This window comes from Suncus etruscus, chromosome 4, assembly GCF_024139225.1.
Source record: "Suncus etruscus isolate mSunEtr1 chromosome 4, mSunEtr1.pri.cur, whole genome shotgun sequence".
NCBI classification, from domain to species: Eukaryota; Metazoa; Chordata; class Mammalia; order Eulipotyphla; family Soricidae; genus Suncus; species Suncus etruscus.
Genome location: NC_064851.1, coordinates 78,599,556 through 78,843,348, shown reverse-complemented (window position 1 = coordinate 78,843,348; position 243,793 = coordinate 78,599,556). Strand labels below are relative to the sequence as shown.

Below are 243,793 nucleotides of genomic sequence, written 5' to 3'. Positions count from 1 at the left end.
CAGATCATTAAACTGCTATGTCAAGCACTTAAATTTCAGAATGGTTAAGTCAAAATTTTAATACGAGTTCAATTATTTAATATAGAATAGAATAAGAAGTCATTTCCATAGAAAAATTATGCATATGTTTGCATTTTATATTTTTCATTGAAAGTCCAATATGTCTATTCCATTTTTTCCATCATACCTAAACAAGAAGAGATTCATTTCTTTTAAAATACTTAAGACTACTACCTGAATTCAATGCCTGAAAAACTATCCATATTTGTTAATACTGAACAAAACTTCGCCTTTGTTACCACTTTTGAATAAAGGAGACCTGACTTCCTGTGTGGCTGCTCTGCATCTGTTAGAAAGAAGGAACAGGCAGGGGTTCCAAGAAGGTGTGATGAGTCTGAATTCGCTGTAGAAGTTGCTGTGCCACAGGTTTGAATTCTGTTTCCCAATGGAGTCTGTGATAGGTTTTTAGATCTTGGTCAAAAGTGCCATCCAATGCTATTTCTTCATCTGTAAAAAAAAAAAAATTAAAATTATGACCACTATTTGGAAACAATCCTATTGAAGAAACTTTAATTTTTGATAGCATGTTGGGGTTTTTTGTTTTGTTTTGTGTTTTTGGTTTTGGTTTTTGGATCACACCTGGCAATGCTCAGAGGTTACTCCTGGCTCTACGCTCAGAAATCACTCTGGCAGACTAGGGGGACCATATGGGATGCTGGGATCGAATTGCCGTCCTTCCACATGCAAGGCAAATGCCTTACCTCCATGTTTTCTCTCCAGCCCCATTGATAGCATGTTGTAAATATATCCGAAGTCATCCTGATAACCAACATGACATAGTGGACATGTGGTTAAAAGACTCTTTTATGGGCTTGAGAGATAGTACAGCGGGTAGGGCATTTGCCTTACACATTGTCAACTAGGATTTGGTCCTGACACCACATATTGTTCCTCCAAGCACTACTAGGAGTGATCCCTGAGCACAGTTGAGTTTGCACTCATCACCCCTCCCTTCAAGTCTCTTTTATGACAGTTCTTTATTTTCTTCAGTTCTCTATAAATATTTAAAAATAAGTATTTTACTTTATAGTGACAAATAATTCTTTGAAAAAACTCCTACATTGATTTGAGCCCTTATTTATACTAATCCTTTTATGTTCATATGTATATTTGACTTCTAAAAATTATATTAGATTCCTAGAACAAATGAATCATTAAGTATCTTGCACATTAGAAAAGTGATATATTTCAGCAGCTGACAGAAAAACAGCCAGGATATCATTTAAGAAAGTAGAAACTGGGGCCGGCGAGGTGGCTCTAGAGGTAAGGGTGTTTGCCTTGCAAACGCTAGACAAGGAAGGACCATGGTTTGATCCCCTGGCATCCCATATGGTTCCCCCAAGCCAGGGGCAATTTCTGAGTGCTTAGCCAGAAGTAACCCCTGAGCATCAAATGGGTGTGGCCCAAAAAACAAAGAAAAAACAAAACAAAACAAAAAAAAGAAAGTAGAAACTGGGGCTGGAGCAGTGGCACAAGCAGTAATACATCTGCCTTGCCCGTGCTAGCTTAGTATGGACTGCAATTTGATCCCCCCCACCTCCGTGTCCCATTTGGTCCCCCAAGCCAGGAGCAATTTCTGAGCTTCTAGCCAGGAGAAACTCCTGAGCATCACCAGATGTGGCCAAAAAAAAACAAAAAAATAGAAACCTCTGAAATGGACACACTGAAACTTTACTGAAAATGGTGACTCCAGAGCAGCCCAGTTATATGCCCTCTATTTCAGGCTCTCTCCAGTAATAGTAAACAATAAAAGACTGAGAATCCTAAGGAAGATTAGCATCTCAATCAACATATACATGGACAATGTGAAGAATATATTAAAACACACCATTTAAACAAAATATATATTAAAAATACGTATTTAGCAATATACAACAATTAAAACTTCCTCATTGTTCTTCTTCAGCCAAAGGACACCTTGATTATGTTAGTGCTTCTCAATTATTTTCTGTCATGCTCCCCTAGGAAGAAGACATTTTTTGCACCCCCCCCAAGTGACTGTATTATTAAAATAAAACTTTAACCTGCAAAACAAAAATATATAAAATAGTTTCAGCTGATTTTTAAATCAGAGGTGATGTCTGGATTAATGGCTACAATGAGCACATTTAGCAATGCATAGCTTTTCGAAGCAGGGATTGAAACAGGACACAGCAACTCTCAGTTCCAGAGACATACAGAGACATAAACATGGGCATAACTTATGTTATGACAGTGTTTGCTGAGGTCAAACATGCCCTCTTTTATGGAGCCTCACGCCCCCCCGGGGGGGGGGGGCACGACCCATTATTTGAGAAGCACTGGATTATGTGAACACCATAACAGACCTCATGGGGCTGATCTACCCTTGGCATGCTGGAGGCCTGGATTCCCATTTCAACATCACATGGTTTCCTCAAGAGCACCAAAAGGAGCAGCAACAAGCACAGACCCAGGAGATATCCCTCCACTACCCTCCTCAAATGAAAAAGAATATTCAACCCAAATAAGAGGAATAATGGTGATTAATGATATGACTGCACCCATCTACCATCACAATTTCACTTGTTTCGACAGAGTCACAAACCCCATGTGTCAAATTTTTGAGAAAAGTTGATTGCCTCGCCTGTCAGAAAATGTAACTCTTGTCACTCTCCTGTGCCTCCAAGTTCATGTATAGAACCAGAAAATTTGGAGTTTGTTTGGCTTGTTATTTTTACCCCTCTATGCACCAGTAAGTAACCAAGTGCATTGTTCCTTTTTTCCATTAGGCACATTAAAATGGGAAAAAACCTTAGTGTAGAAACAAGTTCTTACTAATAGAGATAGGAAACACCATAAATTTTTAACTGTAGTGGGGGTCTTACACTATGAACACTTGTCCAAGTGACTAGGCTTAGGCCTACAGTAGATTGGCATTAGCCATTCACACTGAACAGTGGATCCATCCTATAGAACTAGCATGGTTTTCTGTACCAGCACAGGAAATCAGGTCTTCTACCAGGAACAACCCTAATGCTGCCCTGGCAATGACTTGCTCAAGAGTGGGTTTATATGACACCCTGATGACTTGGTAACAGCAACAACTTGCTTTCATGGCAGGGTTTCCTGGATTGCCACCTAATAATGAGATGAGACCAGAAGATGCTTCCTGTCACCTTGACTTTGACATACAATGTGTAAAAAAAAAAACAAACAGGATCTCTAACTACAGAAACCTGACTGTGACAACCATGATTGTGAAGAACTTTTACTGGGACCACAGAAAAAGACTTTGGGGTTAGACAACTTAGTAGGCCTGGAGCCTGTAGTTGGTCTTATGCCAGGATGTTTCAGGGGTAAGGTCTCCCTATTTTTAGGCCAAAGGTTTTTCCTTTCTACTTAACTCATCTTTTGCTGTGCTTATGCAAAACAAAACAAAAACAAACAAAACAAAAAACCTGCTACACACACCTTTGTTAATTGAATTTTTAAAAATCTCTTATCTTTTAAATTAGGGTGCCTGACTTTTTCATAGAACTTTGGGACACAGATTATTTTACCACATATTCCCACATTTTCTATAAAACTAAGAAGAAAGGATCGAAGAAAGGATCAAAGAAAGCCTGGGGGCCAGGGGCCAAGTGGTCTTGGTTGCACTGAAGGGGATATAAATAAGGACAGAACTAAATATCCAAGTCAAAGTCAACAATAATAGAATCAAGAGACCTAATCTGTAACCATCTAAACTTACGGGGGCCTTGGCAGGTCAGGGGCAAAGGGTGGTAGTATAAGATACACTCTGGGGCCATTGGTGGAGGGAGGTTGACACTGGCGGTGGGAAGGGCCCTGATTCATTGTATATCTTGAATTCAACTATGAAGGATTCTGTTGATCACAATTGTTTCAATAAAATAAAATAAAAGCATTTAAATTCAGAAAGAAAGAAGGAAAGAAAGAGAGAAAGAAGAAAAAGGAGAAAGGAGGGAAAAGAAAGGAGAGAAAAGAGGAGAAAGAAAAAGAAAGAGGCAAAAGGAGGAAGAAAAGAAGGAAAGAAAGAACAGAAAGAGAGAAAGGAGAAGAGAAGGAAAGAAAGAACAGAAAGAGAGAAAGAGAAGAAAGAAAGAAAGAAAGAAGAAAGAAAAGAAAGAAGAAAGAAAGAAAGAAAGAAAGAAAGAAAAGAAGAAAGAAAGAAAGAAAAAAGAAAGAAAGAAAAAGAAAGAAAGAGAAAGAAAGAAGAAAGAAAAAGAAAAAAGAAAGAAAGAAAGAAAGAAAGAAAGAAAGAAAGAAAGAAGAAAGAAAGAAAAAGAAAGAAGGAAAAAGGAAGAAAGAAAGAAAATAAAGAAAAGAAAGGAAGGAAGGAAGGAAGGAAGGAAGGAAGGAAGGAAGGAAGGAAGGAAGGAAGGAAGGAAGGAAGGAAGGAGGAAGAAAGAAGAAAGCAGGAAAGAAAGAAAAAAAGAAAATGTACTTTGCCACTTCCTAGGCCAGTGACTGAGGCAGGCATAAGTGGAAACCACTAAGTCCTAAGATGACCACAAGTATTGCCACTGACATGATTTACGAACATTTCTCCCCTGGGCCAATTAAAGTCCTCCTGTGAATTATTTCATTACTGTTACTACTAGATGCTATATGCAAAATATTTGTGTACACTGTGTGTGCTTGGACGATGTGTTCCTGCCCAGAATGAGATAAGGGGTCTGGAATCTCTGCTGGCATGGTTCCCAGACTCACCGCAACCCAGTGGTCAGCTATGCGGCTCTGAGATATATGCCCGGCAGACACAAACACTTCAGCAAGTCACTCCATGGAGACCCCTGTAAGCAAACCTGACTCTTTCCTTGTACTGGTTAAGTTGAACATGGAGAGGAGGAGAATGAAGTGGGGTCTGAGGCCTGCAAAGCCCTGCCTGAACGACTGCTTCAGATAAAAGGCAATAGCTGAGCTGCTGGGACTTCAGATTGCTATATCTTCTGCTCGCTCTGTGATTTAGGGATCAGCAAACTTCCCCTGAGAAATGGAATTCTCTTGCTGCTGAAGTTTCCATTGTCACTCTGCAGGGCCTACTGTCTCTGTCTGGGACCTTAGAGGATTTAGTGGTTGCAAATATCTATTTTGGTGCTTAATTTAAAAGCTTTTTTAAATTTTATTTTGGGGGGTCTTGGGGTACACCTGTTAGTTCTCAGGGCTTATCCTGGCTGTGCTTGGGAATTACTCACGGCAGGGTTTGGAGGACCATATGGGATACCAGGGAGGTGAATGGAGATTGGTGGCATGTGAAGTAGTACCTTAACCCCTGATTTGTTTTTGTTTTTGTTTTTCAAAGTAAGTCAAGGTCATTACATTTCTTAAGGCTTACCCTATAATCAGTTAATCCATACTCTGACCCTATTCATTCTAAATTAGGCTAGATGAAAAAGTGGCTCAATAGCTAGGAAAAAGAAAAGAGCATTGCAAGTCAAAGTACCTGGAAAAAAGATCGAAAAAAGAGAGAAGGAAAGTATGGGTTATAGAGGCAGGTAGGGGATAAAGGGGGTTGGCAGTAGGGAAGCTGGAGACATTGGTGAAAAGAAATGTGATCTGGTGAAGGGGTGATCAGTGTTGCTGAAACTTTGTATGATTGAAACTCAACTAATGAACAAACTTCATAACTGTGATTTAAATCATGGTGATTTAATTTAAAGAAAAAAAGCAGTCCCAACTTTGAAATCAATACAGCAATCAGTTTTTAAAGTATTATATTAGACTAGGTATTAACATTTTGAATTTGTACAAAAAAGAGATAGAAGTCAATCAAAGAAAAATTTAGATTATGATTTTTAGACTTTATTTTACTATGATCTAAGAAAAACATATTAAATTCTCAGTACCACCTAATCCCCAGGTGTGGCTCTCAAAAAACAAACAGAAAAGTGCGTATTAAATTAAAATTTTATATGCACATGCTTTCATGTTTATATACCAATATCAAATAAAACAAATATTGCACAATAGTATGAGTGTATCTTTATTACATGAAATGATTCTCAAATTTTCTTTGAAACTTCAGTTCTTAATTTTAAAAGTTGTTCATAATAGAGTTGTTTCAGGCACACAATGTTCCAATATCAATCTCACCATCAGTGTCCCCCTCCCTTCACCAATGTCCCCAAGTTTCCAGCTTTCCCCCTAGATGCTCCCCCCTTGGTAGACATATAACAACATTTATTTTATATATTATTTGTACCAAAAAACTTAAATAAATGGTAATTGGAATTATCAGAAAATAAATAAAAATACAATTTATGATTTTAATTACTTTAAACAATATAAATAGGACATAATTCACTATTGAAAGTGTATAAAATCCCTTTTTGTACATTTCTAGCAAGCTAGGAGTAAACATATCTTCTTAATCAAGTATAGGGCAATCATAAGCACCATGAGTGACTGCCATATTCAGTGCCACATGTCCTGATGTCATTTTGAGATGCTATTAACATTTGTTGCAAGACTAATAACAAGGTTATAAATTACCTAAGCTATTGCCTGTCCATAAAGTTCTGTATGATTTTTTGTCCCCCAATTCACAATACAGACCAGGCAAAGGGCCTGGGTTGAGATGTATATGGGGTGCATTTACTGTACCTCCTCTTTCTGACTGTATGTCAGTGTAAAGAACACAGCCTGTGGTAAGAATTGGGAGGCCTTATCTTTTCTTTTTGATTTTTTAACATATATATAATGGCTAAAAAGCACATGAAAAAATGCTCCACATCACTAATCATCAGGGAGATACAAAGCAAAACAACTATGAGGTACCATCTCACACCACAGAGATTGGCACACATCAGAAAAATGAGAACAAGCAGTGCTGGCGGGGATATGGAGAGAAAGGAACTCTTATTCACTGCTGGTGGGAATGCTGTCTGGTCCAACCTTTGTGGAAAGCGATATGGAGATTTCTCCAAAAGCTGGATGCTGAGCTCCCATACAATCCAGCTATACCACTCCTAGGGATATATTCTAGGAACACAAAAATAAAATACAAAAATCCCTTTCTCACACCTATATTCATTGCAGTGTTGTTTATAATAGCCAGACTCTGGAAACAGCCTAGATGCCCCTATGGTACATACACACAATGGAATATTATGCAGCCATCAGAAGAGATGAAGTCATGAAATTTTTCTATACATGGATGTATTTGGAATCTATTATGCTGAGTGAAATAAGTCAGAGGGAGAGAGATGAACACAGAATGGTCTCACTCATCTATGGGTTTTGAGAAAAATGAAAAACATTTGTGTAATGATTCTCAGAGATAAAATAGTGTATGATTTCTTCAAATTTAAATGATAATCTAGCTGGACACAGTAATTTTGGTGAGAATTTTTTAAATTATATTCCTCCATACTTTTCTGCCTTGCAGAGTTGTATTTGATAGATCTGCTGTACATCTTATAGCTTTCCTTTCTTTTTAAGTTTCTTTTTCTATCTTCCTGTTTTCATTATTCTGTATCTATCTTTAGATTTTTTTCACTTGAATACAATGTTTCTTGGAGTTTTCCTAGTTAGGTATATTTACTCTGGGACCCTTCAGGCCTCTTGGATCTTGTATTTGTAATCCTCAACTCTGGGAAATTATTATTGAAACTATTCTTTTCTTCATCACATTTTGCCTTCCTGTTTTTGAGAGACTCCACTGATTCTTAGATTGTTCTTCCTGAGCTTATAACGTAGTTCTCTGGTATGCTGTTCATTTTTTTTCAGACTACTCTTCACCATCTACTATTTCCTAGTTTCTTCCTTCTTATCTTCCTTCTTAAGAGTTCCTCAATCTTGCTCATTTTGTTATTCTACTATTCAGAACTCTATTGACATTTAAAAAAATCACCTACTATGTTTTTAATTTCTATCATTTCTGAATTCAGTTGTATTTGTTTGTTTGGTTTGGTTTTAAGGCCACACCCGGCGACACTAAGGGATTATTCCTGGCTCTGCACTCAGAAATCATTCCTGGCAGACTTGGGAGACCATATGGGATTGCCAGGTATTGAACCCAGGACAGTCCCAAATAGGCTGCGTGCAAAGCAAAAGCTCTACTCACTGTTCTATCACTCTGGCCCCTGAATGCAGTAGTTTTTTTATTTAGATTTATACTTCCTTGTGCTTTGTTGACTGTGCTATCATTTCTTTAAACTCATTGAGCTTCCTCATCACAGTGTCACTAAAGACACTGAGGATTTACTTGTTTCATTTATGTCTTTGGGAATATTGTTTTGTTCATTGAGTTTGGTGGGCTCCTACATATTTTCCCCATTGGTTTTCTAGCATTCTCCTTGTGCTAGGGTTAAGGCTCTGTAGTTAGAACCCCTGGAAGATGTTGAAGGATTAGATTAGGGTTGCTCTCTTTCTTCTCTGCCCATCAGGATAAAGACAGGAGGAATAACTGTGAGTAGTGTGTAATTTGTTAAGTAGATCTGTCATGTGGTTGTATAAGTGGCTGCTCACTTCTGAAGCTCTGGTGTGGGTCCATTTATATGGCACAGACCAGGTGTGGAAGCTACTGGGACCTAGCCAAGAAAGGAGGGGCTCTGCTTCCTGTTCCAGATTAGGCCCAATAATGACAGCAGAGGTAAGCCTCACCTGGAATGGAGGAGCAGCAGGTCAGGATCTGTGGGGTGGGCCTATTTATAAGGTGTGGGTCAGGTGTGGAGGCTGTTAGATGTAACTTCATTTTTTAAATATGTTGGTCACAGCATGATGACACTGATTTGAACCAAAGTGTCTTAAATTTTGCCACCATGACTCCTATTAGTCTGAGAAAAATTTTAATGTGACCCCGGTTATAACACTCATTTACTAATAATCAAAAGAAAATTTGTTTTAAACCAAGTTTTAATATATTCTGCAATCCCCACATTCAGTTATGCAATCTCCTATGGAGTCACAACTTACAGTTTAAGAAACTAGGACTTGGAGCCAGAATGATAGGAAGAAAGTAGGGCACTTGCCTTACATGCACAAATCTGGATTCAACCCTTGGTTGAATCAAGCCTGTTAGAGTGATCCATGAGTAGGGCCAGCAATAAATCCTGAGAACTGTCAGGGCTTTCACTGAGAGCTGAATTAGTATTCAGACAAACTGAGCACACACATTTGTTACCAACAACCCAAGAAAACATAAAAGCTCTCAGAGTCCACAATGACGTGATGTTTAATCTCCAGCACCACCTGGTTCCCCATCACCACAGGAATGACCCTGGCATTAGGAGTAGTCTCTGAGTACTGTAGATATAGTACCCACAAATATACAAAACAAATAGATAAAAATCTATACTTCTTTCCCTCCACTTACTTTTACACATAGAATTATATTAACTTGAAAAGAGCAAATTTTATGTCAAATCTAGCCAATCTGATTCCTTCAGAAACCTTTGGTTCTGTATTTCTGTCTAATAACACCGTCTGACACTCTGAGAATTTATACCCAGAACATTCACCCCACGCTTTGAAGACTTGCTCAGAGTCAGACACTGACTTGGGCACTCAATCCGCACTCCGACTCATCAATCACCTAACAACTCTGCAGAGGATACATGGCACCTGCAGCTCAGAAAGGGGACAGAATAAATTCAATGAAATTAAAATCATCTGACCTGCTTTTTGGTCTTTCCATTATGTCCTATGGGTGCATGCTACGTTGAGCCTCATGCTCCCAGGAGAGAACCATGGTTGCAATGATCCCATTCTAGAAATGGGAAGACAAGGTCTGAGAGAAATGCGTGGCCATAACGATCCTCAGAGGGGTCCAAGATTTGGAGCCATAGTGCTGACCCACATAGAACCACCATTCCACCATTTTTTAAATCTACAGGTATGTTTAAATTTTTTATCTCCCTCTGACAGCATTCACAGACCCATATTGGGGAATCTTACCTAAAAATGATGATAGGAGGACCAAAAGAGTGTTGGTATCTTCGTCTCCAAAAAAGGAGGAGGCATTGGTGATATTTTCACTGAAGTTCCATAATGTTTTGCAAACCAAGCAGGCCAGCTGCCAATCGGTGGGGCCAAAATCTCTCAAACAAGTCACTAACCTGAATAAAAAAATTGAAATGAAAAATCATTAGGTCATAACCCATCTTTAATCTTTATGCTTTTAACATGACCATCCATTTTCTTCTCTAGTCCATCAGGAGTTATATACATAATTAAGCAATTAAAATAATTTCACATCTACCAGCAATAATTCACTGTCAAATTATTTAAGTATCTGGTGAAGCCTAAATCCTCTGTAGAGTTCTTCTCTACAAATGAAAAGAGGCCTCTGCTTCCAGAGGAATAACATGGGTCTAGTTATTGGGTCCCTGAATCTAGAGAGAACAGAACTTGATGCCTGTCACTTACTTCTTTAAAAAAAAAACAAAAACAAAACTTTATTGATTGATTGGTTTGGGGGCCATAGCCAGTGGCGCTCAAGGATTACTCCTGGCTCTGCGCTCAGAAATTGTCCCTGGCAGGCTGGGGGACCATATGGGATGCTGGGGATCAAACTTGGGTCTCTCCTGGGTCGGCCGCATGCCAGGCAAAAACCCTACCACTGTGCTATCTCTCTGGCCCACTGCCACTTACATTTTAATGCCACCTTCTTCCTTCAGGATGACTCGCCTGTCCTTATCCACAGTGAGATTGAGGAGAACTCCACAGGCAGAAAAGCAAATATCCTGATGCTTGGCATCCAGCAGGGTGATGAGAAACTTGTGTACTGGGAAAGCAAGAAACGATTACATCCAATAAAGCTCAGACATCCCAGCTGAATCACTTTTGCAAATGGCAGAGGGCAAGTATGTGTGTGTGTGAGGGGGGGCTTGATTTGTTGGTGGTTGGGGGATGAAGGTTGATTGTTTGGTGAGGAGTAGGGGAGGTTGGCTGGTTGGGTGGGTGTTGGGGGGATGATCAGCAAAAGGAATTCCCACTTCATCCCTTGTTCCTAACACTTTCCCAATAATTACTCAGCTCTTATTACCCAACAACTTTATATTGCTAAAAATGATTAAACATTTTTCAAACAATATTAAAAATACAGTGATCTCACCAAAAGTCACCATATGCAGAACCCACTCTGTTCCCCACAGGTCATCTGCCCATGGGGAGCACTTTTTAGCTGATTGCATTGGGGATTGGCACCCACTCCAGAGAGCCTGAGCTCAGGAGGTTCAGGATAGGGGGCTTTCATCTCTCTCAGCTGCTTGTTCTTAAGTGCTTTTTGTTTTCTGATTTTGTTTGCTTTTGGTTCTTGCATCATAGCTGGTGCTGCTGTTCATGGGTTACTTAGGTGTGTTATTTGGGGATCCATTCCCTGTTATACTTGGGGATCGATGTGTATGATATAGGGAATCTAACCTGAGACTCTCCTTTATGTCATTTTTGGTGGTGTTGGGAAATTACAACTGGCAATGCTCAGTGTTTACACCTGACTGCACTCAGAAATTACTCTTGGTAGTACTCAGAAGACCATATCAATTTTAGTATATGTGCTGCCGAAGCGAGCACAGAAGACCATATCAAATATCTAGGATTGAACTTGGGTCACCTGTGTATAAGGCAAGCAGGACTGTACTGGTCCCTGGGACTCTCTTATGCAAACCAAAGCATGTACTCTAGCCCTTTGAAACCTCCTGGGCCCCCAAATGCCCTTTTGAGCTTTAAACCACTAGTGATATTCATTCTTTTTCTTGGGGAGTTTGGGGGTGTTTCCCAACAGTGCTCAGGGGAAAGATGGCTATTCCTGGTAATACTTATGGGCCAGGTGACTCAATGTATGGGCTTGCAGGTGTGGTGTTGCTTGGGCCCTCACTGCCAGGGACTAGTAGGCCACATTTAGGGTTGCTCTGCGACCTTCCAGAGTCACAACTCTAGTGGGTCTTAACTGATTGCTGAGGAACAATGAGGCAGCTCAAAAGATTGGAGCACCTCTTTGCATGCATGAGGCCAAGATTCCATCCCTTTACCTCAGGGTCTCTCAAGCACCACTGGAAGTTAACCCCAAAGAGTGAATCAGACAACCCCCTTCAAAAGGCAAAACAAAACAAATTGCAGAACTATCTCTTCATCTCCAGTATTCTTTAGCTCCCCAGCTCTAAGGGGAAGATCCATCAAGATCTGCACTGAAGTTTTTTAGGGCAGCAGCCTGAAAGAGGTTTGCTAAGAATCTGGAAACAGGAATGGAAAGGGGGTCTCCCTCTAAGAACAATTTCCCTGAATTCCAAGAAAGGGTGAGTGCTGTCCGCTCCCTCTGGCAGGTGTTGGACGAAGGGTAGAGGGAGAATGAACAAGGTCTGCATTTTGTTCAACTGCACACCTAAGAAGGGACTCCCTGAAATGAGCTCCTGAATATTGCAAAGGTTCCATTGGTCTGAATATATATGCTGCTGGAATCTGAAATGTAGTTACAGAGAACTCCCACACCGACTGTAATATCAAAACTTCCTATCATGGGGCCGGAGCGATTGCACAGTGGCAGGGCATTTGCCTTGCAAGCGGTCTACCCAGGTCTGACCCGGGTTTGGTCCCTGCCACCCCATATGGTTCTGTGAGCCTGCTAGGAGTGATTTCTGAGCACAGAGTCAGGAGTAACCCTTGAGCACTGCCAGGTGACCCCCAAAAATTGCCAACTTTCTATCATGAGCCTGAATAATGAGATATTTTTAGGCATTATTCTCAAATGAAAAGTTGGGAACTATAAAAAAAACAAAAACAAAAAACAAAAAACAAAAAACTACGATTGGAATAACCTGTAGGCTCCCAGTTTTTGTTTTGTTTTGTTTTGTTTTGGGGTCACACCTGGCAGTGCTCAGAAGTTACTCCTGGCTCTGTGCTCAGAAATCACTCCTGGCAGGCTCGGGGGACCATATGGGATGCCGGGATTCGAACCACTGTCCTTCTGCATGCAAGGCAAACGCCTTACCTCCATGCTATCTCTCCGGCCCCTAGGCTCCCAGTTTTTAACAAATAAAATATACTCTAGAGCTGAAGTGTGGTCAGTGATTGAAGTGTAGACTTTGAACATGTAGGACCAGGGCTCAATCCCTGGAACCACAGAGGTAAAAGTTATTAATTAAAAAAAATAAAAACACTATAGATCCAGGGGTTTGTATATAATGGACAAGGTGCTTGCTTTTTCATGTGGCTACCCCAGGTTTGATCCTGGTGCCACATATGGTCCCCCAGCTCAGCCAGAAGTAAATCCTAAGTAAAGAGCCAAGAATAAAATACTTCTGAGTGAGGCTCCAAACCAAAAACAAACCAACCCAAAAAACTACTACAATACAGTTTTATATCTCTATTTTTTCACATTAAAGCCAGCATTTTGGTAGAATTTATATTTTCCAAATACCACTTACACATATTACCAATATAACAAATAATACCTGAACTTCATATTTAAAATCTTGAATTCATGATATTATTCAGTATACTTTCTGTTTGTTTGTTTGTTTTTTGGTCACACCTGGCAGCACTCAGGGGTTACTCCTGGCCCTATGCTCAGAAATCGCTCCTGGCAGGTTTGGAGGACCATATGGGATGCCGGGATTCGAACCACTATTCTTCTGCATGCAAAGCAAACACCCTACCTCCATGCTATCTCTCTGGCCCATTATTCAGTATACTTTCTATCCTTGCTTCTGCATTTGTATCTAAGGCTGATCCATGCTCCTCTGGTTCATTTATTTTTGAGGGAAGGGCAACTGGAGGTTCTCAGGGCTTACTCCTAGCTCTTTGCTCAAGGGATCATGCCTGGTGGTATTCAGGGTTCTAGTTTGGGGATAGCATGAAATTAGCCTCATGAAAGGCAAGAATCTTAGCATTTTAGACTTTTAGTTCATTTAGATACTGCAGAACATTTTATTGCATGAAAATTCCATAATGTATTTATCCTCTTTCCTGGTGGTGGCTCTTTACGTTGTTTCTATTTATTGATGTAACAAATACACTGTACTGGACATTTTAGCACATGAAAAAAATGTTCTGAGTACATTCCCATGGGCAGAAGTGAGGAGTATAGATGATTTGTTTCCTTCCCTCCTTCCCTCCTTCCCTCCTTCCTTCCCTCTATCCCTCCCTCTCTCCCTCCCTCCCTCCCTTCCTTCCTTCCTTCCTTCCTCCCTCCCTCCCTCCCTCTCTCTCTCTCTCTCTCTCTCTCTCTCTCTCTCTCTCTCTCAACTTGGAAGGCCACTCACGAGGGATGGAACACAACAGTAGGACACTGTGTTAATCCATCTTGGCACCCTGAGCTGACAGCCTTATGTCTGAATGGAACAGAATGTAAAGCGCCACTCATCCCAAAGCAGAAACAAGGATCACGTTGTACTGACCCACACTCCCAAGCTTCTCAGCTGTTCATTGGCAGGAAGTGCATGTTTATGAATGTAAGTGTCATTGACTCACCATTTTTCTGCACAATGAAATTGCAGATGTCACGATCCTGGGAGAGATTTCCAAAGACACGCAAGGCTTCCAGGATTCCATCCATGTTATTACTCACAAGAAGCTTTAAGAGCACTGGATTTAGTGACCAAAGAGAAAAAATCAGTACTAAGTTTTCATTTTAAAGCTTTAGAAATCAATAAAATTATAAATACTGATACATTTTTAAAAATTGAATGTGAGCCAAAGAGATAGTACAGAAGTTGCAGGCAAGGCAACTCTGGTTCTGTCTCTGGCATCACACTATGGTTCCCTGAGCACTGCCAGGAGTGATTTATGATCCAGGTGTCAACAAATTTTTTATAATAACATAAACATTATAAGGGACAAGCATGTCAAGGAATAAAAGGCTAGTTACCCCACCTGTATTCTTATTTTTTATAATCAAACTAGACAGTTATTTTACCAAAGAGCCAAAAATACAGAAGCCTCCAGTGTTTAGAATTAAGTCAAAACCTTAAATAAACATGCATCCACTTATTTCTTCTACCCAAATTCAATCCTGAACCTTACATTCAGCGACATAAAACTTTTTGTCTTCAATGACGGAATTTTTCACTTGGTAGTAAGATAAGTTGTTGATTGTTGCTGTCGTATTGATCACCAACTCCTCACAATCATCAATTGACTTGTTCTCTGGAACAGAGTGAAGTGAGGGGGCTCAAAAATTCACTGCAGAGACAGAAACAATGGCACCCCAATTGTGGCCAGAATCTGGCAGGGACAAGCCACTGTCCTGGACAAAGTGAGTGCCAGGACACCACCAGCCCATGATGTTTGCCACTTTCTGTCCCAGGAATCCTCTTGCTGGGACAAGCACTCCTGGTCAGGGATTACTTCCAGCTCAGCACTTAGCTAAGGTGACTCTTGAAGGTGCTTGGGGAACTATGTGGTGCTGGGGATCAAATGAAATATTGATCAGATCAATGAAGTTCAATGCAGATCAAACTAGTCTGTATGCAAGTACCTCAATCCCCACGCTCTCTGCTCAGTCCCAGAGTCTTTACTTTAATGTGACTGTATTTGGAGATTTTGTGACTGTATTTGGGCTTTTAGAGAATAATTAAGGTTAAATGAAGCCATAAGGATGGGGGGAGGGAGGAGAGAAACAGAAACAGAGACACAGAAAAAGACAGACACACAGAGAAAGAGAGAAAGACAAAGACTAGATATGTAGCTGAGATTTCTAAGCAAAGGATGGAGTAGTAGCTTGATACTGATTGCCTATATTAAAATGTGAAGAGAGGGGGGGCCGGAGAGATAGCATGGAGGTAAGGCATTTGCTTTGCATGCAGAAGGACTGCGGTTCGAATCCCGGCATCCCATATGGTTCCCTGAGCCTGCCAGGGGCAATTTCTGAGCATAGAGCCAGGAAGAACCCCTGAGCGCTGCCGGGTGTGACTCAAAAACCAAAAAAAAAAAAAAAAAAAAAAGTGAAGAGAGAGATGTTTTGCTATTCAAAAAGCAAACAGAAGAGTTGTAAGACAGTACAGCAGTTAGGGCACTTTGCCTTATACATGACCTACCAGGGTTTGATTCCCAGCATCTATATGTTTTCCCAAACATCACAAGGAGCAAACCCTGAGCTCTTCCAGGTATATCCCAGATGTACTCCCTTCCCCCCCCCCCCCCGCCCCATAAAATGAAAGAAAAGAGAGGGCTAGAGTGAGCCAGCTATGCTGACCATTGCAAAAGTACTTGAATCTGCTGAGAGCAGCTAGGCCCATGTGCTGGGCCCGGGCTTGTAGCACTCTTACCAAGTGTAGACAGAAGTAGGTTCATTATGTGTTGGTTGGCGGCCATGGCCTCCCCAATGACGGGATGGATGGCGAGGTTGGCCAGGACGCGGGTCAGCTTGATGAGCACATCATTGGCCTGGGCCCTTGGACTCAGCACCTTGGGAAGCTCCTTGCTTTGGTTGCAGTGCCTGGCAGGAATCAGGTCTGGCTCAGAGAAGGCACGGAACAGCGACAGCAAGATTGGGATGCTCCCTTTCTCTTTGTAAAACTGTTCACGAGCCAGATTGTTTTTCGCTGTCAAGTTGCCAAGAATAAAAACAATCCGAACGACTAAATCCTGCAGGAAATGCAAGGCAATGCGTTACCAGCGCAAAAAGGGCTGGGATGAATTGTTGGAAAGAGTACAGTATTTAATTTAGTCGCGATTTAATTAATAGTAAAATGGAACGCGCCTGACTTCCACTGACTGGTACAATATTCGATTCCCAAGATTGCTACAAATTGACAGAGCAGATTAAAAGCATTTGGCAGCAATGAAAGAATACAAACTGATGGATGCTATTAGCGAAATCTATTAACTACAAATCCTTCATCTAAAATTCTGGGTGGTTTTTTTTCCCCCTAGAGAGCAATTAGTGGCACAGAATAGTATTAATAATAACTTATTATGTAAATCTAAGTTTTGACATTAACAGGCTTCTTACGTATCTAAATCTTTTCTTTCTTTTAGTTTTCTTTTCTTATTTTTTTTAAAATGGGTCACACCCAGCAACGCTCAGGGCCTTCCATCTGACTTTGCTCAAGGATTACTTATGACACGACATGGAGAATCATATGGGGTTCTGGGGATCAAGCTCCTGTGGGTCAGTTGCAAGGCAAACACCCTATAGGTCATACTAAATCTTCTATCCCTTCAATCTTTTCTTAAAAAAAATCACATCTGACTGAAATGCAATTTCTAAAACCAGTTCTTGGCTGTCAATTGGGTGACAGCAATATTTTTCAACCCCAACTCTCATGATTAGAGGGTGTTAACAAGTCTTTGTTTGGGGTTATCCTGGCCTCTACAGCTACTTGCAGAGCCGAGGGCCCAAATTGCCCCGTCAGACAAGCACTGTGTCACTCACACTACTTCAAAGCAGAGCTTGTCTATTGACCAAGAGAATGCCTGCATGGGGACACCTCTATAATTATGCATGAAGTCATAAATATGTACTCTCTGTACTTTTCTGTGTTTAAGTGCTAGTTCACAACAAGTAAATGTTTTCTAAGTCTCCCAGGCTGAGAACATCTTACAATTACATAAGATAGAAAACACTTATGAGTGGTTGTTTTGTTAATAGGGGCCATTCTCAGCTGAACCAGGAGGGAGGGGCACTGTTGGCAGCAAAGTCCAGCTGTGTGATCTGAGAGCTCAATGATTTGTGTGGCCCAGACTGCTCAGGGCACATCAGGGCCACATCTGGTAGTGCTCAGGGTGCCATGGGATGAATGTAGTGGAACTCAGGGCCTCTTTAGGTTCGGCCTGGGCTTTAGCATTTGAGTTCTCTTCCAGATCCCCAAATAATCTTTCTAACTTATAGCACATATATACATACATATATATATATACATATATATATATTCATTCTTGGAGGGTAAGGGTGTCGAGCATGTGTGTGTGTGTGTGTGTATGTGTGTGTGTGTGTGTGTGTGTGTGTGTGTGTGTGTGTGTGTGTGTGTGTGTATTTGGGGCCTGAGAAATAGCACAGTGATAGGGTGTTTGCTTTGCACACAGCCAATCCAGGACAGATGGTGGTTTGAATCCCAGATTCCCATATGGTCACCAGTGCCTGCCAGGAGCGATTTCTGAGAGCAGAGCCAGGAGTAACCCCAAACACTGCCAGGTGTGACCCCAAAACCAAAAACAAACTACAAATAAAATAAAATAGACTTTAAAGGAATAGTACAGAAGGGCTATACCTGGCCTGGTTTCTAGTGCCCTGTGAAACTCTCTGCTATTTAATAGACTAAAAACAGGGCTGATGATGCACTGAGGCTTGCACAGCATTTGAACCCAGGATTCTCCAGAGCTGGAGTCTTTTCTACATTCCTGGTCTGCTTTCCACAAGGTCTATCATTTAAAAATCTGCTTCTTTGCATGTCTGCTACAGAGTTATTTCCTGTTAGAAAGCAAATATGCCACTAAGAGAGTGTCTGATAAAGTTTCATCAGATTAGCAGTTACCTGCAGCCTAACAGAAAGGAGACAAGAGCAGTGGGTGGCAGCTTTTTTTTTTTTTTTTTAAACAGGAGTTCAGGTAGAACCTGAGGGGAGGGGCAGAGTTCTAGCACAGACAAAGGATCAGACTGGGATTTGCCTGTGGCCACTCCACTGCCTTCTTGTTGCTGCTTGCCTTTGGAAAAGATTTCCCTGGTACTGATGGAAACCTGGAGACTGCTTTTGTATCTGGGAACCACTTGCTCACATTAAAGATGAAGGCTCACAGGACAGGACAGCAAGATCCGGAGCTACGTCTGGGCTAGCAAGAAGGGGTACCTGGTCCTGCAGGTTGGGATCTGGAATGTACCTCCTTAGATACTCTGAAAGCTCAGTGAATCAAAAAACTTAAATAAATGTTAGAACTAGGGCTGGAGGAACTGATCTATTTAAGAAGACTCAGTTAAACCAAGGGAAACATCAGACTAAAAGGGCCCCAGACTTGAGACAACCAAAAGGGGTCCCAGCTACAAAGTCAGACACCCGAGTTCACACACAGTTTTTGATATGTGCTATTCTCATTTGTGTGATATGTTATCTCATAGCCAAATTCAAATCCATATCTCAAATCCAAATCATATCTTGATTTGGGTTTCCTTGATTACAAGTGATGATGAGCATCTTTTCATCATGTGACTTTTGACTACCAGTCTGTCTTCTTCAGAGTACTATCTGTTCATTTCCTCTCCCAGTTCTTTTAGTAGGACTTTTGGGCTTTTTTTTGGTTGATGATCTTTGTGAGCGCTTTACATAGCTTGGATATTAACCCCCTGTCTGATGTGTTAATTATGAATATTTTCTTCCATTAATTTGGGAGTCTTTTAGTTTTAGTGTTTTTTTTTTTTTTTTTTTTACCAGCAGAAGGTTTTTAATTTGGTGTAGTCCCATTATTTTTATTTTTCTGTTGCCTCTGCCAGTGGAATATTATCACTGGAAACACCTTTAAGATCCGAGTATTGAAGAGTTCTGCTTATATTTTCCTGGATGCATTTGAAAGTTCATTTTTCTTAGGTCATTTATAAAATGGGACAAAAGTATGCTGAGATTTGAGATAAAAAAAGACAAAACAGAATCTAGTAACAATCCTGTTAAGAGAGATAGTTCAAAAATAAAGTCACTTAACTTGCATCTGTCTGACCCAGGTTTGAACTTTGGTATCCCATGAGGTCTCCCTAGCTCACCAGGAGTGATTCCTGAGTACAGTCAGGAGAGCCTCTCAGAACTACTGGTATGGTCAAAATCCAAAAAAGAAACTAGGAATGATCTTGGTATTTTTTCAAATCCTTTTTCATTTACCATCACTGAAATGTCAGTGAATAGGAATAGGAAACAATAGAAATAGAGGATGTACTTGGTGGTAGAGCACTTGCCTTAAGTGTGTGAGATTCTGGATTCCTTGCTTGGCATAAAGGGCAGAGTAAAGCAGGGCAGGGAAGAGTAGGGCAGGGTAGGGAAGACAAAACTATAAAATAATCTGAAAACTAGGAAATAATCTGAAATTTTCTGAGGCTATGTAAGTAAAGCAGAGTTGAGAATGAGGCCTGTCCACACACAACTGGACAAGCTCAGACATAACTATGAGAAGCCAGAGTGCCAGTGCATTGAAACTGATGAGACCAATCATCACTCAAAAAGTTTCCCACCAATCAGAACTCTGTCTTGATTGAAAACCCGTCTTTGCATACAGTGAACCTGAGTGTGAAGTAGGCTGCCTTTAATGCATATAAGCATTTCTTATCCCAGGCAACATGAAAACACTGCTAGAATGTTTCTGGGGCTTATGGCATCCAGTCTGCAATTATAAAAAAAACAAAACCCTGAAGTACATTCCTTACTGGTTTTCAGTTTACAGTAGTTAGTGGCATTCAACTATGTAGGACAGATCCAACGATCTTAAAAACACTTATGTAAGAATTTATACAATGCTCAGTGAACAGTGTGTGAATATTGGAGTGGAAAGGAGGATTAAACAAAGTTTTGCCAGTGAATTTTAGTTTAACCTTGAAAATTTTGTGAAATTTGCATATAAGGAGGGGTGGGGAAGGATTAAAGGAGGGCAGAAGTGGGTCTTAAAAACAATATTGGAAGCAGAGTAATAGTATCACTACTAAGGCATTTGCTTTCAACACTGCCAACCCTGCTTTAATCCCTGGCATTTTATATGGTCCTCGATCCCAGCTAGTAGTAATTCCTGAGTGGAGAGCCATGTGTAACCCTTGAGCACTGCCAGATGTGGTCTCCAAACCAAGCCAAATAATAAAATAAAAAAGGTGTCAGGGGATGAGAGGGATGATACAGAGTTTGAGGTGCTTTCTGTGCATGCAATCAATCTCAGTCTGATCCCCGGCATCACATATGGACCCCTGAACACTACCTGGAGTGAACCATGAAAACAGTAGAATCACCACTGACTAGTGAGTGGATCTTAAAAATCCACCACTTTGAGTGAGTCTAAACTCACTCAAAACAAACAAACAACCAAAGTCAACAACCACAACAAAACAACCAAACCATTATTATCTAGCAATCTCTTTCTTGGGGTCTGAGATTACTTGGTTGTCTCTGAGTCCCAAACAAGTCCCTGAAGAAGCTGAGAATCATGGAAAACAAGCATACACAAATTGATTGTTATTCTTAAATCATACTCCATGTAAAACTGCATTTATGTACTATGATCCCTGGGAGCAAAAGCATCATTTCTTTTCCTAGCCACACCCCACAGAAAAGCTGAAGGGTCTCCTAGCAGGACGAAGTACATTCTGAGAATTCATCACCATGACAGAAAATTTCACGTTATTATTAATATTATTATTAATTTTGGTGAGGGTGGGGCTTTCAAAATGGCAAATCTCAGCCAACTTGGCTGGTTATTCAAAGCTAGGAGGATGTGGTATTGTTTGGGATCTCTGGTGCCATAGATACTTAAGCCTCCATGGAGGCACAACTCTCAGGACTGCATGGCGATGCTCAGAGAACTGTGCAAAGCTAAGAATCAAACTCAGTTGGGTGCATACTAGATAGGCACATGATCCAAACTCTGTACTATTTCCTGATCCTCATATTATATCTTCTAAATAAAAATTTCTTTCAAATAAAGTTTGATAGATGATTTTTGATTACATATATGATTTTGTATTCCCAGAAAAGCAAATAGCAAGAGCAATTAACACAGGGTACATCTAAACAGTCAGGCACGTTACCAAGCATTTAGGTGTGTAAAAGTTAACTCATAGGAAATGCTCATTCTATTTATCTTACCTGAATGAGGCTTCTCTCAGTCTCTTTGATATACCAATTAAGACAATAATTTCTGCATGAAATTTTATGTGTGAAGATAATTCCTGCAATGTCATTTGACTCCTTAATTAAAAATGATTTTTTTCTAATTGTAGAACAGAATTTTATACACATTTAAAAATATATTTTTTCAAATTTTTCTTTCCAAAGGTATTAACTTTTCCCCTTCCTTCTTTCTTTTCCTTCCTTCTTTCCTTCTCATCCTCTCCTCCTCTCTTCCTTCCTTCTTTCTTCCTTACTCTCTCCTGCCTGGCCTCCTTCCTTCTTCTATCCTTCCATCCTTTATCCTTCCTCCTCCCTCTCTCCATCCTCCCTCCCTTCCTTCTTTCCTTCCTTCCTTTCTTACTTTCTCCTTCCCTCTCTTTCTCCATTTCTTCCTTTCTCCCTTCATCCCTCCCTCCTCCTTCCTCCCTCCCTCCCTCCCTCCCTTTCTTCCTTCCTCCCTCTCTTCCTTCCTCTCAGCCTTCCTTCCCTCCCTCCCTTCCTTCCTCCCTCCCTCCCTTCTTTCCTCCTTTCTTCCTCCCTCCCTTCTTTCCTACTTCCTCCCTCCCTCCCTCCATCCTCTGTCCCTCCCTCCCTCCCTCTATCCTCCTTCCTTCCCTCCCTCCATCCTCCCTCCCTTCCTCCCTTCTTTCCTTCCTTCCTTCCTTGGGCCACACCCAGCAGTGCTCAGGAGTTACTTCTGGCTCTGCACTCAGAAATCACTCCTGGCAGGCTTGGGGGACCATATGGAATGCCAAGGATTGAACCCGAGTCTGTTCTGGGTTGTCTGCGTGCGAGACAAATGTCCTACCGCTACGCTATTGCTCAGGCCCAATTTCTTTTTTTTTTTGGCCTTTGGTCATATTCAGTGAAGCTCTGGGCTGATTCCTGGCTCTGCACTCATAGATCACTCCTGGGGGTGCTCAGGGAACCATATGGAATTGAATCAGTGTCAGCAGCATGTAAGGCAACAGCTCTTCCTCTGTACAATTGCTCTGGCCTATCAAATTCTTTGATTCCATGAAACGCCCTTGCCCAGGTCTCAAGAGTCTGACTTGCAGAAGAAACTCGATCCTTCCGGAGATGAAGGAGTTAACGTGGACAAAGCTCCACCTCCTCTGCCTTCAGAGGGCAAAACAGGAGGCAACTATTCCTGGCAACCACGGTGCCAAGGCAGGATGGCATGAGAGCAATGAACAGGAGGTCGGGGTGCCCGCTGGCCCCGTCTGTTCTCTCTTGTGGTCAGTGGTGCCACTCCTCCCCCCATCTCAGGCTAGCCCCTCTCCCTGGAGGACAGGAGCTGGGGGTGGGCGAGTCTCCACAGGAGTGGCCACCAGGGAGTCTGGCAGAGGTGCTGCTTCCTGGACTCCATGCCAGGACTTGTTGGGATTCAGACAGAGGCTGAGCAAGAGGCCTGGCAAGGAGATCCAGACTCATTGCAAGTGGCCTCTGCACACACCAAGGATTACAACCAGGCAATGTACATAGGTTTTTTTCTTTCAGTACCAGGGACTGATCTCAGGGACTCAATATGCAGAGCCAGGACCCAGGCTCTATGGCCAGAGGAACCTTTAGTTCCAGAGGCCATTTACTATTCCCACAGTCCAATCCCTCTCACTTAAATAATATTCCACAGCATTTGAGACCAGACTGAGGCCCAAATCATCCCTGTACCTGCACCAGCCCTCCTTCCCCTTTGCCATAGCAGGAAATGATTCCAGAAGCAATTCCTTCTTGAGGTCTACATTCTCTCCAAACAACAGATCCTGCAACTGCAACTTTCCAGCATTTCTCTAAACACTTACCACAATGTGGCACATTCATACCGGAACCATGCAGTTTTGGAATGGCAGAATGAAGATGGATCAGGAGAGATAATCTCTTTGTGTGTGTGTGTGTGTGTGTGTTTTCCAAAAAGAAGACAGTCTTGTATAACCAGTTTCTATTGACTGTGTGATTTTTCCTGAAAATAGAATGGGCCTAGCAACAGTGCAGGCCATCCAGGGCTCAGACAAACAAGCTCACCTATAGTCAGAGGTGCCTCTGGCACTGCCTATGGGCTGGCCTCTCTAGCTCAGTATTTGCTGGGCCCATAAGTAAACACATGACTTTACTGGAATGAGACCCAAGGACTGTCACTACACCTCACTGGCACAGAACAAGGAGCAGGACACCTCTGACCAGTGTGCTGGGTGTGCTGAACAAGAGAGAATGAATTCCCATCCAGCTACCAACCCTTATTTTCAAAGAACTTGGCTCTCCAGCTTCCCAAGTCCCAAGTTCCAGCCCCTGAGAGCATCACTAACTCTACATTAGCTTTACCCCTCACCTAGTTCTACTGGGATCATCTCAAGGCTGTCAAGGTCCCCCTCACTTCATTTACCTTCCCTCTCTCCATTTCTCTGTTTGATCCATTCTGATCTTAGATGCCCTTGACAGATTCTTCTCTTCATAGTCAAGGTCAGCCCCACTCTGGATGCACAGCTCAGACATCACTATTTTTTCAGAAATATGGGCTTCCAACCTCCCTGCACACCCCCTCCCAAAGGGCTAGAGAGATGGCACAAGGATTAAAGTGCTTGGCTTGCTGCACCTGACCCATTGCCAGGACTTAACCCCACACACAGTGAAGAGAAGGGGAGGAGAAGGGATGGAAGGGAAGGGGAGGGGTGGGAAGGGTAAAGGAAAAGAAGGAAAGGGAAGGAAAAAGGAAGGGGAAAAGAGGAAAAAGGAAAGGAAGGGATGGGAGGGAAAGAGAGGAGAGGAGGAGGAAAGGAGGGGAGGTAAGGAGGGTGAAGGGGAGGAGAAGGGAAGTGCTGCCTGGTACATGCCCAGGCCAATGTTTAATGCATTAGCAGGCCCATGAGGAGACTTTGTTCACCCCACACCCTTCCTACTGTACCTTAAAATAAATGGTAAGTACAATGGTGACCATGTGTAGAAGAGAGAAGAAGAATAAAGTAAATACAAGCAGTTTGGAAAGAGTTTTTAAAACTGAGTGCAGTGGATGAATTGGACCTCTTGCAGATGTGTTTAGACTCAGGAGCCTCTCAGAAAATGAACCTGTTCAAGAAGTCCTGTTCAGACTTGACTGGCAATCTATTCTGCAATCTGGATCCAAGAGTCAAACTGGGATTTGCCAGACATAAACCTTTAACCAACTTTCCACCCTCCAGCAAAACCCTGGCATTAAGTGCCCTTACAGCTGGCCTGAAGAAGAAATAAGTGCACCCCGTCTGGAAGACTGACTGCGACACTGCAGAAATGCTAATTAACCCAGGGGAATGAAAGTGGGTCAACGGTTTGCGTAAGTGCTGAGCCATATGGAGGAGTCTGATGTGTTGGAGACTCTAAACTCTGCATCTAAGTAGAGAATTGCTTAAAAATGGGAAGCGATTGTACTTGATACCTCCATCTATCTCTCCATTCTATTTCCTGAGCACCCAGCAGAAGCTCCCCACTGTGATTCTGGCAGATACACACCTCTCCCTGCACACTATTGTTTTTCAAGTCAGCAGACACAAACCAGGCATTTGGCTGCAAGTAGAGCCAGTTCCACAAGGGCAAAGCAGCAGGAGCTGGAAAGAATGAACAGGCTCAGGGTGGATTGTGCTGCTGCTGTCCCGGTCAGGGGTGCACACCAAGGCCAAGGCCGAAAAAAGGAGTCAGGGCAGCCAAATGCTCCAGCGCCCACTGAGAATGTGCCTGCGGAGGGGCTGGGAAGGGAGCCACAGGCATGCTCCTGCCAAGCAGGAGGCACAGGACTGGGAGCCAAGTGGCCATATAAAGGCACCAAGGGGAGGAAGGGCAGTACCTCCTTAACCAGCCCCCCACCCGCCCCCGAGAGGATGGAGGGAGAGACAAGAAGAGGTCATGTTATCTCTGGACTGCTGAAGGCCAGGGTTATGTGCAGAATGAGCTGCCAGGAAAATGGCAGGGGCTTTTGCTTTCAGCCCACATTCTCTACACAATTGTGGTTTCATTTTTAACAGCAAGCATCCATATCAGACAGTGTGAGAGGGGTTGAAGGTAGCCAGCTGTGCTAAATAAAGTCTAAATGAGATGACAAGGAAACTTGAGAGTATTGGGGGGGGGGGTGTAAGGCACTGGCCTTGCATGTGGCCAACCTAGTTCAGAACTTGGCACCACATGTGGTCTCCCAAACACCCCTAAGAGTGATACCTATGTGCAGAATCAGGAGTAAGTCGTGAACACAACCTTATCTACAGATTAAAAAAAAAAAAGATGAAACAGAGAGACCTGACCTTGGGAGCCACACAAAACAGGCCAAGTTGTGTGTGTGTGTTGGGGGTCCCAGGATAGGCAGTAAGGTTGAGCTTGTACCTCATAATGCTCCTCCCTGAAAAAAGGAAAACTGACTCATATCTTTGGGAGACCCAGGCACTACATGGTCCCAGAGCAGATCTATGAGAAACCCTCTGAGCATTGAGCTGCAAGAGGCCTATGAGCACTACCCCCAAAACGAGTGAGAGAGAGAGAGATGAGACGAGGAGTGAGATGAGAGAGAGAGAGAGAGAGAGAGAGGAAGAGAGAAGAGAGAGAGAGAAAGAGAGAGAGAGAAAGAGAGAGAGAAGGATATTAACATGTAGATAGTTTACTGGGCAGCTACATGTCTATGAACAATGGGAAAGTCAATACAGACACTTGATTTTTAGACATAACCTGTGGCCAGTATTATTTTACAGAAGAAATGGGGAAATCCCTTTATGTTGTTCTCTCTTCAAAACAACCCTGGACATATTTTGCTGATGCTAAATGCAGCAATGCTGACGTCAGCAGCAAGCCCAGCACCCAAAGGTTGATAATGGTTCTGCTTATTTTTTTCTTATTAGACCCAATCTGTTGGCCACATTTGGTTTGTACCACATGCCGTTTGCACCACCATAAAGCAAAACAATATGTGCATGTTTCTTAAGTGACAGCTTGTCACTGAATTGGGTTTTAATAGAATAGACTTTTTGCCAAAAACTAAAGTTTAGCCTTCAAAATTGCCTCAGGCCAATGTAAGTGTATTTCAGTCTCCATTCTGGGGTGGATGGAACTGGGAGTGATTAGTTGTTCTGTAGACCTTGGACAAATGAACCTCATAGTCAGGAGCCAAAGAAAGTTTCCCATGTCCTCCCTAAGAAAGCCCTTTGTGAAGGAAGGGAGGATAGATTCTTTGACTCTGAGGCTGTTGATGAAGCTGAAAGCCCTTGGCTCGGAGCCACAAGCCTCGCACACTACAGGCCCCTCAACATCCCACCAAAGGCTTGTTTTCAATCAACTCAACTAAAAGTTTATCTGCTGCAAACCGACAGTGGTGTTTTTGTTTGTTTGTTTAAGTAAAGTCACTTTATTTATTGGAACATGAGGAGGAAAAAGGAAGGGAGGGAAAGAGGCATATGTATGTACATGTGCACACACAAGCACTCACATGCATTTATTCAAAAAATATTGCAGGTTTCTCTGGACAGGAGAACTGCGGATAACTCAAAAAGTGCAAGAAAAGGAATAATAAACCCCAAACAAGTGCCCTTTTCAAAAAACATTTGCACAACACTTGCTGAATAGTTTAGCAATGAATTTAGTGCTTATTTCGTAGTTTGTCTAGCTAAGGCTAGTGAGCAATGCTTTTCACAGACAGTTCTGAGGGTCCTGCTGGGCAAGACCTTGGCTCCCTCCCCTTGATGTGCCCACCTGGATTCCTATCTGCAACCTCAGTAGGACCAGGGCACATACATCAATATTATCCATGGCTCTATTCCGGAAGGACTTGTTTTGACAGGCTGGCAGAGAAAATTCATGCGAGAGTCTAACACGCATCCGTTTTTTCTGGGCAGTTGCTGGTGCAAAAGGCAGTAGGAGGTTATCACCATTTCCTGGAGAAACTGACACCAACTCTGGGCCTGGCTTGCTAATTGGGCTCCTAATTCACAAGGGAGATTTACTGTCAGCCACATGCATGCAGAGAAAGACTGACCCTGTGTGGCTGAGTGGATTTAATCGTGGTGAATCTCTTTGAGGTTTTGTAGAAAACTCTTTGCTGTCAAAATCTAAAGGAAAATTATTTTAAGGAAGCACCTTAATAATGTATACCCGAGGCCTCCAATCCTCCAGTTTGCTTTTCCTTTGAATTGCTTGAGAAGCTTCATAAAATGGTTGGCTTTTTTTTTTTTTTTTTACTTTTTTGGTTCCATTCCAGGCTTGAATCAGAATCTCCCCAGGCTGAGGTCTGCAAAGGTACTTTGATTGTTAAAGCTTCCCAGTTGAGCTTGATGAAAAGCCAAGTGCAGGAGCCACCAATTAAAATAAAAATAGACACAGGAACCACATACCACTTTAACACTTACTATCTGTTTGGGTGATGCAGTTCTTAAGAACCTAAATCCATGTTCCTTGTAAATAATTCTCACGGCATAATTCTGGCATAAGGCAAAGTGAAGTGAAACCTCACTTCCAACCTCTCATTATCAACTGTCGTGATAGAGACAAAGGAAGTACATTTTAAAAAAGCAGATCTGGGCCAGGAAGGCAGTTCAGTTGGCTGAACACATGGTTTTGCTTGCAGAGCATTGGGGCTGATCCTAGCACTGAACAGTCCCTAGAGCACACCTGGAGCCCCTTTCACCCTCAAGCCAAGTACCAGAACCTAAAATTCAGAAAGTAAATAAATAAGAGATCTTTATATGCTGAAGTTAGACTTTATCTTGATAAAAGATAAATATGACTAATGTATACAAAATGGGAAAAAACATTTCTGGGAAAATTCTCATATAATGTAATCATTTTTTTTCTCTCTTTCTCTCTTCTTTCTCTTTCCTTCTTTCTTTCTTTTTCTTTCTCCTCTCCTTTCTTTCTCTCTTTATTTCTCTTTCTCTCTTTTCTTTCTTCTTCTCTTTCTTTCTTTCTTTTCTTTCTTTCTCTCTTTCTTTCTTTCTCTTTCTTTCTTTCTTTCTTTCTTTCTTTCTTTCTTACTTTCTTTCTTTCTTTCTTTCTTTCTTTCTTTCTTTCTTTCTTTCTTTCTTTCTTCCTTCCTTCCTTCCTTCCTTCCTTCCTTCCTTCCTTCCTTCCCTTCCTTCCTTCCTTCCTTCCTTCCTTCCTTTCTTTCTTTCTTTCTTTCTTTCTTTCTTTCTTTCTTTCTTTCTTTCTTTCTTTCTTTCTTTCTCTCTTTCTCTTCCTTCCTTCCTCCTCCTTTTTCCTCCTTCTTTCCTTCCTTCTTCCTTCCTTCCTTCCTTCCTTCCTTCCTTCCTTCCCTTCCCTTCCCTTTTTCTTCCTTCCTTCCCTCCCTCCCCCTCCCCCCCCCTCCCTCTCTCCCCTCCCCCTCCCTCCCCTTCCTTCCTTCCCTCCCTCCCTCCCTCCCTTCCTTCCTTCCTTCCTTCCTTCCGAAGGTGCTAAGTGAAGCCATACCCAGTGTTGTTCACAGCTTATGGTCATTCTAGGCTCAGGAATCACTCCTGACAAAGCACCTGTATGGGGTACTGGGGATCAAACTCATGTCTACTCTTCCTCACCATAACCTTAATGAGAATTAACAGAGGGGAGCAGGAAGATATTCTCCTTCTCCAACACAGGGCCACCTGGTTCAAAGAGTGAAAGCCATTTTTCAAAAAGTCATTTTCAAAAGTCATTGGCTCCATTTCCTGTGAAGTTCCTCACTGGGGGATAAGATTCCTTATAAAGGTGTGTAGAAGTGACATTTTACCTTACTATGTTAAATTACCAGTGTTTTTTTCTCTTTCTTTTAGAGATTTTTGTTTTAATATTTTTTTGAAAATAGAAACAAAATTTAATTTAAAAATAATTCAGAAAAATGGAATTTCTGCTGATTCTTTCTGAATGTGGTCATTGGGCTTTGAATAAAGGGCAACACAGCCTGTTAAGAGATTTAAAAAATGCCAAAATATGTATTGGCAACTCAAATTTGGAGAAAGATTTCCTAGAATTGAAACAAACACAGATATAGGAAATTATTGTTCTATTTAGAAATTTGTTGGATGGCCTGGGGTTACATCTGGTGATACTCAGAGGCTACTCTGGGCTATGTGGTCAGGAGTTGTTTCTGGCAGTGTTTGCTCAGAGTATCATACTGGGGAAGAAGGGAGTCAAAGCTGTGCTCCTGAATGTACATGACTTCTGACCCCTAGAGCTCTCTCCCTGGCTCCCCAGAAAACTTAACCCTTACAGATGTAGACACTTGTACTGGAAGTCACTTTTATTTCTAGAAAAAGGTGAAAAACAAAATTATATTCAGCCTCATTTGTACCAAGAGGAACTTGAACATAAGGTACTGTGCAGGTCTGAAACAATTTAAAATGCTCAAAAGGCTGGCACTTTTACTTCCTCTACTGACCTTGGGGGGTCAATCCTGGGCCCCAGATGGTCTTCCATAAAAAGCCATTCCAATCACTAAGCCAGGAGTAATTCCAAGTACTGCTGTATGTGATTCCCCCACAAAAATCTTCATTCCTGTTTGGCTTTTGTATAACAGCCCACAAGTGTGAAAATTATAGGAAAAGAAATTTTATTGTTTCTTTTTTCCAAACTAGAATGAAGAAAATAAATATTTAAGGGGAAAGTAACAGAAAAAAATTAAATATTTTCCAGATTCCAAAGCATTTCACATGCTTGATATCCATCTTGCCAGTGTTCAGTATGAGCCCATAAATCAGCAATCACCACAGGCTTAGGAAGACCAGACTTAAGTTTCATGGGCTCCAAGTACCCAGCAAAGCAGTGGCACAAATGATTGATTACCATTTGAAAATGAAAATATTAATAATGATAATGCTCCAATATGGAAGCTTTTGGTTTATAATTTTAGGAAGTCATTGGGACAACTATGTACTTTCTTATAGCTTGAATGTTTTTTATGGCTCTTCTAAGATATTTTGAATTGGGGGGTACTTCATACCTGTAATACTCAGGGCTTAATCCTGGCTCTGTACTCAGATGTCACTTCTGGTAGTCCTTGCAGAATATCATCTAGGGTGCCAGGGATGGAACTAGGTTGACCACATCCAAAGCAAGTGCCTAAACCTCTGTACTATGTCTGACTTCTAAGGTATTGGAGTTCTGAGAGAAATATAAATTATATATTATTTTCTTATTAGAAAGGCCAGCCAGATGTTTTAAGATAATAATATTTCCCTCCATAGTATAAATAAAAGCCATATAAAGTCAAAGTAAATTTTTAAAAACTTAACACCATGACTTTAAGGCAAAAATAAATCAACACTAAAAAGTATTTATCTTTACGAATGAAGGAGCTGATAGTATGACAAAATTGGTTCCAAGAATAATTGAAGAACTGTGTGTTCACAGCATTAAATTAAGTGTTAGAATATGATGACTAGGTTAGATACACACCTGGTTAATAGCTCAAGGCAATAAAACATAACTTTTGAGGTTATATTGTCTACCAGAAAGAGGTCAACGAGTTAATGTGTAACTTTAGAGTGTCTGGGTTCTAATCAAATAGTAAATAGCAAGTTTGAACACAGATTACATTTTTCTTTAGGATTAAGTCTGTTATCATAGTGCCATGTCAGAGCAGGTAGCCCCCTACTCTGCAGCCTATTCTTAAATAATAAATAATTTTTTTAACAAATAGAGAAGTGGTTAAGATCATGGACCTGTAAGCACTGTGTTCTTGTGAGAAGTCCCATATACAACAGTCTTTAAGCAATGTCTCCATGAACAAGGAACTGGCAGCTCCAAAGGTGAGCAGTGTGACCTCATCAAAAACAAACTGGTCTTTGAGAAATTTCATCAGAGAGTCCCATAGGCTCTTCTCACAAGAGGCCTATTCACACATATCTTTATTTTGGACATTTTGAGAATTACCTTGAACATGTCTGGTAATGGGATTTCCCCCTGCAAATAATTTCCAGAGGTGGGTAGACATTACTAAAGATCATTTAAGACCAAGAGAAGAATCAATGGAAAAGGAGGAGAGAAATCTATAGAAAGATAACTTCACCATCTAAAATACTCATCAACAGAGCTAAAATGGCAATGTGGGAGAAGTGGCCCCTGAGCAATCATTAATGATTATGATATTGACCTTTGGGATCATGAGAGATGATGCAATTTTTAGTATATTCTCATAAGGCAAGTGAATATGTAATATATTGTACAGGATTATTGCCACAGTGATTAGAATTACGGGTTGAGTCAGTTGATAGTGTTAGTGGCATGCCTAGTATGTTTGAGGCCTGAATATGATCCTTTTCACTACATGGTTCCCTGGTCACCACAATATGTGGTCCTTGGGATCCCTGAACCAAGTGTGCTCCTTGTCATCTTCCAGCACTCCAAACTGAAGGGCCAGGCCCACACTTCTGGGGCCAAGAATGGTCCCAGGAATACCACTTCAGCTGTTAGTGTTGAGGGCTGGCACTTATTTAAAAAAATAAAATAATCACTAAAACATGATTAGCAAGCTGGTAAATTTGTATTCCTTGTATGGCTCTGAATTCACTACATATAACTGAACCATGTGTCAGTTTTTTTTTTACAAGGTGTTCTCTATTCTTTTTCTTCTTCATATTTTGGGGAGAATTCATACCCACTGGTGCTCAGGGAGGATCACTCCTGGCAGATATGAGGAACCACATGGGTTGGGATGTTAGGCATTGAACTCCAGTCTACTGTGTGCAAGACGAATGCTTACCCACTGTACTATTGCTCTGGCTCCTCAACTCTTATTTAATAATAATTGTAACGGGTCACAAGAGTATAATATATATCAAGATAAAAAAGGTAGTATAAATATCAATTTTGTTTTATAAATAACCATTGATCTAAAGTTAAAATTTGAAAAATTATCATTTTATGTCAATTAAAACTTTAATAAAACATTAAAGCAGAATCAGAAAAGGCATCCTTCTAAATACACAGATTTCATGGTTTTCCTGTTGATTATGCTTGTATGTTTATCAAACCTGGCCATCATCTAAACTATTTCAGAGAAATAAATAGTATTTACCTAAATAATGACATTAAAAAATAGAGTTAGAGGGTTGGAGAGATAGTACAGTGAGTATGGTGTTTGTCTTGCATGTGGCAGATCTTGGCATCTCATATAGTTTCCTGATCCTGCCAGGAGTAATTTCTGAGCACAGAGTCAGGGGTAACCCCTGAGCACTGCCAGGTGTGGCCCCAAAACAAACAAATAAAAAATTTACTTGCTAGTACTCAGCTGATGGGAATTTCTTCCTTTAAATAAAAAGAATTAGAGAGTCAAATATGAAAGACTTTATCTGTGGAAAATACAAACAAACAAAAAAAAACTTGTAGTATAACAACCTTATAAACATGATATTTAAATAAAATTAAAAAAAGAATTACAGTTTATGGCATGATTAGAACTTATACCATCAAAGTATTTTTCATCCATATTGAGGTCTATTGAAAAGGGACTTCTCTAGGGGCCAGATAGCTTAGGATAAGGCACTCACTCCTTTCTCATGCAGCTAACTTTGATTTGGTTCGGGCAAGATATGTGGTTCCTGAGCCTTAGCAGAAGTAATTCTTGAGCACAGAGCTAGGAATAAGCCTTGTGCACACTTGGGTATGGTCTCAAACAAACAAAAACAAATGGGTCTTCAGAGATAGTCATTTAAGTCATCCAAGTTCAGAATATCAAAGCAAAAAAAGAATTAGAATAAAGTTACAATAAAAATTTATAAAGTAAATAAAACTAGAAAGTAAAAACTCATTACTCTTTTATTTTTAATAAGGTGTGGAGCTTATACTTAGCAGTGTCAGGGGACGCTTTCAGCTAGGTGCTTGAAGAATTATGTAGTGTCAAGGATTAGGTCTGTAATTGAGCTTCAGCATACAAAGCAATTGAGCTGTTTTTTCAGCTCACTAATCTCTGAAGTAAATATAAAAATTATTTTACTAATATTAAACATATAATGCATATATATTTTTTCTACCAACTTTTTCCTTGAAAGAAGAAAACTAGAAATAAAAGATTTCAAGTCAGCTAATATACAAAACAAAAGTTAATAACCACCTAATGGACATTCTAACTACAGACTGTGAATATTTTTTATTTGTTTGTTTGTTTTTGTTTTTTGGGCCACACCTGGTGACACTCAGGGGTGACTCCTGGCTCTGCGCTCAGAAATCAGTCCTGGCTTGGACAGGACCATATGAGACACAGGGGGATTGAACCGCAGTCTGTCCCAGGCTAGTGCTTGCAAGGCAGATACCTTACCTCTAGTACAACGAATCCGCCCCCTCCAAACTGTGAATATTTTAAGGAAAATTAATCAGTCATTTTTCACCTGACAACTTCTTATATCTTGAAATCTTTCAGAAAGTTATGTAATTTAGAGAAAATTTAGAGAAAAAAATATATAGAGAGAGGAGACACACTATCACTGAACCAAATCAATAACTCCTAGAAAACATTTTATTCATTATTTGATGTTTTATCTACTTAACTCTCCCCTTCCCCTTAAACTCATTTTAAAAAATTAAAAACTTACTGGCATTTTGGGGCAATGAAATGGTGATATAATAAAATCACAGAAATTTTTGCCATCTACAAATCCAAAAACAGACTACTGACCTTTGACTAAGAAGCAGCTAATAATAGTATAATGCCTGACAAATTTAGTCATTTTTAGCATAAAAATTTGGCTGGGCAAAGAAAAGTTTAGTGGTATTTATTTCTCATAGGGATTTTATATATATATTTGGTTTTTGGGTCACACCCGTTGGCGTTCAGGGGTTACTCCTGGCTCTATGTTCAGAAATCATTCCTGGCAGCCTCGGGGGACTATATGGGATGCCGGGATTTGAACCACCATTCTTCTGCATGCAAGGCAAATGCTTTACCTCCATGCTATCTCTCTGGTCCCATCATAGGGATTATATTTTAAACTAGTTTTGATGTTACTAATATAAACAAACACAAAACTTTATTTTAAAATATTCTTTGCATGCACATAAATTATTATTGTAAATATGTGAAACTGTTACTTTAAAAATGTGTCAGTGAAGTGAATATATTATATATATATTTTTTATTTTGGAGTCTCACCAAGTGAACTCAGGGGTTAATCCTGGCTCTGTGTGCCAAAATTATGCCTGGTAGGCTCGGGGAACCATATGGGATGCTGGGAATCAAATCTGAGTCGGCCATGTGCAAGACAAATACCTTAACTGCTATGCTGTCACTCTGGCCTCTGTATTTCCATATAAAAATTTCAGTAAAGAGTGGATATTATGAGTCCAGAGTGATAGTACAGTGTTAGGGTGCTTGCTTTGCACAGGTTGTTGACAGAACCCTAGCATTTCTTACAGTCTCCTAAGCAACACCAGTAGTGATCCCTGAGTGCAGAACTAGGAGTAAGCCCTGAGAACTGCTAGGTGTGGCCGAAAAATAAAAAAAAGTAAAAGAAGACAACCAAAAAAGAATAGATGCTAATTTAATCAATTATGAGGTCAAATAAGAGTACACTGCATTTAATGTTCAAGAACTTGTAATACATATTCATATTTATAATATGCATTCTAATTTTACTAAGAAGTTCTTCGTGAATTCTTCCTTTAAAAATTATACACATTGGTACCCACACGTTTATAAGCCAAATTAAGATTTAAAGAGATAGTACAGAAATTAAGGCATTTGCTTTAAATACAGCTGAACAGGGTTTGACCCCTACAAAGCATGTGGTCTCCTAAGAACTACCAAGAGTGACCCCCAAAGCCCTGAGCCCTTGAGTTTTACCAATGCAGTCCCCAAATCACTCAACCAACCAACTAAACAAATCAAAAGTCAATAACCAAAACACTCCAAATTATTTCCTTTAAATACTTACCTAGAAATTTCATCTTCTAGATCCAATAAGATCAAAGACTCAAAAAAAAGTTCAAGGTCATTAGAATCTTCTAAGTATAACCAGTGTAAGGGGCTCTGTATAGTTTCTATCAGAAGTTCCTGTTATTAAAGTGCTTATGGCAGATCCTTCTCCTCTATCTCAATAAGATGGGAATAAAACCACCTATTCTCATTGGACTCCTAGGAGACTATCATTAAGGGGTTCTACAGATCAGTTATTGGGGACAACATTGGAAGTCATTCATTTAAAAAATAAAATAAAATAATGAAATAAAATTGCTGGTGGAGCTTGGGAGCTATTCCCTGTTCTGTGGTAGATATCCAGCTACTGAACCAGGGTATCCAACATGCTAACATGTGCCAAACCTACTGAGTAATATTTCCAACTCCTAAGGCATGTACCTTCTCTACATTAGGAATCTTTCTTCCACACCAAAATCCCACTGATTGCTATTTCAACTTCAAACTACTTCCTCTGACACTGCCTCTTGTAGGTAATATCTTGCCACCAAAGCAGCCTATCTTCCATCTAATGGACACATATGACATGCATAATACTTGTACATTCACAATAAAAAGTCCTCCAATTGGTTCACACAGATGTACCCATTAAAGGGTATACAGAAAAGTTCAAAGCACAAAGAACTGACCTGCTTCTGCTGGTATTTGTCAATTAGATTCAAAAACAAGGCATAACATCTGGAATAATTAGCCAAAGCCACACAGCAGTCATGGTAAGAAGTAAGTTTGCTGCAGAAATGACAAATGGAAAAATTAAGATAATTAAATTTTTTTTCTATAGATGTTTAATACACACAGTATTATTTTAAATACAAAGCTTTAGACTGTTACTCAGTTAATGAAAAGAAGAAACAGTTCACACTTTAGTCCAGAGCAGCCTTAAAGAGGAATACTCTGCTTTAGATTCTCAGGCTCTGAAGCAGGACATTTTAATATTGTTCCTTAAAAGAGAAATTTAGAGCCTCCAACACCTGTATCAATACATGAATTAACACTCCCCACATATGACTAAAAACAAACAAAATCCCCAAAATACAAACATACAAAGCTTCGGAAAACTCACAAGCTAGGAAATTTACTGTGGAATGCATCAGAAGCAAATACTAAATTGCTCCAATATACATCCTAGAAGCTATCAGTAGTGTACAGGGGGGTCCAATCTTTGTACACCCCAGACCTGCACTTATCCATAGGCTGGAGGGTAATAAACACCATATCAGGCAAAATAGGCCTTAAGGCAAAAACCCTGAAAAATAAGTTTCAAAATTTCTAGAGCAAGCCAACAAATAAAACATACTAGGTAACTCCAGTGAATGAAGATCAGGTTGAGGGTTGTTTATAAATCACTTACTAACTGATACTTATTAGATAAAACTTAAATGTGTCAAAAGTATAAAATTTAGTTTTTAATTAAACCCCCAAATCCAAACAGAGTAAAAAGAAATACATTAATAAGCATAAAAACAGAAGAAATAAAATGAAAATGATTTAAGAAAGCAAGCTAACAAATAGTGAATCTTTGTAAAACATAAATTCACAAACTCTAGCAAGATCAACTTGTTTTAAGTTACCCAACTTTGGAAAAACTATTGAATCTTTTTTCTATGCCTCAGTTTCTTCACTCATAAAATGAAAATGATAGTGAAATATGTCAGAGGGAGAGAAATAGACACAGAATAGTTTTAAAGAAAATAAAAGGCATTATTGTAATAATGCCCAGAGACAATAGAGATGAGGGTTGGAAGGACTGGCTCACCACAAAGAGTGGTGAATGCAGTTAGAGAAATAACTACACTAGCAGCTATCATGACAATGTTAACAAGTGAGAGAAGTAAAATGCCTGTCTCATATACAGGCTGGGGGTGGGACACTGGTGGTGGGAATATTGCACTCGTGAAGGGGGTTTCTCTTTTCATGACTGAAACCGAACTACAAACATGTTTGTAATCATGGTGCTTAAATAAAGATAGGGGCCGGAGTGGTGGTGCAAGTGGTAAGGCACTTGCTTTGTCCTAGCTAACCTAGGACAGACTATGGTTCAATCCTCCGGCGTCCCATATGGTCCCTCAAGCCAGGAACCATTTCTGAGTGCATAGCCAGAAGTAACCCCTGAGCATCACTGGTGTGGCCCAAAAAGCAGGGGGAGAGGGAGGGAGGGAGGGAGGGAGGGAGGGAGGGAGGGAGGGAGGGAGAGAGGGAGGGAGGAAGGAAAGAAAGAAGGAAGGAAGGAAGGAAGGAAGGAAGGAAGGAAGGAAGGAAGGAAGGAAGGAAGGAAGGAAGGAAGGAAGGAAGGAAGGGAGGAAGGGAGAGAAAGAAAGAGAGAAAGAAAAGAAAGAGAAAGAGAAAAATAGAAAGAAAATGATAGAACTACCTTTTGATAAGGAGTAAATAAACTTGATTTTGAAAAGCCCTTAAAATGTTATCTGATGTGTAATTGACTTTATATGAATGTTTTATAAGTAAGTAAAAAAGAAATGAGGGACCTAATGAGAGTTGCAACCAGAACAGATGAACAGAACACCAGAAATTTTAGAACAATCATGTATTGTTTGAAATGCAGGGAGAAAGAACAAATTCCTGAGACAAAAAAACAAAACAAAACAAAACTCCCAACTTTTTGAAGCTTATTTATGCAGAAATAGAAAATAAATATCTGCTGATAACATTAAAGCCAACAAATTAGTAGTAAAAAAAGTTATTTAAAGGTTTGAAGATTTTTTGTGAAAAAAGAATAGGTTGGAATGAATCTCAGCTCAGTGTTTGAGGCTGATATAAATGTGATACTAAAACTAGGCAAAGGGGCCGGGCACTGGCGCTAGAGGTAAGGTGTCTGCCTTGCCTGCACTAGCCTTGGACGGACCTCGGTTCGATCCCCCGGCGACCCATATGGTCCCCCAAGCCAGAAGCAACTTCTGAGCACATAGCCAGGAGTAACCCCTGAGCGTTACTGGGTGTGGCCCATAAAACCAAAAAAATAAATAAATAAAATAAAATAAAATAAAACTAGGCAAGAACAATGAGGAATGTATGACCAGCTAAAGTATCCTAAAAAATAAAAGTATTAATCAACTACATGTAGCAATAATGATGATTTAACATTATAAAATCTAGTAATATAAACTATATTATTAATAAAAATAAAAACCCATATAATCAAATAACTCAGGGAGCTTTTGGGAAAGTTCATTAATGAGAGAAAACTCTTCCTTAGCCATCTACGTAGCGTCTACAGAAGCCTACAGCAAACATTGATTTTAACAATATTTGGCAAATATTATAGTTTCAGTAAAATCTGGTAAAACCACAATAAACAATTCCTTTAAAGCTGGGGAAAAGTCAGCAAGTCCAAATTCCTACAACTCTTTAAAATGGACATCCTAAGCCAGGGGACCTCAAACTTTTTAAACAGGGGGCCAGTTCACTGTCCCTCAGACCATTGGAGGGTCTGACTAGTAAAAACAAAACTTATGAACAAATTCTTATGCACACTGCATATATCTTATTTTGCAATGAAGAAACAAAACAGATACAAATACAATATGTGGCCCGCGGGCCATAGTTTGAGGACCACTGGTCTAAGCAATGAGATCAGGAAGAGGCAGGCTGAAGGGGAAAGGAAGAGGTATAATAATTAGTTAAGAAATTCCTACTTATAGAAAACCTTGCAGACAAAATCCAAGTGAGTCTATAGATGCCTGAATACAAGCTCATTAGCAAACATCACTATTCATACATACCAGTCAGACTCTAATAAAAATTTTTTTTCAAAGGGCTGGAGAGACAGTACAGTGGGTAGGGTGCTTGCCTTGCATGTGCCTTACCAGAATTTGAATCCTGGCATCCCATATCCGATATTGTCCCCCAACCCTTCCAGGAGTAATTGCTGAGTGCAGACCCAGGAGTAAAGGCTGCACATCTTCAGGTGTGGCCTCAAAACGTTTTAAAAAGATTTTTTTAAAGATTACATTTTTAATCACAGAGAAAATCATCTAACAAGATATGTGCAAAATCTTCTTTGGAGAAAATGATAAAACTGATTGAAAGACAATAAAGACAAACTCACAAGTTTTATGAGTGAAGAAAGGTACCCACTTCTCTCCCTTCCCCAATACTTTACAAACCCAGTGGGGCTTTATGGAGCGTAACATTCCTCTCATAGATATTAACTGGTTCCCCAGTTGGAAGAAAGAATTTGTATATTCAAGTGAGCAATTTACTTTAGAGTCAAATTTAATAGAACCAATCTAGAATGGTAAAATCTGGTGAGGTAAGGGTCTGAGGACAGGATGAACAGAGTATTTTAAAGTGCCTATGCATTTATGGGGCCTTGTATTTGACTGACAAAGCATTTAAGTGAGTGAAAATGGGGCCAAACAGCTAATACTATAGCTAAGGCATTTGCCATGTGTGCAGACAATTCTGGTTTGTGGTCCTTGGAGCATCACTAGGAGTAATTCTGAGTGCAAAGCCAGAAGTTAGCTTTGTGTAAAGCAGGGTATATTCCCCTCAATACCTACCAAAAAAAAAAAATCAGTGAACAGAGGATGGTGTGGACTTGGAAAATGGTGCTAGGACAATTGACTACCCACATTGGAATTAGATGAGATTCACATTTGCCATTATACACAAAAATAAATGCTGGGTTTTTTTTTTGTTATTGTTTTTGTTTTTTCGGGCTACACCCGTTTGATGCTCAGGGGTTACTCCTGGCTAAGCGCTCAGAAATTGCCCCTGGCTTGGGGGGCCCATATGGGACGCCGGGGGATCAAACTGCTGTCCTTCCTTGGCTAGTGCTTGCAAGTCCAAATTTCTACAAATTCCTTACCTCTAGCGCCACCTTGCCAGTCCCAAATGCTGTGTTTTTATAGTGCCTCAAGATGGACATAATTAATACTATTTAAAACAAAGCAGGTAAGAGGGACACGAAGAGACTATCATAGTGGTCTCAGCTCTCTCATACTGGAGCATTAAAATTCATTCTTCAGGAAACTGTATTTCTTTAAACCGCTACAATATGATCACACTAGGAAGGATCTGTCTCTTAAAAAGATACATTATGCAGGGGCCTGTGTGATAGCAGAGTGGATAGGGTGTTTGCCTTTCACTTAGCTAACCCAGGTTGGACCCCAGCATCCCATATAATCCCCTGAGCTTGCCAGGAGTCATTTCTGAGTGAAAAGCCAGGAGTAAAAACCCCAAGCACCACCAGGTGTGGCCCCAAAAACTGAGAAAAAGTAAAAAGATTCATTATGCAAATAGACTGGGAAAGAGCAAAGAGGGATGAAACAGAGGTAAAATGTCAAGACAGTTCCAATGTTTAACAGGACTTTGTTTTGAGGCAACCTCAAATAGATGATCATCACTTCTGGATTTAAGTATAAACATGAGGAATAAGTACTTACAGTAGAGTTGAGCCAAGCAGCAGAAATAAAGTCAGATCAGACTTCTACCAAAGGCCTAACCCTTTTGAGTTTAAATTAGTTTTATTTAACCTTTATTTATTTATTGGTTGTTGAGTCACATCCAGCTGTGCTCAGGGGTTACTCCTGGCTCTGCACTCAGAAATCACCTTGACAGGCTGGGGGCACACATGGATGCCAGGAATCGAACCAGGTTCCTCCTGGGTCGGCCACATGCAAGGTAAACACCCTACTGATGTGCTATCACTCTGGCCCCAATGAGTTCAAATTATTAAGTACTGTTTCTAAGTGTATCTGAAAGTTTGCCTTGTTCTGTATCTCCAATCAGCTGAGAGGGAGTTTTGTTTCTTTGCTGGTTTGTTTTATACAACATTGGCTTTGCATGTAGGACTCCATTTGGTTTAGATCCCAGTCTCCCTAGGGCTCCTGACAATCTTCTAGCAGTGGTCCTCAAACTATGGCCCACGGGCCACATATTGTATTTGTATCTGTTTTGTTTCTTCATTGCAAAATAAGATATATGCAGTGTGCATAAGAATTCGTTCATAAGTTTTGTTTTTACTATAGTCAGACCCTCCAATGGTCTGAGGGACAGTGAACTGGCCCCCTGTTTAAAAAGTTTGAGGACCCCTGTGAGGAAACTCCTCAATCCCTTCTTAGCATAGAGTGAACAGTCTTTGAGCGCTGCTGGGTGTGGACATTAAATTCAAATTTTTCTTGTGTTTGAAACACAAAAAAATCTGCTCAGATAACTCACAATTGCCAAACAAGTAACACATATGTGTTCAGAATCACATTAGCAACATATAAGGAATGGATTGGTGAATTTAAATAGTTTCTTGTAAGAGCTGGGGATGAAACCAAATGGGCATGTGTACGGCCCTTGGTTTGATCATCACAGCTACAAAAAACCAGACTTTTATATTAAACTTAGATCATTGTATTTACCTTTACTTCTAGATGAAGTTGAAAAAGCTTAAATAAGGGCTAAGAAGATAAACTCCAGTGGTAGTGAATGTGCCTAACATTTGTGAGACCCTAAGTTCATTTTTTTTGTTTGTTTTTAGGCCACACCCAGTGACACTCAGGGGTTACTCCTGGCTCTATGCTTAGAAATTACTCCTGCTTGGGGGACCATATGGGATCAAACCAGGGTCCGTTTTAGGTCAGCAGCGTGGAAGGCAAACACCCTAACGCTGCACCACCGCTCCAGTGCTTCTATCCCCCATACCACCATGCCCACTGATTATGCCCCAGAGCAACGTCTGGAGGGTCCCTAAAAATGGTCTCAGTGGAGCTTCAGGGCTAACTTTTGGCTTTAAGCTCAGAGATCACTTCTGGCAGTGCTCAGAACATATGTGGTACTGGGATTCAAACCAAGGTCTCTTAGAATTTGTGGAGGAGGCTTGGGCCACACCTGGTAGTGCAGGGAACTTAATCCTTCCTGGTCCTGTGTTCAGGGAATCACTCCTTATGGTGCTTGGGGGACCATTGGTGATGCTGGATACTGAACCAGGGTTGGCTGTGTGCAGGGCAAGCCCTATATACTCTCTCTGGCCCTTCACTCCAAATTTAAAAAAAAAAGTGGGGAATAGAGCAACAGTACAGTGGATAAGGCATTACCTTGCATGCAGCTGACTTGGGTTCGATCCCTGGAAACCCATATGGTCCTTCAACCACGCCAGAAGTGAATCCTGAGTTTAGAGCCAGGAGTAACCCTGGAACATCACCGGGTGTGGCACAATTCCTCCCCTGCCCCCCCAATAAAAGGGCAAAAATAGAACACCTTACTAATTGCATACACAAATACTGAAGCTAGCCTGAAATCCAATGAATTGTTGTTTTGGCACTACACTTAGAGGTGCTGGGTGTGGAAAGTAACTACTCTCAATTTGATGCTTGGGAGTCACTCAGTGGTAGAACTTGGAGGACTTTGTAATCCTGGGGATGAAATCTGAGCCTCCACATTCCAGGCATGCACTCCAGCCCTGGGAGCTATCTTCTTGACCCCAAAGAAGTATTTGATTTTTTGTTTGTTCTGGCTTGGGCAAATACTCAGTGGTTCTGAGACACTGATCAAGCCAACCACTCCCAAATGCAAATCATGTACTCCAGTCCTTTTTGTCATCTCCCTAGAAAACATTTGGGGAGGGGGCACCAGATAATGTTAAGTTATTTACCTTGTCTACCTACCTAAATATTCTGGCAATATTGGTGCAGACATCCTTGTCATCCAGGTACTGCTCCATCACTGTGCATAGTTGGGGAAAGGCACTAAAGCTCAGCAACTTACTTCTTGCTATTGGTGAATCAACCAAGTGTCTCAATGTAGCAGTTATCTAAGATAAAGCAGGTTTGCATTCTTTTGTAAAATGTAAAAATACAGCAACAAGAATCAGCATAACACAACTCATCCTATATATTTCATTGTATCTGCAGCTAAACTGCACCAGTCATGTCTCTCCTACCAGACAGGTGGACAATGCACAAGTAGCAGGAAATGAAAATAAGAAAAGCCGACTTTGATGTTAAGGGAGAATATTTAATCTGCATGCTAATAAGCAATGTATATGCCAAAACAACAGGGTTAAACTCAACCTGTAAATTTGTAAGATTTTCAAAAGATCACACCCTGCCTCCAAAAACCTGCCACATCAGTTCTTCAAATTAGAAACTTTATATTCCATATATAACCAAAAAAAAAAAAAAGATTGTTTCCCCATGGTTTTGATGACTCGAGATTACATGTCAGGTGGTGCTCCCTCAAGGTTGTCTTCCCCTTTATTTGTGCTCACGCACAAACCTGGATGCAGTGTGTCCAGAAATTGCTGGCAGTGAAGGGGATTACAGACAGAGAGCTGCCATTTTGGTGCTGGGTGCAAGCAGTGGCCCCAGGGCTTGAATCTGGGGCCTTTATGCCTTTCAAGGTAGGTGTTCTAAAGCACTGAGAAGGTCCGATGGGCTCTTTATTCCATATTCTTACAAGTGGTGCCAAATAATACCAAGAAATATTTGAAAACCATCTTATTCTCTTTCAAGAGGTTACTTTTAATAGCACATAAATTTGTTTTATTTATTTATTGGTTTTGGGCCATACTGCTCAGGGCTCACTCCTGATGTGACTTAGGTGACATATGCAGTGCCAGCGATTGTAGTGAACTGGGGTTGACCATATGCAACTGTACCATCTCTCTGTACTATCTTACCCACTGTACTATCTCTCTGGTCCAAAATAGTCTTTTGTAAAATACAAAGACAACTCAGGAAAAAAAAAAGCTTTCCAATCTCCCTCTCATCCATCTTTCCTCCCTCCCTCCCTCTCTCCTTTCCTTCCCATCCTTCCCCCCTCCACAGTTGGCCCTCTCACCAGCTAAGGTCAGATCACACCCAAAACAGATTCTTCTCATCAGCCAGGATGATGGTACTGGATTCCCTTGCGGAGGCACTGTCGGGGCCAATGGCCTAAGTTTAAAATCCCCCAGCCCTCCCTGACTTCAGAACTTTCATGACTTGAATCATGGATTCAATTATATGACTTGGGCACTGATTTCTCATATACAAATATAAAATACAAATGCAAAATACAAAGAACTGCCTTTAAAATAGAGAAAACAAAACCAGTGCTTCAACTACAAATGTCCCAGTCTTCCAATTCAATTTGCCTGCAATTCTGTCGATGCCTCCCTGAAAGCTTCTGTATCCAAAGTGTTGGAGGAACACGGAGCAGAGCAGTGCATCTCAGAGCTCCAAAGCCTTTGGGGTAAGGAGGAGAATCGGTGCAGGTATTCCAGGCCATCCCAGCTGTAAAATGGAAAATCCTCCTCATCCAACTCTGCCTCTACTTCTCCTTCCCTGGACTCAGACCAGGAGCTCAGGCAGCTGGTTTACATCAATCTGAGCAGTGACTCAGCCTTTTCCACTCAGAGCCAGAGACCACAGATGCCTCTGTAAATTCTCACCCGAGCCCAAGCAGCTGGACCCTGTGGGAACCTGCAGCACCCAGTTCCCCATATAGCACCCCTCCCCCACACTCCCCACATGGCACCTCATCCTCCATGTGGTGCCCCATTCCTCCAAGCCCCCGCATAGTGTAGAACCCCATTCCCAACATAGTAAGGCTCTGTGCCCAGGCCCAGTGTCTCACAGACATCTCAAGTCATCTCAAGCCCGAGTTATCTCAAGACATCTCGGGCATCTCAAGCCCGAGTTATGTTCTTGATTCCTCTTCACAGCTGAAAGGGCATATCTGTCAGCCAAACAAACCACTGTTTTCTTAGGAGCTACCAGTTTCAGCTTGGGTTTTCTCTCCTTCTGTATCCCCCTTTCACTTAATTAGAAGAAGGAAAATAGCTCAGGGTTCTTTGGTTATACACACAAAGTGTTATAAGGACTGGTGAGAGCTCAGTTGGGTGGAATGTTTACTTTATATGCAGGACACCCAGGTTTTGACCCCTGGTGCTGCATGGTCCCCTAAGCGTTTCTGGGACTGGCAAAAAAAAAAGAAAGAAAGAAAGAAAGAAGAAAGAAAGAAAGAAAGAGAAAGAAAGAAAGAAAGAAAGAAAGAAAGAAAGAAAGAAAGAAAGAAAGAAAGAAAGAAAGAAAGAAAGAAAGAAAGAAAGAAAGAAAGAGATGTGTGTGTGTGAGAGAGAGAGAAAGAGAGAGAGAGAGGGGGCCAGAGAGATAGCATGGAGGTAAGGCGTTTGCCTTTCATGCAGAAGGTCATCCGTTCAAATCCCGGCGTCCCATATGGTCCCCCGTGCCTGCCAGGAGCAATTTCTGAGCATGGAGCCAGGAATAACCCCTGAGCACTGCTGGGTGTGACCCAAAAAACCACAAAAAAAAAGAGAGAGAGAGAGAGAGAGAGAGAGAGAGAGAGAGAGAGAGAGAGAGAGAGAGAGAGAGAGAGAGAGAGAGATTGGCCACACACCTGAGAAACACATAAAGGGGCCAGAGCAATAGGCAGTTGCTTGGCATGTGGCCAATCTGGGTTCATTTTTTGGCATCTCTTGAGCATCATCAGGAGTGAGCAAGGCAGGAGTAAGGCTTGAGTATTGCCCAGTGTGGACTAAAATGCCCTTCTCCCCCCAAAACATTAATATAGAGAGATACTTTCATGCAGGATAGCACCCTCAGCTCAGCCCCAGACCTCACAGGCATCCTAGAATCCTGTCTTCTCCTTTCTGTCACCATAAACCTGACAGGCAAAGTGCTCTTTGCTCTTTAGCTGAGACACTGTTTCCTGCCCACTGCTTAAATGGCCCTGTATGACCTGCTCCTGCCAATCCTCAAATTTCACCTCAAAACCTGTCTTGTGAGGGGAGCTGTGGATCTATTTAATGTTTGTTTCATGCCTAGCTACATACTCTACTTCTGTGAGGGTGGATCCCTTCTTTGTTTTTTTGCTATGGAGACCCTGGGGAGGAACCCTGCACCAGATACATCGCAGCTCACTGCCATCAACACTCCCAACCAGCAACTGAGTGTCCAGGACAGAGTAGGCTCTAAAAGCAGGAAGTTGTCAGTCCCTTTCCTAGGGAGATGGGCTCTAAGGTGTTTTAAGGAGCTGAGAAATGTAACAACAGTGAATGAAGGAGAAATGGACCTTGGGGAAGGTTTGAGCTGCTTGTGCTCTCTTGACTGTCCTGAGGTTGAAGTTCTTCTCTCCCACCCTCAACCCCACCTTCTGGCTGTTTTCACTCAGGCCTGCCTCAATTCTTTCCAGAATTAGAGTCACCCAATGGGTTCCTTCCTATCTCCCCACTTTTGGTGGATTCCCCACAGGGGCTCCCTCTCATCTTCAGATGAAACATCTAACAGCCCACTCTTTTCTTTGGAAAGGCCTCTTCCTTCTGGGGGCTGCCCAAGAAGGACTCACATTCTACCTATGAGCTCTCAAGAACAGTTCACTCTCAGGCCTTCTTCTGCCTTACCGCCTTCCTCTGTGTTGTCAACTCCCCTTCCCCAATGCCATTATCAGCCTTGAATGTGGCTCTCTGCCCCATATGACCTTTCTTCACACTTCTTTCCCTATTTCACAATTGAATCCTGGTGGGGAGGGACAGCCCAGAACATCTTGTCTATGACAACACTTCTCAACCACCCATCACAGCCAGAACCACATGCTTTGGATACCTTCTGGTCCTTGTGAGCTCTAGTGTTCACCTCCTCATGAACCAACCAAAATGGAACTCTGCTCAAAAAATACAGGATGCCATGAGCACAGCAGAAGAGGAGGAGGCAGAGTGGAGAAGGAAAGGAGAAGGGAAGAGACAAAGGAGACAGAAAAAGTGACTTTCCCCTGGAAGCAGCAGTGTCTGAGGCCTTGTGATCACTCTGAACTGAAATCCCAGGGGAAGCCACCCATAGATGTTGCCATGAGCACATCACATACACCCCCTGCCATCCAGAGAGTTTGGATATGCTCCACTGCTGTCCCCAATGGATGCTGAGTAGGGACAAGTGAATTAATTTTCTGGGGGAAAAAGTAAAACCACCAGGTAGAGGATCTAACTGCTAGATATAAGTCAAGACTGATTATAAGTAAGTCCATTTGACTCTCAGCTTTGTGCCAGTGTTGGAGCTCATGGCAAATATGGAAAAACTGAACATAAAATGCCCAAGAACTCTTAATACCAGATATTCACACACACACACACACACACACACACACACACACACACACACAAATGAACGCTGCATGCTATGGAGTTTATTTGGTTTGGGCAGGGGGAACAGATAAACAAACCCTCCTTTGGTAGTAGAGCTTGGGGAGTATACCCACTTTCTTAATTTTCTCTCCTAATGCATAGTGCTCCTAAATCTGCTGAGATAGGCACATTTCTGTTTCATTGTTCAGAATCTTCTGAGTTGTCCCAAATTCTTTTTTTTTTTTTTTTTTTTTTTTTGTGGTTTTTGGGTCACACCCGGCAGTGCTCAGGGGTTACTCCTGGCTCCATGCTCAGAAATTGCTCCTGGCAGGCACAGGGGACCATATGGGACGCCGGGATTCGAACCGATGACCTTCTGCATGAAAGGCAAGCGCCTTACCTCCATGCTATCTCTCCGGCCCCGTCCCAAATTCTTTATGAAAAGAAAAAAGCAATCACTGAGTGGACAGATGCTTTTATGGCTTCTTAAAGACTCACTAGGACCATTACCAACTTCTCTATTTTGGAGGGCTGCTCCCAAGTTATGCTCAGGAGGCAGAGGGCCATTCCAGGAACTCATTAGCCAACTTGACCAGTAGTTCATTGAAAGGGTCAAAAGATGCAGTGCTGCTTGGTTCCTTTGATACTAGGGTTACTGGGATTTCACAGCAGTGCTGGGGGACCATAATTGGTACTGAGGATGGAATCAGGGTCTGCCGCATATGAGGCATGTGCTCTAAACACTACCCCAGCTCCCAACTTCTCAAGGGGGCTGCCAAGAAAGAGCATACTGAAAATCATACTATGGTGAAAGAAATGTTTTCCTTTGCATCTCCTACCTATTGTGCCATCCCAGTGGACAGAGAGACAGTGACAGGAGCAATTGGCAGGTAAAAAAAAATGAAGACAGAACCGATAAGCCACAAAGATGAAAAAGTATCCTTGCTCATCAGCAGTTGTCAGGTGAAGTCAAGGGCAGAAGTGATCTGATAATTCTGGTCATATACCAATGGAGAAATGTCCTGGAGGATCTATGCTTACTGGTCTCTTAATGATACATGATTGAGCTATACACTATTGTTTGTGGGATTCACTTTTCCTAAAACTTCTCTGAATGAGTGTCTTTGAATTCCTAACTTCAATGAGAGAACACACCAGCCTGGCAGCCCACATACTGCCTGCTCAGAACTGGGAGCAATACTAGTTTGGAGATGGAATAGGTCCCATAGTCAATCAGAAACTCCAGGAAAGACCCCAGATAATATGGCAGCACTGTCCCATCTCACACTGAGGGAGTTGCAGCTCAAAGTTTGCAGTGTGCATTGAACACTGGAAGAACTGTTTTTGGAAGTGGGGCAGAGATGGCTGGGGCCATTCAGGGGTGCTCAGGGCTTACTCCTGTCTACACTCAGGGAACTATAGGCTCTGGGATCAAACCAGGATTCGCCATATGCAAGTCTTACCTTCCCCCTTTAGTACCTCTGCAGAAAAAACCATTTAAAATTTTAAGTTTCTATATAATTTTATATACTGTTGTGAGGCCACACCCAGTAATACTCTAGGGCCCATGGTAGCAGGTGAGTCCAAAGGGGCAGAAAGTGGGAAAGGCACTCATGAACTTCATCCTCAGATACCCTCCATTTTCAAGGAAAAATTATATTGGGAAGTAATTAAATCATGTATAAAAGAGCATACAACGTGCTTAATACAGAAAAGTTAGTACTGAAAAATCTTGAATTAGAATTCAAATGGCTAGGAGGTACTTGATTTCAAACAATGTTTCAACAATTAATTGCCTTGAGGCTCCTCCTAACTTCTTCAGACAGGCCAGTTCCCCTCATTCTCCCATTACTACCTTCCTCTCTAGTGTAAAGGATGGATATAAAGTGAGAAGACCTAGTTGTGGCCCTGAACTTGCATGCTGACTGCTTCCTTTCTTTCTGAAGGACCTCTCCTTGTTTCTTTGTCTTCTTCCTCAAGAAGGGCCCTTGGTTCCCAGGAAACTTACTACAGTCTCCTGGGGAAGGTATTTAGCTATTACAGTTACCCCATACCAAAGGGGCTTGTGGTTCACAAGCCACCCCCATTCAACTCCTGTTCGGATCTTCCTTCTGAACTTTTGGGACAGCCCGGGAACTTTGCCACCAACCATGAAATTTTTTCCTGGAAAGTTTTCCTAATTTAGAAAACAAAAACAACATAAACAAAAAAAGGGGCCAGAGCCCTAGTACAGGCTCTGGCCTTGAAGACAGTTGCTCCTTTTGGTCCTTGGCACTGTTCATGGTCTCCCAAGTACTGATAGGAGTGAGCCTTAAGTGGTCTAATTCCAGTCCCTATCCCAAGATGACAACAGCATCTATCTTTCAGAGAAATCTTTGGAATATGATACATCTGGATTATATATATTTGGTTTTTGAGTCACACCTGGTGGCACTCAGGGGTTAATCCTGGCTCTGTGCTCAGAAATCGCTCCTGGCAGGCATGGGCAACCATATGGGATGCCGTGATTCAAACCACTGTCTGTCCTGGATCAGCTGCGTGCAAGACAAACATCCTACCACTGTGCTATCTCTCTGGTCCCTGAACTATATATTCATCACACGAGTTTGAAAGTTAATATATAAGCTCATCCAAAGTTAGCATCATGATTTCTTCACTTAAATCATTGATATTTTTGCCACTTCACTTCAATCATTGATATTTTTGCCACAGACTAGAATAGTGACTGTGGATTAAAAAGCAATCTTATGGGCTTGAGCTCATTGGCACACTGACTCACCCTCCCACCCCAAATAGTAGTTAGGATTGGAATGGAAAATCCCGTTTTTCAGATAAAAAAGCTGTAGCTCAGAAAGTCCACCAGCTTTCCAGGAGGCAGGCAAGCTGGGTTCTGATTTCTTGCCTTCTCGAAAGTCTTCATTTCATTTCCCAATCTTCAGAAATATCCATAACCCAAATCCCTGGAGCTTTATCTCAACTTAACTGCCAACTGCAAAATGGTTCACTGCCCACTAATGATGTGAGAGAATAAACACAACCACTAGCCCGCCAGCACTGTCAAATGATTTAAGAGCAAAGCCACACCATTTTTCAACCTCAGCACAACCATCTCCTGCTATTAATAAAAGCACATTTATTTGTTTTTGGACCAGTGCCCAACTGAGACCACTAGATGCCAAAACCAGAGTCTATGTGGTCACCCAAGAAGTTTCATATTGTCTCATATATGGTCAGCACAGTTCGAGCAGAGACCAAAGAAACCAATGACAAGATGCCACAAAACCATGAGCTTAGAAAATTCCCAAGCATTTTACTGAAATGAAGATATATGGATGTGAATGCAATACTAATTCATCTGGCACATTCCTGTGGTGGGTTTCCAGTGCAGCAGGAGATACACTTTGATCCCCTCAAAGCCACCCATACCCCCTCTATGAGAATCTAAAATTTGCCTGTTTATACTTCTTTCACCACTGTCTGCCACTGTGTCTCTTTTTACTTTAGTAAAAAGAGCAAGTAACTGAGAACTGTTTTTTTCAAGCTATTCTATTATATGGATCAGTATAGATGACACTTTGAATGTCACATTAGCTATATGTTAAAATAAGGACAATGACTCTGAAAAAGACAATGCATTATGAATAACTAAGTAATAATACCAATTTTCACAATTACATGGTCAAAGTTAGTGACATTTCTTTATTGCTACCACTAATGTCTGTCTACAGTGAAGAGATGAAACTGAATAGATATGACAGCAACTGAAAAGCAAATGGCTCTCTCCAGACCTGGTAAGCACAGGGATACTTTTTTAAAGTTACAGTTTAAGTAACATGATTACAATGTGTTAATATGGTTATGACTTTAATGACCAGTAACTGACCCTTCCTCACCACCAAAGTGCCCAAGACTCTACTACTGTCCTTGTGTTCCATTAGTCCATTGTTTCATTATCCCCACCCCAATGGCTAATTCTCTCATAACTGTTGAGCAAATGATTATACTTTTGGGTATATCTTTTTTGGGGGTGTCTGGCCATATTTGGTGATGCTTAGGGGTTACTCCTGCCTCTACACTTAGAAATCACTCCTGGCAGTTCTTGAGGAACCACATTTATAGGATGCTGTGTATTAAGTCCAGGTCAGCCATGTGTAAAGCAAGTGTCCTACCTGCTGTGCTACTTTTTGGCTACTCTGGGTATATCTGTATAAGAAGAAAACCCCTCAGGTAGAAACAGCTGTCTCCTCAATAACAATTACAGCATCCAAAACATGGCAAGCCTAAGAAGCAATACCAATGAATGTTGCACTGGTGAAGGTGGGTGTTCTTTATATGAAACCCAAGTATAATCATATTTGTAATCAAGGGGTTTAAATAAAGATATTTAAAAAAGAAATAATTCAAATAATTCAGATGTCATACTCTGGTTAACTGCACTGTCCTCCTGTTGGCTTCCTGGTTTTCATCATGTGCTTTGGTTATGTAAGACCTCACCACTGTGGGTGGGTGGTAGGTGATGGGCACACAGGACCTCTGGTACTATTTCTGCTACATCTTACATATCTATACTTAGTTCAAAAGCAAAGTTTAAAAAAAAAGTCAGGCACACACACATACACAAAGAAGACACTGTATATTCCATTTATGTCAAAATCTAGAACAGGCAGAGCCTTTCTATGGTGAAGGAGATCAGAAAGAACTGGTTCACTTTGAGGGAAGGACAGGAGAGTGAGAATTAACTGGGAAGACATTTCTGAGCCCACAGCAATCAGTATCAGGATCGGTGTAGGTTTTGTGCTTTACAGTTTTGTCAAAACTCACCAGATAAGTAGAAACTGAGCAATTCACTTTATTGCAAATTATATGCCTCAATTGGAATGAGGCATTACTGCTTTTAGTTTAAGTAAAAATTTTCTTCTATTTATCAAGTCCCCAATAGAATTATTTGTAGAAATTTAAGTTAAAAATGCAAGCATGGGGCCAGAGAGATAGCATGGAGATAAGGCATTCACCTTGCATGCAGAAGGATGGTGATTCAAATCCTAGCATCCCATATGGTCCCCAAAGGCTGCCAGGAGCGACTTCTGAGCATAGAGCCAGGAGTAACCCCCGAGCGCTGCCGGGTGTGATTCAAAAAAACAAAACAAAACAAAACAAAACAAAAAAGCAAGAATGGGAATAACTCTGTCCCCATTTTGTAGGTGCCATTTTGGGCTTTCCCAATAACCACTAAAATATGCCATCAGGAAAGTTACTCCCTTGATTCTAGTTTTCCACTCTGAAAGGGTGGGAAATTGGGTTAAGTCAAGAAATGAAGTTAACAGGCTTTTTTGCTGCTGAAATGCACATGCTCTTAATTATTAATTATCTAACAATTTTATTTATTGCTACATTTCAGAATGATTAAATGTAATATTAGAAAGCAAGATTTAAAGGGTCACTATCACCTTGGCACAATCCGTATTTTTAATGTAAGTCAGTTACTGCTTCAAGGAACACCAAACCTACTTAAAGTTCTCTCTCAAGCCCTCCAAGTCCTCAGGTTGAAGAGGAACTGCAGCTGAGGCCTGGAGTCCATTTTGAACCCAGAGCAATATGCTGTTAAAGTAGCATCCCTTGCCAATCGCGCTTTCTCTTTAGCTCTCTTGTCCACATTGGTTACCAAAGCCAGAAAACAAAACAAAAATTTAAAAAGCAACTACAACTCTGTCCTCTTGATTTCCTATAATAAATTTCTTTTTGATTAGAAAAAATTGCCTTGAGGCTGGAGAGACAGCACAGCAGTAAGGCATTTGCCTTGATTCAGCGGGCTGGGGAGGGACCTTGTTAGATTCCTGGTTTCCCATATGGTCCTCTGAGCCTGTCAGGAGCGATTTCTGAACGCAGAGCCCTGAGTGCCGCTGGGTGTGGCCCTCAAACCAATAAATAAATTTAAAAAAAAGAAGAAGAAGAAATTGCCCTTAGAGTTTCAAGTTTTAGAAATTCTGATTTTATTTCCATTGTTAGGTTTCAGATGAAACCTGAGAGCTGCCTAGTATGAGAGTCACCTAAAACTTAGAAAAGAAATTTTCTTTTCTCTGTTTTAAGTACTTTATTTCAACACTGTGGTTTATAAAGTTGTTCATAATACAGTTGTTTCTGGTATTCAATGTTCCAAGAATAATCCCACCAACAGTATAATCATTGTCCCCAGTTTCCCACCTTGGCAGGCACAGAATATTTATTTATATTGTTTGTTACAACTAAATAGTAATAGAATTATTGGGAAAACGTCATTAAGAAAACTTGTGAAAATTGTTGTATTTCACAATAGGGCCATTAAATCATTCTCTAAAGATTTCTAAGCTCTTTGTTGCTAGCTGAGCATTCTGTGTTGTTTTGTTTGGTGAGTTTAGGTGGCTTCTATGAATCTTTCTACTATAAGCCATGTTCTAAACTCCCCCAAATCCCCATAAAGTAGATGGAGCCCTCAGAGATGAGATGAAGAAGCTCAGAGTGCAGAATATTCTAGAAGTTTGGCTCAGGTAATGTCTTCTTTTCATTAGCCCACAGGGTGGCACTGAGCAGAGTCCAAACTTGGGGACACACCCAATAAACCAGTCTGAAATTAAAGATAATAGAATTGTACGGTGGGAAGGAGAGTAATATAGAAATAGGAGTGAATCCAGATGAGTTGAAGAGGGATATTTACTCTGGGGAGGAGGCCGAGAGAGAAAGAGTAAGAACAAGAAGCGAGCTAAATACAAACTTCCTTTAATATTGTATTAGAGATACATTATATAAATTTAAAGGGAATGAAGACCCTTGAAATATGACCCAGCTCTAAGCCTACTCAACCTGCCTTATGCAAAGAACAGAGCCTCCCCACTCCACAGCATTTGCAAAGTTCCCTTCATTGTTTTCTTTCCTCCCTACTTTCTTCCTTCTTTCATTTCATTCCTTCATCTTTCTTCTCTTCTTCCTCCTTCCTTCATTCCTTTCTTTCCTTTCTATTTTCTCCTTTCCTTACACCCAGTATTGCTCAGTTTACTTCTGGCTTAGTGCTCAGGTACTCAGAGTGTACTACTGGAAGTGCTTGGGTACTAGGATCAAATCCCAGTTTCTTTCAGGCAAACCATGCATACTTATCCTTTGAAATATTTTCCTGGTCCCCAGTTACAGCTTTTGTGATTGTTTTGGGCCATACCTGGTGATACTAAGGGTTTACTCCTGGCTCTGCACTCAGGAATCATTCTTAACAAACCAGGTCCCTTGCATAGCTTTGATTTCTAATAATAATACTATCATTTTCTAAATTCCTAGGCCCACCTCTCAAATGTTTGTGTCAGCTCTCAGTTTAAGACTCTTTCTTTTCCCTAAATTCCAGAACCAAAGTGAAGGGATGGAACAGTACTAAAATACACAGTTATTGAAATTTTTCCATTTTAGAACAAAAAGAACATGTGGACTGCTAAGGTTCAGAGATAACTTAAAGGATGGAGTATATGTTTTACGTACAGGAGGCCTGAGCTCAATCCTCTGGCATCACCAAGCCTGATCTCCGAGATACTTCCCAGGTAAGACAAAAACATCCATCTCTACCTCACTCCACAAAAATAATCTACATTGCTGGTGGTGCTCTGAGCAAAGAGGGGGAAAACCTTAAGATTTTCAGGACTCTCTAGACAGGTGATTGCAGATTTGGAGATGGCAAGAGTGTTTTGTGTCTCATGACAGGACAGCCATCCAAGCTCTCTGGGGTGCTTTTGACTTCAAAAACTGTATTATCTAAAGGAGGCAAAGTATACATTTCTTTATGGCATGGATGCAGAATCAAATGGGTCAGGCAGTAAAAAGCAAAGGAAAAAATAAATAAATGTTGGAAATAAAAAAGAAATTTTAAAAAAGTGGAATTTGGACTTTAAAAGTGACTCCACATACCTATGAGCTACCTAACCAGAAATATCTGGAGATTTTTCTCATTTAGAAGACAGCAGTTGGGGCCGGGAAGGTGGCACTACAGGTTAGGTGTCTGCCTTGCAAGCGGATGGACCGTGGTTCGATCCCCCGGTGTCCCATATGGTCCCCCAAGCCAGGGGTGATTTCTGAGCACATAGCCAGGAGTAACCCCTGAGCGTCAAACGGGTGTGGCCCAAAAACCAAAAAAAAAAAAAAAATTAAAAAAAAAAAAAAAAGAAGACAGCAGTTTTATCTCAACAATAAGTGCACACACAGAATACAAAAATGAATCTGGGCTACAGATGACCCTCCTCCAGAGACCAGAGGAGTCAGGAGGAAGACATTACTTTGCTTAATAGGTGGGAAGCCAGAGGGTTGGGGGGTATGCTTTCAGGGACAATAGTTAGGTTCTGAGCTGTGCCTCCCTAAGTGTAAACCAGAGACTGACCTGATCCCCTCCTAATAATCCACCTAGACCAATGGTGACAAACCCTATTTCTGTCATTTTCTTGGATGTGACACTGCTACTGGGGGGTAAGTATTTAAAGAAGGCCCTTTTAGCTGGTCTACATTTATCTCTTTCCAAGTTTCATGGAACTCTGCCTCAATTCTAGTACCTTGAAATTTGGAGACCAGGGACAGTTTCATCTCTTCTTTACAGATTTTGCAGACAAACTCATGACTTATGTTTTACCATACTGGAGTCAATATACTTGCTGACCTCCTATGTGCCAAAAAAAAACAGAGTATAACTTTGGACTTTTTTCAAGTTTAAATAATAGTCTTGGGATAAAATAAGCAATTAATTAATACATTTAAAAAACTTTTTAGAAGAGGTTTGGGACCATCCATAGCTAGTAGTACTCAGGAATTAACCACTCTTGGTAGCACTTAAAGGACATACAGGGCTGGGGATTGAACCAGATTGGTTACATCAAGGCAAGCACCTTGTCCCAGTACTATTTCTAAACCCTGACTAGCATATATTTTGTATGTAATATATCCTATACCACATTCTAGTAAACTAGGAAATAGAAAGTTCTAAGGAAGAAAAAATATATTTACAGTATTATACTATATTTTTCTGTATCACAAATTTACATCTATTTACAAAACTAAACAAAAACAATATCTCCTCTCCCCAAACCCTCCCCCCCCAACACTGCATATAGGTAGATCTACCCATGCTGTTCAAGGCCAACTGTAATTGTATAATCTCAATACATATTTTCATTGAGGGAAAATTTTTGACTGAATAACACTGGCAGTACGAAAATAATATTTCTTGCGTTTTTCTAGCCAATGAGAAAAATGTTAAATTAGGCAGGACTAAAGAAGATGGCCACAATCTTTTTCAAAATGGTGACAGATCAGAAGGTTCAAAACCACATAATTGTCATAAACACATACAACCATTTTAAGGCAGAGAATCCATCTAATTTCTAACACTGTTTCCCATAGGCTCTGAGCACTGAGTGCTCAATCAATCCTCATTAACTGACAAGCATATCTCAAATCTCATGAATTATTGAATCTAAGATGCTATATCTTATATACAAATGCTATTACAGAACAAATACCATCTGAAAAAGAATATGAGAAGTGAAGCAGCACCAATAAGTATAATTTAACTATGCAACCTAATCTGCCACAAAGGACAAGGTAAAATTCTGAACACATCTTTTTCTGGTCATAATAAATGGATCCCATTCCACTACCTTTGTTCAGACCTGGTAGCAGGTACATACTATCTCACCATCTGTCCATTACCTATCACTTCTGACATTTATCATAGAAACAAGATTTTGGATGTCATCATCCAAAAAAGACTGGGCTTCTCTTCAAAAGTTAAAAGTAAAAACCATGCTTCTTAAACTGTTATTTACAGGGACCTAGGAATGGCTCTTCTACAAGTGAGGTCTCAACTCACATACTGTCCACAATCTCCAGGCTTGGTTCTGGGGGCTTTATTGTGTAGGACCCACAGCCCTGTCACATGTACCATAGTGTGCCACTGCAGTCAGGCAGGTGTGAGCACGAGAGTGTGAGCCCTGGTGAGCCCTGTGACTCAAGAAGTATGAGCCCTGGGATAGGCATACAGCCCTTATCAAACACTGTACCTGGGACAGGCACATGTACTATGACTGAACATGTGAGTGCATATGCTAGGAGCATACCTAAAAAGTGTGAGTCTCAGGAGCATTGTGGCTAAGGGCACAAGAAGTGCCACCAATGCTCCTGGTCATTGCCAACAATGGTAACATCAAAGAGAAGGGAAGGGGATAGTATATTCTATTTATAAGATGCAATTGTTTGGCAGATTTATATCTATATATGTGCGTGTTGCTTAGGCAAACATATATATAGTGCTGGGATTCAGACCAGGTTTGGCTGCATGCAAGGCCTTTGTAAGTGCTTTAATCCCTATATTATATCTCTGGCCAGAAAGAGGTGCTATTTCTTTCTTCTGTATTTTTAAAAAAATTCATACGGGTTGCTTACCCTGTAGAGTAAAGTGGCTGCCGACAGGCAGGGTGGAAAGTGTCTCTGGGAGAAGTTATGGGTTATCTTTGTTGGGAAGTATGTATCAGACATACACAAGGCAAGATGTGGCAGTGGCTGTAACTTTTGATCCCCAAGATTCCCCCACCCCCAACACACACCTTATGCAGGGAGCAGACCACCTGCTGTAACCTCCACCTGGTTGGCAACTGGCATTAATAGATAACAAGCAAATTAGTGTCACACATCTAGGCTTTTCCAGAACAGTACTTACTTGGACTAATAAGTGGCCTGAATTAGATAAACAGGTACCATTTTCTTTGGTTTTGTCATTTATTTCCTTTATCAAATTCATCAGTATTTCCACAGCACCTTTGTCGATCATTTCATTAAGAAATTCTGGGTTTCCAGAAATGAATTTGATAGTCCCCATACAGTATAAAAAAGCTTCAGTGTTAGTCTGTAAGTCTTCACTTCTGAGGACCTCCAATAATGATTCTGTCAAAAATATGAATTATTGTAAGAGTCGAATAGCTGGAGAGAAATATAGTAAAGCATTTCATGTGGCCATCAAATACAATTTGTGAAATATTGTTTGTCAGGACAAACACATTTGTCAGAAAATATATTTGTCACAACCTGCATCCAAATGCTTGCTAAGGATTGTTCACAATGTAACAATCTCCAATAGTATTAACGATAGCAAAAGGATAGAATCATTAAAAAAGAAAATTAATATTAATTTTAATGTTTTATGTAAATTAAAGCTAATTTACATAAAAAGAAAATTAAGTCTAAAACAATTAAACATTTCTTACCTTTTACGAAGCATTTTAGTTATAAATTTAAAAAAGTCTTAGTTATAGAAATGGTGAACTTTAACAGACACTTCCTCAAAGAAGAAGTACAGATGGCCAAAAGACACATGAAAAAAATACTCCTTATTGGTACTTAGAATATACATCATATATACATATAATACTTCAGGAACAAATACAAAGGTCTAATAGGGTAGAAACTCCAAGCACTGTAGTTATAAGCATTTACCGGGGAGTATTCAAAACAAGCAGAAGAGGAACAACACAAAGCCTCGACTATCCATTATTCTATAAAGAAACCAGCCCAGCAACAACGAAAACAACAGTTTAGTGAACGGGTATGTAATCAGCCTTTTTCTACAAAGGCCTATAAGATTGTCTTAAGGAGCTTACACACAGATACAGTTGAATATGATTGGAAGCCAGAGACTCCAGCAGCAGAGTTTCCTAACAAAATATTTTAGTGCCTTAATCTACTTGGTATAAAATAACCTCTCAGCTTTTCTGTCCACAGTGGACACCCTAATTTGACACCTCGGTGCTCAGTCATACTAGATACAATATTCAGTTTGCATTATGAAAATGTCTTGATAAAACACTCCAATGTACCCTTTTTTTCTGGTTTATGTCCTCTATTAGGACCTGAAGCATATGATCATTCAGACCACTGAAACAGTCAATTGCGAACCACAGACTTATATTACAGGGCCTACTCATCGAAAACATTTGGGCAAATTAACATTTCCTCTCTCTTTCTCTCTCTTCTCCCTACTTCTTTTCTTCTCCCCTTTCTTCTTCCTCTTTTTCCTCTTCATCATCAATGCAATATATGTCAAATAAAACCTACACTGATAGTTTCACTTTAGGAAAGGAAATTTGATACATAAGATGCAGTGGACAATATTACATAGGGTAGCCCCACCTACATAGGTAGGCCTCATTAACACATTGTTTAGTACTCAAGATGAGAAACATAGGAAACGTGTATCCTAAACTCTCCAGCCATTATTTAACCCGAAATTTTCATTTAGGAAGGCCCAACCCCATCACTGATGAAATGCCTGGAAACTGGGAAACCTCCCAACTCAGATGCACTGACACAATCTCTTTTATTTGATTTATTAAATTTGTGTTTAATTTATTTTTACTATATTTATCTATTTTTCTGTTCTCTCTCTTATCTTTTGCTCTCCCTTCCTCTCTTTCCTAAGCTACACCTAAGCTAATTATTTATCTTAATTCAACCAGTTCTTAAGAGCTCAGACCCATCCTATTAAGGTCAGACCTCCAACAACACCTTAAGAATAGATTACTAATGTATGTCTTTATGTGGGCATGAGTACATAGAGAACTCCTCTAAGAGAGTCAAACCTAAATCGTAAACAATCCATATCTATAGTGTATATAGGCCCTCCTATATACTATCCCCTCTTACCCCCTTCAGAAATCTTACTATCCCTTCACCCCCCCAATCCCAATCTAAAATTCTGCCTTATTAATGCTCGCTACCCTCAGTTCTTAGTCCATTAAGTATCAAGACTGACCTCCTGCCCCAATAAGCCATCATCCAGCTCCCAAGTGAAGGGACACCCACTCAGCCCTACATTTGCACCCCCAAGCAACAAACTACAACCAACACTCCTGCTGACTCATGCTCTGTGGCCCTCCTTCTCACCACCACCCCCAATGTGGACTGTTGCTTGATACCGGAATCAGCTCCAGAAAGTCCCCCAGTGCAAGAACTCTACCTGAGCCCTTTCTGTTGCAAATCATTTCCAAAACTCAACAAGAACAGGGTGTGTGAAGAAAATGTGCCCTGGATTCTACCCCCAACATGAATATCCCAAAAGACAATGGGAAAGCCTATATTTTCTTTATAAGTTTAAGACCTCTATAATACTACCTCTTAACCTGTTTATCCCCAAATGCAAGGTAGTCTCCTGCAACACTTTGTTCCCGTAATTACTTGTTTAAATCATTTTTATTTATTTTTTTTCTTTATATATGTGAGTATATATATATATATATTTTTTTTTTGGTCTTGTTTTTGTTTTCATCTCCTCCTTAACTTCACCTGTTTTGGTGTTTTGGTTCTGCTGGGTACAAAAACCTACAAGTAAAAGTCTTGCCTGGGATTAAAGCTCAGGTCAAAACCAGGGCACAGAGATGATTGAGCCTGACATTCTCACCCCCAAATGCTGAAGCAATATAATATAGCACCATTTCTTTTTGCAAAGGCATACTAAAAAAGGGGAAATTTTATATATAGAAACAAGATCTTGTCTACTAGGGATAAAAACTCATATATTTTACAATACAGAGGCACATCCCACCTTGAACATACGTCATGTGGTCCCAACTTAGACTCCATGTAATTAGACAGCAACTGTCCAACCCCAAACCTTATATCTCAGACATAGAACCGACACAGTTCTCCACAACAGCTCCAGGAACCAAACTCCCTCTGGCACATTCTTTTTTGTTTTGTTTTGTTTTGTTTTGGGGGGGGCACACCCAGCGGTGCTCAGGGGCTACTCCTGGCTATCTGCTCAGAAATAGTTCCTGGCAGGCACAGGGGACCATATGGGACACCAGGATTCGAACTAACCACCTTTGGTCCTGGATTGGCTGCTTGCAAGGCAAACGCCGCTGTGGCACATTCTTAATACTGCTCTGACACCAACATGCACCAGTTTTAATATGACATCCTGACAATGAGAAAATAGCAACTTGGTCTAAGAGCAGGTTGTCTTATCTCACCACCTAATAATAAGATGAAATCTGAACACACATCATCTTTTCATCTGTGCAAACTAAAATTGATAACTACAGAAGACTAATTGTGACCATCATGACTGGGCAGAACGTATCCTGGGACCAATAAAAAAGACCCTAGTCTAGGTTTTGACCTACGATCTGTACAATAACCAAGATCTCTAATTCCAGAGGTCTGACTGAGACAACTGCAACTGACCAGAACTTCTAGAAACATAATGAAAGACTCTATCATAGGCTTCATCCTAGGATCAGTGCAAAAATCAAGACCACCAATTACAGAAGACTAATTAAAACAACGGTGATGGAACAGAACTTCTAGACCCGTAAAGAAAGACTCCATCCTAGGCTCCATTCTATGACTAGTGCAAATACGAAGATCTCTAGCTACAGAGGCCTTATTTTATCATCCACAACTGAGCAGAAAGTTTCCAGACATCACAAAAGGACCCAGGGGAGAGTAAAACAGTATACTTCAAGGGCAGAGAAACCCTGTATCTCTTAGGCCAAGGGAATTCCCTTGCTAATCTCCCCAATTTTTACTGTGCCCATGCAAACAAAATAGCACAAATTAATTTTTTTTGTAATTATTGTTGTTGTTGTTGTGTGTGCTTTGTTTTGTCTTTATTTTGGGACTGTGGTTATTGTTCAGTTATTGCTTTATTGCTGTGGTGCTTTTCGGGTTTTTTCTTTTTCTTTAATTTTTTTTGTATTGTTGTCATGTTTTCCTTCCTTTTTCCCTTTCTTTTCTTAAACTGATATTTATAGCCTCTGAAGGACTCCTCCCATTTCTTGCCTGTTTGATTTTTGCCCCCTTTTCTTCCTTTTATTTTTTCCTTTCCTTCAAACAGAATCACATAATTTGAACCATCTTGTTCTGCCTCACAAATTGAGAGAGAAATAATGGAGGTTACCAAGACCAAACAGTCATATAAACATTGAGTAGAAATAAAAAATGATCAGACTTAAACACCAAATCCAAAGCCAACTACAACATAATCAATACCCAATCTACAACAAGTTAGACACAGAAGGAACCATTTATACTAGCAGCCCATGGGATGCATGTTGGGAACAGTGGTCGAGGGAGGACAACATTGGTGGTGGAAATGCCCCTGATTCAATGTCACTATGTACCTAAAATGTTACTGTGAAAGATTTGTAATCCACTTTGGTCAAAATAAAAATTATTTAATTAAAAAATGCTCTTCATCATAAATCATCAGGGAGATGCAAATCAAAGCAACAATGAGATACCATCTCACACCACAGACATTGAAACACATTAAAAAGAACAAGAAAAACGGATGAGGATGTGGGGGAAAAAGAAATTCTCATTCACTGCTGATAAAAATGTCGATTGGTTCAGCCTTTCTGTTGTTGTTGTTCTTGTTGTTTTTTGTTTTGGGGCCACACCAGATGGTGCTCAGGGGTTACTCCTGGTTCTGCACTCAGAAATTGCCCCTGGCAAGCTTGAGGGACCATATGGGATGCCAGGAATCTAACTGGGTCCATCCCAGTCCACTATGTGCAAGGCAAACACCCTATCTCTCCGGCCCTGGTTCAGCCTTTTGAGAAAACAATATGGATATTCCCCCCAAATTAGAAATTGAACTCCCATATGACCCAGCAATACCACTCTTAGGAATATACCCTAGGAGCCCAAAAGCACAATGCAGAAAAGTTTTCTGCACTCCTATTTATTATGGCACTATTCACAATAGCCAGAATCTGGAAACAACCAACCCAAGTGCCCAAGAACAGATGAGTGTCTAAAGAAACTTTGGTATATCTACATAATGGAAAATTATCAGCTGTTAGGAAAAATAATGTCATGAAATTTACTTATACATGGATATATATGGAGAGTATTATGCCGAAAAATAAATTAGAGGGAGATAGGCATAACATGATCTCACCATTTGTGGGCTATAAAAAGTTAAGGTAAGATATAAACATATCCAGAAACAATAGAAAGTAAGGCCAAGAGGACCAGTCCATGGTTTAAAGATTGGCACAAATAGTGGGGGAGTGTACATTTAGGGCAGAGAAGGGACCACTATGTAAATCATAGTTGGAAATGATCACTCTGGACAAGAACTGGGTACTGAAAGGTCAACTATTATGAATGATACTCCTTTAGTAACAATATTGCAAACTATAGGAAGAAAAAGGGGAAAAAGAGAGAGAGAAAGAGATGTCTGCCACAGACAGGTGAGGTTGAGGCAGGGGTAAGGACAGAAGGGAAACTGGGGACACTGGTGGCAGAAAATGTGCACTGGTGAAGGGTGTTTTATGTGGTGTAACTGAAATCATCATGAACAACTTGTAACTGTGGGGGAAAATCAACTGTATTATGAACAACCTTGTAAACAACATTAATTAAAATAATTAATTTAATTAATAATTAATTTTAATTACGTTTAATTAAAATACTTTTTAATTTTAGTGTTTGAGTCACATCAGGCAGTGCTCAGGGGTTACTCCTGGCTATACGCACAGGAATTACTCCTGGGCTGCTCAGGAGATGATATGGGTTCCCAGGATAGAAGCCGGGTTGGCTGCATTCAAGGCAAATGCCCTATTGTGTTGTATCACCACTCCAACTGAAATAAATAAATTAATTAAAAAATGAGCTTTGTTTTGTTATTCTCTGGTTATTAGTAGGCATTATAAAATAGTTAAATACTACAAAGCAATTCAGAGTTAATGTCAGCATTTTTTTTTTTTTATTTTTGAGGCCACACCCCTTTGATGTTCAGGGGTTATTCCTGGCTAAGCCTGCCGGGGGATCGAACCGCGGTCCTTCCTTGGCTAGCGCTTGCAAGGCAGACACCTTACCTCTTGCACCACCTCACCGGCCCCAATATCGGCATATCTTAAAGAACATATTTGCTGTTTAAAAGAGGAATTCATGAATCCAAGAACTGAAAAAAAATTCAATCACCATAGAACGATAGAATTGGAATATAGCACTTATTGTTCCCTACACTAACATAAAAACAGCCATCCAAGAAAAAATACAACTACTAAGTTTTAGGAGTAATTCAGGCAATTCTGATAAGACCAGTCATGCTTATCTCACATTTATTCATGTCAGTGTGATCATTTATCAGAATATTTTTTTGTTTTAAGCTGATTGTGAGGCATTTCTTTCAGTCCTGGTTGAGCTGCTTTTCAATAATGAGATTTAAAAAGAATAAGGGTAAGATTATTTCTGTTGTAAAAGGAGGACTCAAAGTATCAATCATTTTGCCTTCATCCCTTAGATCTCTGTGCCTCCATCCACCTCTCAAAACAGGATACCCCTACAGACCCATAATGCTGACATGGGCCTCTTTTGTCAGACAGGTCCATTCAAGGGCTCTGACTTCTACCACTTTTTCCTGGCTACCCTACATCAAAAGCCCCAGTGCTGCTGCCCACCTCTCAATCAAGGACATGCTCTGACATCTTTATGTAAACTTTATGCCAAAGTTAGAGATATCTTCCACATGTTAGTCATTTCTATCATTATGAATAGACCCCAAAATTCAGTGATGTCAAATATGACTAAATGTGTTTTGGAGGGAGCCAGGTAGTTAGCATAGGTCTTAGGGGTGCCATGTGCTCCATGACTCAATCCAGCATCACATACACCTTCCCCCACCCTCAACCAACATTGCCAGGTACAGCCATGGTGCCCCCAAACACTGCTGGGGTGGGTGGTCTTGATAGTTTCTTGATAGTTTCTGCCAGGTTTGAGCTGTAGTGGTTAGCTGGACAAAATTCTACAAGTGGCCCCAGGTTTTTTGAGCCTTTTTGGGAGGTAACTTCCTTCGCCCCCCAATAATACACACGAACATATGGAAGTGAGGGTTTTGTGCCTTTTTTCCAAAAGGCAATACAAAACTAGGAAATATTTTTAATAGGGAATACTTTATAAAATAAAATGTTAGTTTAAGCATCAAAACAAAACAAAACAGACGATCCTTCTAAGCTCCCAAAACCACATTAAATAAAAAGTAGAATTTTCAGTGGACAAATGCAATTTCAGCACTACATGGATTCTGCATGTACTTACTTGGCAGTGAGATATTTCTGCTGCCATTAATTGTAATTTTGTTTTCCAAATTTCTCATTTGTATTCAAGTGCAACATTTGGTACCACTAAATAATACTCACCCAGAATGCTGTCATTTTGTATCAGAGAATCATTCTTCTCACTCCTGCTAATTTTAAATATAAGTTTGCAGACAGTAAGAAGATTCTTCCTACTCACTTTAAGCTGCAGAGAAAGAAAACACATTTTTATTGCAGGGGGAGGGAGGAATAAGACATGCCATAATTTTTCAAAACATAAATCTTCAAAGTGAAGTGCACATACGTTTTGTAGGTATTTATTTGTGGTTTGGGGACCAGACCTGAAAGTATTTGGGGACTACTTGAGATTTACTCCTAGTAGTGCTCAGGGGATTATTTGGTTCTAGGAACAGATTGAACTAGGTATGGTTGGCTGCAAGCAAGTCAATTGCCCAACCCCTATTTCTTATCTCTGTTCCTAGTGTTTTGGTTTAAATTTTTTTTTATTTTGTTTGTTTTTGGACCACATTAGCTGTTCTCAAGGTTTACTCCTGGCTCTGTGCGCAGGTAGGAGTCAGTGAGCCATGTTGAGAGTTGGAGGTCTACTCTAGGTGTGAAAGGCACTTTTGCACTATCCCTGCAGTCCCTACAAAAGTGCCTTTTTCTTTTTGTTTTTTGGGCCACACCTGGTGACACTTAGGAGTTACTCTGGGCTATGTACTCAGAAATCGCTCCTGGCTTGGAGGGCCATATGGGATGCCAGAGAATCGAACTACAGTCTGTCCTAGGTTAGCGCGTGCAAGGCAAACACCCAACCGCTTGCACCACCGCTTCAGCCCCAGAAGTGCTTTTATTTTCTTTATTTAAATTTTGTTTTATTTTAGGCAAAAACTTTTTTAAAATAAAAAATGTTTTGGGGCCGGAGAGATAGCATGGAGGTAAGGCATTTACCTTTCATGCTGAAGGTCATTGGTTCGAATCCCGGCGTCCCATATGGTCCCCCGTGCATGCCAGGAGCAATTTCTGAGCACGGAGCCAGGAAAAACCCCTGAGCATTGCCGGGTGTGACCCAAAAACCAAAAACCAAAAAAAAAAAAAAAAGTTTTATCTGTGTCTACAAAACTGTTAATGTTAGGGTTTTATGAATAAAACATACATGCTTTTAAAACATAAAGGTCTAAAGAAACCAACTTTGAAGTTTAGACCATATAGTTGCCAACTATACTTAAATAACTCACTTGTAGTAAACAAAAAATAACTAATCTTTAATCCCATTTTAATGACAAGCGTTTAGTTTTTCATAAAGCCTCATACTTTCTGTAAGATTATTTTTTAAGGAGCATAAAAAGGGGAAAAAGTGTTGGTAAATTTTCAGAAAAAAAAAGTTAGATTTTTTTTGTTTATTTTGTTTTTGGGCTATACCTAGTGGTGCTCAGGGGTTGCTCCTGGCTATGTGCTCAGAAATCACTCCTGGCTCAGGGGACTATATGAAACACCGAGGGATTGAACTACAGTCCATCCTAGGCTAGTGCAGGCAAGGCAGACGCCTTACTGCTTGCACCACTGCTCCAGCCCCTAGATCAGTATATTTAATACTTTATTTTAAAATCTAGTATTTGAAATAACCAAAGGAAGCTTGTTAAAAATTTCTCCTGAAGGGGTCAGATTGATAGCAGGGTAGGGTGTTTGCATTGCATGCAGCTGACCCAGGACAAACCCAGGTTTGATTCCTGCTATCCCATATGGTCCCCCAAGCCTGCCAGGCATGATCTGAGAGCAGAGACAGGAGTAACCCCTGAGCACCACCAGGTGTGGCCGCACTCCCTCAAATCCCCCTAGAAATAGAACATGAATGCCTTGCATGTGATTGATACTGTTCAATTTCTTATACCACATGGTCTCCAGAGCACCAGGTATGGCCCCAAAAGCCCTGACAAATGATTTGCAAAATGGTTTGCAAACCAGGTAAAAGGATTCAAGTAAATTAAACACAGAGACCAGAAATAAAAGGGGCCATACTTTAACAAATAATAATAGGATTAATGAAATCAATGGTATAAATTAATAATAAGTTGCATACTAACCTAAATTATAAAACCTAAAACATTTCAAGTGTTCAATATTAGGAAATAATTAAATCAATTTTTGGAGCATCATATTAAACCATCATTAAAAAAAAGCATGATTGTGAACACCATGTTCAAAGAAAGACATTTGTAGTTTCAGTTATGTGAGTAGACCACTACACTATTCTCAGTGCAAGAATGTAAAATGCGTTTGTAGGAATAAGGTCATCCAAACAAATAAACCCATAAGTGCTAAGAGGATGGGTTATTGTTTTATCTGTAAAAACTACCTTTACTACTTCTTGTGAAGCTGAATTCATATAAATAAAAATGATTGGCATTAGATTTATTTCTTAAGGATTCATCTTATGTTTGAGCCACAATAGTTACCAAGTTCGCTCACAGGCCCAATGCAAGAAGGTAGGTGTAAGACATCCAAAAATGAGTGAGGTCAATGCTACTGGGGGCAGCCAGGGCAAGAAACATCTTCTCCAGGTGGCTATGTCTGTCTTCTGCACTGCTTAAATTTTGGCATGTTATCTCAGAACAACCCTGCTAATTTAGGTGTTTCCATTTCCCATTTTGCAATGGACACGTCTCCTCTTTAGACACAGAAATTGAGCCTGGAGAGCTGCTAGAAATGTGACTCTGGACCAGTTCTGCCCTGGAATCAGAATTTGCACTTGAATAAGCTCACCCAGGGGATCCAGGCCAGGAACTAGTAGTCTCTGGAAGCCTTAGAACAATCAACTGAAAAAAAAAATAAATTTTTTTTTCTGTTCTAAGGAAGGAAAAAAACCAAAAACAACAATAATTGTAAAACAATAGCACTTGGCCTGTGGGTGTGGCTCAGTGGTAGAAATTTACCTTCCAAGGGTGAGGTCCTGGATTTGAGTCTTGCAACAGCCAAAAAAATCCTCTTTTAAAATTTGTACTTAAGACAATTGTTAAAAACCTAGAAATAATCTTGATAGAAGAAAATATATTCTATGCTAATATCAATACATAGTTTCCTTAATATCAGAGAGTATATATCTTTTTTCTTTTTTATCCTGTGCCTTATAAGGATAGAACTGAGGATCTCATAAATGCACTAGCATTTGGAATCTAACACTCCAACCCGTTAGAGACTATATCTTAATCAGGTATTCATTCTCCACTGCATTGTGAACCTTTTCAGATTTTTTTTCCTTCCCTTCAATTCTAACCAGTTGTACTCAGGGTTTATTCCTGACTCTGTGTTCAGGAATCAGTCCTGGCAATGGGGTGCTACAGATAGAAATGGGTTTGGTTGTATGCAAGGCACATTCATTTATCTACTCCTCATCTACTTCATATCCCATATGTGGTATATAATCTGTTCTATGAATAAATGAATGAATATAGCCAACAATTTAATTCCTACCCCTAGTTGTGTATTTTTAGTAAAATATGACATAGGAGGAAATAACTGGTGTCAGAGTTTTCATTAAAACACCCTACAATTTCCTTGTTTGCTATCTGGTCAGTTTATATTCAAACAAATTTATCTTATCTTCTCTTTTGATAACTGTAAAATTGTGATATTGAGACTGAAAAAGATAAGAAAATACTCAATCAGGTGCCAGGAAAGTAGACTACTTTATATAAAACTGCACTGCCCCCTGTAAGGCCCTAGCTTAATTCACCCTTCACCTCGCCTAGGCCATACTGCCCCCTTAGGATCCCAGTTTTTAACATCTGCCTCTCAGAGGGTATGGGGTGGGATGGTGAAGCGAAGCCTCATGCTCCAATCCCAAGGGATTGGAAAATAGGTGCACGGGTCTGACAGCAAACACTGATAAAGGATCCACACAAAGTTGAAGGGGTGGTACAGATCCAGTAAAATTCCACCACAAGCTTTTCACTCCTAACACTAAGGACAGCAGGCAGATAGCTCAGTTGTGGAAAACCAAAAACTGTGTTTCTCCTTGAGACCCAAGGTCTTTATTGGGAAGCAAAAGAGCACACCCTGGGGTAAGGAACACTTACCCCTGGTGTAAGGGCCCAATCTGAAAGATGCTTCAATCTAAAGATGCTTCCATCCAGTGAGTGATAAGTACCAGCAAAGAATAATTATTCTGAATAGACATGCAAACAGGTTATTCCAACAGGGTGGGAGTCAAGTCGATTTTATTCTTTTGTATTCTCAGAGTCAAGAGTCCCTGGAACAAGTAGGTTCTTCTAAAGGGGCAATTTAATTCCTACATTTAAAATAGAAGTCTTGGGCCCGGAGAGATAGCACAGCGGTGCTTGCCTTGCAAGCAGCGGATCCAGGACCTAAGGTGGTTGGTTGGAATCCTGATGACCCATATGGTCCCCCGTGCCTGCCAGGAGCTATTTCTGAGCAGACAGCCAGGAGTGACCCCTGAGCACCGCCGGGTGTGGCCCCCCCCCAAAAAAAAGAAGTCTTTTTTATTTCAAGAAAATTTGGAAATTCAAAGAGAAGTTGAAAACATGTATCCTTCTACTATATATAGCCAGTGCTATCATATTTGTTTTATCTCCTGTAGAGGATATTAGATACCCCTTAATATTATATTCATCCTCCTAAAAATAACTAATGCAGGGCCAGGAAGAATCCTTAAAGTGCTAGAGCATAGGCTTTGCATGGGGAGGCGCTGGGTTGGATTGCTGGTTCTGCACAGTACCCTGAGCACTGAGTGAGAAGCATCCCCTGAGGATTTCCAGATGTGACTCCAAAAGAAACAAAATACTTATTAGACTGATACGTTTCGTATGAGTTTTTGATAGAAGTTAAAAAGTTAAACCTTTGATAAAAGTTAAAATGTCCAACTCCAGCAAACCATTAACCACAAAATGAAAGACATCAAACCAAACCATTATAGTTGATCTCTATTTTTGGGCCACACCTGGCAGTTTTGGGAGGGGAGTGTTACACCTGGTGGTGCTTGGGGGACTGACCATTCAGTGCTGGGAATCAAACTTGAGACTTCTGCACTAAAGCCCTTTGAGCTATCTTCCTGGTCCCTTATTTTAAAAAAGAACAACTATAAATCATTTTAAATATATTCATTATAATATTAACTGTTAGATAAAATGAATATTGGCAAAGAGAAGAGTTATTAGAAACTGTTTTTGCTGATTTCCTGTCTTTCAACATCTTTTTATAATGCTCTTTTAAGCATTTATATCAAAGTCTATCAATGATTCCTAAGCAAAATGTTTTGCCTGAAGGTTATAGAAGAATCTGCCTGTGGGAAGGCTTTGGACTTGATAGTGTCTGGCCTTGTGGTTCTGTAGTTTGTCACGAGGCCTACCCATCCCCGAACTGACTGTAGCTCGAGGAGGCTTGGCCCTGATTCAACAAGGCAGGCAGTGCTCAAAAAGGGCAGCATCCAATCATGCCTCTTAATTTGAATGTATTCACCTCTCCACTGATCACTTCCAGGGGCCTTCAAACTATGGCCCGCGGGCCACATATTGTATTTATTCCCATTTTGTTTCTTCACTTCTAAATAAGATATATGCAGTGTGAATAGAAATTTGTTCATAATTTTTGTTTTTACATAATCTGGCCCTCCAACAGTCTGAAGGACAGTGAACTGGCCCCCTGTTTAAAAAGTTTGAGGACCCCTGTGACTTAGAATGGTTACATTGTGCCATGGTATTAATTGATTTGAATAGTACTTTTAAAATAACCAAGATCCTTTTTCCTCTATAATGTTTCATGAACAAATTCATAGCTTCTTCTTTAAGAAAATAATTTTTTGGCCAGTGGGGCACTTGGCTTAGAGCAAAATGTCTAGGCTTCAAGCGGAAAAAAAAAAAAAACCAAAGGCAATCCCTGGACAGTTGGCAGTATGGAGCAATGTCCAGCCTGCAAGTTACAACCCTGGCCCTTCTGGGCTGAGGAAGCAGCCAGAATCCAGGGCCAGGGAAGGAACTCAATAAACATGCAGGTATCTTTCCTCTTCTAAATATAGCTTTTTATTTAGTTTTATTTTTTATTAATACTATATTTAAGCACCATGGTTACAAACATGTTCATAATTGGGTTTAGCCATAAAATGTAAACACCCCTTCACCAGTGCAACTTTCCTGCCACCACTGTCCCCCCATTCCCTACCTCCCCTACCCCACAACCTGTCTTCAAGACAGGCATTGTAAATACACTTTTTAAAAACATTTCATTAAAGCACTGTGATTCGCAAAGTTGAGTTTTAAAAATACAATATTCCACTACTGCTCCCACCACCAATGTTAAATACCCTCCACCAATTTTCCCAGATCCCACCAGTGCACCTACCCCTACCCTGCCTGCCATCTTCACAGGCACATTTTTAGGTCTGCTTATTAAAGATTTGGTCTCATGATTTCAATATTGTTGATCCTGTGGTTTGGATATTTATCTCTGTCCTTCCTTACTACCTATGTACCTGAATCTCCTTGTCCCTCTACCCCTTGCTGCTTCTCACCTATCCCCCCCCACTACCCCCATCTATACTCTAATTTTTCTTCCTCTTCCCCATACTCTCGGGCCAATGGTATTCTAAGTCCTCCTTTAAGCCATTGCACTCTCCTCTAGTTATTCAAAATACCACATATAAATGATATCATTGTATTTATTGTATCATTGTATTTATCCTTCTTCTGACTTCAGTTAACATGATATCTTCTGGTTCAATGTTGCACAGAATTTCATAATTTCATCATTTCTTACAGTTGCATAAGATCCCATTAGTATATATACACCATGTCTTCATGATTTAGTCATTTATCATTGGATATCATCAAAGGTCTGTCAAATCTTATCTTGTACTGAGTTTCAATGAATAATTATAGGCATCTATGCTTTTGAATGAATGTTTTTATGTCTAGGAAGAGGTAGCCAAAAATGAAATTTCTGGGGTTGCATAGCAGCTCAGTTCTGAGTTTACTGAGAACTTTGTATACTGTTTTTCATAAAGGTTGGACCAGACACCATTTCCACCAGCAACAGAAGAGAGTGTTCCTTTTTCATCACATCCCTTCCAACACAGATCGCATCCAGTATTTTTGATATGTGCCAATTTCACTGGTATCTGATGATATCTCATGGTCATCTTGATTTGGATTTCCTTACTAAAAATAATAATGGGTATTTTTTCATGTGCCTGTTGGCCATCCACTGGTTTTTCTTATAAAAGTGTCTGTTCATTTCCTCCTCCCATCTTTGATGGGTTTTAAATTTTGTTGTTGTTAATCTTTGTGACCCTTTATTTGATGTATTGAGTGCATTTATCTGATGTATTTAGTGTATCCTTTTTCTTCCAGTCAACTGTATTTTAGTTTTAGTCTGTTTCTTTTGCCATATAGAAACCTTTTAGCTTAATGTAGTCCCATTTGTTTAGGTTTGATTCTGTAATCTTTGCCAATAGCATCATGTTGTTAAAGAATCCTTTTAGAAAGGTTAAGATCTTTTTCTCAATGTATTTTACAGATAGAGGTCAGAGACCTAGAGAGGTCTTTGATATGCTTTGAGCTGACTTTTGTGTTAACATGTGAGATATGGCTCCAGCTTAAATTTCTTATACAGGATTATCTAATTTTTCCAACACACTTTGTTGAAGAGGCTGTCTTTGGTCCATTTCATGCTCTCAGCACTTTTGTTCAAAACTTAGCTGACTATACATAGGGGTTTGCCCTTAAATATTCTATTCTGATCCACTGGTTAGAGGCTCTGTCTTTATTCTAGTACCATGCTGTTTTGATCATTATAGTTTTATAATATAGCTTAAAGATTGGCAATAAAATGCCAATTATTTTACTTATTTTTATGTCCTGCTAATTTAAGCAACATAATAATGTTAAGTAATGCTTAGTTATTTTTCAGTGTGGTTTTAGCTACCTGGAGTCTTTTATGATTCCACACAAACTTGATACTTGACTGTTCTAAGTTATTGAAGAATGTTGTCTGACTTTTTGTCTTTTGAAGGCAACACTTGATGGAACTCCGGAATTATTCTTGGCTCTGCACTCAGGAGAGGCTGGTGGTAAGCTGGTAGTAGGCTCTCGGTATGCTCAGGGGACTGTATAATTTTTAAATCTCAATCCTGTGTCAGTCACATGTAAGGCTAGCATTTTACCCACTGTACTATCACTCCGGCTTCTGTTGTCTGAATTTGGATAGGATCTGAATTGAATCTATCTAGTATTTTAGGTAGGCTGGTTATTTTGACATTATTGATTGTTCCTATCCAAGAGTATAATATGTTTTTTCCATTGGTCTTCTTCAAATATTTTCATATGTGTTTTGAGGGTTTTGTGGTACAGGTCTTTCATATCTTTTATTCATAGGTACTTGATGATTTTTAGTATTATTTAAAATTGTGTAGAGTCTTTTTTTAATCTCTTTCTCCTCTGATTCATTATTTGTATATAGGAAAAGTAACCAATTTCGTACTTTGTAGCTGGCCACTTTCCTGTACTGGTTTATTGTTTCTAGGAATTTTTTTGTGAACTGTTTAGGGTCTCAATGTATATCAGCATGCCATCTGTGTATATAAATTATTTTACTTCCTCTTTTCCAATTCAGATCCCTTTCTTACCTGTTTGTTGTTGCTAGGACTTCTAATGAAATGTTGAATAGGGGTGGATAACTGGATATCCTCATATTGTGCCTGATCTTAGGGGAAAGCTTTCAGTTTTTCACTACTGAGAATAATATTGGCTATCAGCTTTTTATGGGTATCCATTGCTGCCATTTTATAAGGGCTTTTTTTATCATGAATTGGTGTTGGATCTTGTCAAAAATCTTTCTCTGTACAAAATGATAGGATAATATAATTTTTATCTTTCCTCTTACTGATGTGGTATTTTATTGATTTTTTATTTTATTGATTTGCATATATTGAACCATCCATCTCTGGAATGAATCCCTTTTGATCATGGTATATGATTTTTTATAAACTGATGGATATGATTTCCTAAGATTTTCTTGAGGATTTTTGCATCAATGTTTATCAAAAAGACAGTTTGAAATTTTCTTTCTTTTAAGTGTTTCTGTTAGCTTTGGGTATCAGTGTAATATTAGCTTCATAGGTATTAGAAAAATTTGCTGTTTGAAATGGTGTTTAAAATGGTGTTTGAAAAGTTTCTTTCATTCAGTAATTTAAGTATATAATTCCACTCATTTCTCCACTGTACATTTCAAGAAAAGATTTGTATAAAACCTTTGATATTTTGGAAGATTAAATGCAGTAAGTATTCTTATTTCTTTCTCTGAAAGTTTGATGAAACTCACATGTAAACACATTTGAAGCAGGACTTTTATTCTTGGGAAGATTTTAAATAATGTCTCAATATCCTTGCTATTGATTGTCTTCTTAAAATTTTTGCTTCCTCCTTATTTGGGAGATCACATGTTTCTAAGAATCTATCTATTTCTTCTATGTTCTCCAGTTTAACAGAGTAGAGTTGTTCATAGTAAGTTCTCATGATGTCTTAGATTTCTAGGGGTTCTGTTATAATTTCTTCCCTATAATTTCTGAACCAATTTATTTGAGCACTTTCTATTTCTTCATGAGTCTTGTCATGGTTAATTTTTTTAAATTTGTTTTTGGGTCATAATTGTCAATGTCAGGAGTTAGTCTTGGCTCTGCACTCGGGAATTACTCCTGGCAGAGCTTGGGCTGAGTATGCTGGGGATGGAACTCAGGTCAGTCACATGCAAGAAAAATGCCTTACCTACTGTATTATTGCTCCTATCTCTGTGGCTAATTTATATCTTTGTGGCACTGTGGTCTTATAGGATTCTTGGTATGATTTTTATGTTAGTAAATTTATGTAAGTTAGACTTAAGTCCTAAAATGTGATCTATCCTGGAAAATGTTCCATGTGCACTAAAGAAAATGTGTAGTCAGCTTTTTAATGATTCTAGTTTCTCATTTAGGGCTCTTAAGTTTTTAACTAATATTCTGTCTAGTAGATCTAGTGTTAGCAATGATATGTTGAAATCTTCCACTACTATTATATTTCCATCGTGTGTTTCTTTAGATTCATGAGCAAAGGTCTTACAAACTTTGCTGACCCAACATTTGGTGCTTATATGTTGACTAGAATTAGTACTTCTTGGTCTATTGTTTCCTGATCAATAAGTAATGTATATCCCTATCTCTACATACCTTTCTTTAGATTTTCTTTTTGTTTTCTATTGGCATGTGTAATTGTTTTCCATTCATTTATTTGAGCCTGTGTATATCCTATGATTTTAGATGTTTTTCCTGCAAGCAACAAATGGATGAACTTTTTATTTCCTGCTACATCCTGCCATTCTGAGCATTTTGATGGAAAGTTTAGTCCATTGACATCCAGGGATATTACTGATATGAAGGGATATGTTGCTGTTTCACTATGAAGGGTTGGCTATTTGGTGTATATAAGTAGTCTTTCAATAGTTCAGTCAGGGCCAGTTTGGTTATCACAAATCTTGTCAGCTTTTGTTTGAAAATGTTTCTATCCAACCATCCATCTAAATGAGAGCTTTGCAGGGTAATTTACTCTTGGTTGAAAGCTTCTTTCACTCAGAAATTTGAATATTTCATTCCACTCTTTCCTCCTCTGTACCATTTCAAAAGAGATCTACTGTGATTCTTATGGTATTTTCCTTATAATTAAGGTTTTTCTTCTTTCTTGCTGTTTTAAGAAATTTATCTTTCTTTGGTTTGTGTCATTGTGATTACTCTGTCTTGGTGGTGTTCTGTTTGAGTAATATATATATATATATAACATACAGATATATATGTATTTATATATATATTATATATAATATATATATATATATATATATATATATATATATACTTTTTCCTCTTGAATTTGCACAGCAGTCTCCCTCCAGAGAGTGGGAGATTTCTCAGCAATTATTTTTCCACTAATTCATTCTTCCTTTCTCCTCCTTTTCCTCACCTTTTGGTATTTCTATCATTCAGAGATTATTCTTCTTGTCATTGTTCATTAAGTATCTTAATTTGTATTCTTTTCTCTTCTATTTTTTGGACTTATCAATGCTGACTTAAATTTTGTTTTCAGGTTCATATAAGCAGTTATCCTTCTGTGAAATTCTGCTGCAATTGCTTACCAGTGTGTTTTTTAACTCCTTCTATTCTATTTGTATATAATCTCTCTTCTCACCCACTGAGTCCAACCGAAGAAGTTTGGTGAGTTAGTTGAATTTCTCATCTAGTAATAGTTTAGTTTTTCTGACAAGTCCTTGCTTAATTTATATTGCCAGTGCAGTGAGTGAGTTTTGAATTTAGGTCCTCACTGATCAGGCTCAAACATTTTGATGGACTTGGGAACTTGCCTGTGTTTCTGTCTCTATCTACAACTGTAGCTGAGTTTCTTAGTTTCCTTGTTGTTTAAGTTTTGTTGGTGTTAATGTTAGAGGTTTAGATTTCTATTTACTTAAGAACTGAGCTATTGAGTTGTTTATACCAGATGGTTACTAATAATATATCCGCTATTCAGGTTATTTTCCTTACCATGCAGTGTTAGTGGAGTATGTGCAGGGAATTATCAAGTAGTCATCCTGTTGCGTTAACTGAAATTTAAGGCTATATGCTGTATGCTGTCTGAAAAACTGGAGTGCCATTTCACGTGGCCCAATATACGAGATGTATGTACTAATATTTTTGCATCTATATGATTTGGGGTTTAGAAGATTGACAGACATGAGATGGGGCCAATCACTGAACAAGGAGCTGAATACAATGGTGAAGGACAAAAGTACAAGTTCTCCAGACTTTCAGACATGTGACTGCACTTGTTTTCAGAGAGTAAATGTATGAATAACTTTTGATTCCAAATCTTCCCTGTGGCTTATGCTCTTCTTTCTCTTGAAAGCAAATGAACCAATGATTACCAATGAAGATAGATTTAAAAAAAAACTACAATCAACTATGCCAACTATGTGATACATTTTCTTTAATAAAGTTAAAAAATAATAAATACTTCAAAAATGTTGCTGACTCACATATAAAAATTTTTTCAAGTTGCGAATGGCAACTAAATAAAAATGTGCTTTCTCAAAACTCTCACATGGAATGTAGAGCTCATATATTCTGCTTTAGGAGAGACATCATAATAAGGAACATTGGGCACTGCCTAAATGATGAGTGAATAATTATTGCATACCTTCCCTGTGTACTGGAAGAGTTTAAGTTATTTGAATTAAGGGTGTTAATATAATAGCTCTTTTATGAAACTGAGCACACAAGGTGTTATTCATTTGTTTTTCTTTTTCGGCTCTCCTTAGAAGATTTTATAATCATTGCGTCTTATCTTTTGATTCCAACTGTTTATGGCCATGACAACAAAGTGCTTTCCTCAGACAATGATATACTTTTGTTTGAGACCAAGTTTCTATAGCCTTTTATTTGGTGTCTGGCCTTTTTTCTTAACATCTCATAGGAATCTCTTATGGTTACCTTCCCATGACCATTACACAGCTGTTTCTCTGATACAAGTGAGTTCATAATGCACCTGGACATGATGTTAGAGGCCCAAGTTAAGGTAAGTTATGTATTAAGTCACATGACAGAATCAAGCACCTAGCAGAAATCAGAGGACAGAAGCCACAGCCTTGATGTTCTGATACGAATCAGCAGGCAAGTTACTTGAGCAACTGTTTTGAATGTATTTGCCTATTGTTACTTTTTATTTTTTCAAAAGCCAGCTGCCATCAAATGTAATAGTTTATTTCAACATCTTCTATGTACTTGCTTTCTTTCCTTAAACAGGATTTTCCAGTAATTTTCTGGAAATAAAATTTCCAGTCACTTTTATTACAGTAATTTTTTTCAAGATTCTAAACATACTATACATCTAATCTGCTAATAATATGTACAAATAAAGTATAAGCACAGCTTTTACAGACTACAGTCTACTAGGCCACAGGAAAGAAAGACTTACTGCTAGGATAATTTTTGCAAGTTTAAGGTTGAGCAAGTCTGAACCAACATCAACTAGCTTATAGAGGGTCTTCAGGAGAACACTTCTCCTCTTGAATTTATGTCCAAGCATGTTTCCTTCCTCCAAAACACGATGAAGTTGTGTGCAAGCAGCACAGACTGTTTCAATGTTTTCTGTCAGAGAAAAGAGAGTAAAGTAGCACTTACTAACGAGGGTCAAGTTTTAAAGTGGGTGAAATACAATATAAGCAAAAGCCCAAAAAATATTTCCTGGGACTTCTTTAAATTTCTCAGCCAGGTCTTTTGCATTTTTCCTCTCCTTTGCCATAATCTGATTGCAATAAAATTCTGTACATCTGTTTCCTATTATGACTAAATTGCTAGTCAATCTGTTGGCTTATCTAGAACACACAAAATTTCATAAAGGCATTAATGAATGGAATTTTACCTGTGACCATTGGGCTTTTTCTCTACATGTCTCCACCTCAGCCAGGGTTCTGTTCAGGAAGCAACCACTTGTATCTTTCCCTTTAACGGTCTGAGGCCTAATTCCATGGCCTAGAATTTTATCTTTTTTGTTTTGTTTTGTTTTTTGGGGGGTGGTCACACCCAGCAGCGCTCATGGGTTACTCCTGGCTCCACGCTCAGAAATCACTTCTGGCAGGCTCGGGGGACCATATGGGATGCCGAGTTCCAACCAATGACCTCCTGCATGAAAGGCAAATGCCTTACCTCCATGCTATCTCTCCGGCCCTAGAATTTTAACTTGACACTTGTTCCTTCAAGGTTCTGTTTATACACTGGTCCCTCAAAAGAACCTAATCTACATCCTACCCACATCCTCATCCTGATGTTTTCACCTGTCCAGGTATGTATGTTGTGTACCTGAAGTGGTCCTTCCACACACCATGCCATGCCAGGTGAGGAGGAAGCACCTCTCATCTACCTGTGCATTGACAGCATTTGGTGCAGTGAGAACTCTAAACTAAACCATGAAGCACAGTTTCCTTTATATTCATTTTCTTATGTATTGGTTGATATTCATAGTCATCAGTGTTTTCTTGTGAGAATCATCTCATGATCTGAGAGAGCTTAGAGAAAAATCTCAAAATGTCACCACATCCCCAATTCTTTGGAAGGGGCTGTTAGAAGAGGAGGATGAAAAGATGACTTTAGAGTCAGGAAACAGAGAGGCCTAGGACACTTTCTAAATGGTCAACAATTAGACAAGAGCAATTTCTTAGCATGGCTCTATCCTCTTAATATTTAGATATATGGAAGACCAGCAGAAGGCAGTGAGGTTGTGAGGATGAAATCAACCAAAGTATAAGGTGTTTCACAGAAAAATAGATCTCCTAGGTTCCATCACATAATTTAAAAGTAGGAAACCAATCTTAAATAAATGCCATCATGTGCTCTTCAAAGCCAGCATAGAGGAAGTGTGTGCCTGCAAAAGGAAATGACTCAGGCCATTTTTAGCTCTTTTCAACAATAACATCTAAGAAAAAAGTTAACCTCAATAGCTAAGTAACCTTCAATGCCTTTCAGTCATGCACTGAAATAAATGAATTGATGGGAAATGACTTAGACTAACTTTAAATAAAGGGGAAAACCTAAACTCTATTGTAAGAAACACTTTTGTTATTTTATTCTTCTGTGACTGGCCATTTCTTCTCAGACCCCAGGCCAGGCCAGGAGCCACTCACTGACCATGAGTGAGCTCCAAGGCATTTTTCTAACACTTCCCTCTACAGATGCTTCAGTCTGATGGAGTCCATGCAAGAGTAGCTATTTTGAATCGGCAGAAATGAAGATACGTGCATGTGTGGTGGTGTGTGATATAGGGGAAAGGTGGTATAAAGAAAAGTGAGCAAAGAGCAAGATAGAGTGATAAAGTGAGAGTGATAAAGCAAATGTTTGATATTAGCATTATTAAGTACCTAATATTTTCAGAATCTGGGTGAAAAATAATCAGGATTTCTGTGTATCATTTTTGCAACTTTTTCTTCTTTACTGTCTCTTTTTTCTTCATTTGTTTGTTTTTGTGGTTCTGGGGCTCAAACCCAGTGTTCAGCCCGGTCCTGATTTTAACTCTTTAGAACCTGAAACCAGGCCAATATGGAAAGCTAGAGTACTGAACAGCTACACTTGTTCACTGGTCTGAAAGTTCTCCTTGGAAATGCACCCATGTATGCCAAATGATTCTCCAAAAAGGGAGAAGCAGCCACATTTCAAACCCCAAATTTTGTTGACCTGGTTGGTGCAGGAGTGCCTGAGCCATTGAAACTCTCTTAGAATCCTTCCAGGCCCCACCAGCCCAGTTGCCCACCACCTACTTCTTAGTCAGTGCTCTCCTCTTTACCCTTTTCCCTGAGTCTTATCTGCTCCTCTTGCTCGTGTTGTCTGCATCTTTCTCATGTCAACCCAGCTCACTACGAAGGCTCAATATTCATGGTATCCCTGGGGGTTCTAATCACATTTCTATGAGTGGGGATCTCCTTAACTGGCAGGAAGAACACTCTGTTCACTGAGGCGAGGCCATTGTGTGGTTTTTGGTGACTCTGAGACTGGCAAGCTCACCCTGGATTTTCACATGTACTACATATACTGCAGCCACCAGCAGGAAGCCCTAGGTCTGCTCCGGTCCTTGGGACCCTTAGGAAGTAGGTATATGGTATGTATGTGTGTGTATATACGATATATATATATATATATATGTGTGTGTGTGTGTGTGTGTGTGTGTCTACATATATAAATTTTATGTATTATATATACATTATACATACACATAACAGAGTTTATGCAACTGCAAGGAATGATGAGATCATGCAATTTCCTGCAACCTGACTGGAACTGGGAGATATATTGAGTAAAATAAGCCCAAAGAAGACAGACAAACAGGATGGTCTCACTTATCTGTGATATATAGAAAAACTGGGTTAGAAAATGTAATATATTAAAGGGGGATGCCTAGTTCACCCTAACCCCAGAATTTAGGGAGGATAAGGACATAAAAGGAAAGAAATCAAGGTAGGAAGGAAGAAGAGAAGGGGAAGTAATAGGGGAACAGGGGTTAGAATTTTGGTTATACTCGTGATATGAGACAGTAGTAAAGCTGTAAATGCAAAGTACAGACTCAATAAGACTGAAAACATGAGATCTAAGATGCAACCACCAAACTTTTTAAGTGAATGTCAAGGTGGTAGGCAGGGGTGAGGGATGGGGTAATGATGGAGTATGGGAACACTGGAGATGGGATTGCTGTTAAAATATTATATGCTTAAAACTCAACTATTAATAATTTTTATAAATTATGGTTCTTTAAACACTTTTTTTTAACTAAGGAAGTAGGTCTTTTCCCCTTAACAGTTTTGTTTAGAAACTTATTTATTTGGGAGGAGTGTTTGGGTTCATAGCCAGCAATGCTCAGGGCTTACTCTTGGCTGGGCTTAAGGAACCATATGCAAGGCAGGGGCTCAAATCCAGGCTGGGATCCATGCAAACCTTGCAAATAAAACCTTATCTCCAGACTCAAGGAATTAAATTTAAATTAATGATCATCTACAGGCTCTTCCTACTTGGTGGCCAAGGGAAACCCAGCCTGCTGCTGCCCAAATATCCTTTTTCTTGACTTTCAGGCATGTCTAAATACCTGAGTCTCGGCTGGGGACCACAACAGCAATTTTGAAAGAGCCTGTTTTCACTTTAGATCTGAAATTCCTGAGCAATGGCAGGAAGAGAGAAAGTAGGATTACCCCAACTTCCCCCGACTCTTCATGGATTTTTCTCAAATCACCTTTGCAGAATGAGAGCATGGCCAGGGAACTCCAGAGTGCCGAGGAGTGCACAGGCTATGGCTCTTAGACTATGAACTTGCGTCCCTGCTGTTCCTGCTGTCCTTGCTGGCACGTGCCATGTCAGGTAGGAAGAATGGTTCTGGTAGCATCTGGAAACCCAGTCAAACAGCTGCCAAGGATGCCAGTTTTTGAGACTTAAAGTCTCAATCCCTTACAACCTGTCACTCTTGCCTGGCCTTGCCTCTTCCGGAGCAGAATCCAGCATTTTCCCACGGAGAGAAAAGGATCATTACATTGGGAGATGTATGTTGTCCTGTGTATGTGTGGTTGGGGGGTAAATTTCAGAAAAAAATTTAGAGAAAGGCAGCTTCCTGGCTGCATTTAAAACATACATTTTAGTCCCTGAAAGTTCAGTGTTCCATTTAATGTAACATATAATATCTATCTTACTGGGTAAGTAAATAGATTATTTGATTGGGCTTTAGACATGTTCAAAGAAATATTTAAAGCAAGTGAAATCAATCAGGGTGATGGGGCATATATGAATAATGACCAAAAGTTTCCATTAAAAAAAAGCTGGTGTTTTGCTTTTTTTGTTTGTTTGTTTACCGCTTTCTAATTCATGCAAAATTGGTGCGATCCTCATTTTCCAAAAGACGTCCTCTACTTCCATTTCTGTATTTGTTTCTTGCAAGTTGGCTAGTGAGACTGTAAAAAAAAAATGGAGGGAGGAGAGTGAGCTATGGAAAAGTAGGTATGACCAAGTCCTCACTACTCCCACTCCAAAATTAAATGACTGCTCCATTAAATTAGTCTTGGTCTGCCCCACCCAACAACTCCAACTAATTCAGATCAGAACTATGGGTCTTCTAATCAGATCATTCAAATTAAACTGAGAGAGCTGGTGTCAAAAAATCAGAACTTGGCCCGGAGAGATAGCACAGCGGCGTTTGCCTTGCAAGCAGCCGATCCAGGACCAAAGGTGGTTGGTTCGAATCCCGGTGTCCCATATGGTCCCATGTGCCTGCCAGGAGTAACCCCTGAGCACCGCCGGGTGTGACCCAAAAACCAAAAAAAAAAAAAAAAAAAAAAAAAAAATCAGAATTTTGAACTGTGTCAGGGACACATCGTCAGATGTTATTATACATGTGTACAGGGAGTCTGAGCTATAGTATAGAGGGAGGGCACTTGCCCTGCACATAGCCAACTTGGCTTGGATCCCTGCTCCCGAAATCTTACCAGATATGACCCCTTATTATAGAACCAGGAGTAAGCACTGAGCACAGTAGGTGTATGGCCTCCATACAAGCAAGTGAAAGTGTCATTGACCCTGGGTTTGTGGGCAGAAGGAGAGAGGTCCAGGCCTTGAGTACTAACATCACAATTCAAATCTCAACCTCGTTATTACCTATGATCATTATTTTGTGGTGCTGGAGATTGAACCCTGTCCTAATGCACATACTATACTGCTGAACCACCTTCTCAGCCCCATGATTTTCACAGTGGGTGACTAAAGCCTGTTTCCTTTTCCTCTTGGAACCTCTTGAGCAAAAGGAGATGAAATATTTTCTTTACACAAGTAAATCTTGTCCAGTGCTCAGTACCATAATAATTGCATTTCTTTCTTTCTTCTTTTTTTTTTTCTTGGCCACACCTGTTTGATGCTCAGGGGTTATTCCTGGCTAAGTGCTCAGAAATCGCCTCTGGCTTGGGGGACCATATGGGACACGGGGGATCGAACAGCGGTCCTTTCTTGGCTAGCGCTTGCAAGGCAGACACCTTACCTCTAGCGCCACCTCGCCGGCCCCAATAGTTGCATTTCTAATGTCACCAGGGTTATAAAAAAATCACAAAACCAGCCAACAGATCTATGTGGTGTGAAGCATCTTGCTCTGAGAGCCTGAAAGGCCAAATGAAGGTTGCCTGGGAAGGTGTAAAGAGCAACAGCCATCAGATCAAAGCTCTTTGAACTCAACAGGCATGGATGGATTTAATTTTGGTACAACACCAAAAATAAGTTTCCCAAACTATCCCCATTTTTCAGACGAATAAAGTGAACTCAGGGGTGCTGAATCCATGGTCTAATTACAGGGGTCTTCAAACTATGGCCTGTGGGCCACATGCGGCCTGCAGAGGAGTCTGATCCGGCCTGCCAGCAGTGAGCGCTGTTTGGTTGTCAAGATACCTGCCAGCATATACACTCAGTGTCATGGTTTCTCAGGGATGACGTCAACCGCCTCCGCCCACGGCATGTTGTGTGCTGGGAGGGTGGCCATAAGGGCGGTGTTGAGAGGGACACTGATGCGCCCTTGTGCCTGGCGCTTGGCGCGGCATTGCTGATGACATCACTGGAGGGCGCCAGACGCTGCGTGGCAAGGAGTACCACATGTGGGTGAATATATGATGTAAAAAGGCGCCTGCTCCACCCCCAGGCAACGTGGTGTCTGTATGCTGTGCCTGCCTGTCAGTGAGGTTTTCCTCCACTACCAAAGGTCAGTCAAAAGTGCCATAGAAATAAATTTTTGCCAGATGGGGGGTTCTGCCCGATTGGGCTGTGGGTGACTCATATGAAAATTCCCTTTGGGGGTGGTGAGGCGTTCAGTGCTGACATCAAAGTTAGGGAATGGGCGGTGGTTGGGAGGTTAGGGGTTCGGTGCTGAATTGCCCATGTGGAAAATTAGGGGTTCGATGTTGAAGCATTTTAAAGGGTTACATTGAAAATTTTATATGCATTTTGCAATTCCTTTTCAGTGTTAACATGCTGATTCCAAACATATCAATTTTGGCATTATATAGGGAGAAATAACTGAACTATCAGGGACTGAGCTGGTCTGCTTAGAAAAGCCTGAAAGGGGTATGTGTTCACATCAGGGACTAATGGGGGTTCATACACTGTGAGTATATATACACACATATTTGTATTTCACTAATATCAGTTTGGAATCCCTAGGAAACAATGATGTCAAGAAAAAAATTGATGGCGAGTGTAGGATATTCAAAGAACAGTGGACTTATGATTACTTTTTTTTGCGGTACTAAGAAAAAGCTGTGTGTGTGATATGCCAGGATATAGTTGCTGTGTTCAAAGAATACAATTTGCGATGCCACTATCAAACTCAACATAAAGATAAATATGATTATTTGGTTGGAGAAGTGAGAAAAGATAAAATATTACAACTGAAACATACACTGATGACTCAGCAAAATACTTTTGTGAAGCAGAAGCAGTTAAATACTTCCTCACTGCGGGCAAGTTTTCAAGTTGCCAAGCTAATAGCGCACAATGGCAAACCATTTGTGGAGGGAGAATTTGTTAAAGAATGCCTTATTTCTGTTGCCAAAGAGATGTGTCCAGAGAAGGCCTATTTATTTAGTACAGTGAGCCTTTCAGGAGTTACAATGACATGAAGGATTGAAGAAATGGGAGAAAATTTGCTGCACCATTTGCAAAACTCAGCAAAGAAACTTTGCTATTTTTCCTTGGCACTCGACGAAAGCAATGATGTTCGTGATTCTGCCCAACTTCTCATTTATATGCGTGGGACAAATGAGTATTTTGAAGTCACAGAAGAGCTTGCTGCACTGCAAAGTATCAAAGGTACAACCACAGGAGTAGATATATTTGAAAAGGTCTGCAAACTGTGAATGGTTTGGAGCTGGACTGGGTTAAACTAGTCAGTGTAACAACTGATGGTGCTCCTAGCATGGTGGGGTCTAAGAGAGGAGTAATTGCTCACATTGCACAAGAGATGGACAAACATAACCATCCTCATCCAATTGCCGTACACTGCCTCATCCACCAACAAGCGCTGTGTTGTAAATCACTGAAGTGGGACTCTGTTATGAAAATTGTGGTATCTTGTGTTAATTACATTAGAACTCATGCACTAAACCACAGACAATTTCAGGAATTTCTATCTGAGGTAAATGTTGCCCATGAAGATGTTCTGTACCACACAGAAGTCCACTGGCTGAGTAGAGGGAGAGTTTTGAAATGTTTCTATGACTTACTTCCGCAGATTACAGCTTTTCTACTATCAAAAAACCAAGAAGTACCAGAGCTCAATGATGCAGAATGGAAATGGCACCTTGCCTTTCTGACAGATATAACAGAGCTACTCAACAGTTTCAATCTGTAACTTCAAGGCAAGGGGAAGCTCATCTGTGATATGGCATCGCATGTGAAAGCATTTGAAGTAAAATTAGGTCTTCTCATCAAACAAGTACAGGAGGAAAATTCAGTCATCTCCCAACAACTCAAAACCTGTCAGCGGACAAACCATTAGTTGCATTCCCAAAGGAAACATGTCTGGCTTCATTATAATTGTTGCAAAAGGAGTTTCAATTTAGATTCAAAGAGCTTTATCTCCATGAACAGGACATACAGCTTTTTCGTAACCCATTTTCTGTTGAGATTGAAAATGTCCTTACAATTTACCAAATGGAACTGGCTGAACTGCAGAATTGTGACTCTCTGAAAGACGCATTTAAGTCAAGTAACCTTTTGAATTTCTATGCATCTCTCCCCTCTGAGACATATCCAAATATCAGGAACCATGCACTCAAAATGGTAATCATCTTATGCCTGTGAACAGACTTTTTCAAGAATGAAACATCTGAAATCTCCAACCAGATCAAGATTAACTGATGCCCACTTGCATCACTTGTTACGGCTGACAGTGACAAATATGGAACCGGACATTGACCAGCTCATTAGCCAAAAGCAGGCCCACAGTTCCCATTGAAATACTGGTGCGTGATCTGTTTATTTATAAATGGTTTTCATTTTATTTATAAAAGATATGTGCAGTGTGAGTAGGAATTAGTAGCTCACATAGTCCGGTCCTCCAGCTCTCTAAGGGACCATAATCTGGCCCCCACTTTAAAAAGTTTGAAGACCCCTAGTCTAATAGCTGCCTCCCTTAAGGCACTTGACCTCTTTGAAGTTCGGCTCCACAGCAAACTGGCAGTGGGAAGGATAACTGTGAAGGCAGGGGAGTGGAAACCACAGCGGAAAGCTTCAAAAGCAATTACATTCCATGTAGATGTGTGCTGAAAATCTCAGGCATGAACAAGACAGCAGCCAGGACAGGCCAGATACCCTCTCGTCCAACCTCTATCCTCAGCAGTGGTTTCTTGGGGCACCTGACCCAAATGAACTCAGGGGTCTGTGCTGCTCAGTATAGATCAGGATCAAGAAAGGGTCCACACAGATGCCCCTGGACCCTAAAATTGTTCCACTGAGAGAGCAGTGACAATCTGTCACCTGCAATCTTTAAACCTTTAGGCTGTTTAACATGTCAGTGTCAGTGTGTCCCACAGTGGCTCACACTTGAATAGAGTTAAATTAATATAAACTGCAGCACTGGAATTGACCTATTAAGGACAAGCTGCTGCTGGTGGGATGGGAGTTAGGTTTTAGAGTCCCTGTTTGAGTTTGAAACCCAGCTAAGTCACCCACTCATGAGTTGACTTTGGACAAATGATATCACTTTGCTTCTATACATATACACAATGCAATATTATGCAGCTGTCAGAAAAAATGAAGTCATGAAATTTTCCTATACATGTATGTACATGGAATCTATTATGCTGAGTGAAATAAGTCAGAGAGAGAGAGACAGACAGACAGACAGACAGACAGACAGAATGGTTTCACTGGGTTTCTATGGGTTTTAAGAAAAATGAAAGACATGTTTGCAATAATTTTTAAAGACAAAAGAGAGGAGGGCTAGAAGTTCCAGTTCACCTCATGAAGCTCACCACAAAGAGTGATGAGCTTAGTTAGAGACATAACTACACTGAGAACTATCCTAACAATGAGAATGTATGAGGGAACTAGAAAGCCTATCTAGAGTATAGGTGGGGGTGGGGTGAGGAGGAGGAAGAATTGGGACATTGGTGATGGGAATGCTGCACTGGTGATGGGTGGTGTTCTTTACATGACAGAAACCCAACCACAATCATGTTTGTAATCAAGGTGTTTAAATAAAAAAAAAAGAAATAATGACCAACTCTAAAGTGTGGAATTATGGTTCCCCCAAATACCACGCTAGTAGTATTTGGGGGACCATATAAGATGCTAACCTGGGTTAGCCATGTACAAAGCAAGCACCAAGACAAGCATCCTACCTTCTGTGTTAATTTTTCTGGTCCCAGGTTATTTGTTTCTTTTAAGGATTCTTCTAAGGTTTTGAATCTTTGGGGATACTTTTATTATTTTTGAAAAGACAATATACCATTCATTTTAAATTCCCTAAGTGTGGATGATGTTCCTTTGGAAAGCAGGAAGGTAGCACAATTGACCTTATCCCAACCCCAGCCCCACCCCAGTTCAAACGTTCTGTCCTTCATGTAATCCTTCCTGAGGAGAGTGAGTACAGGCTTGCCTTTCCCTAAACCCCTCATTCCCAAATGTCATGAAGAACACTAGGACAGCAAAGTATACTCAAAAGTTGTTGTTAAGGAAGTTTTAATAGCAAGGTTTCATGTAATTTGTCTAAGTGATAAGCAAGAAATTTCTATAAGACATGATAAAAAAACATTTAAAAAAGTACTAGGTCTTTATTACATATTCAGTTTCTAATAAGATAGGTTGGCAATACTGTTTTTATAAAGCCTTGAGAACAGATGTGGTTGGGATTCAGAAAACTTGGAATTTGATCTTATTTGGGGGTGAATGAGGCCACATCTGGTGTAGCTTTGGGTGTATTCAAGGCTCTATGCTTAGAAATCCCTCCCCAAGGGGCGCGGAGAGATAACACAGTGGTAGGGCATTTACCTTGCATGCAGCTGACCCAGGATGAATGGTGGTTCGATTCCCAGCATCCCATATAATCCCCCAAGCCTGCCAGGAGTGATTTCTGAGTGCAGAGCCAGGAATAACCCCTGAGTGCTACAGAGTATGGTCCAAAAACAAACAAAAATGAATGATCTCTGGCTGTGTTCAAGAGACTGAATGTTGTATCAGGAATGTGAACACAGATCATGGTCAACATGGTTAGCCTCATGCAACAAAAGCATCTTTCCTTCTCCCTCCACCATACTAGCTTCTTGGCATGAGAAAGTGAAATTTTAGTAAGGAAATATGCATGTACACTCAGTATTACAGCTCATCCCAGTGGTTCCTATGAGGAAATGCACTGGAGTAAATTCTGTAAGTCCTTGCTACTGACACAGACATCATCCTTTTCACGCAGGTCAGGAAAACTCCTTATGTGTGTGTGAAAAATATTTTTGTTTTTAGAACTTTGGGGATGTCACAACTGCCAATACAGGAGTGAAGATCACTAACTCAACCTCTTGCAGCACTGCTTCTATAGCTCTGCCCTCCCTTTCATAAATTACAAGTGTGGATTCTAAAAATGAGCATACATACTTGAGCAGCATAAAAAAACTTGTTGACATATTCAAGGTCCAAAGTATGTCACTAAAACCGACATAGATCAAGATATATAAAAAGGCAGAATTAGATAGACACATAATTTGATAATATATTTTTATGATGTAATTAAATTTACTATATAAGTACAGATCCTTAGGGGCTTTGAGGGATAGTATGTTTGGGAAGTTGCTTGCCTTGCATGTGGCCCACCCGATTCTATCCTTTGCATCCCATAGGTTCTCCTGTGCACCTCTAGAAGTAGTTCCTTAATACAGAGCCAAAAGTAAGCCCTAAGCACTGCTGGGTGTTGTCCAAAAAGGGGGAAAAAAAACCTTATTTGACACCCTCACTCTGCAACTCTCTAGAAACAGGCATAGAATCAGAGGATAACTTTTGAAGACCCACAGTAAGTTGTCTCTATCTGGAGCAACAACCTTTTAGAAAGCACTTCCATCTCGCTTCGTGGTTTGTTAAATATAAAAATTATGATTCAACAGGAAATTGGGCAAGTAAAGCAGAAATTTAAGAATTTTTTTGTTGAAGATTTTGCTGTCTCAGTGGTTATAGTTCTTGACCACAGCTCTAAGTTCTGAACACAAAGACACAGCACAATGTTTATTGGCTGGTGTTTTTAGCATTCAATATAAAATCCTTAGTAACAATGCAGGGAACCGGGAACCTCTCCGAAATACAGAATTCTTAGCAGCTACAATGATCACTTGTATTAATAAAGAATTAGTTTAAAAAACAATGAAATGTTTTTGAACCTAGCATTAGTTTTATGAAAGTTCTGTATACAAGAGCATGTGAAGATTGTTGACAGATAACTGTATATATTGACAACTATGAACCACATGGTTAAAATATTAGCCACTGATTTTTTCTTATCTAATTATTACTTTATGTAAATTTTTATGTTTTAATTTTTTTGGCCACATCAGTGGTACACAGCGCTTATTTCTAGCTCTGTGTTCAGGAATTACTCCTACTAGTGCTCAGGGGCCATATAGATAAGCTTAACGGAAATCAAACTGTGGTTGGCCGTGTGAAAGGCAAGGCAGCAGGTGCTTTAAACTTTGTGCTTTCTCTCTGGCTGACTTCCTACTTTAAAGAAATAAATGTTATATAGTTGACTTTCTGTGGGTCCTTTCTACATCCCTACTCAACTATTCAAAACTGGGTCATTGTTTTATTACACTTGACCTTACATGTTTTCTGCATAAGTTGTATCTATAAACAATAAAATATTGTTTTTACAAATTAATTTTTTATGTAATGTTATGTTTTCAAACATTCCACATTGTAAATGTTTTTTCTAAATGCAAGAATATTTTGCATGATTCTAGTTTGTGATTTATTTTCTCAGTTCAATAGTTTAAAGCCCTGAAGGACTGATTTCCTAGAGTAAATCATTTTTATTTCTCAGGGCTGGAGTGATAATACAGTGGTGAAGGTACTTGTCTTGCACACTGATGATCCAAGCTCAATTCTTGACATCCCTGAACACTGCCCTGGAGTTATTTCTGAGTGTAGAGTCATGAGTGGCCCTTGAGCATTGCCAGGTATGGCCCAAAAGTTAAATAATTAATAATAACAATAACTTCCTTTCTCTGAGTAATGATTTTGAACTTACTTTAAGTTCAAGAACTAGGATGATATCAAGTTTTGCAATATTCCAAGTGCTTTTAACAAAATAATCTGTATTCTGTTATTAAAAGGGTAATTTAAAAATGTTTGAAAAACTAGGGCTGGGCAATGGTAAAATGCTAAGATACTTGGGGAAATAATAAAAGCATATATAAATAAATATTGATGTGAAATAAAGCTGGAAAAATGTGGTGGGGGGTGTTCAAACAGTGAGTCAATATCAGACATACTATAAAGGGAGACACTGAAGATAAACAGGTGCTCATCTTCAGGGACCCCCAAGCACACAAACAACTCACCTGCCTTGGTGTCTAGCCTTCTCGGGCCTGAGTTGCTGGTGCATGATGAGGTCTTTGCCCAACTCTTGCTGGGGTCCCTGGGAGAAAGATAATCACACACAACATTCAGCACAGACATGAAACACTTTTTCTTTTCTTTTTGGTTTTTGGGCCACCCCTGGTGATGGTTAAAGGTGACTGCTGGCTCTGCACTTAGGAATTACACCAGTGGTGCTCAAGGATGCCAGGAATTGAAGCCAGGTCAGTCATATGCAAGTCAACTGTCCTACTTGCTGTATACAAAGATAAGCATCCTACTCACTCCTGTCTACAAACACTTTTTCCTTGATAAAAATTGATGAGACAGTTACATTCAGGTTTACTTTATTTTACTTTATTTTTTGGTGAAGCAAGAAAGTTCCTACTGAAACTTATTTAAAAAGATGTGAGGGTTCTCGCTTCGGCAGCACATTTATTAAAATTGGAATGATACAGAGAAGATTAGCATGGTCCCTGTGTAAGGATGACATGCAATTCATGAAGCATTCCATATTTTAAAAATAAATAAATAAAATAAGATAAATAAAAATATGTGAGGGAAGAGAAAAGAAGAGGATATTCTTGACAGAGGCTTCTCCAGAGAGAAAATAAATAAGCAAAGAATCATAGAAACAAGCAAGTGAGATCCTTCTTTGTGAGAGCATGGGCTTGAAGGGGAAGTCTACATTCAGTTTTTTAAAAAGACAGAACTGTCCATAAAATAGTGTTTGGTGTTTGCTGCTTAATGCACAATTGACTTCCAACCAATACTTATCCTTTTCAAACAAGTCATATTAGCTTAACAATATGAAATATAGGCACTAAGTATAAAAAAATAAAAAAGAAAGCCAAGCCAAGCCTGTCAAGCTACAGATAGAAAGCTGATTAAGAATAGACGTCCTGCATAACAAACATGACCTCCAATGCCAGAGTCCTGACTGAGGCAATTGCAACTGAACGGGTCTTCTGGAATCATAATGAAAGACGATATCCCAGACTCCATCTGAGCTTCAGCACAAGGGCCAAGACCACTAACCACAGAAGACAGATTAAAATGACATCGAGGAAACAGAACTTCTAAAATCACAAAGAAAGTCATCATCATAAGTTCCACTCCTTGACCTGTGCACAGACTGAGACCTCTAGATTTAGAGGTCTGTCTTTATCATCCAGATAGGAGCAGAAGACTTCCATACGGCACAAAAACACCAAGGGGAGAGAAAATGAACGTGAAAGAAATCTATAGATAATCCCATGACAATATATTCCAAGGGTAGGGAAACCCTGTATCTCTTAGGCCAAGGGGATTCCCATTTTGGATGACCCCAACATTTACTGTGCCTATGGGGGGGGGGGCAAAAAAATTAACTAATCCTTTTTTTATTTTAATTTATTATTTTTTATCTAGTTTTGATCAAATTTTTTGTTTTGGGGTAAATATTGAAGTAGTTGTCCATTTTTTAATTATATATTTACTTTTTCTTCTTTTTTCTTCTTCCTCCTTGCACCTTGTCATATTTCCTATCTCAAGACCATGGCAACTATGTGGTGCATATTTTTATGGCTGCAGTGCTCACTGAATATCTTATTTGATTCCTCTTTTTGAACTGCTGTGGTATTTCACCTTCTTCTTTTCCCCATCGTCCCTCAAACCAAGGATGAGAGTCTCTAGAATGACTCCGCTCATAGTCGGCATAGTCAATTTTTACCCCATTATATTACCTTTCTCTTCCTCAAACAAATCCACATAACTTGATCTTTCTAGTCCCACCTCCCAAGTAGAGGGGGCAATAATGGAGGCACCAAGACCGAACAGTTATAAGCCCACTAAGTAATTAACTAGATACAGAGGGGACCACACATTCTAGCAGCCCCTGGGGGGAAGAGTGGAGGATATGGGAGGCAGGATGGGAGAGGATGTGGGAGGACAATTCGGTGGTGGGAATTCCCCTGATTCAATGTAAATATGTACCTGGAATATTACTGTGAACGATATGTAAGCCACTACAATTAAAATAAAAATTATGTTAAAAAAAAAAAAGAATAGACACCACAAGAGGTCACTGTTACAATAGGCAAAAACTGTGCTTGAGCTCCAGAAGCCTGGAGTTTCGGAAATGGTAAAAATTCTTATTCTTATCTCTCCAGTAAGAAAATGATTCATAGATTCATAGAAAAATGGTGTTATTGGTGATGAGGGAGGTATGATAACATTGTATATGTATCCTTAATACTTACACTCATTAATATTTTTGTAAACCAGTTACAAATGAACATATAAAGGTAAAGGATTCCCAAATTGATAAATTTATAAATGTTATAAACACTAGGGCTGAGCAATATTAAGAATGCTAAGATTGGGGCCGGAGAGATAGCATGGAGGTAAGGTTGTTTGCCTTTCATGCAGAAGGTCATTGGTTTGAATCCCGGCGTCCCATGTGGTCCCCCGTGCCTGCCAGGAGCAATTTCTGAGCATGGAGTCAGAAGTAACCCCTGAGCACTGCCGGGTGTGACCCAAAAACCACCAAAAAAAAAAAAAAAAAAAAAGAATGCTAAGATACTGCGCAAATAATAAAAGAATATATAAATAAATATTGATGTGAAATAAAGCTGGACAAATTGGGTGGATGGTGTATAAACATATAAAGGAAAAGGATTCCCAGTTCAGTTAGAGCTGTCTAAAATAACATGTTAAAGGGTGAGATCTGAAACTCACTTTTTCCTTCCAATTCACAGTCTCTCACTACATAATAGCGTGTCCTGATTACATGTAAAAAATTAATTTAATATCCTCTGAAAAGTTTTATTTTTAGATATAAATCCAAAGTTAAAAATGTGAAGGCAAGATAATAGAGAGTTAGAATAAGTCACTTGCCTTGTAATCTGCTGACTTTAGGCTTGATTCCTAGCACCATATATGTGGTCCCCTGAGTCACACCAGGAGTGACTCCTGAGCAAAAAGCTAGAAACAGCCCCTGAGCACTTCTGAAAGTAACCCAATTCCCCCTATCCCAACTGAAGGTAAAGTAGTCAATCAATAGCAACTATTTCGTGTTCCAAACACTTTTACTTGATAAGGTGACTAACTGAAAGCAGAATTTGTCAACTTGGCTGCTTTTTTTATGTTTTTGTTTTAATTTCAATCTAAGTGATCATCTAAAATGATTCAACTTTTCTTTTTCAATAGCTGATAATTAAAATGATAATTAAAATTACTGGACCAGAACAATAGTACAGTAGGTAGGGTGCTTGCCTTGCATGCAGTTAACCTGGGTTCGATCCTCAGCATTCCATATAATCCCCTAGACACCACCAGGAGTGAACCCTGGCCCTAGAGGCAGGAGTACTATTAGGTGTGGCCCAAAAATCAATCAATAAAATAAATGTACTCGCTTTGAAATTTCTGCACAAACTCCCCTACCCCCAAATCGAGAAAATAATAGTACAAGACTTCCAGCAAGGTTTCATTTTTGTAAGATACTTGCTCCAGAATCTATGAAGAAGGCCTGTGCACATGGCCAGAGTTCTGCCACTCAACCCTATTTCTGGTGTGTATCGCCATTTCTCTAACTTCCTGGGCAATAAGTGAGCATGCAGTATGGCTCTTCAGCTCTAAGCCTTCACTGTTCCCCCAGGATCCTAAACATCCTGTTTCCAAATATATATCTTTTTAAACACACACAGATAGATATGCACACACACCAAAGAAAAGATCATATTACTCTCTTCCCATATATATTATTATTGAATAATGAGAAATAATAGCTTTAATTTGTACAGCCATATCTGACAGCAAGCTGTCATTGGCCAAAGAATCTGGGAGTTTGAATTCTCTTTGTCAATAGTCTCCTAGTTGAGGTTCAAGTACAACTGAACTAAAAGATAACAGAAATTGAGGAAACTGACTCTGTGAAAGAGGGAAATGACCAAGAGTTAGGTGAGGAAAAAGGAAGATATCAGATGAAGTCTGGGTGGGCGTGAGGTCAAGGAAGGTACCATATAGAAATAACAAGGAAATTAAGAACAAGGGCTGGACTTTTTTAAAAAATCACTGTCTTAAACAACTATCATAATCAAAGAACATATATCTAGTAGTTTTCCAAATCCCCTATAGCCAAGGGCAGGTATGAGGTCACCTCCCAAAATGCTATGTTTGTGGGTCTGTTTCTGAAAGTTGGGGAAGGGTACAATTTATCATCCTGGAAAGCTTGACAGTGCTGGATTCTGCTGGTTCTCAAGAAGAGCAGAGTATTGGGATCAACTAACACAACAACTGGTTACCAGGGAGCAATGGGAAAGCCACATCCAAAAGCATGGTTTCAAAATCTGCACCACAGATGTATATGGTCATCATACACTGTATAACATCTTGGTCAAAAATAAAAAAAATTATCAGTATTGTGTTTCTCTTTCTTTTTAGTTCATCAGGCACCCTGTCTTAGCAATTCAGTGCTGAATTAGATTGTGATTTTGAAAAAAATGAAAAAAAAAAGCATATTAAGCTTTACTCTTAAGAAGTTCAAAAATTGGGCCAGAGTGATAACACAGTAGGTAAGGAATTTATTTGCCTTGCACATGGCCAACCCAGAGTCGATCTTGACATCCCATATGGTCCCCAGATCCTACCAGAAGTGATTCTGAGTTCAGAACCAGGAGTAAACCCTGAGCATCACTGGTGTGGCCCAAAAACAAACAAACAAACAAAAAACCCAAAACCCAGAAGTTAAAAAATCTGAGACTGAAGAGATAGTATATGAGTTTAAAGCACTTGCATGAATTGACTCTGGTTCAAAATTTGACACTGCCTATGGTCTCCAGAGCACTGCCAAGAGTGATCCCTAAATGCAGAGATAGGAATAAGCCTTAAATACTTCTGAGTGTGGACCAAAAACCCAAAAGGAAAAGAGAAAAAGAGGTCAAAATCTACTTTGTGGGACTAAAAATCGTGGGGAAAATTCTAGTAGTCTCTAATTTACTACAATGTGAAATTCAACTGCTACGTAACCTACAAGCTTATGGAGAAGAAATACCAGAGAGAGCATAAAAGAATAAATAAAAGTTGAATTGGCTAATGACAAGTCAGTTCTCTTGGGAGGAGGTTAGCAAAGATGGGAACAGAAGGTCTTGTAGGACAGGAGGTCTTGTATTTTGCCTGATACTGTAGGCCATGTCAATGAGCCCAATTTTCTGGTCATTATAAGCTGGAACCCAAGTCTACCTGACACTTGAGAAAAGTAGGCAGGGAAAATCCTGTTAAAGCAACAATAGAATTGGAGATGGGACAAGTTGTAAGAATGAAATAAAAAGTGGACATAGCCTGGAGCTCAATTGCAGGCAGAAGAAATAAGAACTGAAGAAAGGACTGGAAAGATTAAGAGGCTGAGTCTTGGGGTGAAGCAAGTCTGGTTTCCCATGTCAGATCTCTGGTGGAAAAAGAGCACATATATGAACAAGTTAAGTAGTACAGGGAACAAAAGTCCTGGTCTTTCTCACAAGTAGAAAGACAGAAAGGAGAAATGGAGTCCAAGGGAAGAAGATGAATAAAACTCTCACAGAGTTCAGAAGCATCAAGAAAGCATGACTGGGATGCTGATGAAGATGCAAAAAACAAAAAACAAACAAACAAACAAAAAAAACCGACTGGCCAGACTGGTCAGGGAGTGCTAAGGTCCCACAGTCAAATGAGGCGGAAGAAAGGTATCAAGAAAACACGATCTTTAGGATTTAAGAGAGCACAGAGATTAAGGATCATGTCTTGTGTGTAACCAATTCATATTTCATTCTTGACATCCCATAACTCTCCTGTGTGTGGCCCTAGAGTCTCCTAGCACTGCTTGAGTGGCCATGGTCTCCCAAGCACTACTGTTCCTGAGAAACATATCTCAGGCCTTTTCACTGAACCACCTGACCTTGACCAACAATCTCATGGAGTCTCCTGAGTAGTACTTAAGAGATTCCCCCTCTTCTCACTCCAAATATCATCTTTGCTTAAAATGAGAAGAACAAAAACCTACACTCATCATGAATCTGCTAATAATATGCCTATTGGCTTTGCTGTTACTAATCAGAATTGCTTGAAGTAAATCTTAATCTTCTTTCTTGTGATAATCTTTCAAGTATGTAAAGATATTATGCTCACTCCTTCAGGTCATCTCCAGCGGTTTAAACCCTGTGTGATTTTGGGTATATTTTTTGTTAGGGGGTCATATCCAGTTATACTCAGGGTTCACTCCAGGGCCAGTACTTGGGGATTACTCCCTGTGGGTTTTATAGGACTATCTGGGGTGTTGAGGATTAAAACTTGATTGGTTGTTTGCAAGCTGTCTTATCTCTCTTGCTATCTTGCTATCTAGCCTGCCATTCTTAAGATTTTTACCCACATTTCAGCTTCCTCCTAGGAATGTGAAGAGGTGATAAATAACAGTAGTCTACAGTGCCTGGCTATTGTGAGGATTGAATGATTTCTATAATTTCTTTGAAGGAAATTATCTCTCATTGTTTAGTACAATTCCAGGCTTTTTATAAGTACTCAGTCAGCAGTTATGGTGGCTGTTATCATTGACATCATTAGCAAATTTCTTGGATCCCTTCACCATTTTGCACTTGCTATTGGGTTCAAATCTTTTTTGCCAGTTTCTCCAATTATTCTCAATGGTCTGTATGTCTAGATTCCTCTCAATGCCTGCAAAGCAGCAAGGAACTAAAGGCATGTCCTGGGAACAAAGAGGAGATCATAGAAGCCCTAGCTTCTGAAATGTTTGATTATGATGATTATGACTACATGATTAAAGTAATGTAAGTCATTAATGGAATTCATGTAAGCTGAACATGGAGGATTATTTTAATATAAACTTCTTTAAATTTAGTGTCAGTACAAGTTTGATTTGTCTACTAAGTTTTATGCCTATATATCTGGTTTTGTATTAAAAACTTTTGGTTAAAAAGAGGTCATGAGTGGAAAACTTTGAACAAGTCCTGTCCTGAGCAATACAATCCAAAGTGACATGAGTGTTTTTGTGGCCACCTCACAGCATGGCTAATCCTGCCTGTTCTTGCATATGCAGCCAATGCAGAGAGGCTCTGCCTGCATTAGGATACTGCTTTTTTTGGGGGTGGGTGGTGGGGCACACCTGGTTATGCTTAGGGCTTACTGGCTATGCGCTCAGAAATTGCTCCTAGCTTGGGGGACCTATGAGATGCTGGGGATCGAACCGAAGTCTGTCCTGGGTCAGCTACGTACAAGTCAAATACCCTATCACTGCGCCATCACTTCAGTCCCTGGGATCCTTCTTATTAAACAGTTTTTATTTAGCAAAGTTTCTACAGATGAGATTAGGGTAGGGCTACATCTAGCAAGGCCTCACTACAGGATGCAAGGCCAAATTTTAACCACTGAGCAACACCTCAGCCTGAAGACATTTTAAAGGTTATTTATTACAAAAAGAAAATTTTGGGAATTTTGAGCTCACCATTGTGGTGCCCTAAGAAGTGGACTCTTTATTTTTAGAATCAGAACCGAACTGCATAGATTCAGGTCAGGTAGTAAATATTTGAGGATTTTTTAGCCACACTATTTCTTTCCTGACTACTCAATTTGGCTGCTGTAATTTGAAAACACCTATTGATAATTGGCAAATTGATGACTGTACTGTAACCCAATAAAACTTCATTTGCAAAAAACAGGTTCTAGGCTAGACTTGGTGAAGGACCTTAGTATTCTGACTTTTGCCTTATATTCTCCTATCTTCTTTAACAGCAGTTTGAGAATGCCATCACAAAGTGGTGGTCTGCTCACCCACAAATCTAACTGGCTTGTAGCACATTTCGTTTTCTAGCATTCTTCCTTAGTGACTATCATTAAAAACAACCCTACCTAAACAGCAAAATAGAAACATAATATAATCAAAGGTAGTGATTCTAAAAAAATGTTCATAAAAACCAAGCTTAAAAAATACTCCACAAAGGTATAAATTGCATTAGTTTGGGGCCCAAAATTTAGAATGTGCATATTTAGAGCCGGAGTGTAGAATAGCAGGGAAGGTGCCTGGCTTGCATTTGGTTGACCTGGATTTGATCCCAGGATCCCCACCAAAAATGATTGGTGAGTGCATAGCCAGGGATACATCCTAAGAATTGTGGGGTGTGATCCTCCAAACCAAATAAAATATTTAGAAATTATACTTACAATCTGAGTAACTTTTTCAATGATCATTCATTGGTTATAAGTCAAGCTCCCTCCCTCTTAATCAGACTTTGCTTTGTAGTCAATCATGTAAGTATATTGTAGCTCAGGTAAATTCCTGTGGCTTAGACTAAAAAACTTATTTCAGACTTCCTCTAAACTTTCTATTCTAGTTTTTAGACTCCTGTGTGAAGCTCTTATAACTTCTCAATGAGACTCAGAGCCCTTCAACAAAGTGACAGTTGCTGCCTCTGCTCCCATCACATGGGACTCATAAACCTTCTGCTCACCCCACCAGCCCTCAGAAGCTACATGAAATGTTCTGCTTTCACCCCTTCACAGCAGAACTGCTACCACTGCAATCTATTGGCCTCCTCTGCCCTCAAAGCCCTTTTCTCTCTAGGTCCTTCATCTTGTTGCCAGAATGAGTCACTCCCTATGGTCTAAAGCCATTCCACGTCATCTGCCTTCCTTTGAACCTAGCAGTACCACTCACATCATCTCTGCACCAAAGCATTCAATCAGTGCTCCAGTTAAAAAGCTGTCACAAAAGGCACCCCAACTCCAGGTTCCCCAAAAACCCTCCTATTTTTTTTAATTTTGTGTTTTGGGTCACACCCGGCAGCGCTCAGGGGTTCCTCCTGGCTCTACACTCAGAAATTGCTCCTGGCTGACTCAGCGGACCATATGGGACGCCGGGATTCAAACCACCTTCTTTTTGCATGCAAGGCAAACGCCCTACCTCCATGCTATCTCTCCGGTCCCCCCCCCCAAGAACCCTCTTGATGATTAAGTCAGAATTACAGCATCCCGCAAGGTTTCTCCTAGTGTTCCTTTAATTACTCCAGCCTTGTCACTGACCCTGCTTCTACAGCTTTTGTGCATATTAAAATCACCTGGATCTTTCTTTAAAGAATAAAAATCAAAGCAAAACCAAATTCAAAGCCAACAGGTTTGAAAAGAAGACTAAATTTCTAACAAGCCCTCAAATGAAGCTGTCCTGGCTGGTTTTAAGACCACACTTGAGCAGTGAAGTCTGGCTCACGTGTGAGATCTTTCTGGGCAGAATGCATTTCATCCTCTCCTGGCCCCTCAGCACACAGTTTCACTAGAGAAGAAGCACTTGTGAAATGAAAACTAGGTGGGAGTCGACAAGGTGGGAGTATGCTAATCATTCTGGCCAAATGCATCTTTTCCAACTGGAAAGTTTCTCGTCACATGACCCTTTAAAGAATAATGACTTCATTATTTATTTAAAAAGATGATATATTTATTATTTTTAAGGCCAGTTAAAATAAGAAAGTACAAAGATTTAAAAGTCATCCAGAATCCCACAACCCACAAACAAATATTATATTATTATTTTGCAAATATACACATTAAAAGATAAAAGTGAACCACCAAAGGCTGACTCGGAGTTCAAGTAGGTAAGCAGATACATAGAAGTGAGAGTAAACCAAACATGGTTTTTTTGTACTCCAAAAGATTAAATATAAATTTTACTTGAATTTAACAAAGAAACAGAAATTGAGGTGAAATCGAAGGAACTGTAGAACTTCAGATGAATGGTCTTCACAAAAGATAATAGTTTCTAAAAGATCTCTCTAAAGTTAAAAAAATAAAACACATTAGGATACTGAAATCATTCTTTTTGAAACATTACATGCTAATTTCAGGCTACATCTTTTGACATATTTATTCTCTACTTGGAGTGAAGTAATTCGTACTGCCATTTCCTCCCAAACACCAGTTTCAATTGTTTATATTACTATCATATTGTCAAGGTTTCTGTCCCATAATCATTTTTCAGAGTTGTCTACTTTTTATTCAATATGAAGACAAAATCAGTACTCACCGCAAATACTTTAACCATAACTTCTCCATTCTTGAGTTTTGATTTGTGACTCATTATTTCATTGTTTAAGAGTTTTCTAGAAATCATGCAAACTGAAGTGTCTAGCTGTGGCCTTTTTCCTGAGAGATCTCAGCTGGCTATCTGATTCTTGGGTTGTTCTTCTTAAGACTCAGGACTTCATGAATGATTCTACATTGCTAGTCCCAAGCACTCTAATAAATCTACCTTTCCCCCACTTTTTGTGAGTGCTTGCTATGCATGAATAGCTACAGGTGATTTTCTTCCATCCATCCATCTGTTTAGTAATGACTGGGTGGAGTATGTACTGTCTGCTGGCTGGACTTTGGTGCTGAGCACTGCAGATATATGTCACAGTGTAGATTATTTCATATTAAATTTTGTGGGGACATGATGGACCCACTTGGGCTTCAGATTCAAATCTTTATTTCAGAAAATTGTCATTTATTATGTCTTAATAGTTTCTGTGGTCTCTGTTCTGCTCACTTGCATGTATAGTGTGCTACTGCAATGATCAAATAAAGTTAATATAAGCTTATTACCTGGAAGTGTGACTGGCACCTGGTTCAAAGAAAAATGATATCAGGAGAAGGTGAAGAGGATGGATCTCTTTTTTTCAGAAATGTGAATTTTCTGCCTTCTATGTCTATTTTCAGTCCCTCCACATTTTCATATCTTCTCATTGATATGATTTCCTCTAAGCTGTCCACCAGGATTCATTGCACTTTCAGCTGCCTTTATTCTAATTTTTAATTTCTAATGTGACTCTCCTCTCTATACTTTTTCATTTCATGTTTTCAGAATTACAACCAAATTTTTTCTCTTTTTGTGTGGATTTTATAAAGCAAAATGAACTCATGTTTTCCTTCTTTAGAGAGTAATCAATTATAATTTCTTCAACATTATAGAGATTTTTCCCCTTGTTTTCTTGTCCATAGTTGGCAGTGGTCTGGATTTAGTTCAGACTCTGTGTTCTGAAATCACTGTTGGTGGGGCTCAGGGGACTATATGTAGTATTGGAGACTGGATCCAGGTTGGCTGCATGTAAGGCAAACACTTTACTTCCTGAGTTATCTCCTTGGCACTGGAAAGATGTTTTGACTTGTTTCCTGTTTTGGGAGAGTAATGCCTTTTGTGACCCATTTTCTTCAACTATATTATTTTCATTATATAATTTGTTTTATATTAACCTCCTCTCTGTTTTATCTTAGGGGTGGGAAAGGGACCACAGAGGTTGATCAGGAGTTGCTCCTGGCAGTGCTGGGGGCCATGTGGTACTGGGAAATGAACCTGGCAATTCTGTATCTATGTTTTATATGTGCTCAGACCATGGAACTATCTCCATAGCCCAAAAGTATCTTTAAATGTGATCATTTGTTTGTGGAAGAATAAAGATGATCCACAGAAGAGGATGACTGGTACTCTTGCTTCAACTTCAGTTTCTTGAACACCCACCACTAAATCTGCTATTTTTCTTGACCTAGATTATGTGTGTTGCCTTGGCTAGTGGGCAGCTAATAGATATAACTTAAAGAAAAGGAGGATTGTTGTGGGCTAGGTTCTTTGAATATTAATCTATTAAGCTTGCTCCAACCTCACAAATGCCATAGGACATGAGCTGCCACCCGCTCTCCTAGTGGCTTTACCCTTGGGAACTTAAATGGGATCCTTTTTCTTTTGTTTTTGGTTTTTGGGTCACACCTGGCAGCGCTCAGGGGTTACTCCTGGTTCTATGCTCAGAAATCGCTCCTGGCAGGCTTGGGGGACCATATGGGATGCCGAGATTCAAACCACCGACCTTCTGTATGTAAGGCAAATGCCTTACCTCCAGGCTATCTCTCCAGCCCCTTTAAATGGGATCTTATGTGGATGTCCCTGCTCTCCTATGACCTGCCCCTATTCTAAGATCTCATTTTAATAACTAAAGAGAGTTGAATAAACTTTTCTAAGAAAGTCACTTTTAGTAGAATCTGTTTCTTGTTTAAAGTCTGAGGAGGTGTCATCCTTTCAAATACTCCTTGTTTACATCTGCTTTTTAGAGTCCAGTATGTTAATTGGCTACATTCTTACTTTTAATTTTTTCTTTCTTTGGGGGGGTTACATACCCTGCTGGGCTCAGGGCTTACTCCTGGCTCTGCACTTAGGGATCACTCCTGGTAAGCTTGGGGAACCATATATGGTAAGCACCCTACCTGTTTTATTAGCACTCAGTTATAGTTATCTGAATTATTTCAAGTGACAAGACCATTATGTAAAGTAGCATTAAGCTGTCTCTATAAAAAAAAAAAGAAATATAGGGGCTGGAGAAATAGCACAGCGGTAGGGTGTTTGCCTTAGACGCAGAAGAACAGTGGTTCGAATCCTGGCATCCTATATGGTCCCCCGAGCCTGCCAGGAGCGATTTCTGAACATAGAACCAGGAGTAACACCTGAGTGCTGCTGGGTGTGACCCAAAAAAAACAAAAAACAAAAAAGAAAAAAAAAGAAAAGAAATATAGCAAAGAAATAATACAAAATGAAGGAAAAGGAAAGAGAAAGAATAGGAAGGGTAGACATGGAAAAGAACACTTTCTCCAGAGGCTCTGTAAAATCTCCCAGGGAGAAATTCAAATGCTCTAGCTTGAATTTTGTGCCTTCTTCTGAGCCAATTGCTGTGGCACGTGGGTCAAAGGACTCTGATCAACCAGACCTGAGCCACAGGACTCCTGGGAGGCGAGTGAGGAATACAGAATGACACTTCCTCCAAACATTGTCTGAGTAGGATTTACTATACCATATGAGAAAACTAACTCTTCAATGGGCAGTGTGCTAGGTCAGAAAATAGAAAAAGAAAATCAAGCTCATACCACAGTGTAATGCTTGCTTCAATTTGAGGAGTTTGAAACATTGTTTTTCCATTTTGTTATATTTTGATGTTATAACTACTTTGCTATCTTCCTACTGTTGTTTTCATTAAATTTTTGTAGAAGGCATTTGACTTCCCACCTTTAGCCAAAAACCCCCTCTTAAAATTATTATTATTATTATTTTTAATATTATTATGGTTTTGGGCCACTACTCCAAATGGTGGTAAGGGGTTACTCCTGGCTCTGAGCTTAGAAATTACACCTGGCAGGTCTGAAGAACCATAATGAGGCTGAGTATCAAACCCTGGTCTGCCATGTGCAAGGCACAGCCCTACCAACCCCAACTCCTTAAAAATTAATTTTGATTCCAACAAGAAAAGAGGGTAAAGGTACACAATTTCTTCAGTTTTACAGAATACAAGATGAACTTGTAAAAATATTTAAAAGGTTTGTTAAAGAGTATGAAGGCCACTCAAGACTTATAAAGGCTAAGAGAGACTCAAATTTAAATTCAGGAATTCTGGCACCCAAACAAAAGTTCTTGGGAATCTTTCTCTAAAGATCACACCTCCAAACCAGGGTAGTTTGTATGATATTTAAAAAAAATATTTTTGTGCCCATATATAAAATAATTAATCATGCTGAACTAAAGGATGGATGGAGATGTAAATACATCCATATTTGAATGAAAACTACTTTCAGTACTGAGAGGCTCATTAAGAGAAAAGGGAGCATGGGTAAGAAGCAAGACTCTGAAACATTAAGAATCTGTCAGTTGGCGTACAGAGACTAGCATCTGGAAATCTGTTGGAAAATTATGATAGTTTGTGCTTGAGAGTGTGTTCCCGTTTGGAAAGTTAAAAGTCTACCAATATCTTGTTCACAAAATTATCTTGTTCTACAAACCTTATTGTCTCACAATCAGCATAAAGCTAAACTTCAATCCATCACATGTCTGAGCTGCTCACATTCTGCATTATGGGAATACAAATCAAGGTCATTTCCCTGACATCAACTACAGTCACACATCACTTAGTAGACACTATGATCAATAGACATGCCAATGGTTCCAGTGGACTATACCATAGAGTCTAAGTATCAGTCTAGGTATCTAGGCAATACCAGCTAGGCCTCTGTTATGTAATTACATTCTTTGATGATTCACTATAACACCATAACATATTTCTCACATTGCATCTATGTCCCTGAGTGAGGCAAAACTCTGTCTTTCTATCCTTAGCCAGAGAGCTCTCAGCCTGCAGAGGCATGTAGAAGCTTTGCTGAAGTAGTGCATTCCATAGTCTCTGTCCCCTCCTTTTGTAGACAGCTCATACTCCCTCTCAACACACTCTCATCTCCTGCCTTCTTTTCTAGTTCCACATTCCATTCTTTCCCAGCTCACAGACAAGCCTTCATCTAACACTTGATGGTCTACGATGGGGGAAAATGAACAGCTAATTGAGGGTAGGGCTTCAGCATCAAAACTGGGAATACTCCACTTTAGAGCAGAGATCATTTCTTGGAATTATTAACTTCAATGCTTACAAGAAACAATTATCAAGCATCCCAAACTGATTCATAAATGTAATTAAAGAAATAATTGCTAATAGTTTCCATTTTCTGGTTTGTTTTAATCCTACTGTATAAACTTTTTCTTTGGCATCACGTCAACAAAATTCCATGCATGATTAAAGTAGAAAAAGATTCACGAAGAAAAAAATGTTATTTAAAGTTACATTTGCCAGGGTGGCTGGCAAACACAACTCAGGCACAGTTATTGTGGAAATCAAAAATCATCCTGACAAGACAAAGCAAGCAAGAATCCATTAGTGCTGCTGCCCAAATATCATAATCTTTTTGAAGGAGGGGTCCCACAAACTGCTGCTCAGAGTTGACTCCTGGCTCTGTAGTTAGGGATAAAATCTTCATGGTTTTGGATACGCAAAAAGCAGTGCTCTCCAGTTCGCTAAAAGATTTTCCTTTGCTGATTGTGGGACAAAGTACATAACTAAAAATACCTTTGCTGTTGCAGGATGAGGAAGAAAGCCACAGTGAACTGCAATATTTGAAGGTCTTCAAAAATAAATATTAATAACAATGATAAAATAAGACAGCAAGATAAGTATTTCCTTTTCACTGCAAAGCTGAAAGAAACAGGAGTTCTCCTGCTGTCTGCCTTGTATAGGCTCTGAGTTCTGCAGCCTATTCTTAACCACTAACTGGAAAACATCAGTGGCTGGGACCAGTCTAATGCTCAACCTCCCAAAGTCCCAATTTGAAGTCATTCTCTTCCACTTAGAGAGTCATTTTGTTTTCCCTTTAATTTAAAAAAATGTTCTGAATGCAAAGCAACATGACAAGGACTGCTGGGTCACCTACTATAAATTCCGCATGTGTGACACTTGGGGGCTGTGTTAGCATACAAGGTCAGTTCAAATAAACTAACCAGCAGCCAAATAGCCAGTTTGGGGAAAAGTCTAAAGCATACTGCAAGTAAGCAAGCCAATGGCAGGCCCAAAGTTTAAGGCAAGGGCAACAAGTACTTGGTCTTTAAAAGGCCAATGGAATTTAATCTTGTTGAGCAAATTTGAACTGGGCAGATGTCCACAATGACCCAATGGAAACTTGCAGAAAAATATCTTTCACTGAGTGACCCTGTCCTGTCCAAGACCTTCTGCCTTGCTAGCATCCTTACTAGCTGACTGGTCTTGCTCCAGTTATTCAAAGCTTCTTTAGGAAAATACCCAACTAAGAATTCACAAGTCCCCTACCACTGAACATTCTCCACAAATCCTTAATATGGTAAGAAAATAACTTCTTGAGTAAGCCCTATCTAGAAACATGTTATAAAAAAGAAGCGATTCTCAATCATTCTTTTTTAGGAGTATCATATGTCAAAAATTCACAGAACTCTTATTTTAACTATGAGTTTGCAAAATAAATATTTAACCCAAGCTCCTACTGGAAAATAAGAGTTTTTTTGTGGCATTAAAACAATGAACTAATTTGAAGGGAGGTAACAGATTCTATACCAAGCAAGAATTCCAACTCTCTCTTCTCTCTCTCTCTCTCTCTCTCTCTCTCTCTCTCTCTCTCTCACTCTCTCTCTCTCTCTCTCTCTCTCTCATCATTGAGAGTCTGGTGAAACAGTTCATCTATAGCAAAGGCTTTGTCCTAATAGTCCTATTCAAGCAGTAGTCTGGAAAATACAAGTAAACACCTTCCTATAGATTGACTAGGGCATGAAGTAAAAATCAACTTCATTCAGCTCTGAGAAGAAATCCCTCTGCTTCGTGCAGCATTAACTTAAATGTATTTGTATAGAAAAGAAAAAGAAAATCAATGATACCACTAAGATAGAGAAAAAATGCAAACAATAATTATCTTAATCAGAAAACAAAATTAAAGAAATACTAACCCTCCACTTCTGAGATGTGATGGCAAGGATGTTTCCCCTTTGAACATGTCTTGTTTCTTCATTTCACCAAAGCCTCCATCATAAGTTAGCTGATGTGAGTGACTTTTCAAGTGGCCAATGTCATGTGATTCTTTTAGGTACATTCCATTAATTTTCACCAGAGAGTTTTCCCTCATAATCATTTCTTTGGATTCCACTATCTTCTTTGCTGTAATAACCAAGGAAATGTTTGGTCAAAGCAGTTATCATTTCAGAGATAATCTTTCAATAATTTTCAATCAAAGAATTTATACAATCATATAGCATATATTATTCACAATCAAATATAAACATCACATAGCCAAAACCTTCCTGAACATATTTGAGACCTTACCACTATTTTTGGTTTGGCAACATCATTCATCAGGTATATGTTAGTAGGATATTGTATATGAGAAATATTACAGGAGTTAAAAATGTTTGTCTTGCATGTGGCTGACTCCAGTTTGATTCCTGGTACTGGATAGAGTTTAAGAACCATCAGAAGTTATCTCTGAGCATAGAGTCAGGTCAAGAGTAATCCCTCAAAGCACCATAAGCAAATAAATAGGATTGTGACACTACTCCACTGGAATCACCTGAAGGCAAATACTTGATCTGAGAGACCATTTCATTTTCATGTGCATTACCTTGTCCATACAAACACCATTATCTTCCATAAAAATAGATCTTTCTGAATGTCATCATTAGAAATTTTTCATTCAGAGAATCTTTTAGTTTGTCTGCTTTTGAGCCACATCTGGCTGTGTTCAGGGCTTACTCCTGACTGTGCAGATTCAGGAATCAAACCTGATGGTGCTTGGGGGACCATATAGGAGCTGAGGATGAACTCATGTCAGCCTTGTAGAAATAAGTCCCCTACCCACTGTACTATCTCTCATGCTCCATTCAGAGAGTCTTTATGGAGCATCTTCTTGTATGCAGACACTGTCATAGGCACTCAAGATATATCAGTGCTGAAACAAAAATCAGTGTCCTGATAGGACTTATGCTTTATTAGGAATTAGTGGATAACAACTGACATATCCTCATAAATGAGGTATACCAGTGCTAGGAAGAAAAGCAGATGCACTTGGGAAAAGGACAGATTGCAATTATGACTACAAGGACATAGCAAATCCTTAAGGAGGTAAAGCACCTGACAACCAGTAAGGGACTGAATCTCCAGGGCATAGACTAGCTAGTACAGAGACCCAAAGAAAGAAAGGAATAGACCTTGTATGCTCAAGGAACTACAGGAGTTAAGTGATGTGTGCATATGTATCCGTGTGTGCATGGATGTGTGTACGCATGTGCACAGGTAGGTGGGAAAGAGTCAAGGTTAGATCCTGGAGCCTCGCAGGTCATTGTGAGGAATGGAAATAATAATGGAAATAAGTATACAGATAATCCTGATAAAATTTTCTAATGAGGAGGAAGGTAAAAGTTGCAAAAAGAGATTCCATCCCTGATGTGAAGTACCTACTGTCTTTAAGACTTTAAAGACTTTTCGATTCTTAGACTGGCAATATAACACTATTCATTAACAAATTGACATTAGGTGGAGTCTGGCCACAACATTGCTACCACACTTGAGTTTGAGATAAAATACTCCAATCAAAGAGCAAGAGCAGAGAGCTTTACAGAGAAAACACTATTTGTGAGATTTTCCAAAATGACTCAAGGTTTCCTTTCTTTGCTCTCAAACCAACAAACCCATAAAACCAAAAATAATTCAACCACCCACTTACCCATTTCTACGAAGCTCCCTGTTTTTCAAAACATTGAATTTCAAAACTGAACTAAGCCTTAACAATGAACTAATATAAGTATCTTTTTTTTGTTTGTTTTTGTTTTTGGGCCACACCCGGCGATGCTCAGGGGTTACTCCTGGCTGTCGGCTCAGAAATAGCTCCTGGCAGGCACGGGGGACCATATGGGACACTGGGATTCGAACCAACCACCTTAGGTTCGACTGCTTGCAAGGCAAACACCACTGTGCTATCTCTCTGGACCCTATAAGTATCTTTTTTATTTGATTTTCTTTTTCAGATTGAGAAAGTAGAGAACACAAAAGTTTTTTTGTTTTGTTTTGTTTTGTTTTTTGTTTCTGGGCCAGACCCTGTGGCACTCAGTGGTTATGAGTGGCTCTGCATTCAGAAATTATTGCTGGAAGGCTAGGGGAACCATATAAGATGCTGGAGATTGAACTTGGGTTGACTGCATGCAAAGTAAATGCCCTACCCACCATGCCATCAGAGTGCTCTGGCCCTGAGAACCTGAAAAGTGGGGTTTTTTTTGTTTTTGTTTTTTTTGTGGATCTTTATTCAGTTCCCCACTACTACCACCATAACTTCTCTTACCAAGGAGCTCTAAATTGCCTAATTCAGTGAATACTCCACTGTTGTATTCTTATAAGCAGATCTTCCTCTATGGAAGTACTAATTTCCCCATATTTCTTGCCAATAAAACTCCTATTTTATTTGCTTAGCACTCAGGATAAACTATGGTTTATCCAAACCATAACACTTCATAACACTTTATCATAACTTTATCATAACACTTCCGTTCACTTTTCCAAAAATCTGAGAGTGGAAGAATTAACAATGATCAGTTGAACATAAGGAGAAATCTGATAGGTGTATGGGAAATTTTCATCCAGGAAGAGAATGAGTTATAGAAAGGAAAGAAAAGGACTTAGTAGCTCCACTTTCCTTACTTTTCTGCCTTTTGCTTTCAGTTACTTAAAGTGTTCATCTGGTGATCCTGAGAGAACCATTTTGTTGTTGCTATTGTTTTAGAAGATGCTTTTTATGTACTGAAGTGCTTATAAATATTGTAAGGAGAACTTGAAAGTTTTAAAAACTGATCCAAGGGTCAAGCTTCAGGGAGTCAGGACTATCTAGTGTAAAGAGCAAACCTTGGTTTGGGGTGTTAAGCACAGACTTGCCTCATGCCAGACAGGTATCGAGAACACGCTACTCAAATTTTATCTCTCCTTACTCATTGGTTCCCCCATTCTTGGGCAGCTGGAAAAAATTAAATGATGTGATCTAGGACACTGATTCAAATAGGACTAACACACTCCAAACTAAAAGCTACTATCCTTACTATGAACAGAAACCAAGCATCCTAGTTGTGGCTCAAGACTTTCCTCTCTACAGCTCCAAATTACTAGAATCATCCTTACTACTCTTGATTATAGAGTTGTTTGAGCTTAGTTCCTGCTGTTATTTCCTTGTGATTATTGACGTGGTAAGTAGTCTTGACTGATTGCCCAGTGTCCTATGGCCTTCCAAGGGGAACAAGATGTCCTGGCTATCATGAAGTTTCTTTTCTCCGTGGGGAGAAAGTCCCCTGTCAGAAGAAGATAAACTGCAATCCCTCCATCTTCACAAATGACTGGAGAGAGCTTGTCAGTTCTGACTACAGCAAAGAAGCTGCCCCAGGCTGCTGCTCAGTCCTGATGGATGTTCACCATTAAAGGGAATGCGAGCAACAGCCTTCTCTCACTGGCAGATAGCTACAGCACCTTGTATTAATTGTGTAATGGATTGTGGATGAACTTCCAAAGCATTCTGCAACCAGTAGTGTTACTTCAAGGAACAGCTACAGTTCACAAATTATTCCTTTGACCTCCCCTACAATTTACTCAGGCCTGTGGAAAATTCTGGGGCTACAAATAGAGAAAATCTTTTTACTGCTGACTCTAGAAGGGAGACACAGAAACACATGCCTAGGAGATAAATTCATTAGAGCACAGTCAAGAGGCACTTAAGGAGTACAGAACGTGAGATCATCCTAAGGGGATGGGGAAAAGTCATAGAAGAGATGGTATCTGAGCATATTTTATTTTTGTTTTGCTTCTGTTCTGTTTTTGTGGGTGGAGTGTGAGGGACACACCCAGTGGTGCTCAGGGCTTATTCCTGGGTCTGGAGGTGCTCTAGATACCATATACAGTGCCAAGGATTAAACCTATTATGTGCAAGGTAAGTGCCTTATCAACTATATAGGATCTCTCTGGCTCCTGAGAAGGCTTTTAAAGAGTTGTTAACAAGGTGCAAGAAGGAGCTCTAACAAAAAGGAAAAAAGTCTGGAAACAAACTTTTCTCATGAACACCAGACAGACAGAGAACTATAATTCAGTAGTAAATATGCCACTTGAGGGGGCCGGAAATGAAGGAAACGTATGGGAAGAAGAGGTGGTACTGAAAGGCAGTAAACTGTTATGTATAAAATCCTCTCAATAACAGTACTGTAAACAACAGTGCAAAATGTTCAAAAAAAAGTGCCTCTCAAAGAAGCAGACTACTGGACAAGGTAAATGGGGGGTAAGAAGGCCTTAGTAGGGGAAATGGACACTGAGGAAGGGATCAGTGTCAAAATATTGTATGTCTAAAACCCAATCATGAGTTAGTTTGTAGTTTCACAGTGACTAATTTTTTTTAAAGTCTGGAACAAAAGCCAATTTCATGTTATGTATGAGCTGCAGTGTTATATATTCACTTACAAATTTTCTGTGCTACTTGGTTTCATGCTTTGCTTTGCTGTAAAAGAATTCTGAATAATTTTTGTGCAAAGAACTCCCTATTTTCACTTTGTACTGGTTCAGCAAATTTTCAAGTGGGTCTTGCATGGGGTTTAAAGAATAGGATGGATATGGGGGAATCGGGGGAGTGGGAAGAAAAAGTAAAAAGGTAGGGACAAACAACTTGGAGGTCAGAGAAGGACTTGAAATGTCAGGCAAGGGGGAGGGGGTGTGCCACAGAGCTCTGCATGCTGAAGAGTAGGGAAGTAGTGAATTCTCCTAGGCCAAGAGTTCACAAACCATCAACTCCACCAGGTTGTGCCTGTTTTCCTCATTTTGTACAGCTTACGTACTAAGCATGATTTTATACTTTTAAATATTGGGGGGTTGGAGAATTTTCAAAGAGAAATATGAATCTGTAACAACTGAAAGTGAAACAAAATCATGTTTCAGTGGCCACAGATCATTGCTGGAGACTTTACCACTGTTCCAGCAGGCTCTAGTGGGCCAAGCAGAGACCAGGGCCTGCCAGCTCGCAAATATTTATTCTCTGGCTTTCGACAAAAAGTTTGCTGATTTCTGTGCTGGGCCAATGTTTCCCAGACTGTTTCCAGAAAGACAGGCTTCACAGTGAAGCAGATTTGGGAAATGCTCAGATGAATTCAAATGAGGCAGGTTTCTTAGCAGATGGCTTCACCCAACCCTTTACCAGGCTTCAAAGCACTGTAAATCTTTAAGTGGGAGAGGGTGTGGGCAGACTTATTTAGGCACAGAGCCCTTCTCCCAAGGAAAAGAAAATATATATGTATATAATATATAACATGTATGTATATAATATATAAACATATATACATATATATGTATATATGTACACATATATAGGGAAGCACACCTGGAGGTTCACAGAACTTATTTCTAGCACAATCCCCAGTGGTGTCACTCCAACTGCCAGGGATCATACTGAAACCTTTAGCACACCCATCATGCCCACACCACTCCAGCCCTCTGCATTCTCTCTCTGGCCCAAAGCCATTAATAATTTGCTGGAAAGTGTTCCCTGGAACTCAGTTTGGCAAGCACTTCTTTAGACCTGGGGATCTCTCTGAAGGCTTTTCAATATAATTTTTTTTCTTTCTCTTCATTTTCTGCTTCCTTACTCCACAGTCACAGTGCAATGGGATAAAGGGATGAGCCATGCACTACCCAGGGTCTGCACACTGCTCCAGGACTGAAGGTCCAGGTATGGACTCACAAGCAGTTCCTTGGTGATCTGAAGCTGAGAAGACAGGGACAAGGCAAAAGGAGACCCTGGAAGTGTAGAGGGGGTGTAAAAAGTGCTTGCAGATGGACAAAAATTGTTGACGCCAAGGAGTGCTCTGTGAGGGCTGTCAGGGGTCTTGGTCTAGCTGCAATAATAGGGGGCTGTGTAAGCAACACCGCCACATGCAGCCAAACACTCCACAGGGGTCTAGAGATGGAGATCAGTGACAGCTTGTGTGCTTTGCATATGCAAGGCCCTGAGCTCAACACAGAGCACTATTAAACACATAGCAATTAAACTACAGGTCCCATGCAAATAACTCCTCTTCAGCTCTCTTCACTTTCATTTTCTTGAATGGAAAATTCTGAACATACCACCACATTGTGAGTTCTGTCTGCAGCCCCTGTCAGCAGTAGATGACTTCACACCAAGAGAAGGAATGCTCTATCTCCATGCCCTGTCATTTTACAACCATGGCAACTCAAAAAAAGACAGCTTTTCTAAATAATACAGACTACGATAAAGTGCAGGGAGGTTCTGTACAGCCGACAATGATTCTGGGACAAGATGCTAATATATCTAGATCTGTATCACATGGAGCCATATGTGCTTTCAAAACGACAATGACTTTTAGTGGCCATTATTTTCTGAGTGCTGCCACAGACTTCAGGAATAATGAGAACAAGGGGACAAGAGAAATGTGATAAGATGGACTTCAGTGCAATCTCGAGTCATGAAGCTGGCCTAACGCACAAAACAATCATTTTTCCACATATTTATTTATCGATTGATCAATTTTTTTGACGTCTTTATTTTGGTGTAGAGATTGAAGTTGATGTCTCCAATATTATTTTATTTTATTCTATCTTATCTTTCTCTTTCTTTTTGCACTCCGGCATGATTTGATTTCAGAACTGAGACTATTATGTGGTGCTTGTCTTTATTGCTGTAGTGCTCATTGGATATTTAATTTGATATTTCTTTCTGTATTATTCTGGTGTTTCAATTACCTTTTTCACATCCTCTCTCAAACTGAGGTTGAAAGCCTCTAAAAAGACTCCGCTCATTTTCAGCATATTTGACTTCTTTTTTAAATTTTTTTAATTTTTTTATTATTTTGTACCCTAATCTATTGCTTTTCTTTCCTTCAAACAAAACCACATAACTCAATTTATCTAGTTCCGCCTCTTAAATAGAGGGGGAAACAAGGGAGGGTACCAGGACCAAACAGATCTATGATCACTAATAGTAAGCTAGACAAAGAGGGGACCACCTACTCTAGTAGCCTGGGGGGTGATGGTGGGGTATATGGGTTGCAGAAAGGGAACTGGGATGGGGGAGGACAAATTTGGTGATGGGTATTCCCCTGATTCAATGTTAATATGTACCTAAAATACTATTGTGAAAGATATATAAGCCATTATGATAAAAAAAAAAAAAAAAAAGAGCACAGTAAAAAGAAAAAAAAAAAAGAATAACAGCCAAGATGGTGCCTTCCAAAGTGCAGACAAGGGCTGTATAAGCAAGTAGAATGTGAGGACTGACTGCCCTGGACTTCGATCCACTTCCACGATGCCCTTGGGTAACTACCCTCCACCCAGAGACCTCTAACCCACTACCAGACTTGGTCCCATCTTGGGGAAATTCCTCCTTGTGGGAAAGCACCCTTTAAATGTAGTTTGTAAATAGGGGCAGTATCCTAAAAAATCAAGTTAGAGGAAGGACAGATTTGTACGCTTGCACAGACTTATGGGGCTCTAATAATGTAAGGTGGTCTTGTGGAAAAGTTCTGCCAAGAAGAACAAAGCAGCCCCCTAACCACAAGGTCACTGCTTATCTACCCCATACCCCAAGGCACAAAGCTGCACTAATAGTGTTTCTTGGCTTTTGTTATTTGGGAATATGATGAAGGATGTAATGAAGGAATATGTGAAGGAATATAGATGGTCAATTTAATAAAAATATGAGAATGGGGTACAGGAGGTGTACGTTAGGAAAGGGAACACTCAGACAATGGCAGAGGTGAAAAGAACCTGTTTTAGAGGAAGGCTGAGGGGTGGGAAGGAAACGGGACATCGGTAGAGGGAAGTGGATACTGTTACAGAGATTGGTGTTGGAAAACTGTATGCCTAAAACCTAATAACAAATTACATTGTAACTCTGTAATTCACAGTGGTTAAGAAAATTAAAAAATTAAAAAAAATTAAAGGGACAAGAATCCATTTATTGAGAGCTATCTGAGCTAGCATGCTACCTAAACAAACCCCTTGTCTGATTCATTCTCTACAGGATTCAGTGTCACCCTGGCAGGCCTTAGGGTAGTAAATCACCACAATTCCTGCCACAGCCACTTCCTGCCTGTTCCACTATCTGGTTTCTCATCTTCACAGCGAACAATGGAATTCAAATCATCTTGTTCTTGCTTTTCATTTTCTTACTTATTGTCCAGCTTCCCTTCATCAACTCTTTGAGGGCAAGACTTGTTGGGGCAAGAATGGCATGTGGCATTTACTGAAGCTGGTGTGAAAGCACCAAGTATCTGGCACTTAGAAGAGACACAGCCCAGGCATGCAGGGAAAGCCAGTGCACTATCTCCATGTGCATCACAGGGCCACATGCAGCCTGTGTGCCTCTTGATTTTTTTGCTGCTCTCTTGGGGGAGGCCATAACCCAGGCTAAACTAGCTGGACATTACACTGTTCCAATCACTGCCTGGAGCAATAGAAAGGGCTATGTGGAATGGGTTCCCTGGTGTTGCCATATCTCCCCCAACCTTATTTTTTCACAAGAAGCGATAAGTCTAGATTATTTCCATAAAGTCTTTTATATTTAAATTTTGATGAATAGTTAAAACAACAACTTGAGCAACTAGAGAGCCAGAAGTAAGTGAAGATGGGAAGACCTGGAATCCAGAGGAAAGAGGACCTCAACTGACTTATCTCCAAGTACATCGTCACCAGGGACACAGGTGTGGGTAAGTCATGTCTCCTGTACTTTACAGATGAGCAGTTTCAGCCTGTCAATGATCTCACCACAGGAATTATTCAGACATCCCAGCTCCAGGACTGAAATCACATATATGAGCAGCTGAACTTTCTCAGATGGAACCAGACTAAACTCTGGGATATTTTCCAAATGAGGGTGAACTGAGTCCCCTCCTCCCTCTACCTGACACCAGAAGACCCAGCAGCCTCTGCCCACACTCTCCATATTCCTAGCCAAAAAAAAAAGAAAAAAAGTCCAGCTCTTTGAAAGAAAATAATGGTCACCGATAGTTCCCAGGTAATCTGGTCTAGACTGATACCTTTGGGGCCTTCTCAGGATGGGTGGGAACAGATTTCCCTTTCTGCATGAACCACAGAAGCCCAATGCCCACACCTTTCAACAGAAATGGCCCAACTTAACCGTATCAAACTTAACCCGCAACTTAACCTTATCAAACTGCCAAGCTACTATATTTGTTTCAGATCTATAAATCCCAAGCACCTCAAAATTCACAGTACGTGGGGCCGGAAGAGTGGTGCAAGCCATAAGACGTCTGCCTTGCCCACACTAGTCTATTACAAACCACAGATCAATCCCCTAGGTTCCCATATGGTCCCCCAAGTGATTTCTGAGCGCATAGCCAAGAATAACTCCTGAGTGTCACTGGGTGTGGCCCAAAAACAAAAACCAAAAAAAATTTTACAGTAGTGTTATCCTAGCAGTATCACAGGAAATCTAATGGAAATCTAATGAGCTCAGTGAGTCAAAGAAGGCTCAACTAGCAACAATTACATCGTGATAAATCCTTAAACACTAACTTTATTATTTTTGGGATTTTGGGGGGGGTTGGGCCACACCCGTTTGATGCTCAGGGTTACTCCTGGCTAAGCGCTCAGAAATTGCCCCTGGCTTGGGGGGACCATATGCAACACCGGAGGATCAAACGGCGGTCCTTCCTTGGCTAGTGCTTGCAAGGCAGACACCTTACCTCTAGCACTACCTCACCAGCCCCAAACACCGACTTTAGTAACACCATGAATAGCTATGACAATTATTTCAAACTGACACTTAATATAAATTATGATAATTCCATTAATAATTTGATAATTCCTTTGTCTTGTAACAAACAACATTAAATAAATTTGTGTCTGCAATGGGGCAGGCTATGGTTGTGGGTAGGAGATTGGAAAAGGGAAGGTCACACTGGTGGTGGGATTGGTGGTAGAATATTTGTCTGAGAGTACTATATTATGAATAACTTGGTAAATAATGGTGTTGCAATTAAAAAGAACTTGTATGTCAAACAAGGAAGACCCTCAGGTGGCAGTTTAGCTCCTATGGAATCCAACTTCAGATTATATCCTCTGTGAATACAAACCCATGTCCCTTCATCACTTCTAGGTGATGGAGGGTAGTAAACTCTACAAAGCCCTGTAACTTCTTGGAATAAATATACTAATATATAAGTATATACTGTGACCTGAATAGCTATACACAGAACTGAAGTACACTTCCACCTTCATTCGGTTCTATGCATGCGTATCACAAAATATTACAATGTTTTCTATCATCTATATAGTACCCAAATTTTTTCTACTATATCAAATTCTCCTTCATCTTCTAAAAAGCATGCTGGTGCAGTTGCTGGAGAGAGAGTATAGAGGGTAGAATGCTTGCTTTGTGTGTAGCTGACCTGGGTTCAATCTCTGGTAAGTCCCCCAGCCCTGAACACAGAGCATAGATAAACCCTCAGACCACTATGTCTGACTCTTAAACATACAAACAAACAAAACCCCACACAAACCCCAAACATGTTGGTCTCATCTACTGAATTGTTATCCCACTTTTGGGGAATTTTCTGCACCTTGAAAAACTCTTAGTGTGATCTGAACTGAGAAGTTTCAACTTTGTAGGGCATTCCTTAGAACAGCATTTTCCAACCACTGTGCCAGGGCACACTAGTGTGCAATGGAAAAAATTCCAATTTCATCTGTAAAAAGTGGCTTTGGAATGATTGGTTTATTTGTGAGCCAAAGCGCAAGTTACAAACTATAAAATCTAAAGACAGGATGCCTGCCCAGTGGGGCCTAACTGTGAAAAACTGTGAGTGCTGCCTGTGTGTGTTTGTCTTCTGTCCTGCCTCCTGAACCTCTTGGGAGTGGGCTGAAAAGGGCCCAGAAAATTCACTCTCCCAGAGGCTCCAGTAGAGCACGGACCTATGCAGCCATGTTCTCTTTCTAAGGAAGAACGCCACTACAACAAGAAGAAAAAAAATCACACTAAGAACTGTGCTGGATCACTGAAACCCAGCATTTCTCCCCGGACTGTCTTCTCTGCTGTGTGCTCGGACCTAAGATTTGATCCTGTGTGAGGCTTCATCCATAAAGGACTCCCCTTCCTTGGAGGCAAGTCGACCCACCCAGAAAGGGCGGAGCCAGAGGAGTGCCTCTTACATCATTTAGACAAAGAATACCACCACAGCACATAGAAAACCCACAATACAAGTGTGACAATGGGGAAACAACACAGGCCAGCATCAGACATAGAGAAAGAGGATGACAATTCTGATGACCATAAAATAGCCAACCAACTAATCAATCTCTCAGATAAGGAGTTTAGACAAGAAATATGGAAGATGCTCAAAGAACTCAAAGAAACCATGGAACAAGTTGAACAGAACACTAATAAGAACCAAGAATATATGAAGACAGAAATCACAAAAATCCAAACTGAAATAACAGATCAAATAACAGGCCTGAAAAACTCAGTAAACAAATTAAATGACAAAATGGATGAGCTCTCCAACAGGGTAACAGAAGCTTAGAATAGAACTGGTGCTGTGGAAGATGAGATAAATAATAACTCCATACAGTGGAAGAGATTGAAAAAAACTTAAAGCAAATGAACAGACAAAGGAAAAATTAGACAAAGAATGTGAACAGATGAAAATAGAAGTTTATGATAAGCTCAACAGAAACAACTTAAGAATCATTGGAGTCCCAGAGACCCAGGAAAAAAATTTCCAGGAAGAATCAACGGTCAAGAACATCACTAAAGAGAAACTTCCAGAGTTAAAGAATATATGTGATCAAATCCTGCATGCCCAAAGAGTACCAAACAAAAGAGACCCCAGAAAAAATACCCCAAGACACATAATAGTCACAATGATGAATCCCATAGATAGAGATATAATTCTGAAAGCAGCAAGATCAAAAAGGGAAATTACATTCAAGGGAGCATCCTTGAGATTTAGGCAGACCTGTCACCAGAAACACTCAAGGCCAGAAAGCAGTGGTGGGACACAGTGACAAAACTCAATGAAATGAATGCATCGCCTTGAATACTGTACCCAGCAAAATTCACTTTCAGGTTTGACAGAAGAATAAATGGTTTCACAGACAAAAAACAGCTCAAAAACTTTACAGACTCAAAACCAGTCTTAAGAGAAAAACTGAAAGACCTAATATAAGACAAGATTGACCAAAAGACACACCAAATTTTGATATAAAGATGGCATTAAATCCCAGGACAATTCTTTCTCTCAATGTCAATGGACTAAATGCACCAGTTAAGAGACACCGAGTGGCTAAATGGATCAAAAAACTCAGTCCAACCTTCTGCTGCCTACAAGAAACGCACCTGAATAGTCAGAACAAACATAGACTCAAAATAAAAGGCTGGAGGAAAATTATCCAAGCAAACAACACCCATAAAAAAGCTGGAGTGGCCATACTAATATCAGATGATGCAAAGTTTATACTCAGGAAAGTTTTAAGGGACAAAGATGGACATTTTGTATTAATCAAGGGGTATGTACAGCAGAAAGAAATCACTCTCCTAAACATATATGCACCGAATGAGGGGCCAGCAAAATATTTAATACAATTGTTGACAAATCTGAAAAATAATATCAATAACAACACAATAATTATGGGGGACATCAACACGGCTTTGTCAACACTGGATAGGTCAACCAAACTGAAACCCAATGAGAATATACTAGACTTGAGAAGAGAAATGGAAGAAAGAGGCCAAATAGATATATATAGGAAACTCCATCCCCAGAAACCTGGATACACATTCTTCTCCAATGTACATGGGACATTCTCCAGGATAGACTACATGCTGGCACATAAAACATATCTCCATAATATCAAGAGGATAGAAATTTTGCAGGCTACCTTAGCTGACCACAAGGCTCTGAAATTATATGTGAATTCCAAAGGGACACAGAAGAAAACTTTAACACCTGGAAGTTAAACAGCCTCATACTGAATAACCAATGGGACCGAGATGAAATCAAAGAGGAAATCAAAACTTTCCTGGAAACAAATGATAATAAAGACACAAACTATCAGAACTTATGGGACACAGCAAAAGCAGTACTGAGAGAAAAATTTATAGCTTTACAAGCACACATCAAGAAAGAAGAAGGGGCCTACCTGAATAGCTTAATGACACAGCTCATTGAATTATAAAGTGCTCAAGAAAAGGACCCAAAAATAGGGAGACAGAAGGAAATAGCAAAGCTGAGAGCAGAAATCAACAAAGTGGAAACCCAAAAAACAATCCAAAATATCAACAAAAGCAGAAGTTGGTTTTTCGAAAAAATAAACAAGATTGATAGACCACTGGCAAAACTAACAAAGAAAGAAAAAGAGTTATAAAACTCGTATTAGAGATCACTACTGATATGTCAGAGATTCAAAGGGTAATCAGAAACTACTTTGAGAAACTCTATGCCACTAACAATGAGAACCTGGAAGAAATGGAAAAATTATTGGACTCTTATAATCTTCCACGGTTGAAGGAAGAGGATGTAGCATATCTAAACACCCCATCATTATTGATGAAATTAAAATGGCAATCAAATGTCTGCCCCAGAACAGAAGCCCAGGCCCAGATGGATTCACTAATGAATTCTTTTAAACTTTCCAAAAGGAAATACTACCAATCCTGGCAAGATTCTTTCATGAAATCGAAAAAACAGAAACACTTCCAAATAGCTTTTATGAAGCCAACATCACCTTAATACCAAAACCATACAGAAATGCTATGAAAAAAGAAAATTACAGGCCAATATCGCTGATGAATGCAGATGCAAAGATCCTCAACAAAATCCTGGCAAATAGGATTCAATGCCTCATTAAGAAGATCATCCACTATGATCAAGTAGGTTTCATCCCAGGAATGCAAGAATGGTTTAACATCCATAAATCTATCAACATCATACACAACATCAACAACAAAAAAAATAAAAATCACATGATCATATCAATAAATGCAGAGAAAGCCTTTGATAAGGTCCAACAACCATTCTTGATCAAAACTCTCAGCAAGATGAGAATGGAAGGAACCTTCCTCAATATAGTTAAGGCTATCTACCACAAGTCAGTGGCAAATACTATCCTCAATGGAGAAAAACTAAAAGCTTTCCCTCTAAATTCTGGCACAAGACAAGGCTTTCCTCTCTCACCACTCCTTTTCAACATAGCACTGGAAATACTTGCTATAGCGATTAGGCAAGAAAAAAGATATCAAGGGAATCCAGATAGGAAAGGAAGAAGTCAAGCTCTTGCTGTTTGCAGATGACATGATACTCTACTTAGAAAACCCTAAAGACTCTACCAAAAAGCTTCTAGAAACAATAGACTCATATAGCAAGGTGGCAGGCTACAAAATTAACACACAAAAATCAATGGCATTTCTATACACCAATAGTATTAAGGAAGAAATGGACATTAAGAAAACAACCCCATTCACAATAGTGCCACACAATCTCAAATATCTTGGAATCAACTTGACTAAAAATGTGAAAGACCTATGTAACTGCCTCTGCTCCTGCCCTTTACTGGGAGAGAATTCCGGCCAGCAGCTTTCTCTCAACCGGGACAGAGAGCAGAAAGCAGCTACAAATAATTCGCGAGCGTTAAGCTCTTTTGTGAACACCTAAAAAATTAAGCTGCAGAAGTTAGTAAATGCTCAAGGTGCGTTCCAGTCAAGAGGCTTTAATGAGGGAGAGCAGGGTTTATATGCCCTGCTCCTGTGGGAAGGGTAGTAACATAGGATTGAAATATAAACCAATCAGATTTGTACAAGTACAACATTTTAACCAATGGGAGCATAAACACATTTTGATGGCGGGAAGGATAAAGAGGAACCTGGCAGGATGGGGGGAGGGGAAGCAAATCCTTAAACAAATAGCTAATTGATATTTACGCAAATACAATTTTTGTTTAGCCTATTTTCCATTTAAATCTTTCTTTTGTGCAAGCAATAAGGATCATAATTTAAACTTTACAAAAACCTATCTATAATTACGTTTTTGAGAGCAGTTACAAAAACAGGTTCCATGGAAAGGTTAAGGAATCTGGTTAAGCCAGATTCTGTGTTCTGAGCTAAATTTATTTGCAGTTTCCAGTTTGCTCGGGGCTATGCAAACTTAGTGGCTTGAATCAGGGCAGGCGGTGGAAAATTCATCCAGAGTTCCATTGAATATGTGGGTGTACGGTCGCCCACAGACCTATACAAAGAAAACTATAAAACTCTGCTCAAGAAATAAGAGAGGACACACAGAAATGGAAAAACATACCCTGCTCATGGATTTGCAGGATTAACATAATCAAAATGCCAATACTCCCCAAGGCATTGTACAGATTTAATGCGATCCCTCTAAAGATACTCATGACATTCTTCAAAGAAGTGGATCAGGCACTTTTGAAATTCATTTGAAAAAATAAATACCCTCGAATAGCTAAAGCAATCATTGGGAAAAAGAATATGGGAGGAATTACTTTCCCCAACTTTATACTTTACTACAAAGCAATAGCTATCAAAACAGCCTGGTTCTGGGCAGGACAGCTAGCCACAGGTCCCCTGGGCTGAACTCCTAGTCCAGGGGGCCAAGATCCCCCCAAACCTGGTGGGTCTTCAGGGCCATGCCTGGTTAATCGGGCCCTGGGGGGAGGCGGGGGAGAAATCCCGTCCTTTGCATCCCAAAACTGCAGAGGCACGGCTGGGCTCAGACCACTCCACATGCCAGGATTTCTGGGTGTTTGACTGGTATGTGGGGGGCTCTGGGCAGGACAGCTAGCCACAGGTCCCCTGGGCTGAACTCCTAGTCCAGGGGGCCAAGATCCCCCCAAACCTGGTGGGTCTTCAGGGCCACGCCTGGTTAATCGGGCCCTGGGGGGAGGCGGGGGAGAAATCCCGCCCTTTGCATCCCAAAACTGCAGAGGCACGGCTGGGCTCAGACCACTCCACATGCCAGGATTTCTGGGTGTTTGACTGGTATGTGGGGGGCTCTGGGCAGGACAGCTAGCCACAGGTCCCCTGGGCTGAACTCCTAGTCCAGGGGGCCAAGATCCCCCCAAACCTGGTGGGTCTTCAGGGCCACGCCTGGTTAATCGGGCCCTGGGGGGAGGCGGGGGAGAAATCCCGCCCTTTGCATCCCAAAACTGCAGAACCGCGCGGGGGCGCTAGTATGAAGTATAATATACTTCATATATTAAGTGTATTCCTACTGTTATGTTACTTTTTACGTATCCAGAATCTTTATTATGTATCGTGCCCTTTCCCACATCCCTACAAAGCTCTTTTTTATTCCTTTACTCTCTATCCCCCCCAAACATCTCTAATCTACATTACTCTTTTTAATCAGTAGTGTACAAGCGTTATCACAGACCAAAGCCGTGCATTGTGTGTAACAACCCCAAACTGTTTCAAGATACATAAAATGGACACGTATTTCTTTAGAATATTTTGGTTTTTTTTCTCTGACAGCTATAATTCTTACTAAATGTTGTCTTATATAGTGACGATTCTAACCGCTTTTCTTCTTCTCTTTTTGAGCTGTTTAACAAGGAATCTTAGAGAAAGAGTCCCCCAGATTAATGCTTATGATTGAACCATAATTGTTCTTATCACCCCCTTATGGGCCAAGAACACCACGTGGCATTGCTCCTTTTTTGCATAGGCACATTAAAATGGGAAAATACTATACATATAAATAAGATCCTATCTAATAGAGATTGGTACAGACTAATCTTATAGTGCAAAGGGACTTTACACCCTGAACATTGACATAACGACCTGGCACAGACCTCAGAAGAAAGGGCATTCCCCTGAACCAGGGAAGCCATCCACAAAACATCCAGGCTGGTCTATAGCATCACCTGGAAGCAATCCTCTACCAAGGAAGACTCTACACTGCTCAGACATTGTCCTGCTCAAAAGAGACTTCCATTAACACTGAGAAGACTTAACAACAACAACGATTTGCTTACAGGACAGGGCTCCCTGCATTGCCCTTTGATTGTAAGGTGAAACCAGAGGACGCTCCACATCCTGACTTCAATGTTGGATATACAGATTCCAGGATCTTAAATACAGAAGCTTGATACCAACAACAGAGACTGTGTGAAAAATATAAGTGTGTTGGCACTACAGACAATGTCTTGGATTGGACGATCTAGCTTGCCTGGAGCCTAGAGTTGGTCTTGTGCCAGGAACCTTCAGGGGTCGGGTCTTTTTGTATTTAGGCCAAGGTTATTTCTTTCCATGTCCCTCATATTTTGATGGGCCTATGCAAACAACAATTGCCACTCTAACACCATTTTTGCTGTGCTCCTTTGACTCTAATCCTTAAAAAGAACCCAGTTAAGATTTGAGGTCAACTTAAGCTAATATGCATGAATATGGAAATGTAAAAAAAAATGCTATGCCTGTAATGTTTAAGGAGTTATGTAAGTTTTATGGCTTTAGATTGCCTTGTGTGCTGTTAAGAAATATTATAGTGTGTTACAATCTTAATGTTCTTTGGATGAAATTTCAAAGTTGGGATATCAGCAAGGGGACTTCTGAGAATTATGTTATGTATTGTCCTTCCACTGTAACTTTACCTTGTCCTCTTTCTTTGCATCCTTGTTCTCATAATTACAAATAAAAAATTAAAAAAAAAACAGCATGGTATTGGAATAAAGACAGGCCCTCAGATCAGCGGAATAGGCTTGAATACTCAGAGAATGTTCCCCAGACATACAGTCACCTACTTTTTGATAAAGGAGCAAGAAATCCTAAATGGAGCAAAGAAAGCCTCTTCAACAAGTGGTGTTGGCACAACTGGCTAGCCACTTGCAAAAATTGAACTTAGACCCCCAGCTAACATCATGTATGAAGGTAAAATCCAAATGGATTAAAGACCTCTATATCAGACCAGGAACCATAATATATATAGAACAACACATAGGGAAAACACTCCAGGACATTGAGATACAGGCATATTCAAGGAGGAAACTGCACTCTCCAAGCAAGTGAAAGCAGAGATTAACAGATGAGAATATATTAAGCTGAGAAGCTTCTGCACCTCAAAGAAAATAGCGCCCAGGATACAAGAGCCACCCACTGAGTGGGAGAAACTATTCACCCAATACCCATCAGATAAGGGGCTAATCCCCAAAATATACAAGGCACTAACAGAAATTTACAAGAAAAAAACATCTAATCCCATCAAAAAATGGGGAGAAGAAATGGACAGACACTTTGACAAAGAAGACATACAAATGGCCAAAAGACACATGAAAAATGCTCCACATCACTAATCATCAGGGAGATGCAAATCAAAACAACTATGAGGTACCACCTCACACCACAGAGATTGGCACACATCACAAAGAATGAGAACAAAGAGTTTTGGCGGGGATGTGAAGAGAAAGGAACTCTTATCCACTCCTGGTGGGAATGCTGTCTAGTTCAACCTTTATGGAAAGCAATATGGAGATTCCTCCAAAAACTGGAAATGGAGCTCCCATACAACCCATCTATACCACTCCTAGGAATATACCCTAGGAACACAAAAATACAATACAAAAATCCTTCCTTACACCTTTATTCATTACAGCACTATCTACCATAGCAAGACTCTGGAAACAACCAAGATGACCTTCAACAGACGAATGGCTAAAGAAACTGTGGTGCATATACACAATGGAATATGTCAGGAGAGATGAAGTCATGAAATTTTCCTATACATGGATGTACATGGAATCTATTATGCTGAGTGAAATAAGTCAGAAAGAGAGAGAAAAAAATGCAGAATGGTCTCACTCATCTATGGATTTTAAGAAAAATGAAAGACATTCTTGCAATAATAATTTTCAGACACAAAAGAGATAAGAGCTGGAAGTTACAGTTCACCTCCTGAAGCTCACCACAAAGAGTGATGAGCTTAGTTAGAGAAATAACTACATTTTCAGCTATCCAAATAATGAGAATGTCTGAGGAAAATTGAAAACCTGTCTAGAGTACAGGCGGGGGTTGGGTGGGGAGGAGGAAGATTTGGGACATTGATGATGGGAATGTTGCACTGGTGATGGGTGGTGTTCTTTACATGACTGAAACTCAAACACAATCATGTATGTAATCAAGGTGTTTAAATAAAATATATAAAAAAAAACTAAAGACAGACTGAGAGCTGTTGACGAAGAGCTACATGTGTGTCTTTCTTCGATGCCTGCCAGAATATCAGCTTTGTGTTCAGTCAACAGGCCCAAGTTTTGCACTGAGCAAGTAAACAGAAATTTGAACAATTATAAAATACTTTATTTATTTCATAATAAAGTAGTTATAAAATAATTTCTTTGTGTTTATTTGATTCCTATTCAGCAGAATTACTTTATATATAGTCAATATAGGCACAGAGTTAAATTTTTTTTAACATTTTCTAATGGTGTTGTGCCTCATGATTTTTTGTTCATGAAAAAAGTGTGCCTTTGCACAAAAAGGTTGAAAAACACTGCCTTAGAATTCCAGATTTTGGTCTCTATTCTCAGGTTTAGGCCTTGACAGTAATATTATTGGAAGGAAAGTCCCATTCAACTTTGACTTACATTTTCATATAAAAAGAAATACAAACTCTGCCACATTAAATAAATTTTAAATAAATCTACCAAAGTGAACAACTTCTTGAGTTTTAGTTAAAAATTATTTCTAACATATGTGAACAAATTCATTACAAAATATTTATCTAAGTATTCTTTTCCTGCCAAGCCAACTAATGTTGGCTTTATTTATTTATTTATTTAAAACAACAACAACAACAATATCCTGTGATTTTAGGTGGTCTTCAGAGACCTGGAGAAATGGATGAACAATTGATCACAGACAGCAATTATATCATATAAACTAAGTCTTTATTATTGTGACCATGTGAAAATTGTGCAGTGAGGGAAGTGCAGGAGGTAGGAAAGACTTAGCAAAGGAGCTTTTGTGAGTAAATTCAAGAAACATAAAAATATGCCTGCCCAGGCTTTAAAAGACATTGACACACATACAGACTTACACTCAGCAGGAGGAAGGGTCCTGTCCGGTAGAAGAGTCCCCTGGGATGATGCCCTGAACAAGCGTGCCCGAGCAGTGCTTATTCGTCTGATCTTTGCGGGGTCCACTGGAGGTCTAGGATAGGATGGGCAGGGGTCATCCTCTGTGCTGGAAGATGCTGGAACTTTTGGTTTCTAGAAAGAAATTTAAAAAAAATAATTGACATGAGTTTCTGTGTCTCAAATGAGCCTCAGTGCCTTGGACAGACCTTAACATTGCGAGGGAGCAGAGGGCTTTTTGCCTAGCTCCCACTACCTGTGTGTTCCCGGGTTCCTTGGTTCCATATCTTACTGGCCAGTCTTACTCAACGTGCTAGAAAGATAATATACTTAATTTGGGGATCAAATTATATTGTATAAACTATTTTCCATCCTAGTGTATTTGAGAAAAAAGTATGACATTGACAGTAGCAGATTTTATAGTATATTAGAGTCCTTAAAATTAGTTGTAGCTTATTGAACAAATATACTAGGTTTGTGTTCAATTTACCTCAGAATACATTTATTGGGTACCTATATATTCCAAGAGCTATGTGAAATAGAAATATTAAATATAATCTATATATTTTAGGCTGCACAAACACATTTTAATGATATAAACATTTCAATAATTTAAATTAAAAGTCATAAAACAAAAAAGTCATAAAACATAAGTTGTATAGACCTTATGAGATAAAAGTGTTTCATTTTCCACATTTTTAGAAGTCTATGCCAATTCCCATGACAAAAGAAACATTATTTGAGAAACTTCCAATTCCCTAAAGAATTTTTAAAATAGTTGTACCTAGAACAGATGGAGTTAAAAGTTATAATACAGAACATTTCATCCAAAAGCAGCAGAATACACATTCTTCCCAAGTGCACACAGAACATCCTCCAGAATAAAAATCATATGTTAGATACAACAAATTTCAATACAATTAAGATTTAAATCATAGGAAGCATCTTTTCTGGCCACATGGCATAAAACTAGAAATTACAAGAAGAAAACTGGGAAAAGTCAAATATACAGAGATAAAACATCATGCTACTCAATAACTATTGAGTCAATACTCAATAACTATTGGGACAACAAAGAAATAAAAAAAATTACCTTGAGACATATGGAAATAAAAACACACTGTAAAAAAAAAATCTATAGGATGTAGCAGGAATATTCCTGAGAGTGAAATTGAGGGTGATATAAATCTATCTCAAAAAAATAGAAAAATGTCAGATAAGAAATCTAACTTTACATCCCAAGGAACTAGAAAAGAAGAACAAACAAGACCCAAAGTTAGTAAATGAGAAATAATAAATATTAGAGTAGAACAAAGAAAATAGAGGCTAAAATACAGTAGAAAAGATCACTAAAACTAGTACCTTACTCTTTGAGTAGATAAGCAAAATTGACAAACAGCTAAACTCACCAAGAAAAAAAAGAAGGATCAGTAAAAAGAGGAAGAAAGTAGTATTTAAAAAAAAAAGATAGAAATGCAAAGACTGTTAAAAGACTTTTGTGAGCAATTATATTCCAACAATTTGGAAATTAGGAAAAACATGTAATTTTCCAATGCTGAATCATGAAGAAATAAAAGCCTAAATATATCAATTTCTAGTAAGGTCCTAGTTACTCATTTGATTAAAAATAATTCAAAGTATTTTGATCAACAAGCAAGGCAATCAAAACTAATAAAAATCCAAGGGCAGTTTATTGTGCAAAACAACCAAACAATCAAATGTAGCACCTATTCCTCCCAAATTCATCCTAAAAATTGACACTTCTAATTTCAGCCTATATTTCAATAAGTTTTAATAAATAATGATAAAATATAGTATATTTTAAATATTAAAATAATAAAATATTATTGCAATTATAAAAATAACTAAGCCATTGGCTTTAACACAAGGATATGTCAATGGAAAATAATGTCATTTTACAGGGCCAGCATTACTCTGATATCAAAACTAGACAAGGACCCACACACATACAAAATCCCTTTGGAACACAAAGGCAAAATTTCCCAACAAAGTAACAATGAATCAAATTCAATAAAACTATAAAGGAATCATCTATGCTGATCAAGTGAGTTTTATTTTAGGAACACAAGAATGTCTCAACATCTGTGAATTAATGTGTTATACAATACTTTTTTTTTCATTTGTTTGTTTTTTTGGTTTTTGGGCCACACCGTTGACACTTAGGGGTTATACCTGGCTATGCACTCAGAAATAGCTCCTGGCTTGGGAGACCAGATGGACGCTGGGGGATTGAACCATGGTCTGTCCTAGGTTAGCACACGCAAGGCAGACGCCTTACAGCTTGCGCCACCACTCCGGCCCCAGTTACACAATACTTAATAAAAAATGCCTATGAGAATCTCAACAAATAGAGAAAAATCTCACAAAATTTATATTCACTGATGATTTAAAAAACTCTCAGAGAAGTGAAGTGAGTATAGCAAAACATACTGAATCATGTTAAAAGTCATAACTTATATCATACTTAGTACTAAAAAGTTAAAGAGTTTCCCGCTTAAATATTGGAGATAAAACAAGGTAGGACACTCTTACTACAATTATTCAACATGGTATTAGAAGTGCTAAGGGCCGGAGAGATGGCATGGAGGTAGTGCATTTGTCTTGCATGCAGAAGGATGGTGGTTCGAATCCTGGCATCCCATATGGTCCCCCAAGCCTGCCAGGAGCGATTTCTGAGCATAGAGCCAGGAGTAACTCCTGAGCGCTGCTGGGTATGACCCAAAAACCAAAAGAAGAAGTTCTAGTTAGAGAAATTAGACAAGAAAAGAGAATAATGAGGCTGAAGCCATAGTACGGCAAGTAGGGTACTTCCTGGCATGCTGTTGATCCAGGTCTGAGCCCCAGCACCCCAGATAGTCCCCCACCCCAAGCTGTACCATAATGATTCCTGAGTGTAGAGCCTGAGCACCACTGAGTGTGGCCCAAAAACTTAGAGGGAGGGAGGGAGGGAGGGAAGGAAGGAAGGAAGGAAGGAAGGAAGGAAGGAAGGAAGGAAGGAAGGAAGGAAGGAAGGAAGGAAGGAAGGAAGGAAGGAAGGAAGGAGGAAGGAAGGAAAATGGAGGGAGGAAGAGAGGGAGGGAGGGAAAGAAGAAAGAAAAGAAAGAGAAAGAAAGAAGAAAGAAAGAGAAAGAAAGAAGAAAGAAAGAGAAAGAAAGAAAGAAAGAAAAAGAAAGAAAGAAAGAAAAAGAGAGAAAGAAAGAAAGAAAGAAAGAAAGAAAGAAAGAAAGAAAGAAAGAAAGAAAGAAAGAAAGAAAGAAAGAAAGAAAGAAAGAAAGAGAAAGGAAAGAAAGAAAGAAAGAAAGAAAGAGAAAGGAAAGAAAGGAAAGAAAGAAAGAAAGGAAGAAAGAAAGAAAGGAAGAAAGGAAGGAAGGAAGGAAGGAAGGAAGGAAGGAAGGAAGGAAGGAGAAAGAAAGATGGAAGGAAGGGAGGGAGGGTGCCAGGGAGCGAGGGAAGAAGGAAAGGAGGGAGGGAGGGAAGGAAGACAAGCAGCATTTAAATTGGAAGGCAGATTTAAAATTATTTACTTGTAGACAATATAAAAAACCTCAAAGACTTCATAAAAATTATTAGTGTGTCAGAGAATTAAGGAGTTAAGGCACTTGCTTTTTCACATTGTTGACTATGGTTAGAACCCTGGCAATGTATATATGTGAAATAAGCCTCACCAAGAGTAATTCCTAAACACGGAGTCAGAAGTATTCCTAAACAGAGCTTTATGTGACCCTTAAACCAAATCCCCCAAATGGTCAAAATTAATAAATTCTGTAAAGTTTCAGGGTACAAAAACAACATACAAAATTTTGTTAAATTTCTATATGCTATCAAGGAAAGAAAATTAAGAAAATCTCATTTAGCAATATCAATAATAGGAATTAATTTAAATACAGCAGTGAAAGATTTGTACACTGAAAACTATGAGATTGGAAAAAGAAACTGAACACACAAATAAAAAAATTTCATATTCACAAACTGGGAAATTAATGCTACTAAAATGTCCACATTAATCAAAACAATCTATTCCTTTATACTTCCAAATAGCATTTTTTCACAGAAATGCCCAATTTAATAACAAAAGACCATGGCTAGTCAAAGCAATCAAAAGAGAAGAATAAAGATAGTCATAATATTCCTAATTCCAACTATACTGAAATAAAATATGTTGTAATAAATATGTATAGTATGATATTTAAATAAAGTAACAATAAATTATAAATATAACAATAAAAATAACTGGTATTGGCATAAAAACAAGAATAAATCAATGAAACATAAGATCCCAGAAGTAAACTTAAGCACATGTGGCCAAATAAATTATGAGAAAAAGGCATGAATGTACATGAATGTACAAAAAGGCATGAAGGATAATCTCTTCAATAAATTGTGCTAGATGTACTGGGTAGCTCCACACAAAAAAAATGAAATTAGACACTCTCATATGCTATATGCAAGTATTAACTCAAATGGCTTAAAGACTTCAAACCATAAAATTACTAAAATAAAACAGAATTGAGGGTTAAAGAGATAGTACTGAGGTTAAGGGAACTTGCATGTCCCCATTCAAGCTCACAGCCAAGTGTAATCACAGATCCAGGATTAAGTCCTGAAACCACCAGGTATGGTCCCAAAGCCACCCTTACCCCCATCAAGAAAGAAAACAGAGATTAGGGGTCCAGAGACTATATTAAGTACATACACAGTCTTGCCTTGCATGTAGCCAACCCCAGTTTGAGGTATTGTCAATAGTTTTTCCTGAGAACAGATCCAGGAGTATTCCCTGATAGCCACTGGATATGGGAAGGAGGGGAGGGAAGGGAATTAAAGGGGAAGAGAAGGGAGGGAAAGGAAAGGTATGAGAAGGGAGGGGAAGGGAGTCAAAGAGAATGGAAGGGGAAGGAAAGGAAAGGGAGATGAGAGGAAGAAAGAAAGAAAGAAAGAAAGAAAGAAAGAAAGAAAGAAAGAAAGAAAGAAAGAAAGAAAGAAAGAAAGAAAGAAAGAAAGAAAGAAAGAAAGAGAGAGAAAGAAAGAAAGAGAGAGAGAAAGAAAGAAAGAGAGAAAGAAAGAAAGAAAGAGAGAAAGAAAGAAAGAAAGAGAGAGAAAGAAAGAAAGAGAGAGAGAAAGAAAGAGAAAGAGAGAAAGAAAGAAAGAAAGAAAGAAAGAAAGAAAGAAAGAAAGAAAGAAAGAAAGAAAGAAAGAAAGAAGAAAGAAAGAAAGAAAGAAAGAAAGAAAGAAAGAAAGAAAGAAAGAAAGAAAGAAAGAAAGAAAGAAAGAAAGAAAGAAAGAAAGAAAGAAAGAAAAAGAAAGAAAAGAAAACAGGTGAATCTGTTTTTACACTATCTTGGTGTTGAAATTTTGGATTTGACTCTCAAAGCAAAGAATAACAAAGCAAAAAAACACAACTACATCACACTGTAAAATTACTACATAAAAGACAACAAACCGGGGCCCGGAGAGATAGCACAGCGGCGTTTGCCTTGCAAGCAGCCGATCCAGGACCAAATGTGGTTGGTTCGAATCCCGGTGTCCCATATGGTCCCCCATGCCTGCCAGGAGCTATTTCTGAGCAGACAGCCAGGAGTAACCCCTGAGCACAGCCGGGTGTGACCCAAAAACCAAAAAAAAAAAAAAAAAAAAAGACAACAAACCAAATGAGAAGGTAACATATTTAATGAAAGAAAGTACATGAAAAGCATATATTATAGGAAGAATAACCGGAACATAAAAAGAATACAAACTACTGAACAGCAAGAAAGCATACTCTAATTTTTTGTTAAACATTCATGTATTTTAAAGCATATTATGATATAATTTATAGCTTTATATTTTTAGACTCTATTTTTCATATTTTCTTTTTTTAATTTTTATTTTGATCATAATGACTTACATATCTTTCACAGTAGTATTTTAGGTACATATCAACATTGAATCAGGGGAATACCCATCACCAAATTTGTCCTCCCCCCATCCCAGTTCCCGTTCTGCAACCCATATACCCCACCATCACTCCTTGGACTGCTAGAGTAGGTGGTCCCCTCTTTGTCCTGCTCACTATTAGTGATCATATATCTGTTTGGTCCTGGTACCCTCCCCTATCTCCCCCTCTATTTAAGAAGCGGAACTAGATAAATCGAGTTATGTGGCTTTGTTTGAAGAAAAGAAAAGCAATAGATTGGGGGTACAAAATAAGAGAAAAAAAGAAAAGAAGTCAAATATGCTGAAAATAGGCAGAGTCCTTCCAGAGGATTTCAACCTCAGTTTGAGAGAGGATGTGGAAAAGGCAATTGAAACACCACCACAATACAGAAAGAAATATCGAATTAAATATCCAGTGAGCACCACAGCAATAAAGACAAGCACCACACAACAGTCTCGGTTCTGAAATCAACTCATGCCACAGTGGAAAAAAAGAAAAAGATAAAATAAAATAATATTGGAGACATCAACTTCAATTTATACACAAGTAAAAAGACGTCAAAAAATTGATCAATTGATAAATAAATGTGTGGAAAAATGACTGCTTTGTGCTTTTTTTTTTCTTCCTTTTCCCCCTGCATAGGCACAGTAACTATTAGGGATATTATAGAGGGAATTCCCTTGGCCTAGGAGATACAGGGTTTCTCCCCGCCGAAGTGTATGTCATGGGATTAACTATAGACTCCTTGCATGATCATTTACTCTTCCCTCGATGTTTTCGTGGTGTATGGAAGACTTCTGCTTCGTCATGGATGGTAAAATCAGACCTCTGTATCTAGAGATCTTGGTGACTGTGCAGCTCAAGGAATGGAGCTTATGATAAAGTCTTTCTTTGTGGTTCTAGCAGTTCTGCTTCTTCAGTTTCGTTTTAATCCATCTTCTGTAGTTGGTGGTCTTGGTCATTATGTTGCTCCTAGGATGGAGCCTGGGATAAAGTCTTTTCTTATGTTTCTGGAAGACGCCTTCAATTGCGGTCAGTTGCGGTTGTCTCAGTCAGACCTCTGGAATTGGAGCTCTTGTTTGTTGAACAGATCGTAGACCAAAAGCTAGGCTAGAGCTTTTTGATGCTGTTGTTGTTGGTCCCTGGATATGTACTGTCCCGTACTGGTTGTAACATCCAGTCATCTGTATATAGTAATCATGGCTTTTGCACAGATCAAAGGGTGACATGTTTTCTGATTTTGTCTTATCGATAGCTGATGAGGGAGGACAACTTGCTCTTAGATCAAGTTGTTCCCATTTCCTCATTGTCAGGTTACCAATTTAGCACTGGCACATGTTGATGTCAGAGCAGCATTATGCATGCCCTGGAGGGGATTGGGCTCCTGGAGCTGTTGTGGAGAACTCTGTCATTTCTATGTCTAGGGTCCAGGAGTCAAGGCTGGATGGTCGGTGTCTAGTTCCCTGGAGTCTAAGTTGTTTCCACATGACATACTTCAGGGTGGGAGATGTCCCTGTGTTGTAAACAAGTATGAGTTTTTATCCCTAGTAGATAAGAGTTAGTTTTTACACATAAAATTTCCCCTTTGTTTAGTATATCTTTGCAGGAAGAAGTGGTGCTACATTATATTGCTGGTGGATTTGGGGGTGGAGAGAGAAGAAAACAGACACCCGACAAAAACTAGGAATATATATGCTCACACATATCTAAAGAAAAAAAATGAGTTTCTTTAAAAAAATTAAATAAAAGACATAATTAAAGGAGTAAAGTGGGGCTGGAAGAGATAGCATGGAGACAAGGCATCTGTCCTTCCTGCAGAAGGATGGTGGCTCAAATCCCCGCATCCCATATGGTCCCCCGTGCCAACAGGGGCGATCTCCAAGCATAGAGCCAGGAGCACCCTCCGAGTGCCACCAGGAGTGACCCAAAAGAAACAAAAACAAATCAAATCAAATAACAAAAACTAAAACTAAAACAAAACAAAACAAAACAAACAAACAAACAAACAAAATAACGAACAAGGATAAAAAAGAAAAGAAAAAACAAAGAAAAAGGGAGAAAGTGATACAGGAGATTAGATTTGGGGAGAAATAGGATAAGAGGTAGTGTTATATAGGTCTATATTTATGATGAAAGTACAGGCTTCCCCATTGTCTTTTGAGATTTCCTTGTGAAGTGTGGGGTCCAGGCAGGGAGATCTTGGGTAGAGTTCTTGCAGTGGGGGTCCTTTTGAGCTAGTTCCGGTAAAAAGCCACAGTCCACATTCTGGAGAGGTGATAAGGAGGGCCACACTGCATGGGTCAGTCAGGGTGTTGGCTGTATTTTTTTGCTGGGAATGAGGTGAGAGTTTGGGTGGATGTCTCTTCACTTGTGTAGTGGGTTCTGGCTCATTGGGGTAGGAGGTCGGTTTTGATGCCTAATGGATTAAGAACTGAGGGTGGAGAGTTATAATGTGGTGAGGATATCGGAGGTGGGATTGAGGGGTGAAGGGATAGCAGGATTTCTGGGGGAGGAAGAGTGGATAGTATATGGATGGGTTATATAGGTATGGATTGTTTGTGGTTTAGGTTTGTCCCTTAAGGAGGATTCCTATCCTTAAGGAGGATTCCTAACTCCATGTGCTCCTGCCCACATATAAAATATTGAAGTTAGCTTAGGTATATATTAATGTAGAGAGGTCAGGAGGGCAAGAGGTGTGCTGAGTACAGAAAGATAGGTAAGTATAGTACTTGTAAGAAAAGGAAACTAATAGTTCAACTTTTGGATATGTATAGGTTTCGTGTCTCGAGTACTGACCATTGTGTTAGTGCATACTCTAATTTTTTAAAGAACAGAAGATATGAAAAACTTTTATCCAAGATATAAAAAAAAATCATAGCAGATCATCTGAAAAACACAAATAAAGAGCATTATTATGTATCATCTAACACCTATTAGAATGGCTATGGTAAAACACATAAGAAATAACTAGTGTTGGAAAGGATGGAGGAAAGACATATTTGTAGGAAGGTAAACTGATAAGGCCACTATGGAAATTTGTATGGAAGTTTCTCAAGAAATTAAAATATAACTATTTAAGAATCCATTTCTGAGCCATAAAACTACAATTCCATTTTGGTTATTTATCTAAATAAAGTGAAAAATATTGATTCAATGTACAAGATACAGAAATAGTCTATATTAAGTGCTGGATGTGGTATAGGGCCAAGGAGATACTATAAGTTGTAGAGAACATGCTTAACACATGTGAAGCCTTGAATTTGACCTCTGATACCACAGAGAACACCTGAATACTATAGGGCTTATTTATTTATAAATATACTTTATTTTTTAAAAAGAAAAATATACATATGTACATAGATATCTACACAATGAACACACCTCTACAATATACTTATTTAGTCACACACAAGAATAAAATCATGGGGCCGGAGCGATATCATAGCAGTAGGACATTTGCCTTGCACATGGCCAACCATGTAGTGACCCTGGTTTGATTCCTGGCATTCCATATGGTCCTCCGAGCCTTCAAGGAGTGATTTCTGAGCACAGAGTTAGGAATAGCTCCTGAATACCACCAAGTGTGACCCCAAAACCCAAAAGAAATAAAAAAGGAAAAGCAAAAGAATAAAGGAAAGACAAATACTATGATTTCGATTCTATATGGGCTCTGGGAAACTCGGAGATCACAAAAAATATTGGTTGTTGCCAGAGGGAATGGTGGGGATGAAATAATGGAGGGGGCCAAAAGATACAATCTTTCAGTTATAAAACAGTTAAGTCATGGGATATAATGTCCTCCACAATGACAATAGTCACACACTGTAGCATCCCATATATGAAGAGAAAATGCTAAGAAAGTAAATCTTAAAAAGGTCTCAAAGCAAGAAAAAAATGTTTGGTAACTTTGGTGAATAGATGGTAAATTGGTATGATTTTTTCCTTATAAACTTCACTTTCCATTTTAATTCAGACAGTTTTAGAAGGTAGTTTAAATCTTCCCTTACAAACCTGACACTAACTTCCCCTTCTCCTTCTTTCACTGTCTCATAACACTGACCAGACTTCAATTCCATTAGATCAGAGAATATCAGACTTCCAGCTTTATGATGGCTGAGAAACACGTAGTCAATGGAAGGTTTTGGAAGCCTGTTTTTTGTAGTACAACTCAGTCAAGGAAGAAACAATTCCTAAAACACCAGGGGATCTGACTGACTCTCATCCTGGGTCCATCAATGGTAGAGCTCCTTGGGGTCACTAGATGGAAGTCCATGATATTCCACCTTAAAAAGCAGCTCTGAGGGCTGGAGAAAAAGACTACAGGCTCTGGTGTTTGTCTGGCATGAGACTGACCCAGGTTCAATTCCTGGTACTACATATGGCCTTTGGAACACTGCCAGGAGTGATCTCTGAGCACAAAGCCAGGAGTAAGACCTGAGTACAGCTAAGTGTGGCCCAAAAACCAGAAAGAAAATTTTAAAAAGGAAAGAAGTATCTCAGAAATACACACAGAGAATATGTATGTGCACACACCACCTGTACACTCATGTACATACACACACATCAAAAGAACTTTTGGGGAGATGGCCATGGTGGTGCTAGAGGTAAGGAGTCTGCCTTGCAAGCGCTAGCCTAGGAAGGACCAAGGTTCGATGCCCTGGCATCCCATATGGTCCCCCAAAACCAGGGGAGATTTCTGAGCAAAGAGCTCAGAAATTTCTGAACATCAAACTGGTGTGGCCCAAAAAACAAAAACAAAAACAAAACAAAACAAAACCTTTTGGTAGCTTTTATGCAAATATTAATACCTCCCCATGCATATAACCTCTAGCTGTGTCAAGACTGAGCATTTATATGACTCTGATTCTCTTCACAGTTACCCCAGACTCTGCTGGAACACTTAGCACATGGCATACTACCGCAATGATACAATTATTTCTGAAATACTGAAAAATTAAACACTAAAAAACACTATGCTGCCCTAGCTTCTGCCCCTTGTCCCCAACCCTCCATCCAATTGTCTCTTCCACCTCTACTTTGACATTCCTACTCTCCTTTTTTCTCTCCTAAACCTCCCTGATCCCCAAGGCATATATGGACTTCTACGTCCTTTTGAAAGATATATGAAAGTTTATTTTACTCATCAGCTTGGTCCCAATAAAATTTAAAATGCGGATCATATTCGTCTGTGCACAAGTTGCGAGGCCAGTCATTCTTCTGGGAAGCCAGTCTCTGGAGACCTGAGACCTGTTTTTATTCTTTAAACATTGCTGATTAATAAGTGTGTTGAGTTTCCATACATGTTTTAAGCTGTACTTTTATAATCAATGTCTTTATGCATGTTAATAAAAAGCCTAATGGAAATATATGGAGCTTAAATGACTAGTCTGTGAAGTTCAGGAGCCAGGGAGAACTCTGTTTTGTCAATGATAATTATAAAAGGCAGATTGGTATTGGAATGCTAAGGATTGAACTCAGTTGATGTCATGCGAGGCAAGTGCCTTATACACTATTTTATTGCTCCAGACATCCAGATGTAAATTTTTATAATTTTCATATCATCTGCAACCTTCTTTTTTTGTTTGTCTGGTTTTTTAGTTTCTTTGGACCACACCTGGTGACACTCAGGGGTTACTCCTAGCTATGCACTCAGAAATTGCTCCTGGCTTGGGAGACCATATGGGACACCAGGGATCGAACCAAGGTCCGTTCTGGGTCAGTCACGTGCAAAGCAAATGCTCTACACTGCACTATCACTCTGGTCCCTATCTGCAACCTTCTTTTGAACAGTTCACCAGAAATAAACATATATGCACACAAACCCAACAATAAGAATTGAGAAGCAGCTTACCTACCACCCTATTAAAGTCTATGGGACTAGAATCCCTAGGTAACATTATCTAGAATAAAAAAGGCAGTAGAATAAGCCCATTCACCACATCCTAAATCCTTACAGAACCTTCATAGACCTACTTCCTCATATAGCAGGGGAGTAACTAATATCCATAATAGTTTGATTCATGCTATAAATAATATCTAAAAAATACTTCTATAAGAAGTAGAGTTTTAAATGCATGAATATGTTAGCAAAGTATTAGAAACCCTTAAAAATTAAACTTTTTTTTAAAGACTAATAAAAGGAATTGAGTGGGATAGTCCAGCAGCTATAGATCCTTACTAATGCAGAGAAATGGCACAGAAATTGTCAGACAAGTTAAGGACTTAGAAGACTAAAAGCAGTGGGGAAAAAAACTTTCATGAAGCCAAAACTCAAAGGGCTAAAATATCAATGACAGTATGTACAAGGAAAAATATCTCAAGTACAGAAGGAGAGAGACATAAAAGTTTCCTGTTTCAACTTTTGTTCTTAGTGTAGGGTGTAAATTATTGTCCCCAAATTCATAAACATGCAGTGTCTTAAGCAAGAGAAGTTGGAACCCTAATTTCCTATCATCTGGTTGGTCTCAGAAAAAAATAAAAACAAGTCAAGACTTGCAAGTTAAATGTTCCTCAAGTACCAGTCAGGTATACAGAGTATTTGTACTGGAGAAATGACTCAACAGGCTGAGTGTATGGTTCAATCTCAGGTCCCCCATGAGAAATAATGAAGATGGCTGACAGCCTTCATAAATATTCCCCTTCCAGTTCCATACAGTAAGGCTACCAAACAGGTAGATAAAGATTTGTTCTTGAGAGGGTAAAGCAGTGGGTCTCTGAATCAGAAACCTGGAGTTTTAAGAGTGATGTTACTCATTATAAACATAGATTTTTTTTTAAAGGAGTAGTTCCATATAAATTTTAGGCACTTCGACCTTCTGCCTGACTCTAGGGAGTTAGCAACCAGTTTTTATTCTTCAGAAAGAGCCTGAAAGATGCTTCTTTTAAAGAATTCACTTGCCAACAAGAAAAGTTCTAAGATACTGTGATTGGAACAGTTGAAGTTTCCAGTGCAGTGCAGCCACACAGACTCAGTTGTGAGTCTGTATCACCTGCAGATTGTCCACCTGTCCTCACACTCTTGCTCTACCAGAGTTATGAAAGGTGAACCTTGGATAGGAAGAAAAGAGCCAAACAAATAAAAAATATATAAAGACACAGGGTGAAGACAGTCACCAACATGCCCAAGAAGTGAGGACACAGAAGAAACCAAGCATGCCTTGATCCTGGATGTCTAGTTTCCAGAACTATAAGAAAATTAATTCCTGTTGTTTCAGGTCTACACCATCGCAAAGCAACAGAGACTTTATTTTACTTTTGGGGCCACACCTGGAGGTGCTCAGGGGCTTACTACTTGCTTTGTGCTCATGGATCACTCCCAAAGTGGTTCAGGAAATCATATGGGGTACTGCAGATTGAATCCAGGTTTGCTGCATGCAAAGAAAAAGTCCTACTCACTGTAGTATAGCTATGGCCCAACAGTCGAGATTTTAAAGTGAGAAGAATATTTAATTAGAATATCAAAACTCAGATAAGATACTATAATCATGAAAAATAGAAGATTGTATGTTAAAAAGTAAGTTAGGGAGCTAGAGAAATATTACAGCAGGAAAGGCTTTCATGTGGCTGACTACATGAATGACCAGTCTGATCCTCAGCACCTCATGTGGTCATCCAACCCTCCACCAGGAGTAATCCCTGAGCACAGAGCCAGGAGTAAGCACTGAGCACTGTCAGGCATGGCATAAAAAAGATAAGTAGATGGGAAATAGAGCTTTCATAAATCAAAATGTAATAGAAATTATTTAAATAAAAGAATTAGAAAAATTATTATTTTGTTGTTGTTTTTTTGGGCCACACCCGGTAACGCTCAGGGGTTACTCCTGGCTATGCACTCAGAAGTTGCTCCTGGCTTGGGGGACCATATGGGACGTCGGGGGATTGAACCGTGGTCTGTCCAAGGCTAGCGCAGGCAAGGCAGGCAGGCACCTTACCTCTAGCGCCACTGCCCAGCCCCTAGAAAAATTATTTTTAAAAATATAAAAATGTGGCAAAAAGAAAATTGTAAATATGGTATAAGGGATTCTATATCTGAATCATAAATTTTAGAAAGAACAAACAAAATCAAAGAGAGGGTAAATGCTTCAAGTTCATTTTTCTGAACTAAAGGGCACACGATTCCACATTAAAAGTTCTTGGTATATGCCTATAAATGATGGACATGGAAACTATTTGCTGAGTGAAATAAGGCAGAGGAAGAAAGAGACAAAGAAAAGTTTCACTCATCTATGGGTTTTAAGAAAAATAAAAGACACTATTGTAATAATGCACACAGACAATAGAAATGAGGGCTGAAAAGTCTGGCCCACAATATGAAGTTTACCACAAAGAGTAGTGAATTCAGTAGAGACAACTACTATGACAATGGTAGTGAGAGAAATGGAATGCCTGTCTTTTTTTTGGGGGGGGGGGTTAGGCCACACCTGTGACACTCAAGGGTTATTACTGGCTATGCGCTCTAAAATTGCTCGTGGCTTGGGGTACCATATGGGATATCTGGGATTGAACCCTGGTCTGTCCTGGGTCAGCTGCATGCAAGGCAAATACCCGACCGCTTGTTATGGCTCCAGCCCCAGAATGCCTGTCTTAAATACAGACAAAGGGTGGCGGAGGAGGAGATGGAAGGCATTGGTGGTGGGAACACTGCACTAGTGAAGGGGGTTGTTCTTTTTTTTTTTTCAGGCCACACCCATTTGATGCTCAGGGGTTACTACTGGCTAAGTGCTCAGAAATCGCCCCTGGCTTGGGGGGACCATATGGGATGCCGGGGGATCAAACTGTGGTCCTTCCTTGGCTAGCGCTTGCAAGGCAGACACCTTATCTCTAGTGCCATCTCACTGGCCCCCCTTTTTAAAATATATATAAAAATATATATTTTTTAAATTTTTTTTTTTTTTTTTGGTTTTTGGGCCACACCCTGTGACGCTCAGGGGTTACTCCTGGCTATGCGCTCAGAAGTTGCTCCTGGCTTCTTGGGGGACCATATGGGACGCCGGGGGATCGAACCGCGGTCCGTCCTAGGCTAGCGCAGGCAAGGCAGGCACCTTACCTCCAGCGCCACCGCCCGGCCCCATATTTTTTAAATTTTATATATATATATATGTATAAAAATAAAACCCAACTACAAATATGCTTCTGATCATGGTGCTTAAATAAAGATATTTATTTTAAAAATTGCTTGGCATAATGTATCTACAAGCACTAACACTTGAGGCTGGAGAGATAGCATGGAGGTAGGGCATCTGCTTTGCATGCAGAAGGATGGTGGTTCGAATTCCAGCATCCCATATGGTCTCCGTGCATGCCAGGAGCAATTTCTGAGCGTAGATCCAGGAGTAACCTGAGTGCAGTGTGACCTCCCCCCAAAAAAGCACTAACACAAATGCTCCAACATCAACATTCATATATAAGTAAAATTTCAGAACACTGGAGCCAGAGCACAGTGGATAGGTCATTTTCCTGGCATACAGCTGACCACGGTTTGATCTCTACCATCCCATATGTCCTGAGTCTTCCAGAAGCACTTTCTGAACACAAAGCTAGAAGTAACCCCTGAACATTGTTTGGTATGGACCGTACCCCCACCATTTTTTTTTTCAGAACACTTTCAGGGAACAAAGAGAAAAGAACTCCATAAACTTCCAGAGAGAAAAACAGGAATGAAAACCTCAAGGAGTTTACTTTCCAGAGACCCTTTCTCAAGACACTATTGAAGCAAGTCTTCCCACTTAGGCAAGCAAGGGACAGGAGTGGGCACTACAGCAGAAGGCCGGGACATGTGGCAAGGGCTGGAAGGAGCATGGGAAGCTCTTCAAAGAGATGAGAGCCAGGGAACTTCCCCCATGCTTAGACACACTAGAACTTAAGCCATTGAAAAAGAATCTATGGTTGAAAAAGGCCAAATAAAAACTAAACAAGGAATTATTAAATTTCAGGAAATCACGGGGTCATATGAGGAAGGAAAAGGAAGAAATCATGTATAGTCTTCATTGAAGACTGTAAAGAGAAATGACAAATATTTGATAAAGCACAGCAAATCTTTCTTTATGTAAATGTTAATATATATTATTTTATTTTACTATTTATTTTATATGTAACTGTTCAAAGTAAAATGAGATGTGCAATAACAGTTAAAAATACCAAGAAAGGGCCGGGTAGGTGGCGCTGGAGGTAAGGTGTCTGCCTTGCAAGCGCTAGCCAAGGAAGGACCGCGGTTCGATCCCCCGGCGTCCCATATGGTCCTCCCAAGCCAGGGGCGATTTCTGAGCATATAGCCAGGAGTAACCCCTGAGCGTCAAACGGGTGTGGCCCAAAAACCAAAAAAAAAAAAAAAAAAAAAAAAAAATACCAAGAAATATTGTGAAATGTTATATGTCCCATATTACAAGAATTTGTCATTAAAAAGCTATGGGCACATAATGGAAGTGTTTCACTATACACCAAACATTATAATTGACAAAAGGATGAAACAATTGTCTTTCTTGTTAGATTATAGTACAAGGCCTATGTGATCATTTTCTTAGCATATTTAAGAGTGTGGAATGCAGTTCACAGCACGCATGGGAACGCCAAGTACTCACAAGTTCTAGTGGACTAAGACGTGCTCCAGTGATGGACCTACAATCAGATGACTCAAAACTGGATGCATGGAGGCTAGAACAGGAGATGGAGCAAAAGTATTTGTCAGTGAAAAACTATTGCTTTAATTTCTAGTACAAGTTAATTTACTCTAGCCCCAAATCAGAAAGCAATGAATGAATCCTATTAGCCTTGAGGAAAAATCAATTTTGAAAAACTACAAAGCTGAAAACATATTAGTTTTAAGAGGGTTAAAATACTCAGTGATGAAAAAAGAAGAAAATGTAATGATTAAAAACTAAGTTTTGTTCATCACCTAAAAACATGGCATGACAACCACTACAAGTCTTTTCCTATGTAGGCAACTTCTTGAACCAAAGATCTGGAAATGTCTTTAGAAATCTTGAACAGATAAAAGAGATATGATGAACAGAAGTCAAACCTAAAAAAAATTAATTATCACCGGGGCTGGAACTAAGTATAAAAGGAAGGGCATTTGCCTTGCATGCAGCCAACCTGGGTGCCAGCCCAGGCATCCCATAGGGTCCTTGAGTGCAGAGTCAGGAGTACCTAAAGCATTGTCCAGTGTAACCAAAATCCAAAACAAACAATCTAACTCACTCATAAAAAAAAACTCTATCCAGAACCGTAATGAAGCAAAGATGCTATTTGATGGCTTAAATGTCAGATGCTAAAGGGAAGAGAAATGTCCTTTACCTGAAGGAAGAAGGAGGTCTATTTTCAGGTGTTCTTGAAGATGCAGGTCCAAACAATTTTCTCTGATCTTCCTGTGGAGTAAATGGTCTCTGAGTCCTAACTGTTCTTAATGAATTTCGTGCTTCACTTATAATTTCTGCACTAGTCTTCTGCCTTGACAAAGATGGCCGATAAAATGGATCCAGTTTCTCTGGCATTTTTTCATGTGGGGAGAGCATATTTTCTTTGAAAATAAAAGGCTACTCTGGCAGACACCACACCCTGAAAATAGATGGAACAAAAGAGCAATTGTTCTTATCAAACAATTTTAAGAGGATTTACTTAAACCCACCCATCTATGCCTAAACCATTCTTAATAAACTTGAAAATAATTTTTACAATTTCAAATCTACCAAGAGCAGTTAGAGTTCACAAGACAGGATGTTAGTGAGAACAGCTCTCACAGATAGGTGATGTGCAGTTATGGCAGTTGGAGTGAGTGTAGTCCAGGGAGACAGTGTGTAGGACAGAGACCTAGAGGGAAAGTGAAACCTAGAGAAAAGAAAGGATAAAGCATGGAATAAGTCAGGTCAAGAGGAGAAAAAAAAACATCTCATAGTAACTAATCTGCACAGAAAAAAATAGTATGCTCATGTATGTCATGTATACATGTATGAATGTGTAATAAATTATTATTTAATAAATTAAATAATTCATTTAAAATTATTATTTTAAATAATATTAAAATTATTTTTCTGTTTTGTCGTTTTGACCACACGCAGTGGTGCTCAGGGTTCACTCCTGGCTCTTTGCTCAGGAATGATTTCCTGGTTTGGCTCAGGGGACCATGTGGGATGCCACGTATTAAACTCAGGTTGGCCACATGTAGCGCCTGAACCTTTCTCACTGTACTATCTCTCAGGTCCCTATTAAATATTTTAACTCAAATTTCTTTTCTACTCCCATTGTCATCCACATAGCAATGTTAAAAATGTTTAAAAAATGTTAAAAAATGTTAATTTGGCCTAAGCCCAAATTATATTTGCTTTTATGAATATAGTTTGTAAACAGAGAAAAGTTTAGCTACACATTTGCCCATGATACATTTGAAAAAATTGACTATAATAGCTTTCAACTTGGAACAGTATCCTAGAATAAATATCAAAAGTTAATATCAAATGATCCTTTTCTAGACTACTTCCTTCAGTAAAAGGGTTAAAAGTCAAACCTATGGGGCTGTACAGATAGTAAAACAAGTCTTACCTTGCATGCAGCTGACCTAAATTTGATCCCCAGCAACCCTACACAGTTACCCAAGCTCTCTCAGAAGTGATCCCCTAAGCATAGATCCAGGAATAAGCCCTGAACATAGCCAGATTTGGCTCCAAAACAAAAATAAAGAAAAAAATTTTAATAAAATAAGTCAGTCCCAGGGTCATGTAACTAGATTATTCCTAAGAGCTGATAAATATTGAAAGACTTGATAAGGTATCAATTTTATTTTATTTAGTTAATTTATTTGTTTGGAGTCTATACTTATCAGTGCTTAGGGTTTACTCCTGGCTCTGGCAGTGCTCCTGGGAATTGTACCTGGGTCAGCCACATGCAAGACAAATGACTTACCTCCTACGCTATTGTTCTGGACCAAGTTATCAATTTTAAAACAGTTAATATTTAAAAAGACTCCATTCTAATTAGCATTGTGTTAAGTGTTCATTTGAAAAATAAAACTCAACTGAACCATGTAATCTTCTGAAAATATTCTAGCTCTAGAGACTGAGGTCTAAAAATCATTCATATGTTTTGATTATCCACTTTTTATTTTATTTATTTTTAGTTTGAGGGTCACACTGGGTAATTCTCAGAGGCTATTCCCATTTTCAGATGCCAAGGATGGAACTTGACCTCCCACATGCAAAAACTGGACACCAACTCTTTGAGTCATCTCTTCTTGCCCACCAACTCTCCAATTTTGGAGTAAGTTATACCAAAAAAAATTGTGACATATGCCCAAAGAAGCCTTCATTTCTATAAGTAGAATCAACATATGATTTGTTAGATAAATTAAAGAGGGTTTACTATATTATGAGTCTATACATTAAGTTGTTACATAACAACAGACAACAAGAACATTTGTTCCATTCCACCCAGGCCTTATCCCAAGAGTTTTTGAGGATAAGAGTATGATTAAAAGCTACAAACAATATGTCACTCTCTGCACATGGAAAGGCCAGGTGTTGAGATAATACAGTATGAATATTACTGGATAAGGCAATATATAGTAGGTATATATGTGTATATATATATATATACACTCTGATATAAGATTTTGCATATATCCAAGATCTCCACAACTACATATATTAATAAAACTAAACTATGGAAGTTTTGATATAATTTACTTCTATACTCCTGATATGATTGGCTCTTTTAAGATATCTGTTAATTATTAAAGATCATATGAATGGCTACACATTATATTATTCTTAGAGACATAATGTAAATGTAGTTCATGAATATCTACTTTAAGTGGCCACAATAATTTTGCTTCTTTTGAAAAGGCACATTATAATATGATACTATATCACTTCATTGGAAAAATTTTCTATACAATGAACAGGTTTCCTTCCCTCAGAGCCCAAATCAGATCTGCAATACTTTCAGCACCATATGGTATTCAAAAGCCTAGTATCTGAAAGCAATCTCACAAACATTACCAAGATCAGAGTTCTTTGGATAAATAATAATGGACTATCTAGTATTCCTGGCTAAAGTCTCTCAGGCTGTGTTTCAATTTCTATAGAAAACTATATACAAATCATGTTTTTTAAATTTAAAATAATTTGTTTGGCTCTTTCATCAAGCAATAAAGCAGGAACATTTACAGGTTACTTGCTAAACATTCTAGAAATTCAAAAAAATTTTAAAAAAGGGTATTCAAAAAATTTATTTGTTTGATTTTGGGCCACAACCAGCAGTGCTCAAGGGTTACATCTATCTCTATGCTCAGATAATACTCCTGGCTCAGGGGACCATATGGGCTATTGGGGATCTAACCGGGGTCAGCATGCAAAGCAAACACCTTACTGGCTGTACTATATTGCTTCAGCCTGCCATTCAAAAATTCAGACTAATCAAATACTTGCAGAAACAATGTAGAAAACATGTTTAAAAATCTTCTGTTTGGTGGAGTGGAGTGCTAGCACAGGAGGTAGGGTGTTGTATGCAGCTGATCTGTGTTTGAACCCGGTGCTACTGGGTGTGCCCCCACCCCCAAAAAAAGTAGATAATCCAATGTAACACATAGGTCTACCCTACACTTCTACAAATAACTTCTGAGCACAGAGCCAGAGTTGGGTCCTATGGCCACCAGGAATGAGCTTCCTGTTCCTTCTGCCAAAAATCCTTCTGTCTGTTAGAGCCAGAGAAAGCTCAATAAGATGAGCACAAGCATTTTATGAACCCAGGAGGCTGGGTTCAATAGAGCCGAACTGGGACTTCCTGAGAACCAGGCAAGGAATGCCCCTGAGCACCACTCAGTGCAGCCTGCAAACCACACAGAAACAAAAAACTTGTTCATAAAATTTTACCATAAATTAAACACTTTATCTTTATTCTTTCTTCTCCCCACCAGACACACCTTATTATAAAAATTTAATAATGCAAGTTCATTAATAACATATTATTATATCAAAATAGTATATGTTAATACATGTGTGGTGTTGCATATTAACATATTAATAATATTCTATTATAATGTTGTATTAATTATAACTCATGTATTTAATAAAATATAGACAGGGCCATTAATACAAGTGGATTGAATGATTTAGTAGTAGATTTGGGGGTGATACTTTATTATTCATTAAAGTACAAAATCTTATTATAAATGATGTTTGATGACTTAAAAATACACAGTTTAAAAGTTTGTATATTTATGTATTTAACAATTTATCACATAAATAAACCAGGACCATACCACAACAGTATCACAGAAATTTAATTTAAAAAAAAATTCACCTGACAACTGTAATAAGCCTATTCAGCTGGTATTCAATAACTGTCCTTAGATGCAAAACCCTCAGCTTTATACTCTTGGAATGCAGACAGAACAGAAACTGATGGCATTCTTACATAGGACTACTAAAGCTAGTTAAACATTTGCTTTAATACCAAGCAGAATTCTTGGGGAATAAGTATATCATCTCAGTTAATCCCCATACTTTCTTGAGGGGAAGCGAAAGAGGAGGAGGAAGAAAAGATGAAGAAAAAGAAAAAGGAGGAGGAGAACAAGAAGGAGGAAGAGGAGGAGGTAAAGAAGAAGGCTAGGATATTTAAACCATTGCTTAGGTTGCAGCTTTTTACACCACAGGCCAAAATACAGGCCAAAAGTTCACTAACATCACTGCCTTTCTGTGAGCACCAACTGAGTATCAGTCTTGCTTGCATTATAATTTTTTTGCAGGTTATTTATTAGTTGATTGGTTTGAGGGCCACAGCCTCAGGGTTTACTCCTGGCTCTGTGCTCAGAAATAGTTCCTAGCAAGCTCAGGGGACTATATGGGATGCCAGGAATTGAACCTGGTCCGTCCCAAGTCGGCCGCATGCAAGGCAAATGCCCTACCGCTGTGCTATCTCTCTGGCCCCTAAAACGATTTTAATAAAAGGTAAAACTAACGAGGGTGAGAAGAAATTTCTGATAGGGGAAATGGTGGTGCTGAGTAGAGTGTACAGATGAAATAATGCTTAAGTTGCGTTCTGAATGGACTGAATTTGGTCAGTGACTATGACTGACACTGGGCTAGAGCGGAGAAGGAACTTCCAGAAAAGCCAAGAACAGTAATGTGGAGCATGTAAGGGTCAAGGGAACTTGAAGACTCAAATTGGACCAGAGAGAGGCAGGCCAAGACAGTAAATATAAGCTGATGAGCAAACGAAAGATTTGGAGGAATGATGCTGCTGTGCAGCAGGAACCCACATGCCTGGGAAGCAGAGCAATCCATTCTCCATGTGAAGCAGGGGCAGCACAATCACTGCGCTCCACTTACAGAGAAGACTGGGCTACAAAACAGCCTGACAGAGCTAACAGAGCTTTTAAAATAGGAGGCTTTTGTTTCCATAGACCTTTAAAAGTGTGTGGACGGGAGAGATAAGGCTTATGGTGCTTGCTTTGCAGTTAGCTGACCTACGTTTAATTCCTGACACTACATATAGTTCCCTAAACCTCATCAGAAGTGTTATCCAAGAACACAGCCAGGAGCAAGCTTCAAATGTGGCCCCCCAAAAATAAATAAAATGTATTGGGCTTTATTTCAAATGCCTTTGATTCTTGATATCAGTTGGTGATATGAACCTTGTTTCTGCCCCCTTTTCTTTCTTGTCTTCACTTGGAGTTGCCTAGCAAGCAATCCTCAACAAGTAAAAGTGAGGATTTAGAAGAAAGGAACTGGAAGCTGGAATAAAGACGTGAAGATGAAATAGAGGTGAGAAGAAAGATGAGAAATGAAGATGTATACCAAGAATAGAAGAACCAAAAATATTTGGCACTGGAAAGGAAAGGAAGGGGCCAGTAAGGATAGCACTATATATACTTGAACTAAAAAGGCTGGAGAGCAAGTAAACTTTCTTTTTTTGAAATTTCTGGTTATCTTTTAATTCATTTCTTTTTTAATTTAAATTTTTTAAATTTAATACCATGGTTACAAGGTTATTCAAACTATAGTTTTTTCCACAGCTAAAGTTGTTCATGATTGAGTTAGTCATGCAATGTACAACAACCTTCAGCAGTGCACATTTCGTATCACCAATGTAAGTAAGTCTTTTAAAAAAAAAAGAAATTGGGACTTGGAACAGAAAGGGGGAGAAGACTGAGTTCTACCTATCTACATCACTTCTGAATTTCTGCTACCCACACAATCTTCAAAGAGTGACCATTGGCAATAAGACAATGATGGAGACCTTATTTTGCAAAATAGGAGAATATTCAGTCATCATGTATGAGTTTGTACCTAATTATAAGAACATGCTTTTATTTTTGCTGCTAAGTTACCTAAATCAGTCACCTTGTCAAATGTAACATGGCAAAATCATCCTTTCTACAAGGGAAACACTGACATTTCTCTACTCTTTTCCCTGAAAATCACAGACACCACAATTATGCTTTATTTTTGTTAATATGATTATCATATTATCATAAATAATATATCATCTCATCATATTATAAATAATAGCACTCGAGTGCCTAGATGCTGCAGTAGGGATTCAAATACTTTCTGTCAATTTGGAGCTCTCTGTTCATTGGCTAGGCTTCTCCCATCGCTTCAGTTTTGTAGTTTTGTAAAATGTAGGTGATAGTCATAATCTGTGCATGCCCTTGGGTAGGCTCTATACTGTTCAGTTCTATACAAATGTGCTCTGCTCAATAGAAACTCAATAAATATAGAGTATGAGTAGCAAACCACAGAGCTAAAATAATAGGGGTTCTTTTGAAAATTAAACTACTTCATATACAGAGCTATGATTGGTGTCTGGTCCTTAAAAAAAAGCTAACTTCTGTTTAAGCACTGTTTAATAAGAGTACAATAAAATTTTCTCCTATGAAAAAAAAACTGCCTTAAGAAAATATATTGCAAAAAAAAAAAAAAAGGAAGAAGAAGGGAGACATTTTGTGTTTTTCATGCATTCAGTAAAAATTTAAATTGCAGAAAAAATAGTATAGGGATTAAGGTGCCTTTCTTGCATGGGCAGATAGCACTTGAACCAGAAGAATTTTGTACAGCTGGCTGTGACCCCCAGACAAAAATTAAATTATGAATGGGGAAGTCCTAACAAAACAGATCATTTTTTATCATTTGATTAAAATATCAATATGACAAGTCCAGCCTACTATTTACAGGTTCCCAAAATAGGATATAAATGATACAAAGAATTAAAATAATTGTGTAAAATCAAGGTTTGTTGTTTCATTTCCTATTGAATTAAAAGATTTCAAAATCAGGTGCAGAGACCTGCTGTGATACCAGTGGGAATAGATGATGAAAGGCCAAGTTTCCTGTTTTAACGTACTGCCTCACACGCACTGACATAGTTACTAAGGTTCCACCTGTTGCCTAGTAGATCCCAGGTAGAACTGTATGACCTTAAGGGTACCTTAGCAGACTGTCTCCCTCTTCAAAAATCCATCACTGCCATCCCTCAATGACTGTTTCGATTAAGCATGTCACCCTCGGCTAGATGCTTAAAATAAAAAATTAAAAAAAAAAATCAAGATCCAGTGGTGTGCACAGGGCCCAGTCAAAGCCTCTCTCCTTCACCCAGGTACAAATCAGGAGGGGAGGATTCCTCACCTCCCTCACGATCAGCAGCTAACCCACTCCCCGCAAAGCCCGTTCCTGCACCAGTCTGGCCCCGGGCCGAGCTCAGAAGCACCTGCATCCAGGCGGCCAGCTCCCAGGGCCCGCCGACGTCTCCATGGCAACCGTATACAAACTACCTACCCGACAGCCCCAGCCTGTGGCCAGTCTGCCCCGCCGGGGTCTCTGCTGGGCGCGTGAAGAGAGCCGGAGGATGACTTCGCAATGACACCAGGAAAGAAGGCTTCTGTTCAGACCCAGAGCGCCTGTAGTTTAGCGCTGGAGACAGTAACAGCCACGGAGATTCGGTCAGGCTTTCTCCCGAGGCAGAGGCTGCGAGGCTGCAGAACACGCGGGGCGGGGCCAGGAGGGCCAGCCCAGGCCGCATCCCTGGAGCCGCTGAGCCATTGGGCCTGCGCATCCCCACCACGCTTGCGCACAAGTGCGAAGTCTCAGCCTCGAGAAGGCGGGGCTGTGGGCGAGATAGGAGAGAGCTTTTGGTAGAGGAAATGGGGCTTGGGGTCTGGCAAGGAGAGAAAGGGCAAGAAGGCTCCACAGTGAAGACACTGCTTGAGAGGCCCTTACTTTTGAGTTGGTACTTGACAAATTCACATCTATTGAGTTCAGGGAGATCTCAGAGCCTTTGTTTAATAAGAAACTATAATAAAATTATTATTATTATTATTATTATGGGCTAATATTTCAGATATGCAAGGTACTGACATAACCTAACAAGAAAAAATCTAACCCCATCAAAAAAAAATTGGGAGAAGAAATGAACAGACACTAAGTGTCAGAGTTAAATTCAAGACTAGTCTTCTATGGGCAGTCATCTTTTTGTTTATATTGTAGTCATACAGACTACTTCCTCTAAAAGAAATACAAATGGCCAAACGGCACATAAAAAAATGCTCCACATCACTAATCATCAGGGAGATGCAAATCAAAACAACAATGAGGTACCATCTCACATCACAGAGATTGGCACACATCACAAAAAAACAAAAACAATCAGTGTTGGCAGGGATGTGGGGAGAAAGGAACTCTCATACACTGCTTGTGGGAATGCCGACTACTCCAGCCTTTCTGGAAAACAATATGGAGATTCCTCAAAAAACTGGAAATTGACCTCCCATATGATCCAGCAATACCACTCCTAGGGATATACTCTAGGAACACAAAAACACAATACAAAAATGCCTTCCTCACACCTATATTCATTGCAGCACTATTTACAATAGCCAGAATCTAAAAACAACCCAAATTCCCAACAACGGATGAGTGACTAAAGAAACTGTGGTATATATATACAATGGAATACTATGTAGCCATCAGGGAAAATGAAATCATGTAATTTTTCCTGTACATAGATGAACATGGAAACTATTATGCTGAGTAAAATAAGTCAAAGGGAAGAGATAAACACAGAATAGTTCACTCATCTGTGGGATTTAAGAAAAAAAATTGTAATAATACACACATACAATAGAGATGAGGGCTGGAAGGGGACTGGCCCACAATATGAAGCTTACCACAAAGATTGGTGAGTGTAGTTAGAGAAATAACTACACTAACACCTATGATGACAATGGTAGGGAGTGAGAGAAATAGAATGCCTGTCTCGAATACAGGCAGGGGATGAGGGAGGAGGAAGATGGAGGACATTGGTGGTGGAAAGGTTGCACTGGTGAAGGGTGGGTGTTCCTTTTTATAACTGAAACCCAACTACAAGTATGTTTGTAATCATGGTGCTTAAATAAAGATATTATAAAATAAGGTATTAATAAGATCGGTAGTACAGAGGGTAAGTCAGAGGTCAGTTCTTATTAATGTACAACCTTAAATTACTTATTTAGGCTGTTTCCTCATTTGCAGATTGAAGGCATACTTATTTCCATGATAAGTCAAAACTATTGCAAAGGTTAAGAAAATAGTTATAAAGAGGTATGCAAGTAGCAATCAATAAATATTACATAGTTGTCTAGTATTAAGCTCTTGAGCTTGAGAGGCACTGAAGAGTTTACAAAGTGTTTTCAATGTATAATATGTTCTGAGCTTTTTAAGCTGAAGAAATAGGAATTGAAGTCTACAAGGTGTCAGAGATAAATTCAAGACTAGTCTTCTATAGGCAATCATCTTTTTGTTTTTATTGTAGTCATACTGTTGATTGACAAAAAAAAAAGAACCCTATATAAATGTTTCTGTTTTAAACCCTATTCCCTTATAGTAAACTATTCAGCAATATTTTGCAGTGTTAAAGACAAATGAGACCATAATCATTCTCCAGATTATTCAAGTTTACACCATGTTTTAAAATTGGGGAATTTTTCAGATGAAGTGTGTGACTTTAAAAAAAAATGGGGCCGGAGAGATAGCATGGAGGTAGGGCATTTGCCTTTCATGCAGGAGGTCATCGGTTCAAATCCCGGCGTCCCATATGGTCCCCTGTGCCTGCCAGGAGCAATTTCTGGGCCTGGAGCCAGGAATAACCCCTGAGCACTGCCGGGTGTGACCCAAAAACCACAAAAAAAAAAAAAATGCCATATACACGAAACTACGCCTGCCCAGGGGCCCGACTGTGAAAAATTGTGAGTGCTGCCTGTGTATGTCTGTCTACTGTCCTGTTGCATGAACCTCTTGGGAGTGGGCCGAAAAGAGGCTCCAGAAGAGCACTTTGGCTCCGCTTCGCTATGCAGCCGTGTGCTCTTTCTAAGAAAAGACCATCGCAACAAGAAGAAAAAAAATCACACTAAGAATTGTGCTGGATCACTGAAGCCCAGCATTTCTCTCCGGACTGTCTTCTCTGCTGCGTGCTCAGGCCTAAGATTTGATCCTGTGTGAGGCTTCATCCACGGAGGACTCCCCTCCCTTGGAGGCAAGTCGACCCATCCAGAAAGGGTCAGAAAGGAGCCAGAGGAGTGTGGCTGCCTGCATCATTTAGCCAATGAATACCACCATAACACATAGAAAAACCCACAACACAAGTGAGACAATGGGGAAACAATGCAGGCCAGCATCAGACATAGAGGATGAAGATGGCAATTCTGATGAACAGATAATGATCAACTAATCAACCTCTCAGATAAGGACTTTAGACTAGCAATATGGAAGATGCTCAACGAAGCTCTGGGACAGGGTATCAGAAGCTGAGAATAAACTGGTGCTGCGGAAGATGAGATAAATAACAATTCCATACAGAGGGAGAGATCTGAAAAAAAAAACTTAAAGCAAATGAAAGACAATGGAAAAATTAATCAAAGAATGGGAACAGATGAAAATAGAAGTCAATGATAAGATCAACAGAAACAACTTAAGAATCATTGGAGTCCCAGAGACCCAGGAAGAAAATTTCCAGGAAGAATCAACAGTGAAGAACATCATTAAAGAGAAACTTCCAGAGCTAAAGAATAAATGTGATCAAATCCTGCATGCTCGAAGAGTACCAACCAAAAGAGATCCGAGAAAAACTACCCCAAGACACATCCTAGTCACAATGACAAATCCCACAGATAGAGACAGAATTCTGAAAGCAGCAAGATCAAAAAGGGAAATTACATTCAAGGGAGCATCCTTGAGATTTACAGCAGACCTATCACCAGAAACACTCAAGGCCAGAATGCAGTTGTGGGATATTATAACAAGACTGAATGAAATGAATGCTTCACCTAAAATACTGTACCCAGCAAAACTCACTTTTAAGTTTGACGGAAGAATACATGGTTTCACAGACAAAAAAACAGCTCAGAAACGTTACAGACTCAAAACCAGTCTTAAGAGAAAAAATTAAAGACCTAATTTAAAACAAGACTAACCAAAAGACACATCAAATTTTGATATAAAGATGGTATTAAATCCCAGAACAATTCTTTCTCTCAACGTCAATGGACTAAATGCACCAGTTAAGAGACACAGAGTGGCTAAATGGATCAAACACCTCAGTCCAACCTTCTGCTGCCTACAAGAAATGCACCTGAATAGTCAGAACAAACATAGACTCAAAATAAAAGGCTGGAGAAAAATTATCCAAGCAAACAACACCCATAAAAAAGCTGGAGTTGCCATACTAATATCAGATGATGCAAACTTTATACTCAGGAAGGTTGTAAGGGACAAAGATGGACAATTTATATTAATCAAGTGGTATATAGAGCAGGATGAAATAACTCTCCTAAACATATATGCACCGAATGAGGGGCCAGCAAAATATTTAATACAATTGTTGACAAATCTGAAAAATAATATCAATAACAACACAATAATTGTGGGGGACCTCAACACGGCATTGTCAACACAGGATAGGTTAACCAGACTGAAACCCAACAAGAATATACTAGACCTGAGAAGAGAAATGGAAGAAAGAGGCCTAGTGGATATATATAGGATACTCCATCCCCAGAAACCTGGATACACATTCTTCTCCAATGTACATGGGTCATTCTCCAGGATAGACTACATGCTGGCACATAAAACATACCTCCATAATATCAAGAGGATAGACATTTTGCAGACTACCTTCATTGACCACAAGGCTCTGAAATTATTTGTGAATTCCAAAGGAACACAGAAGAAAAACTTTAACGCCTGGAAGTTAAACAGCCTCATACTCAATAACCAGTGGGACAGAGATGAAATCAAGGAGGAAATCAAAAGGTTCCTGGGAACAAATGACAATAAAGACACAAACTATCAGAACTTATTGGACACAGCAAAAGCAGTACTGAGAGGAAAATTTATAGCTTTGCAAGCACACATCAGGAAGGAAGAAGGAGCTTACCTGAGTAGCTTAATGACACAGCTAATAGAACTAGAAAGTGCTCAACAGAAAGATCCAAAAATAACAAAGCTGAGAGCAGAAATCAACGAAGTGGAAACCCAAAAAACAATCCGAAAGATCAACGAAAGCAGAAGTTGGTTCTTTGAAAAAATAAACAAGATTGATAAACCACTGGCAAAACTAACAAAAAAAGAGAAAGAGAAACTTGATAACTCGTATTAGGAATGAAAAAGGAGAGATAACTACTGATATGGCAGAGATTCACAGGGTAATCAGAAACTACTTTGAGAAACTCTATGCCATTAAAAATGAGAACCTGGAAGAAATGGATAAATTCTTAGACTCTTATAATCTTCCACGGTTGAAGGAAGAGGATATAGCATATCTAAACACCCCATCACTATTGATGAAATTAAAATGGTAATCAAATGTCTGCCCAAAAACAAAAGCCTAGACCTAGATGGATTCACTAATGATTTTTTTTAAACTTTCCAAGAGGAACTACTACCAATACTGGCAAGACTTTTTCATGAAATTGAACAAACAAAAACTCTTCCAAATAGCTTTAATAAGCCAACATCACCTTGATACCTAAATCAGACAGAGATGCTACGAAAAAAGAAAATTACAGACCAATATCGCTGATGAATACAGATGCTAAGATACTCAACAAAATCCTTGCAAATAGGATTCAATGTCTCATTAAGAGTATCATCCACTACGATCAAGTAGGTTTCATCCCAAAATGCAAGGATGGTCTAACATCCATAAATCTATCAACATCATACACAACATCAACAACAAGAAAAATAAAAACCACATGATCATATCAATAAATGCAGAGAAAGCATTTGATAAGGTCCAACACCCATTCTTGATCAAAACTCTCAACAAGATGGAAATGGAAGGAACCTTTCTCAATATAGTTAAGGCCATCTACCACAAGCCAGTGGCAAATATTATCCTCAATGGAGAAAAACTAAAAGACTTTCCTCTAAATTCTGGCACAAGACAAGGCTGTCCTCTCTCACCACTCCTATTCAACATAGTACTGGAAGTACTGGCTATAGTGATTAGGCAAGAAAAAGATATCAAGGGAATCCAGATAGGAAATGAAGAAGTCAAACTCTCACTGTTTGCAGATGACATGATACTCTACTTAGAAAACCCTAAAGACTCTACCAAAAAGCTTCTAGAAACAATAGACTCATATAGCAAGGTGGCAGGCTACAAAATTAACACACAAAAATCAATGACCTTTCTATACACCAATAGTAATAAGGAAGAAATGGACATTAAGAAAACAACCCCATTCACAATAGTGCTACACAAATTCAAATATCTTGGAATCAACTTGACTAAAAATGTGAAGGACCTATACCAAAAAAAAAAAATAAAAACTATAAAACTCTGCTCCAAGAAATAAGAGAGGACACACAGAAATGGAAACACATACCCTACTCATGGATTGGCAGGATTAACATAATCAAAATGGCAATAATTCCCAATGCATTATACAGATTTAATGTGATTCCTCTAAAGATACCCATGACATTCTTCAAAGAAGTGGATCAGGCACTTTTGAAATTAGTTTGGAAAAATAAACACCCTAGAATAGCTAAAGCAATCATTGGGAAAAAGAATATGGGAGGAATTACTTTCCCCAACTTTATACTTTACTACAAAGCAATAGTTATCAAAACAGCATGGTATTGGAATAAGGACAGGTCCTCAGATCAGTGGAATAGGCTTGAATACTCAGAGAATGTTCCCCAGACACACAATCACCTAATTTTTGATAAAGGAGCAGGAAATCCTAAATGGAGCAGGGAAAGCCTCTTCAACAAGTGGTGTTGGCACAACTGGCTAGCCACTTGCAAAAAATTGAACTTAGACCCCCAGCTAACATCATGTACGAAGGTAAATTCCAAATGGATTAAAGACCTCGATATCAGACCCAAAACCATAAGATATATATAGAACAACACATAGGCAAAACACTCCAGGACATTGAGATACAGGCATATTCAAGGAGGAAACTGCACTCTCCAAGCAAGTGAAAGCAGAGATTAACAGATGGGAATATATTAAGCTGAGAAGCTTCTGCACCTCAAAGGAAATAGCGCCCAGGATACAAGAGCCACCCAATGAGTGGGAGAAACTATTCACCCAATACCCATCAGATAAGGGGCTAATCTCCAAAATATACAAGGCACTGACAGAAATTTACAAGAAAAAAAATCTAATCCCATTAAAAAATGGGGAGAAGAAATGGACAGACACTTTGACAAAGAAGAAATACAAATGGCCAAAAGACACATGAAAAAATGCTCCACATCACTAATCATCAGGGAGATGCAAATCAAAACAACTATGAGGTACCACCTCACACCACAGAGAATGGCACACATCACAAAGAATGAGAATAAACGGTGTTGGCAGGGATGTGGAGAGAAAGGAACTCTTATCCACTGCTAGTGGGAATGCCGTCTAGTTCAACCTTTATGGAAAGTGATATGGAGATTCCTCCAAAACCTGGAAATCGAGCTCCCATACGGTCCAGCTATACCACTCCTAGAAATATACCCTAGGAATACAAAAATACAATACAAAAACCCCTTCCTTACTCCTATATTTATTGCAGCACTATTTACCATAGCAAGACTCTGGAAACAACCAAGATGCCCTTCAACAGACGAATAGCTAAAGAAACTGTGGTACATATACACAATGGAATATTATGCAGCTGTCAGGAGAGATGAAGTCATGAAATTTTCCTATACATGTATGTACATGGAATCTATTATGCTGAGTGAAATAAGTCAGAGAGAGAGAGAGAGAGAGAGAGAGAGAGAGAGAGAAACGCAGAATGGTCTCACTCATCTATGGGTTTTAAAAAAAATGAAAGACATTCATGCAATAATAATTTTCAGACACAAAAGAGAAAAGAGCTGGAAGTTCCAGCTCACCTCAGGAAGCTCACCACAAAGAGTGATGAGTTTAGTTAGAGAAATAACTACATTTTGAACTGTCCTAATAATGAGAATGTATGAGGGAAATGGAGAGCCTGTTTAGAGTACAGGTGGGGGTCGGCTGGGGAGGAGGGAGATTTGGGACATTGGTGATGGGAATGTTGCACTGGTGATGGGTGGTGTTCTTTACATGACTGAAACCCAAACACAATCATGTATGTAATCAAGGTGTTTAAATAAAATATATTAAAAAATGCCATATACTTTATTTCTAAGTACCTTGTAAATAACATTTCAATCCAATTGTTTCAAGTCAGTTGTTTATGATTGAGTTTTAATGTCCAACGCACATCCTTTTATCAGCGCACATTTCCCGTCACTAGTGCCCCCATTTCCCTTCTTTACCCCCCTACCCTCCTCTCTACTGCCTACATCTATGGCAGAAAATTTTCTTCTCTCTCTCTCTCTGTTCTTTTTTTTCTTTTACACACAGTGGTTTGCGATATTGTTACGAAGAGATAACATGCATATCACTTTGAAAAGAATATTTAAATTAAAATATTGTAGAATATATACTATAGGCATCAGCACTGAGTGAAAAATAATACTAATATATAGTAAACATATGTAAAAATTCTTACAAGTAGGCAAATAGTATTTACACATAATAGGCGATCAATGCTGATTAGTTGATTGAATAGATTAGGGACTGTAATATTAGTGTTCTTTCGAATCAAACTCTTCTTCAGTGACTAAAATTGAAATGATCATTTTATCAATTCCATATCCATTATTAGACTCTATTTCAGAAACTTTGTTTATCATAAGACCATAACAAGCATTTAAATTCACAACTTATGAGATGCAATCACCTTTGATCTTCATCTCTTAGTGCCATTTAAAACACATTTATTGCTCATTATACTCTCTCGATTCTAGTTGGAAAATACCCTTGTATTTTTTTTCTTTTTTTATGGGAGGGGGGCTCACACCCGGCAGCGCTCAGGGGTTACTCCTGGCTCTAAGTTCAGAAAGTGTTCCTGGCAGGCTCGGGGGACCATATGGGATGCTGGAATTCGAACCACCTTCTTCTGCATGCAAGGCAAATGTCTTACCTACATGCTATCTCTCCAGCCCCATATCCTTTTATTTTCTGCAGTTTTACTTCACTGATATTCCTACTAGTACCTGTCTTCACCATGCTGCATGCCACAATAATAATAGTGTTAGTGCAAGCTATAAACACATGAATTGAACTTCATTTGAAAACAAAATTTCATCCCTCTCTCCATCTTTTTCTGAAATTTTGTGGTTGCCTTTCCCAACAGAGATGCCCAACAGAGAGCCTTAAACTCACCCCTATCCTCACTACCTCCAGTAAGGGATGCTACCTTAAGCCTAACCTGTACAGATCCAAGAGGTATGAGATAAGAAGGAAGAAGCCAGAGCTTTGAACCATGCTGCATCTGTTTGTGTGAAACATGTCTCTTTCAAAGTTAATCTTGGTTGGGGGACATAGGTTAATGTAGTGCTACTATTCTGTTGCTTACAGCTCCTTTCTTGCCTCTAAAAATTTCCTTCTTTGCCTCCATCTCATCCTGTGCCAACCTATGAATGCAGGGCATTGTTATATAGCCTTGCTCGTGCTGTCACTGGCCTCAGTGCTTTCCTGAGTCCTATATCATCTAACTGCTGACTCTGGAGGGCACCTCTGACTGCCCTTCTACTCAGGTCTTAAATGAATCCAGTGGCACTCCCACACTCCCAGAAGAAATGCCCTCAAACATCCCCATCTGCTCTGTGTCTCATTATTTTTAGACTCATTCTGTACCCATTTAAATTTATTTTCTTTTATTTATTTTTTGTGTAGTGTTGGAGGTTACATTGTTGGACCCACTTCTTATTATTATGTTTTAACCTATAATAAAATTATGAAGCATAGAGTTGCAAGTTTATTATCCCAATTTTGAAATTGGATAAAATGAAAAGAGGGAAAGTCATAGAGCCAGTGAAGGTTTCTAAGACCTGGTGATTCTGATGCTACTTGAAAACAAAACTCATATAAACACAATCATCCTAGGCTGATGATTTTCCTTCACAACATTGAGATGTACTTTCTATCAGTAAAGCTTGATCATCTGGGAGCTTAATTTTCAGTTCTTTGAGGAATCTCCATGTTGTTTCCAGAAAGGCTGGACTAGGTGGCATTCCCACCAGCAGTGAATGAGAGTTCCTTTCTCCCACATCCCTGCCAGCACTGATTGTTCCTGGGTTGTTTTGTGTGTGTTTGTGTGTGTGTGTGTGTGTGTGTGACATGTACCAGTCTCATGTGTCATGAGATGGTACTTCATTGTTGTTTTGATTTGCAACTGCCTTATGTTTAGTGATGTGGAGCATTTTTTCATGTGTCTTTTGGCCATTTGTAGTTCTTCTTTGAGAAATTGTATGTTCATTTCTTCTCCCCATTTTTTGATGGGGTTAAATGTTTATTCTTGTTAAGTCTGTCAGTATCTTGTATATCTTAAATATCAGCCCCTTATCTGATGAGTATTGGGTGAATAGTTTCTCCCATTCTGTGGATGGCCTTTGTATCCTAGTCACTATTCTCTTTGAAATGCAGAAGCTTCTTAGCTTAATATAGTCCCATTTGTTTATCTCTGTTTCTAGTTGTTTGGAGAGTGCTATTTCCCCCTTGAAGATGACTTTAGTCTCAATGTCATGGAGTGTTTTCTCTATGTGTTCTTCTATATACCTCAGGTTTTTGTCTGATAACAAGGTCTTTATACTTTTGGATTTGACCTTAGTGCATGGTGTTAGAGTTCGGAGTTCGCTTTTTGGCATGTGGCTGGCCAACTGTTCCAACACCACTGGTTGAAAAGATTTTCCTTGCTCCATTTGCATTTATTACCTCTTTATTAAAGACTGATTGTAAGTCTGGGAAACATTCTCTGAATACTCAAATTTATTCCTCTGATCTGAGGGTCTGTCTTTATTCCAATACCATGCTGTTTTAGTGATTCTTGCTTTGTAATACAATTTAAAGTTGGGGAAAGTGATGCCTCCCATATTCTTTTTTCTTAGGGTTGCTTCACCTAGTTGTGTGTTTATTGTTCCAAATGAATTTCAGGAGTGTTTGATCCACTTCTTTGAAGAATGTCATGGGTATCCTTAGAGGAATTACATTAAACCTGTATAATGCTTTGGGGACTATTGTCATTTTAATGATGTTAATCCTCCAAGTCTAAGAGCAGGATATGTGTCTCCATTTCTTTGTGTCCTCTTTTATTTCTTGAATCATTGTTTGTAGTTTTCTATGCAGAGGTCCTTCTCCTCTTTAGTTAAGTTATCTCCAAGGTATTTGAGTTTATGTAACACTAATGTAAATGGAATTTTTTATTAGTATAGATATACTTTATCAATTTAAGAAAGTTGTCCAAAAAGAAAAAGAAAAAAAATTGTGAAAATTGTCCGGAGGCAGGCCAAGGGGATACTACAAGAGTTAAGGTGCTTAACCTTTCTTTTTTTAATTTTTTATTTTTAATTATGAGAACAAAGATGCAAAGAAAGAGGACAAGGTAAAGTTACAGTGGAAGGACAATCACCCACAAACAGAATTGTCAGTAGTCCCATTGCTGATATCTTTGAACTTTCAGCCAAAGAACATTAAGAAAAATAAAACAGAACGCATGTACAATTACTTTGTCACTCAAGTCCCCAGATTGTAATACATAATATTTCTTAGCAGCACACAAAGCAATCTAAAGCCATAAAATTTATGTAACTCCTTATATATTGAAGGCAAAGTACTTTTTCATTTCCATGCACATGCATATTAGTTTAAGTTAACCTCAAAAGTTTAAACGGGTTGTTTTTCTTAAGGATTAGAGTCAAAGGAGCACAGTAAAAACAGTGTTAGAGTGGCAATTACTGTTTGAGGGACATGGAAAGAAAAAGACTTGGCCTAAATACAAGGAGACCCTACCCCTGAAGTTTCTTGGCATAAGACCAACTCTAGGCTCCAGGCAAACTAGTTTGTCCAATCCAGGTCATATAGAGCCAATACACTTTTATTTTTCACACAGTCTCTGTTGTTGGTATCATGTTTCTGTATTAAAGATCCTGGAATCTGCATATCCTACATTGCAGTCAGGATGGTGTAGAGCATTCTCTCATTTCACCTCACAATTAAAGGGCAATACAGAGAACCCTGTCCTGTAAGCAGGTCGTTGTTGTCAAGTCTTCTTAGTGTTAAGGGAAGTCTCTTTGGAGCAAGTCGATGTCAGAGCAGTGGTAGAGTCTTCCCTAGAAGAGGATAGCTTCCAGGTGTTGTATAAAAAACCTTGGATGTTTTGTAGATAGCTTCCCTGGTTCAGAGGTGAATGGAGGATGCCCATTCTTCTGAGGCCTGTGCCAGGTCATTATATCAATATTCAGGGTGTGAGGTCCCATTGCATTACAAGATTTGTGTGTTCCAATCTCTATTAGATAAGAACTTATTTGTATGTATGGTATTTTTCCATTTTAATGTGCCTATGCAAACAAGGAACAATGCCACATGGCATTATCGGTGCATATGGGGGCCATAAGAACAAGTCCAACAATCCCCATGACATAATTCAATTATAAGCATTAAACTGAGGGACTCTTCCACCAAAATTTTTTATTGAACAGCTCACAAAGAGAAGACAAGATAAAAAGTGGGTAGAATCGTCAACGGTAAAAGAATATTTAGAAAGAGTTATAACTATTAAAGAAAATACACATAAAGTATTTAAAAGACATATGTGTCCATTTTATGTCTTTTGAAATAGTTGGGGGTTGTTAAATCCAATGCATGACTTTGGTCTGTGATTAGGACTGTGTAGTACTGAAGTTAAAAGGGTAAATGTGGGGTACTGATGGTTGGGGGTGAGAGAGTTAAGGAGTAATAATGTAGGGGTGTGCAAAAAGGCAGAATCTGTTGGGGCAGGAAGTCAGTCTTGGTGCCTAACAAGTTAAAGAACTGAGGGTAAAAAGGGTTAATTAAGGGGAAGATAACGAATCCGGATTGGGAGATGAGGGAGTAGAAGGGGCTTTGGTGTGGGGGAGGGGAAATATATCAGAGGGGCTATATACATTGTATAGATGAGTTGTTTATGGATTAGGCTTGGCAGTCAGAGAGGACCACTGTATAGGAAGTCACATCTACATATACACTGATTTTAGAGACCTATTTGAATATTATTCTCCAAATCTAGGGAATTCCATTTTTTTCCCTAGAAACAGTTGAGAATTAAGAATATTTTTGGGTATTGTTAAAAAGTATGTATGTCGCGCGGGCACAAAGCACTTTTGAAAATGAATACTAGTAAGAAAAGAACTCCTGAATGGGGTCCAGTATGCATAGGAGAGGAATTTCTCTCCCCCGCCCTCCCCCCAGGGCCTGATTTACCAGGCTTGGCCCTGAGGACCAGTCTGGCGTGGGGGGATCTCAGTCCCCTGGACTAAGTGGTCAGCCCAGGGGACCTATGGCTAGCTGTCCTGCCCAGAGCCCCCAACATACCAGCTGAAGAGACACAGAAGTCCTGGCATGTGGAGTCTTCTGGGTGCAGGCCCTGCCTCTGTAGTTTGTGTATGGATAGGAGAAGAATTTCTCTCCCCCAACCTCCCCCCAGGGCGCGATTTACCAGGCATGGCCCTGAAGACCAGTCTGGCATGGGGGAATCTCAGTCCCCTGGACTAAGTGGTCAGCCCAGGGGGCCTATGGCTAGCTGTCCTTCCCAGAGCCCCCAACATACCAGCTGAAGAGACACAGAAGTCCTGGCATGTGGAGTCTTCTGGGTGCCGCCCCTGCCTCTGGGGATTTTTTTAATGTCTATTTCTTTTCTGTTTTTATCAGTGTATAAGAAGGCCATTAGTTTTTGAGTGTTAACTTTGTAGCTTGCAATTTTGCTATACAAATCTATTGTTTCTAGAAGCTTTTTGGTATAGTCTTTAGGTTTTTCCAAGTATAATATCATGTTATCTGCAAACATTGAGAGCTTGACTTCTTCCTTTCCTATCTAAATGTCCTTGATATCATTTTCTTGCCTAATTGCTATGGCAAATACTTAATACTATGCTGAATAAGAGTGGTGAGGGGGGCAGCCTTTTCTTGTACTAGATTTTAGGCAGGGGTCTCAAACTCAATTTACCTGTGGGTCACAGGAGGCAAAGTCAGAGTGATCCTTGAGTGCAAAGTCAATAGTAAGCCTTGAACATTGGGGGGTGTGACCCAAACAACTTAAATAAAACAAAACAATAAAAGATTTCTCTAGGGCAGGGCCACAAAATGTTGTACGGAGGGCCATTTGCAGCCCGTGGGCTGCAAGTTTGAGACCCCTGTTTTAGAGGAAAGGCTTTTAGTTTATCTTCATTAGAATAATATTTGCCATTGGCTTGTGGTAGATGGCCTTGATTATATTGAGAAAAACTCTTTCCATTCCCATCTTGTTGAGCTTTTTTTTTATCATGAATGAGTGTTGGACCTTATCAAATGCTTTCTCTGCATCTATTATGATCATATGGTTTTTATTTTTTCCTTTTGTTGATATGGTGTATTTGTTGATTAATTTACATATGTTAAAACATCCTTGCATTCCTGGAATGAAACCTGGTCATGGTGTATGACCTTCTTGATGAGACTTTGGATGTTATTTGCCAAGATTTTGTTGAGGATCTTTGCATCTGTGTTCATTAGGGATATTGGTCTGTAGTTTTCTTCTTCAGCAGCATCTCTTTCTATCAGGGTGATGTTATCAGGGTCATCACCCTGATGGTATTAGAGTGATGTTAGCTTCACAAAAACTATTTGGAAGTGTTCCTGTTTTCCTGAAATTGCCTGAAAAGGGGTGGTAGTAGTTCATCTAGAAAGGTTTGAAACAATTCGCTAGTGAATCCGTCTAGGCTGGAATTTGTTTCTGGGAAGACTTTTGTTTACCATTTTAATTTTCTTAATAGTGATGGATCTGTTTAGATATGCTAGATCATCCTGATTCAACTGTGGAAGATTATAAAAGTCCAAGAATGCATCCATTTCTTCCAGTTTTCCTGTTTTGTGGCAGAGAATTTCTCAAAGTTGTCTCTGATTACCCTTCGGATCTCTATAGATTCTGTAGTGATCTCCCCCTTTATATTTCTAATTTGATTTATTAAGTTTCTCTCTCCCTTTGTGATTTTTGCTAGTGATTTATCAATCTTGTTTATTTTTTCGAAGAGCTGAATTTTGCTTTCATTGATCTTTTGGATTTTTTTGATTTCCACTTCATTGAGGTCTGCTCTAAGCTTTGTTATTTTCTTCTGTCTACAACTTTTGATTCCTTTTATTGATAATTTTCTAATTTTATAAGCTGTGTCATTAAGCTATTTATGTTTGCCCCTTCTTTTCTGATGTGTGCTTGCAATGCTATAAAATTTCCTGTTAGTACTGCTTTTTTGCTGTGTCCCACAATTTCTGATAAATTGTGTCTTCATGGAGTTATTTTAAATAACACATATAGATGATATCTTTCTGTATTTATTCTTCTTCTTCTGGCTTACTTCATTTAACATAATATCTTCCAGTTCCATTCAAGTAGCTTCAAATTGTATTCCAGTATATATTTACCACATCTTCATGATCCACTCATCTGTTGTTGGACAACTTAATTGATTCCAAGTTTTGTCTATTGTACGGAGTGCTACAGTGAATAATGGTGTATATACATTCTTTTGTATGAGGGTTTTTATGTCCTTGTTTAGATAACCCATAGAGTGATTGCTGGGTCATATGGTTCAATTTTGAGTTTACTGAGAACTCTCCATACTGTTTTCCGTAGAAATTGTTCCCACTATTTTTGATATGTGCAATCCTCACTAGTGTAAAATGATATATAATTGTTGTCTTGGTTTGGATTTCCCTAATAATTTCCCCAATAATTAGTGACAATGAGCATTTTTCACGAGACTGTTGGACATCTGTTGATCTTCCTCAGAGAAGTGTCTGTTTATTTCCTCTCCCTACTTTTGATGGGGATTTTAAGTTTTGTGGAATTAACCTTTGTAACTACTTTGTATATTCTAGATATTAAACCTTTGTCTGATGTGTTAAGTGCATTGTCATTATTGGTTGTTTTATTAAGGTCTATTTTGTTTGGCACTCTTTTTTTCTCCTGGATTTGTGTAGCAGCCTCTTTCCAGGGAGTGGGAAGGTTCTCTGCTATTATCTCCCTCACTACTTGTTCTTTTTTCTTTCCCCCTTTTCTCCCCTTTAGTATTTCTATAATTTCGAGATTATTTCTTTTACCTTTATTAATTACCTAATATTTTGTCTCTCATTTCCTTTTTGACTTATCACTGCTGGCTTATAATTTGTCTTCAAGTTCGTCTCTGCGATTTTTCCATCTGTGCAATTCTGCTACTATGGCTTGCTTACACGGTTTTTTTTTTTCTTCAGTTCCATTTGTATAAATGCTCTCATCTTCTGGAAGAGTTCTTTTTTTGAGTTGATTGAATTTTTATTTGTAGATTGATTAATTTCACAGTCTAGTGACTACTTGATTTCTGTTGCTAAAATATTAAGTGTTGATTTTAGGTCCTTATCTATAAGGCTCAGGTGTTGTGGTGTGCTTGGAAATTTGCCAGGGGTTCTCTTCATATCCACAATCACAGTTGTCTTCTTAGTTTCTCTATTGTTCCTTGCATTTAGTAGGTTATAATGCTGGGGTTTTAGGGTGTTTAAGAAAGTAATCTATTTAATTTATTGTATAAAATGTAGCTAGATGTACTGCTTTAGCAGTTATTTTCTTAAACACACGAGGTTATCTAGGAATGATAAAAAAATATTGCCAACTAATTCATTGGTCTGTTTTACTGTTTTACAATTGAGTTGTATACTTTCTAAGAGAAAGAGGTGCTAGGTCCAATCTACCTGGAAATAACTGAGATCAATTGAAATGTCTTTGCGGGGCCGGAGAGATAGCATGGAGGTAAGGCGTTTGCCTTTCATGCAGAAGGTCATCGGTTCAAATCCCGGCGTCCCATATGGTCCCCTGTGCCTGCCAGGAGCAATTTCTGAGCATGGAGCCAGGAGTAACCCCTGAGCACTGCCGGGTGTGACCCAAAAGCCACACACACACACACACACACACACACACACACACACACACAAAAAGAAATGTCTTTGCATGGTTTGAGAAGAGGGGGGGATAATGAGAGGACCAAAGGTTCTTTTTCTCTGCAGACAATCCTGATATGGGATGAGAGACAGCAGAAATATCTGGACCAAAAGTGGGATATGGGAGTCTGTTTTAAATTCTTTATGATCTATTGTCAGTAGATTCTTGGTGTTACATGAGGTTGTGTAAAAAGTTCTCAGAAGTGAAGGGGTCTTGAGTGGAGCAAGTTTAAGCAGCCCTGTTCTAGAACACCTTAAAACATATGCACTGTAATCCTCTCACTGGGGTCCACCAAGAACTCCTGTGAACTGAGCAGTAGTTTCTCATCAAAAGAGTCAGCACCTAGAATAGTTCTTGATTCCAGAACAGCATCATGAATGAAGACAAAATGTTCTGTGGCATATCTGTAACAAGGTCCCAAACTTTTTCTTCTTTGGTGAGTGTTCTTCTCACACAGATTTTGTCTAGTTCATTAGGGCTTCAGAAAAGAGAGCCTTGAGAAGATTATGGAAACACCAAGCTCAATGGCCAGAATAGTCAGCATCTCTGAGAGAAGTTTTTGTCCCTCAAGATCTCTTTTGAGGCTCCTCAGTACAAGAATGATAAGTGAAACATTAAGACTTTCAAGGAAGAATTGCTGAAGAAATTAGTAGGTTTATACATAGGCTAGTCAAGATCAAGATATGTAATTTTTTTTTAGTTTTTGGGTCACATCTATTGGTACTCATGGTTTACTCTTTTTGTTTGTTTGTTTGTTTTTGGGTCACACCTAGCAGCGCTTAGGGGTTCCTCCTGGCTCTACGCTCAGATATCACTCCTGGCAGGCTTGGGGGACCATGTGGGATGCCAGGATTTGAACCACCATCTTTCTCCATGAAAGGCAAATGCCTTACCTTCATGCTATCTCTCCAGCCCCAAGTTTACTCTTGACTTAGTACTCAGAAGTCACTCATGGCAGTTATTGGGGGACCATATGGGCTTAAGGGGATTAAACATGGGTCAGTCATTGGCAGGTCACATATCCAGCTTCTATTATGTATAATTTTTAATATTCAGGATGTCTCCCCAATGGCAGGTTCTCACAACTCCCACCCATTATTTTTGCATTTGTCTATGGTTGTCATTGTACCTGAATTTAGAAGAAAGTTTGCTCATGCCCTCATACTTCCTTCAGGTCAACTAGAGGGTCCTTTTGGTATCCCCAACCATTTCTGCCTGAGGGTGTGGTTCTAAACTGACATAAATAGATCACCCCAACTCCCTTACCTGCTTCTTCCTCTAGGGGACTCAGCTAATGGATCCACCATCCCTCTCTTTTTTTTGTCTTTTCATTCCCTCCTATGAACACCACCGTGCTCTTTTCTTGTCCATTAGTATAAGCCCAATATTCTCTGACAAATATGATTTTGTTAACAGGAGTGCTGTAGGGCTTACCCACCTGTCAGATCAAAAGGAAGCCAAATTCTAGTGTATTCTGACCAGAAAGAAGCCAGGGTGAGGAAGCCAAGCCTCATATCTCTCAAATTCACTTTGTAAATGTGACAGAAATTACAAGAGCTTTATACCTAAAACTCTGAGAAATAAAGCAGGATATTTAAAACCATGGTACCATGAGAAAATCCCTCTGTACACCTATATTTATTAGCATTATTCACAATAGCCAAAATCTAGAAACAACCCAAGTTCCCAAGAATAGATAAGTGACTAAAGAAATCTTGGTACATTTACACAATGGAATACTACATGGCTGTTAGGAAAAACGAAGTAATGGAATTTACTTATACATGGATGGTTATTAAGAATATTATGCCAAGTGAAATGAGTCAAAAAGAGAGGGACAGATATATAATAATCTCATTTATTTGTGGGATATAAGACAAAATTATGGTAATAATATCCAGAGATAGTAGAGATGAGGGCCAAAGGACTGGTTTATAGTAGGAAGCTTGCCACAAATAGTGGAGGAGTGCAGTTAGGTCAGAGAAAAGACTACTATGACACTATGACAATGATAATTGGAAATTATATCTCTGATTAATAACTGCATGTTGAAAGGAGAAACGTGGTGTGTATGATACCCCTTCAATAACAATATGAAAACCACAGTGTCTAAAATGGAGGGGGAGAGAGAGACTATTTGCCACCGCTGCAGGCTGGGGAAAGGGATGGGAGGGAAACTAGGGACACTAGTGGCTGGAAATGTGCACTGGTGAAGGGTGTTATACATTGTATGTTTGAAACTCAATCATGAACAATTTTGTAACTGTGGGAAAAAATAAACTGTATTACAAACTTTCTTCTAATTATTGTGTTTAAATAAAGTAAACTAAAAATACTATGAGAGAGATGAGAGAGATATTGCCATGAGAGATATGCCAAAATGAATGACATATAGGCTACAGGGACAGGAAGAATCCATTGAGAGAGCAAGATTTCAGGGTTAGCAAGGTATGGTGCAAGAGAAATTTTCTGGGAGAAAACAGTACAGAATTAACAAGGGATGCTTTGGTAGTGAGTGCAGAGGTTAAAGTTTTCTCTGATTTGCTTCATTTGGGGAGCCACAATGAAATGATGCTTACAATTGTTCTTGGAAGTGCTTGTAGGATCCTGTGGTGCCAGAAATAAAATTTTCTTCTCCCATATGAAAAATATGTACCTCAGTCCTCACCCATATCCTGGCAATGAAAGGTGCCTCTTTTGTTTTGTTTTGTTTGTTTTTGGGCCACACCCGGTAATGCTCAGGGGTTACTACTGGCTATGCGCTCAGAAGTCGCTCCTGGCCTGGGAGACCATATGGGACGCCAGGGGATCAAACCGCAGTACGTCCTAGGCTAGCTCTGGCAAGACAGACACCTTAACTCTAGCTCCACCATGCCGGCCCTGAAAGTTGCCTCTTAGAGTTGGCGAATCTCTAAGATCCCAGGAGCTTCTGAGAGCTCAAGAGCAGTTATGGCTCTATCCCACAATTAAATGGGATAACTGGTGACCCACCTAATACACATTTTCCTCTTTATTTGTTTTAGGTATCACATCTAAGAGTTTGTTGACAAATCCAAATCCTAAAAATGTTCTCCTGTTTCGTCTAACAGTATTACAGTTTTAGTGCTTATATTTACAAGTCGTTGATTTATTGTGTATTCATTTTATTTTGAAGGGTAGGTCATACTTGGCTGTATTGAGGAGTTACTCCTGGTTCAGTATTCAGGGATCAGTCTAAAAGTGCTTAGAGGATCATATGTGGTACCAGTTATCAAATTAGGGTGAGCCACATGCATGAGAAGTGTCATAACATCTCTATATATTTAGTCCTACATTCTTTTATTTTCTTATTCTTTACTTGTTTGGTTTTTGTTGTTGTTGTTGTTGTTGTTTTTGGGATCACAATTAGTAGTGACCAGGGGTTAGTCAGGAATTTCTCCTGGTGTTACTTAACAAGCCATATGGGATACTGGGATTTTAACCGAGGTTGGTGGCATGTAAAGCAAACATCCTACCTTCTTTACTTTGCTCCAGCCCCCTGCATTTATTTTTTTTTAACTTTTATTTTATTAAGACCATTGTGGAATACAAAGATTTTCATAGTTGAATTTTAGACATATATAGTGAATCAGGGTCATTCCCACCACCAATGTCAACCTAATTCCAGAGTGTATCCTGTACCACAACCCTTCCCTCCTGGACTGCCAGTATAACAAGTCCATTTAAGTTTAGATTGTTAAACTTTAGATATCTTTATTCTATTGTTGTTTAATTTGACTTGGATATTTATTTCTCCACCAATGCATCTGAGACCACTTGGCCCCTGACCCCCATCCTTTTCTTTTTCCTTTTTTCTTAATTTTATAGAAAAATGCAGCAATATGAGATAAACCAAAACATTCTGTGTCCAAAGATTATATGAAAAAAGTGGGAGCTCCTATTTAAAAGGTAAAAGAATGTAAAAAAAGAAAAAACAAAAAGGGGTAGCAGTTGTTTTTTTTTGTTTGTTTTTGTTTTTTGCATAGGCACAGAAAAAATTGAGAAAAATAGATAGGAAAAACCTTTGGCCTAAGAACAGGGAGACCCTACACACAAAGCATCCTGCTCTAAGACCAACTCCAGGACCCAGGCATACTAAGTTGTATAACCCCAACTTCTTTCTTCATGGTCCCAGTAAAAGGTCTCCACAATCAAATTTATTAGTCGGGTTTCTTTAATTAGAGATCTTGGTTTTTGCACAGATCTTATGTTAAAGTCAGGGTGTCATGGAGTGTCTTCAGACTTTATCTTGCCTTTAGGTGGTGATGTATGGAAACATGCCCTAAAAGCAAGTTGTTGCTGTTTCTGAGTCATCAGGGTGTTATATGAATTCAAGTTTGTGCCAGGGCAGCATTAGGGTTTTCCCTGGTAGAAGTTCAATTCTTGGTGCTGGCTGCGTTCATTCATTTTACTCTTTACCCTCCCTTTTGTTGTGGTTTCTACAAGTTCCACTGTGTGTACAGTTGGCACTGATGTTCACACATGTATTTCTATATGGTAGTGTTCACTGGAGTCTTAAAGCTTTATTTGTGATGCAGACACAAATTTGGTTGCAGTGTTCCAGAGATTGCACACTTGTGTCATTGGGGATCCCAAAGCTGTTGCACCATATTTGCAGTGGTATTGAGTTACTGATCCTACCCTAATCAATATTTGTACTCCACCCTAGAGTGTGATCTGGTGATGGTATATTGGATTATTTCCTACTTGGTATTCTCAGAGTGGGCCTGATTCTTGTCAATAAAAGCAGTGGTCTGAGGAAAGCAGAGACTCATTCTTTGGTCTTCTTCCACTGAGCTGCATTTCATCACAGGAGCAGAAAACTTGGGTGGTTGAATTCCTTGCTTGAGCACTGAATTTCCTGAACCTGTTCTTGTACCTCTTCACTGTGTGGATTATTTCCTGCATTGACTTTGCTTCCAGACCTGTGTCTCACTAGACTCTCATTTTGGAGCCTTAGGCTCCACTAAAAGATTGCACCTAAACAGGGACTTGAAATTGTAACAAGGAATCAAACAGAGACCAAGAATACAGCCTAAACCAGTAAAACTTTTCAGTCATTTTGGAAGGAATGGCAAATCAAACATATCACTGGCGTCCCATATAATCCATAAGGACAAGCCTTAGTTGAAAGATCACACAGAACTCTAAACACTCAATTATTAAAGTATATATATATATATATATATATATATATATATATATATATATATATATATATATATATATATATATATATAAAGGCATGCCACCCACAGCCATTTTGTTCTTAACTTTATTTTCACTAAATTTCTTAAATTTACTCCAAGGATAACCTTATACAGTTGCAGAAAAACACTTTTTCTTTGCTTCTTAATATCTTTATTTAAACACCTTGATTACAAACATGACTATAGCTGGATTTCAGTCACAAAAGAACACCCCTCTTCACCAGTGCAATACTCCGACTACCAATGCCCCCATCTCCCTCCTCCCACAACCCCTGCCAGTATTTGAGATACTACTTCTCTCACTCATTAACATTGTGATGATATATTGCTATACAGCTTAACTGCACCACTACTCTTTGTGGTGAGCTTCATATTGTGAGCCAGTCCTTCTGGCCCTCATCTCTATTGTCTCTGAGGATTATTACCATAGCATCCTTAATTATAAAAACATTTTAAAGAAGATGTTTATATGCAAAAAATAATTGATTCACCTATTTTGGTAAAAATGGATAATGAATGAATTGCTGGTAATCTCCTAATTCGAAGAAAAGGATATGCTTATGTTTCTATAAATGGCAACCATGCCAAGAAACGTTAGGTCTCACTTACCTTGTCAGAAGTGTAGGAAATAAACTGTGACCTCAACAGGTAACTGAGATAATAAACTGACACCACACTATAATGCAGAGACTATTGGTAGTGGAAATGACTAGTTCTGGAATCTTGATGATGTAATTGAGGGAAGGGGCCCTGCTCTCACCAGACTTCATAACTTATGAAACACTCATTATGTAAATTCAGTGCTGCAATGCTTGTATAATTTTCCCAGTTTGACTGATTACTTTTACCATAACCATTATATGAAGGACATTAACAAGTCAAATTCATTGGGACATAAAGGCAAGGTGGCAGAAGAGTTTGGTAAGGTTATAAAAGCCTTATGGAAAGGACAGCACAGGTATATCAACCCAAAATACTTTAAGATGACCATCGGAAAGATAAATAATCAGTTTGAAGGAGACAGTCAACAGGATCCACATGAACTACTTCTATTCTTGATGGAGGGTCTTCATCAGGACTTGATCAAAACTGATATACAGAATAGACAGAGGAAGCAGTTTAATGAGTCTATTATTGCTACACTTTTCCAAGGCCAGCTTAAATCTGCAATTCAATGCCTCATCTGCCACCAGGAATCTAAAACATCAGAGATTTTACCACCTTTGCTCTTAATACATTTGAAACACTTCTACTATGGCAAGAAAATGAAAAACTAGATCTATGTGGACTTTCCTTTAGAAAACCTTGATCTATCTCAGTACACTATGGACTCTAGCAACAAAAAAGAAAGAACAAATTATTCTCTGTTTTTAAACATTATGGTGAAATGGAAAAGGGTCATTGCACAGCCCATTGTAAAAAAAAATATGGCAAGAGAACGGCGGTTTACATTTGATGATCAAACAATTTCAGAAATAACTAACTCGTCTGTAAAATCTCCAGCTGCCTATTTTCTTTTGTTTTTATATCTCAAAGAAACTTGCTGCTATGAATACAGCTATTTAAATTAGCAGTTGTTCACCAGGAAGCAAACTTACCTACCACTGCCCTGGCACCAACTTACTCCAAAGAGGATTCTTTTAATACCCGGATGACCTAACAACAACAACAACACAACAACAACAACAATCTGTTTTCAGAGCAGGGCTTTCCGAATTGCCCTCTAATGGTGAGGTGAAACCAGAGGACGCTCCACATCATCTTGACTTTGATGTAGGATATGCACAGAAACCAGGATCTTGAACTACAGAACAGAAACCTGACACCAACAACAACGATTGTGGGAAAAATTTTACTGGGACCACAGAGAATGACTTAAGGGTTGGACAACCTAGTATGCCTGAAGTCCAGAATTGTTCTTATGCCAGAATACTTCAGGGATAAGGTCTCCCTATATTTAGGACAAGGCTTTTCCTTTCTATCTCTCCCATATATTTCTGGGCCTATGCAAACAATTGCCATTCACACTTTTTTTTTACTGCATTTCTTTAACTCTTGTCCTTAAAAAAAAAAAAGAGCTTACTAAACCTTCTGCTATTGCTTTAATGGGTTCATAGATGATACAATAATTTTCACAAATATACTTGCTACTAAACTTTTTTCTTCTTTCCTTTCTCTTCCATTTTTTTAGTTTTTCTTTCTATTTTCTATTTTTTTAACAACCTTGTTTTTGCATCTTGAAACAAGTGTATTATGATCAGTTAGGTCAACTATGTGATGCATTTTCTTTTTTCTTTTTTGGAGGGTTTGGGTCACACCCTGCAGTGCTCAGGGGTTACTCCTGGCTCTCTGCTCAGAAATTGCTCCTGGTAGGCACAAGGGACCATATGGAATGCTGGGATTCGAACCACCGTCCTTTTGCATGCAGTGCAAATGCCTTACCTCCATGCTATCTCTTCGACCCGTGATTCATTTTCTTTAAATAAATTAAAAAAATAATTAGCAGATGATTGCTCCTTAAAGATGTCTATAATAATGTTCTAACATTTAACATTTTTTACTAACAGTAAAACAGCTGCAGGATGTGGACTCCCACTATAGTGCTCATTATTAGAATGTTTCAATGCCTTAATTTCTGGGGCTGGAGAACTAGCACAGTGGTAAGGTGTTTGCCTTAGGCACAGGAAGATGGTGGTTCAAATCCCGGCATCCCATATGGTTCCCCGAGCCTGCCAGGAGTGAGTTCTGAGCATGAAGCCAGGAGTAACCCCTGAGCACTGCCGGGTGTGACCCAAAAACTAAAAAAAAAAAAAAAAAAATCAATGCCTTAATTTTTATTCTAGTATGTTTATAATAATCTTAATGCTTCTGTTAATAATGATCCATGAAGATATAGTTTGGATACCCTAGTTTCACATTACAGTGATATTTTCTGTTGGTCTCCTAATACAGTGCTCATTGTGATGCCTTAACAAATATTTTAAATCATTCACTTTTCATTTGCTTTAACTGCCTATATCTTCTAATATCCCTCACACACAGATCCTTGGATAAAGAATCTGAATGCCATAGATTCTTTTTAAAGTGCTCACCACATTATTTAATATTCTAGTCTTAAATATTATGATTGTTTTAAGAATGTTCTTTGTGAGAGGAGGGCTGGAAGGTCCAGCTCATTACATGAGGCTCACCACAGAGTGATGAGTGCAGTTAGAGAAATAACTACATTGAGAACTATCATAACAAAGTGAATAAATAAGGGAAGTAGAAAGCCTGTCTAGAGTACAGGTAGGAGTGGGATGGGGAGAAGAAAGAATTGGGGCATTGGTGATGGGAATGTTGCACTGGTGAAAGGGGGTGTTCTTTACATGACTGAAACCCAACTACAATCATATTTGTAATCAAAGTGTTTGAATAAAGATTTTAATTAAAAAGAATGTTCTTTGTACGTTCTAATCCATTCTAAACCATAAGCCTTTTTCAGCAAAGTTTCCCTCCATCAAAGTTGATTAATTCAAGGAAGTAGAAATTCATTTTACCTGACATGCTGTTTTATATTTTGAAGCGATTTGACCCATTCTACTTGGGCCAATTTTTCTATGTATTGATTCTTTTGTCCATCTGTGAATGACTGTGTGTGTGTGTGTGTGTGTGTGTGTGTGTGTGTGTGTGTGGTGGCGGCCACCTCTATGTTTAATGTTTGTCCATATTATACATAATGTCTGTTCATATTGTATTTAGCCTTTCCTTCTTGTTTATGACCATTTCTTTTTCCTGGGAAGAAGATAATGCCACTGCTGCCACAGTGGTTGTGCTGGTGCTTATGGTACCAATCCAGCATAAGTTTGTAGAATCTATATAAATCAACCCAGCTAAACTTGCTGCAGACCACCCACTGCATAGAAAGTGGGAAGCACCATTAGCATGTGAATTACTCATGATCCTTTACATGTTTCATTCTACATGAAGCTCTCTTGCTCTATGTCATTACTCTGGCTGCTGCTGATTTCAGAGTTACTCGAGTCCTTGAACTGTAAATAATCTTCAAAGAAGAAGGCATGCATGCTGCTGTTGCTGATGTTTTTCTTGGTGGTAAATTTCTACTACTTCAGTTTACCATAGACTATTGTTCACAACTGGTTTCAGCTATTGAGAGATCTTCGGATCTAGGACATTTACTGATCTGTGAATGCTGTCAGACATTTTTCCAGACTCCACTACATTATGGACTGCATTTGGGATTTGAAATTTATCTACTACTATCTACTACTACTACTACTACTACTACTACTACTACTACTACTACTCTCCTCAGACTATCTCAAAAGACTTAGGGGATGTATTTAACCTCTGTACACTTCTTAAGTGTTCTCTTTTTTTGTTTTGTTTGGTTTTTGGGTCACTCCCAGCAGCACTCAGGGGTTACTCCTGGATCTAGTCTCAGAAATTGCTCCTGGCAGGCTCGGGGGACCATATGGGATGCCAGGATTTAAAACACCGTCCTTCTGCATGCAAGGCAAATGCCCTACCTCTGTGCTATCTCTTCAACCCCAAGTGTTTCACTTTGACATGTATATGCTCTATGGTATATTATGCTTTCCCTTTTTATTTAGATATTCTAGTAGAAACTCTTAGAAAAGAGTAGAGATAGTGCTCATGAAGTCTTTTTGTGCTTTTGATAAAATCAGGATAGGATCTGTTGGTTTACTATCTTCCCCATAGACTGCAATAGTATTCTATGACACTGTTTCTTTTGCATAGGTGCATTAAAATCGGAAAATATTAGAAACTAGGAGGAGTTACTATCCATTAGGGATGAAGACTCAATAATTACCTACTACAGGGGGCATTCCACTCAACATTTTTCTTGGTGACTTGACTTGGACATCAGTTGTTTATCCCTGAATCTTGGGACGAGCATGGTTCTCTGCATGGTTCTCTATCATCTACCAGTACAGACCCTGGATCTGCACCTACTAGCCACAGTATGGTTTCTCCTCTCTATATCTATAAAAGTTCTAGAAATTGAAGTCTTCCCAAACCTGAAGAGGACACTCCTACAGAGAATGAGAGGCTCAAGGTCACTTTATGGCTCAAAATATGTTTGAGGATAACACAGTTCTCCTGGGACCTCGAAGAAAGACTATAGGGGTAGAAATTATTGTGCCTGGAGCCTGCAGGATGCTTCATGGGTAGGGATACACTGTTTTTAGGTAAAAAAAAAAGTTTTATTGTTTCCCCCAACTTTTGCTGTGCCTATACAAATATTAACAACCTTTATCTTTAGAAGCACATGCCAAAAAACTTAGAATTATGGTATGTAAATTATTTTGTTTTTCTATAAGTCTATTAGGGGGACTGATCCTAACCTAATTAACATTTGTACTCCACCCTAGGTTGTGATCCAGTGATGATATATTGGATTATTTCCAACTTGGTATTCTTCTCTCACCCTAGTGTAGGACCTGATTCTTATCAATAAAAGCAGGGGTCTGAGGAAAGCAGAGGCCATTATTCTGTCTTCTTCCACTGAGCTGCATTCCATCATAGGAGCAGAATTCTTTGCTCTCGCACTGGATTTCCTGAACCTGTTCTTGTACTTCTTCACTGTGTGAGTTATTTCCTGCATAGGCATTGCTTCTACACCTGCTCTCACCAGACCCTCATTTTGGAGTTATAGGCTCCACTAACAAATGCTCCACTAACACAGTGGGGTTGATGTAGGAGATAGAACTCATGGCCTCACACCTGCAGTGGTCAAGATGGCACTTTGACTACTGAGCCATCTCTGAGCCCTGAGTTAATTCTTATCTAAGGTGTAAAGAAAAACCAGGCATTATTCTTTTGCATGTAGTTTTTCAGTTGCCTCAGCTTTTGGAGAGAGGCAAATATTTTTTTTTCTGGAGATAATACATAGTGTTACTTAAATGCCTTTTGATCTAGTGTTGTGTCATTTGAGTTGAGTATTTCCAGAAAAGGAGCTACAAGATTCAGAGTGATCTAACTTCTCAGCGTTACTGTATATGATGATCACTGGAATGCACAGAGGAAACAGATACTCCAAGTTGAGTCCAACAGCTTCTGCAGACAGCTGAGACTGGCCAAAAGTTAAGGGCAGTGATAGAGAAGAGGTGACTTTGGGGAGGCAAGAAGGTAGAGCCACAGCCATGTGGACCACAATAGTAACCCAAGGCCACCAGGGGGCAGAGGAGGGGAGGATGTTATGTGGGCTGATATTCAGCATGTGAGTGCTCCAGAGTCATCAGATAAAACATGGGATACAACATTTCCATTGGTGGACACTTGGCGCCCCAAACTATTTTTTGTTGCTTTCTTTTTATTTGTCCTCCTCAAGAGGTCATGGCCTGAAAAAATAAGATTTTAAAAAAAGAACATTCTGTTTTCCAGAATCCCAGTTTTCTGTGAGAAATCCTATACTAATATTCAAAATTAAATCACATTTGACAAAATGTAAATTCCTTTTGACAAGTATCTAGAAGTCAGTTCATATTTGAGCAGAGAAAATGAGAGGGGATTAAATAGGAGTCGTTTATCCAACAAATAGTTTCATTTGGAGGAAAGGGTGTCACAGGGAAACCATGTATGGGTAATAGTCCACTTCATATTTTTTCAAATGTCAAAAATACATTTATTGCTACAAATCTGATAAACATTTTTCATTATACTAAGCAGAAAATTTGAAATTAAATGTCCAGTAATGTTCAGACAAATGAAGAAATCCCCTCCCCCAGGCCTCCTCTGACATAACTAGGACAATCCAATATAATAAATTCTAAAAAGATTAATTCGCCTAAAACCAGATCCTGAAAAAAAAAACACACATGGCACTTCTGAAACAGTCTTGATAATGTGCGCATTTTTATTACATTTACAATCCCTGAGCCTGGTCTAACTCTCTCTTGGAACATTTTATGACAATTATACAGGAGGGACCTTTACCATCAGAATCCTAGGAAAATCCTTATAATGATTTAAATAGAGCAACAAAAACAGCAATAAACTTCCATTCTGCTGCTGTTAAATTAATAAAAATAATTCAAATATGCCCATTGTTGACTATTCATGTACAGAAACTGGTTCACATAAATATTTCTGATGGCAATGCAAAAAAACCAGGCAAAGTCATTCAAAATAATGATGTGCATTGCCCAGGAGGACAATGTTTTATGCCTGTTTAATACAAAATTGATCTAAGAACGTTTGTAAGAGAAAAATCTTCCTAAATACCTAGTACAGGGTGATTAGTACCTAGTTAAAATTTATTGTACACATGTAAAGGCAGCATAGCGACATTAAGATATATTAAAAAGCATAAGACTATGAGGCAGGTGGAGCTCTATCAAGTCAGGGTGAAGGACAGAACTGGCAATGCAATTTTCCTCTCTAACTAAAAGTCTTTATTATTGTTGCACAGTGGGTGTGGTTTTTGGTCATTTAATAAAAACTTTCACTATGGGGATGTACATTACATTTAGAAGGGGGGATAAGGCAAAGCATATATTACATATTAAAATTTTTAATTAATATTTTGTTTAAGGTGAGTAAGTTGTAATTTCTGGTCTATGATTTCTTCCACACAATACAAATTATAGCCACCTAGGTTGAGTTGAGGTGCAGACTTTTAAGTAATTAACATTCAGTGGAAATGCTTAAGGCCAGAAACAGTAACAAGAGATTTCTAGAGAGAGCTAATGGTTTTTGAGGCACTCTGTGAACAATACTAAAGAAACAAAAGCAGATTCAAGGGCTGGGTATAACTTTGGGGAAAATCACTCAGATTTAATGTCACAAAAGTGGAACTCACCCCACAGAACACTGCCCCCTGGTGTTTTGCAATTTCAGTGCCTATTGATGACTAGGGGAAAGTTTTGCCTACCCAACAACTATTTTTTATAACTTCCTTGAAGAATTCCTGGTAATGAACAAGAAAAGTCACTCAAACTAATTTGAAGCTGGAAAGGAATTTATTGGGGGGCATAGGGATCTCAGAGAATCTCAAGGAGGACAGGAAAATCAAACTTAAGCTTTACATAATCACATGAAACAATGCCCAAATAATACTACCTGCTGCTCTGAATCCACAGAGACATGTAACATGCAGAGGCTTTCTATGTGCCCAACATTACACTCAGTTACCTTTGAAAACTGAGCTGTCTTTCTGGCATGTTTCTACAGCTTCACTTGGAAAATTAATTCTCTCCCTTATATCGTTTTGTTTCTAAATCAAGTACTATGTGGATCTGCCCAATAATGAAGTCCTAATGACATACTTGCAGGCAAATGTAATGTTAAGAAACAAAAGCAGATTCAAGGGCTCGGTATATCTTTGGGAACTAACACTTGGATTTATTATTTATTGACCCAGAAGGCATGTTCTGTTTCCAAAGAACAACTCTCATATATGGCATAATAAACTATGACAACTATCCACCATTTACTGACAGGACATCACCTTCCATTTAGTTGTCCATTTGATTCTTTGTGACCCTGAGTTTTGGAGAAAACTGGGCTCATTCCCAGCTATTCTGATTTAAGACAGTCAGTGGAACTTCCCTTTCCCATTATGGTGATCAGGAATTTCAAAACATGTGACCCAATTAGGGCTAAAGAGACATGTGCTGAGAAATGTCTGAGAAAGGCGCCTGAGTCTTGAAAAGAGACATAAGGACACAATCATCTTTTTGTTCTACTTCTGAAGAGCATTGTGTGGGGATCTGAAGCTTGATTTGGCTTCAGCCATCCAGGAATTAGCTCTTAAAATGGCAAAGTAGAAGGATGGGTTCAGTCTAGATGTTAGTCACTTAATTTTACTTAGCCACTTATAGTTCCATAGCCACTAAGTCACTTCCTTCCTATCTTAGGATCACTAGTGTGAAATAATACTCATCTTATTGTTTGGACAAAAGTTGAGTTGAGTTTTATTTGCAGTTAACAAGATTCTGAGATACCAACACTGAGGTAAGTATGAGTGAGCTAAACAGTAATTTAAGGCATATCCAATTTATCCTTGGACGGAATCCTTTGAGTCCTCCAAGCTCTCATCTTTGGAGTCTGGAGATGTATTAGCAGAAACAAAATGAGTGTGCAGAAAGTGAGCATGTAGGGAAAGTTTCTGCAAACAATTTGTCTCCCTGATATGGTCCAACATCCATTGCCCATCTGCAAAAGCACCCTATTTCCTTCTGTAAAAATTTATTTCCTCCATTATATTCAGTAACTATGTGGTTACGAGAAAGACTGAAAGAGTTCCTGGAGGTTCTTAGTAACACAATTTTCCTGTCACCCTCTGGAACAGCCAAAACCTCAGCTCCATCAATGAGATTATTTTTCTCAAGATTTAACATCTATGGCCAAGTGGTTCATAGGACAGAAAATAGCAGTGGGTGTTCATTCATTCCAGAAAACTCCCACTCCAATCTTAACACCTGGCCAGGACAGTCAAGTTATTCTGGCTGCCTGCTTGCTCAGAGTTGCCCTGGAGGAATAGTTGTTCTGTTTCTAAAACCACCATGTTCACAGGAAACAGATTTCAAAACTTTCCGTATTCAGTTGGCCAGAATAGTATTATGTATTAAGACTTACACACTTGAAGAGAGTTCAAATTAGAACCTTATGAAAAGTCTGCTCTACCAATCCACCTTTCCTCTAAGATTACTGTAGTGAGTTTTGAATGGCAGTGTACTTTATACATAAATATCATTCTAATATTCTTTGCCTTTATGCCTTAGACCCCCAAATTTGGATTCTAAATTCTTAAAAGAGTTGATATTTTATACAAACCCATTAAGAAGTAAACTGGTGAATTAAGTAATTAATAAAACATTTATGTTTAAAAAAGATTTAAGGGCGGGGCGGGAGCAGTGGCACAGGGCGTACCCTAGCCTAGGATGGATCGCAGTCCGATCACCCAGCGTACCATATGGTCCCCCAAGCCAGGGGCGATTTCTGAGTGCATAGTCAGGAGTAATCACTGAGCGTCACTAGATGTGGCCCAAAAACAAACAAAATTTAAGGGAGCTGAAGCCATGGTACACCAGGTAAGATGCTTGCTTTGCACATAGCCAACCCTGCTTTGGTCCTTAGCACCCAATCTGATCACCTAAGCCTGCTAGAAGTGATTCCAGAGCCAGGAGTAAGCCCATAACATTTCTGAGTATGGCCCTAAATCAAAACAAGACAAAATTTAAGAAAATTTGTATCTTAGTAACAATGGTTATTGAAAACTGGAGGAAAATTATTCAAAATATTATTTTAAGAATTTTATTTCTAGAAACTATAATAGTTGGGACACGGGATATTGGTCATGGGAATGTTGCACTGGTGAAGAATTTTATATATATATATACACACATACATACACATATATATATGTTAAAAAATCAAAAGAAAAAAGAAAAAAGAAACTATAATAGTGTACTAGTACCATATAGCATCCAAGGACAAGATAAATAAATATTGAGTAAGTGAGAGAAAAGAAAAACATTTAATTTCTTTATTCAGAACTTTTTCCAACTTATGTAAAATGTTAATATTGTGTTACAAAACACATAACAAAATTTACTATCTTTGTCATTTTAAATGTATAGTTTAGTAAGGCTTTTAAAATTCATTAGGTAACCTAATGTTTGGCTTTACCAAGCATAATCTGTTACAATTGACTAATATGAGACCCCAAGAATTTTCCAGTAAAACCAAATTTTTAAGTCTGTCTTCAGAGGAAATTTTAGTCAAAAAGCTCAATATTGATGCTACATTGCAGTGTTGACCTCTCTTCTATTTCTGGAATATTAAAACAAATTAAAATGAGCCAAGATATGATGAGAAACATGTTTATTATGCAACCAGCTTAATTTCTTATTTTAGACTTCCAGTTGATTAAAAATACTAAATAATGGAGAGTGGACTTTGTAGTCAAAGAATATTCTTTATAATAATATGTATTATATTTTTAAAACTTTAAATAGCAAAATTTCCAATTCATATGAAATGAATAGAAAAGTACAGCAAATCCTAAAGTATCCAACTCTCAGCTTCAACCATTTTAATATTGTCATATTTATTTATACACAAAAATATACAAGTCTTAATGTACAACACTGACAGATTAATAAATACTCCCTTATAATCTTAAACTCTATCACAACATAAAATATTTTTATTTCCACATATTATGTCTCCTTTTATTCCCCCTCAGGGAGAGCAACTGCTTTGGTTTATTTACTTGTCATTTTTTTTTTCAAGAACTCCACATAAATAGAACACATACTCTTGCAATCTAACTGTTTTTTGCTCAGGATCTTATCTGTGAATTCTATCATGTTATTGAGTACTTCATTATTATTACTGAGTAACATGCCATTGTGAAAAAAAGATTTTTACTGTAGAACCATGTAGTCATATCCCCCCATTCTTCGTATAACCTTACCTACAAGAAAGACCCTCCCATTTCTAGGAGGGATCTCTGGAAGGTTACAAAAAGTCAGCCTCAGGGGCAAAAGGGGATTTACATGGATAGAGTGGTAGCAGGAGGAGAGATGGCTGAATGACAAGTTAGGATGCAGGGCTGAATAAGGATCCAGCGTAAATGGTTATGGTAGGCCACACATGTTGGCCAGGGCAAATAAAGATGTTATCTCCTGAAGAAGCCTGCCTATGAGAGTATTTCCTCCTTGCTGCCACCCTGAACTGGTAGACCCAACAGCTGAAGAGGAGTTGGATAAACGTGGTCCTGGGCTGGAGGAGAAAGGCCTCCATCACCATCCACCATCATCCAAGCCCATCCATAGGGCCTTTTTATTATTTTATTCTACAAAACCATTGTAATATGGATTTTGCCATCTGGTTGATGGTCATAGAAATTTTTCCAATGTTTGACTGCTATTAGGACAGCTATTACGAACATTCTAAAACAATGAATTATTGTGAAAATGCACTTTTTATTTTTGTTATATAAACATGTAAGAAAGAACTCGCTAAGTCACAGTGTAGCTCTATGTTTAATTGTGTAAGATACCATCCAGCTATTTTTTAAAAGTGGATGTGTGTTTTCATATGTTTTATACACATACCCAATATTATATATCAACATCTGAGAATTCCAGTTACTCCAAATTTCTTTATAACTAAATTTAACTTAAAGAATTTTCAGGGGTGAGAGAGATAATAAAAGGGCAAAGGCATTTGCTTTGCATATGGTAGACCCTAGTTTAATCCCTGGCATGGGCTATAGTCCCCTAAACCTTAGAAAGAGCGACTCTTGAGCTCAGAGCCTGGAGTAAGCCCTGAGCACATCCAGCTGTGATCCAACTCCCTCCAACCCTTATTCTTACTCACATAGGCTATGTAGTGCTATCTCTTTGTGATTTTATTTTGCATTTCTTTGATAACTAATAAAATGGTGATATTTTTCATGCTAGTGGTTTGGTGTGTATTTTTTTCTAGTAAAAAATTAATTTTTTGTTTATTTTTGGGTTACATCAGTGATGCACAGGGGTTACTCCTGGCTTTGCACTCCAGAAATTACCCCTGGTGGTGCTCATATGCTCAGGGGACCATATGCAATGGCAGGAATTGGGCTAGGTCTGCAAGGCAAGCACCTTACCTGCTATACTATCTCTGTTCCCATCTTACCTTTTTTTCTGTTTTTTTTTTTTTTTTTTGGAGGGGCATACCTTGTGAACCTCAGGGGTTACTCCTGGCACTGCTCTCAGAAATTACTCCTGGCAGGCTTTAGGATCATATTGGATGCCAGGAATCAAACTCAGGTTATGAGTAAGGCAAACACCCTATGTGCTGGGCTATTGTTATGGGCATTGAGTGAATAATTTCTCCCATTTAGGGGGTGACTTTTGTATCCTAGGCACTATTTTTTTGAGATGCAAATGCTTCTCAGCTTAAAATATTTCCATCTGTTTATCTCTACTTACACTTCTTCCAAACTTTTCAAGAGGAACTACTATCACACCTTTTCAGGCTCTTTCAGGAAAACAGGAACACTCCCAAATACTTTTTATGAAGCTAACATCACCCTGATACCAAAACCAGATAGAGATTTTGCAAAAAAAGAAAAGAGAAAAGAAAAGAAAGAAAAATAAAGAAAACTATAAAGCAATATCCCTGATGAATAAATGCAAAGATCCTCAACAAAATTCTGGCAAATAGCATCTAACACCTTATCAAGAAAGTTATACCATGACCAAGTAGGTTTCATTCCAGAAATGCAAGAATGGTTTAACATAAATCAACATAATATACCATATCAACAAAAATAAAAATAAAAACCATATGAACATATCAATATATGTAGAGAAAACATTCGATAAGGTCCATCACCCATTCTTGATAAAAAGAAAAACACTCAACACGATGAGAATGAAAGTTTTTCTCAGTATAGTCAGGGGTTTCAAACTCGCGGCCCACAGGCCGCAAATGGCCCTCCATACAACATTTTGTGGTCCTGCCCTAGAGGAATCTTTTTTTGTTTTGTTTAGTTTTAGTTGTTTGGGTCACACCCCCCAATGTTCAAGGCTTACTACTGACTTTGCACTCAAGGATCACCCCCGACTTTGCCTCCTGTGACCCACAGGTAAATTGAGTTTGAGACCCCTGGTCTAGGCCATCTACCATAAGCCAATGGCAAATATTATTCCCAATGGAGATAAACTAAAAACCTAAACCTAAACTAAAAACCTTTTCTTTAAAATCTGGTACAAGAAAAGGCTGATCCCATTCACTACTCTTATTCAACATAGTACAAAGTACTTGTCATAGCAATTAAGCAAGAAAATGATATCAAGGACATCCAGATAAGAAAGGAAGAAGCCAAGCTCTCACTGTTTGCAGATGACATGCTATTATATTTAGAAAACTCAAAGAGTCTACCAAAAAGCTTCTAGAAACATTAGATTTGTATAGCAAAGTGGCAAGCTACAAAATTAACATGCAAAAAACATTGACCTTCTTATACACCAACAATAATAGAGAAGAAATTGACATTAAAAAAAGCAATCTCATTTACATTAGTGCCACACAAACTCAAATACCTTCGAATCAACTAAAGAGGTGAAGGACCTATGCATAGAAAACTACAAAACACTGCTTCAAAAAGATAAAAGAGGACACAAAGACATAGATGGATTGGGAGAATTAATATTATTAAAATGGCATTATTTCCCCCAAAGCATTGTACAGATTTAATGCAATCCCTCTATAGATACCCATGGCATTCTTCTAAGAAGTGGATCAAACACTCCTGAAGTTTATTTGGAACAATAAGCATTCATGAATATCTAGAGAACCCTTGGGGAAAGAAATGTTGGAGGCATTACTTTCCCCAACTTTAAATTGTATTACAAAGCAATAGTCTGGTACTGGAATAAAGACAGGCCCTCAGATTAGTGGAATAGACTTGAGTATTCAAGAGTATTTCCCAGACATAAAAGCAATTAATCTCTGATAAAGGGGCAAGAAATGCAGAATGAATCAAGGAAAGCCTCTTTCATAAGCCTCTTCCATAAGTTGTCTTGGGACAACTTGTCAGCCACATGCCAAAAAGCAAACTCAGACCTCCATCTAACACCATGCAAAAAGCTCAAATTCAAATGGATTAAAGACCTTGAAATCTATCCCCAAACCATAAGGTATATAGAAGAACACATAGGTAAAACACTCCATGACACTGAAACTAAAGGCATCTTCAAGGAGGAAACATCACTCTCCAAGTGAGACTATATTAAGCTGAGAAATTTCTACACCTCAAAGGAACTAGAGAATAAGATACAAAAGGCACCCACAGAACATAAGAAACTGTTCACCCAATACCCATAAGATAAGGGGCTAATATCTAAGTTATACAAAGTATTGACAAAACTTAACAAGAAAAATATCTAATATTATCAAAAATGTGGAGAATTAATAAACAGACACTTTGTCAAAGAAGAAATACAAATGACCAAAACACACATGAAAAAAATGCTCCACATCACTAATCATCAGGGAGATGCAAATCCAAACAACAATGATGTACCATCCCACTCCACAGAGACTGGCACACATCATAAAGAACAAGAGCAATCAGTGCTGGTGGGGGCGCGGAGAGAAAGGAACTCTCATGCACTGCTTGTGGGAATGCCATCTAGTCAGCCTTTATGGAAAACAATATGTGTTGTTTAAATATAAATTAATGAGTCCTAGTGTTGGTATGGTGAATCCTTTCTCGGCTCGGCCTGGCACGTGTAGCCCCTTTGCCTAACAGTACTGTAGGTTGCAGGGTGATGGCGGACGAATGATCTCAAAGGCAGTCAGATGAAGTTTTAGGGGAAACCCAGCTTTATTACAAGGCCTTAACCACCATGTGCCATGTGCCACATGGCTTCTGAGCTAAGCAGCTCTTTCCTGGTGCTTTATGATCCCTCCTGCCTCTGCTTTCTTTCAGAAGCTCTCCAGGCTCCTTGGTGTCTCTCCCAACAGGCAGACTCCTCTACCATTCCTGGTATGGGTAGTTTTGATCATTCAGATGTGATAATAAAGAAGTTGGTGGAGGGGATACCCACTGATGTGGATTCCTCATAAACTGGAACAATAAACATTCATGAATATCTAGAGAACCCTTGGTAAAAAGAAAAAAAAAACTGGAAATTTTGCTCCCATACATACATACAGCTATACTACTCCTAAGGATATACCCTAAGAACACAAAAACACAATACAAAAATGCCTTCCTCACATCTGTATTTATTGCAGCACTATTTACAATAGCCAGAATCTGGAAACAACCAAGATGTTCTTCAACAGATGAATGGCTAAAGAAACTGTGGTACATATACACAATGGAATATTATGCAAGCCATCAGGGAAAATGAAGTCATGAAATTTTCCTATACATGAATTGACAGTGAAACTATTATGCTGAATGAAATAAGACAGAGTGAGAAAGATAGTCACAGAATAGTCTCACTCATCTATGGGATTTAAGAAAAATAAAAGACATTATTGTAATAATGCCCTAAGACAATAGAGATGAGGTTTGGAAGGACCAGCTCACGATATTAAGCTCACCACAAAGATTACAGTTAAAGAAATAACTACACTAACAATTATCATGACAATGTTAATGAGTAAGAGAATACAGGCAGGGGGTGGGGGAGGAGGGAGATGGGGCATTGATGGTGGGAATGTTGCAATGGTGAAGGGGGGTGTTCTTTTTATGACTGAAACCCAACTACAAACATGTTTGTAATCATGGTGCTTAAATAAAGATATTATTAAAAATAAAATAAAAAGATAAAAACGTAAAAAATTAAAAATTAAAGAAAAACCCCTTTGGGGCTGGACGGTGGTGCAGAGCAGTAAGGAATCTGCCTTGCCAGTGCTAGCCTAGGATGAACTGCATTTCAATCCCTGGTGTCCCATATGGTCCCCCAAGCAAGGAGCGATTTCTGAGTGCATAGGCAGGAGTAACTCCTGAGCGTCACCGAGCATGGCCCCAAAACAAAACAAAACAAAAACAAACAAAACAAAAAAAAAACTTTGACAAATACATGTTTTATAAATGTTTCTAGCAAATGTCTTTGCTTTCTCCATTTTTTTATTTTTTGGCAGATGGATGGTTCACACAAAGCTGTGTTCCAGCTTACTTCTGGCTTAGGCATCATTCCTGGTGATTAGTAGGGTACAAATAAAATGCTGGGATCAAACAATGGTTTAGCATGTACAAAGAAAATGTTCTAGCCCCTTAATAACTCTTTTTCTCTTACTAATTTTCTTAATAATGTTCCTTTTCTTGGGAAGGGTTGGTTTGGATTACACTAAGCTAACTTCATGTACGAAGGTAAAATCCAAATGGATTAAAGACCTTGATATCAGACTCGAAACCATAAGATATATAAAACAACACTCCAGGACATTGAGACTAAAGGCATCTTCAAGGAGGAAACTGCACTCTCAAAACAAGTGAAAGCAGAGATTAACAGATGGGAATATATTAAGCTGAGAAGTTTCTGCACCTCGAAGGAAATAGTGCCCAGGATATAAGAGCCACCCACTGGTTGGGAGAAACTATTCACCCAATACCCATCAGATAAGGGGCTAATATCCAAAATATACAGGGCACTGACAGAACTCTACAAAAAAAATCTAATCCCATCAAAAATGGGGAGAAGAAATGGACAGACACTTTGATAAAGAAAAAATACAAATGGCCAAAAGGCACATGAAAAAAATGATCCACATCACTAATCATAAGGGAGATGCAAATCAAAACAACTATGAAGTACCACCTCACACCACAGAGATTGGCACACTTCACAAAGAATGAGAACAAACAGTGTTGTCGGGAATGCAGTGAGAAAGGAACTCTTATCCACTGCTGGTGGGAATGCCAACTAATTCAACCTTTCTGGAGAGCGATATGGAGATTCCTCCAAAAACTGGAAATTGAGCTCCCATATGATCCAGCTATACCACTCCTAGGAACACAAAAATACAATACAAAAACCCCTTCCTTACCCTATATTTATTGCAACTCTATTTACCATAGCAAGACTCTGGGAACAAACAAAATGCCCTTCTACAGATGAATGGCTAAAGAAACTGTGGTACATATACACAGTGAAATATTATGCAGCCATCAGGAGATGAAGTCATGAAATTTTCCTATACATGGATGTACATGGAATCTCTTATGCTGAGTGAAATAAGTCAGAGAGAGAGAGAAAGACGCAGAATGGTCTCACTCATCTATGGGTTTTAAGAAAAATGAAAGACATTTCTCAACAATTTTCAGAGACAAAAGAGAGGAGGGCCAGACGTTACAGCCCACCTCATGAACCTCACCACAAAGAGTGATGAGTTTAGTTAGAGAAATAACTACATTGTGAACTATCCTAACAATGAGAATATATGAGGGAAATAGAAAGCCTGTCTAGAGTACAGGTGGGGACGGGGAGGGTAGGAGGGACATTTGGGACATTGGTGGTGGGAATGCTACACTGGTGATGGGGAGGTGTCATCTTATATGACTGAAACCCAACCACAATCATGTTTGTAACCAAGGTGTTTAAATAAAAAATATTTAAAAAAAAGAAGATAATCTAGCTAAACAGATAAAGCAAAAAAATTAATTAATATACTATATATGGAGTTCTACTTCAAGATTGTATTTATTTAATTGATTATGAATATTTATATCAATGCCACTTTATATTGTAGCTGCTAACTGTAATCCACATCCAATGAAATTTATAGCAAATTAGATTTGTTATTTAATTTATTAGAAATTTTTACTTTAAGTCTCAGGTACACTGGTGGAGAAAAAAAAGGACAAAACTAAATATCTAAGCTAAACTCAACAACAATAGAATCAAGAGGCCCAAACTATAACAATCTAAAATTAAAATAAAATAGAATAGCCCATCCTGGAGCAGAATTTTCAGCCGGCACGGGCTGGCTCCTGGCAGACCTCCGTATGTGCCAGGGGCCTCTTGGCCCAGCCTAGGGTAGGGGGGCCCGGACCTGGGTCACTCGACCCCCCTCTCCCCCTTTCCTCCGGATCTCCAGGTGGGTTTCTGGGAGGACTGATGGAGCACCCTGGGTTTTCCCCACTCCCAGGCTGGCTCCAGAGATTGGCTTAGGGGGTGGAGTTTGATCTGGGGGGTGGCAGATAGCTGCTCAGTTATACTCAGGCTGTCACTGGCAATTTCATACCAGTCTACATGTTGCAAACCGCGCTAGCCCACGCGCAAACATATACTCCTCCCAACCATCAGTACCCCAGATTTACCTTTCTTTACTTCAGTAACACACAGTTCTAATCTCAGACCAAAGGCATACAGTGGATCTAACAATCCCAGAACTATTTAGAAGGACATAAATTGAACACATATTGAACACATATATCTTTTGAATATTTTATGTGTATTTTCTTTAACAGCTGTAACTCTCTATATATTCTTCTACCATGATGTTTCTATCCACTTTTCATCTTGTCTTTTCTTTGTAAGCTGTTCAGTAAGGATTGTTGGTGGAACTGTCCCTCAGTTTAATGCCTATAATTGAACTATGTCATAGAAATTGCTGGTCTTGTTCCTATTGCCTCTAGATGGGCCGATAACACTTCATGGCATTGATCCTTGTTTGCATAGACACATTAAAATGGGAAAACACTATACATACAGATAAGTTCTTATCTAATAAATCTCAGTACAATGTACCTTACACCCTGAACATTGATATAATGACCTGGCACAGGCCTCAGAAGAATGGGCATCCTCCATTCACGCTGGAACCAGGCAAGCTATCTATGAAATATCCAAGGTCTTTTATAGCAACAGCTGGAAGCAGTCCTCTACCAGGAAAGACACTACCAAGGGTCTCACATCGACCTCCTAAAAAGAAACTTCCGTTTACACTGAGAAGACTTGACAACAACAATGACCTGCTCTACAGGACATGGTTCTCTCTAGTGCCCCTTAAGTGTGAGGTGAAACGAGAGGATGCTCTGCACCATCCTGACTGCAATATGGGATATGCAGACTCCAGGATCTTTTATACAGAAGCATGATACCAACAACAGAGACTATGTGAGGAATGGAGGTGTATTGCCACTACAGACGATGACTTGGATTGGACAAACTAGTTTGCCTGGAGCCTAGAGTCAGTCCTGTGCCAGGAAACTTCAGGGGTAGGGTTTCCTTGTATTTAGACCATAATTTTTCTTTCCATGTCCCTTATATTTTGGTGGACATATGCAAACAAATGCCACTCTAACACCATTTTTTACTATGTTCCCTTGACTTCAATCCTTAAGAAAAACAACCCAAAATGAACAGACACTTTGACAAAGAAGAAATACAAATGGCCAAAAGACACATGAAAAAATGCTCCACATCACTAATCATCAGGGAGATGCAAATCAAAACAATGATGAGATACCACCTCACACCCCAGAGAATGGCACACATCACAAAGAATGAGAATAAACAGTGTTGGCGGGGATGTGGAGAGAAAGGAACTCTTATCCACTGCTGGTGGGAATGCCGTCTAGTTCAACCTTTATGGAAAGCAATATGAAGATTCCTCCAAAAACTGGAAATAGAGCTCCCATACAATCCAGCTATACTGTTGAGTTAAATAATTAATGATGGGGCTGGATGGCGATGGATGTTCTGGGAGGGGTCTTGGGAACCGGATAATAGGTGTGACTTTACCTGCAAGACCCGGCCCATTCCTGGGAGGGGTCTTGGAATAGGTAGATAAACCCGGAAGCCAGGGGATTAGGGGCTTTTGCCTTTTGGCCCTGCTGGGCTCTCTGAGGGAGATGGCTGAAAGAGGATAAGACGCAGGGCAAGCCTAGAATGGCTGTATGCTTGAAAGGTTATGAGATAGGCCACACACATGTGGTGGATAGGGCCTAAATAAAGATGATTCTTCCTGAAGCCTGCCTGTAAGTGAGTGATTTCGCGTTTCACCTGGGCCTGGAACTCGCCGGTTCATGGGGTTGCTGAGCCACGTGGCCTGGGATGGCAAACAGAGAAATCCACCTCCATCCATCGCCATCCAGCCCCATCCTTAATTATTTAACTCAACATATACCACTCCTAGGAATATACCCTAGGAACATAAAAATACAATACAAAAAAACCTTCATTACACCTATATTCATTGCAGCACTATTTACCATAGCAAGACTATGGAAACAACCCAGATGCCCTTCAAAGATGAATGGCTAAAGAAACTGTGGTACATATACACAATGGAATATTATGCAGCTGTCAGGAGAGATGAAGTCATGAAATTTTCCTATACATGGATGTACACGGAATCTATTATGCTGAGTGAAATAAGTCAGAGAGAGAGAGAAAAACACAGAATGGTCTCACTCATCTATGGGTTTTAAGAAAAATGAAAGACATTCTAGACACAAAAGAGAAAAGAGCTGGAAGTTCCAGCTCACCTCAGGAAGCTCACCACAAATAGTGATGAGTTTAGTTAGAGAAATAACTACATTTTGAACTGTCCTAATAATGAGAATGTATGAGGGAAATGGAGAGCCTGTTTAGAGTACAGGCGGGGGTCGGGTGGGGAGGAGGGAAACTTGGGACATTGGTGATGGGAATGTTGCACTGGTGATGGGAGGTGTTCTTTACATGACTGAAACCCAAACACAATCATGTATGTAATCAAGGTATTTAAATAAAAGAAAAGAAAAGAAAAACAACCCACTAAAACTTTTGAGGTTAACTTAAACTAGTAAGCATGTGCATGGAACTAGATAAATGTACTTTGCCCTCAATGTTTAAGGAGTTACATATGTCTAATGTCTTTAGATTATATTGTGTGCTGCTAAGAACTAGTATGTACTACAACTGGGGATTTGAGGGACAAAGTAATTATTGTATTGTACATGGGTTCAGTTTTGTTTTTCTTAATGTTTTTTGGCTGAAAGTCCAAGGATGGGATATCATCGATGAGACTACCGAGAATTCTGTTTATGGGTGATTGTGCTTCCACTGTAACTTTACCCTGTCCTCTTTCTTTGCATCTTTGTTGTCATAATTAAAATTAAAAAAAAGAAAGAAAGAAAATCAAGTCTCATAGTTCTTAAATAAAGTTAAAAAAATAAGATAAATAAATAAATAAATAAAATAGAATAGAATAAAATTGGAGACATCAACTTCAATATCTACACCAAAATAAAGATGTCAATAAAAATAGATCAATCAATAAATTTATATGTGGAAAAATTATTATTTTGTGCTTTTTTTCTCTGTTTCTCCCTGCATAGGCACAGTAACTATTGGGGACATTATAGAAGGAATTACCTTGGCCTAGCAGTGGTCGGACCTTTTTTTCAACTGAGCCAAATCTCGCCAAAACCACGATTGAAATTTATTTTGAGAGCCACATTTTTTATTTTGTTTTTTTTTTTTGTTTTGTTTTTGTTTTTTGTTTTGTTTTGTTTTTGGCAGCGCTCAGGGGCTACTCCTGGCTCTATGCTCAGAAATCGCTCCTGGCAGTCTCAGGGGACCATATGGGATGCCAGGATTCAAACCACCGATCTTCTGCATGAGAGGCAAATGCTTTACCTCCATGCTATCTCTCTGGCCCTGAGAGCCACATTTTTAAAACCGAAAATACATAGGATGGTACACTGTTTTTAATTTCAATGGGTTTTTATTGAGAATATTCTGCATGCAAGTATCCATATAGGTCGGGAGGATACAAATAACACAACTAAAACAAAAACTTTAGAACAATATTATTTATCAATAACGTTAAATTCCATAAAATTTGCCTTACAATGTAGAGAAAATTACATCCTGACAATGACTGGCAAAGTCACAAACACTAATGTGAATTGGCCTTGCATTTCCTTGGATAGTTTGAGTAAGTCAGGTTTGTATGTTGTTGTTTTTAATTTTAGGCATGTTTCCAGTTTCTCATTGATGAGACAATTTCTCAATTTACTCTTGATAAGATTCATACTTGAAAATGATTGTTTGCATAAATATGTAGACCCAAACAAGGAAAGAACAGCAAACGCTAGCTTTTTTAGTTGATTATATGAGTCAGGAATACTATTTAAGGTGTTAAAAATCAACATATTTTCCTTCTCCAGGTCTTTAAAAGCAGACCACTTGTGCTGTGAACTAAGTTCACATTTGTGTTTCTCCAATATTTCTAAATTAGCACAAAGACGTTCAAATTTCCACAGTTCTTTGTTTTATAAATCCAGAAATTGCATTTCAAAGTTGCCAATGTCGTTATTAAAGGGAGAAAAATTTAATTCCCTTACAGTGGCATCCAGAGGATTTTTTTTTTAAACAAAGGCCAATGTCACTTTGCTGTTTCTGAAATCCTGAAACCTCTTGAGAAAAGCTTCTCTCATATTTAAAAGTGCTGTTTTAAAATAGGTAATGTCAACCAAGATGCCCTTCAACAGACAAATGGCTAAAGAAACTGTGGTACATATACACAATGGAATACTATGCAGCCATCAGGAGAGGTGAAGTCATGAAATTTTCCTATACATGGATGCACATGGAATCTATTTTGCTGAGTGAAGTAAGTCAGAGGGAGAGAGAAAGATGCAGAATGGTTTCACTCATCTATGGATTTTAAGAAAAATGAAAGACATTTTTAACAGTACTCAGAGACAAGAGAGATGAGGGCTGGTAGGTGCAGCTCATGACATGAAGCTCATCACATAGGGTGATGAGTACAGTTGGAGAGATGACTACACTGAAAACTATCATAACAATGTGAATGAATGAGGGAAGTAGAAAGCCTGTCTCGAGTACAGGTGTGGGGGGGTGGGGAGGAGGGAGACTGGGAAATTGGTGGTGTAAATGTTGCACTGGTGAAGGTGTGTGTTCTTTACATGACTGTAATCATACAACTATAATCATATCTGTAATCACGGTGTTTAAATAAAGATAATTATAAAAAATTTTTTCTGACTTTTAAGATGATGTTCATATCTTTCCCCAGATATCCATGTTTTATATAAAATATCTTCTTACAGGTATGATAAAATTTGATTTCTGCCTATCTAAAATTTATTTCTGAGATATGGATGCAAATTTGTCACAACATTTAAAATTTATTGTATATTCCCTTTTATACAGATTTGTGCTTGCATTCTTTATGATATAGTAAACTTACATATGATTAAAAAATAGGTAATGTCAATATCAGAATTATTTTCTTGATAATGTTTCAACAGGCTTAGATGGTGAATCAAAGTTTCTCTGTCAAAATCTTGAGCAAAAACAGATAATTTGTTTTAAAACAAAATAAATTCTTCTTCTAACATCGAAAAAATTGTGTTTCCTTTCCCCTGTAGTTTATGATTAAGCTGATTTAGATGTGAAGTAACATACACCATGAAATACAGTTTTGAATCCACTAATTGTTTGTTAATTCTGGATAGTGAACACCCTTCTGAGGAAAAATGCTTTGATATCTAATAATAAGTAAGCAGATGTTTCAAAATGTTTCCCTTGATAACCAAAATGTGCTGAAAATTTGAAACCCTACAATATGGAGATGAAACAGGTAAAAGAGAAAAACCCTTTAACAATCTTTAAAAGCAAGGACAGTGTTCCAGAGAAAAGTAGTGATTTCACTTAAAGGAAAAAAATCTATTGACACTTTAGTGTGTGCTGCAAGAAACCAAACTAAAATACACACAAAAACAAAAACGGCACTTTGTTAAAGACATATGATATATCATAACGAAATTATGATAGAGTGCCTGAAACATTTTTAAAATAATTTTTTATTTAATCATATTTGTTACAAAATTATTCATACTTGAGTTTCAATCATAGAATGTACACCACCCTTCACCAGTGTACTTTCCCCACCACCAATGTCCCTTGTTTTCTTCCCCTTCACCCTCCTCTGCCTATGTCAGGGGTAGGCATTTTGCTTTTTTCTCTTTATCTCTCTTTCTTTCTTTCTTTCTTTCTTTCTTTCTTTCTTTCTTTCTTTCTTTCTTTCTTTCTTTCTTTCTTTCTTTCTTTCTTTCTTTCTTTCTTTCTTTCTTTCTTTCTTTCTTTCTTTTCTTTTTTTTTTTTTTTGGTTTTTCGGGTCACACCCATTTGATGCTCAGGGGTTACTCCTGGCTAAGCGCTCAAAAATTGCCCCTGGCTTGGGAGAACCATATGGGACGCCGGGGGATCGAACTGAACCGCAGGTCCTTCCTTGGCTAGCGCTTGCAAGGCAGACACCTTATCTCTAGCGCTTGCAAGGCAGACACCTTATCTCTAGCGCTTGCAAGGCAGACACCTTATCTCTAGCGCTTGCAAGGCAGACACCTTATCTCTAGCGCCACCTCTCCGGCCCCTCTCTTTTTCTTTATGACACTGACATTTACAAAATTTCCTTTATGACACCGTGGTTTGCAACATTGTTAATTAAAGGGTACCATGTATGCCACTTACCCATTTTCAGCATCCAGTTCTTGTCCAGAGTGATATGTTCCAACTATCAATGTCATAATGCACTTTTCTTTATTTCTATCATGGACTAAGTCCTCCTGTCCCTCATCCTTATTTTCTCTAGATATTATTACCATATTGCATTTATTATTCTTACATGCCACAAATGATTATTCTGTGTCTACACCTCTCCTTCTGACTCATTTCACTCAGAATAATAATCTGATGTGTTGATATATGTACAGATGATGCACTGTGCCTGGCTCAGTGTTTTTGTGTAGTCACAAGAAACAAAAATTGCACACCCGTACATTGTGTCCACTCATTGTATAATAGACTGGATTCAAAAAAACTCCCTGCTGAACTAAACTCTGTGACAGATGACACAGTAAAGATAATTTGTGAAATTCACAATTGTGATCAAATCCAGGCTATTCACCACCCTGGGTGAGAGTATGGATGTCCACTACTAGCATCTTCTCCATGAAGAAGTGAAGTGGCTGTTCAGGGGAAGGGTGCTCTCTCACCTTGTTGGCAAGAGGGAAGAAGTAGTGCAGTTCCTGTGAAAGCAGAACTCTTACTTTGTACAGCCCCAGTTGGACAAGGAATAGGTAGCTAAGCTTGTGTATTTGGCAGGCATTGTTCATTTTCTCTATGAATTTAATTATTTCTCTGCAGGAGAGTTTCACAAGTAGTTTTTACAGTGAGACATAAGATGAATGTGTTCAAAAAAGAATCTGATTCTGGGATAGCTGTGTCTGAGAAGGAGATATTGAAATGTTTCCACTATTGCAAAAAATTCTGATTGGCACTTATATTATGCAGAAAGTCGTAATCAATATGAAAAACAGCATTTAAGTGCATTAGCTCACAACTTTAATCATGAGTACTCTGAACATGAGAATCCACAGAAAAGAAAATTCTGGGTTGAGAATCTCTTCATGGAAGATGCCCATTCTTGTGCAAAATAAAATATGTATTTTAAGATCACTCCAGGCGCTGTATTTTTTTATTTGTTTTGTTTTTGTTTTTGGGGGGCCACACCCGTTTGATGCTCAGGGGTTACTCCTGGCTATGCGCTCAGAAATCGCCCCTGGCTTGGGGGGACCATATGGGATGCTGGGGGATCTAACCACAGGGGATCGAACTGCGGGGGATCAAACCGCAGTTCATCCTATGCTAGCGCTTGCAAGGCAGACACCTTACCTCTAGCACCACCTTCCTGGCCCAGGCACTGTATTTCTAAACCCCACCCAACCTGGCCTGAAGAAGCAGGGTAGCAGGAAAGAAATAATAAACCAAGCTAACCAGGAAAGGATGATCATGGAGTCCATGGCCTTTTACCTTGTACTCTCTACCTCGAGCCCAAAAAGCTAGAACACCTCTTCCTTTATTAAAACCAATTCCCAATACTAGGAGGCTTCAGGTCAAGAGAGAGAGACAAAAGTATATATTCAGTGGACTTTTACATATCAAAGGAAGAGGTTGAGGGAACACCTTTGTTTAGTGTTGATACTGGGTATCATCTTACACTCCAGGGCACGCACTGACAGAGGCCAGGAGCAGAGTCCTGATTTCTGGATCAGCCACCGGGCACAAAGAAGAGCCAAATTAAAAGTGTAAAGAGCCACATGTGGCTCGCGAGCCACAGTTGCCGACCACTGGCCTAGGAGATACAGGGTTTCTCCACCCCTGAAGTATACTGTCATGGGATTAACTATAGACTCCTTGCATGATCATTTACTCTCCCCTCGGTGCTTTTTGGTGTATAGAAGACTTTTGCTTCATCATGGATGGTACAATCGGACCTCTGTGTCTAGAGATCTTGGTGTCTGTACAGCTCAAGGAATGGAGCTTATGATGAAATCCTTCTTTGTGATTCTAGCAGTTCTGCTTCTTCAGTGTTGTTTTAATCCATCTTCTGTAGTTGGTGGTCTTGGTCATTACGTTGCTCCTATGATGGAGCCTAATAGAGTCTTTCGTTATGCTTCCGGAAGACCCGTTCAGTTGCGATCGTCTCAGTCAGACCTCTGGAATTGGAGATCTTGTTTGTTGAACAAATCATAGACCAAAAGCTAGGCTACTGCTTTTTGTTGTTGTTGATGTTGTTGGTCCCGGGATGCATACTGAAGGACATTGAATTTTAAGCATAAATTGAGTTTGCTGCCCAAGTGTACATGACAGAGTAAAGTTTGCACTTGACAGAGAGATGGGGAAAGAACATTGAGTGCATGTAATAGAAGAGAAAAGAGGGTGTGTTTTCTGTTGGAGTTGTGGATTGTGCTGGTTTCCTTTGCTTGGCAGACATTTGGGGGCCTCCCCAGGCATCCCCTGATGGCTTGCCTCGGCTGAGGCGTGTCTCGCTGGGGCGTGTGTTTTCTGTTGGAGTTGTGGATTGTGCTGGTTTCCTTTGCTTGGCAGACATTTGGGGGCCTCCCCAGGCATCCCCTGACGGCTTGCCTCGGCTGAGGTGAGTGTTTGGGGGCCGGAGTTGCGGATCAGGCTGACTGCTGGACCCCTAGGCCCGGCAGACATTTTGGGACCTCCCCCAGCCTGCATCAACCTGGGAACTTTGACCTCATTCAGCATTAATCTCTTCAAGGCGTGTCTCGCTGGGGCGTGTGTTTTCTGTTGGAGTTGTGGATTGTGCTGGTTTCCTTTGCTTGGCAGACATTTGGGGGCCTCCCCAGGCATCCCCTGACGGCTTGCCTCGGCTGAGGCGTGTCTCGCTGGGGCGTGTGTTTTCTGTTGGAGTTGTGGATTGTGCTGGTTTCCTTTGCTTGGCAGACATTTGGGGGCCTCCCCAGGCATCCCCTGACGGCTTGCCTCGGCTGAGGTGAGTGTTTGGGGGCCGGAGCGCAGCCGCTCCGCTGCGCTTCGCGGCCGCGCACTCCAACTCGCCAATGAGTACCACCACAACACGTAGAAAAACCCACAGCGTAAGCGAGACAATGGGGAGACTACGCAAACCAACTTCAACCATAGAGAATGAAGATGGAAACTCTGATGACCCAACAACGACCAACTACCTAAGCAATCTTTCAGAAATGGAGTTTAGAGACGAAATATGGAGGTTGCTAACAGATATCAAAGAAAGTATAAATCAGAGCACTAATAAAAATCAAGAGAATATGAAGATAGAAATCAGAAAACTCCAAACTGAAATATCAGATCAGATAACAGGTCTGAAAAACTCAGTAGACGAATTGAAGAACATAATGGATGAGATTTCCAACAGGTTAACAGCAGCTGAGGATAGAATTAGTGCTTTAGAAGACGAGATGCATAACAACTTTACACAGCAGAAGAGATTGGAAAAAAGCCTCAAATCAAATGATCAGACAATGGAAAATTTACTCAAAGAATATGAGAAGATGAAAATAGAAGTCTTTGATAAGCTCAACAGAAACAACTTTAGAATCATTGGAGTTCCAGAGACCCAAGAAGAAAATCTTCAGGAAGAATCAATGGTTAAGAACATCATCACAGAGAAACTACCAGAGCTAAAGAAAACATGTGACCAAATCCTGCATGCCCAAAGAGTACCAGCTAAAAAAGACCCCAGTAGAAACACCCCAAGACACATCCTAGTCACCATGATGAAACCCACCGATAGAGATAGAATACTGCAAGCAGCAAGATCGAAAAGGGAAATTACATTCCAGGGAGCATCCTTGAAATTTACAGCAGACCTGTCACCAGAAACACTCAAGGCCAGAAGGCAGTGGTGGGACGTAGTGGCAAAACTCAATGAAATAAATGCTTCGCCAAGAATATTGCACCCAGCAAAACTAAGTTTCAGGTTTGACGGATGTATACACGGCTTCACAGATAAACAACAGCTCAAAATCTTTGCAGACTCAAAATCAGCCTTAAAAGAAAAACTGAAAGATCTACTCTAAAAACAAGACAGAACAAAAAACACACCAAACTTCTACACAAAGATGGCAATAAATCCCATGACAATTATTTCTCTCAATGTCAATGGACTAAATGCACCAGTTAAGAGGCACAGAGTGGCGAAATGGATCAAAAAACTGAAGCCAACCTTCTGCTGTCTACAAGAAACACACCTGAATAGTCAGAATAAACATAGACTCAAAATCAAAGGCTGGAGGAAAATCATTCAAGCAAACAACACCCTTAAAAAAGCAGGGGTGGCCATACTAATATCAGATGACACAAACTTTATACTCAGAAAAGTTGTAAGGGACAAAGATGGATATTATGTACTAATCAAGGGATTTGTACAGCAAGAAGAAATCACTCTCCTAAACATATACGCACCGAATGAGGGTCCAGCAAAGTATTTAATACAATTGTTGACAAATCTGAAGAAGGATATCAATAATAACACAATAATTGTGGGAGACCTCAACACAGGCTTGTCAACACTTGATAGGTCAACCAAATGGAAACCCAACAAAAATATACTAGACCTGCAAAGAGAAATGGATGAAAGAGGCCTAGTAGATATATATAGGGCACTCTATCCTCAGAAACCTGGATACACATTCTTTTCCAATGTACATGGATCATTCTCCAGGATAGATCATGTGCTGGCACATAAAACATACCTCCATAAAATAACAAAGATAGACATTTTGCAGGCTGCCTTTGCTGACCACAAGGCTCTGAAGTTAGATGTGAACTGCAAAGGGACACAGAAGAAAAAATTTAACACCTGGAAGTTAAACAGCCTCATACTCAATAACCAGTGGGTCCGAGATGAAATCAAGGAGGAAATCAAAAGGTTCCTGGAAACAAATGACAATAAAGACACAAACTATCAGAACTTATGGGACACAGCAAAAGCAGTACTGAGAGGAAAATTTATAGCTTTGCAAGCACACATCAGGAAGGAAGAAGGAGCTTACCTGAGTAGCTTAATGACACAGCTAATAGAACTAGAAAGTGCTCAACAAAAGGACCCAAAAATAGGGAGACAGAAGGAAATAACAAAGCTGAGAGCAGAAATCAACGAAGTGGAAACCCAAAAAACAATCCGAAAGATCAACGAAAGCAGAAGTTGGTTCTTTGAAAAAATAAACAAGATTGATAGACCATTGGCAAAACTCACAAAGCAAAAGAAAGAGAGAAACTTGATAACGCGTATTAGAAATGAAAAGGGGGAGATCACTACAGATACTGCAGAGATTCAAAGGGTATTCAGAGAATACTTTGAGAAACTCTATGCCACTAAAAATGAGAACCTGGAAGAAATGGATAAATTCTTGGACTCTTATAATCTTCCACGGTTGAATAAAGAAGAGGTAGCATATCTAAACACCCCCATCACTATTGAGGAAATTAAAACTGTAATCAAAAATTTACCCAAAAACAAAAGCCCAGGCCCTGATGGATTCACGAATGAATTCTTTCAAACCTTTCAAGAGGAACTACTACCAATTCTGGCCAGACTCTTTTATGAAATCGAAAAAACAGGAATACTTCCAAATAGCTTTTATGAAGCCAACATCACCTTAATACCAAAACCTGATAGAGATGCTGCCAAAAAAGAAAATTACAGACCAATATCCCTGATGAACACAGATGCAAAGATCCTCAACAAAATCCTGGCGAACAGGATCCAGTGCCTCACCAAGAAGATCATTCACTTTGATCAAGTAGGTTTCATCCCAGGAATGCAAGGATGGTTTAACATCCGTAAATCTATCAATATAATACACAACATAAACAACAACAAAAATAAAAATCACATGGTCATATCAATAGATGCAGAAAAAGCATTTGATAAGGTTCAACACCCATTCTTGATGAAAACTCTCAGCAAGATAGGAATAAAAGGAACCTTTCTCAATATAGTCAAAGCCATCTACCAGAAGTCAGTGGCAAATATTATCCTCAATGGAGAAAAACTAAAATCCTTTCCTCTAAATTCTGGTACAAGACAAGGCTGTCCTCTCTCACCACTCCTATTCAACATAGCACTGGAAGTACTTGCTATAGCGATTAGGCAAGAAAAAGATATCAAGGGAATCCAGATAGGAAAGGAAGAAGTCAAGCTCTCACTGTTTGCAGATGACATGATACTCTACTTAGAAAACCCTAAAGACTCTACCAAAAAGCTTCTAGAAATAATAGATTTGTATAGCAAAGTGGCAGGATACAAAATTAACACACAAAAATCAATGGCCTTTTTATACACTAATAATGATAGGGAAGAAATGGACATTAAGAGAACAATCCCATTCACATTAGTTCCACACAAACTCAAATATCTTGGAGTCAACCTGACTAAAGATGTGAAGGATCTATACAAAGAAAACTACAAAACACTGCTCCAAGAAATAAGAGAGGACACGCGGAAATGGAAACACATACCATGCTCATGGATTGGCAGGATCAACATCATTAAAATGGCAATACTTCCAAAAGCATTGTACAGATTTAACGCGATTCCTCTAAAGATACCCATGACATTTTTCAAAGAAGTGGATCAAATACTTCTGAAATTCATCTGGAACAACAAACAACCTCGAATAGCTAAAGCACTCCTTGGGAAAAGGAATATGGGAGGCATTACTTTCCCCAATTTTAAGTTGTATTACAAAGCAACAGTTATAAAAACAGCATGGTATTGGAATAAAAACAGACCCTCAGATCAGTGGAATAGGCTTGAGTACTCAGAGAAGGTTCCTCAGACATATAACCACCTTGTTTTTGATAAAGGAGCAAGAAATCCTAAATGGAGCAGGGAAAGCCTATTCAACAAGTGGTGTTGGCACAACTGGTTAACCACTTGCAAAAAAGCGAACTCAGACCCCCAACTAACACCATATACAAAGGTAAAATCCAAATGGATTAAAGACCTTGATATCAGAACTGAAACTATAAGGTATATAGAACAACATGTAGGTGAAACACTCCAGGACATTGAGACTAAAGGCATCTTCAAGGAGGAGACAGCACTTTCCAAGCAAGTGGAAGCAGAGATAAACAGATGGGACTATATTAAGCTGAAAAGCTTCTGCATCTCAAAGGAAATAGTGCCCAGAATACAAAGGCCACCCACTGAGTGGGAGAAATTATTCACCCAATACACATCAGATAAAGGGCTAATATCCAAAATTTACAAGGTACTGACAGAACTATACAAGAAAAAAACAACTAACCCCATCAAAAAATGGGGAGAAGAAATGAACAGACACTTTGAAAAAGAAGAAAGGCAAATGGCCAAAAGGCACATGAAAAGATGTTCAACATCACTAATCGTCAGGGAGATGCAAATCAAAACTACTATGAGGTACCACCTCACGCCACTGAGATTGGCACACATCACAAAAAAGGAAAACAAGCAGTGCTGGCGGGGATGTGGAGAGAAAGGAACTCTTTTTCACTGCTGGTGGGAATGCCGTCTAGTACAACCTTTATGGAAAGCGATATGGAGATTCCTTCACAAACTGGAAATTGAGCTTCCATACGATCCAGCTATACCACTCCTAGGAATATACCCAAGAAACACAAAAATACAATACAAAAAACCCTTCCTTACTCCTATATTCATTGCAGCGCTATTTACAATAGCCAGACTCTGGAAACAACCAAGATGCCCTTCAACAGATGAGTGGCTGAAGAAACTGTGGTACATATACACAATGGAATACTATGCAGCCATCAGGAGAGATGAAGTCATGAAATTTTCCAATACATGGATGTACATGGAATCTATTATGCTGAGTGAAGTAAGTCAGAGGGAGAGAGAAAGACGCAGAATGGTTTCACTCATCTATGGGCTTTAAGAAAAATGAAGGACATTTTTAACAGTATCTCAGAGACAAGAGAGATGAGGGCTGGTAGGTGCAGCTCAGGACATGCAGCTCATCACATAGAGTGATGAGTGCAGTTGCAGAGATGACTACACTGAAAACTATCATAAAATGTGAATGAATGAGGGAAGTAGAAAGCCTGTCTCGAGTACAGGTGTAGGGGGGTGGGGAGGAGGGAGATCTGGGAAATTGGTGGTGGGAATGTTGCACCGGTGAAGGGGGGTGCTCTTCACATGACTGTAATCATACAACTATAATCATGTTTGTAATCACGGTGTTTAAATAAAGATAAAAAAAAATGCTAAAAAAAAAAAAAAAAAGAGAAAAGAGAAAGTGCTCCTATTACTTTCATGTCCAAATTTCCTATAATGTCTATATTCCTCTAATGTAATATCTATATTCCTCTATATAAAATGAGACTTAGAGAGGGAACTGATTGAAGTAATCTGTTTCACATACTTCTAGCTCAAAAATTATAAGTTTGTTGAAGTTGAAGGTCAAATTGCCTTTTCCATGGCCTTTGACAAATGAGTGGTTGATGAAAGCACACAAAAGATACAAAGAAGGTGTCACTGCTTCAAGTCTGCTCTACATACACCCTCAGTCTATTAATCAATCAATCCTCTAGTCAGCTAATTAGTTTTAAGTGGGTTAAAAAGCCACGCTTGAAACAAAATCTATTCCTGGGAGGTTTATATATCAGCTCTGCACACTGTGTATTAAACGTTTTCCTTACATGATTCTCCAGAAGGCATCTGAGAAAGAAAGAGAGAGAGAGAAACAGGGAGAAAGAGAGAAAGATGTCATGCCCTTTTCCTTTAAAAAGGTAAGAAAGGTCATTGAGAGTTCAAGAACTTCTAGGCCAGGGGGAGCAGCGTGGGGCCTTAGTTCACTGAGTATGCCAAGGTTTTTGAGGATCAGAAAGATGAAAGAATATATTGAAGACTTTTGCCTTTTCAGTATTTTTCATTTTTAATTTATTTTAAATTATTATAGTTTGACTACAATAGTGTTAATGCTCATGGTATCATGAAGTGACAAGACATTGTACTTCACTACCACTAAAGTATCCCCAGGATCCTTTATTACTGTCCCTAGTTCTAGTTCAGTTCTATATCAGTTTTTCCTCACTCACATCCTCCTCTACTCCCACCTCTTCCCCTTCTTGGTAGTATTAGTTTTGTAATCCAAGGACAAAGCATGTTGCTGTTTTGATACTATTTCTTTTTTCTCTGTGCAACAAATGAATGAGATAATCCATTATTTGTCTTTTACCTCTAACTTACTTCACTTAACATGATGCAAAACTTCAACTTTCATCTTTTCTTGCATCATAGTCCATTATATATAATTCCATCTTATATATATGTATATATTTATGTTTACTGTAGCTTCCTTATCCACTCATGTCATTTGATATTTGCAGTTTCCACATCTGAATGATTGAACTAAGCTCTGCAATGAACAAAAGTGTGTATAGCAAATAATTTTTTATTTGAAGTGATATATTAAAAAGTAGAATTCCTGGGTAATATAGCAGCTCTATTAATACTTTGGGGAGAAATCTCCAAACTGTTTTCCACACAGGCTTAATCAGATAGAGGAAGAAACTGCCTTTTCCCCCACATACCCACCAACATCTTCTATTTATATACTCTTCATGGAAATGTCTGTTCACCTCTTTTTTCTATTTTATGGGGTTATTAGCTTTTATGTTGTGGAATTTTCTGAGAGCATCTATATTTTGGATATTAAATTTTATCTAATACATGGTATGCAAATATTTTCTGGGGTTTGTTTTCAATTTTGTCCCAAGCTTCTTTTGTCTTTGTCCATCTCTTTGTTTCTTCATTTCTGGTTATAGAAACGTCATTTTAAATGTTGTATAAATTCCTGCATGGAAAACTGCAATGGAGAATGATTGTTTCTCCTTCTGATCTGTCTTTTTTACGATGAAGAAGTTAATCTTGTTGGGTAAACTCATGATAATGGACCTTGTGATCGTGGACAGCTAGTCCTAAGGCTAGAGGACTATTCTACTATTGTATAACTTTAAATACATGTAGTCTGCCATGACAGGTACCATATTAATCCAAAATAAAGAGAGTCATTGAGAGGTGGAGTATAGTTACAGGTTTAAAGACACTAAAAATCTAGTTTTTTATTTTAAGCACCCTGAAATGTGTAGCCAATTGTGTTTCTTTATTTGTTTTAGTCTGCAGGAGAATCATATCAAACTCAGAAATCTAAAATTTTTAGGGTCAGAGAGATAGCATAAGGATTATGATGCTTGTCTTGCATCTAGCCAACCCTCACATCACATTATGATTTCTCCAGCAATGCTAGGAGTCAATCCTAAGCATAGAGCCAGGAGTACTTCCTGATCACCACTAGGTGTGACCCTCACAGCACCCTCCAATCCAAAGAAGTTTGAGAATTTTTGGCACAATTTTCTGTAGATAAATTTTATTGTTTTAATCTTACCATTCTACCCATATTTTCATTTTGACCTATCTCTATTTGTTGTTAAGTGTGATTATGTGTAAAAGACAACTGAAAACTTTCAGCAACCATGGAAGAGAAATAAATAAAGTATCCTTATATTGTCTTTTAATAACCTGTGCATGCAGCTTATTTAAGAACTAGAGCTGTTTTGGTACCTGTTAACAATTGAGTCATGTAGTATACCATGAAGCCTTGCTGTTGAATAAGAAACAATTTTTAAATGAGCCCAATGGTATATTATCTATTTCAAAACTGAATTTTGTTCATATCTATATCTATTATACAGAAAACTTGTTCCACTGGTCTTTTTATTTTTATATCATATCTCCATATTTAGGAAAAGCATCAACTATCCTTTATGCATTAAAATCAGGGAAAATAAGGGCCAGAATGACAGTACAGTAGGTAGGGCATTTGCCTTGCACATGGCTGACTCAGATTTAATTCCTGGCATGCCATATGTTCTTCTGAGCACCTCCTGAGCGCATTCCTAGGAATTAGCCCTGGGCACAACCTGATGTAACAACAAAAAAAGATACCAAAATACATAAATGTAATAACTAGGCTTATCTGGTACATAGTATTATTACTATACCTTAGAATGTAAGCAGTAGATCCAGCAATGGCATCCATGCAACTCTTTTTCAATCTTCTTATAAAACAATCCTTACTCACCTCCACCAAAACATTTATCAAGTGTCAATTATGTTCGAGATATTCTTCATAGTACCTCAAGGGATTGCAAAGGTAAGTAACCCCAGTTCTTACCCTCCAAGGAGCTTACAATGTGGGGAAGGTATGTGTAGGGGAAAAAATCAGAAGAAGTAAATACTTAAACTGCAAGACAAACCAAAAAAGTGTCATGAAGCAGGACAAGCATCTGAGGAGGCAAAAGAGAAGAGGGTCTTGTTTGGGGGCAGAGATCAAAACTTGTTTTATTTCTGTAGAGGAACAGAGAAAAAGACCCTATGAAGTCTTTTAAAATTCATCACAGAGCTCTTGGCTTCAGGGAAGAAATGCTTCTTCTGAGTTCTGTAGCAGTGGTGAGGGGTACAGGAAGGTTTGCAATTAGAAAATTAGATATCCTTGGACACAATGATAACTCATCTGATAGTAGAGGCAGGCTTTTTAATAAATAAATTATTTAATTGAACCACCATAAGATACAGTTGCAAAGTTGTTTATGGTTGAGTTTCAGTTAAACAATGTACAAGACCCTTCAACAGTGCACATTTCCCACCACTAGTTTCCCTCCTACCCTTCTCCTTATCTTCTCCCCTGTCTATCTCTATAGTAGACATTTTTCTTCTCTCTTCCTTTTAGACACTGTGGTTTGCATTATTTTTACTGAAGTGATATCATGCATATAACATTATCTCCTCTCTGCACCTAATTATTGTCCAGAATGATCATTCTCAAATATCATCGTCATAGTGGGCCCTTCTCTGCCCTAACTGCACTTCTTTATTATATGTGGCAAGCTTCCTACCATGAACTGTTCCTTAGGCCTTCATCTCTATTGTTTCTGGATATTATTATCATATTTTTATTTTGTTACATCCCACAATGAGTGAAATTATTCTATAACTATCTCTTCCCCTCTGGCTCATTTCACTCAGCAGAATACTCATTATCCATCCTGGTATAAGCTAACATCATGACTTCATTTTTTCTAATAGCTGCATAGTATTCCATTGTATAGATATACCACAGTTTCTTTATCTACTTATCTGTTCTCAGGCAATTGAATTGTTTTCTGATTCTGGCTATTGTAAATAATGCTGCAATGAACATAGGGATCTAGAGAGATTTCTGCATGGTGTTTTTGGGTTCCTAAGGTATATATTGCTGGATCATATGGGTGCTTAATTTTTAGCTTGTTGAAGAATATTTGGGTTGTTTACCAAAAAGACTGGATCAGCCTACATTTCCACTAGCAGTGAATGAAAGTACCTTTCTGCCTGAAATCTGTGCCAGCCCTGGTTGTTCTTGGGGATGTATGTCAGTCTCTGTGGTGTGAGATAATATTTCATTGTTGTTTAGATTTGTGTCTTCCTGATGATTAATGATATGGAGCATTTTTTCAGGGGTTTCTTGTCCATCTGTATTTCTTAGATGAAGTTTTCCATTTTTTGGATGAGGTTAGATGAGTTTTTTCTTTTACTTTAAAAAAAATTAATTTATTTAAACACTGTGATTACAAAATTGTTCATGACTGAGTTTCAGTTAATGAACACCACCCCTTGCCAGTGCACATTTCCCACCACCAATGTCTCCATTTTTCCTCTCACCCTCCCCCATGCCTGCCTCAGGGATAGACATTTTACTTCTCTTTCTCTCTCTTCCTTTTTTCCCCTTTGGACACTGTGGTTTGATACTGAAGGGTACCAAGCACATTACTTTATATCCTTTCAAGCAGCCAGTTCCTGTCCTGAGTGATAAATTACAATTATTATTGTAATAGTGGACTCTTCAGTATCCTAATTGCACTGCTGCACTATTTTGGCAAACTCCTGGTCTTTATCTCTCTTGTCTCTAGATATTGTTACCATACTCTATTTTATTTTTCTTATATCCAACAAATGGGTAAAATTATTTTATGTCTATTATTCTCTCTCTGACTTATTTCATTCAGCATAATACTCTCCCTATCTATTCCTTTATAAACAAATTTCATGACTTCAATTTTCCTAATGGTCACATGGTATTCAATTGTGTATATGTACCACAGTTTCTTAGCCACTCATCTCTTCTCAGGCACTAAGTTGTTTCTAGATTCTGGCTATTGTAAATAGTTTTGCAATGAATATAGGAATGCAGAGGGCTTTTTTATTTGGGGGGTTGGGGGGTTGGGGGTTCCTAGTGTATATTCTTAGAATTGTATTGCTAAATTATATGGAAGCTAAATTTACAGTTTTTTTGAAGAATATACAAATTATTTTTAATATAATTCTTATTTTAATCATAGTGGCTTACATATCATTGACAATAATATTTTAGGTACATATTAACATAAAATCAGGGGAATTCCCATCACCGAATTGTCCTCCCTCCACCTCCGTTCCCATCCTACCTCCCATATCCTCTTCCCTCACCCCCGAAGCTGCTATAATAAGTGGTCTCCTCTGTGCTTAGCTTACTACTTAGTGGTCTTACACTGTTTGGTCTTGGTACCTCCCTTATTTCCCCCTCTAACTGGGAGGCGGGACTAGATAGTTCAAGTTATGTGGTTTTGTTTGAAGAAGAGAAAAGTAATAAACTGGGGGAAAAATAAAATACTTCAAAAATGGATGGAGTCCTTCTAGAGGCTCTCATCCTAGGTTTGAGAGACGAAGGGGAAAAAAGAAGATGAAACACCACAACAGTACAAAAAAGAAGTGTCAAATAAAATATCCTGTGAGCACTCCAAAAAAAAAAAGATAAGCACCACATAAAAGCCATGGTATTGAGATAAAAATGTGGCAGAGTACATAAAGGAAGAAAAGAAAAGAAGAAAATAAATAAATAAATATAAATGGAGACAACAACTTCAATAGCCAAACCAAAACAAAGAAATCAACAAAAACTAGATAAATAAATAAAAAGAAATTGTTTTGTGCTTTTTGCCTTTTCCTTTTTTTTTCTTTTTTCTTTTTCCTTCCCTCCTGCACAGTAAATATTGGGGTCATTCGAAAAGGAATTCCCTTGGCCTAAGAGATACACCCTTGAAGTATATTGTCATGGGATTAACTATAGGCTCCTTTCAGGTTCATTTACTCTCCTCTTGGTGCTTCTCTGGTGTATGGAAGACTTCTGCTCCGTCCTGGGTGATAAAATCAGCCCTCTGTATCTAGAGTTCTCAGTATCTGCACAGGTCAAGGAGTGGAACTTATGATGAAGTCTTCCTTTGTGGTTCTAGAAGTTCTGTTCTCTCAGTGTCATTTTAATCCATCTTCTGTGGTTGGTGGTCCTGGTCTTTGTGCTGATCCTAGGATGGGGCCTGGGATAGCGTCTTTTGTTATGTTTCCAGAAGACCCATTCCATTGCAAATGTCTCAGACAGACCTCTGGAACTAGAAATCATGGTTGTTGTGCAGGTCGTAGCTCAAACCCTAGACTAGGGCTTTTTTATTGGTCCCAGGATACATACAGTCTGGTCATGGTTCTGTCAGCCAGTCATCTGTAAATCGCGATCTTGGCATTTGGATAGACCAAAGGGTGACAAGTTTTCTGATTTTGTCTTATTATTAGCTGGTGAGGTAGGATAACTTGCTCTTTGGTCAAGTTGTTCCCATTTTCCTCGTTGTCAGGATATCATATTAGGGCTGGCACTTGTTGGTGTCCGAGCAGTATTAAGGATGTCCCAGATGGGATTTGTTTCCTGTGGCTGTTGTGAAGAACTGTGTCATTTCTATGTCTGGGATCCAGGGTTCAAGGCTGAACGGTTGGTGTTTAATCACCTGGGGTCTAAGTTGGGTCCACGTAATATATTTTCATGGTGGGAGATGCCCCTGTATTATAAACAAGTATGACTTCTTATCCCTAGTAGATAAGAGCTCATTTTTATACGTAAGATTTCCCCCTTTTTTTTAGTGTGCCTTTGCAGGGAGAAATGGTGCTACATTATATTGCCGGTGCATTTGAGGGTGGAAAGAGAACAAAACAGGTCACACACCCAAAAAAGATAAAAATAGAAATAAAAATATATGTGCTCACGTGTATATATATATAAAAAGAAAAAAGATTTTAAAAAATGAAATAAAAAAGTAATTAAAGGAACAAAGTGATGCAAGAGACTACCTTACATTGGGGGAAATGCAGGTAAAGAGTTAATGTAATACAGGTCTTATACTTATGATGGAAATATAGGTTTCCCCATTGTCTTTTGAGATTTTCTTGTGGTGTGTGGGTTCCTGGGTGCCTTTTCATCACACAACCTGACCCTCTTGAGATTGGCAAAAGATTTGCGGCAGGGAGGTCTTGGGAAGAGTTCTTGCATTGGGGATACTTTTATAGCTAAGTCCGGTTTCAAGTAACAGCCCACGTTAGGAAGGGTTAGTAAGGAGGACCGCGTAGCATGAGTCAGCCAGGAAGTTGGTTGCCTTTTCTTGCAGGGGATGAGGTGTGGGTTTAACAGGTTGTCCCTTCACTTGGGTGCTGGGTATTGGTTCGTTGGAGTAGGAGGTCAGTCTTGATGCATAATGGATTAAAAACTGAGGGTAACTATGCCTCTAATGTTTAAGGAGTTACATAAGTTTTATGGCTTTAGATTGCCTTGTGTGCTGTTAAGAAATATTATAATGTGTTACAATCTGAGGACTTGAGGGACAAAGTAATTGTACATGGATTCTATTTTGTCTGTCTTAATGTTCTTTGGCTGAAAGTTCAAACTTAAGATATCAGCAAGGGTACTTCTTCTGAGAATTATGTTATGGGTGATTGTCCTTTCACTGTAACTTTACCTTGTCCTCTTTCTTTGCATCTTTGTTCTCATAATTAAAAATAAAAAAATTAAAAAAAAGAACTGAGGGTGAAGAGTTTTAATAAGGTGGAAAATCTGGATGGGACAATTTTTTTTTTTTTAAAGGCTGGACCTGTCTACATTCTTACCAGCAATGGATGAGAGTTCCTTTCTCCCTGCATCTTCTCCAGCCCTGGTTGTTCTTGTTTTTTTGTGATGTGTGTCAATCTCTGTGGTGTGAGATAATATCTTATTGTTTTATTTTGCATCCCTTAATAATTAGTGATGTGTAGTATTTTTATGTGCCTTTTGGCCATCTATAGTTCTTTGATGAAGTTTCCCATTTTTTGATGAGGTTAGTTTTTGTTCTCATTAAGCTCTACCAGTGCCTTATATATCTTAGATATTTACCCTTTATAAGATGGGTATTAAGTGAACAGTTTCTTCTATTCCATGGGAAGTCTTTACATCGCAGTCACCATTTCCTTTAAAGTATAGAAGGTTTTCAGTTTAAGGTAGTCTCATTTGTTTACCTGAAACTATAAGGTACATAGAGGAAAATACAGGTAGAAGTCTCCATGACATTTAAGCTAAAGGCATCTTCAAGCAGAGACAGTTTTAATTCATTTTATTTAAACACCACATATACCAGGTAAGTTTTTTTGTTTTGTTTTGTTTTGTTTTGTTTTTGTTTTGTTTTTTGGCCACACCCAGTGACTCTCAGTGGTTACTCCTGGCTATGCACTCAGAAATTGCTCCTGGCTTGGGGGACCATATGGGATGCCAAGGATTGAACCACGGCCCATCCTAGGCTAGTGTGGGCAAGGCAGATGCCTTATGCCCTGAGCCACTGCTCCGGATCCATAGCAGATAGTTTTATGGAAAAAACAGCAATTTTCTCATTTGTTTATCATACCTGATGGTGCTCAGGGGCTACTCCCTATGCATTGCTTGAGGGTTCTTACCATGATTCAGTGTTAGGAATAAACCAGGGGCTCTCACATGCAAAACATAAACTCCCTAAAGCTAAAGAGACAGTACAGCAGGGCACTGGCTTTGCACAAACCAAGTGTGGGTTGATTTCTGGCATCCCATCTCAGAAGTGATCCTTGAGCACTGCTGGGTGTGGGGTAAAAAAAATATTGACTTTTGTACATCTCCCCATTCTTTAGAAAATTAATTTTGTTGGGCCAAAGAAAGAGTACAGGGGTTAAAGTATTTGCCTTGCACGCAGCTATGAATTCAACTCGTCATCACATATAGTCTCACAGCACTACCAAGAGTCCCTGAATCCATAGCCAGGAGTAAGCCATGAGCACCATGAGAGCATGGCCAAATCACCACATACACACACACATCCCAAAATAAACAAACAAATATTTGCTATCTTTCAGTTATATCTGGAAATTCTCAGAGGCTATTCTCTGGGAAAATCAATCTGTTCTGGTGGTACTTGGAGGATATACCATGCCAGAAATCAAACCTGTGGCTCCTCCATGAAAGTTTGCACTTCAGTCCCTTGAGCATCCTCCCAGACCTTTATAAAATTTTTAAAAGAAATAACACAAAAAGTGTAAGTTCTAACTTACACTCCCTCAAGCTGATAATGAGCTCTTTTTTGAGCCATCATGGCCTTGTTTTGACTCTACAAAGCATATAAATAACTTGAATTACAGAGACGTGCAACCAGCAGTTTGGGAGAGCAGTTCCCTGTAACTTATTGGTCACATTTTCACCTCTGGGTTCGCATTTGGAGTGCCTGAGTCCACCCCCAAGAAGAGTGCTGACATTTTAATAGCCTTTGTTACACAACAAACTTCCTCAGATTTTACTGAATTTCCCCTCTGACTTGTGGCTTTCCTGACACCACCAAACCAAGTGCCCTGTCAGGAATCACCTTTAACTTACATTGCTTCCTTCACTTCCCCTCTAAAGTCAGGGCCACCGTTTATCTCTAATTTCTCTTTGGAGGTTCTTATTCTTGAATCAAACTTTCTGCTTTAGATGTACTACTGATGAGGCATGCTCTATCTCCCAAATGTCTTTGTAAGTTTCCTGAAAAATAAAAATATTTGTGAAAAATAATAGAGATTCTTGTCCTTAACCTGTGACCTATCCCTTTTTTAAAAATAATTTTTGTTGTGGCCAAAGTGAATTACCAATCTTTCACAGTAATATTTTAGGTGCATGGTGACATTGAATCAGGGGCATTCCCACCACCAGTGTTGTCCTTCCTCCACCCCTGTTTCTAGCATGCATCCCATATCTCCCTCCGTTGCCCCCCAGGCTGCTATTGTAAGTGGTCCTCTCTTGTGTCTAGCTTGTTGTAGATTGAGTTTTAATTCTGTTGTTGTTGTTTTTGGATTTGGTGTTTAAGTCTGTTCATTTCTTTTATTTCTACTCAATGTTCATACGATTGTTTGGTCTTGGTACCATCCATTTTTCCCCCCTCAATTTATAAGGCAGGACAAGATGATTCAAGTATGTGGCTCTATTTGAAGGGAAATTCCCCCAAAATGAATAAACAGCAAAACAAAAAACAAAAAAAAAAAACAAGAAAACAAACAAAAACCAGGAGGAGTCCATCTAGAGGTTATAAATATCAATTTAAGAGAAGAAAGGAAAAAAGAAAGAAAAACATAACAAAAAGACAAAAAATACACCCCCCCAAAAAAACCTGACACACAAGAAAACAAATGAACAAACAAAAAACAAAACTATAATAACAAAAACAATCAAACAAAATAAATGAAAAGCACCACAGCAATAAAGACAACAATCAAACAATAACCATGATCCTGAAATTAAAAAAAAAATGTGCTTCTTTTTCTTTTTTAGGCACAATAAATATTGGGGAGATTAGAAAGGAAATCCCCCCCCAAAAGAAAGGAAGGAGGGAAGGAAGAAAGGAAGGAAGGAAGGAAGGAAGGAAGGAAGGAAGGAAGGAAGGAAGGAAGGAAGGGAGGAAGGAAGGAAGGAAGGGAGGGAGGGAGGGAGGGAGGGAGGGAGGAAGGAAGGAAGGAAGGAAGGAAGGAAGGAAGGAAAAGAAAGAAAGAAAGAAAAAGAAAGAAAGAAAGAAAGAAAGAGAGAGAGAGAAAGAAAGAAAGAAAGAAAGAAAGAAAGAAAGAAAGAAAGAAAGAAAGAAAGAAAGAAAGAAAGAAAGAAAGAAAGAAAGAAAGAAAGAAAGAAAGAAAGAAAGAAAGAAAGAAAGAAAGAAAGAAGAAAAAGAAAGAAGGGAATTCTCTTGGCCTAAGAGATACAGGGTTTCTCCATCCTTGAAGCATACTGCCATAGGAAAAACTACAAGCTCTGTACATGCTCTTTTTCACTCCCCTAGGTCTTTTATTGGTGACAGGAAACTGTTCATTTGTGGATGATAAAATCAGGCCTCTAACTAGAGATCTTGGTATTAGCACAGGTCATAGGATGAAGCCTAGGATAGAGTCTTTACAGTTCTAGAAGTTCTGTTCCATTACTGTTGTTTTAATCAGTCTTCTGTAATCTGTGGTCTTGGTTTTTGCACCCATCTTAGGATGAAGCCTAGGATAGTCTTTCATTATGTTTCCAGAAGTTCTGCTCAGTTGTAGTTGTCTCATTTAGACCTCTGGAATTAGAGATCTTGGTTGTTGTACAGATCGTAGGCCAAAGCCTAGACTAGGGTCTTTCTTATTGGTCACAGGATTAGTTCTTCCCAGTCATGGTTGAACCTGTGACCTATCCTTGGTGGGTATCTTAGGAGAGTTGAAGTCCAGAGTCAATACATAGGACAAAAGGTAGAAGGAGACCATTTATTATGATTGCAGGGGTCACTTATATAATAAGGTGTGATCATGAGTCTCAGACTTATTCTCAGCAAGGCAGGGAGCCCTTGCAAGAAGTGAAACAACTGCTTCCACTATCAAATATAAAGCAAAGGGTAGGAAAGCACAGGTACAATCTCTTCTCATGGCTCTTGAAAGCCAAGTCCAACAGTTTGAAAGAAACAGCACTCAAAGGTTCTGGCTATGAACACTCAGGGCATATTAAAAGCCAAAGTACCCACATATGGCCTTGTTGGGAGAGGGCCTTTGGAGGCCTCTCCTCCCCTACTGATCAGTCCTCGCTTACATGAAAGGAGGGAAAAGCCTTTTCTTCTTCCATTGATGAGAAAAGATACAAAGTATAAGCCTGACAACTTTGTATCTATAAACTTCTCATCTCATTCCTATAGCTGAAGCAGTCAGATAGCCCATTGGAGAAGGAGAAACACATGGAAGTGGAGAGTCTCCTACTGCCCTAGAAGGTACCACAACTATGGTACATCATCTGGTTGCTTTCTGGAGGAACCCAACAGGAATGTGCTGTGTTCTAGAGTTGGCCCAGGGAAGGTGGTTCAGAGTACCATGATCCCCTTCCCTTTGTTACATAAATTCACCCCTCACTCATGCATTTATTAGTACTAGCAATATTTGGAATGGTGTAGTGTCTATTAGTCTTTCAATTCCATCTTCAGTCAACAGAGAGCTGCTTTTCTAGTAGAAAGTTAAGGTGGAAATGAAGTCCCTGGAAGGTAATCTAGTTAATTTAATTGATCCAGCTAAATCTCTGAAGTCCAACAGTAGCCCATCAAAATGAATATTTAAATGACTGGGGATGGGAAAAAACAGTAAGATATAAAAGGGAACTCTGGCTAGGTACTTCCTCTTTGACTTCAGACCTGACTGGGGGAAAGAAAACATCAGTTCTTACTCACAGTACATGGCTTGTGAACCAAAGAAAACCAAAAGGGCAAAGATTTACTGGGCTCCAGCCATGAGAGGGAGCTGCAGAGCCCAGTGACAGATCAAGAGGACAACAGTGCACCCTGAAGGATAAAGGAGGATACCAGGACCAACCAGAAATATGATCACTAAGTAGTAAGCTAGACACAGAGGGGACCACTTATTCTAGCAGCCTGGGGGGTGAGGTGGGGGATATGGGATGTAGGATGGGAGCGGGGGTGAAGGGAGGGCAAATTTGGTGATGGGAATTCCCCTGATTCAATGTTAATATGTACTTAAAATACTACTGTGAAAGATATGTAAGTCAATATGGTCAAAATAAAAATTATATTTAAAAAAACCAGCAGGAGATCAGCCCAGTCCAAGGAACCAGCATGAGGCCAGGCCATAGAATGTTAAAAATTCAAAACCTCTTTTTTTTTTTTTTAAGTTTTACTATACCTGGTGTGCTTGAGAATCACTTCAGCTCTGTGCAAAGGGATCATTATGTCCTTGGGGATCACACCTGGCAGGATTTAGGGGACCATATATCTTGCTGGCAATCTAACCAGGGACAGCTGCATGTAAAACAAGTGCCCTACACTCTAGTATAAGTCTAGTGTTATCCCTACTCACCCACCGCAAACTACCTTCTTAAAGCTGTTAAATAATCATTTCTGAACTATAAACATAAATTTAACTATAAAGTTGAAATTTAGTGTGAATCAAGGAATCAAGCCTGAAAATCCTCAAACAAGATCCCAGATTCAAGTGATTTTTTAATTAATTAAGATAAAAAAAAGTACAAAATGCTGAGAATTTTAGATCTGAGGTTTTGGGTGCTGAGAGCTCAAGTCTACTCCCTCAGCAGAATCAGTTAAGAAAGAAAATAACAGTATCTATAGGCCAGTCTCCAGCGTGTGTGTGTGTGTGTGTGTGTGTGTGCCGTAGCCCTCGCCTGGAATGTGGAACAATGTCACAGAGGCTGTCCAGGCTGCTGGGAGAAGACCCAGAGGTTCACTTGCCATTGCCCTTCAGGTCAGCCCTGAAAGTAGCCCTATCTGCTGCTTTAGTTTCTTCTCGTGTTTAAATCAAAATTTAAAATGAACTCTCCAAAGTTAATTAACCTTTCCCACAGTTTGGCATCATCTGATTGCCTGTGCTTTGTATTCTGCCAGCAGCAAATCATACTGCTTGCCTATTGATTGACTGTAAATCAAGCCTTCTTTTACAACTTATTTAATCACACCCATCGACTAGGTCACTTTCACCAAGTAAGCATTTAGGACAAACATTGTTCCTGCTTGTCTACAAGGCTCCAGAGCTGCTCGTTCTCCGTGTAGGTCTGCAGGCATTTGAGCTTAAAGCACAGGGGGTAGGGGCTGGAGAGATAGTATGGAGGTAGGGCATTTGCCTTGCATGCAGAAGGACGGTGGTTCGAATCCCGGCATCCCATATGGTCCTCCAAGCTTGCCAGGAGCGATTTCTAAGCATAGAGCCAGGAGTAACCCCTGAGCGCTGCTGGATGTGACCCAAAAAAAAAAAAAAAAACAAAACAAAACCAAAACCAAACCAAACCAAACAAAAAAACACAGGGTAAATTTAGCCCTCCTGACTGGTGTTATTTCAGCAACTAACTATGGCCTTGTGCAGCTGTCTTTTAAGATGAGAACCACATTTGCCTTTGTTTTGTTGGCAACCAAATATGGAAAAAGGTTTTTCTGGAGACTTTTGCCCCCTTTTTACCTTTCTTTGGGGGGGGCACACGCAGTGATGCTCAGGGGTTACTCCTGGCTCTACTTCTGGCTCTGTGTTCAGGAATTACTCCTGGTGGGCTTGGGAGACCATCTGGGCTGCCAGGGATCAAACCCAGGTCAGCTGCCTGCAAGGCAAACACCCTACCTGCTGTACTATCACTTCAACTCTCCCCCTTTCCACTTCTTTTGTTGTTGTGATGATGAGGGGATGGTAGTTTTGGTACCACACTTTAATTAGAATGTACTCCAGAAATGAGACTTGGTTTTGTGTTTTGCTATCAGTCTCTCAGAATTGGTACATATGGATACCACCACAGATTGAACTTGCAGCCTCATGCTTGCAGAGGAGGCAGTTTCTTGGACTTTCATAGATTCTTGAATATCTTGAGTTCCTCTTATAAGCTGTTCAATGAGTAAGTTTAACAAAAGAAAGAAAGCAAGAATAAACTGCCTATTGCTGCCCTGGGAATTTGTGATTTGCAGGCAATTCTGTAGCTAACAGGGACCATTCTCCAACCCAACTTTTAATATGATAATTATATTTCAATAGTATGAAAATATTAAAAAGATAGAAGGGAGAGAGAAGGAAGAAAAAAGATATGAGAGAATGAAATAAATAAGTGAAAGGGGGAAAAGAAAGAAGCAAGCTTGATGTTAAGCAGCATTTCTACAGTTTTCAAACCCTATGCTCACGTACACAAAGGTATATATGGTATACTGAGGCATATGTATATATTGTATATATGTGTGTGTATATATTCTGTTTTCCCTGTATATGGAAACAAAATGTATATTTGTATGTGAAAATAGTATTTTTGGAAATATTTTAAGAAATGGGCAAAACTACTTGCCTCTGGAGAAAAATAAGAAGGGCTAAAGTTGATTCAAAGTGTTGTATTTTTCCCTAATGTGCACGGATTGCTTATGCTTTTTTTTTAGCATTAAATTTTTTTATTAGGGGGCCTGAGTGATAGCACAGCCGTAGAGTGTTTGCCGACCTTGGATGAGCTCTAAATGGACCCAGGACAGACCTTGTTCGATTCCTGGTAGCCCATATGGTTTCTTGAGCCTGCCAGAAGTGATTTCTGAGCGCAGAATGAAGAGCGTCGCCAGATGTGGCCCAAACACAACAACAAAATGTCTTATTTTATTTTTATTTAATTTTATTTTTTTTTAATTGAAACCATTGTGATTTACAAAATTCTTCATAGTTGGATTTTAGATATACAATGTTTCAGGGCTAATCCCACCACCAGTGTTAACTTCTCTCCACCACTGTTCCCAGAGTATATCCCATGCCACAACCTCCTGCCCCCCAGCCTGCCAGCATAACAAACCCACTTTAAATTTTGATTGCTAAAATGTTGGGCCTCAGTTGTTGTTGACTCCAGCTTGGATATTTAGTCTTGTCCTCCTTTCTTAACATCACCAATGCTCCTGAGACCCCCTGGCCCTTATCTCTCATCTTTTCATATTTGTGTTTCTCTTCCTCCACTGAATTTCTTTTCTTGCTATACTCTGGGGCCTATAGTGTCCTTAACAACTTCCTTTTAAATTATTGAATTTCTTCATACAGTTATTCTAAACACCACATATAAGTGATATCATTCTGTATTTATTCTTCTTCTGTCTTACTTCATTTAACATATCTTCTAGTTCCATTCATGTTGCAGCAAATTGCATGATTGCACAATTTCCTATAACTATGTAGTATGCTATTGTATATTTGTACCACATCTTCAGGATCCACTTGTCTGATGTTGGACATCTAGGTTGATTCTAACTCTTAGCTATTGTGTTGAGTGTTGCGATGAATAAAAGTGTGCAAACATCCTTTTGTATCAGTGTTTTTCTGTCCTGGGGATAGATACCCAAAAGTGGGATTGTTGGGTCATATGGTAGATTGATTCTGAATTTACTGAGATCTTTCCACACTGCTTTCTATAGGGGTTGCATCAAGAAGCATTCCCATGGGGTAGTGCATTTTCTATATTGATAATTAAAGTCAGGGTCTCTTTATTCCATTATTGCCACAGCAGTATTACCACAGCACCTTCTAAATCCAGACACTCAAGGACAGAGCAAGCTGAAAGCCATATCTAGAGATTGGGGTACATATATGTGTATAGCATGTACACATATATATGTTCACACAGATATACAACACAGTTTCATCACATACTAATGCTGACATATGTTTTTAAAATAGAATACAACAGATCCTTGAACAAAGTCGCTCTGTTCAAAGTTGTTTCATTATAAAGTCAGAGAGAAGAAAAAATTGGTTCCTGGCTGAAATCAAAGACTGTGGCTTGTACATAAGCTGCCCCGGCCTGTGAGAAGACTTGTGCAGAGGGTGGAAAACTTCTGGTCTAGGGTAGGTTTTCTTCTGTTGCCCTAAGTTGTAGGCATAGATTCCAGTCACTTCTGGTCCTGAACTGGAATAATCAGGTAAAGACAAATAAATGAATGAAAATTGTCTCACACTGCACATATATCAAGTCTTTTTTATTTGTTTGTTTGTTTGTTTTTGGGTCACACCCGGCAGTGCTCAGGGTTACTCCTGGCTCTATGCTCAGAAATCGCTTCTAGCAGGCTCGAGGGACCATATGGGATCCCAGGATTTGAACCATCGTCCTACTGTATGTAAGGCAAATGGCTTACCTTCATGTTATCTCTCAGGCCCCTTCTTTTCTTTTCTTTTTTATTTCAAGTCTTTATTTTGAAGTGTCATGTGTTTTCATGGTTAGAAATATATCACAGGAACATTTATGTTTTTATATTAATGAGCCTATATGTTGCTTTTGAAGCAAAACTTTGTTTTAAAGTTTCCAAGAACCTATCAGAGTAAGTAACTGATGACTTAGCTACTGTATTCTAGAAGTAAATGCACTGAAATTTGAGTAGTACTTAGAATGACAAGAATATGGTGAATTTCTATTTTCTTCTGTGTGTTTGGGTGCATTTAGATGTTTTTAGTGGAATAGAGATATTTCAGTGGTAAAATGCTCACTACATAGGTGTGAGACTGCAAGTTATATTTCTGGTATTGGCCCATATGCCAAATGCCACCCAATTGAGACAACTATTTGGGGTCCATGGAACCACAGCTATCAAATGTGCAGTGTCCATCACACTGTAAGCAAGTGTGTGACACCTGGTGAACTCAGCTACCTATATGTGTGAACCAAGTGTGTTCAACACCTCAACACCTATCCTCTGTCCTATAACAATTACAATTATAAGTGAAAATGACAAAGAAAAAAGGGGTTTCAACCTAAGCTGTTCTTTTGGAAAAAGAGACCTAGATTCTGCTTATTAAAAACAATGCCTTATTTTGCAAGTTGGCAAAGTAATCTATACCACAGCACATCTCTAAGTGAGTTTATTATAAGAACTATCCGTACTTCTCATTTTCACTTACTTGATATCAGACAGGATTGATTCATGTTTCTAATGTCTTTCTCAGCAAATTTCTGTTCAATGAGCATACATTGATAACTGGTATTATGTGTTGACTAAATTGACAATAGGGGTATCAAGATGAAAGAGACCTGACATATTTTTTGTTTGTTTGTTTATTTGGGTCATATCCAGTGGTGCTCAGGAATCTTATTCCAGGTTCTGTTCTTGTTCAGAGATTCTTCTGATGAGGGTTGGGGGATATATGGGACTAGAGATAGAACCCATATTGGCCATGTACAAGGCAAGCACTACTGTTTGCGATACTATGGATTCAGCACTCAACACAGATCTTTTTGAGTGGGAATTCAGCATTATTTCTCTATGAATTTTTGCTTTCATGAAAGCAAGAAAACATTTTATACAATCTATCATCAAAAGTATTGTAAATTATGGTGCCTTAATAAAAACTGTAAAAAATAAATTAAAAAATAAAAATAGTGGGACCAGATCTGTAGTACAGCAGGTAGAGTGATTACCCTGCATGTGGCTAACATGGGTTTCAACCTTGGCATACCATATGGTCCTTCAAGCCAGGAGTTAACACTACCATATGTGATATAAAAACTTAAAAAAAAAGGTGAAAATAGTAGCAATACATCAAAAGTAACATAATACTTGAAAATGTTTTCTTACCTACAGTCAAACCTCATGTAATCTTTTATAATCTCCCTTCACTATCATTATTTATGGTACCAATATCACTTTGAGAAAGGAGGCTGGACAGGATGGCCTTCAAAGGTCATGAAGTTTTTCTTTTTTGTTGACATAGCCTGACCCAATAACAAAATGATAACTGTGATGTCACAGTAGAGAATAAAGACAACAGCTAACTTGGAAACTAAGTACAAAATTCTCAGTAAACTAGTCCAAGTAACATCTACTTACTTTAGAATCCTCCTTTCCTTTACCACTTGTGAGTCCAGATAAGCAGAGGTACTACCAATCACTAGCACTTTCTCTGGACTGGAGGTCCGCCCCAAAGGAAACAGGAAGAGAGTGAAGAGTAGGAGAAAGAGAATGAGAAGAGTGAGGAAGAATGAGGAGAAGAAGGGTGAAGTGTGAAGAGGAGGAGGAAGAGAATGATAGTGAGGAGGACGAGAGTCACTGGAAGAAGAATGAGAGTGACTGGAAGCAGCAGAAAGAGCTTGGAGGTTGTGCATAGGCCCCAAGGCCTAAGGAGGCCTTACTCTTCACAAAAGCTTGCCTGTGGTATCTACATACCCACAGTTGACAGCAGCACACAGCCCTGCATAGGGACACTGTCTGAAGCCCTGCTAGAACCTACCACTAGATCAGGGCTGGTCACTGATCTTCACAGGACCAGGCTAATCCTGGAACACCCTGACTGACTTTGAAAACATTGGCCAAGAGGAATGTGGAAGAAGAAAATTAAGAAAGGAGTCTGAGTCACTTAAAATTTTTTTCTTACCAGCACCATAGAAATTATTGACCCTGATCTTTCAATACACCCATTCTTGATTGATCCCTAGAGTCATTTGTCTTCAGACGGATAGGGTGTCACTGTTGTAACTATTCATCCATCACTTCCCTGGCCACCCTCTAATCTGACAGGCCCCTCTGGACTTCCCACAAGTCACCTACTCAACCTTTGGACTCTCTTCTTGCCACACCTGTCCCTCACACACACCCTTATTTTGTTTCTCATCCTCACTTGTTTTGTTTTCTTTCACTAGGAGGGGGCTTTTCCACAGCCTTTCAGATGGCCTATATTCAAAGTTTGTCATTTCATTTACTTCTCAGTGTAACTGAAAGAACCAATAACCCTCGCTTCTTAGTACACCATCAGAGAACATCTTATTTGCATGGAACAGGAGGGACTGTGACATGCTTTGAGTCAACAGACTATAGTCAAGTGAAAGCCATGACATGTAACATAAAACCATAGTTTCCTTCCTGTTACATACTTGACTCATCCCTATTGGCTTGAGTTACTTTATGTAACACATCAAATAACCCCACTGCGGTGGTAAAATAAATCATTTGAAGAAAGTCTCTGGTTGACAGCCAGCAGAAACTTGAGGACCTGAGTCAGAAAATCTATCAAAAGAGGAACCTAGCAGAAACCACATAAATGTAGAAATGTTTCCTTCTCTACCTGAGCCTCAGAAGAATCTACACCTCCACTCGAAACCTTAATTGTTGTCTAATAAAATACCCTGAAGTAGAGCCCCACTGAGTTAGACCCAGAGTCCTGAACTACAAAAACAATGAGATATTAATTGGGTTTTACTTTAAGTGGCCATGTCTGCAGTCATTTGTTATATAGATATAACTTCCTCTTGACTCCTTGACTACTCCTAGTAATTCTGATTATTGATGTCTACCTTTCCTCCCAGCTGTATCTACACACCCATATTAAACAATAGTATATAGATACACAACAAAACTGATGTTCACTACTACTAGATCTCCTAGTAGAGAGATCCTTGAAAGGATCTCTTCTGAGTCAAAAAAAATGAACGTTTACCAAAAAAGTAATCAAACAAGATTATGAATAGATTCAGAAAATTTTATCTCAAGAACTTCAGAAGATTTTCAGGGAGGGACTTCAGAGCATAAAAACCGGCTAACCTTTGCAAAAGCTGGCTCCCTGTGTGTGACACCAGGCGGGGAAAATCCGCGAAAGTACACCGGCCCAGTGGGGCTCAGCTGTGAAAGACTGTGAGTGTGACCTGTCTATGTCTGTCTACTGTCCTCTTGCGTGAAACTCTTGCGAGTGGGGCAAAAAGAGCCTCCAGAAACCTCGCTCGCCCAGACGCCATTTTCAGGGAGGGACTTCAGAGCATAAAAACCGGCTAACCTTTGCAAAAGCTGGCTCCCTGTGTGTGACACCAGGCGGGGAAAATCCGCGAAAGTACACCGGCCCAGTGGGGCTCAAATGTGAAAGACTGTGAGTGTGACCTGTCTATGTCTGTCTACTGTCCTCTTGCGTGAAACTCTTGCAAGTGGGGCAAAAAGAGGCTCAGAGGAGCACGGCCGCTCCGCTTCGCTACGTGGCCGTGCACTCTTTCTAAGGAAAGAACTCCATTGCAACAAGAAGGAAAAAGCACACTAAGAACGGCGCTATATCACAGAAGCAAACATTTCTCTCTGGACTGTCTTCTCTGTTGCATGCTCGGGCCTAAGATTTGACCCAGTATGAGGCTTCATCCACGGAGGACTCCCCTCCCTTAGAGGCAAGTCAGCCCATCCAGAAAGGGAGGAGCCAGAGGAGTGTGCTGCCTACATCATATAGACAATGAATACCACTACAACACGTAGAAAAACCCACAATACAAGTGTGACAATGGGGAAACAACGCAGGCCAGCATCAGAGATAGAGAATGAAGATGACAATTCTGAGGACCAGATAATGACTGAACAACTAATCAATCTCTCAGATAAGGACTTTAGACTAGCAATATGGAAGGTGCTCAACAGACTCCAAGAAACCATGGATCGAGTTGAACAGAACACTAATAAGAACCAAGAAAATATGAAGGCAGAAATGACAAAACTCCAAACTGAAATAACATGTCAACTAACAGGACTGAAAAAGTCAGTAAACGAAGTGAATGACAAAATGGATAAGCTCTGGGAAAGGGTATCAGAAGCTGAGAATAGACTTGGTGCTGTGGAAGATGAGATACATAACAATTCCATACAGCAGGAGAGATTGGACAAAAAACTTAAAGCAAATGAGCAGACAATGGAAAAATTAGTCAAAGAATGGGAACAGACGAAAATAGAAGTCTATGATAAGATCAACAGAAACAACTTAAGAATCATTGGAGTCCCAGAGACCCAGGAAGAAAATTTCCAGGAAGAATCAATGGTCAAGAACATCATTAAAGAGAAACTTCAGAGCTAAAGAATATATGTGATCAAATCCTGCATGCCCGAAGAGTACCAACCAAAAGAGACCCCAGAAAAACCACCCCAAGACACATCCTAGTCACAATGACAAATCCCACAGATAGAGACAGAATTCTGAAAACAGCAAGATCAAAAGGGGAAATCATTTTCAAGCAAGCTTCCCTGAGATTTACAGCAGACCTGTCACCAGAAACGCTCAATGCGAGAAAGCAGTGGTGGGATATTGTGACAAGACTGAATGAAATGAATGCTTCACCCAGAATACTATACCCAGCAAAACTCACTTTCCGGTTTGATGGAAGAATACATGGTTTCACAGACAAAAAACAGCTCAGAAACTTCACAGACACAAAACCAGTCTTAAGAGAAAAACTGAAAGACCTAATCTAAGACAAGACTACCCAAAAGTCACACCAAATTTTGGAATAAAGATGGCGTTAAATCCCAGGACAATTCTTTCTCTCAACGTCAATGGACTAAATGCACCAGTTAAGAGACACAGAGTGGCTAAATGGATCAAAAAACTCAATCCAACCTTCTGCTGCCTACAAGAAACGCACCTGAATAGTCAGAACAAACATAGACTCAAAATAAAAGGCTGGAGAAAAGTTATCCAAGCAAACAACACCCATAAAAAAGCTGGAGTGGCCATACTAATATCAGATAATGCAAACTTTATACTCAGGAAGGTTGTAAGGGACAAAGACGGACATTTTATATTAATCAAGGGGTACGTAGAGCAGGAAGAATTCACTCTCCTAAACATATATGCACCGAATGAGGGGCCAGCAAAATATTTAATACAACTGTTAACAAATCTGAAAAATAATATCAACAACAACACAATAATTGTGGGGGACCTTAACACGGCTTTGTCAACACTGGACAGGTCAACCAGACTGAAACCCAACAAGAATATACTAGACCTGAGGAGAGAAATGGAAGAAAGAGGCCTAGTGGATATATATAGGACACTCCATCCCCAGAAACCTGGATACACATTCTTCTCCAATGTACATGGGACATTCTCCAGGATAGACTACATGCTGGCACATAAAACATACCTCCATAAGATCAAGAGGATAGAAATTTTGCAGACTACCTTCGCTGACCACAAGGCTCTGAAATTATTTGTGAACTCCAAAGGGACTCAGAAGAAACACTTTAACACCTGGAAGTTAAACAGCCTCATGCTCAATAACCAGTGGGTCCGAGATGAAATCAAGGAGGAAATAAAAAGGTTCCTGGAAACAAATGACAATAAAGACACAAACTCTCAGAACTTATGGGACACAGCAAAAGCAGTACTGAGAGGAAAATTTATAGCTTTGCAAGCACACATCAGGAAGGAAGAAGGAGCTTACCTGAGTAGCTTAATGACACAGCTAATAGAACTAGAAAATGCTCAACAAAAGGACCCAAGAATAGGAAGACAGAAGGAAATAACAAAGCTGAGAGCAGAAATCAACGAAGTGGAAACTCAAAAAACAATCCGAAAGATCAACGAAAGCAGAAGTTGGTTCTTTGAAAAAATAAACAAGATTGATAGACCACTGGCAAACCTAACAAAGAAAGAGAGAGAGAGAAACTTGATAACTCGTATCAGGAATGAAAAAGGAGAGATCACTACTGATATGACAGAGATTCAAAGGGTAATCAGAAACTACTTTGAAAAACTCTACGCCACTAAAAATGAGAACCTGGAAGAAATGGATAAATTCTTGGACTCTTATAATCTTCCACGGTTGAAGGAAGAGGATGTAGCATATCTAAACACCCCCATCACCATTGATGAAATTAAAACAGTAATCAAATGTCTGCCGAAAAACAAAAGCCCAGGTCCAGATGGATTCACTAATGAATTCTATCAAACTTTCCAAGAGGAACTACTGCCAATCTTGGCAAGACTCTTTCATGAAATTGAACAAACAGAAACACTTCCAAATAGCTTTTATGAAGCCAACATCACCTTGATACCTAAACCAGACAGAGACGCTACCAAAAAAGAAAATTACAGACCAATATCACTGATGAATGCAGATGCAAAGATCCTCAACAAAATCCTGGCAAATAGGATTCAATGCCTCGTTAAGAAGATCATCCACTACGATCAAGTAGGTTTCATCCCAGGAATGCAAGGCTGGTTTAACATCCGTAAATCTATCAACATAATACACAACATCAATAACAAGAAAAATAAAAACCACATGATCATATCAATAGATGCAGAGAAAGCATTTGATAAGGTCCAACACCCATTCTTGATCAAAACTCTCAGCAAGATGGGAATGGAGGGAACCTTTCTCAATATAGTGAAGGCCATCTACCACAAGCCAGTGGCAAATATTATCCTAAATGGAGAAAAACTGAAAGCCTTCCCTCTAAATTCTGGCACAAGACAAGGCTGTCCTCTCTCACCACTCCTATTCAACATAGCACTGGAAGTACTTGCTATAGCGATTAGGCAAGAAAAGGATATCAAGGGAATCCAGATAGGAAAGGAAGAAGTCAAGCTCTCACTGTTTGCAGATGACATGATACTCTACTTAGAAAACCCTAAAGACTCTATCAAAAAGCTTCTAGAAACAATAGACTCATATAGCAAGGTGGCAGGCTACAAAATTAACACACAAAAATCAATGGCCTTTCTATATACCAATAGTAATAAGGATGAAATGGACATTAAGAAAACAACCCCATTCACAATAGTACCACACAAACTCAAATATCTTGGAATCAACTTGACTAAATATGTGAAGGACCTATACAAAGAAAACTATAAAACTCTGCTCCAAGAAATAAGAGAGGACACACGGAAATGGAAACACATACCCTGCTCATGGATTGGCAGGATTAACATCATCAAAATGTCAATACTCCCCAAGGCATTATACAGATTTAATGCCATCCCTCTAAAGATACCCATGACATTCTTCAAAGAAGTGGATCAGACTCTTTTGAAATTCATTTGGAACAATAAACACCCTCGAATAGCTAAAGCAATCATTGGGAAAAAGAATATGGGAGGAATTACTTTTCCCAACTTTAAACTGTACTACAAAGCAACAGTTATCAAAACAGCATGGTATTGGAATAAGGATAGGTCCTCAGATCAGTGGAATAGGCTTGAATACTCAGAAAATGTTCCCCAGAGATACAACCATCTAATTTTTGATAAAGGAGCAGGAAATCCTAAATGGAGCAGGGAAAGCCTCTTCAACAAGTGGTGTTGGCACAATTGGATAGCCACTTGCAAAAAATTAAACTTAGACCCCCAGCTAACATCATGTACAAAGGTAAAATCCAAATGGATTAAAGACCTCGATATCAGCCCCAAAACCATAAGATATATAGAACAGCACATAGGCAAAACACTACAGGACATTACAGGCATCTTCAAGGAGGAAACTGCACTCTCCAAGCAAGTGAAAGCAGAGATTAACAGATGGGAATATATTAAGCTGAGAAGCTTCTGCACCTCAAAGGAAATAGTGCCCAGGATACAAGAGCCACCCACTGAGTGGGAGAAACTATTCACCCAATACCCATCAGATAAGGGGCTAATCTCCAAAATATACAAGGCACTGACAGAACTTTACAAGAAAAAAACATCTAACCCCATCAAAAAATGGGGAGAAGAAATGAACAGACACTTTGACAAAGAAGAAATACGCATGGCCAAAAGACACATGAAAAAATGTTCCACATCACTAATCATCAGGGAGATGCAAATCAAAACAACGATGAGATACCACCTTACACCCCAGAGAATGGCACACATCACAAAGAATGAGAATAAACAGTGTTGGCGGGGATGTGGAGAGAAAGGAACTCTTATCCACTGCTGGTGGGAATGCCGTCTAGTTCAACCTTTATGGAAAGCGATATGGAGATTCCTCCAAAAACTGGAAATCGAGCTCCCATACGATCCAGCTATACCACTCCTAGGAATATACCCTAGGAACACAAAAATACAATACAAAAACCCCTTCCTTACACCTATATTCATTGCAGCTCTATTTACCATAGCAAGACTCTGGAAACAACCAAGATGCCCTTCAACAGACGAATGGCTAAAGAAACTGTGGTACATATACACAATGGAATATTATGCAGCTGTCAGGAGAGATGAAGTCATGAAATTTTCCTATACATGGATGTACATGGAATCTATTATGCTGAGTGAAGTAAGTCAGAGAGAGAGAGAAAAACGCAGAATGGTCTCACTCATCTATGGGTTTTAAGAAAAATGAAAGACACCCTTGTAATAATAATTTTCAGACACAAAAGAGAAAAGAGCTGGAAGTTCCAGCTCACCTCAGGAAGCTCACCACAAAGAGTGATGAGTTTAGTTAGAGAAATAACTACATTTTGAACTGTCCTAATATTGAGAATGTATGAGGGAAATGTAGAGCCTGTTTAGGGTACAGGCGGGGGTTGGGTGGGGAGGAGGGAGATTTGGGACTTGGGTGATGGGAATGTTGCACTGGTGATGGGTGGTGTTCCTTTTATGACTGAAACCCAAACACAATCATGTATGTAATCAAGGTGTTTAAATAAAAAAAATGTATGTAAAATAAATAAATAAATTTAACAAGCAAAAAAAAAAAAACAACAATAGTATATAGCCTTGTCATTCATTTTCATGGTCACAAAACTTAGGAACCTGATGGGCTGGCCTAACACTCTACTATGGTTTCCTCACCCTCCTTTAGTCCCCTAACTCACCAGGGGCTGGTTCCTATGTTTTCCTTCCTTCTCAAATCTTCAACAATCTCTGCACATCCCATCTTTCCACTGATAAACATACTTCCTCTTTCTCAGTGAAAATGGGACCAGCCTGCAACAATTTCTACACACACTTTATCATCCACCTCTTTCCATCCGTGCTATGGCTACCAACTACTCTGCATCTGTACACTCTGCTCCTCTCTTTTTCTTTCAACTATGGGCTGGGAGCTTCTCTAAGACCATTTCACACCTCTCTCTTTAGCTATGCCCACAGTACCAACATTCTTTTTATTTTTACTGCATTATTAATCCTACATTAATGAATTCTCTTCACCAACATATAGATACTGAAGTTTTTCCCATCTTAGAGAGAGAATGCTTTCTTGTATTCATACCTTTTCATATCTACCACTCCACTTTTTCATCTTTGCAGCAAAATTCTTTGAAGCAGTTGCTTAAACTCACAGTCTCTAACTCCTCTCTTCTAAATCTCCCCATTATGCTTATCCAGCCCCATTGGCCATACTACTTAACAGACTCTTCATCTGAGACCAGCGATCTTCACCTACACAAAGCCAATGATTCTTATTTGATCTGGCATTGCACATCCTCCTCTTGGTGACATTTTCTCTACTGATCTTTGGGACACAACATCTCTCTCTCACTCTCTCTCACTCTCTCTCTCTCTCTCAGCAACTCCATTCTTCTTTGATTATTGCTCCTTTTCTCCTCTGCTTTAGAATAAATTCCTAAACTGATCCTCTCCTAGCAATTTCATTATTATAATTGCTAATGCCCTTGAGATTATTCTTGTCCTCATGTGGTACATCAAATATAGAGGAATGCATGGGATTTTTGGTTTATTTTGGTTTGGGGCTATATTCAGTGATGCTCAGTACTTACGTCTGGCTCTATGCTCAGGGATCAGTCCTGATGGCTCCTGGTCAGTGATCACTCAGGGATCATACAGTACTCAGACCATATGGGATATGAGAAATTGAACTTAGGTTGGCTATGTGCAAGTGGCCAAGGCAAGTGTCCTACCTGCTGTACTCCAGCCACCAGAATCTTGTTATTTTGACTGCATTTGTAAACATGTTTCCAGGGTCTATTTTCCTGTCATCACTTTCATTGCTACCAACCAACCTAGATACCTTTTATGCAGAGACTTCCATAATTCTACCATTGCCCTTCACCTATCTATCACCTAGAAGTCAGACTGGTTTAAAACACAATTTAGATTCTGTTTCTTCTCTAATCTTAAGATTCTTCCTATTATTTTGAATAAAATTGATATTAATTGATAATAATTAATTGATAATAAAATTGATAATAAAACCTTTCAGGTTTTAGCTGATCTATCTTCTATTGACCTCCTTACTCACACCACTATAACTTCCCTCTGCTCCTTATTATTACTCTATGCCCCATATTTTCCCAACTCCATGCCTCTGTGCTTTCTGTCCCTTCATCTGTATTTTTCTCCCCCAGGAACCCTGGAGATTTATGCCTCCTGAGGGTCTTATATTCAAATGTTCTCATAAAGGCCCGTTTTATCTTACCCTGTTGAAAATTACAGTATTTTTCATATAGCATTCTTTTCCCCTTTCCAAGTTTTATTTTTTCCTTAATCACTAGAAGACTTGATCTATATTTTAGGCCACTGTTTTTGTTATTACTGTCTTACTCTCACTGTAAAACATAAACAGCTCAAGTGAGAGACATTTGGTTTTATTGTTTGCTGTTCTACATAGTATATTTATATATGTGGGGTATAAATGAGAGCCAAGAGAGAACAGAGGAGAGGGGTCAGAGACAGTGAGTTTAACAACTGCAGCAATATGTACATAGGTTATACGTAGGTACATAGCACATAGTGCCTGGCACATAGTAAGTACTCTATAAATGAGTTAAATGATATAAATGATTTAACTTCTGTAAATGATTGAGAACAAATGTTGCCACTGAAAGGTATTTGGACTTTTTCTTGAGGGGACCAACTCAAATAATTTGGGATAGTGGAAACTAGACTGAGAGCATTCATGTTTCCACTCTTTGCTCAAAGATTTGACTATCCCCTAGCCTCCATTTTCCTAGCCTGTATTCATATATCTGTTTATTTATCAAATTGAAAAAAAAACCACTGTTTTATGATTATTAAAATAGTATAGGTTCATGATAAAAATTTATTTTTTGTTTAAACACCATGGTTACAAAATTTTTCATCTTTGGGTTTCAGTCATAGAATGTATACCACTGTTCACCAGTGTGATCTTCCCACCACCAATGTCCCCACTTCACTTACCCCACCCCAACCTCTTGCCTGTCTCTCAGACAGGCATTCTGCCTCTCATCTCACTATCATTATCATGGTAGTTGTCATTGTGGCTAGTGTTCTAACTGCATCCACTGCTCTTTGTGGTAAGCTTCAAGTCATGAGCTGGTCCTCCTGGCATTTATCACTATTGTCTCTGGATATAATTGCCATACTGTCTTTTATTTTTTTTTCTATCCTGCAGATGAGTGAGACTATTTCATGTCTATGCCTCTCCTTCTGGCTCATTTCATTCAGAGTCTCCATGAGAGACTTCATGTCTCCATGTCCATCCATGTATTGGAAAATTTCAAGACTTCATTTTTTTTTCTTTTTTCCTAAATGTAACAATTTTATTCATTTCTCTTTTTTCGTTTTGGTTAATCTAGCTAAAGGTTTATCAGTTACATTGATATTTTTTATTTATTTAAAGAAAATGCATCACATAATTGACATAACTAATCATAATACATTTGTTTTGAAATGAAAGAAAGCAAAATTATTAAAAAACTAAAAAATATAAAGAAAAACTAAAAAAATAAAATGGAAGAAAAAAAAAGAAAAAAGAGTTCAGTAGCAAGTATATTTGTGAAAAAGTATTGTATCTTCAGTAAAGTCATGAAATCAGAAGACATGTCATCCTTTGATCTGTGCAAAAGCCAAGATCACTAACTTCAGAAGACTGACTGAGACAACCATGACTGGGCAAGACCTATCCTAGGACCAATAAAATAAAAATAAAACAAAACAAAACAAAACAATCTAGTTTATGCTTTGGCCTATGACCTGTTCAACAACCAAGATCTCTAATTCCAGGGGCCTGACTGAGACAACTGCAACTGAGCAGAACTTCTGGAAACAATGAAAGACTCTATCCTAGGCTTCGCCCTAGGATTGGTACAAAAACCAAGACCACCAACTACAGAAGACTTATTAAAACAACAGTGATGGAACAGAACTTCTAAAACTATAAAGACAGACCCACTCTAGGCTCCATCGATCTCTAACACAGAGGCCTGATTTTATCATCCACGACTAAGCAGAAAGTTCCCAGATATCGCAAAAGTATATAGGGGAGAGAATAAGAGCATATATGGAGCCTGTGGTTATTCCCATGACAGTATACTTCAAGGGTGGAGAAACCCTGTATCTCTTAGTCCAAAGGAACTCCCTTTCTAATCTCCCCAATATTTACTGTCCCTATGCAAAATTAAAAAAAAGCACAAATTAAAAAATTTTGTTATTGTTGTTGCTTGTTTTTTGTTGTTGTTGCTGATGTTGTTGCTTGTTTATTTTGAGCTTTGTCTTGTTATTTTTTTATCTTGGGACCATGGTTATTGTTTGGTTGTTGTCTTTGTTGCTGTGGTGCTTTTGGGGCTATTTTTTTTGTTTTTCTTATTTTTATTCTTGTTATGTTTTTATTCCTTTTCCCCTTTCTTCTCTTAAATTGATATTTATAGCCTCTAGAAGGACTCCTCCCATTTTTTGCTTGTTTGATCCCCCCTTTTTTCTTCTTTTCTTCTATCTGAACCACATAACTTGAACCACCTTGTTCTACCTCATAAATTGGAGAAGAAGCATTCTCCTGGGGCGCCCACACGTGGAGGACCGGAGGCATCCGCGTTCGCCACCTTGCGCGCAACCCCCCCCCCATAGACTCCAGAGACCAGAACCGCTCCAAACCGGGGAGTAGGGAATCCAGCTCCTGACCCCGCGGCGCCCAGGGTGAGTGCATTCTCCTGGGGCGCCCACACGTGGAGGACCGGAGGCATCCGCGTCCGCCACCTTGCGTGCGACCCCCCCCCCCCATAGACTGTGGTAGACTGCAGAGGCCAGAGCCGCTCCAAACAGGGGTGTAGGTACCCCTGCTCCTGTCCCCGCCGGCGACCAGGGCACTCGGAGAACACCGCACAGGCCAGATTGTTGGCACAGAGACCACACCAACCATTGCCTCAATTTCCAGGCCCCAGAGTTCACCCCACCCGACCTGAGCGTAGACAGAGGAGGGAATTCCCTAGTACCTAGTGGGCCGGAGTCACCTGCCCCGCTGGGACAGGTGGGACGAATAGACTGGGTGAGCTTGGGCCTGCCCCCTGGACCTTTAGGTAACCTAGAGCAACCTAGCCCCGAGCCCCAGAGTGGAGCTGAGACCCCCCCAAGTGCTGAGAGCAGCTACCAGGAGGGCTTGACTGGGGGAATTTCTTCCACGAAAACTCGGAGGAGCAGAGCTTCATTGACCCCCAGATAAGGGAGGGAACAGAGAGTCAGGCTCAACAGCGCCCGCAACCAGTGTGGCCAGAAGCGGAACTACACCTGCTGACAGGAATAAAGAGGAAGACTGACTTCCAAGTAGTAGAGGAGAAAGAGGAGAGGAGAAACAGTGACCCCCACCACTGTGGTCAGGAAAGGGCCAGTACTAGCTGCCAACAAAAGGGGAAAACAACTAACCAGGCCACATAAAGAGTACAGGAGGATCCAAACCTCAGCGAGTTCACCCAAAATCCCTCTAGAACCACCCTCGGGAAGGGAACCCACTCCCACACCACAGGGGATCAAAACAGGTGAAAATTAGAAGCACAGCACTCTAAAACACACCATTAAATACAAAGAAATATGCGTAAATCAAGGAGATCTCTAATATCTGGAGATATGGGGACAAACCCTTGCAAGCTTCCAAGTCCACCAAAACGCACAGATCCACGCGATGAAGACCTAAAAGCAGCCATGAAGAAGGAAATGCAAGAATTAATAAAAGAATTGAGAGAAACCCTAGCTATCGAGTATAAGAAATCTATGGATGAACGAATCAGCCAAATTAAAGAAGAAATGTTAAAGAACATGAGAGATTCCATACAAAAAGAAGTGAAGGAATTAACAGACAAAGTAACAAGCCTTACAAGCAGAAACACAGAATTGGAGAAACACATTGAAGAACTCGAAGGAAAACTGCAAACAAAAAATGATCAAGAAACCAACAAAGAAATAAAAGGCAAAGCACTGGAAGGAAAAGTCCAGTATCTAATGAACAAGGACAAAAGAAACAATCTAAGAATTGTGGGTATACCAGAAGGAGAGGAAATAGGGAAAGGGGAAGAACAAGTAGTCAGAGAGATAATAGAGGAGAACTTCCCCACCCTCTGGAAGGAAACTGCAATGCCAATACAGGAAGTAAAAAGAGTTCCCAATAAGATAGACCCTAATAAACGAACACCAAGACACATGGTAATCCAATTGGCAAAAAACAAAGAGAAAGAGGAACTCCTTAAAGCAATAAGGAAGAAAAGAAACCTCAAGTACCAAGGTAGGGACATAAGAATCAAACCAGATCTCCCATTCGAAATAATTCAAGCAAGAAGACAGTGGAATGACATATTTAAACGACTGAACGAAAGAAATTTCCAACCTAGGGTCCAATACCCAGCAAAACTTACATTCATATGGGAGGATAGACTAAAAACATTCTCAAACAAGAACGAATTTGAACTATTTGTGCAAACAAAACCGATCCTAAGCGACTTACTCAAAGACGAATTACACAATCCAAACCCCCAATTGTAACAAAAACCACCCTACACAACACAACTACACAACAATCCTCTCTCTCAATAATCTCCCTAAATGTTAACGGACTAAACTCTCCAATTAAAAGACACATAGTAGAGAACTGGATTAGGAAAAATAAACCGGACTTCTGCTGTCTGCAAGAAACACACCTACAGATGCAGGATAGGCACAGGCTTAGAATAAAAGGTTGGAAAGTAATTATTCAGGCCAATGGAAAACAAAAAAGAGCAGGGACAGCCATTCTTATATCAGACCAAATTGCATTCAACCTCAAGAAAGTGATCAGAGACACAGAGGGTCACTACTTACTGATCAGGGGAACAATAGATCAAGAAACACTAACCCTGGTCAATATCTATGCACCTAATGTAGAGCCAGCAAAATATGTGAGGCAACTACTGGCAAACCTGGAGAAACACATGAAGGAAAATGTGATAATAGTAGGGGACCTCAATACTCCACTATCACCACTGGACAGATCCACCAAACAGAAAAATAGCAAAGAAATAAGAGCTCTGAATGAAAAATTAGAAGATTTAGGGCTAATAGACTTATATAGAGCCCTCCACCCCCAGAAAGCAGAATACACATTCTTCTCAAGCCCACATGGAACCTTTTCCAGAATAGACCATGTCTTAGGATTCAAAGCCAACCTATATAAGACCACAAAGGTAAGGATCATTAGAAGTACCCTCTTAGATCACTATGCAACAGAGCTCAAAATTGAGGTCAAGAAGAAGCAATGGAGAAAAACTAATACCTGGAGATTAAACAACATGCTGCTCAACAACAGCTGGATCAAAGAACAACTCAAGGAAGAAATAAAAAGATTCCTTGAGACAAATGACAATGAAGAGACAACATGTCAAAATTTATGGGACACAGCAAAAGCAGTAATTAGGGGGAAACTCATAGCAATACAGGCCTATGTCAAGAAACAGGAAAATAACAAAACCAACAGTTTAAAAGATCACCTCAAAGAATTGGAACAACAGCAACAGAGAAATCCAACCACATCCAGAAGGCAAGAAATAATAAAAACCAGAGCAGAAATAAACAACATAGAAACTAAGAAAACAATACAAAAAATCAATGAGACCAGGAGTTGGTTTTTCGAAAAAATAAACAAGATAGACAAACCACTGGCAAAACTCACCAAAAAAAAGAGGGAAAACACCCAAATCAGTAGGATCACAAATGAAAGGGGAGATATTACAACAGAACCCCAAGAAATACAACATATCATGAGATCATATTATGAACAACTATACTCAACTAGGCTAGAGAACCCAGTAGAAATCGATAGATTCTTGGAAAAACACCCTCTTCCAAGACTGGAAAAGGAAGATATAGAAATCCTAAACAGACCAATCACCTCAGAGGAAATTGAAGATGTAATTAAAAAACTCCCTAAGAACAAAAGCCCAGGCCCAGATGGATTTACAGGTGAATTCTATCAAACATTTCAGGAAGAGTTACTACCACTTTTCCATAGGCTCTTCCAAACCATAGAAAAAACAGGAATCCTCCCCAACTCCTTTTATGAGGCTAATATCACACTCATTCCCAAAGAAGGCAAAGACACCACCAAAAAAGAAAACTACAGACCAATCTCACTAATGAACATAGATGCAAAGATACTCAATAAAATATTAGCAAACCGAATCCAGCACTTCATCAGAAAGATCATACATCACGATCAAGTGGGATTCATCCCAGGAATGCAAGGTTGGTTCAACATACGCAAGTCAATCAACATTATACACCACATCAACAACATGAAGGACAAAAACCACATGATCATATCAATCGATGCAGAGAAGGCGTTTGACAAAATCCAACATCCTTTCATGTTAAAGACACTCAGCAAAATAGGGTTAGAAGGAACCTTCCTCAAGATAGTTACAGCCATATATGAAAAGCCTACAGCCAACATTATACTCAATGGTGAGAAACTAGAAGCATTCCCACTAAGATCAGGAACTAGGCAAGGCTGTCCACTCTCTCCACTTTTATTCAATATAACCTTAGAAGTCCTAGCAATAGCAATCCGAAAAGAGAAGGAAATCAAAGGAATTCAAATCGGGAAAGAGGAACACAAGCTATCTCTATTTGCCGACGATATGATGATATACATCAAAAACCCTAAAGAGACCACAGTAAAACTCCTAGAAACAATTAACCAATACAGCAAAGTGGCTGGTTACAAAGTCAATACACAAAAGACAGTAGCGTTTCTATATACAAACAATGAAGTTGAGGAGAGAGAGATTAAAAATACAATGCCATTTAAGATAGTTTCAAAAAATATCAAGTATCTAGGAATCAACCTTACAAGAGAAGTGAAAGACCTATACCAGGGAAACTTCAAAACACTTCAGAAAGAAATTGAAGACGATCTAAAGAAATGGAAGAACATCCCATGCTCATGGATAGGTAGAATAAACATAATCAAAATGACTATCCTACCCAAACTCCTATATAGATTTAATGCAATCCCTATCCAAATCCAGACACAATTCTTTAAAGAATTAGAACAATCATTCACAAAATTCATCTGGAACCACAAAAGACCCAGGATAGCCAAACAAATACTGAAAAACAAGAAGCTGGGAGGCATCTCCTTACCTAACCTGAAACTATACTATAAAGCCATAGTAATCAAAACAGCATGGTACTGGAACAGAGACAGGACCTCAGACCAGTGGGTCAGAACAGAATTTCCAGACATAAACTCCCAGGTATATAGCCAACTAATATTTGATAAAAGAGGCAAGAATCTGAAGTGGAGCAAGGAGAGCCTATTCAACAAATGGTGTTGGTACAACTGGAAAACCACATGTACGAAAGTGAAAATCAACCCATACCTTACTCCTTATACAAAAATCAACTCAAAATGGATCAAAGACCTTGAAATCAGACCCGAATCCATAAAGTTTATCGAGAATAAAATAGGCAGAACACTCGAAGACCTATATAACAAAAAGGTCTTTGAGAATGGAGCACCAATGGCAAGAACGTTAGCATCAAATATAAACAAGTGGGACTACATCAAACTAAAAAGCTTCTGCATGGCAAAAGAAACCCTACTTAACGCAAGAAGACAGCTAACAGAATGGGAAAAAATCTTTTCACTCGACATATCAGATAAAGGGCTGATATCTAGAACATACAAAGCACTCAGAAAGCTGAGCCCCCCAAAACCAAACAAAGCTATTAAAAAATGGGAAGATGAAATGAATAGACACTTCTCTGAGGAAGACAGAAGGATGGCCAACAAACACATGAAAACATGCTCACCTTCACTCATCATCAGGGAGATCCAAATCAAGACAACAATGAGATACCACCTTACACCAGTGAGGATGGCTCACATCAAAAATAATGGAAACAACCTTTGTTGGCGGGGATGTGGTATGAAAGGAACTCTCATCCACTGCTGGTGGGAATGTCCCCTAGTCCAACACCTATGGAGGAAAGTCTGGAGAGTGCTCAAAGAACTCAGAATTG

The 243,793-nt window shown here is 39.3% G+C and overlaps 1 protein-coding gene and 2 non-coding genes across 3 annotated transcripts; 1 reads left to right on the top strand and 2 right to left on the bottom strand.

Moving 5' to 3' along the window:
- Positions 1 to 308: 308 nt before the first annotated feature.
- Positions 309 to 153,370, bottom strand: ARMC2 (armadillo repeat containing 2). Its single transcript, XM_049771233.1, has 18 exons — positions 153,139 to 153,370; positions 145,664 to 145,924; positions 144,949 to 145,021; positions 128,403 to 128,574; positions 108,273 to 108,480; positions 91,936 to 92,012; positions 83,215 to 83,313; positions 78,810 to 78,982; positions 65,914 to 66,016; positions 58,431 to 58,654; positions 43,263 to 43,408; positions 36,279 to 36,378; positions 16,248 to 16,566; positions 15,004 to 15,126; positions 14,452 to 14,565; positions 10,636 to 10,768; positions 9,940 to 10,100; positions 309 to 507 (listed from the first exon to the last, which is right to left on the bottom strand). Exons 2-18 carry the CDS (start codon positions 145,879 to 145,881, stop codon positions 350 to 352), a joined length of 2,601 nt encoding a protein of 866 aa, XP_049627190.1. The 5' UTR covers positions 145,882 to 145,924; positions 153,139 to 153,370; the 3' UTR covers positions 309 to 349.
- Positions 6,571 to 6,706, bottom strand: LOC126007932 (small nucleolar RNA SNORA51). Its single transcript, XR_007495401.1, has one exon. It is a non-coding gene; the product is annotated as a small nucleolar RNA SNORA51 (small nucleolar RNA).
- Positions 92,366 to 92,471, top strand: LOC126007363 (U6 spliceosomal RNA). The gene has a single exon (XR_007494943.1). It is a non-coding gene; the product is annotated as a U6 spliceosomal RNA (small nuclear RNA).
- Positions 153,371 to 243,793: the final 90,423 nt, after the last annotated feature.

Coding starts and splice junctions, on each gene's coding strand:
- ARMC2 (XM_049771233.1), bottom strand. CDS start 145,881: ATGCTCTCCCCACATGAAAAAATGCCAGAGAAACTGGATCCATTTTAT. Junction 108,481..128,402: donor GACCCTTCCTCCTGCTGAGT/GTAAGTCTGTAT, acceptor TGGTTATTACAG/CAAAGAAGATAGTGGAATCC. Junction 14,566..15,003: donor AAAGTTTTATGTCGCTGAAT/GTAAGGTTCAGG, acceptor CACTAAATCCAG/TGCTCTTAAAGCTTCTTGTG.